The sequence below is a fragment of the Squalius cephalus genome (assembly GCF_949319135.1).
Source record: "Squalius cephalus genome assembly, chromosome: 8".
NCBI classification, from domain to species: domain Eukaryota; kingdom Metazoa; phylum Chordata; class Actinopteri; order Cypriniformes; family Leuciscidae; genus Squalius; species Squalius cephalus.
This window is the reverse complement of record NC_137129.1, coordinates 21,430,168-21,661,028: the sequence shown is the minus strand read 5'-3', so window position 1 is coordinate 21,661,028 and position 230,861 is coordinate 21,430,168. Positions and strand designations below refer to the sequence as shown.

At 39.0% G+C, this 230,861-nt stretch overlaps 5 protein-coding genes and 1 pseudogene across 10 annotated transcripts; 3 read left to right on the top strand and 3 right to left on the bottom strand.

Annotated features, from left to right (window-relative positions):
• Nucleotides 1-77,129: 77,129 nt before the first annotated feature.
• Nucleotides 77,130-85,574, bottom strand: nr1d2b (nuclear receptor subfamily 1, group D, member 2b). The gene is made up of 8 exons (XM_079878079.1): nt 84,991-85,574; nt 83,582-83,797; nt 82,459-82,547; nt 81,812-81,956; nt 79,436-80,100; nt 79,134-79,319; nt 78,791-79,001; nt 77,130-77,966 (listed from the first exon to the last, which is right to left on the bottom strand). Exons 1-8 carry the CDS (start codon nt 85,007-85,009, stop codon nt 77,770-77,772), a joined length of 1,728 nt encoding a protein of 575 aa, XP_079734205.1. The 5' UTR covers nt 85,010-85,574; the 3' UTR covers nt 77,130-77,769.
• A 1,002-nt stretch (nt 85,575-86,576) lies between these two features.
• On the top strand, nt 86,577-153,017 carry nkiras1 (NFKB inhibitor interacting Ras-like 1). Of its 4 annotated transcripts, none has more exons than XM_079878094.1 (4): nt 86,577-87,227; nt 146,149-146,253; nt 147,707-147,948; nt 150,959-153,017. In XM_079878094.1, exons 2-4 carry the CDS (start codon nt 146,160-146,162, stop codon nt 151,199-151,201), a joined length of 579 nt encoding a protein of 192 aa, XP_079734220.1. In that variant the 5' UTR covers nt 86,577-87,227; nt 146,149-146,159; the 3' UTR covers nt 151,202-153,017. The 4 variants fall into 4 exon arrangements, with proteins under 4 accessions (XP_079734220.1, XP_079734219.1, XP_079734218.1 ...); XM_079878093.1 differs by lacking the exon at nt 86,577-87,227 and adding an exon at nt 145,428-145,545 and having other exon boundaries at nt 146,150-146,253; XM_079878092.1 differs by lacking the exon at nt 86,577-87,227 and adding an exon at nt 145,429-145,549 and having other exon boundaries at nt 146,154-146,253.
• On the top strand, nt 108,798-128,935 carry LOC307162883 (putative nuclease HARBI1; annotated as a pseudogene). Its single transcript has 3 exons — nt 108,798-109,325; nt 120,421-120,894; nt 128,912-128,935. The product of its transcript is annotated as a putative nuclease HARBI1 (transcript).
• On the top strand, nt 114,984-117,104 carry LOC307163403 (uncharacterized protein). Its single transcript, XM_079879429.1, has 6 exons — nt 114,984-115,155; nt 115,257-115,533; nt 115,624-115,801; nt 115,938-116,014; nt 116,135-116,719; nt 116,909-117,104. Exons 1-5 carry the CDS (start codon nt 115,127-115,129, stop codon nt 116,339-116,341), a joined length of 768 nt encoding a protein of 255 aa, XP_079735555.1. The 5' UTR covers nt 114,984-115,126; the 3' UTR covers nt 116,342-116,719; nt 116,909-117,104.
• rpl15 (ribosomal protein L15) lies at nt 129,573-145,169 on the bottom strand. The gene is made up of 4 exons (XM_079878088.1): nt 145,102-145,169; nt 144,115-144,296; nt 142,079-142,215; nt 129,573-129,932 (listed from the first exon to the last, which is right to left on the bottom strand). The coding sequence occupies exons 2-4, from the start codon at nt 144,284-144,286 to the stop codon at nt 129,627-129,629; spliced, it is 615 nt and encodes a 204-aa protein (XP_079734214.1). The 5' UTR covers nt 144,287-144,296; nt 145,102-145,169; the 3' UTR covers nt 129,573-129,626.
• Nucleotides 152,812-200,994, bottom strand: ube2e1 (ubiquitin-conjugating enzyme E2E 1). 2 transcript variants are annotated; one of them, XM_079878090.1, is made up of 6 exons: nt 200,976-200,994; nt 194,337-194,391; nt 193,545-193,705; nt 159,674-159,806; nt 155,053-155,200; nt 152,812-153,268 (listed from the first exon to the last, which is right to left on the bottom strand). In XM_079878090.1, exons 3-6 carry the CDS (start codon nt 193,697-193,699, stop codon nt 153,171-153,173), a joined length of 534 nt encoding a protein of 177 aa, XP_079734216.1. In that variant the 5' UTR covers nt 193,700-193,705; nt 194,337-194,391; nt 200,976-200,994; the 3' UTR covers nt 152,812-153,170. The 2 variants fall into 2 exon arrangements, with proteins under 2 accessions (XP_079734216.1, XP_079734215.1); XM_079878089.1 differs by lacking the exon at nt 200,976-200,994 and adding an exon at nt 190,203-190,253.
• Nucleotides 200,995-230,861: the final 29,867 nt, after the last annotated feature.

The following is a 230,861-nucleotide window of genomic DNA, read 5'->3' as shown; positions in this document are numbered from 1 at the left end:
AAATGTAATTATATACCATTTATTTCTATATAAAAGTATACAAATATCACAACTAAACCCATTTTATTCTGTTTTTGCAATTCAAGAAGAATGAAAAAGTTAAAACAGGCTATTTAGTGCTATTTGGTTCAACAAAAAAGCAAACATAGGGCTATACTGCCCTCTTGTGTCCAAAAGGACATCAAAAAAGTATATAAAACTTTTTACCAGGTAGGCCAATATTGTATTTAAATATACATGTATTAGGTATGTGTCTGAGGATATTTTCCCACCGGTTAATCGACGTGTGACACGAGTGGGTGCTTTTAAATCGCTAATATAATAGTGTAAGAAAAATAATGATAATGTTGCACACACAAATCACACACATGTGGGAAAGAATGATGCTTTTAAACAACACTAAACCGCCATTAGGTGTCGCCAGGCATCCATCTTAATAAGCGAGTCATTGATTCATTCGTTCAAACGATTTGTTCGAATGAGTCGATCATGATTAAGACAGATGTTTATGGATTGATCATTCAATCTTTGAGTCAACCGATTCGTTAAAAATGCTGAATCGTTCAGTTATGAGAAAACACGTGATGCGTGATGGTTCTGCCGTGATCTTTGTTTAACTATTTTCGCTGCTGAAACAGAACAAAAACAGTCAACATTGCATCTAAAATGTAAGTGACTTAATTGTAACTGTTTATTAACCTGTTGTATGAAATCTAGGGGTGGGAGAAAAAAATTATTCTTAGATGCATCGCGATGCGGACGTGGACGATTCTGAATCGATTCACAAATGTCAAAAAATCGATTCTCTAAAAAAATTTTTTCTAATAACGTAATATTGACGGAAGGCAAAAGGCGGAACTCTAAGCGGACGTGCGTGCAGTCTGTGGCGCGCACATAACAGAGAAGTTTCTTCTGCTCACCAAGGCTGCATTTATTTGATTAAAAATACAAACAAAAACAGTAATATTGTAAAATAGTATTCCAATTTAAAACAGCTGCTTTCTATTTTAATATATTTTAAACTGTTATTTATTCCTGTGATCAAAGCTGAGTTTTCAGCATCATTACTCCAGTCGTCACTGTCACATGATCCTTCAGAAATTATTCTAATATGATGATTGATACTCAAGAAACATTCATTATTATTTTAAATGTCGAAAACAGTTGTGTACAGTCTTTGATGAATAGAAAGTTCAAAAGAACAGCATTTATCTGAAATCTAAAGCTTTTGTAACGTTAAACACTACCGTTCAGAAGTTTGGGGTCAGTAATAATTTTAATTTTAATTTTGGGGGAAAGAAATAAAATAAATCAATACTTTTATTCATCGAGAATGAGTTAAACTGATCAAAAGTTACAGTACAGACATTTATAATGTTAAAAAAAATAATATTTGAAATAAATGCTGTTCTTTTGAACTTTATATTCATCAACGCATTTTGAAAAAAAATCTGTACACAACTGTTTTCAACATTGAAAATAATAATTAATATTTATTGACCATCAATCATCATATTAGAATGATTTCTGAAGGATCATGTGACACTGAAGACGGGAGTAATGATGCTGAAAACTCAGCTTTGATCACATAAATTAATTACAGTGTAAAATATTTTAAAATAGAAAACAGCTGTTTTAAATTGGAATAATATTTCACAATATTACTGTTTTTGTTTGTATTTTTAATCAAATAAATGCAGCCTTGGTGAGCAGAAGAGACTTCTCCTAAAAACATTAAAAATCTTCCTGACCCCAAACTTTTGAACGGTATATACACATATATATATATATATATATATATATATATATATATATATATATATATATATATACATATATAAATACATATATATATATATATATATATATATGTTTGTATAATATATATATATATATATATATATATATATATATATATATATATATATATAAATATAGCTGCGAGCAGCGATGGAGGGCCAAAGCCGGCGGTACCGCCACCCCGGTGCCTACACTAAGGCACCAGGGTGGCGGTGCCACCGGCTTGGGCCCGCAATCGCTGCTCGCAGCTATATATATTTTTTTTTTCTATTATTTTTCTTTCGCCTTTTGCCACTTTTGGGGCCCTTAACATGCTCAAAAACTCTTGAATTTTTGCACACGAGTCAGAACCCGCGGCCATCAGGGCCGGACTGAAGCTGGTACCCGGGCGTGGCAGGGGGGCTCGACAGCGCCCCCTGGAATGGTGTCCGAAAACTTGGTCAATAAATCAAACACACTTGCATGTAATAATATGAAACTCAGTACACATATAGATCTCATCGGGCTGAACAACTTTCGTGCTCTAAGTTTTACAAAAGCCCAACAGGAAGTCAACTATTATGGGTTGTTTGAAAAACGCATCCTCTGGAATTTGAAATACTCCTCCTAGAAAATTCGTCCAATCGCCTCCAAACTCGGTCAGCATGAAGTCAAGACATTGAGGATGAAAAATTGCCAGGGGATTTTTGATATCTCGAACGGTTTGGCCGTGGCGAGGAAACGAATTTATGGCGAATAAGGGACACAGGAAGTGTGTTATAACTTCTGCATACATTAACTGATCTTGATTAAACTTCAGCAGTGTGTTCGTTGTAAGAGGCCGATCACATTGATGTGACTATTGTGAGTCAAAGTTATAGCGCCACCAACTGGCAGCAGGAAGTGTGTCACTTTCAAAATGCTTTGAAATCACTCTCTTATTTTTACCCGATTTGCTTCAAAATTTATGTGTATAATGTAGACACACGGCAGATGTAGACCTGTGAAAGGATTATTGATATCTTAGATACTGTTGCCATGGCAACACATCAAACTTTAATATTCTTTTTTGATGTTTTTGAGACTCTTAGCATGCTTGAAATTGGATGAAACTCGACAGACACATCACATTTATTAGCCAGGAGACATGTGCAAAGTTTCAGAAACGGGTGTGGTGGAATGGCTCAGTAGCGCCACCTTTAGTCAAAAATGGGGGCTTAGTTATTCCTAGAATCACAAAACTTGGTACGTATATTGTTCTCATCAAGCCGGATAACTTTCTAATTTATACTCCTTAGCTCCGACCAACAGAAAGTCAGATATTTTGGTTTGAAAGAGGATTTTCTCCCTCTCTCTCTGCCTCTAGCCTACGTCTCTGTGTGTGTGTGTGTAGGGGGGTGGGGGTGGGGGATTTGTCTATTCCATTTAATCTTAGTTTTTCAAGGTTTCAGGGGCTTTTGGGGTCCTTAACATGCTCAAAAACTCTTGAAACTTTGCACACAGTTCAGAACCCACGGCCATCAGTGCCGGGCTGAAGCTGGTAACCGGGTGTGGCAGGGGGGCTCAACAGCGCCCCCTTGAACACGGTCTGAAAACTTGGTCCATATATCAAACACACTTGCATGAATTAATATGAAACTCGGTACACATATAGATCTCATCGGGCCGAACAACTTCCGCACTCTAAGTTATTAGCTCCGTCCAACAGGAAGTCAGCTATTATGTGTTGTTTGGCGAACGTTTGCTATGGAATTTGAAACACTCCTCCTAGAAAATTCATTAAATCGCCACCAAACTCTGTGTGCATGAAGTCAAGACATTGAGGATTCTAAATTGCGGACGGATTTTTGATATCTCGAACGGTTTGGCCGTGGCGTGGAAACGCATTTATGGCGAGAAAAGAGAAACACGAAGTGGTATAACTTCTGCATACATTAACTGATCTTGATGAAACTTCAGCAGTGTGTTGGTGGTAAGAGGCCGATCAGATGGATGTAACTATTGTGAGTCAAAGTTATAGCGCCACCAACTGGTAGCAGGAAGTGTTTCACTTTCAAAATGTTTTTGACAAAAGTGGGGGGGTTAGGTTTACCCACAATTATAAAAATCAGTAAGTATATTGGTCTCATCGAGTCGGACAACTTTCTAATTTACAATCATTAGCTCTGACCAAGAGGAAGTCAGATATTTTGGTTTGAATGTGGATTTATTTGCAAATTCAGCCTCTGCATTTTTACCCACTCCTGCTAAGTGGTTTATTTTATTCACACCAAACTTTTTCAACATGATGAAAATACATTAAAGATGCTAAATTGTGAACGGATATTGAATATCTCAAACGGTTTTGCTATGGCGAGGGATTAAAATAATGTCAAAAAAGGAATCAGAAAACGTCTCAGATCTTCTAAAAATTTAATTATACACTATTTATTTTTATATAAAATTATACAAATATCAGATCTAAACCCAGTTTTGGGTTTATTCAGTTTTTTTTTAATTCAAGAATTATGTACAAGTTTAAAAACAGCCAGAATGAGCTATTTAGTAAAAAGAAAAAAGTCATACATAGGGCTATACTGCCCTCTTGTGTTCAAAATCAGGTAGGCCCATTGTATATTGTATTTATATATAAATATATTAGCGATGTGACTGAGAATTTTTTCCCACTGGTTAATCGATGTGTGACAGCGCGGTGGGGGCTTTTAAATCGCTACCTTAAAAGCGAAAGTGAAATATTGACGTCCAGTAGGAATGAACTAAAAAACATTCACTCTGTTCTGCTCGTTCCTCGCTGTAGACACATATTGCCCATGCAGCCGTGAGCATTTTAGTTTCATTTTAAAAATGGCGCCATTTCGGGGGTGGGATTGCTTGAATGTTTTTTTACAAAAGCACAATGTTGTGTTTTATTGTGAGTGTACATAAATATAAGTAAACACATTGCAATTTAAATGATGTCCTGTATGAATAAAATTACGGAGTAGCCTATATTTTTATGTTTCCACTGTTCGATCGTGCCCGCGCCACACACACACACACACACAAACACAACAACAACATATTGTGCATTCCAGCATTGCAATCTTGACATCGCAGCCTGTTCATTATAGCCTTAATAAAATATAATAATAAAATAGTCAACCTAACATATAAAAATTACACTGCTCTGTTTAAATAGACAGTAGTACAATTCATACTATTCACAGAAATCACTGCTCAACTGTGATGTTTCCAAGCACATTTTTGTGCATGTGAAGAGCATGTGAAGTTTTCCCTTCAATATTGGAACGTGAGTGAAGTACAAAGCCTATAATAAACAATAGTTTAGCATCCAAAAAAAAAAATATATATATATATATATAAAAAAAACATTAAGGGACAAGACAGAGAATATTACTTGTCTGATATATATATATATATATATATATATATATATATATATTTTTTTTTTGTTGTTACATATATATATATATATATATATATATATATATATATATATATATATATATATATATATATTGTTGCATTATTTATATATATATATATATATATATATATATATATATATATATATATATATAAATATAGCTGCGAGCAGCGATGGAGGGCCCAAGCCAGTGACACCGCCACCCCGGTGCCTTTAGTGTAACTAAAGGCACCAGGGTGGCGGTGCCACCGGCTTGGGCCCGCAATCGCTGCTCGCAGCTATATTTAGGGGTTCAAGCACGAAGTGCTGAAACCCTATTGTAATTGTGCTGATTTTTATTATTATTATTATTATTATTCCGCCGTAAAACGCATCGTGCAGCCCAAACCGTAAGAGCTGGAACTTTGAAACTTTGACAGATGGTAGTACAAAAATCGAGGAAAGGTTCAGAGATTATGACCCCGATTGGCCCATAGGTGGCGCTATAACAACCAAAAGCGCGAAACTGCTCATAACTCCTAGACCGTATGTCGTAGACTCAAGTGTCTTATATCATTGGAAAGCTGGACGCCTGACGAACAAAACGTATATCTCCGATTTCATTTCCGCCATGATAGATTTTCCGCCATTTTGAATTTTGTCAAAAATCTACTTTTGCGAACTAGTCCCTGGTTTTTTTCCCGATTGGAACCAAACCAATGCAGAAATGTTCTCTGGAGACTGAATATCAATAATTATCGAAAAAAAGTGGAAATTTCGATTCACGGTCGCTAAGGGGCGCCAAAACGTACGTTGTGGGAGGGGCCTATTTTACTAAAATGGCTATAACTCCCGATGTAAATGAGGTATCTTCACCAAACTTGGTACACATGTGTATGAGCTTACTCTGGGGTCACAGTAAAAAAATCGCGACGATTGGCCTCATGGTGGCGCTATAAAATGAAAAAAACATAAAACAGGCTATAACCACCTGACCGTTAGTCCGATTGACTTGAAAATTGGTATGCAGTGTCTTGGTCCAAGGTGCCATATATGTGTATGAGGACATTGGCGTATCTCAAAAAACATGGCCGCCATCGGCCAACGAAGTTTGAGCACCTATTAGACAAGGTTAACGGAGGCCGATCGGAACGAAACTCAATGGGCATGTTCGGCTCATGGTCCTAAAGGTCTGTAAGAATTTTGAAAGAAATCAGCCACTAGTTGGCGCTAACGAGTTTTACGGCTCTGTAATCACGTGGTGTTACAAATATCCACACAATATGCATATCATTTGATAGATCTCCTCATCCTGAACAACTTTGCCTCAAGAACCATTGCTGTCAATCAAACTGTTCATTAATTATTCATTAATATGTTAAAAACCTACTTTTGCGAACTAGTCCTAGGTTTTTTGCCCGATCGGAACCAGACCAGTCTAGGACAATTCTCTGGACTCTCTAGATCAATAATTATCAAAAAAAAGTTGAACTTTTGCATTTGGATGGCTGTAATAGGGTAATTTATAAAATGGGCGTGTCAAAATACATTAAAAAGCCTATAAATCCTAAATAAAAACTCAGAACTTCACAAAAATTGGTCAGCATATGTGACATAACATCATTAACAAGCATGAAAAATTCTATGGAGATCGGACGATAGGTGGCGCTATAACTGTTAAAAAGCTTTAAAATCATATATTTCCTATGGTAAACTGCCTGTATTGGCTGTAAATGGTCTTTTCCATCTCTGATCATATAATTTTCATATCATAATGTTCAAAACTAGTGCAATACAATTCTCTGGACTCACTAGATCAATAATTGTCAGAAAAAGTTGAACTTCTTCATTTGGATAGCTTTAATAGGTTCACTTCAAAATCTGGCCTTTACCAAGTGTCCCCGAAAGCCTATATCTCTTTATAATCAATGCTCAGACCTTCTTAAAAACAAGTCAGAACGTGTGAAATATCACCCTGAACAAGCATGAAAATTTTCAGACAGATCGGACAAAATTTGCCTCTATAACAGTTAAAAAGGTGAAAATGATATGAATTAATGGCATGTTAAGCCAATAAGTGGTATTTTACTGCCCCCTGCTGTTTAAAATAGTCATTTTCTCATATTGGTATTGGTATCAGCCATGGTAAATCATGATAAATGATGGTGTGTGTGTGTGTGTGTGTGTGTGTGTGTGTGTGTGTGTGTGTGTGTGTGTGTGTGTGTGTGTGTGTGTGTGTGTGGTACAAATATAACAAAGGTTTTATTTTCCAACATGAAAACAAACATAACAGAGTGCTAGTGCACAAACAATAACCGACAATGATAATGGATGAGAGGGGAACTTAAATACACAGATCAAGACAAGGACAACAGGTGACGGTTATGATGATGAGGAGCAGGTGATGATGAGGAGGGTGATGAGGAGCAGGTGCAGGTGATGACGACAGATGGTGAATGTGATGAAGACAGAAGGTGAATGTGATGAAGGTGAATGTGACACCAATTTCACTGAAACATTGTGTGTGTGTGTGTGTGTGTGTGTGTGTGTGTGTGTGTGTGTGTGTGTGTGTGTGTGTGTGTGTGTGTGTGTGTAGCATTATTGTGTGTAGCATATGTAGCAAGTATGCATTATTGAGTTAACATGGAAACACTGGTTTGCTTTAGTGCAGAAAACTGGTCAAAATCATGAGGTTTAAAGTGAAAGTGAGCCAATAAGTGGTCTTCTAGTGCCCTCTGCTGGCCATTCTACTTAATAATGAAATATTTTACATGTGCTTTTGCATTCATACTTGGACACACACTAAAAATCACGTTTATAACTAACTATTATAACACAATAATATTTTGTCAGTGTTCATCACCTCATTTGCACTGACACTTCACATAATTGCTAGTAATGTGGTTAATCATGCTAGAAACATTGTAAATCATAGTAAATAATACTGAAATGAGGTGTATCAAGGTAAATCATGCTAGAATCCTAATAAATCATTCTGGAACATGGTATATGATAGTAAATCATGCTAGAATCATATTAAATAATTCTAGAATGTGGCAAATCGTTGTGGGAGGAGCCTATTTTACTCAAATGGCTATAACTCAAGAAGTAAATGAGATATCTTCACCAAACTCAGTACACATGTGTATGGGTTCAATTTGAGGTCACAGTAAACAATTTTATGGAGATCGGACCATAGGTGGCGCTATAACTGTTAAAAAGCTTTAAAACCATATATATCCCATGGCAAATTGCCTGTATTGGCTGTAAATGGTCTTTTCCATCTATTATGTCAGTGGTTACATGCTTGCTAAATAAATCTTAATAACTTTTGATGCTTTTGTGCTTAAATGCCTTAAAGGCCTTAACTGCTTGAACCCCGATAAATGCTGCTTGCAGCTTTAATTATTATTATTATTATTATTCTCCGCATTTAATTGCATTTTTGAGGGCCTAAACATGCTCGAAAACTCACAAAACTTTGCACACGCGTCAGAACTGGCGAAAATTTACATCTGATATAGGTTTCAGAATTGGATGGGGCAAAATGGCTCGATAGCGCCACCTATAAAAGTTCAACGGAGTGCGCCTCCCGCAACGTTCCACGTACGTGCACGAAATTCGGTACATACATGTAATGACCTATTACCTACAAAAAAGTCTCTTGGAGCATAGCCCTAAACACAACAGGAAGTCAGCCATTTTGAACTTCCTCCCAGATTTTTGTGCAGTTTTTGCCATTTTCAGGCCTCGTACTTTAACGAACTCCTCCTACAGTTTTAATCTGATCATCTTCAAATTTGGTGAGTGTAATCTTAAGGCCTTTGCGACGTTAAATTGCGAAGATCTTGAGTTTTCATCGAAGGGCGGGTCCTCGGCGGCCTGACAAATTTTGATGTTTCGCCATGAAACAGGAAGTTGCTGTAACTCAGGCATGGAATGTCCAATCTGCCCCAAACTTCACACATTTGATAAGAGTTCTGTCCTGAACACATGACCATGCTCATATTCAGTTATAGTCATAGCGCCACCTGCTGGCAACAGGAAGTGACATGTTTAACACTGTTATGGACTCCTAATAACATATAAAAAAGTGCCAGCAAGTGCTAAACATGCTAACAACATAATAGAAGCATGCTAAAACATGCTAGCAAACTCTTAGCTAAGTGCTAAAGCATGCTATTATTGCAATTAAATAGGAATTTGCTGTAACTCAGGCATGGAATGTCCAATCTGCCCCAAACTTCACACTTTTGATAAGCGTTCTGTCCTGAACATATCTACATGAGAATATTCAGTTATAGTAATAGCGCCACCTACTGGTAACAGGAAGTGTCATGTTTAACACGTTGATGCCATTCTAGCAACATGTTAAACATGCCATTGACTTCTAAACATGCTAGAAACATGTTAAAACATGCTAGCAATACTTAGCTAAGTGCTAAAGCATGCTAATTCAATGAAACAGGATGTTGTTGTTACTCAAGAAGGCAATGTCCAATCTGCGCCAAACTTCACACTTTTAATAAACGTTCTGTCCTGAACACATGACCATGCTCATATTCAGTTACAGTCATAGTGCCACCTGCTGGCAACAGGAAGTGACATGTTAAACACTGTTGTGGACATATAAAAACATATAAAAAAAGTGCCAGCAAGTGCTAAACATGCTAACAACATACTAGAAACATGCTAAAACATGCTAGCAAACACTTAGCTAAGTGCTAAAGCATGCTATTGCTGCAATTAAATAGGAATTTGCTGTAACACAGGCATGGAATGTCCAATCTGCCCCAAACTTCACACGTTTGATAAGAGTCATGGCCTGAACACATCTACATGAGAATATTCAGTTATAGTAATAGCGCCACCTGCTGTCAACAGGAAGTGACATGTTTAACACTGTTGTGGTCTCCTAATAACATATATAAAAGAGCCAGCAAGTGCTAAACAGGTTAGCAACATACTAGAAACATGCTAGCAAACACTTAGCTAAGTGCTAAAGCATGCTATTACTGCAATTAAATAGGAATTTGCTGTAACTCAGGCATGGAATGTCCAATCTGCCCCAAACTTCACATGTTTGATAAGAATCATGGCCTGAACACGTCTATGCTCAAATTCAGTTATAGTAATAGCGCCACCTACTGGCAACAGGAAGTGACATGTTTAACACGTTGATGCCGTTCTAGCAACATGTTAAAAATGCCATTGAGTTCTAAACATGCTAGAAACATATTAAAACATGCTAGCAATACTTAGCTAAGTGCTAAAGCATGCTAATTCAATGAAACAGGACTTTGTTGTTACTCAAGAAGGCAATGTACAATCTACCCCAAACGTCACACGTTTGATAAGAGTTATCTCTTGAACACATGTCCATGCTCATATTTAGTTATAGTCATAGCGCCACCTGCTGGCAACAGGAAGTGACGTTTAACACTGTTCTTGACTCCTAATAACATATAAAAAAATGCCTACTGGCAACAGAAACTGACATGGTTAACACAGTAATGCAGTACTAACCACATAATTATTGTGTACTAAGCATGCTAGAAACAGACTAAACATGCTAGCAACACTTAGCTGAGTCATGAAGCATGCTATTATTACCATTATACAAAACATTTTGTAACTGACTTTGACATACTCTTACTATATATACCTCCTTAAATGTACATTTCCCAACCATGCTCTGTCTTCCTAAAGCCACCGAGTGTTGATGGCACGGGTGCGAGGGCCCTTTCATCGCTGCTTGCAGCTTTAATTAGGGCCCGAGCACCGATGGTGTGAGGACCCTCTTGGAATTGCTCTGTTTATTATTATTATTCTTCTTCTTCTTCTTCTTCTCCGCATTTAATTGCATTTTTGAGGGCCTAAACATGCTCGAAAACTCACGAAACTTTGCACACGCGTCAGAACTGGCGAAAATTTACATCTGATATAGGTTTCAGAATTGGACGGGGCAAAATGGCTCGATAGCGCCACCTATAAAAGTTCAACGGAGTGCGCCTCCCGCAACGTTCCACGTACGTGCACGAAATTCGGTACATACATGTAATGACCTAATACCTACAAAAAAGTCTCTTGGAGCATAGCCCTAAACACAACAGGAAGTCAGCCATTTTGAACTTCCTCTCAGATTTTTGTGCAGTTTTTGCCATTTTCAGGCCTCGTACTTTAACGAACTCCTCCTACAGTTTTAATCTGATCATCTTCAAATTTGGTGAGTGTAATCTTAAGGCCTTTGCGACGTTAAATTGCGAAGATCTTGAGTTTTCGTCAAAGGGCGGGTCCTCGGCGGCCTGACAAATTTCGATGTTTCGCCATGAAACAGGAAGTTGCTGTAACTCAGGCATGGAATGTCCAATCTGCCCCAAACTTCACACTTTTGATAAGCGTTCTGTCCTGAACACATGACCATGCTCATATTCAGTTACAGTCATAGCGCCACCTGCTGGCAACAGGAAGTGACATGTTTAACACTGATATGGACTCCTAATAACATATAAAAAAGTGCCAGCAAGTGCTAAACATGCTAACAACATAATAGAAGCATGCTAAAACATGCTAGCAAACTCTTAGCTAAGTGCTAAAGCATGCTATTATTGCAATTAAATAGGAATTTGCTGTAACTCAGGCATGGAATGTCCAATCTGCCCCAAACTTCACACTTTTGATAAGCGTTCTGTCCTGAACACATCTACATGAGAAAATTCAGTTATAGTAATAGCGCCACCTACTGGTAACAGGAAGTGACATGTTTAACACTCTTGTGGTCTCCTAATAACATATAAAAAAGAGCCAACAAGTGCTAAACAGGTTAGCAACATACTAGAAACATGCTAGCAAACACTTAGCTAAGTGCTAAAGCATGCTATTACTGCAATTAAATAGGAATTTGCTGTAACTCAGGCATGTAATGTCCAATCTGCCCCAAACTTCACACATTTGATAAGAATCATGGCCTGAACACATGTCTATGCTCAAATTCAGTTATAGTAATAGCACCACCTACTGGCAACAGGAAGTGACATGTTTAACACTTTGATGCCGTTCTAGCAACATGTTAAAAATGCCATTGACTTCTAAACATGCTAGAAACATGTTAAAACATGCTAGCAATACTTAGCTAAGTGCTAAAGCATGCTAATTCAATGAAACAGGACTTTGTTGTTACTCAAGAAGGCAATGTACAATCTACCCCAAACGTCACACGTTTGATAAGAGTTATCTCTTGAACACATGTCCATGCTCATATTTAGTTATAGTCATAGCGCCACCTGCTGGCAACAGGAAGTGACGTTTAACACTGTTCTTGACTCCTAATAACATATAAAAAAATGCCAGTAGGTGCTAAACATCCTACCAACATACTATAGACATGCTAAAACATACTAGCAAACACTTAGCTAAGTGCTAAAGAATGATATTACTGCAATTAAATATGAATTTGCTGTAACTCAGGCATGGAATGTCCAATCTGCCCCAAACTTCACACTTTTGATAAGCGTTCTGTCCTGAACACATGACCATGCTTATATTCAGTTACAGTCATAGCGCCACCTGCTGGCAACAGGAAGTGACATGTTTAACACTGTTATGGACTCCTAATAACATATAAAAAAGTGCCAGCAAGTGTTAAACATGCTAACAACATACTAGAAACATGCTAAAACATGCTAGCAAACTCTTAGCCAAGTGCTAAAGCATGCTATTATTGCAATTAAATAGGAATTTGCTGTAACTCAGGCATGGAATGTCCAATCTGCCCCAAACTTCACACTTTTGATAAGAGTCATGGCCTGAACACATCTACATGAGAATGTTCAATTATAGTAATAGCGCCACCAACTGGCAACAGGAAGTGACATGTTTAACACGTTGATGCCGTTCTAGCAACATGTTAAAAATGCCATTGAGTTCTAAACATGCTAGAAACATGTTAAAACATGCTAACAATGCTTAGCTAAGTGCTAAAGCATGCTAATTCAATGAAACATGACTTTGTTGTTACTCAAGAAGGCAATGTCCAATTTGCACCAAACTTCACACGCTTGATAAGAGTTCTGTCCTGAACACACATCCAAGCTCATATTCAGTTATAGTCATAACGCCACCTACTGGCAACAGAAACTGACATGGTTAACACAGTAATGCAGTACTAACCACATAATTATTGTGTACTAAGCATGCTAGAAACACACTAAACATGCTAGCAACACTTAGCTGAGTCATGAAGCATGCTATTATCACCATTATACAAAACATTTTGTAACTGACTTTGACATACTCTTACTATATATACCTCCTTAAATGTACATTTCCCAACCATGCTCTGTCTTCCTAAAGCCACCGAGTGTTGATGGCACGGGTGCGAGGGCCCTTTCATCGCTGCTTGCAGCTTTAATTATTCTTCTTCTTCTTCTTCTCCAAAGTGAATCGCTTTTTAGAGGGCCTAAACATGCTCGAAAACTCATGAAACTTTGCACACGCTTCAGAAGTGGTGAAAATTTACGTGTGATGTGGTTTTCAGAATTGGGGGGGGGGGCAAATTCGGTAAATTATTGCCCCCACATTTTGCCCCGGCTCCTGGTTTCACGTACAGGTATGAAATTTGGTACATACATGTAATGACCCAATACCTACAGAAAAGTCTCTTGGAGCATAGCCCTAAACACAACAGGAAGTGAGCTATTTTGAACTTCCTCCTAGATTTTGGGCATTTTTCGTAATTTCCTGATGTTGTACTTAAACGAACTCCTCCTACAGATTTGATCTGATCCTCTTCAAATTTGGTGAGTGTAATCTTAAGGCCTTTGTGACGTTAAATTGCGAAGATCTAGAGTTTTCGTCGAAGGGTGTGCCCTCGGCGGCCTGACAAACGTTCACCCAATTTCGGCCTTCTGGTGATATATGCATGATCAGATAAGTTCAATATTAATGTTGAATGCAGTTCCGATGTTGCTAGGCAACCACAGACAGCCTGCAGTAACTCAGCCATACAATTTCCAATCTGTCCCAAACTTCACATGTTTGATAAGAGTCCTGTCCTGAACACATGACCATGCTCATATTTGGTTATAGCAATAGCGCCACCTGCTGGTAGCAGGAAGTGTGGCAAATACAAAACATGCTCGAAAAATCATGAAACTTTGCACAAGCCTCAGAAGTGGTGAAAATTTACGTGTGATATGGTTTTCAGAATTGGGGGGGGGGGCAAATTCGGTAAATTATTGCCCCCACATTTTGCCCCGGCTCCTGGTTTCACGTACAGGTATGAAATTTGGTACATGCATGTATTGACCCAATACCTACAGAAAAGTCTCTTGGAGCATAGCCCTAAACACAACAGGAAGTGATCTATTTTGAACTTCCTCCTAGATTTTGGACATTTTTCGTAATTTCCTGATGTTGTACTTTAACGTACTCCTCCTACAGTTTTGATCTGATCCTCTTCAAATTTGGTGAGTGTAATCTTAAGGCATTTCCTAAAGGCGCCGGGTGGCGGTGGCAGGGGTGCGAGGGCCCTTTTCATCGCTGCTTGCAGCTTTAATTAGGGCCCGAGCACCGATGGTGTGAGGACCCTCTTGGAATTGCTCTGTTTATTAGGGCCCAAGCCCTGAAAGGGCGAAGGCCCTATTGTTTTCGGTAGGATTATTATTATTATTATTATTATTATTATTATTATTATTATTATTTTGTCAACCTTTCGGGCACTTTTGGGGCCCTTAACATGCTCGAAAACTCTTGAAACTTTGCACACAGGTCAGAACCCGCGGCCATCAGGGCCGGGCTGAGGCTGGTACCCGGGCGTGGCAGGGGGGCTCAACAGCGCCCCCTGGAACGGGATCCGAACACTTGTCCATAAATCAAACACGCTTGCATGTAATAATATGAAACTCGGTACACATATAGATCTCATCGGGCCGAACAACTTTCATGCTCTAAGTTTTACGCCAGCCCAACAGGAAGTCGGCTATTTAGGGTTGTTTGGAAACGCATGCTGTGGAATTTAATGTACTCCTCCTAGAGAATTCATCCAATCTCCTCCAAACTCGGTCAGCATGAAGTCAAGACATTGAGGATGCTAAATTGCGGACGGATTTTTGATATCTCGAACGGTTTGGCCGTGGCGAGGAAACGAATTTATGGCGAAAAAATGAAACAGGAAGTGTGTTATAACTTCTGCATACATTAACTGATCTTGATGAAACTTCAGCAGTGTGTTCGTTGTAAGAGGCCGATCGCACAGATGTGACTATTGTGAGTCAAAGTTATAGCGCCACCAACAGGCAGCAGGAAGTACATCACTATTAAAATGCTTTGAAATCACTGTCTTATTTTTACCAGATTTGCTTCAAACTTTATGTGTACAATGTAGACACACGGCAGATGTAAACCTGTGAAAGGATTATTGATATCTTAGATACTGTTGCCGTGGCAACGCATCAAACTTTAATATTCTTTTTTTATGCTTTTGAGACTCTTAACATACTTGAAATTGCATGAAACTCGACAGACACATCACATTTATTAGCCCGTAGACATGTGCAAAGTTTCAGAAACGGGCGTGGTGAGGGGCTCAGTAGCGCCACCTTTAGTCATAAGTGGGGGGGGGTAGTTTTATCAACAGCAACAAAACTTGGTATGTGTATTGTTCTCATCAAGACGGACAACTTTCTAATTTACATGATCTATCTCCGACCAACAGGAAGAGAGATATTTTGGTTTGAATGTGGATTTTCTGAAGAATTTTCTCTCCCTCTCTCTGTGTCTCTGTGTGTGTGAGGGGAGGGGGGATTTGACTATTGCTTTTATATTGTTAATCAAGGTTTCAGGGGCTTTTGGGGTCCTTAACATGCTCAAAAACTCTTGAAACTTTGCACACAAGTCAGAACCCCCTGCCATCAGGGACGGGCTGAAGCTGGTACCCGGGCGTGGCAGGGGGGCTCAACAGCGCCCCCTTGAAAGGGGTCCCAAAACTTGGTCCATAGATCAAACACGCTTGCATGAATTAATATGAAACTCGGTACACATATAGATCTCATCGGGCCGAACAACTTTCTCCCGGTCAAGTTTTACGCCAGCCCAACAGGAAGTCGGCTATTATGGGTTGTTTGGAAAACGCTTGCTGTGGAATGCGAAGTACTCCTCCTAGAGAATTCATCCAATCCCCACCAAACTCGGTGTGCATGAAGTCAAGACATTGAGGATTCTAAATTGCGGACGGATTTTTTATATCTCGAATGGTTTGGCCGTGGCGAGGAAATGAAATTATGGCGAGAAAAGAGAAACACGAAGTGGTATAACTTCTGCATACATTAACTGATCTTCATGAAACTTCACCAGTGTGTTCGTGGTAAGAGGCCGATCAGATGGATGTAACTATTGTGAGCCAAAGTTATAGCGCCACCAACTGGCAGCAGGAAGTGTGTCACTTTCAACATGCTTTTGACAAAAGTGGGGGGGTTAGTTTTACCAACAGTTCCAAAAATCAGTATATATATTGGTCTCATCGAGTCAGACAACTTTCTAATTTACAGTTATTAGCTCAGAGCAAAAGTAAGTCAGATATTTTGGTTTGAATGTGGATTTTTTGGATATTTCAGACTCTGAGTTTTTAGCTACTCTTCCTAACTGGTTTATTTTATTCACACCAAACTTTTTCAAAATGATGAAAATACATTAAAGATGCTAAATTGTGAACGGATATTAAACATCTCAAACGGTTTTGCTATAGTGAGGGACTAAAGTAATGTACAAAAAGGAAACTAAAAGCCTCATCTTCTAAAAATGTAATTAAAAAACATTTATTTCTATATAAAAGTATACAAATATCACAACTAAACCCATTTTATTCTTTTTTTTTTTTTTTCAATTTAATAATTATTTATAAGTTTAAAAATAGTAATTGTACTATTTAGTCCCATAAAAGTCAAGTCATACATAGGGCTATACTGTCCTCTTGTGTTCAAAATCAGGTAGGCCTATTGTATCTACATAAAAATATACTAGGTTTGTGACGTTGAGAATATTTTACCACTGGTTAATCTATGTGTGACACCGCTGGGGGCTTTTGAATCGCCAACTTAAAAACGAAAGTAAAATATGCTCGTCCGCACTGACATTGATAGTGGTTGAGCGAGCTTTTCAAATGAATTCCTATGGAAGTAGGAATTAACTGAAAAACGTTCACTCTGTTCTGCTCGTTCCTCGCCGTGGACGCACACCGTTATGAATGCCCGTGCAGCCATGAGCATTTTAGTTTAATTTTAAAATGAGCGCCTTTCGGGGGGTGGATTGCTTGAAATTATTTTACAAAAGCACAATGTTGTGTTTTATTGCGACTGTACACAAATATAAGTTAACACTTTGCAGTTTGAATGTCGTTCAACACACACACACACGGTTTACTATCTTTGTGGGGACTCTCCATAGACTTAATGGTTTTATACTGTACAAACTGTATATTCTATCTCCTCACACTAACCCTACCCCTAAACCTACCTATCCCAGAAAACTTTCTGCATTTTTACATTTCCAAAAAAACTCATTCTGTATGATTTATAAGCTTGTTTACCCATGGGGACCTCTATTTAGGTCCCCACTGTGACATGAGTCCCCATGAGTCTGTGTGCATTCAGGTTGAAGTCCCCACCGGGATAGAAAAACATGAACACACATATACACACACACACACACACACACACACACACACACAAACACACATTACAGCATTGCAATCTTGACATCGCAGCCTGTTCATTATAGCCTTAATAAAATATAATAATAAAATAGTTAACCTAACATATAAAAATTACACTGCTCTAAATAGTCAGTAGTACAATTCGTACATTCACAGTAAGCACCGCACCACTGTGATGTTTCAAGCACATTTTTGCGCGTGTGAAGAGGATGATTTTTTCCGTCGATATTGGAACACGAGTGAAGAACAAAGCCTATAATAAAGAATAGTTTAGCATCCAAATACATCGCAAATGTTGAAACATTTTGATTCTAATGAGAGGGTTACGTGAGCCCAACACTGCTTACTTTCATTTTTATTTTTACATTAAATTTAAAGGATTTGTTGTGGAATATTTTGAGTGTATCATAAAATCAGAATAAGGTAAGTAAAGTAATATTTTCTGTCTTTTATATATACTGTATATATATATATATATATATATATATATAAATATAGCTGCGAGCAGCAATGAAGGGCCAAAGCCGGCGGCACCGCCACCCCGGTGCCTTTAAGTAACTAAAGGCACTGGGGTTGCGGTGCCACCGGCTTGGGCCCGTAATCGCTGCTCGCAGCTATATTTATTATTATTATTATTCTTCTCCGCATTGAATTGCATTTTTGAGGGCCTAAACATGCGCGAAAACTCACGAAACTTTGCACACGCGTCAGAACTGGCGAAAATTTACATCTGATATAGGTTTCAGAATTGGACGGGGCAAAATGGCTCGATAGCGCCACCTATAAAAGTTCAACGGAGTGCGCCTCCCGCAACGTTCAACGTACGTGCACGAAATTCGGTACATACGTGTAATGACCTAATACCTACAAAAAAGTCTCTTGGAGCATAGCCCTAAACACAACAGGAAGTCAGCCATTTTGAACTTCCTCTCAGATTTTTGTGCAGTTTTTGCCATTTTCAGGCCTCGTACTTTAACGAACTCCTCCTACAGTTTTAATCTGATCATCTTCAAATTTGGTGAGTGTAATCTTAAGGCCTTTGCGACGTTAAATTGCGAAGATCTTGAGTTTTCGTCGAAGGGCGGGTCCTCGGCGGCCTGACAAATTTCGATGTTTCGCCATGAAACAGGAAGTTGCTGTAACTCAGGCATGGAATGTCTAATCTGCCCCAAACTTCACACGTTTGATAAGAGTTATGTCCTGAACACATGACCATGCTCATATTCAGTTATAGTCATAGCGCCACCTGCTGGCAACAGGAAGTGACATGTTTAACACTGTTATGGACTCCTAATAACATATAAAAAAGTGCCAGCAAGTGCTAAACATGCTAACAACATACTAGAAGCATGCTAAAACATGCTAGCAAACTCTTAGCTAAGTGCTAAAGCATGCTATTATTGCAATTAAATAGGAATTTGCTGTAACTCAGGCATGGAATGTCCAATCTGCCCAAAAATTCACACTTTTGATAAGCGTTCTGTCCTGAACACATCTACATGAGAATATTCAGTTATAGTAATAGCGCCACCTACTGGTAACAGGAAGTGTCATGTTTAACACGTTGATGCCATTCTAGCAACATGTTAAAAATGCCATTGACTTCTAAACATGCTAGAAACATGTTAAAACATGCTAGCAATACTTAGCTAAGTGCTAAAGCATGCTAATTCAATGAAACAGGATGTTGTTGTTACGCAAGAAGGCAATGTCCATTCTGCACCAAACTTCACACTTTTAATAAACGTTCTGTCCTGAACACATGACCATGCTCATATTCAGTTACAGTCATAGTGCCACCTGCTGGCAACAGGAAGTGACATGTTAAACACTGTTGTGGACATATAAAAACATATAAAAAAAGTGCCATCAAGTGCTAAACATGCTAACAACATACTAGAAACATGCTAAGACATGCTAGCAAACACTTAGCTAAGTGCTAAAGCATGCTATTGCTGCAATTAAATAGGAATTTGCTGTAACACAGGCATGGAATGTCCAATCTGCCCCAAACGTCACACGTTTGATAAGAGTCATGGCCTGAACACATCTACATGAGAATATTCAGTTATAGTAATAGCGCCACCTACTGGTAACAGGAAGTGTCATGTTTAACACGTTGATGCCGTTCTAGCAAGATGTTAAAAATGCCATTGACTTCTAAACATGCTAGAAACATGTTAAAACATGCTAGCAAAACTTAGCTGAGTGCTAAAGCATGCTAATTCAATGAAACAGGATGTTGTTGTTACTCAAGAAGGCAATGTCCAATCTGCCCCAAACTTCACACTTTTGATAAGCGTTCTGTCCTGAACACATGACCATGCTCATATTCAGTTACAGTCATAGCGCCACCTGCTGGCAACAGGAAGTGACATGTTAAACACTGTTGTGGACTCCTAATAACATATAAAAAAGTGCCAGCATGTGCTAAACATGCTAACAACATACTAGAAACATGCTAAAACATGCTATCAATCACTTAGATAAGTGCTAAATCATGATATTACTGCAATTAAATGGGAATTTGTTGTAACACAGGCATGGGATGTTCAATCTACCCCAAACTTAATATGTAACATGCAAGAAACATGCTAGCAACACTTAGCTAAGTTCTAAAGCATGCTATAAAAGCTCAAGGAAGTTGTTGTAACTTAAGCATAAAATGTCCAATCTACCCCAAACTTCACACATTTGATAAGAGTTATCTTTTGAACACATGTCCATGCTCATATTCAGTTATAGTCATAGCGCCGCCTGCTGGCAAAAGGAAGTGACGTTTAACACTGTTCTGGACTCCTAATAACATATAAAAAAATGCCAGTAGGTGCTAAATATCCTACCAACATACTAGAGACATGCTAAAACATACTAGCAAACACTTAGCTAAGTGCTAAAGCATGATATTACTGCAATTAAATATGAATTTGCTGTAACTCAGGAATGCAATGTCCAATCTACCCCAAAATTAATATGTAAAATGCTAGAAACATCATAAAACATGCTAGAAATGCTAAAGGAAGTTGTTGTAACTCAAGCATACAATGTCCAATCTGCCCCAAACTTCACATGTTTGATAAAAGTCCTGCACTGAACACATCTACATAGCAATATTCAGATATAGACATAGCCCCAACTACTGGCAACAGAAACTGACATGGTTAACACAGTTATGCAGTACTAACAACATAATTATTGTGTACTAAGCATGCTAGAAACACAATAAACATGCTAGCAACACTTAGCTGAGTCATGAAGCATGCTATTATCACCATTATACAAAACATTTTGTAACTGACTTTGACATACTCTTACTATATATACCTCCTTAAATGTACATTGCCCAACCATGCTCTGTCTTCCTAAAGCCACCGAGTGTTGATGGCACGGGTGCGAGGGCCCTTTCATCGCTGCTTGCAGCTTTAATTATTATTATTATTATTCTTCTCCGCATTGAATTGCATTTTTGAGGGCCTAAACATGCGCGAAAACTCACGAAACTTTGCACACGCGTCAGAACTGGCGAAAATTTACATCTGATATAGGTTTCAGAATTGGACGGGGGAAAATGGCTCGATAGCGCCACCTATAAAAGTTCAACGGAGTGCGCCTCCCGCAAGGTTCAACGTACGTGCACGAAATTCGGTACATACGTGTAATGACCTAATACCTACAAAAAAGTCTCTTGGAGCATAGCCCTAAACACAACAGGAAGTCAGCCATTTTGAACTTCCTCTCAGATTTTTGTGCAGTTTTTGCCATTTTCAGGCCTCGTACTTTAACGAACTCCTCCTACAGTTTTAATCTGATCATCTTCAAATTTGGTGAGTGTAATCTTAAGGCCTTTGCGACGTTAAATTGCGAAGATCTTGAGTTTTCGTCGAAGGGCGGGTCCTCGGCGGCCTTACAAATTTCGATGTTTCGCCATGAAACAGGAAGTTGCTGTAACTCAGGCATGGAATGTCCAATCTGCCCCAAACTTCACACGTTTGATAAGAGTTCTGTCCTGAACACATGGCCATGCTCATATTCAGTTATAGTCATAGCGCCACCTGCTGGCAACAGGAAGTGACATGTTTAACACTGTTATGGACTCCTAATAACATATAAAAAAGTGCCAGCAAGTGCTAAACATGCTAACAACATACTAGAAGCATGCTAAAACATGCTAGCAAACTCTTAGCTAAGTGCTAAAGCATGCTATTATTGCAATTAAATAGGAATTTGCTGTAACTCAGGCATGGAATGTCCAATCTGCCCCAAACTTCACACTTTTGATAAGCGTTCTGTCCTGAACACATCTACATGATAATATTCAGTTATAGTAATAGCGCCACCTACTGGCAACAGGAAGTGTCATGTTTAACACGTTGATGCCATTCTAGCAACATGTTAAAAATGCCATTGAGGTCTAAACATGCTAGAAACATGTTAAAACATGCTAGCTAATGTTAAAACATGCTAGCAATACTTAGCTAAGTGGTAAAGCATGCTAATTCAATGAAACAGGATGTTGTTGTTACTCAAGAAGGCAATGTCCAATATGCGCCAAACTTCACACTTTTAATAAACGTTCTGTCCTGAACACATGACCATGCTCATATTCAGTTACAGTCATAGTGCCACCTGCTGGCAACAGGAAGTGACATGTTAAACACTGTTGTGGACATATAAAAACATATAAAAAAAGTGCCAGCAAGTGCTAAACATGCTAACAACATACTAGAAACATGCTAAAACATGCTAGCAAACACTTAGCTAAGTGCTAAAGCATGCTATTGCTGCAATTAAATAGGAATTTGCTGTAACACAGGCATGGAATGTCCAATCTGCCCCAAACTTCACACGTTTGATAAGAGTCATGGCCTGAACACATCTACATGAGAATATTCAGTTATAGTAATAGCGCCACCTGCTGTCAACAGGAAGTGACATGTTTAACACTGTTGTGGTCTCCTAATAACATATATAAAAGAGCCAGCAAGTGCTAAACAGGTTAGCAACATACTAGAAACATGCTAGCAAACACTTAGCTAAGTGCTAAAGCATGCTATTACTGCAATTAAATAGGAATTTGCTGTAACTCAGGCATGGAATGTCCAATCTGCCCCAAACTTCACATGTTTGATAAGAATCATGGCCTGAACACGTCTATGCTCAAATTCAGTTTAGTAATAGCGCCACCTACTGGCAACAGGAAGTGACATGTTTAACACGTTGATGCCGTTCTAGCAACATGTTAAAAATGCCATTGAGTTCTAAACATGCTAGAAACATATTAAAACATGCTAGCAATACTTAGCTAAGTGCTAAAGCATGCTAATTCAATGAAACAGGACTTTGTTGTTACTCAAGAAGGCAATGTACAATCTACCCCAAACGTCACACGTTTGATAAGAGTTATCTCTTGAACACATGTCCATGCTCATATTTAGTTATAGTCATAGCGCCACCTGCTGGCAACAGGAAGTGACGTTTAACACTGTTCTTGACTCCTAATAACATATAAAAAAATGCCTACTGGCAACAGAAACTGACATGGTTAACACAGTAATGCAGTACTAACCACATAATTATTGTGTACTAAGCATGCTAGAAACAGACTAAACATGCTAGCAACACTTAGCTGAGTCATGAAGCATGCTATTATCACCATTATACAAAACATTTTGTAACTGACTTTGACATACTCTTACTATATATACCTCCTTAAATGTACATTTCCCAACCATGCTCTGTCTTCCTAAAGCCACCGAGTGTTGATGGCACGGGTGCGAGGGCCCTTTCATCGCTGCTTGCAGCTTTAATTAGGGCCCAAGCCCTGAAAGGGCGAAGGCCCTATTGTTTCCGTAAGGATTTTTTTTTTTTTTTTTTTCATTATTTTTTTTTTTGCCTTTTTGACACTTTTGGGGCCCTTAACATGCTCAAAAACTCTTGAAATTTTGCACACACGTCAGAACCCGCGGCCATCAGGGCCGGGCTGAAGCTGGTACCGTGGCGTGGCAGGGGGGCTCGACGGCGCCCCCTGGAATGGGGTCCGAAAACTTGGTCCATAAATCAAACACGCTTGCATGTAATAATATGAAACTCAGTACACATATAGATCTCATCGGGCCGAACAACTTTCGTGCTCTAAGTTTTACAAAAGCCCAACAGGAAGTCGGTTATTATACGTTGTTTGGAAAACGCATACAATGGAATGTGAAATACTCCTCCTAGGGATTTCATCCGATCGCCACCAAACTCGGTGAGAATAAAGTCAAGACATTGAGGATGAATTCTTGCGAACAGATTTTTGATATCTCGAACGGTTTGGCCGTGGCGAGGAAACTAATTTATGGCGAATAATGGGACACAGGAAGTGTGTTATAACTTCTGCATACATTGACTGATCTTGATGAAACTTCAGCAGTGTATTCGTTGTAAGAGGCCGATCACATGGATGTGACTATTGTGAGTCAAAGTTATAGCGCCACCAACTGGCAGCAGGAAGTGTGTCACTTTCAAAATGCTTTGAAGTCACCCTCTTACTTTTACCCGATTTGCTTCAAACTTTATGTGTATAATGTAAACACACGGCAGATGTAGACCTGTGAAAGGATTATTGATATCTTAGATACTGTTGCCGTGGCAACGCATCAAATTTTAATATTCTTTTCGGATGCGTTTGAAACTCTTAGCATGCTTGAAATTGGATGAAACTCGACAGACACATAACACTTATTAGCCAGTAGACATGTGAAAAGTTTCAGAAACGGGCGTGGCAGGGGGGCTCAACAGCGCCCTCTTGAACAGGGTCTGAAAACTTGGTCCATATATCAAACACGCTTGCATGAATTAATATGAAACTCGGTACACATATAGATTTCATCGGGCTGAACAACTTTCCCTCTGTCAAGTTTCACGCCAGCCCAACAGGAAGTCGGCTATTATGGGTTGTTTGGAAAACGCTTGCTGTGGAATGTGATGTACTCCTCCTAGAGAATTCATTCAATCACCTCCAAACTCAGTCAGCATGAAGTCAAGACATTGAGAATGCTAAATTGCGGACGGATTTTTGATATCTCGAACGGTTTGGCCGTGGCGAGGAAACAAATTTATGGCGAGAAAAGAGAGGAGACGAAGTGTTATAACTTCTGCATACATTAACTGATCTTGATGAAACTTTAGCAGTGTGTTCGTGGTAAGAGGCAGATCAGATGGATGTAACTATCGTGAGTCAAAGTTATAGCGCCACCAACTGGCAGCAGGAAGTGTGTCACTTTCAACATGCGTTTGACAAAAGTGGGTGGGTTAGTTTTACCAACAGTTACAAAAATCAGTACATATATTGGTCTCACCGAGCCGGACAACTTTCTAATTTACAGTTATTAGCTCAGAGCAAAAGGAAGTCAGATATTTTGGTTTGAATGTGGATTTTTTGGATATTTCAGACTCTGAGTTTTTAGCTACTCTTCCTAACTGGTTTATTTTATTCACACCAAACTTTTTCAAAATGATAAAGATACATTAAAGATGCTAAATTGTGAACGGATATTAAACATCTCAAACGGTTTTGCTATAGTGAGGGACTAAAGTAAAGTAACACTTAAAGCCTCATCTTCTAAAAATGTAATTAAACACCATTTATTTCTATATAAAAGTATAAAAATATCACAACTAAACCCGTTTTATTCTTTTTTTTTCAATTTAATAAATATTTATAAGTTTAAAAATAGTAATTGTACTATTTAGTCCCATAAAAGTCAAGTCATACATAGGGCTATACTGCCCTCTTGTGTTAAAAATCAGGTAGGCCTATTGTATCTACTTAAAAATATACTAGGTATGTGACGGTGAGAATATTTTACCACCGGTTAATCGACGTGTGACACCGCTGGGGGCTTTTGAATCGCCAACTTAAAAACGAAAGTAAAATATGTTCGTCCACACTGACATTGATAGTGGTTGAGCGAGCGTTTCAAATTAATTCCTATGGAAGTAGGAATTAACTGAAAAAGTTCACTCTGTTCTGCTCGTTCCTCGCCGTGGATGTGCACCGTTATGAATGCCCGTGCAGCCATGAGCATTTTAGTTTAATTTTAAAATTAGAGCCTTTCGGGGGTTGATTGCTTGAAATTATTTTACAAAAGCACAATGTTGTGTTTTATTGCGACTGTACACAAATATAAGTTAACACTTTGCAGTTTGAATGTCGTCCTGTATAATGACGGAGTATGTTTTTATGTGTCCACTGTTCAAACGCGCCCACGCCACACACACACACCCACCCACACACACACGGTTTACTATCTTTTTGGGGACTCTCCATAGATTTAATGATTTTTATACTGTACAAACTGTATATTTTATATCCTTACACTAACCCTACCCCTAAACCTACCCATCACTGAAAACTTTCTGCATTTTTACATTTCCAAAAAAACTCATTCTGTATGAAGCTTGTTTACCCATGGGGACCTCTATTTAGGTCCCCACTGTGATACGAGTCCCCATGAGTCTGTGTGCATTCAGGTTAAAGTCCCCACCGGGACAGAAAAACATGAACACACACACACACACACACACACACACACACACACACACACACACACACACACACACACACACACACTAGCATTGCAATCTTGACATTGCAGCCTGTTCATTATAGACTTAATAAAATATAATAATAAAATGGTCAACCTAACATATAAAGATTACACTGCTCTAAATAGTCAGTAGTACAATTCGTACAATCACAGTAAGCACCGCTCCACTGTGAATTTTCCAAGGACATTTTTGCGCATGTGAAGAGGATCATTTTTCCCTTCGATATTGGAACGTGAGTGAAGTACAAAGCATATAATAAACAATAGTTTAGCATCCAAAAAAAGGTCATTATATATATATATATATTTTTTTTTTTTTTTTTTTAAGTGACAAGACAAAGAATATTACTTGTCTGATATATATATATATATATATATATATATATATATATATATATATATATATATATATATATATATAAATATAGCTGCGAGCAGCGATGGAGGGCCCAAGCCGGTGACACCGCCACCCCGGTGCCTTTAGTGTAACTAAAGGCACCAGGTTGGCGGTGCCACCGGCTTGGGCCCGCAATCGCTGCTCGCAGCTATATTTAGGGCCCGAGCACCGATGGTGAGAGGACCCTATTGTTTTTGCTCCGTTTATTATTCTTCTTCTTCTTCTTCTTCTCCAAAGTGAATCGCTTTTTAGAGGGACTAAACATGCTCGAAAACTCATGAAACTTTGCACACGCTTCAGAAGTGTTGAAAATTTACGTGTGATATGGTTTTCAGAATTGGGGGGGGCAAATTCGGTAAATTATTGCCCCCACATTTTGCCCCGGCTCCTGGTTTCACGTACAGGTATGAAATTTGGTACATACATGTAATGACCCAATACCTACAGAAAAGTCTCTTGGAGCATAGCCCTAAACACAACAGGAAGTGAGCTATTTTGAACTTCCTCCTAGATTTTGGGCATTTTTCGTAATTTCCTGATGTTGTACTTTAACGAACTCCTCCTACAGATTTGATCTGATCCTCTTCAAATTTGGTGAGTGTAATCTTAAGGCCTTTGTGACGTTAAATTGCGAAGATCTTGAGTTTTCGTCGAAGGGTGTGCCCTCGGCGGCCTGACAAATGTTCACCCAATTTCGGCCTTTTGGTGATATATGCATGATCAGATAAGTTCAATATTAATGTTGCTTGCAGTTCCGATGTTGCTAGGCAACCACAGACAGCCTGCAGTAACTCAGGCATACAATTTCCAATCTGTCCCAAACTTCACATGTTTGATAAGAGTCCTGTCCTGAACACATGACCATGCTCATTATGGTTATAGCAATAGCGCCACCTGCTGGTAGCAGGAAGTGTGGCAAATACAAAACGTGCTCGAAAAATCATGAAACTTTGCACACGCTTCAGAAGTGGTGAAAATTTACGTGTGATGTGGTTTTCAAAATTGGGTGGGGCAAAATGGCTTACTTATTGCCCCTACATTTTGCCCCGGCTCGACGTTTCACATACAGGTATGAAATTTGGTACATACATGTAAAGACCCAATACCTACAAAAAAGTCTCTTGGAGCGTAGCCCTAAACACAACAGGAAGTGAGCTATTTTGAACTTCCTCTCAGATTTTAGGCAGTTTTTGCCATTTCCTGATGTTGTACTTTAACAAACTCCTCCTACAGATTTGATCTGATCCTTTTCAAATTTGGTGAGTGTAATCTTAAGGCATTTCCTAAAGGCGCCGGGTGGCGGTGGCAGGGGTGCCAGAAGTGGTGAAAATTTACGTGTGATATGGTTTTCAGAATTGGGGGGGGCAAATTCGGTAAATTATTGCCCCCACATTTTGCCCCGGCTCCTGGTTTCACGTACAGGTATGAAATTTGGTACATACATGTAATGACCCAATACCTACAGAAAAGTCTCTTGGAGCATAGCCCTAAACACAACAGGAAGTGAGCTATTTTGAACTTCCTCCTAGATTTTGGGCATTTTTCGTAATTTCCTGATGTTGTACTTTAACGAACTCCTCCTACAGATTTGATCTGATTCCCTTCAAATTTGGTGAGTGTAATCTTAAGGCCTTTGTGACGTTAAATTGCGAAGATCTAGAGTTTTCGTCGAAGGGTGTGCCCTCGGCGGCCTGACAAACGTTCACCCAATTTCCGCCTTCTGGTGATATATGCATGATCAGATAAGTTCAATATTAATGTTGAATGCAGTTCCGATGTTGCTAGGCAACCACAGACAGCCTGCAGTAACTCAGCCATACATTTTTCAATCTGCCCCAAACTTCACATGTTTGATAAGAGTCCTGTCCTGAACACATGACCATGCTCATATTTGGTTATAGCAATAGCGCCACCTGCTGGTAGCAGGAAGTGTGGCAAATACAAAACATGCTCGAAAAATCATGAAACTTTGCACACGCCTCAGAAGTGGTGAAAATTTACGTGTGATATGGTTTTCAGAATTGGGGGGGGCAAATTCGGTAAATTATTGCCCCCACATTTTGCCCCGGCTCCTGGTTTCACGTACAGGTATGAAATTTGGTACATGCATGTATTGACCCAATACCTACAGAAAAGTCTCTTGGAGCATAGCCCTAAACACAACAGGAAGTGATCTATTTTGAACTTCCTCCTAGATTTTGGACATTTTTCGTAATTTCCTGATGTTGTACTTTAACGTACTCCTCCTACAGTTTTGATCTGATCCTCTTCAAATTTGGTGAGTGTAATCTTAAGGCATTTCCTAAAGGCGCCGGGTGGCGGTGGCAGGGGTGCGAGGGCCCTTTTCATCGCTGCTTGCAGCTTTAATTAGGGCCCGAGCACCGATGGTGTGAGGACCCTCTTGGAATTGCTCTGTTTATTATTAGGGCCCGAGCACCGATGGTGTGAGGACCCTCTTGGAATTGCTCTGTTTATTATTATTATTATTATTCTTCTCCGCATTGAATTGCATTTTTGAGGGCCTAAACATGCGCGAAAACTCACGAAACTTTGCACACGCGTCAGAACTGGCGAAAATTTACATCTGATATAGGTTTCAGAATTGGACGGGGCAAAATGGCTCGATAGCGCCACCTATAAAAGTTCAACGGAGTGCGCCTCCTGCAACGTTCCACGTACGTGCACGAAATTCGGTACATACGTGTAATGACCTAATACCTACAAAAAAGTCTCTTGGAGCATAGCCCTAAACACAACAGGAAGTCAGCCATTTTGAACTTCCTCTCAGATTTTTGTGCAGTTTTTGCCATTTTCAGGCCTCGTACTTTAACGAACTCCTCCTACAGTTTTAATCTGATCATCTTCAAATTTGGTGAGTGTAATCTTAAGGCCTTTGCGACGTTAAATTGCGAAGATCTTGAGTTTTCGTCGAAGGGCGGGTCCTCGGCGGCCTTACAAATTTCGATGTTTCGCCATGAAACAGGAAGTTGCTGTAACTCAGGCATGGAATGTCCAATCTCCCCCAAACTTCACACGTTTGATAAGAGTTCTGTCCTGAACACATGGCCATGCTCATATTCAGTTATAGTCATAGCGCCACCTGCTGGCAACAGGAAGTGACATGTTTAACACTGTTATGGACTCCTAATAACATATAAAAAAGTGCCAGCAAGTGCGAAACATGCTAACAACATACTAGAAGCATGCTAAAACATGCTAGCAAACTCTTAGCTAAGTGCTAAAGCATGCTATTATTGCAATTAAATAGGAATTTGCTGTAACTCAGGCATGGAATGTCCAATCTGCCCCAAACTTCACACTTTTGATAAGCGTTCTGTCCTGAACACATCTACATGATAATATTCAGTTATAGTAATAGCGCCACCTACTGGCAACAGGAAGTGTCATGTTTAACACGTTGATGCCATTCTAGCAACATGTTAAAAATGCCATTGAGGTCTAAACATGCTAGAAACATGTTAAAACATGCTAGCAATACTTAGCTAAGTGCTAAAGCATGCTAATTCAATGAAACAGGATGTTGTTGTTACTCAAGAAGGCAATGTCCAATATGCGCCAAACTTCACACTTTTAATAAACGTTCTGTCCTGAACACATGACCATGCTCATATTCAGTTACAGTCATAGTGCCACCTGCTGGCAACAGGAAGTGACATGTTAAACACTGTTGTGGACATATAAAAACATATAAAAAAAGTGCCAGCAAGTGCTAAACATGCTAACAACATACTAGAAACATGCTAAAACATGCTAGCAAACACTTAGCTAAGTGCTAAAGCATGCTATTGCTGCAATTAAATAGGAATTTGCTGTAACACAGGCATGGAATGTCCAATCTGCCCCAAACTTCACACGTTTGATAAGAGTCATGGCCTGAACACATCTACATGAGAATATTCAGTTATAGTAATAGCGCCACCTGCTGTCAACAGGAAGTGACATGTTTAACACTGTTGTGGTCTCCTAATAACATATATAAAAGAGCCAGCAAGTGCTAAACAGGTTAGCAACATACTAGAAACATGCTAGCAAACACTTAGCTAAGTGATAAAGCATGCTATTACTGCAATTAAATAGGAATTTGCTGTAACTCAGGCATGGAACGTCCAATCTGCCCCAAACTTCACATGTTTGATAAGAATCATGGCCTGAACGCATGCCTATGCTCAAATTCAGTTATAGTAATAGCGCCACCTACTGGCAACAGGAAGTGACATGTTTAACACGTTGATGCCGTTCTAGCAACATGTTAAAAATGCCATTGAGTTCTAAACATGCTAGAAACATATTAAAACATGCTAGCAATACTTAGCTAAGTGCTAAAGCATGTTAATTCAATGAAACAGGACTTTGTTGTTACTCAAGAAGGCAATGTACAATCTACCCCAAACGTCACACGTTTGATAAGAGTTATCTCTTGAACACATGTCCATGCTCATATTTAGTTATAGTCATAGCGCCACCTGCTGGCAACAGGAAGTGACGTTTAACACTGTTCTTGACTCCTAATAACATATAAAAAAATGCCAGTAGGTGCTAAACATCCTACCAACATACTAGAGACATGCTAAAACATAATAGCAAACACTTAGCTAAGTGCTAAAGAATGATATTACTGCAATTAAATATGAATTTGCTGTAACTCAGGCATGGAATGTCCAATCTGCCCCAAACTTCACACTTTTGATAAGCGTTCTGTCCTGAACACATGACCATGCTTATATTCAGTTACAGTCATAGCGCCACCTGCTGGCAACAGGAAGTGACATGTTTAACACTGTTGTGGACTCCTAATAACATATAAAAAAGTGCCAGCAAGTGTTAAACATGCTAACAACATACTAGAAACATGCTAAAACATGCTAGCAAACTCTTAGCCAAGTGCTAAAGCATGCTATTATTGCAATTAAATAGGAATTTGCTGTAACTCAGGCATGGAATGTCCAATCTGCCCCAAACTTCACACTTTTGATAAGAGTCATGGCCTGAACACATCTACATGAGAATGTTCAGTTATAGTAATAGCGCCACCAACTGGCAACAGGAAGTGACATGTTTAACACGTTGATGCCGTTCTAGCAACATGTTAAAACATGCTAACAATGCTTAGCTAAGTTCTAAAGAATGCTAATTCAATGAAACATGACTTTGTTGTTACTCAAGAAGGCAATGTCCAATTTGCACCAAACTTCACATGTTTGATAAGAGTTCTGTCCTGAACACACATCCATGCTCATATTCAGTTATAGTCATAACGCCACCTACTGGCAACAGAAACTGACATGGTTAACACAGTAATGCAGTACTAACCACATAATTATTGTGTACTAAGCATGCTAGAAACAGACTGAACATGCTAGCAACACTTAGCTGAGTCATGAAGCATGCTATTATCACCATTATACAAAACATTTTGTAACTGACTTTGACATACTCTTACTATATATACCTCCTTAAATGTACATTTCCCAACCATGCTCTGCCTTCCTAAAGCCACCGAGTGTTGATGGCACGGGTGCGAGGGCCCTTTCATCGCTGCTTGCAGCTTTAATTATTAGGGCCCGAGCACCGATGGTGTGAGGACCCTCTTGGAATTGCTCTGTTTATTATTATTATTATTATTCTTCTCCGCATTGAATTGCATTTTTGAGGGCCTAAACATGCGCGAAAACTCACGAAACTTTGCACACGCGTCAGAACTGGCGAAAATTTACATCTGATATAGGTTTCAGAATTGGACGGGGCAAAATGGCTCGATAGCGCCACCTATAAAAGTTCAACGGAGTGCGCCTCCTGCAACGTTCCACGTACGTGCACGAAATTCGGTACATACGTGTAATGACCTAATACCTACAAAAAAGTCTCTTGGAGCATAGCCCTAAACACAACAGGAAGTCAGCCATTTTGAACTTCCTCTCAGATTTTTGTGCAGTTTTTGCCATTTTCAGGCCTCGTACTTTAACGAACTCCTCCTACAGTTTTAATCTGATCATCTTCAAATTTGGTGAGTGTAATCTTAAGGCCTTTGCGACGTTAAATTGCGAAGATCTTGAGTTTTCGTCGAAGGGCGGGTCCTCGGCGGCCTTACAAATTTCGATGTTTCGCCATGAAACAGGAAGTTGCTGTAACTCAGGCATGGAATGTCCAATCTCCCCCAAACTTCACACGTTTGATAAGAGTTCTGTCCTGAACACATGGCCATGCTCATATTCAGTTATAGTCATAGCGCCACCTGCTGGCAACAGGAAGTGACATGTTTAACACTGTTATGGACTCCTAATAACATATAAAAAAGTGCCAGCAAGTGCGAAACATGCTAACAACATACTAGAAGCATGCTAAAACATGCTAGCAAACTCTTAGCTAAGTGCTAAAGCATGCTATTATTGCAATTAAATAGGAATTTGCTGTAACTCAGGCATGGAATGTCCAATCTGCCCCAAACTTCACACTTTTGATAAGCGTTCTGTCCTGAACACATCTACATGATAATATTCAGTTATAGTAATAGCGCCACCTACTGGCAACAGGAAGTGTCATGTTTAACACGTTGATGCCATTCTAGCAACATGTTAAAAATGCCATTGAGGTCTAAACATGCTAGAAACATGTTAAAACATGCTAGCAATACTTAGCTAAGTGCTAAAGCATGCTAATTCAATGAAACAGGATGTTGTTGTTACTCAAGAAGGCAATGTCCAATATGCGCCAAACTTCACACTTTTAATAAACGTTCTGTCCTGAACACATGACCATGCTCATATTCAGTTACAGTCATAGTGCCACCTGCTGGCAACAGGAAGTGACATGTTAAACACTGTTGTGGACATATAAAAACATATAAAAAAAGTGCCAGCAAGTGCTAAACATGCTAACAACATACTAGAAACATGCTAAAACATGCTAGCAAACACTTAGCTAAGTGCTAAAGCATGCTATTGCTGCAATTAAATAGGAATTTGCTGTAACACAGGCATGGAATGTCCAATCTGCCCCAAACTTCACACGTTTGATAAGAGTCATGGCCTGAACACATCTACATGAGAATATTCAGTTATAGTAATAGCGCCACCTGCTGTCAACAGGAAGTGACATGTTTAACACTGTTGTGGTCTCCTAATAACATATATAAAAGAGCCAGCAAGTGCTAAACAGGTTAGCAACATACTAGAAACATGCTAGCAAACACTTAGCTAAGTGATAAAGCATGCTATTACTGCAATTAAATAGGAATTTGCTGTAACTCAGGCATGGAACGTCCAATCTGCCCCAAACTTCACATGTTTGATAAGAATCATGGCCTGAACGCATGCCTATGCTCAAATTCAGTTATAGTAATAGCGCCACCTACTGGCAACAGGAAGTGACATGTTTAACACGTTGATGCCGTTCTAGCAACATGTTAAAAATGCCATTGAGTTCTAAACATGCTAGAAACATATTAAAACATGCTAGCAATACTTAGCTAAGTGCTAAAGCATGCTAATTCAATGAAACAGGACTTTGTTGTTACTCAAGAAGGCAATGTACAATCTACCCCAAACGTCACACGTTTGATAAGAGTTATCTCTTGAACACATGTCCATGCTCATATTTAGTTATAGTCATAGCGCCACCTGCTGGCAACAGGAAGTGACGTTTAACACTGTTCTTGACTCCTAATAACATATAAAAAAATGCCAGTAGGTGCTAAACATCCTACCAACATACTAGAGACATGCTAAAACATAATAGCAAACACTTAGCTAAGTGCTAAAGAATGATATTACTGCAATTAAATATGAATTTGCTGTAACTCAGGCATGGAATGTCCAATCTGCCCCAAACTTCACACTTTTGATAAGCGTTCTGTCCTGAACACATGACCATGCTTATATTCAGTTACAGTCATAGCGCCACCTGCTGGCAACAGGAAGTGACATGTTTAACACTGTTGTGGACTCCTAATAACATATAAAAAAGTGCCAGCAAGTGTTAAACATGCTAACAACATACTAGAAACATGCTAAAACATGCTAGCAAACTCTTAGCCAAGTGCTAAAGCATGCTATTATTGCAATTAAATAGGAATTTGCTGTAACTCAGGCATGGAATGTCCAATCTGCCCCAAACTTCACACTTTTGATAAGAGTCATGGCCTGAACACATCTACATGAGAATGTTCAGTTATAGTAATAGCGCCACCAACTGGCAACAGGAAGTGACATGTTTAACACGTTGATGCCGTTCTAGCAACATGTTAAAACATGCTAACAATGCTTAGCTAAGTTCTAAAGAATGCTAATTCAATGAAACATGACTTTGTTGTTACTCAAGAAGGCAATGTCCAATTTGCACCAAACTTCACATGTTTGATAAGAGTTCTGTCCTGAACACACATCCATGCTCATATTCAGTTATAGTCATAACGCCACCTACTGGCAACAGAAACTGACATGGTTAACACAGTAATGCAGTACTAACCACATAATTATTGTGTACTAAGCATGCTAGAAACAGACTGAACATGCTAGCAACACTTAGCTGAGTCATGAAGCATGCTATTATCACCATTATACAAAACATTTTGTAACTGATTTTGACATACTCTTACTATATATACCTCCTTAAATGTACATTTCCCAACCATGCTCTGCCTTCCTAAAGCCACCGAGTGTTGATGGCACGGGTGCGAGGGCCCTTTCATCGCTGCTTGCAGCTTTAATTATTATTATTATTATTCTTCTCCGCATTTAATTGCATTTTTGAGGGCCTAAACATGCTCGAAAACTCACAAAACTTTGCACACGCATCAGAACTGGCGAAAATTTACATCTGATATAGGTTTCAGAATTGGACGGGGCAAAATGGCTCGATAGCGCCACCTATAAAATTTCAACGGAGTGCGCCTCCCGCAACGTTCCACGTACGTGCACGAAATTCGGTACATACATGTAATGACCTAATACCTACAAAAAAGTCTCTTGGAGCATAGCCCTAAACACAACAGGAAGTCAGCCATTTTGAACTTCCTCTCAGATTTTTGTGCAGTTTTTGCCATTTTCAGGCCTCGTACTTTAACGAACTCCTCCTACAGTTTTAATCTGATCATCTTCAAATTTGGTGAGTGTAATCTTAAGGCCTTTGCGACGTTAAATTGCGAAGATCTTGAGTTTTCGTCAAAGGGCGGGTCCTCGGCGGCCTGATAAATTTCGATGTTTCGCCATGAAACAGGAAGTTGTTGTAACTCAGGCATGGAATGTCCAATCTGCCCCAAACTTCACACGTTTGATAAGAGTTCTGTCCTGAACACATGACCATGCTCATATTCAGTTATAGTCATAGCGCCACCTGCTGGCAACAGGAAGTGACATGTTTAACACTGTTATGGACTCCTAATAACATATAAAAAAGTGCCAGCAAGTGCTAAACATGCTAACAACATACTAGAAGCATGCTAAAACATGCTAGCAAACTCTTAGCTAAGTGCTAAAGCATGCTATTATTGCAATTAAATAGGAATTTGCTGTAACTCAGGCATGGAATGTCCAATCTGCCCCAAACTTCACACTTTTGATAAGCGTTCTGTACTGAACACATCTACATGAGAATATTCAGTTATAGTAATAGCGCCACCTACTGGTAACAGGAAGTGTCATGTTTAACACGTTGATGCCATTCTAGCAACATGTTAAAAATGCCATTGACTTCTAAACATGCTAGAAACATGTTAAAACATGCTAGCAATACTTAGCTAAGTGCTAAAGCATGCTAATTCAATGAAACAGGATGTTGTTGTTACTCAAGAAGGCAATGTCCAATCTGCGCCAAACTTCACACTTTTAATAAACGTTCTATCCTGAACACATGACCATGCTCATATTCAGTTACAGTCATAGTGCCACCTGCTGGCAACAGGAAGTGACATGTTAAACACTGTTGTGGACATATAAAAACATATAAAAAAGTGCCAGCAAGTGCTAAACATGCTAACAACATACTAGAAACATGCTAAAACATGCTAGCAAACACTTAGCTAAGTGCTAAAGCATGCAAATGCTGCAATTAAATAGGAATTTGCTGTAACACAGGCATGGAATGTCCAATCTGCCCCAAATTTCACACGTTTGATAAGAGTCATGGCCTGAACACATCTACATGAGAATATTCAGTTATAGTAATAGCGCCACCTGCTGTCAACAGGAAGTGACATGTTTAACACTGTTGTGGTCTCCTAATAACATATAAAAAAGAGCCAGCAAGTGCTAAACAGGTTAGCAACATACTAGAAACATGCTAGCAAACACTTAGTTAAGTGCTAAAGCATGCTATTACTGCAATTAAATAGGAATTTGCTGTAACTCAGGCATGGAATGTCCAATCTGCCCTAAACTTCACACGTTTGATAAGAATCATGGCCTGAACACATGTCTATGCTCAAATTCAGTTATAGTAATAGCGCCACCTACTGGCAACAGGAAGTGACATGTTTAACACGTTGATGCCGTTCTAGCAACATGTTAAAAATGCCATTGAGTTCTAAACATGCTAGAAACATATTAAAACATGCTAGCAATACTTAGCTAAGTGCTAAAGCATGCTAATTCAATGAAACAGGACTTTGTTGTTACTCAAGAAGGCAATGTACAATCTACCCCAAACTTCACATGTTTGATAAGAGTTATCTCTTGAACACATGTCCATGCTCATATTTAGTTATAGTCATAGCGCCACCTGCTGGCAACAGGAAGTGACGTTTAACACTGTTCTTGACTCCTAATAACATATAAAAAAATGCCAGTAGATGCTAAACATCCTACCAACATACTAGAGACATAATAAAACTCCACTTAGCTAAGTGCTAAAGAATGATATTACTGCAATTAAATATGAATTTGCTGTAACTCAGGCATGGAATGTCCAATCTGCCCCAAACTTCACACTTTTGATAAGCGTTCTGTCCTGAACACATGACCATGCTTATATTCAGTTACAGTAATAGCGCCACCTGCTGGCAACAGGAAGTGACATGTTTAACACTGTTATGGACTCCTAATAACATATAAAAAAGTGCCAGCAAGTGTTAAACATGCTAACAACATACTAGAAACATGCTAAAACATGCTAGCAAACTCTTAGCTAAGTGCTAAAGCATGCTATTATTGCAATTAAATAGGAATTTGCTGTAACTCAGGCATGGAATGTCCAATCTGCCCCAAACTTCACACTTTTGATAAGAGTCATGGCCTGAACACATCTACATGAGAATGTTCAGTTATAGTAATAGCGCCACCTACTGGCAACAGGAAGTGACATGTTTAACACGTTGATGCCGTTCTAGCAACATGTTAAAAATGCCATTGAGTTCTAAACATGCTAGAAACATATTAAAACATGCTGCTTAGCTAAGTGCTAAAGAATGCTAATTCAATGAAACATGACTTTGTTGTTACTCAAGAAGGCAATGTCCAATTTGCACCAAACTTCACAAGTTTGATAAGAGTTCTGTCCTGAACACACATCCATGCTCATATTCAGTTATAGTCATAACGCCACCTACTGGCAACAGAAACTGACATGGTTAACACAGTAATGCAGTACTAACCACATAATTATTGTGTACTAAGCATGCTAGAAACAGACTAAACATGCTAGCAACACTTAGCTGAGTCATGAAGCATGCTATTATCACCATTATACAAAACATTTTGTAACTGACTTTGACATACTCTTACTATATATACCTCCTTAAATGTACATTTCCCAACCATGCTCTGCCTTCCTAAAGCCACCGAGTGTTGATGGCACGGGTGCGAGGGCCCTTTCATCGCTGCTTGCAGCTTTAATTAGGGCCCGAGCACCGATGGTGTGAGGACCCTCTTGGAATTGCTCTGTTTATTATTATTATTATTATTCTTCTCCGCATTTAATTGCATTTTTGAGGGCCTAAACATGCTCGAAAACTCACAAAACTTTGCACACGCGTCAGAACTGGCGAAAATTTACATCTGATATAGGTTTCAGAATTGGACGGGGCAAAATGGCTCGATAGCGCCACCTATAAAAGTTCAACGGAGTGCGCCTCCCGCAACGTTCCACGTACGTGCACGAAATTCGGTACATACATGTAATGACCTAATACCTACAAAAAAGTCTCTTGGAGCATAGCCCTAAACACAACAGGAAGTCAGCCATTTTGAACTTCCTCTCAGATTTTTGTGCAGTTTTTGCCATTTTCAGGCCTTGTACTTTAACGAACTCCTCCTACAGTTTTAATCTGATCATCTTCAAATTTGGTGAGTGTAATCTTAAGGCCTTTGCGACGTTAAATTGCGAAGATCTTGAGTTTTCGTCGAAGGGCGGGTCCTCGGCGGCCTGACAAATTTCGATGTTTCGCCATGAAACAGGAAGTTGCTGTAACTCAGGCATGGAATGTCCAATCTGCCCCAAACTTCACACGTTTGATAAGAGTTCTGTCCTGAACACATGACCATGCTCATATTCAGTTATAGTCATAGCGCCACCTGCTGGCAACAGGAAGTGACATGTTTAACACTGTTATGGACTCCTAATAACATATAAAAAAGTGCCAGCAAGTGCTAAACATGCTAACAACATACTAGAAGCATGCTAAAACATGCTAGCAAACTCTTAGCTAAGTGCTAAAGCATGCTATTATTGCAATTAAATAGGAATTTGCTGTAACTCAGGCATGGAATGTCCAATCTGCCCCAAACTTCACACTTTTGATAAGCGTTCTGTCCTGAACACATCTACATTAGAATATTCAGTTATAGTAATAGCGCCACCTACTGGTAACAGGAAGTGTCATGTTTAACACGTTGATGCCATTCTAGCAACATGTTAAAAATGCCATTGACTTCTAAACATGCTAGAAACATGTTAAAACATGCTAGCAATACTTAGCTAAGTGCTAAAGCATGCTAATTCAATGAAACAGGATGTTGTTGTTACGCAAGAAGGCAATGTCCATTCTGCACCAAACTTCACACTTTTAATAAACGTTCTGTCCGGAACACATGACCATGCTCATATTCAGTTACAGTCATAGTGCCACCTGCTGGCAACAGGAAGTGACATGTTAAGCACTGTTGTGGACATATAAAAACATATAAAAAAAAGTGCCATCAAATGCTAAACATGCTAACAACATACTAGAGACATGTTAAAACATACTAGCAAACACTTAGCTAAGTGCTAAAAAATGATATTACTGCAATTAAATATGAATTTGCTGTAACTCAGGCATGGAATGTCCAATCTGCGTCAAACTTCACACGTTTGATAAGCGTTCTGTCCTGAACACATGACCATGCTTATATTCAGTTACAGTCATAGCGCCACCTGCTGGCAACAGGAAGTGACATGTTTAACACTGTTATGGACTCCTAATAACATATAAAAAAGTGCCAGCAAGTGTTAAACATGTTAACAACATACTAGAAACATGCTAAAACATGTTAGCAAACTCTTAGCTAAGTGCTAAAGCATGCTTTTATTGCAATTAAAAAGGAATTTGCTGTAACTCAGGCATGGAATGTCCAATCTGCCCCAAACTTCACACTTTTGATAAGAGTCATGGCCTGAACACATCTACATGAGAATGTTCAGTTATAGTAATAGCGCCACCTACTGGCAACAGGAAGTGACATGTTTAACACGTTGATGCCGTTCTAGCAACATGTTAAAAATGCCATTGAGTTCTAAACATGCTAGAAACATGTTAAAACATGCTAACAATGCTTAGCTAAGTGCTAAAGAATGCTAATTCAATGAAACATGACTTTGTTGTTACTCAAGAAGGCAATGTCCAATTTGCACCAAACTTCACACGTTTGATAAGAGTTCTGTCCTGAACACACATCCATGCTCATATTCAGTTATAGTCATAACGCCACCTACTGGCAACAGAAACTGACATGGTTAACACAGTAATGCAGTACTAACCACATAATTATTGTGTACTGAGCATGCTAGAAACAGAGTCATGAAGCATGCTATTATCACCATTATACAAAACATTTTGTAACTGACTTTGACATACTATTACTATATATACCTCCTTAAATGTATATTTCCCAACCATGCTCTGTCTTCCTAAAACAACCGAGTGTTGATGGCACGGGTGCGAGGGCCCTTTCATCGCTGCTTGCAGCTTTAATTATTATTATTATTCTTCTCCGCATTGAATTGCATTTTTGAGGGCCTAAACATGCGCGAAAACTCACGAAACTTTGCACACGCGTCAGAACTGGCGAAAATTTACATCTGATATAGGTTTCAGAATTGGACGGGGCAAAATGGCTCGATAGCGCCACCTATAAAAGTTCAACGGAGTGCGCCTCCTGCAACGTTCCACGTACGTGCACGAAATTCGGTACATACGTGTAATGACCTAATACCTACAAAAAAGTCTCTTGGAGCATAGCCCTAAACACAACAGGAAGTCAGCCATTTTGAACTTCCTCTCAGATTTTTGTGCAGTTTTTGCCATTTTCAGGCCTCGTACTTTAACGAACTCCTCCTACAGTTTTAATCTGATCATCTTCAAATTTGGTGAGTGTAATCTTAAGGCCTTTGCGACGTTAAATTGCGAAGATCTTGAGTTTTCGTCGAAGGGCGGGTCCTCGGCGGCCTTACAAATTTCGATGTTTCGCCATGAAACAGGAAGTTGCTGTAACTCAGGCATGGAATGTCCAATCTCCCCCAAACTTCACACGTTTGATAAGAGTTCTGTCCTGAACACATGGCCATGCTCATATTCAGTTATAGTCATAGCGCCACCTGCTGGCAACAGGAAGTGACATGTTTAACACTGTTATGGACTCCTAATAACATATAAAAAAGTGCCAGCAAGTGCGAAACATGCTAACAACATACTAGAAGCATGCTAAAACATGCTAGCAAACTCTTAGCTAAGTGCTAAAGCATGCTATTATTGCAATTAAATAGGAATTTGCTGTAACTCAGGCATGGAATGTCCAATCTGCCCCAAACTTCACACTTTTGATAAGCGTTCTGTCCTGAACACATCTACATGATAATATTCAGTTATAGTAATAGCGCCACCTACTGGCAACAGGAAGTGTCATGTTTAACACGTTGATGCCATTCTAGCAACATGTTAAAAATGCCATTGAGGTCTAAACATGCTAGAAACATGTTAAAACATGCTAGCAATACTTAGCTAAGTGCTAAAGCATGCTAATTCAATGAAACAGGATGTTGTTGTTACTCAAGAAGGCAATGTCCAATATGCGCCAAACTTCACACTTTTAATAAACGTTCTGTCCTGAACACATGACCATGCTCATATTCAGTTACAGTCATAGTGCCACCTGCTGGCAACAGGAAGTGACATGTTAAACACTGTTGTGGACATATAAAAACATATAAAAAAAGTGCCAGCAAGTGCTAAACATGCTAACAACATACTAGAAACATGCTAAAACATGCTAGCAAACACTTAGCTAAGTGCTAAAGCATGCTATTGCTGCAATTAAATAGGAATTTGCTGTAACACAGGCATGGAATGTCCAATCTGCCCCAAACTTCACACGTTTGATAAGAGTCATGGCCTGAACACATCTACATGAGAATATTCAGTTATAGTAATAGCGCCACCTGCTGTCAACAGGAAGTGACATGTTTAACACTGTTGTGGTCTCCTAATAACATATATAAAAGAGCCAGCAAGTGCTAAACAGGTTAGCAACATACTAGAAACATGCTAGCAAACACTTAGCTAAGTGATAAAGCATGCTATTACTGCAATTAAATAGGAATTTGCTGTAACTCAGGCATGGAACGTCCAATCTGCCCCAAACTTCACATGTTTGATAAGAATCATGGCCTGAACGCATGCCTATGCTCAAATTCAGTTATAGTAATAGCGCCACCTACTGGCAACAGGAAGTGACATGTTTAACACGTTGATGCCGTTCTAGCAACATGTTAAAAATGCCATTGAGTTCTAAACATGCTAGAAACATATTAAAACATGCTAGCAATACTTAGCTAAGTGCTAAAGCATGCTAATTCAATGAAACAGGACTTTGTTGTTACTCAAGAAGGCAATGTACAATCTACCCCAAACGTCACACGTTTGATAAGAGTTATCTCTTGAACACATGTCCATGCTCATATTTAGTTATAGTCATAGCGCCACCTGCTGGCAACAGGAAGTGACGTTTAACACTGTTCTTGACTCCTAATAACATATAAAAAAATGCCAGTAGGTGCTAAACATCCTACCAACATACTAGAGACATGCTAAAACATAATAGCAAACACTTAGCTAAGTGCTAAAGAATGATATTACTGCAATTAAATATGAATTTGCTGTAACTCAGGCATGGAATGTCCAATCTGCCCCAAACTTCACACTTTTGATAAGCGTTCTGTCCTGAACACATGACCATGCTTATATTCAGTTACAGTCATAGCGCCACCTGCTGGCAACAGGAAGTGACATGTTTAACACTGTTGTGGACTCCTAATAACATATAAAAAAGTGCCAGCAAGTGTTAAACATGCTAACAACATACTAGAAACATGCTAAAACATGCTAGCAAACTCTTAGCCAAGTGCTAAAGCATGCTATTATTGCAATTAAATAGGAATTTGCTGTAACTCAGGCATGGAATGTCCAATCTGCCCCAAACTTCACACTTTTGATAAGAGTCATGGCCTGAACACATCTACATGAGAATGTTCAGTTATAGTAATAGCGCCACCAACTGGCAACATGAAGTGACATGTTTAACACGTTGATGCCGTTCTAGCAACATGTTAAAACATGCTAACAATGCTTAGCTAAGTTCTAAAGAATGCTAATTCAATGAAACATGACTTTGTTGTTACTCAAGAAGGCAATGTCCAATTTGCACCAAACTTCACATGTTTGATAAGAGTTCTGTCCTGAACACACATCCATGCTCATATTCAGTTATAGTCATAACGCCACCTACTGGCAACAGAAACTGACATGGTTAACACAGTAATGCAGTACTAACCACATAATTATTGTGTACTAAGCATGCTAGAAACAGACTGAACATGCTAGCAACACTTAGCTGAGTCATGAAGCATGCTATTATCACCATTATACAAAACATTTTGTAACTGACTTTGACATACTCTTACTATATATACCTCCTTAAATGTACATTTTCCAACCATGCTCTGCCTTCCTAAAGCCACCGAGTGTTGATGGCACGGGTGCGAGGGCCCTTTCATCGCTGCTTGCAGCTTTAATTATTATTATTATTATTATTATTCTCCGCATTGAATTGCATTTTTGAGGGCCTAAACATGCGCGAAAACTCACGAAACTTTGCACACGCGTCAGAACTGGCGAAAATTTACATCTGATATAGGTTTCAGAATTGGACGGGGCAAAATGGCTCGATAGCGCCACCTATAAAATTTCAACGGAGTGCGCCTCCCGCAACGTTCAACGTACGTTCACGAAATTCGGTACATACGTGTAATGACCTAATACCTACAAAAAAGTCTCTTGGAGCATAGCCCTAAACACAACAGGAAGTCAGCCATTTTGAACTTCCTCTCAGATTTTTGTGCAGTTTTTGCCATTTTCAGGCCTCGTACTTTAACGAACTCCTCCTACAGTTTTAATCTGATCATCTTCAAATTTGGTGAGTGTAATCTTAAGGCCTTTGCGACGTTAAATTGCGAAGATCTTGAGTTTTCGTCGAAGGGCGGGTCCTCGGCGGCCTTACAAATTTCGATGTTTCGCCATGAAACAGGAAGTTGCTGTAACTCAGGCATGGAATGTCCAATCTGCCCCAAACTTCACACTTTTGATAAGCGTTCTGTCCTGAACACATGACCATGCTTATATTCAGTTACAGTCATAGCGCCACCTGCTGGCAACAGGAAGTGACATGTTTAACACTGTTGTGGACTCCTAATAACATATAAAAAAGTGCCAGCAAGTGTTAAACATGCTAACAACATACTAGAAACATGCTAAAACATGCTAGCAAACTCTTAGCCAAGTGCTAAAGCATGCTATTATTGCAATTAAATAGGAATTTGCTGTAACTCAGGCATGGAATGTCCAATCTGCCCCAAACTTCACACTTTTGATAAGAGTCATGGCCTGAACACATCTACATGAGAATGTTCAGTTATAGTAATAGCGCCACCAACTGGCAACAGGAAGTGACATGTTTAACACGTTGATGCCGTTCTAGCAACATGTTAAAACATGCTAACAATGCTTAGCTAAGTTCTAAAGAATGCTAATTCAATGAAACATGACTTTGTTGTTACTCAAGAAGGCAATGTCCAATTTGCACCAAACTTCACATGTTTGATAAGAGTTCTGTCCTGAACACACATCCATGCTCATATTCAGTTATAGTCATAACGCCACCTACTGGCAACAGAAACTGACATGGTTAACACAGTAATGCAGTACTAACCACATAATTATTGTGTACTAAGCATGCTAGAAACAGACTGAACATGCTAGCAACACTTAGCTGAGTCATGAAGCATGCTATTATCACCATTATACAAAACATTTTGTAACTGACTTTGACATACTCTTACTATATATACCTCCTTAAATGTACATTTCCCAACCATGCTCTGCCTTCCTAAAGCCACCGAGTGTTGATGGCACGGGTGCGAGAGCCCTTTCATCGCTGCTTGCAGCTTTAATTAGGGCCCGAGCACCGATGGTGTGAGGACCCTCTTGGAATTGCTCTGTTTATTATTATTATTATTATTAGGGCCCGAGCACCGATGGTGTGAGGACCCTCTTGGAATTGCTCTGTTTATTATTATTATTATTATTCTTCTCCGCATTGAATTGCATTTTTGAGGGCCTAAACATGCGCGAAAACTCACGAAACTTTGCACACGCGTCAGAACTGGCGAAAATTTACATCTGATATAGGTTTCAGAATTGGACGGGGCAAAATGGCTCGATAGCGCCACCTATAAAAGTTCAACGGAGTGCGCCTCCTGCAACGTTCCACGTACGTGCACGAAATTCGGTACATACGTGTAATGACCTAATACCTACAAAAAAGTCTCTTGGAGCATAGCCCTAAACACAACAGGAAGTCAGCCATTTTGAACTTCCTCTCAGATTTTTGTGCAGTTTTTGCCATTTTCAGGCCTCGTACTTTAACGAACTCCTCCTACAGTTTTAATCTGATCATCTTCAAATTTGGTGAGTGTAATCTTAAGGCCTTTGCGACGTTAAATTGCGAAGATCTTGAGTTTTCGTCGAAGGGCGGGTCCTCGGCGGCCTTACAAATTTCGATGTTTCGCCATGAAACAGGAAGTTGCTGTAACTCAGGCATGGAATGTCCAATCTCCCCCAAACTTCACACGTTTGATAAGAGTTCTGTCCTGAACACATGGCCATGCTCATATTCAGTTATAGTCATAGCGCCACCTGCTGGCAACAGGAAGTGACATGTTTAACACTGTTATGGACTCCTAATAACATATAAAAAAGTGCCAGCAAGTGCGAAACATGCTAACAACATACTAGAAGCATGCTAAAACATGCTAGCAAACTCTTAGCTAAGTGCTAAAGCATGCTATTATTGCAATTAAATAGGAATTTGCTGTAACTCAGGCATGGAATGTCCAATCTGCCCCAAACTTCACACTTTTGATAAGCGTTCTGTCCTGAACACATCTACATGATAATATTCAGTTATAGTAATAGCGCCACCTACTGGCAACAGGAAGTGTCATGTTTAACACGTTGATGCCATTCTAGCAACATGTTAAAAATGCCATTGAGGTCTAAACATGCTAGAAACATGTTAAAACATGCTAGCAATACTTAGCTAAGTGCTAAAGCATGCTAATTCAATGAAACAGGATGTTGTTGTTACTCAAGAAGGCAATGTCCAATATGCGCCAAACTTCACACTTTTAATAAACGTTCTGTCCTGAACACATGACCATGCTCATATTCAGTTACAGTCATAGTGCCACCTGCTGGCAACAGGAAGTGACATGTTAAACACTGTTGTGGACATATAAAAACATATAAAAAAAGTGCCAGCAAGTGCTAAACATGCTAACAACATACTAGAAACATGCTAAAACATGCTAGCAAACACTTAGCTAAGTGCTAAAGCATGCTATTGCTGCAATTAAATAGGAATTTGCTGTAACACAGGCATGGAATGTCCAATCTGCCCCAAACTTCACACGTTTGATAAGAGTCATGGCCTGAACACATCTACATGATAATATTCAGTTATAGTAATAGCGCCACCTGCTGTCAACAGGAAGTGACATGTTTAACACTGTTGTGGTCTCCTAATAACATATATAAAAGAGCCAGCAAGTGCTAAACAGGTTAGCAACATACTAGAAACATGCTAGCAAACACTTAGCTAAGTGATAAAGCATGCTATTACTGCAATTAAATAGGAATTTGCTGTAACTCAGGCATGGAACGTCCAATCTGCCCCAAACTTCACATGTTTGATAAGAATCATGGCCTGAACGCATGCCTATGCTCAAATTCAGTTATAGTAATAGCGCCACCTACTGGCAACAGGAAGTGACATGTTTAACACGTTGATGCCGTTCTAGCAACATGTTAAAAATGCCATTGAGTTCTAAACATGCTAGAAACATATTAAAACATGCTAGCAATACTTAGCTAAGTGCTAAAGCATGCTAATTCAATGAAACAGGACTTTGTTGTTACTCAAGAAGGCAATGTACAATCTACCCCAAACGTCACACGTTTGATAAGAGTTATCTCTTGAACACATGTCCATGCTCATATTTAGTTATAGTCATAGCGCCACCTGCTGGCAACAGGAAGTGACGTTTAACACTGTTCTTGACTCCTAATAACATATAAAAAAATGCCAGTAGGTGCTAAACATCCTACCAACATACTAGAGACATGCTAAAACATAATAGCAAACACTTAGCTAAGTGCTAAAGAATGATATTACTGCAATTAAATATGAATTTGCTGTAACTCAGGCATGGAATGTCCAATCTGCCCCAAACTTCACACTTTTGATAAGCGTTCTGTCCTGAACACATGACCATGCTTATATTCAGTTACAGTCATAGCGCCACCTGCTGGCAACAGGAAGTGACATGTTTAACACTGTTGTGGACTCCTAATAACATATAAAAAAGTGCCAGCAAGTGTTAAACATGCTAACAACATACTAGAAACATGCTAAAACATGCTAGCAAACTCTTAGCCAAGTGCTAAAGCATGCTATTATTGCAATTAAATAGGAATTTGCTGTAACTCAGGCATGGAATGTCCAATCTGCCCCAAACTTCACACTTTTGATAAGAGTCATGGCCTGAACACATCTACATGAGAATGTTCAGTTATAGTAATAGCGCCACCAACTGGCAACATGAAGTGACATGTTTAACACGTTGATGCCGTTCTAGCAACATGTTAAAACATGCTAACAATGCTTAGCTAAGTTCTAAAGAATGCTAATTCAATGAAACATGACTTTGTTGTTACTCAAGAAGGCAATGTCCAATTTGCACCAAACTTCACATGTTTGATAAGAGTTCTGTCCTGAACACACATCCATGCTCATATTCAGTTATAGTCATAACGCCACCTACTGGCAACAGAAACTGACATGGTTAACACAGTAATGCAGTACTAACCACATAATTATTGTGTACTAAGCATGCTAGAAACAGACTGAACATGCTAGCAACACTTAGCTGAGTCATGAAGCATGCTATTATCACCATTATACAAAACATTTTGTAACTGACTTTGACATACTCTTACTATATATACCTCCTTAAATGTACATTTCCCAACCATGCTCTGCCTTCCTAAAGCCACCGAGTGTTGATGGCACGGGTGCGAGGGCCCTTTCATCGCTGCTTGCAGCTTTAATTATTATTATTATTATTATTCTTCTCCGCATTGAATTGCATTTTTGAGGGCCTAAACATGCGCGAAAACTCACGAAACTTTGCACACGCGTCAGAACTGGCGAAAATTTACATCTGATATAGGTTTCAGAATTGGACGGGGCAAAATGGCTCGATAGCGCCACCTATAAAAGTTCAACGGAGTGCGCCTCCCGCAACGTTCAACGTACGTGCACGAAATTCGGTACATACGTGTAATGACCTAATACCTACAAAAAAGTCTCTTGGAGCATAGCCCTAAACACAACAGGAAGTCAGCCATTTTGAACTTCCTCTCAGATTTTTGTGCAGTTTTTGCCATTTTCAGGCCTCGTACTTTAACGAACTCCTCCTACAGTTTTAATCTGATCATCTTCAAATTTGGTGAGTGTAATCTTAAGGCCTTTGCGACGTTAAATTGCGAAGATCTTGAGTTTTCGTCGAAGGGCGGGTCCTCGGCGGCCTTACAAATTTCGATGTTTCGCCATGAAACAGGAAGTTGCTGTAACTCAGGCATGGAATGTCCAATCTGCCCCAAACTTCACACGTTTGATAAGAGTTCTGTCCTGAACACATGGCCATGCTCATATTCAGTTATAGTCATAGCGCCACCTGCTGGCAACAGGAAGTGACATGTTTAACACTGTTATGGACTCCTAATAACATATAAAAAAGTGCCAGCAAGTGCTAAACATGCTAACAACATACTAGAAGCATGCTAAAACATGCTAGCAAACTCTTAGCTAAGTGCTAAAGCATGCTATTATTGCAATTAAATAGGAATTTGCTGTAACTCAGGCATGGAATGTCCAATCTGCCCCAAACTTCACACTTTTGATAAGCGTTCTGTCCTGAACACATCTACATGAGAATATTCAGTTATAGTAATAGCGCCACCTACTGGCAACAGGAAGTGTCATGTTTAACACGTTGGTGCCATTCTAGCAACATGTTAAAAATGCCATTGAGGTCTAAACATGCTAGAAACATGTTAAAACATGCTAGCTAATGTTAAAACATGCTAGCAATACTTAGCTAAGTGGTAAAGCATGCTAATTCAATGAAACAGGATGTTGTTGTTACTCAAGAAGGCAATGTCCAATATGCGCCAAACGTCACACTTTTAATAAAGGTTCTGTCCTGAACACATGACCATGCTCATATTCAGTTACAGTCATAGTGCCACCTGCTGGCAACAGGAAGTGACTTGTTAAACACTGTTGTGGACATATAAAATCATATAAAAAAAGTGCCAGCAAGTGCTAAACATGCTAACAACATACTAGAAACATGCTAAAACATGCTAGCAAACACTTAGCTAAGTGCTAAAGCATGCTATTGCTGCAATTAAATAGGAATTTGCTGTAACACAGGCATGGAATGTCCAATCTGCCCCAAACTTCACACGTTTGATAAGAGTCATGGCCTGAACACATCTACATGAGAATATTCAGTTATAGTAATAGCGCCACCTGCTGTCAACAGGAAGTGACATGTTTAACACTGTTGTGGTCTCATAATAACATATATAAAAGAGCCAGCAAGTGCTAAACAGGTTAGCAACATACTAGAAACATGCTAGCAAACACTTAGCTAAGTGATAAAGCATGCTATTACTGCAATTAAATAGGAATTTGCTGTAACTCAGGCATGGAACGTCCAATCTGCCCCAAACTTCACATGTTTGATAAGAATCATGGCCTGAACGCATGCCTATGCTCAAATTCAGTTATAGTAATAGCGCCACCTACTGGCAACAGGAAGTGACATGTTTAACACGTTGATGCCGTTCTAGCAACATGTTAAAAATGCCATTGAGTTCTAAACATGCTAGAAACATATTAAAACATGCTAGCAATACTTAGCTAAGTGCTAAAGCATGCTAATTCAATGAAACAGGACTTTGTTGTTACTCAAGAAGGCAATGTACAATCTACCCCAAACGTCACACGTTTGATAAGAGTTATCTCTTGAACACATGTCCATGCTCATATTTAGTTATAGTCATAGCGCCACCTGCTGGCAACAGGAAGTGACGTTTAACACTGTTCTTGACTCCTAATAACATATAAAAAAATGCCAGTAGGTGCTAAACATCCTACCAACATACTAGAGACATGCTAAAACATAATAGCAAACACTTAGCTAAGTGCTAAAGAATGATATTACTGCAATTAAATATGAATTTGCTGTAACTCAGGCATGGAATGTCCAATCTGCCCCAAACTTCACACTTTTGATAAGCGTTCTGTCCTGAACACATGACCATGCTTATATTCAGTTACAGTCATAGCGCCACCTGCTGGCAACAGGAAGTGACATGTTTAACACCGTTGTGGACTCCTAATAACATATAAAAAAGTGCCAGCAAGTGTTAAACATGCTAACAACATACTAGAAACATGCTAAAACATGCTAGCAAACTCTTAGCCAAGTGCTAAAGCATGCTATTATTGCAATTAAATAGGAATTTGCTGTAACTCAGGCATGGAATGTCCAATCTGCCCCAAACTTCACACTTTTGATAAGAGTCATGGCCTGAACACATCTACATGAGAATGTTCAATTATAGTAATAGCGCCACCAACTGGCAACAGGAAGTGACATGTTTAACACGTTGATGCCGTTCTAGCAACATGTTAAAAATGCCATTGAGTTCTAAACATGCTAGAAACATGTTAAAACATGCTTAAATGCTTAGCTAAGTTCTAAAGAATGCTAATTCAATGAAACATGACTTTGTTGTTACTCAAGAAGGCAATGTCCAATTTGCACCAAACTTCACACGTTTGATAAGAGTTCTGTCCTGAACACACATCCATGCTCATATTCAGTTATAGTCATAACGCCACCTACTGGCAACAGAAACTGACATGGTTAACACAGTAATGCAGTACTAACCACATAATTATTGTGTACTAAGCATGCTAGAAACAGACTAAACATGCTAGCAACACTTAGCTGAGTCATGAAGCATGCTATTATCACCATTATACAAAACATTTTGTAACTGACTTTGACATACTCTTACTATATATCCCTCCTTAAATGTACATTTCCCAACCATGCTCTGCCTTCCTAAAGCCACCGAGTGTTGATGGCACGGGTGCGAGGGCCCTTTCATCGCTGCTTGCAGCTTTAATTAGGGCCCGAGCACCGATGGTGTGAGGACCCTCTTGGAATTGCTCTGTTTATTATTATTAGGGCCCAAGCCCTGAAAGGGCGAAGGCCCTATTGTTTTCGGTAGGATTATTATTATTATTATTATTATTATTATTATTATTATTATTATTTTGTCAACCTTTCGGCCACTTTTGGGGCCCTTAACATGCTCGAAAACTCTTGAAATTTTGCACACAGGTCAGAACCCGCGGCCATCAGGGCCGGACTGAAGCTGGTACCCGGGCGTGGCAGGGGGGCTCGACAGCGCCCCCTGGAACGGGATCCGAACACTTGTCCATAAATCAGACACGCTTGCATGTAATAATATGAAACTCGGTACACATATAGAACTCATCGGGCCGAACAACTTTCGTGCTCTAAGTTTTACGCCAGCCCAACAGGAAGTCGGCTATTTAGGGTTGTTTGGAAACGCATGCTGTGGAATTTAATGTACTCCTCCTAGGGAATTCATCGATTCGCCTCCAAACTCGGTGTGCATGAAGTCAAGACATTGAGGATGCTAAATTGCGGACGGATTTTTGATATCTCGAACGGTTTGGCCGTGGCGAGGAAACGAATTTATGGCGAAAAAATGAAACAGGAAGTGTGTTATAACTTCTGCATACATTAACTGATCTTGATGAAACTTCAGCAGTGTGTTCGTTGTAAGAGGCCGATCGCACAGATGTGACTATTGTGAGTCAAAGTTATAGCGCCACCAACAGGCAGCAGGAAGTACATCACTATTAAAATGCTTTGAAATCACCCTCTTATTTTTACCAGATTTGCTTCAAACTTTATGTGTACAATGTAGACACACGGCAGATGTAAACCTGTGAAAGGATTATTGATATCTTAGATACTGTTGCCGTGGCAACGCATCAAACTTTAATATTCTTTTTTTATGCTTTTGAGACTCTTAACATACTTGAAATTGCATGAAACTCGACAGACACATCACATTTATTATCCAGTAGACATGTGCAAAGTTTCAGAAACGGGCGTGGTGAGGGGCTCAGTAGCGCCACCTTTAGTCATAAGTGGGGGTGTTAGTTTTATCAACAGCAACAAAACTTGGTATGTGTATTGTTCTCATCAAGACGGACAACTTTCTAATTTACATGAACCATCTCTGACCAACAGGAAGAGAGATATTTTGGTTTGAATGTGGATTTTCTGAAGAATTTTCTCTCCCTCTCTGTGTCTGTGTGTGTGTGAGGGGAGGGGGGGATTTGACTATTGCTTTTATATTGTTAATCAAGGTTTCAGGGGCTTTTGGGGTCCTTAACGTGCTCAAAAACTCTTGAAACTTTGCACACAGGTCAGAACCCACGGCCATCAGGGCCGGGCTGAAGCTGGGACCCGGGCGTGGCTGGGGGGCTCAACAGCGCCCCCTTGAACGGGGTTCTAAAACTTGATCCATATATCAAACACGCTCGCATGAATTAATATGAAACTCGGTACACATATAGATCTCATCGGGCCGAACAACTTTACCCCGGTCAAGTTTTACGCCAGCCCAACAGGAAGTCAGCTATTATGGGTTGTTTGGAAAACGCTTGCTGTGGAATGTGAAATACTCCTCCTAGAAAATTCACCGTGCCCCCTTCAAACTCGGTGTGGATGTAGTCAAGACATTGAGGATGCTAAATTGCGGACGGATTTTTGATATCTCGAACGGTTTGGCCGTGGCGAGGAATCGAATTTATGGTGAGAAAAGAGAAACACGGAAGTGGAATAACTTCTGCATACATTAACTGATCTTGATGAAACTTCAGCAGTGTGTTCGTGGTAAGAGTCCGATCAGATGGATGTAGCTATTGTGAGTCAAAGTTATAGCGCCACCAACTGGCAGCAGGAAGTGTGTCACTTTCAAAATGCCTTTGACAAAAGTGGGGGGGTTAGTTGTATATACAGTAACAAAAATCAGTACGTACATTGGTCTCATCGAGCCGGACAACTTTCTAATTTAAAGTAATTTGCTCCGACCAACAGGAAGTCAGATATTTAGGTCTGAATGTGGATTTTTGGGATATTTCAGACTCTGAGTTTTTAGCTACTCCTCCTAACTGGTTTATTTTTTTCACACCAAACTTTTTCAACACGATGAAAATACATTAAATATGCTAAATTGTGAACGGATATTAAATATTTCAAACAGTTTTGATATAGTGAGGGATTAAAGTAATGTACAAAAAGGAAACGCTAAAAGCCTCATCTTCTAAAAATGTAATTATACACCATTTATTTCTATATAAAAGTATACAAATATCACAACTAAACCCATTTTATTCTTTTTTTTTTTCAATTTAAGAATTACTTATACGTTTAAAAATAGCAATTGTACTCTTTAGTCACATAAAAGTCAAGTCATACATAGGGCTATACTGCCCTCTTGTGTTCAAAATCAGGTAGGCCTATTGTATCTATATAAAAATATACTAGGTATGTGACGGTGAGAATATTTTACCACCGGTTAATCAACGGGTTAATCAACGTTAATCAATGTTGTGGAATATTTTGAGTGTATAAAATCAGAATAAAGTAAGACAATATTTTCTGTCTTCTATATATATATATATATATATGTATGTATGTATGTATGTATGTATGTATGTATATATATATATATATACCATATTTTCCGGACTATAAGTCGCTCCGGAGTATAAGTCGCATCAGTCAAAAAATGCGTCATGAAGAGGAAAAAAACATATATAAGTCGCACTGGACTATAAGTCGCATTTATTTAGAAATTTATTTCACAAAATCCAAGACCAAGAACAGACATTTAATCTGGAAAGGCAAGTTATTCAACTACACAGAACAACAGGCTGAATAACGTTAGGTGTCCGGTATGTTAACGCAACACATTAACAGTTATTCAGCTACACGATAACATTAAGAACATATACCTGGGAGGCTGAATAGGCTAAATTAACATAAGCCAGCGAGCCCAACAAGCAAGTTACCAATAAACAAGTTCACCAAGCTCCCGCAATCTCATTCCACATCATTTTCTTCATCCTTGGTGTCGCTTTTGAACAACTCCGCCAACTAGAGCGCCCTCTCACGGCTGTAGACGGTAATGTTTTCTCTTGGTTCATCTCAGTCTGAATTAATTTTGATATATAAGTCGCACCTGAATATAAGTCGCAGGACCAGCCAAACTATGAAAAAAAGTGCGACTTATAGTCCGGAAAATACGGTATATATATATATATATATATATATATATATATATATATATAAATATAGCTGCGAGCAGCGATGAAGGGCCAAAGCCGGCGGCACCGCCACCCCGGTGCCTTTAGGGAACTAAAGGCACCGGGGTTGCGGTGCCACCGGCTTGGGCCCGTAATCGCTGCTCGCAGCTATATTTATTATTATTCTTCTTCTTCTTCTCCGCATTTAATTGCATTTTTGAGGGCCTAAACATGCTCGAAAACTCACGAAACTTTGCACACGCGTCAGAACTGGCGAAAATTTACATCTGATATAGGTTTCAGAATTGGACGGGGCAAAACGGCTCGATAGCGCCACCTATAAAAGTTCAACGGAGTGCGCCTCCCGCAACGTTCCACGTACGTGCACGAAATTCGGTACATACATGTAATGACCTAATACCTACAAAAAAGTCTCTTGGAGCATAGCCCTAAACACAACAGGAAGTCAGCCATTTTGAACTTCCTCTCAGATTTTTGTGCAGTTTTTGCCATTTTCAGGCCTCGTACTTTAACGAACTCCTCCTACAGTTTTAATCTGATCATCTTCAAATTTGGTGAGTGTAATCTTAAGGCCTTTGCGACGTTAAATTGCGAAGATCTTGAGTTTTCGTCAAAGGGCGGGTCCTCGGCGGCCTGACAAATTTCGATGTTTCGCCATGAAACAGGAAGTTGCTGTAACTCAGGCATGGAATGTCCAATCTCCCCCAAACTTCACACGTTTGATAAGAGTTCTGTCCTGAACACATGGCCATGCTCATATTCAGTTATAGTCATAGCGCCACCTGCTGGCAACAGGAAGTGACATGTTTAACACTGTTATGGACTCCTAATAACATATAAAAAAGTGCCAGCAAGTGCTAAACATGCTAACAACATAATAGAAGCATGCTAAAACATGCTAGCAAACTCTTAGCTAAGTGCTAAAGCATGCTATTATTGCAATTAAATAGGAATTTGCTGTAACTCAGGCATGGAATGTCCAATCTGCCCCAAACTTCACACTTTTGATAAGCGTTCTGTCCTGAACACATCTACATGAGAAAATTCAGTTATAGTAATAGCGCCACCTACTGGTAACAGGAAGTGACATGTTTAACACTCTTGTGGTCTCCTAATAACATATAAAAAAGAGCCAACAAGTGCTAAACAGGTTAGCAACATACTAGAAACATGCTAGCAAACACTTAGCTAAGTGCTAAAGCATGCTATTACTGCAATTAAATAGGAATTTGCTGTAACTCAGGCATGTAATGTCCAATCTGCCCCAAACTTCACACATTTGATAAGAATCATGGCCTGAACACATGTCTATGCTCAAATTCAGTTATAGTAATAGCACCACCTACTGGCAACAGGAAGTGACATGTTTAACACTTTGATGCCGTTCTAGCAACATGTTAAAAATGCCATTGAGTTCTATACATGCTAGAAACATGTTAAAACATGCTAGCAGTACTTAGCTAAGTGCTAAACCATGCTAATTCAATGAAACAGGACTTTGTTGTTACTCAAGAAGGCAATGTACAATCTACCCCAAACTTCACACGTTTGATAAGAGTTATCTCTTGAACACATGTCCATGCTCATATTTAGTTATAGTCATAGCGCCACCTGCTGGCAACAGGAAGTGACGTTTAACACTGTTCTTGACTCCTAATAACATATAAAAAAATGCAAGTAGGTGCTAAACATCCTACCAACATACTAGAGACTTGCTAAAACATACTAGCAAACACTTAGCTAAGTGCTAAAGAATGATATTACTGCAATTAAATATGAATTTGCTGTAACTCAGGCAAGGAATGTCCAATCTGCCCCAAACTTCACACTTTTGATAAGCGTTCTGTCCTGAACACATGATCATGCTTACAGTCATAGCGCCACCTGCTGGCAGCAGGAAGTGACATGTTTAACACTGTTATGGACTCCTAATAACATATAAAAAAGTGCCAGCAAGTGCTAAACATGCTAACAACATACTAGAAACATGCTAAAACATGCTAGCAAACTCTTAGCTAAGTGCTAAAGCATGCTATTATTGCAATTAAATAGGAATTTGCTGTAATTCAGGCATGGAATGTCCAATCTGCCCCAAACTTCACACATTTGATAAGAATCATGGCCTGAACACATGTCTATGCTCAAATTCAGTTATAGTAATAGCGCCACCTACTGGCAACAGGAAGTGACATGTTTAACACTTTTATGCCGTTCTAGCAACATGTTAAAAATGCCATTGAGTTCTAAACATGCTAGAAACATGTTAAAACATGCTAACAATGCTTAGCTAAGTGCTAAAGAATGTTAATTCAATGAAACATGACTTTGTTGTTACTCAAGAAGGCAATGTCCAATTTGCACCAAACTTCACACGTTTGATAAGAGTTCTGTCCTGAACACACATCCATGCTCATATTCAGTTATAGCCATAACGCCACCTACTGGCAACAGAAACTGACATGGTTAACACCGTAATGCAGTACTAACCACATAATTATTGTGTACTAAGCATGCTAGAAACAGACTAAACATGCTAGCAACACTTAGCTGAGTCATGAAGCATGCTATTATCACCATTATACAAAACATTTTGTAACTGACTTTGACATACTCTTACTATATATACCTCCTTAAATGTACATTTCCCAACCATGCTCTGTCTTCCTAAAGCCACCGAGTGTTGATGGCACGGGTGCGAGGGCCCTTTCATCGCTGCTTGCAGCTTTAATTATTATTATTATTATTTTGTCAACCTTTCGGGCACTTTTGGGGCCCTTAACATGCTCAAAAACTCTTGAAACTTTGCACACGGGTCAGAACCCGCGGCCATCAGGCCTGGGCTGAAGCTGGTACCCGGGCGTGGCAGGGGGGCTCAACAGCGCCCCCTGGAACGGGATCCGAACACTTGTCCATAAATCAGACACGCTTGCATGTAATAATATGAAACTCGGTACACATATAAATCTCATCGGGCCGAACAACTTTCGTGCTCTAAGTTTTACGCCAGCCCAACAGGAAGTCGGCTATTATAGGTTGTTTGGAAACGCATGCTGTGGAATTTGATGTACTCCTCCTAGGGAATTCATCCATTCGCCTCCAAACTCGGTCAGCATGAAGTCAAGATATTGAGGATGCTAAATTGCGGACAGATTTTTGATATCTCGAACGGTTTGGCCGTGGCGAGGAAACAAATTTATGGCGAATAAGGGACACAAGAAGTGTATTATAACTTCAGCATACATTAACTGATCTTGATGAAACTTCAGCAGTGTGTTCGTTGTAAGAGGCCGATCACATGGATGTGACTATTGTGAGTCAAAGTTATAGCGCCACCAACTGGCAGCAGGAAGTGTGTCACTTTCAAAATGCTTTGAAATCACCCTCTTATTTTTACCCAATTTGCTTCAAACTTTATGTGTATAATGTAGACACACGGCAGATGTAGACCTGTGAAAGGAATATTGATATCTTAGATACTGTTGTCGTGGCAATGCATCAAACTTTAATATTCTTTTTTGATGCTTTTGAGACTCTTAACATACTTGAAATTGCATGAAACTCGACAGACACATCACATTTATTATCCAGTAGACATGTGCAAAGTTTCAGAAACGGGCGTGGTGAGGGGCCCAGTAGCGCCACCTTTAGTCAAAAATGGGGGCTTAGTTTTTACGTAGAGTCACAAAACTTGGTATGTATATTGTTCTCATCGAGCCGGACAACTTTCTAATTTACAGTCATTAGCTACAAACAACAGGAAGTCAGATATTTTGGTTTGAATGTGATTTTTTGGAGAATTCTCTCTCTCTCTCTGTATCTGTGTCTCTGTGTGTGTGTGTGTGGGGTGTGGGGGATTTGTCTGTTAGGAGAGATTTGCTTTTATAATTGTTTTTCAAGGTTTCAGGGGCTTTTGGGGTCCTTAACACTAGAACTACCGGAATTCCATAACTACTAGAACGACCATAGCGGTCATTCTGACCGTTCATACTTTGACGTTCATGTGGCCGTACTGAACGTCATTTTCGTCATGTAATATCTATTGTACATGTTAACCTTCTCTTTTCCAATGAAGCTTTTAATTCCTGTCGTCATAGCCCTTAAAACAAGCACAAAAGAAAGATTGCCCCGACAGGTGCTGCCTCTATTTGAGGAACATTTTGCGTCAAAATAATTTTTTTTTTCACCGCACTCACCACGTGAATAGACATGCACAAAAGTTAGGAAACGTCAAAGCTTCATACAGTTAGTACAGCCCTGTTTGTAAATAAGTTCAATAATCAATACAAAATCTAAAAATAAATGGATCTACAATGATAGGTAATGATAAACAGGACACACAATTTTAATTCAAATGAATGTGAAAATGTACACACACAAACAGGCTAAGAAAAAAACATGAACATTAGCTAAACAAGAAAACGAACTGCTTCAGAACGATTCGTTTCAGTGAACAAAAAATATTAACGAACAAAATCAGGTTAACTGCCCATTTGAACGGCGCAAACATACCGCATCATTGACGCTTACGCACATTCCACACAGGTAAACACCGCCTTTCGCGTGCAGCTCCCACACACGTTGTGACATTTGATACATCTCCTTGGTTTTATTTTGTTTGCAGTTTCTCCAGTTGTATGGCTTTTGATTCCATGTGGTCGGAGTGAAGTTCGCTCGCCAGTCGTATGATGAAGTCCCTCTGCGAGACTTGCAATGTAGCGGACTAATGATATCTATAACGCGTGCGGTCAAAATGACCGTTATGGTAGTTCTAGGTAGAAATAGTCAGAACTGTTGTGTGTTTTATGATTTTAATAAAATAACAGTGTCAGAATAAAATATACACATATTTAGGAAAAGTCAGAGTCCTACAGCCACATTTATTTTATTTTAACAAAGTTATTACATTGTAAAATTTAAAAACGGTCAAAATGACCGCCTTGGGAGTTCTAGTGTTAACGTGCTCGAAAACTCTTAAAACTTTGCACACAGGTCAGAACCTGCGGCCATCAGGGCCGGGCTGAAGCTGGTACCCGGGGCGTGGCAGGGGGGCTCAACAGCGCCCCCTTGAATGGGGTTCGAAAACTTGGTCCATAGATCAAACTAGCTTGCATGAATTAATATGAAACTCGGTACATATATAGATCTCATCAGGCCGAACAACTTTCACACTCTTAAGTTATACGCCAGCCCAACAGGAAGTCAGCTATTATGGGTTGTTTGGAGAACGCTTGCTGTGGAATTTGAAACACTCCTTCTAGAAAATTAATTCAATCGCCACCAAACTCGGTGTGCATGAAGTCAAGACATTGAGGATGCTAAATTGCGGACGGATTTTTGATATCTTGAACGCTTTGGCTGTGGCGAGGACACGAATTTATGGCGAGAAAAGAGAAACACGAAGTGTTATAACTTCTGCACACATTAACTGATCTTGATGAAACTTCAGCAGTGTGTTCGTGGTAAGAGGCCGATCAGATGGATGTAACTATTGTGAGTCAAAGTTATAGCGCCACCAACTGGTAGCAGGAAGTGTGTCACTTTCAAAATGCTTTTGACAAAAGTGGGGGGGGTTAGTTTTACCCACAGTTACAAAAATCAGTACGTATATTGGTCTCATCGAGCCGGACAACTTTCTAATTTACAGTCATTAGCTCCGACCAACAGGAAGTCAGATATTTTGGTTTGAATGTGGATTTTTTGGATATTTCAGACTCTTGAGTTTTTAGCTACTTCTCCTAAGTGTTTAAAAATAGCCAGAATGTTTTTTTAGTCCAAAAAATAAATGAATCATGTCATTTATAGAGCTATACTGCCCTCTTGTGTTCAAAATCAGGTAGGCCTATAGTATTTATATATAAATATATTAGGGAGGTGACTGTGGGAATATTTTCCCACCGGTTAATCGACGTGTGACAGTGCTGAGGGCTTTTAAGTTAAAAGCGAAAGTAAAATACGGACATCCGCACAGACATTAATAATGGTGCGGAGTAGAGCGAGCATTTTCAATGTATTCCTATGGAGGTAGGAATGAACTAAAACAATTTATCTATGTTTTTATGTGTCCACTGTTCAATCGCGCCCGTGCGTCACGGTTCGGTGCATGGATTTACACGGAGAATACACGTATAAAAATAAATAAAACTCGCATGCACATTAATTAATGTAATGCATACGCGCATAGACATGCGGGTTCTTTAGGGACACCTAATCTGTAGCCCCGCCTTAGCTCTGAACGCGCGTCTATTTCGCTTCAAATGCTCGCTTTATACGCGCGTCTATTCGCTTTGGACGCGCGAATGGATTCATAATGTTCAAGCGTCGAACTAGACGCGAATTTGACGCTCTATTCGCGTTTGGTGTGAACGCAGCATAATGAACAGGCTGCGATGTCAAGATTGCAATGCTGGAATGTGTGTGTGTGTGTGTGTGTGTGTGTGTGTGTGTGTGTCAGAGAGAGAGAGGCACGGGCGCGATCGAACAGTGGAAACATAAAAACATACTCCGTCATTTTGTTCATACAGGACATCATAATTAAAACTGCAAAGTGTTTAGCCTACTTAATATATTTGTGTAAAACACAACATTGTGCTTTTGTCAAACTGTAAACTCTTGTCAAACTGTAACCTACAACTGTCACCCAACCAAAATCACACACACACGCTGTTTAAAAGCAAAAATTACTTCATCTTTCGGACATTCATCATATTGCATTGGTTTTCATTTCTTGTCCTAAAACAGAGCACTGATCTGTTTATTTTTAAGTTACACATTTGGTATTTAGCCTAGTATTATTTTATACAGAAATAAATAATTTATAATTAAGTTGAGAATAAAGTTAAAGTTAATACAAATTTTAAGGAAACAAATATATTGGTCTGAAATATGGAAAATTAATTTTAAATTCATTCAGGTACAATTACCAAACATATCTCTAGGTCTTTTGAATAAAGGGTGGCAGCCTTTCATTATAAACTGTTGTTGTGGACTATATACTGGAGAAGTATTTGTTCTCCATTTGAGTGAGATGTTTTTATGTGGCTAATTGAGCAAAGTGCTTCCATATATTTTATTATTATTAGTATTATTATTAGTATTAGTTCAAGAATAAAATAAAAATATCGGTTTGATATCGGTATCGGCAAATAGCCAAAGCTGTGGCATTGGTATCGGAAGTGAAAAACTGGTATCGGGACATCCCTAATTTTAAGATATGTCAGTGCAAGTTGTTTTCAGTTAAAACAACTCAATAATGAATTTTAGTCTGGGACTAGTCTTAAACCTTGTCTGTAAAACTGGGGGTAAATGTTTTGGGCTATGGCAGAAAAAAACGTGGCAATCATGTTATTCAGCATGATTTGAGAATGTTACAAGAGCATGTGCTTCAATGAAATTAATTTTTTGTGTGTGTGTGTGTGTTTGTTTTTACAAAATGAATACATTTATTCAGCAAAGACACATTCAATTTGTGACATTAGATACTTAATGGCTCCTGAAAATTCAGCTTTGCCATCACAGGAATTAAATTACATTTTATTATATTAAAAAGTTATTTTATACTGTTAAGTCGTACTTTTTTAAGTAAAAATAAAATAAAATACTGTGTTGCTTTTTGGTTGCTTTTTTTGGTTTTAAGTTGATAGATTGCTGTCAGTCTAAATTATTGTAAATATATTTACCACTCTTGGAAGCTGTCCCCTACAGCTTCCAAGAGTGGAAAATATATTTACAATAGTGAGTCCCATTTATTTTGTAAATACTATTATAGTATTATCTAATAATATTAGATAGGGAGATAAAGGGAATTATTTTTTATTTTATTTTATTTTGATAGGGAATTTAGTTGTTCCTGCTAATAGTTTGTTTGTTGTTTTGGCTTTTCCTCACCCATGAAGTTGTTCTTTCACTTGTGGTCCTGTAAATAAAAGTGTACAAAGGATCTTTGATTGCCAATTCCAGTTTATGTTGTAGCTTCACCCAAGGCGGGGTCGAAACATAATTTGTAATAATATTTTACAGTATTTCTGTATTTAGGATCTAATAAATGCAACTTTGGTGAGTGTTAGAGACTTCTTGCAAAAACATTTTTAAAAAATCTTTTAAACAGTATACTAGTGTATGTCTATCCATTAAGCTTAAATTGGTTTGACTTTACATTTGTGTCTACACATTTTTGTGTCTTTAGCTTTCGATACAGTGGATCATGGGATTCTCCTTGAATGTTTGAGTCAGCATTAGGGGTATTGTATTAAAGTGGTTTTCATCATATTTACAGGGGAGAACCTTTGTGGTGGAAATAGGGAGCTCTATTTCCTCCGCTCGTCCCATCGTTTCTGGGGTCCCTCAAGGTTTGTGTCTCTACCCTGTCTTGCTTTCCTTATGCTTCCTCTGGCTCTGGGATTAATATTTCAAAAGTATGGTGTAGCATACCATTGTTATGCAGATGATACCCAGTTGTATTTTCCTTTGAAATCTAAAGACATCTCAAAATGGTCAGTTTTGCTTGACTGTCTGGACGAAATGAAGCTGTGGATGGCATCAAGTTTCCTTCAGCTGAACGAGTCTAAATACGGAGTGGTGATTTTTGGTCCATCAAAGCTAGCCTATCAGCTTTCACTTCATTTGGGCCCTTTAGCCTCTAACGTCAAGACTCAGGTGAGGAGCATTGGTGTGATTTTCAATTCCGAATTGAAATTTGGGTATCGTTCGTTCATTTGTTTTTGCTTTCACATATGAAAACGAAATAACGAGAAAACAGCTCCTTTTTCCGTTTTTTTAGAAAAACGAAAAAACGAAATTATGGCTTGATTTTTGGTTTTCCCGTTCTTGCACGGAAATCAGAAAAAAACACTTGATATTCTGATTTTCCCCTGTGGGTGGTGCTAAATCTGATTGGCAGGAAATGCATTCATTATTTTTCAAATTAAGAGTTTACCCATACTGTATTTGTAAGCCTCTAAAATTAATAGTCTATATGCATGCTATTTGTTACCCAATTATTTGGCTTAACTGACTGAAAAAATCTATTGAAATAGCCTAAATGCAAACATGTTCACGCATTGACATGTGGTCAGGGTGGTTATCAGACAAATATCAGCCTTCCCTTACCAATAGATTTTGCTATCCCTTTATATCTTCCCGATATACTCTTGCTCAGGCCATCCTTAAAAATATTTTGGTTTGCCGTAACAGCAAAAAAAAAAAAAGTACAAATTTGGTCAAGGTGATTACGTAGGTATGAATTTAAACAAATTTGCATATCGGGACTTCACTGACAGTTTTCCAGAACTTCGTGCCAAGTCAAAGAGGTGTCCAGAGAAAAAAAAGAGATTTTGATAAAAAATATATATATATATATATATATATATATATATATATATATATATATATATATATATATTAAATAACATTTAGAAAACCTGTATAAACTGAACACCAAACAATAATAACTAGCCTATTGAGCGATGGTGATGTGTTCATAACATGTAGCCTAAGGGTGGCGCCAATAACGCACCTAAGCTGTCTCAAAGAACTGGGAAAAGTAATGATTATAGCAAATTTAATTTGTTTATTAATAAACAAGTGGTTTTTTGTGTCACAGTTGGCTGCAAAGATGAAGTTGACGACTCGCGATCTTCGCAGTAGTGAACTCGCCAGAGAGAAATGCACATTTCATATGTATTATATAGGCAGAGAGCAGTTTGTTTTCTTTCGTTTTGAATTGTTTTGTTTAAAAGTAGCCTACTCATTCCAAGCTCTTTATAGATATATTTCTCTGGTCTGTGAGGCAAGTAGCTTATACTGAGTTTCGGTTTATTTAAGAGAGCTCCAGTTCACGCCAGCGCCTCCATGTCCTGATTATATTGCCTGCTATATTTACCTCTTATTTATTAATTGGTTGATGAAACATTGATTTAAATTAAGATACTATTAATACAAAACGAAATTCACTTTAATGAAAGTCTTTCTACAAAAACAAACTTAATGAAGTGGTCAAAATCATGTCTGCCCACTCCATTTGTCTCCCGATATTTTCGGGATCATCTTATCTTATTCATGCTTTTCACTTTTCATATAATCAACATAGATGAAATTTAAAAAATATATGTTATTTTATTAAAACATGAATATGAAACTAAATCGTTTTTAATGAATAGTTGTAGCCTATTCATTAAAAACGATTTAGTTTCATATTCACGTTTTAATAAAATATATATTTTATATTATTGTTATTTAAACATGCCTATTAGCCTACAGAGAAATTTAATGTCGGAGCGTCTTTCTGGTGAGCATGTGGGGGGAGAGATACGATTTTCGATCAATAATCGAATATTATTTTGCTTGATATGCCAATCCTTAATATTTGGTGTTGTAAATGCCTGTTTGAGGTCTCTGTGAAAGTTTTAAATCAGTATTTTAGTGCCGCTTTCAGAGCTCATGTACGTAACATTGTTTCTTCCTCATAAATGCCAACACGAAAAAATAAAATAAAATGAATAGGCTATATTATGTTTTGTGGAGAGTCGACCCTTCTTCATCCGGTGGGTATATTACTTTTGGTTTGCACAAAATTCATAGAATTACTAAAACATATTTTACCACCTAAAAGTTTACGTTTTTTTGTGTCACGTCCGGACCGTAACGCAAGTGTATTTCCCTCATATTAAATATAAAACGCATGTGTAGACTGGTATTTTTCTAACGTCTGGACTCCTTTATTAAGGGAGTATGGAGATGTTTCAATATATTAGTATTAAACGCATTTTCTGGTCATTTATATTTCAAGTTTTGACTGCAACTGGAAGAAAACAAAACTAGAGGTATTTCGCATTTCATGGAAGGAGAGCTCTATTGCTTACAGAGAGGCTTTAAAAGCTGCTAGATCTGCTTATTTTTCAACCCTATTAGAAGAAAATAAACATAATCCTAGGTATTTATTTGAAACGGTGGCTAAACTAACGAAAAATAAAGCTTCAAGCCCAGAAGTTTCCAAGCAACACAGCAGTAATGATTTTATGAACTTCTTCACTCATAAGATTGATAATATCAGGGACAAAATTATAACTATGCAACCGTCTACTACAGTATCACATCAGGCAGTGCATTGTAGCCTCCCTGAGGAAAAATTTGATTCATTCGTTGCTATAGGAGAGGAAGAATTTACTAAACTCATTAAATCATCTAAATCGACAACATGTATGTTAGACCCTATACCAACTAAGCTACTGAAAGAGATGCTTCCAGAGGTCCTAGATCCTCTTCTTAATATCATTAATTCATCTTTGTCTTTGTAAGCTGGCTATGATTAAACCGCTTGTTAAAAAACGCAACTTGATCCTACAGAATTAGTCAATTACAGGCCGATCTCGAATCTACCTTTTCTGTCAAAGATATTAGAAAAGGCAGTATCCTCACAACTGTGTTCCTTTCTTGAAAGAAATGATATCTGCGAGGATTTCCAGTCAGGATTTAGACCGTACCATAGTACTGAGACTGCTCTCGTTAGAGTCACAAATGATTTGCTCTTATCATCCGATCGTGGTTGTATCTCGCTATTAGTGTTACTCGATCTTAGTGCTGCATTTGACACCATTGACCACAACGTTCTTTTAAATAGATTAGAACATTATGTTGGCATTACGGGAAATGCACTAGCATGGTTTAAATCATACTTATCTGACCGTTATCAGTTTGCTGTTCACTCTGTACATGCTACCATTAGGAGATATCATTAGGAAACATGGAATTAGCTTTCACTGTTATGCTGATGATACTCAGCTGTATATTTCTTCAAAACCTAACGAAACTTATCAATTCACAAAATTAACGGAATGCATAGCTGATATAAAAAATTGGATGACTCGTAATTTCCTACTTCTAAATTCTGAAAAAACAGAGTTTCTAATTATTGGACAAAAAACTTCCTCACGTAATAACCTAGAATACTGTCTAACACTTGATGGCTGCTCTGTTAAGTCTTCGTCGTCGGTTAGGAACCTGGGTGTGCTCTTTGATACCAATCTTTCATTTGAAAGTCACGTGTCTAGTATCTGTAAAACTGCATTTTTCCATCTTAAAATTACGCCATATGCTCTCATTGACAAATGCGGAACAATTAGTTCATGCGTTCATGACCTCAAGGCTAGATTATTGTAATGCTCTACTGGGTGGTTGCCCTGCACGCTTAATAAACAAACTACAGCTGGTTCAAAACGCAGCAGCTCGAGTTCTTACCAGAACCAGGAAGTATGACCATATTAGCCCAGTTCTGTCAAAACTGCATTGGCTCCCTATTAAACATCGCATAAATTTAAAAATATTGCTGATTACTTACAAAGCACTAAATGGTTTAGCTCCGCAGTACTTGAGCGAGCTCTTAACGCATTATAGTCCGTCACGTCTATTGCGATCTCAAAATTCCGGCCAGTTGATAATACCTAGAATATCAAAATCGACTGCTGGCGGTAGATCCTTTTCCTATTTAGCACTAAAACTCTGGAACAGTCTTCCTACCATTGTCCGGGAAGCAGACACACTCTGTCAGTTCAAAGCCAGATTAAAGACACATCTCTTTGACCTAGCATTCACATAATACATTATAGACTTCTATAATTTAATGTTAGGCTGCATAGATTAGGTCAGCCGGAACCGGGAACACTTCCCATAAATCCTGATGGCATCTACGCTAATTTTAGTGTCTGTGTTTATCCCGAGGTTTTCCTGCAGCCTGCCGGATCCGGGCCGTATCCAGATCTGACGAAGGACCTTCGCCTGGACCCGATGACAACGCAGTGCTGAAGTGCCAACTAGTCTCTCCCTATGGAGGATCCCTCTACCACTCTACAGATAAGGCGTTGTCGGGAAAATTCGTTTCGCGTTCCTACCCCAAAGCAACAAAATAAAATAAAATTCTTTATCAAAATTTATAAGGAAAGACAAGTACTTTGTTTAGGCTTGGCTTGTAGGGAATTCCAAACCTGCGTATTTTCAAATGCACATAACTATAGAACCCATTCTAAATGCGCATGTGAACGCCATCAGCGTTTCTCACAGGTTCGCGTTTAAAGTCTGTGTAGAGGGAATGGTGTCGTCTTAGCGGCCCCTAATTTAATAACAAATGATCGTTGCGACGGAAGCAAATCAATCAAAACTAACTTTAGATGGAAAATAACTTAACTCTGCTATAAAGCCAAAACAATCTCTGTTACCTTAAATTATACGCTTATCTCTGTGAAGCTGCTTTGAAACAATCTACGTTGTTAAAAGCGCTATATAAATGAAGATGACTTGACTTGCAAATGTCACGTCCATAACGCTGGAACTGCCACGTAACGTGAGGATGACAGGATTTCTATGAGGATGACATTGCGGTGCACAGCAAATCCTTTAAATGGTAGCCTATTCAATGCAAAACAAAAATTAACAATATAAGTAGCCAATAAAATAAAAAAATTATTGTGGCATTAATTACAATATTTATTTTAAAGTCTAAACAAATTTATTTAAAGAAAAACACCAGCGTTGGGCGTTTATCTGTTTAGGCTAAGTGTTTCAGCCGCCCTTTTCAAACTGGCGCAAGAAAATGCAACAGAATTTGTTAAACATGAAAAGGACTTATCCGTCTGGCATGACCGCTCGCTCTAACGTAAACCTAGATAAATGTTCGCTATTATTAAGCGCATATCCGAGTGTTTGTGCGGAATCCGAGTGTTTGTGCGGAGTGTGGAGCGCGCACTGCATGACATGATGGAGGCGCCGGTGCCATCACTCACATTTTCCTATCAACAGTGGAAACAACTTAAAATACTCCATCATTTCTGGTAAAACAGAAAAGAATAATACATCAGTCGCAACTACTTTTATTTGTGTGAACTCACAACAACAAGAAAACGTTGTGCTTTTGTAAAATAAAAGAAAACAAACAGGGCGCGCTTTCATGATCTCTGTGAATTGGAGTGCGTCTCAAACATTAACTGAAAAAGCCTCACAGACATGAGAAATATAGCTATCTATATAAAGCTTATAAAAAATGTTCACCAACGAAAAAAATCCAATCGAAAGCAAATACGTACACCATCTGATTATGTAATCCTGTCCGTATGAAAGGCGCATCTAGGCTACATTACAGCGGAGATGTATGGAGATATGTTTGCACTTTGCAGGCAGTCCTGATTTAGAAAAGACTAGTTTATTAATAAACAATTAAAATGCTTCGTTATTTTTTTTTCAGACACATTTATTATCATTAGCCTACTTTTGCCGGTGCTTCTGGGTGCTTTGCGGCAAGTTTTATGCATGCGCTTGAGCGCGGAATATAAGCGTATATGCACCCAGGGTTGAATATAAACGTGCGATTAGTCCTAATTGCTTAAATAAATGACTACTAGTCTAGAAAAATCTTTAGTCTATGGCAACTCTAATCAATAGCCCACATTTAATATTTGGCATTATTTAATTAGTAGCCTAATTTTATCCAGCTCTTTACATTAAATTAGTTGAGTTAGCATAATTAGTTAATGAACTAATAAAATAATAAACAGGGTTTCTGCACATTTTTTAAAGTCAAATTTAAGACTTTTTAAGACCTTTTTAAGACCCGAAGAAATCAAAATTAATACCATGCATTAGGGGTGTGCAATATTGACAAAATATGTCTCGATCGATATTTTCAAAGTTTTGAGGGTAATAATTAGATAATAGTAACAAAAATTAAAATTTTTTATTAAGGGGTAATATTTGCCATCTTAAATTGATTTCCAGTGGCATTTTCATCTCTATATTGACATTTGTAGATGTATGCATCACCTTTTATGTCAAATTCTAACATTTAAATTAAATTATATTAGAATAATTACACAATACCACTGTTACCAGTCAAATTAAATCATTAAATCAAAATCCACCTTTGCAGTGCAGAGGTGACACAGTGGCGGCATCAGATCTGGCATTAATATATTTACACTGCATTTACAATTGCATAAATAAAGCTATGAGATTGTTAAATATGAACTGTGATTTCTAATTTTAACATTCTAATTAAAAAGTACTCTAAATGTGAAACTAAAGCTGCCAGTAGGTGGCGGCAAGTCACTGTTTTAATAAGTGAGTTGAGGGAGTCATTCATTCAACCAATTCGTTCAAACGGCTGATTCATTCGGGAAGCAAGTGACTGTTCATTGAATCATTAAATTGATTCGTTCAAAACGCGGATTCCAGTCAAAAACTCATCGCTGTCTGTTGCATTGAGGCTCTGCTATGGCTTCAATTTGAAATTCTCGTCAGCGAAATAAAGGGGAAACAAACAATATTGACAATAGGCTACTGTTTATAAAATTTAAATCACAATGTTAATTTATTGTTAATTACTGTTATATAAATAAATAATCACATTTGCAATTGTGCACGGGAAAACGGAAGTCTTGCTGATGTGATATTGTAGGTCTATGATAACAACATAATATGATATGAGACAAAAACTCATGGGAACATAGCCTACCTAACGTTATAACTGCACTCATCACGCAGTGAGTACGAGACCAAAGCGATGTCAGCTCGCAGTACATCGTTAAAACAATGATTACAATATCATAATAATAGACAATACACATCGCACACCACTACGAACATAAAGACTGAACTTAGAACTGAACTGACGTTTACCAACTCACTTCTCATTCTCTCCTCCTGTTTCGCGCGTGCAGGTCTGCAGGAGATGGACGTAACGCTGCCGCGAATGACGCGAAATGTCACGTGAACCACAAAGAAAGAATAATAAATAAAAAAAGTACGCTAATTAGATGGTTCTAATTTAGAAAACATTTAGATATGTTTAAGTCAAATTGCCATCTAAAATTTAAGACCTTTCATAAGTAAAAATAAGACTTTTTAAGACTTTTAAAGGCCTTAAATTTTAAAAATCTAATTTAAGACTTTTTAAGACTTTTTAAGGATCCGCGGACACCCTGATAAAATAAAGTTTAAAGGGGTCATGAACTGGATTGTTTTATTATTTTATAATGTTGCCTGGGGTGCCCTTATAATGTTAGTATGATTTTTACATAAAAAATTGTCATAATTTATAAATAAAAGCCATTTTTCCAAGCCTGATTTCTGCCTCAGATTTGAACGCTCCGTTTTAAGGGGCGTGTCTGCTGTGAGACTGCAGTGCAAACGCCCACTGCTGTGATTGGCTGACATGCTTGCATATGAAATAGCTATTATTACATGAACTCTCTCGAAAACTTTTACTACGTTTTTACTATTACAGCTATCGAGATTAACAAATCGTGAAAAGTATCGTTTAAAGCATTATATTTAAATCTATTCCATCACATGAAAGGTTGCAGCATGATGAGCACTGAGCAGATGACAGACAGTCTGTTGATCGCGTGAATAAAGATCTTATCATTGCAACGCAATTTTTGCACTCTCACAAATGCTTACACCAAATCACAATGCAAACACGATGTGAGTACACAGTAAGAGCTTCGTTGTGTAGTGTAACAGTGTCATTATTTCATCACGAGTTTGGTGAGTGTCCAGATAAGCTCTCGCGGCTCGCGCTGTGCTGTTTGATTGACAACTTGGGCGAAAGGGATCGTTCTTTGATCGCTTTCTGTAGGCTATATAATTTAATAACTTTTTAAAAAAAAGATTATTTTCATAATACTACGAGAAATTATGTGAAGTTGATCGTTTAGTCACTGATGCATAAACAGTATTGAACGATTTTAAGAGAAATATCTGAACTTGAATAATTACACAGAAATCACTGATCGCAGATCAGGCATTAGAATACACATGGTTACTTACATGTTGCTGGCAGATCCGTGTCGGGGAATTGTGATTGATTTAATAAAGTTTAACCATGCTGGAATCCGAAGGAAGCTTAATGCAGACTTTCTTCTTCCACAAACAGGCGCTGCACAATATTTAGTAAACAGCATGTTTATTGCTTGTAGCTCGATCCGGTTTAGCAATTATCATGTCGTCCTATGTTATTTAGCATGTTTGGGCGAATCGGTGGGCGGGGCTAAACAGGCCGTGTTGAAGTAGGCGTTGATCTTCTTTTGTGGAGGCGGTGTTTTATCCTCTTTGACGTCATTGTTCCCCACTTTGAAAAACGAGTCGTTTGCTGAGCCTGATGTCTATAAAAGCTTTTATTGGACTAACAAGGTAGTTTTCAGTTCTGAAACTTACAGGATATTATTATAGTATGATGATCTCTTATATGTCAAAAGCTCAAGGAAACTTTGATTTCTCAGTTCATCACCCCTTTAAATTAAGAAACTAACCATATTTCTATATAGCATTGCTTATTCCACCACACAAAGGACTGTTTATAAGGTGACAATCCGTTATACATGTGAAGATTGTAGGGTGTTGAAGATTTTTGTATTGTATTGTAGGCTATCTTCTGTTATAAAGACAAGATTGACATTTCGTTAATTAAACAAAATAAGAGCACAATGTTGTAAAAAATAATCAACTTAGGCTATGTTCTGTTAGATGTGTTTTGACTACTTTTTGTTTAATTATATCTCTAGGTAATGAAGATATAGCCTATTAACAAAAAATAATCTTATATATAATATATTATATTAAAAAAAAAACGTATAGGCCTATAAAATATAAAAATATAAATATATATTTTTAAAGGCATATTTTGTACATGACGACACATGTCCTATAAGGCCAACAAAAATGTCGTTATTACGAGAAAATATGTCATTTTAACGACAAACGATCTCGTTATTACGAAAAAAAATTGAGGGGAAAAAATAATATGTAACGTTAGTCCTATGTGGCAGCAATGCGTCACCGTATAGACCCCTTTTGCGCCCACGTCACAGTTACGTCACGGCGCTAGCTGGAGGCAAAACAAAGGGAAAACTGGAGGCGGCCAATACAAACCAGCACAGATTCGGCTACATAATAAGGAGCTTAAATTATTATTTTTATTATTAAATGTCATCTTGTTGTGTTGTTGGGTGTAAGAATCAATGAAAAATGAGTATGCTGTATCTGGAATTTTTATTTCTAGAAAATATCCGCATCTTTAAAATTGCACCGTAGTGTCACTCTTTACATTGTCGTCTTCTTAGCGCTAGTCTCAGCCTCAGACGTCACGCCCACGGAACGTTGGCTAAACGTCTGATGCATATGGCACACTCAGAGCCCGTCTACGGAGAGCCTGCCCACTCCCTATTAAGCCCTATTGTACCGAATTTTGGTTGTAGTACCACCAGAGTTCCACTGGGGGCGATCGCCATGAGTGCAAAATGAATGGGAGTCAATGGGGCTAGACGGCTAAATTTGTCTCTTTCACCCGATTGCCGTTGAGAAATCTCAGATCTGATTGTAGATTTTGCAAGTTCAACATGGGTTTTAGGTCGAAAGTTGAATGAACGAGTACTTATGTCGTTTTGATTTTTTACAGGTTGAGTTGTTGTTGCCCATAACACGCTAGCATTCTGCTAATGACGTCAGCATTCTGACGTCATTGACATTTTGAAAGACTTTTTAAAGCAAATAAGTGACTCTAAAAAATCTAACACCTAGCAATGTGTAATTTCTTTGCATCTCCTTTCGAATACAACATTCAAATTACTAGACAAAAAATTATATCCTGAGAAAAGTGGATTTTGAGGGGTATACCGCCATTGACCTCCATTCATTCTGCACTCGTCCTGTGAGCGCCCTCATATGGAATCAGAGTGGAACTGCAACCAGTTCAGAAGCCGGAAGTGTAGTGAGAGTGAAACTTCTCGCCATATTAGACATTCTCTGGCACACTTTTCTGGAAACACTTCAGGAGTTTCGAAGTTGCGACCTGATTGGTTGAATTCTACAGGATGTCCGTGAGACGTGTGTGTCGCGTTCTTTAACAGTCCGTCTGGAAACAAATGCCGTGACGCCAAAACCCCTCGTGGAAGAAGAAAGCCGTTGTGTTTACAACTGAGACAAATGAGCGCTTACCAGGATCAACTAAACGCTGGATTTTCAAAAGTATGTTAAGTTTGCGGCTCCATTGTTGCAGTAAACTTGCACAACATTCTTGAATGAATAATTTATTAAATGCACGCCGGTCTGTTATTGTAGGGACATCGACATTATATTGGCACGCCCCTAAACATGACGCGGAACAAAACGAACTGTGATTGGTTGCGTTATATGTCAGTCAAACGTCCTCTTGGCCAAGAAAAGCTGCGATAGAGTCCAGACCTTCTGCCGTCAGTCTGAAGGTCTGGCTACGCGAGACTATCTTGGCGCTGGCTAGGCAGAACTGCGGATCGTACCACACACAAAGTCTTTACATGACCATTCAGCACATAGTTATAGGCATCTAAATATGTATATGCCCTCAGTTTCTCTTTACCCTCGGTTTCTCTATCGGGTAGGTGTAGAAGTCAGGCCACTCAACCGGAGGTAGCGTTAACGTTAATCCTCGTGTATCGATCGTGTACAGGTCAGACAATCTGGTTCCGTCCGTTAAAATGAACTTTTGCAAATAAAAATCACGGTCCTGGACAGTAAGTGACCTTGCACATTAAGATAAAATTGGATTTTCTCCAGTCATTGTTAAAAAAACAAGCTAACAAACTGGCAAACTAACGTTAGTGAAGCGGCCAGAGGGATCTTTCTGCCTCCAGCTAAGCCCCGCCCACACAAATACGTCACCATGTTTACCAACTGTAAAAGGGTCAGCTTAAGTAAAGGTAAACTCTTAATTTGAAAAATAATGAATGCATTTCCTGCCAATCAGATTTAGCACCACCCACAGGGGAAAATCAGAATATCAAGTGTTTTTTTCTGATTTCCGTGCAAGAACGGGAAAACCAAAAATCAAGTCATAATTTCGTTTTTTCGTTTTTCTAAAAAAAACGAAAAAACGGAAAAAGGAGCTGTTTTCTCATTTTTCCGTTTTCATATGTGAAAGCAAAAACAAATGAACGAACGATACCCGGACCGGTAAAGGGTAGCTTTTTTCAATTTAGGGGTATTGCCAAATTGAAAGGCTTCCTATGATTCCTAAAGATATGGAAATTGTAATCCATGCATTCATTTCATCCAGATTGGATTACTGTAATTATCTTTATTGGGGTTGTATAAGAAGTTGCTTTCACGGCTGCAGCTGGGGCAGAATTTTGCGGACAGATTGTTGACGGGCACCAGGAAATGTTCCAGTATCTCTCCGGTGCTGGTTTCTCTGCACTTGAGTATCAATACAAGGTCCTTTTAATGGTTTACATGGGATTGCCCCTATATATCTCGTGCATTACAGCATCGTTTTGCTGCTAGACCCCTAAGATCCTCTCAGTTTTCTTTTAAACGTACCAAAATCTTGATTAAAAACTAAGGGAGATCATGCCTTTGCAGTAGCAGCACTGCATCTGTTTAAATCCTGTGATTCCATTGAGTGTTTTAAATCTAGGTTGAAGACCCATCTTATCTCTGCTGCTTTTTACTGTTCTTAGTTACATGTGGTTTATTTAGTGCTTTGTTGTGATTTATGGTGTGTTTGTGTATATGTTTTGTAAGGTTGGGTCTTTAAAGCATTTTGGTCAACTCATGTTTATTTTAAACGTGCTTTAGAAATAAAATGATTGATTGATGGGTGCAAAAATAACTAAATGGGGAGAAAGAGATCAGCATTTATCTGTTTATTTTCTTAATTTATATATATATATATATATATATAGAGAGAGAGAGAGAGAGAGAGAGAGAGAGAGAGAGAGAGAGAGAGCTTACATTGCTTTCACAGAGGAAAACAGACAGACTGGATTATGGCAACACAATGCTGACATTGATTGAGCCACAGGCTGAACAATGAGATGGGAACACCAACACCAAACATAACTGAAGATACTTCTTTAATTAACTATTCATCTCCAGCAGCTTTGATATCAGATCCGACCCGAGAAGAGTTGATGCCTAGAGTTGACAGGGTAAGAGGCATTGCAGGTGTTCCTTTGTGGAGTTTTGAGCCATTTCCTGTTTCCCTTTCCTGTCTGGTCTAAACATTATGTAGAGTATCTACTTACTGCAGCTGATCACACACAATAATAATTCTACAAGAACTTTCACTGAAAAGACTTACCTAAAAGAAAAAGAAAAAAAACATTCATATAAGAGAAATTAACAGAATTACAAATATATGAAGTGGACCTCCCAAATCATCATTCAAAAACATTCATCATAAACATTCAGCCTGAACTTATCACCCATAAAAATGCATCAAATCGGCAGGTGTCAGTTAGGATGTGGCCTCAGCTATAATCTGACATTATGACATCACTGTGGATGGCTTTGTGTCCCATCAGTACCGAGAAGAGCTTGCATTCTTATAGTGATAATACACATATGTTCTACTCCTTTTGTCATTCAGCATCATTAAACATTGTGTCATTACTAAAAGCCCTACGAATCAAAACATTTACACATTATGCAGATCTAAATTCAGAAACATACTCTATGCAAGAACGCAAATGGTTGGCCAAGCCTGCGGCCTGGGTGAATATTGGAGATCACAAGGAGTCACCTTCAAATGTCTGTGCCAATAAACCAAATGTGTTATTATTCAGGTAGCTATCTATAAACTTGTCAACAGTTGAACTAACTTTAACTTGCTCAGCAAGATTCTCTCCAAACTGTTGCTCAGCCATGGCTGACCTGAAAGCGAAAACTGACAGTAAAAGATAGTTTGTTATTGTCCGCTACAGTGTTGGCAAGCCACACATGGTTGGAACGTACGGTCTTTTACCATCCATAAAATTGAGCTTGCATAGCAATACTTGCTTCACATACTTGAGTAATTCAGGTCTAATGATATAGAGTGGCTTCCTTTGCACTTAACTACAATTTTTAAGACAGAAACAAACTACAAAAATAGATCATTCCATTAAACATTCTAGTGTCTTTCTGCCAGAAAGCTCTTATTAGCATCTTGTTCCACATTCTTCCATTTCATAGTTGGTGCTTTTTGTCTTTTCTTGACTTCAAATTATTGAAAGGGCATCAAACTGTACTGTGTAGTAGTTTCTCGTTTGTTTTAAACTTATGTGTTGGACTATCCCTTCATTACCCTTCCCCTTATTAACACACAGCTTTCATACGGCCACGAGATACCTTACTTCCTCTTTTCTGAAAGTATTAATAGACCAACAAGGAACAATCCAAAAACATTGAACGTGTCACTTATTGCACAGGCAGTGTAAATCTAAAAACAAATTCAAGATGCCTCTGCGTCCACACAACCCCGTAATCATACAAACTCTTGTAAGCATCTACAACGAAACCCATCCAGTTTGTGTCTGTGGGTCGTGTGCATTAGCACAAACAGAGGCGTTTTACAGTATAATGACTTCTTAAGTATCTGCTCCCCACTCCCTCCATATTTAACCAGCAGTCCTCATGGGAAGCATGAAATGTCAGCTAAGTGGCTCTGAGTGAGAACAGACCCCCCAATTGGCTTAGTGGGCCACAGAAATGGGCCTGGAGTCTCTAAAAGTGGATGGGAGGGGGCGTGGTCCACAGTTATGGGGATTGGTGGGTGGTCAGGTTTGGACCTTGAAGGCCAAGAGCTGCTCAGAGTGCATGTTGTTGAGGGAGCGCAGATCCGGAAGTTTGAGAAGCAGTTTAGTAAAGATGGCAATCTCGTTGGGGTGGTTCTTGGTGATCAAGGTGCGCAGAGCTCGTATCAGAGTTTCCTGAAGTGCCTCAACTGAGTTGACGTTCTCGAGGCCGGAACGATCTATGGGGAACACAGCAGGAGAATTCATTTTACAAGTTTTTGTTGGAACGTTTATTCTTGTACTGTATAATCACCATGACCTTCCTGACGTCACTTCTTGTTACTAAAGCCCCCTTCACACAGCGCTTTGGAAATTGCCGGCAAATTGCCAGAACGCCTTCTGTGTGAATGCAGACACGACCCGGGATTGATGCCGGGATCGATGCCGGGTTGGGTACCTAGTAACATTGCCGTGTGCAGTCCCGGAACACGTGCTGTGTGAACAAAAGCCATAAAAATGGCGTGTCGTAATGATGACGCTGAAGCCGGGATTGTTCGCCAGCTAGTGAAACGGTATACGTAATGCTCCAGTCTAGTTTATGATCGAATCAGAGAAAAAAAAGCACATGCGTGGTTTCGCGAGAGAGAAATCGCAGCTCATAAGCAAACTTAAGCTGCTGAGACATTACAAGTCACGTCGATGTCACGTGTCTTCACGTGTCGGGATTTTTACGGCTTGTGTGTGAACGCACTCTCTGATTCCGGAAAATCACTGGCAGTGTGACTGAACCAAAATTAAACAAATTTAATTCCGCGTATTTTCCAGAATATCTGTGTGAAAGGGGCTTAAGTGGTCTAAGTTTTGAGCTCAGTCAAGTTTCTTAATTTACAATTAAATGTAAGTGTGATCTAATTGTAACTTTATCTTGAAATCGTGATCCTTAATTGCAAATATTTAATTTAAACCTTAAACTCCCATTTCAATTTGTCATTTCAACATCTTAGATACAAAACTATAAAGTATATGGTCTGAAAATGGTGACACAACAAGAAGTGATAAATACCTGCAGACACCAGCACTACGGCCGTGAAGAGGCTCATTTCCTCCTCGCTGAGGTTAAGAGCTTGCAGCTTCTCTGTGAAGTCAAACATTGAGTTGAGGTGATCTCCAGCCCCCAAAGACCGCAGAGCATCCACGCTATACTTCCTGCCACTCAGAAATGTAACCGTCCGCTCCTTCACATCGAACAGGGATGTAAAGCGTACCACCAGCACCTACAGACCAAACAGGAAACCTCAGGTCTTTTTACAGTTCAAATGAAACTTGCTATAGGACTCTGTTATGTCACAATGATTTTTTTTATCAGATAGATTCAGCGCAGAGATTGTGTTGTGTTTTGTTCATACCTCAAAGGTGCCAGCCTTGAGCAGGCTGACCTGGTCATGTTGGGATAGATCTTTGAACCCTGGGATACGCTTTGCAAATTCCACCACCTCTCTGACAGCCGGGGTGAAGCTCATGGAGAACTCCTCCCAAATACTGTGACCCGACTTCTGAGGATCCACATAGGGTGATGTATTCATGGGGCAAACCTGTGAAATAGAATCATGAAATATATTTCATGAAAGAGTGTATATGAAAGAGTATTTGTATGGACTACAGAAATTTCGGTATTGTTATTTTGGTATTGGTACCCTGTGTAACTCACCAGGTGCATCCTGTTAACCCTTCCGAATGTTTGGACACCATAGCTGCCATTGGCATGAGTTTCATTGTCATTATGAGCTCGCGGAGAGAGGTTCTGCAGAGATGTTCCATCGGGGATGCTGTTAGGAAGTCTGACAGGACAGCTGCTCAGAGTACTGTAATGTTGGCTGGAGTCTTCAGTCCCCTGTGGAGCACAGCTCGACTGTGGCTTCTGTTCGCTCAATGAGGATGTATCGTTCTGGCGGTTCCAGACATCCTGGGTCTTCCCTGTGAAATAGCTGTAATTGTTAGGGGCTTCAGAATGCACACTGCCCTGCTCCTGATTGTACATGAAGGTCTCCTGCTGTGCCCTAGTAACTGTGCCGATGGCCTCCTCCTCCCCACTGTCAGTAGCACTGAAGGAGTCTGAGCTTTGGCTCGTATCCATGGTGATCAGCAGCTTGGGGTCAGGGCTGGTTTTGGATCGGTTGCTCCTGGGGGAGGTGGAGGAGGAACGAGAGGAATGGCCAGTGCTGTCCTCGGAATCTCCATCGGTGGCTGAAATCTGGTTGCTAAGAGGCAGGGGCTGATTGCCGTGGCTGTTGCTCATCATGTTGTTCATTGCGTTCTGCATCTCGAGCAGCATGCGCTGCTTCTCTCGTTTGGGAATCCGGCCAAAACGCACAGCTGAAGAGCAGACAGTGTCAGTTCACAGACTTTACCAGACTGACACTTATACTTAGAGATAGACAGAGAGATAGATTATTGTTATTGATTATTATTGTTTCTATCATGTTATGTTTAGCAACAGTTCCTCTGACCCCTAACTGATGAAGTGTGTAGCTTTCAATTTCTTAAACAACATGTAGAAAGACATAGCATGGCCATATTCCAGGATGACAAAGTCAAGATTAACATGAAGAATCATTTTCACACATGAATTGGTACCTCTGAGTACAGACTAGAGCCCTGCGCGGGACTGTTTTCATCATCCCGCTCCCGCCCGCGCCCGCCGAATTTCTGACCATTACCGCCCGCTCCCGCAACGTATGTGTTTCACTCCCGCCCGCTCCCGCAATATGTATGTCCACTCCCGCCCGCACCCGCAAAACTCTGAGAATTTATTCCCGCACAATAATAGAGATGCATTGATTTTGTGTCTTCTCCCGTCCCGCAGGAAAAAACACATATTTGTATTGCTATTATTAAAGAGATTCATGGGGTTGTTTGTTTCGTTTCCCTGGCCGGCATAGCCTACTGGACACATACACACAGGATAATGGAGGAAATCGAGTGTGCTGTTTTTGGATGGTTTTGTTTTCGTTTTTGCTGTTTTTTATTCAGGATACTCTGTCTTGCGCGTGCAATGATGACGCAGTGAATAGTGATGCTTCTCTCTGATCAATCAGCAGTCTGCCGTGTTTTCACGTCACATTTTAGTATCGCCTAAGCTCGCTCAGAACCTCGCCGGAGGTGGTACGAAAAAAAGTACCGGGAAGCAGATACAGTTACAACTTTTACACAGTGGAAAACCAAACAAAGGCGAGGCGAGTCGAGTCGAGCCGAGCCAGGCTGGTACTGTGTAGTGGAAAAGCGCCATTATTGACATCTCCATCATGTTGCAAGGCTACCTCCCGATCCCGCAGTGTTTTTTTTAGCCGCCCATTCCCGCCCGCAGCAAAGTTCAAACCGCCCGCTCCCGCGAGATTTGCGTTGGGTCCCGCGGGACCCGGCGGGACTCAATCCCAATGCAGCCCTCTAGTACAGACCTTAAAATCATTGAAAGTGTTTGGGATGTGCTGGAGTAGACTTTACATTGTCAATAGTTAAGATTTTTTTGGTTAAGATCTTGTATTGACATTGCAGGAGTCCAGCACTCTGTAAAGACTCCTCCAGGACATCCCAAAGACTTTCAATGAATTTAAGGTCTGGACTAAGAGGTGACAATTCATGAGTGAAAATGATTCTTCATGCTCCCTTCCTAACTATTCTTTCACAATTTGAGCCTGATGAATCTTGGCTTTGTCATCCTGAAATATGGCCATGATACATAATTCTACATGGTTTAAAAAATTTAAAGCTACACACTCCATCAGTCAGGGGTCAGAAGACCTGTTGCCAAACATATAACATGCTATAAACATAATAATCACTGCAATAATGATACAATCATAGACTCTTAAGCATTTGCCTATTTAAATCCAAACAGCAATTCTTTTTTTTTTTTTTTTTTTTGGCAGGGCAGTGTATCATCTATCTATGTGCAAATAACATTTACTTTATATATTTAATTTATTTATTCATTTGTCCTTTAAGGTTTAAACCCTGAGGTCACATATGTCGGCCTGTAACAGATTTTGTTGATTGGATCTAGGACACAATGTCAGCTGGAGCTCACCATCTCTGGACATGCCCACGAGCAAACATTTCTTAAAACGGCACTGCTGGCACCGGTTCCTGTTGATGCGCATAATGGGACAGCTTTCGTTCTTAAGGCACTTCTTATACTGAATGTTCTGCTGAATGCTCCTCCTGAAGAAACCCTACAGGTGGTAAAATGAAAGAGATAGAGAGAAATGTAAGGGTCACCGTGCCCACAGAGAGTAACAGGTGTCGAGCCTTGGAGTTGGTATGGAAAGCAGGTGTCCCTCTCAGGACTGATGACAGTTCTGTCACAGAGCTTTGCTCTGATAGTTAAACAGGCTGCTGAGTAGCAGGCTTTCTGGTTATAAATAAAGCAGTGATATCTCCTTCAGGGAGATGCACAGGTAGATGTGACCCAGATAAGGCATGACAGCCATGCCACATCAACCCTATTTAAATCAACCACAGCGACACCAGGGACAATTTAACATGAAAACAGACACTATAAAACCGCCTTCACTGAGAAGTATGCAAAACCGAACACACAGATTTACAGATTTTCACACCCCTTCTAAGCTTTTGACTTAAAAATACTGTACTTCAGAAATAACAAATGAAACCTCTAATGCTTATACGTTTACACTGAAATGTGGCTGTAGACTCACACTAACATTTTCTCACCTTACATCCCTCACAAGCGTGAACGCCGTAGTGAAATCCTGACGCCACATCTCCACACACTTTACATAGCAGCACCAGACCGTTAATCTCTGCAGGAGCAGAAATACAGAGAGTCAGATGAAAAAGGCTCTGTGCTCAGTTTGGCTTTCTCCTTAGAACAGCTGCTTTCAGTTTCCTCAAACAGCTAGAAGACCATTACTTCACGATGAAGCAAACAAGGGCAAATATAATGAATCGTGCAATGTTAAGTGACAAATATCAGATCATTACTGTCAATTATATAATTTTTCTAGGTTTCACTTTATTTTGATGGTCCCTTTAACACATTCTGTTGACTATAAGTAACGTAGCCCCTTCATGTCTACTAACTCTCACTAGAGAGTTAGAAGAGAATTAATAGAATGGTAAGGTTAGGGTTAAAATGTAGTTGCAAAGTTACTTATGGTCAGTAGAATGTCGGTTGTGAAGCATCACAATAAAGAGTCAGCATATATTAAGCAGTCAGTCTACTAATACTCTGAGAGTTTTGACTTGTTAAAAAAGTTACTTATAGTCAAAAGAACTATAAAGAACTTCAAAAGGGACCATCAAAATAAAGTGTTACCTTATTCTATTCTAACAATAACAATACTTTTTTTCTTTTTCAATTCCATTTTGATAACAGATAACAACTCTGAGAAAGCAAAGCATGTTAGTTAATTAATTAATGAATTAATTAATTAATAGTTACTTAACTTTAAGACGACATATGTTGGATTCAATTTGTAGAAGATCACATGGTAACACTTAAGTTTAGGGTCCAATTCTTATTGGCATGTATATTACTAGAATATTGGCTGCTGATTAGTACTTATAAAGCACATATTAATGCCTTATATTGCATGACGATATTCTACATTCCTTAATCCAACCCAATCCCTAAATTTAACAACTACCTTACTAACTATTAATAAGCAGTAATTAGGAGTTTATTGAGGTAAAAGTCATAGTTAATAGTGAGAATTTGACCCTAATCTAAAGTGTGACTGATCATATTTAAATTAGTCTGTAAGAACATGTGATTGCAGCATAAAAACATTTCTGGTTCTCTTTAACTTCATTTTTATTTAGATCAGTCTCTCACTTGTAATACCACTTTTGGTGGTGGAGCGTGATCGTGCCTTCCCTCCACCGTGCCTCGGTGGGCGGGACTGAGAGGCCACAGGAAGGGCCTCGCCCTGTTGACCCTGCCCTGCGTGAGGCGGAGAGCAGGACTGATAGCTGCTGTTGGAGGAGTCACTGAGGCATGACTCTGGACTGGAGGCAGAGCTCGAGGAGCTAATGTAAGCTATTACCCCACCTGGTGGATGACACACAGAAGAGCAACAAAAGACAACTTCAGTTAGGAAAACTCAAATTATTTTTCTAGCTTCATTTTAAAAAAGAAAATGTGGATCCTAATATGTGCATATATATTACGAAGCATACGAGTATGAGACATGGCCTAATGGTTGATTCTAGCTTTTACATCTATCTGTTGACAACTGTCTCTAAAAATATAAACATAGAGAGAGTATATGCAATCCATATAGGTGGATATTTACTAATGAAGATACAAATATTTTCTTTGTCCTTGTGTTTGATTTTGAGCTGCAAGCGTTCCTTTTGTCAGAAAGCGGACCAGGCTTTGTGTGCTCTTTCTGTATGGGTTGACCTGATTTCTGCTGTCCCACTCTCAATGGTTAGGTAACACCATTACATAATACCTTTTAGGGTGTAGGCTTTACCTACAAACAATTCAACTAAAAATGTAATACTTAGAACAAACAAACATAGTCTGTTTTCAAATTCTAATATGGTATTATATGTCAATACTTACATGTACATACTAATTGCATGCTGGTGAGTCAAATTGTTTACATTATATTCAATATAAATAATTACATGCTAATAACCTCATATTCTAGTACATATATAAGCTAATACATATATATATATATATATATATATATATAAAGAACAAAATGAACGGACGTCATCAGTATTGCAGTCTGAGCTTTTGGTCGACATGTTCTTAGCACCGCCCCCACGTGTACTCGGCATGTCTTGTTGGGAATGTAAAAGCCAAAAAAGTGGGTCAGACCGCAGCCGTCTCACGTGTATCTGCAGCTGCAGACGCATCCATCCTGCCATGCAAATTATGTAACACTGTACGTCATGACTTCTCTCGACCAATCAGAGCAGACGCAAAGGACGCGTAAACACAGATGCACATGGCTAGGCAGAGCGGTCCATGTGAGTTGGGAGACAGCAGTTCAATAGTAACCCACAATCTATGTCATAACAACACAAGCCTGACACTTTTAACCTACTTAGAATTTTCATGCTGCAAATAAAGTAATAAAAGCCCAATCAACACCTTAATGCACAATGCACATTCACAGCATCACGTGCAACTACATGCTTAGGTGTAATTTATTAAAATAAGAATGCACTGAAGGTATCACAGATTATTAAAGTCATATTCAAAAAGTAAAAACATACTGATCTTACCAGCCTTTGTGGATTCCATTTCCTCCGACAGCTTTGAGCCCGAGTCACCTGTGTTGTAGTGCCGTTTTTACACGGTTTATAGCAACTATCTAGTCGCTGGGAGATTCTGTAAACAGAGTTTCTCTCAAACGTTACCTATAGCATACACTACCTGAGAAACATTTCTAAATAAATAAGCAAGATAATCTGGATATATCAGCTCCGTGTTGCTTTGGGGGCGAAAAAAGCAGGTACCTCCTAGAAAACGATAACTAAATAACGTTAGGCTACATATTAGTTATAATAACTGGACTCTTCTAGACCGGACAGCCAAGAGACCAAATCCACACGATTTACGTCTAATAAAGAGAGACTATAATAGCTCGCTATGTCGACTCGAGTAGCTGTAGTTCAGAGTTGTGAATAAATCAAGGTTTAACCAGAGCCCGTCTTGTTTAACGCAGAAAAAGGACGCATGTAGAATGATCGAGCGAAACTGAGTGTCTCTGTGCTGCTGCCGCGTCTGCTGTCTTCACATCATGTGACCCACTTCATCGGATCCTCCTCCTGCTGCATGAGTGTCATTATAACCCACTGACACACTTTCACTGCTCCTGCAGGGGCCTCCTGTGCACTCTCACCCCACACCCAAAGTGCCCTGATGACCTCAGCAAACACAAAACATCAAACTGACATTTTGACAGTAGCCTTGTGCTGAGCACCCCAAAGCTGAGATCTACGCCCCTGAGGAAGCCGAAAACGTAATGAGGATTATATGCAGTCAGGGCATAAAGTATGATAAGGCATTTGGTAGCCTATAATCCACACACACACTTGCCTGTGCACAATGAGAATAGTAAGTCAAAGTGGCAAACAACTTTAACAGTTATTTTTAGATGCTTTTACATTAAATTTTCTCTCCAATTCTCATTACTACACAATGGCATTTAAAGGTGGGTAGGCAATGTCAGAGAGGCAAGCTAGCTTTAATAGCATAAGATCCTACTCTCCCTTCACAGCGCTTCCCAAAGCCACTCCTCCTCCAAACAACATGAACGCTACACAGCAGATCTGCCGAGAGAACTACCGGAATTCTATAATTACTATAATGGCCATAGTCATTCTGACAGCTCATACATTATTTGCATATAATTTCAATAAGCTATATCAAATCTAAGAATAAATGGATCTGTAATGTTAGGATAGGTAATAATAAACATCAGAACACTACATTTTAATTCTAATGTAGGCCCTATGTGAAAATGTATAGTTAATCGACAACCACAGAACAGCTATTGTAATTACAGATACAAAGTAAATCAATTTTCTATTATTTTCTTTGTAAAAGGAAAATAAATGTATTCATCCTTGGATATTAGAATACAATAACTTACAAAAACATCGCCAATATGCATTTCAATGCATAGGTAAAACCTTTATAGGCACATATGAAACGCATATGCCCCAAACTGGCCAATACAGTCATTCTGACGTCACAGGAAAAGAATATGAAAATATAATAAACTGCGAGAAAATGAACCGATTCAGCAAAAATGAAGAATCGTACAGCATTGGTCACAAAATGAGGATGTTATGACTTGGGTCTTGGGTGAGAGTACGCTGTGCGCGAACTGGCTGCCGCTTCTCATCGCAAATCGTTGTTTTGTTTTGTTTTGTTTTGTAAATCTTTGTTTGTTACGTTTCCTATATTAACACCGTGTTGCTTGCCTCTGGGCGATTCTGTTGGAACGGAATCTGGACTTTTTCTGTTTGTTACGCTTCATGCTCAACATCATGTTGTTTACTTCTGGGCGACACTGCTGAACGGAGAATCTGGATGCTTTTCTCGGGATACGAAATCTGGATATATAATCGGGATAAACCTGCTGCTGGCTTCTGGATGTGCTTTCTCGGGACATAAAAACTTAATGGAACAGTGTTGGATGTTTGAGTTAAGCATCAGTTGCATGGATGTTACATTTTCGGAAGTCTCTGACACTCCCTGGACAATTTGGACAATCTCTGCTAACTTCTGTTCAGCGTCTCACTTTGTGAAATCCCTGCGAGCCCTCTGTCCACTGTTTCGGCTTTACCATTCTTCTGCACTCTCGGTGGGTAAGTTTCCCCTTATTCATTGCGTAGTGTTTTATTGTGGTTCTGCCCTCTTTGGTCTGGCTAACGTGGTGGCCTCGCATTACTTTCCCCGCGAGCCCTCTACCGCTGCATATCTGTGAGTCCCATAACATCTGATGCAGCAGGTAGGCAAGTTTTAACTTGTTTAGCGAGCTGTTTAGTTTAGTTTTGTGGATCACCAGCTGGGTTTGGCTAACGTGGTGTTGTAGTAACGTGGGTGGCCATTCGGCTTTCTGTGAGTGCTGTCTTAAACTGCAAAGAGATGTACTTTGCCATTAATAACTCTCCGGCATTGAGACTGCTGGCCCTGGGCTTTGCTGGCCTTGCTCTGCTTCTCATTCACGGCATGGATTTAAATTATACTTCATTGCAACTGCATAACCTAAATCGTCTATTCCGTCTCGAATCCTCCACGTTTGATTTGTGTACTACTCTCGGAATTGCACGTCGTACACGTTATATCCATCGGTCTGCTAAACGTAGGTGGTTTTATAACTACGAGCTGTCTCTCAATACCTGTGATCCTGTCGCCGAGATCGGAGCGTTACCATAGTAACGATGTGACTCTCCACCGCGCCAGGACTCTCATACCCCTAACTAAAGATGTGACCTACTCGTCGCATGTTCCTCATCGACACAACTGCGCACTTTTGAACACTCGTTCCCTGACTGGCAAGGGTACACTACTGAATGATGTTACAACTGAGAGAGACCTGGATTTACTCTTTCTGACTGAAACCTGGCAAACACCTGACGATTTTGTTGAGCTGAATCTTTTAACCCCTGCTGGATATAGTTATCTGACAAAACCTCGACTTAGTGGTAGAGGTGGTGGTCTGGCAGTGATCTTTAAGAACAATTACAAAGTGACTAAATATGACATTCTTGATGTTCCAAGTTTTGAATGTATTTCACTTCAACTTGCTGGCCCCGCTCCGCTTCTGATTCTACTGATTTATAGACCCCCTAGAAACAACCCAAACTTCTGCTCTGATCTGACTGAACTTCTCACTCTCGCTTTTGCCCGGCATGACAGAATAATGATGCTTGGTGACTTTAATATACATGTTGATTCTGATTGTACTGCTGCAAAAGACTTTTTGTCTGTTCTGGATTATTTTGAAGTATCTCAGCATATTGACTTCCCAACACATTCTCACTCTCATACTCTCGATCTGCTCTGTACTGTTGGTATTGACAATGTGCATACTCATGGTCATGATCTGGGCATCTCTGATCATAAACTAATTCTCTTTGATTTCTCACTCCCCATTGTAAAACCTATAACCAACACTATCATATCCTACCGAAATCTGAAAACTATAACTGTTGAAAATTTCTCCGCTGCCATTGCTGTTTCTGCTCTTCCTTCCTCACTCAATCTGCTGTGTCCTGATGAGATAGTTTCTACCTATGATAAATCGATTGGTGATGTATTGGATGAGCTTGCTCCTTTAATAACTAGAACTGTTCCGTCTACTCATTCCTCTCCTTGGTTTACCCCTGAGCTCAGAGTTCTGAAAACTCAATGTAGGCGTCTTGAAAGACTCCACAACAAATCCTCCCTTCTTGTCCACGCCATAGCCTATTCTGATTCAGTAGTGAAATACAAAGAAGCACTTAACATTGCACGCTCTAACTATCTTTCTACTGTTATTAACAAAGCTAAATGCAAACCTAAAGCTCTTTTCACAGAAATAAATAAACTGGTCAAACCGTCCACCGTAGCTCTTACTGGTTCTGCTGATCTTTGTGAAAGTTTTCAGTCTTTTTTCCTTCAAAAAATTGACAACATTTATCAGTCGTTTTCTTCTACTGCAGCTACCCCTTCAACTCCATATTTGATTGGTTGTCCGCTAGACACTTTTTCACTCACTAATACATCTGTGGTTGAAAAATTGATTAACAAATCAAACTCTACCTCCTGTACACTTGATCCTATTCCAACATACCTTCTAAAAACTCATTTGTCTTTACTCATTCAACCTATTACCCACCTTATTAACAGGTCTCTTGCCACTGCCACTGTTCCGCTTAATCTGAAAGTAGCGGCCATTACTCCAATCCTCAAGAAGCCCGGCCTCGACAACGCCATTCATAGCAATTATAGACCAATATCAAACCTCGCTTTCGTTGGCAAGCTACTTGAGAAGGTAGTTGTGGCACAACTGCAATCACACTTAGAGAGACATAATCTCTTTGAACCTCTTCAATCTGGTTTCCGTACATACCACAGCACAGAAACAGCTCTTCTAAAAGTACTAAATGATCTCCTTCTGGCTTCTGATTCTGGTGCACATAGTATCCTGGTTCTCCTTGACCTCAGTGCAGCATTTGACACTGTGTGCCACTCTACACTTATCTCACGATTGTCTGCAATAGGCATCACGGGTGCGGCACTTCAGTGGTTGACCTCGTATCTATGTGATAGACAACAATTTGTTAAGATAGGTAAGAATCGTTCACGCTCTGTGTCTGTTTCTCACGGTGTGCCCCAAGGCTCTGTACTTGGCCCGCTTCTATTTCTAATCTACTTGCTACCGTTAGGTCAGATCATCAGACAGCATGGCCTCAATTTTCATAGCTATGCTGATGACATTCAAATTTACTTCACAATCAATCCCAACTCATCATTTCCACCCTCTTCAGTTATCTCCTGCCTCCACGAACTTAAAACATGGATGTCCTCTAACTTTCTACAGCTTAATGCTGGTAAAACCGAAATCCTGTTGATTAACCCTAGATCACAGGGCTCACCAAGACATGACATTTTTATCGATATAGATGGTATTGAGATTAGGCCTTCAAAAACTGTACGGAATTTGGGAGTTTTGTTCGACCCCACGCTCTGCTTTCACTCACACATTAGTCAGACTGTCAAATCATGCTTCTTTCACCTGCGGAATATTGTGCGTATTCGCCCATCTCTTACCTTTATAGATGCAGAAACTGTCATTCACGCTTTCATCACTTCCAGATTGGACTTCTGTAATTCATTATACAGCGGACTACCCACCAAAGCAATACACCGCCTTCAAATGGTACAAAACTCTGCTGCACGAGCCCTCACATATAATAAAAAATCTGCCCATATCACTCCTATCCTTCAACAACTGCACTGGCTTCCTGTCATAAACCGCATCCAATTCAAACTGTTGGTCCTAGTGTATAAAGCCTTCCATGGCCCGGCACCCAAATACCTTGTTGATTTGGTACAGCCATATCTTCCAACTCGGGTCCTTAGGTCCAGCACTGAAAACCTACTCGTAGTACCCCGGGTCAGACTCTCTACGGTGGGCGGTAGGGCTTTTAGTGTTGTTGGCCCAAAGCTTTGGAATAAGCTGCCCCCGAATCTTCGTGCGGCCGACAACATCTGGTCTTTCAAAAAACAACTTAAAACTCATATCTTCAAGCTTGCCCAATAAATAAGTATCCTCGACACTGTTTTCCCTGTTCCCCACTTTCTCAGCCCTATTTGCTACTTACTTTGTCGTAATTGTATGCTTTGATAGTACAATATGTTTTTCTTTGATTCATGTCAATTGTTTGTCTGTTATAAGCAGATGGTCTTTGTATCTGTTTGCTTGCTGTTTGTTTGTTATTTGTATTGCATTGTGAAGCGACCTTGGGTTCTTGAAAGGCGCTATAGAAAATAAACATATTATTATTATTATTATTATAAATATTATGCTGAAAAATTACAATGAAAATTGTATGCATACGGTTATACGGTCGTATACAAATGCATACGGTCAGTATGACTGTTATGGCCATTCAAGAAATACTCAAAACACTTTTGTGTCTTGTAATTTTAATAAAATAACAATGATAAAATAAAATATAGACACATTTAGGAAAAGTCAGGGTCCTATGTCAGGGACATGGGTTATATTTCAACAAAGTTATTACACTGCAAAATGTTAAAACAGTCAAAATGACTGCCTTGGTAGTTCTAGTGTTAAATTACCTCATGTCTTAAAGCACATAACATTACAATAATAATGAACGTAAACAACTTACAGAGCTATGACTTATACCACCTGACTGCTGCAGATTAATTTCGGCATTGTTAGTGTTGACATAGAAATGTATCCGAGTCGGCGGACATGAACATCTCAGGGTTGTCACAGTGTCTGGTTTGTGTCCGGGTAACCACTAGATATCCTCCTTCCCCACGGTGTCTGTCACTTTCTGAACTACATTCCCCACGATCCTTGTTTCTTCATTGCACTCAGCTGTCCCTTGTCATTAATCATTGCACGCAGCCAATTCCCCATTAGCATTGTCATTTCCCTGTGTATATAACCCTGTCTGTTTTAGTATGTGTCACGGAGTCCTTGTAATTATCACGCGGCCCATGGGCGTAGATTACGCGGGGGACGTGGGGGACGTGTCCCCCCCCCCCACTTTTTATAAAATGTAAATTCGTCCCCCGCACTTTTTCATAGGGCAAGTGTGTCCACGACAAGCTGAGGTTTTCGCGGGTGTAGCCTACATCGAGATTTAAAATCCAAAGAGTCAAGGATAGTCTATCTACATACGTGACTTTCACGTTTCCATGGTAATCAGTCACTCGTGCATCACGACACGCCCATGCTTGCACCCGTCCCGCGCCCAATCTATTTTTTTCATAGAGGTCGTCGCAGTGAGTTCAAAACGGCAAAAAAACTCTTCTCCTTTTTCACGAAAAAGTCAAGCACTGTAAGTAAGTTGTCATGTGGTATCCGAATTATGTTGCACAATGATGAATAACTCTGCCTATTTCTCTTGTTGAATAATTAACAAGTTTTGTTGTAAATTGAAAATATTAAATACCCGCACAAACGTGCACTTATTTTCAATCTTTTTTTATTCGTAATGTATTTTATTTTCACAGATGTTATCAAAGCCCTTCAAATTAGAATAAACATGGTGATTGTTAATGCTGAATTTGTATTTTCATGCATTAACCGCCTGCTTGAATCAGGCAGTGTTGTAACATGTGTAGGCTACATGATGACAAACTTTAAGTTCTCTTGAAAAAGCCTAACCAGAAAGTTTGAAGTAGTTTTAAAAGCTTGAAGTTTGAAGGTTTTCAATTGGAAAGTTTTAGTTTAGTAAGACAGATAGATAGATAGATAGATAGATAGATAGATAGATAGATAGATAGATAGATACATATTATTATATTAATAATGTTAATAATAAATAGGGAATCACAGATAATGCAAGGATGATTCTGATTTAATTTCATTTAATGTTAAGTGATAGCCTATAGTTGATAATAATACACTGACGGTAACAAAGTTTTGCTGTTTCAATTTGAAATGAAAGATGGAGCATAGGCTACATTTAATAAAATTAAGGAAAAATGCCCTTTATAAAGGTAAAAAACGTATTAAGAGTGTTTTCCAACAGTGATGTAATGAAACATTGACAATTTAAGTTTGAAGGGAGCCTCTGTTTAGTCTATAGGAAATGTAATTTTGCCAAAAGAAGAACTTTTATTTTAAATAAATGTTATTTTTAAAGCAGCCTACTTCAGTGTGACATTTTACCATATTATCATGCTTAACACTGAAAATTTGAATAATTGTAATGTGATGATCAAATATCATAGGTTTGGGCGGTTGGCGGTTGGATTATTTATTTTTAACAGCAGATTCGGGTGACTCAAAGTGCACCAGATTAATGAATTTATCTTTAAAGTGTAAAAATTTTCTTCCAGGGGGGAATGCCCCCGGACCCCCCTAGAGGTACCGAGCTCCATCCACAAACACAGTAGGCTATATGATGGTCTATGAAAAATACAAATTTAATTATCTTATTATTAAAATACATGATCAGGATTTTACCACCTCCGCCTAGTTTTGAGCCAGGAAAAACCCTGCACAATATAAAGTACTGAACATCTTTCTTTCTTTCTTTCTGTTTTATTGCTTTAAAAATAAATAGCATATTAAGCCAATTAAGCAAAAACCTGTCAACAAAAGTCTGAAAAAAAACTGGTATTACACTTGACATTCTGTCCCCCTCACTTTTGATATGATGGCTACGCCCCTGATCATGCCACTTCTGAGTTCTGTTATTGCCCGTTGTTTTGTTCCTGTTTATGTTTGATTGCTACCTTGGTTTTGACCCCTGCTTGGACTGGATTACGATTACGGAATACCCCATTAAAATACTTACTGCTGTTGGATCTTCTCCCTGTTTCTTGTGTGTGGATCGTGACAGAAGGACTCCGTCACACACAAAGATCCAGCGGTATGTTCACCAACTTCTCTGCCCCAGCCACCGAGCGGGAGAGGAGAGAGTGTATTGAGGGAACCCGTCTGGTCATTTTTCGTGGGACCCGGGGAGGTCGCAGAGGAGTGGTTGGTCGAGAGGAAGTCCAACCCCACTCTCCACCATGGCCCTCCTTCGACTCTGGGCTGGTGAGGGAAGAATCGGAGCCACCATCTCGGCGTCACAGATGGAGAGGGGGTAGGAGACGCACGTCTGCCAGTCCAGAGATTGATCTCACCCCAGAGGCCGTCCCCGTGCAGCACGCTGTCATCGCAGAGGTCGTGCCCCGAGCAGCCCGCTGTTGCCATAGCGGCTGAAAGCCTGTTGGATTATTTTGCTACGCTATTTAAGATCCTAGAAAATCCCAGGATTGTTCACGGCACGTCTGCCGAGCCTGTGTCTTCGGACAGGATGGCCGCCGCCGAGCCTGTTCATGTCACGTCTGCCGAGCCTGTGTCTTCGGACAAGATGGCCGCCGAGACGGTTCACGTCACGTCTGCCGAGCCTGTGTCTTCGGACAAGATGGCCGGCGAGACGGTTCACGTCACGTCTGCCGAGCCTGTGTCTTCAGACAAGATGGCCGCCGCCGAGCCTGTTCACGTCACGTCTGCCGAGCCTGTGTCTTTGGACAAGATGGCCACTACAGAGACTGTTCACGTCACGTCTGCCGAGCCTGTGTCTTCGGACAAGATGGCCGCCGCCGAGCCTGTTCACCTCACGCCTGCCGAGCCTGTGTCTTCGGACAAGATGGCCACTGCCGAACCTGTTCACGTCACGTCTGCCGAGCCTGTGTCTTTGGACAAGATGGCCGCCGCCGAACCTGTGTCTTCGGACAAGATGGCCGCCGCCGAACCTGTGTCTTCGGACAAGATGGTCACCGCCGAGCCGGTGGTGTCTGTTCCTGAGCCGGTGGTGTCTGTTCCTGAGCCGGTGGTGTCAGTTCCTGAGCCGGTGGTGTCAGTTCCTGAGCCGGTGGTGTCAGTTCCTGAGCCGGTGGTGTCTGTTCCTGAGCCGGTGGTGTCTGTTCCAGTTCCTGAGCCGGTGGTGTCTGTTCCAGTTCCTGAGCCGGTGGTGTCTGTTCCAGTTCCTGAGCCGGTGTCTGTTCCAGTTCCTGAGCCAGTGGTGTCTGTTCCAGTTCCTGAGCCGGTGTCTGTTCCTGTGCCATGGCCGGCCGAGGGGTCATCTCCGCCCTGGCCGCCCGAGGGAAGGTCTCCGCCCTGGCCGCCCGAGGGGTCGTCTCCGCCCTGGCCGCCCGATGGACTGTCGTCTCCGCCCTGGCCGCCCGATGGACTGTCGTCTCCACCCTGGCCGCCAGATGAACTGTCACTCCCTGTCCCCGTTTCCCTCCATGGACCTGGCCCCCCATCCCTCCCCCTGATCCTCCACCAGTCCACCTCCCGCCTGGACTCTTGTTTTGTCTGTCACGTCTTGGAGCGTCTGGTAGCCACTCCGTAGAGGGGGGGTTATGTCACAGTGTCTGGTTTGTGTTCCCTGGGTAACCACTAGATGTCCTCCTTCCCCACGGTGTCTTGTTTCTTCATTGCACTCAGCTGTCCCTTGTCATTAATCATTGCACTCAGCCAATTCCCCATTAGCATTGTCATTTCCCTGTGTATATAACCCTGTCTGTTTTAGTATGTGTCACAGAGTCCTTGTAATTATCACGCCACTTCTGAGTTCTGTTATTGCCCGTTGTTTTGTTCCTGTTTATGTTTGATTGCTACCTTGGTTTTGACCCCTGCTTGGACTGGATTACGATTACGGAATACCCCATTAAAATACTTACTGCTATTGGATCTTCTCCCTGTTTCTTGTGTGTGGATCGTGACAAGGGTAGAACGGGTTGCCATCTTGTAATCACAGTTACAACATGGCATGAACATAAGCTTGTTGCTTTGGTTCAAGAGGAACTGTAAAAGGTGGGTGCTGTTTGTTTCTTGGCACTTGACTGTCTGTCTACAACTCTGCACAGCCTTAAAGGAATAGTTCACTTTAAAATTAAATTTCTGTCATCATATACTCACCCTCATGTTGTTTCAAACCTGTATGAATTTCTTTCTTCTGCTGAACAGAAAGGAAGATATTTAGAAGAATGTCAGTAACCAGACCGTTTCTGGGTCCCATTGACTTCCATAGTATATATTTTTTTCCTACTATGGAAGTCAATGGGACCCAGAAACTGCCTGGTTACTGACATTCTTCTAAATATCTTCCTTTCTGTTCAGCAGAAGAAAGAAATTCATACAGGTTTGAAACAACTTGAGGGTGAGTATATGATGACAGAATTTTAATTTTAAAGTGAACTATTCCTTTAAGGAACGTGCTGATGACGTGTGATGACTGCGCGAGCAAGGTGCACTGAGGTATGGAAATACAATTGACAGGCACGGCATCGTATCAGACCGAATGCAATGACTGGACAAAGAAGATATACAGGATGTACATGTTTTCATATTTAGACCACTTCTATTATTTATTGCTATGAGAATGTGAAGAGAGTTTCAACCAGTATAACAGTGTTTATAATTGCCTACTCTGCCTTTAAATTGTGGAACTTTTTATACTTTGTGGTAGTATTTGCTGTAATGTTTTTAATACATGTAAAGGGTGCAGTGCAGTAGATGCATGAAGCAGAATGATCAATGAATCCAGAGACTTTAATAAATGGAGAAAGCAATCGAACATAACACATAGCCTACACCAAAACCTCTAACGACAAACCCTGAACTAAGGAAAGTGAGGGCTTAAATACACTGAGAATGATAATCAAAGAAGCAGGGAACAGGTGTGCACTAATCAGAATCCATAACAAATAAGAACTCTGGCAAAGACTGGTTATGTTCACACTGTCAGTCCAAATCCGAGTATTTGTGTATCTGTCATGTAGAGTATTGTCGAGAGGCTTGAGAGAAGCTTAGGAAGGCTCAGTATAAAGGAGTGGTTTTCAAAATGCCAGTTGTGGTTTATTTTAGAAGCAGCATTTCTTAATGTGCAGTCCACAAAGTACAAAAAAAAAAAAAAAAAGAAAAAAAAAACTTAATGCAACAGATACTGGTGCTAAAAAAACAAAAGAAAAATGCTGTGAGCAGCAAAACTGGCACTGACCAATGCCTAGTGGCACATCCACAAAATATCAATATGTCTCACCTCAGACAGGTTCAAACGTTTTCACAGTATATACAAGAGGCAACCTCTCAAGCATGCTCAGACAATGGTTTAAATATACATGTTTCCCACCAAACACTAGTGGGACGAACCATTGTCACGGGGTGGAACCTTTCCCCGTGACACTCAACACTCAATTACACAGCAAAACATTTGCACCTAAATAATCAAGAACTCATTTCTGACATGCAATAATCATAATACAAACATACATAACATACAAACACACATTCAAACATTTAACGCCTCATTATTCTTATGTCTCTTTCCCTCTTAACAAAATGGTACTTTCTGGCTAGCACTAGGCTGGCACTCTAGTGATGATGTCATTAACCTAGTTCATCATCACAGTATCCAATTGGAATCTGATCTAAATGATTGACTGTCCACACTCTTTCGCAACTGGTTGGATCTGATTTGTGTGTCCCGTGGTGTTTCAGAATGTCTGCATTGGTTTCTATTGCTTTAGTAGGCATATGCCAAAAACAACAACAGCAACATGGAGAGGTTTACAATGCAGATGTTTTCTTATTTACAACATGAAAATAGCTGCCGCGACTACTAGGCTAATGCAGCAGCAGAAAGGTAGGAGGCTGGTATGTATGCACATTTTTATTCTGTACTGTCGTCTCCGCCGGTCTCAAAATTTAAGGTCTCCATTATTATATTGTAATGTTCTGCTTGACCCGCAACAACACAACCTTGTTTCTGCAGTGACTTTCAGAATGTTTCCTATAGAAACATCTGATGTTTACATTTTAAGTGGCGTGAGAAAGTGAAATCCAAATACTGTGGTCAGACTGAAATGGATTTCCAGAACATTGTAAAAATTTCACTTTGTGTGATTTTTTGCCATTCACACTTACTAAAATATGAGCAGATTCCAATTGGATATGCACAAAATTCGGATTTGAACTGACAGTCTGAACAAGGTGACATGAAATTAAAACTAAACCGGACTGCCTGGTTTGTTTTAGTTTTCATGGACCTTTAGTTTTACTTGTTTTCCTTTGTTCTATTTTCCTGCTCTTCATTTGTTACCATGTTTTTTGATCAATTAGTTGTCACTTGTTCGTCATTGAGTTCATTCACCCTGTGTTTTTAATTTCCTCATTTCATTTAGCTCTTTGTCTGGTATTTGTCTCATGTGTTGTTGTTATCTTTGTTTCATTTATGTTTCTTACTATTGGATTACCTGAGATTACTTTGTTTAATAAAAGGACTTATAGTTGATCTTCTTCACCTCTCATCATCATCTGGACTAAAACATGACAAATACAGCTTTTTTTAACAAATTCAAAAATAATAAATATTGATAATAGTGAATTACAAGAATGAGGGTGGGATATGTGCTTATCTTTCATGGAAATAAACAATTGTTATTAGAATTCTTATGCTTCTTTAAGCAAAATATAATTTCCTTTTGATTTTCTTTTATATTTTGGAGTGTACTGAACAATTTGATGTATGAACTGTAACACTTGGCATTTATAAGCTTTATATAATCATAAAAAAGAAAACTAAAATAAAAGAAAGACAAAAATGGTAAACTTTCTAAACTGTTATAAATGTGAGACTAGATTTTAAAAAGGAGATTTATTATTATTACATTATTTATTAGGCCTATTATTACATTTGCATTTATAGCTAAATCTGTCCCTTTATCAAAGACACAACAGGCTCTAGAAACCTTTAAGAAACTGATGAGCATGTGAGATAGTTCTCATACCAAACACTGCTAAGCTTTTCCATTCCATTTTAGGCTCTGACTACAGAGGTTAGGGGTCAAAGGATTATGACCTCCTGCTAAATATGTTCACACAATTTTTTTTTATTTAAAGCCAAGAGATGCCACAAGGAAGCATTTTAAAAGTCACAGGCTGTTCCTGAATCAGACAACACCCCTTATGTGATAATCTAGTGTTGGGTATAACACAAGTGTAATCGCATGACACTCATTACTGAAGCTGCTCATGCAGAGCTATCATTTCAATCTGACAGAATGAAAATAAGTCTGTGAGGTAATAGGGGTACAGCGTGTTCAATAGATTGTATTATTGTTACTGATTGTTCAGTCGACAAAATATCTTTCCAAAAGATTTTCAGGAGACAAAAATTCCATAAAACAGTTTTGAAAGTTGTGAACATTTTAAAAGATGTGATCTTGTACAGTGTAAAGACTGTAAGTCTCACTACCTCATTTTCATCCACGCGAAATTAAATATGGCATCTGTCCTTATGCCACACCAAAAATCTCTGATGTTTGTAAAGTAGCTAAAAAATTATTTAAAAAAAAAAAATCAAAGCTTTTTAAAAAATGATAGCACATTTTTTTCATCCAAAACATTTTCCAAGAAGTTAAATAGCTGACAATTAGTGCAGCAAATAAAGACAAAAAGTATCCATACTTGTCAAATGTTAGTGGAACATGTTCTCTGTTAATATGTACTCCGGACACATGTTAGGGATTTTCCTCTGATAAATTAGATGTGCAATTTAAATTCTATGTGCAATCATCAGGATTACCATGTTCACCATTCCACTTTGTATAATGTATAGGTAAGATGGAATATCATTTGTATCAACATACCTTTTGTTATATTCCACTGGCATTAAATAAAATAAAATAAATAAATAACAGTGCTGTTAACATTGCTGTGAGGGTGTTTCTAAAACAGTGGCTGAGGGGTGACTGTAAATTTGATATTGTCACGGAACGCTCACTTAACGCCACCCTCTGGTTTCATTCGCTCCCTCTCCCCTGAATATTAGAACTGCATTTCCCAGCACTCCCTCCGTCATTATCACCTTCCAGCCCTGCCTGGTTTCTCTGATCACCATTATCACCGTCACCTGTTCATCATCATCTTCCACTTTATCTAGACTGTGGCCGTTTCTCAATATGCGTTCTTGTCTGTACTTGTGTTCTTGTGGACTTGTGAAACGTCATCAGTCGCTGCCCAAGTACTGTTCCAATTCAAAGTTCACATCTAGCCAAGTCCAGTTCAAATCCCCGGATGTGTTCTTGATCCGCCCCTTTTACCGAGGATGCATCGAGAGGTGACTTGTAAAGGTGACTTGATTTATAAAGACAGCGCCTATTTAAAAATTTGATCTGACGTTTTCGGAGTTGTGAGAACCAAGCAATCGGACGCTCGGCGCTCATGTACCCCGCCGAGAACAGCCTTTCCTCGGCTAGTCCTTCTGACGTTTGCCGCTGGCTCAGATGTCTCTAGTCTAGTGGGTTAACATGAGATATAAATCGTCTTGTGTATATCTAACTGGCTATTTATTTATTTATTTTATTTGTCTCATTAAAGGAGACATATCATGCTTTTAAATCGTTCCTTTTTACATATAAATCATACATTTGTAGTCTATATAAAGCGGAACTGCAATGCTTGGGTCTGAATTCCTCATTATTATAGCTCCACAGGCCCCTTTTCTACCCCTTTTCTGATGTGCGTCTGAGAGCAACTCGTTTTGGTGCGGTCTCTTTAAAGTGATACTTCAGGATTTAGCATTAAGCTTTGTATTAGTAGAAAACCTGTAGTATTTTCGAATTACCTTTACACCCTCATATCCCCCTGAGAGGAGAGATTTATGTATTTTTTGTCTGGAAAAAATCCTCCGATGACGCAAAAATCGTCATTTTGCGTCATCGGAGGATTTTCTGTCCAGAGGCTAAAGACTACAGCCAGTAGAAGGCGTTGTTCCGCATGTTTTCAGCCCGCCCATAAAGGGTGGGATCTCACTCACAGAATGTACACACAGTCAGCCGTCTTTCTTTGGAAGCTAAGCTAGCAGGCTCTTGTTCTGTGGAGAAAGCTGAATAGTAGGAGAAAGCTGAGTATTAGGAGAAAGCTGAGAAAGTAGGGGTTACCATCCTCCTTTTCCCTGACTTGTCCGGCGGGCGAGATGGTTCAAAATGTCCGGGATTCGGCTTTTGCTTTCTGCGGTCGCCATTCATACATGCACACCTCTTGTTTCAATCTAACTGAATTCATTCCGATCGGTGAATCTGAATGTAGTGTTTACATGAACGCTAAACAAGTGATCGGTTGATGTGCGTTTTAACATTGCTAAGAAAATTCCCGCACCTCCGTTGCGAGACCGGCGCGTCTCAGTAATGACGCCTACGATTATCTAGCGGCACAGAAACTTTTTATTCACACGTTATTAACAAAATGTCAACAACGGAAGACTTGTCCAGCCAGCCTTACGTGTTCGAGCCAGAGTCGGAGCCGGAGCCGGAGCGAGATGAAAATGAAGACGACGAACCTGCAGAACAACGTCTTGGATGTATCGCAATGGTGTGTTACTGTATTTACACATGAAACTTTGGTCTTCCGACCTTTTACCACCGTGTCGATTTATTTTGATTAATATGTGCGAGGGAGAGAGAGCAAGACAGCGTTAGTTTGGAGACGGTGTCTTGTTTACATTTTCGCCTGGCTCCGAAGAGAGAGAGAGTGCGTGCGCGCGACCGGGTCTCTCTCTCTCTGCTCGTTCTTTCAGTTAAACATGCGCACTGTCACAAGCGCGGCAGTTCATCTACACTAGACGGTGTAATGAAGCGTGTGGGTTACTACATCTAACAACCGAACATTTTAACTTACCCTCTCGTAACTTCTGCATCTTTTAGCTTGGACTACAAAATTCCAGCGAGAAATAAAAATGGCGGATTGCTCGAAGTGTTGGGCTGGAAGTCAATGTCCTTATTTGGCAGTTCCGCTGCTAATACTGTGACGTAATAGTTCACAAAACGTCATAGATAACAGAAAAATCGGAACAGGTTGAAAAATAAGGCCAAAACAGAATATAAAGATAACCACGAAGCACCTGAAGAGAATAATTTAAACTTTTCTGTACTTCTAAACACTCCAAATATACAACAAAATGCATTTAAGGGCTAAAAAAGTGGATTTAGCATGATATGTCCCCTTTAATCTATAATTTGTTCCCAGGCAAAACGTTTTAGCTGAGGGCAAAGTGAAGTTTCATAGCTTTATTTAGTCTATTTAACTTTAACGTTGTAGCCTAGAGAGCGGACTTATGTTTGACTGAATCGTTTGCTTTATTATTGTATAGCTTCTAATACCTTTTAGGCTACTTATACTTTTATAATGGCTATTATTGATCATTAAAACTGACATTTAACAAAAAGGTTATGTCATTTTATTTTATATATTTAAAACATATAAAATATTTTATTATACATGTTGCCTACATTCTCTTCACTGTATGTACATATATAATAAAATAAAATGACACAACCCTGTCTCTTTTTGCTAAATGATAGTTTTAATGATCAATATTATAATGTTTTTTTATGTATCAAATTTTTAAAAATGAAAACAAAAAGAGTCAGGGTTGTGTTTTATATTTCGTGTTGTTATAAATATATGCAGTGAAGATAATCAATTGCGTTGCCTGAACCACATTTATGTGGCCATTATGTTTAAGATTTTTTTTAAATGAAAATGAAAAGAGGCAGAGTGGTGGTTTATAACATATTTTGTTTTATTTGTAGCCTAGATATACATAAAGAGATAACCGGTGTAGCCAGAGCGAGCTGAGTGACGCTATCAAGAACGCCGCTGTTCCATTTGCAGAATTATCGGACTTGCGTCCTCCCGTCCTCGGGAGTTCGTTCTTCTGAGTCGAACTTGTCAAGTCCGAACTACCAAGGACTCAAGTCCGAACTTTGCGTACTTGGTATTGAGAAACGGCTTGTGTCTTCCATTGTGCTGTGCGAAGTCTTGTTTTGCTCTGCAGACATTACCAAGCATACTCTCCTACTTGCCGTGTATTTCTGAACCTTGATCTTTGCCTGTACTCTGGACTCTGTGAACCTTTGCTGCCCGCCCCGACCACTGCCTGTGTCTGACCTTGAGTATTGGATTGTCCCTTTGATTAGGCTACTGCTGTTCTCAGTGTATGTCTGCCTACCTGTGTTTCCAACCCGTGTTAATAAAGTCTTGCAAATGGATCCCTCTGCCTCAGCCTCAGCATTACAGAAGACTTCGCCTTCCCAAGATCCAGCAGACTTTCATCACTTGGCCAACGAAGTCTCAGCGCAAGCTTCTGAGCTGGTCTCTCATCGTCAACAGCTGGTTAAATTGACTTCACTCACCGAAGAGCTCGTGAGGTCTGTGCAGACATTAACCCCGCAGGTGGCAGCTGCGAATCAGGCGCATGCAGCCGCTGCATCCGATCCTTCTCCGCCAGCTGTGAGTTCCCCTCCTGGTAATCCCAGAATGTCACTGCCTGAGAAGTTCGACGGATCACCAGCCACCTGTAAAGGCACTTTTTATTGCAATGTGAGATCTATTTCAGTCAATCCCGAGAGCACCATACAGACCAGAGCCGAATCTTTTTCGTATGCTCGCTTCTGACTGGAAGGGCGCTAGAATGGGCAACGGCGATGTGGACTGGAGGTCAGCTTTCCTCTTTCACCTATGATGTGTTTAAAACTCATTTCAGAGAGGTGTTTGAACATCCCGCGGGAGGAAAGGACCCAGGGGAACTGCTTCTGTCATTACGCCAGGCTAACTCGTCGGCGGCGGATTACACGCTCACCTTCAGAACGCTCGCTGCACAAACGGGTTGGGGTGACGGACCGCTTAAACTCTTATACCGTAAAGGACTCAATGCGGATCTCCAGGGAGAGCTGGCTTGCCGAGATGATGGAAAAAGTCTCAATCAGCTAATGGAGCTCGCCATTCGATTGGACCATCTCATCCGGGCTCGTCGTTCATCTCACAGAACTAATCAATTCATGTTTCCCTCTACCAGCACAGAATCTGAACCTATGCAGATCGGTCAAGTCAAGTCAAGTCAAGTCATCTTCATTTATATAGCGCTTTTAACAATGTAGATTGTTTCAAAGCAGCTTTACAGAGATAAACGTATAATTGTTAACTTTGTTTGATAGGCGAATGTATAAACATGATGTTCTATTTCCATTCACTTTGCTTTATTTAAACAAAATGAATATAATAAAATTCCAACATGTAATGATCTAAAACTGCATCAGTGGGTTCACATAATTGAGTCTCATCTGCAAATACTGCTGCTTTGATAGTATGAAAATGAAAGAAATACTGGCAAAATTGCCATGGTTTTTCTATTCATATTTAACTTAAAATTTTGTAATTTAGGAACGAGTTGTTTGGGTGAATGTCACCTCTCAAAATGTAATAAAGCAGTTGAATGTATATAGACAGTCTTACAATCTTGTCTTCATAGCCCAAAGATGACAAGCATTCCGGCATCAAGAAAAACTACACCTTGAGATATCATACTTTATTCTTGATGTGCCCTTTAGACACCATCCTGTGGCCCATTGTGTGATGTCCATTCCAGCTGGCAAGTATAAGTCAATAACTGCAATTACCATATCTCTTAACTAATCTCCAGGGCCCGGTTTTTCAAAAGGTTTAATCCGGATAAAATTGATCCGGATTTAGTAATCCTTTTTTTTGCGATCCGTGATCACGTAATCCAGCTTACTTTTGAGCCAGTTTTTCAAAGCAACATCGGATTGGATCAATCTGATCCGGATAGGAACTTTTCAGGATCACCAAATCTGGATAACCAGTGCTCAAACAGGATAGGAAATCACAATGTAGAACTATAGATATGTAAAGAGCAACAAGTAGAATAGCCAGTGTGGGGTCAATATAAGTTTATTTTTATTTGAAATGAAAACACACACATTTAAAAAAAACTAAAAACAAGAAAAACCCCACCCCATCCTCTTCCAGCAGTCCGCTCATCTGAGACCTACAACACAAACACTGTACATTGAGGATATTTATAACAAGTTTCAAATATAGATGTATTGAATTAAAAAAAAGACTTAATGTCAAATACTCCACAATAATTTCAGACTTCCTCATCTGATGTGGAGAGACCAGCTTGTCTGAGCGTAGCCTTTAGGAGGCGGATCTCAAGTCTGGCCTTGGTTTGCTGCAGTTTGGTCAGAGTCAGTTGTTCCTCTGCCAGACGAAGCTGTGCTTCTGCCCTTTCAGTCTCTTTTTGCAGAAGTGCCTTGTAATCATCATCTTTGTTTGATGAAGGGCGCTTCAAGCCTTTCCTGTGAGATCCTGTGGCAACTACCACTGGCTCAACCAATGAGGATCCAGCTCCTTCCTCAGGAACAGAGCTGAGATTCAATATAAATACGCTCTCTGGATCAGCCTCAGGAGGAACGGGCAGAATCTCCTCCTCCTCCTCAATCCAAGGCTCGCCATCCCCTACAACACCTTGAATACCATGGAGAGCTTGCGACTTCTCACCTCCAATGATGTCGAGGACCACATCTGTGTAATCTCCCCTCTTAAATGGCTTGTTGCCTGTTTGTGGGTTTTTGGCTTCAGCATGGTCCTTTGTTGCCCTGGCCTTAAGATTCTTCCACCGCAATTTGATTTGGTCTGTGGTCCTCCTCTGGCCAGACCCTATGGCATTCACATTTTCTGTGATTAAAATCCAAACATCATTTTTCTTTTTGTTGGTATCCTTAGCACAATTAAAACTTCCCACTATTGTTCCATAATGGCACCAAACACCCTCTAGTAGTGCATTGGTTTCAGCAGCAGTGAAGTTACAGCTTCTTGAGTCCATGGTTCCGTTGCTTTACTATAGTGAACATTGTTCATCACAGCATCAATGTCCAACTTGTGTGTGATGCTGACCTCATCATCACCAACTGCGTTGTCAAGTGGCCTGGGTCTGTCCATGATGCACGCATCCTGAGGGAGAGCGCTCTATATAGAGACCTCCAAACCAACCGACCGGATGGCATAATATTAGGAGACAGTGCCTACCCACTCCTACCATGGCTGATGATGCAGAGCAAGATGTGCAATTGAGCGTTTAAATGGAGTTCTTAAGAGGCGCTTTGCATGCCTTAACTACCTGAGAGCGGAACCACAGAAAGCATGCAACATAACCCTTGCCTGTATTGTCCTCCACAACATCGCTACTAAGCGCAATGTCCCTCTCTGTGCTGACAATGATGCACCTGAGCCCCTTGGAGACCCTAACCAATATCCTGCATTCTGCCAGAACGAGCAAACAGGACGTGCAACAAGGGACGCAATAGTTAGACACTATTTCTGATTTGGATTTGTTTTGGATTTCAAAAATCAGTGATTGCCATTCTTTGCATTTTTTTTGGTTATTCTGTAATCATTGCATGCATCACTAATAAATTTTCTAAAAACAAAAATATTTTCGATTGTGATGAATATATATATCAATTAGTGACAGAATAAAATGTATTGTTTTTGGTCAATTTTGACAGCTGTTTGGGGGATTATTTTATGAGGCCAAACTCTTTCTACTTTGCTGTAGGCCTATACTGAAAGGCTGAATACGTTAAAGCCTACCTAATCACTGTAGCCAGACGGATGAACAAATAAAATTAAAACCTTATGAATAAATAGGATATCTTGTAAGATACTGCATGATCCAAATATAGTATTATTTGATACATTTTTAAAGTTTTCATTACATTTTGGGCATGAAATACACGCTGAATCCACCCTTCTGATGGGATCAGATTTTTTGGTCAAAGTGATCCAAATCCTACAAAAAAGTTCTGAAAAACCCAAACTAAAGGTTTGATCCGGATCAAAACCAAGATTGGATTACGTGATCTAATCCGATTATGTAATCCGTTTTTTCTTTTGAAAAACCCATTTTCAAGATTTGATCCAATCCGTTATCCAAAATCCTAGTGGATTACTTTTGAAAAACCGGGCCCAGGGCCTAGTTGTTCAAAAAATGTAATCTGGATCAGAATTATCTAGATTTGGAAATCCCATGGTTTGCTATCCAGGATCAGGTAAACCATCTTACTTTTTTGCCGATTTTTCAAATCAAAATTGGATTGGATCAGATATACCCTGGGCCCAGTTAAAAAAAAAAAAAAAAAAAAAAAAATTAATCTGGATCAAATTGAGCCGGATTTGGAAATCCCCTGTTTTGATATTCAGGATCACTTGATCCATCTTACTTTTATGCCAGTTTTTTTTAAAGGAACATTGGATTGGATCACTGTGATCCAAATACCAAATTTCACGATTACCAAATCCTGTTTACCAGAGCCTTAAATAGAACCAACAGTGTAGCCTTCTGGCTTAGCAAAGAACAACAGGTAGGCAAAATACCGGTGGCCACAAATAGCCATTGTTTGTTTTAATTTTAAGAAACAGAAACACTGTAATAAACAGAAACATTTTACATTCCTTATTTTGTTATAATGTTAAATAACAAACGAAAACAATAGTATCCAATAGTCAAAAATCATTTACAGGACAGATACCAGCTCTTTCCATCTCTGCCTTTAGGAGATGTATCTCTATCTGCACTTTTTTTCTGCTGCAGTTGGGTAAACAAGATTTGTTCTTTACCCAGCTCAATTTGTAGGGGGCACAAAGTAACACTTTTTGACTTTCTCTGTTTGTGTAAATCTATACTTATGGTTCAGAGTATTTATTTTTTCCCATTTCCCACATGTCTAGTACAATTATGTGGTTTTGTTTTATTAATACAGTATATACTTTTTTCTTGATATACCCTGAAAGAATTTAAGTGAAATGTGACAACATGCCCCATAGGTGGGGTACATTGTAACATGTGAGGGGCACATTGTAACATGACCATATGACAGCTTAAAATGTTATCTGATCTAATAAAAAGAAATATACAAGACAAACTAAAATATTTTCTAAATAAAATACAATTATTAACTTTTTCATATAAAATAATGGCATTTTTTAATAATTAAATATAAACTCATTTTTGAGTTTTGACTATGAACACTGGAAAACACAGCTATACAACATAGTTCAAAACAAATAAACAATTAGTAATTTCTGAACATTGACTCTCAGTCTTTATTCACCTTTTTCTCATGTTTTCTCAATAGAATTAATAAAAGTATAGAATATAATAGCATATTTCTAATAGGGGCACATTGTAACGCAGTGTGACAACATTCTCCACCTGCATAACTGGGATTTTAAGTGTCTTCTGCTAGTTAGCGAAGCATTAAAGGACTATCTCAACTGGTAAATAACATATTGGAGATATATCAGATAATAATGTGGTGGTGGTGATGGCGCAGTGGATGGCGTGGTGATGGCGCAGTGGATAAGACACATGCCTTTGGTGTGAGAGACCCGGGTTCGAATCCACTGTGAGACACCAATGTGTCCCTGAGCAAGACACTTAACCCCTAGTTGCTCCAGAGGCGTGCGACCTCTGACATATATAGCAATTGTAAGTCGCTTTGGATAAAAGCGTCAGCTAAATGAATAAATGTAAATGTAAATATCAGATTTGTTAGCAGATTAACTTAAGTAAGAAATTTACTTTTGCTATGGTTTAATAAATGACTGGATATCTTCCAAAAAAAAAGAATTTTGGCGCAATTCTTTCTCTATATAGTGTTGACATGGCAACTAGTAAATACACCAAGTTTTGTCATGCTAGCATGTGTGGAAGTATTTCAAACAAATGTGTTACAACTACCCCCGTGTTACGTTGTGCCCCGCGCTCTCCTACTTCTGCTCTTTCGGTTTCCTGTTTCAGAAGCAACTTATAGCTGTCACCATCCTGGTTCGTAGCTGAGGAACATTTGCGTTTTCTTGTAGGAATTTTCTCCTCAATAACTGTAGTCAAGTCCAGGACAAACATTTCCTCTGCAGGAGAATTTTGCTTGCAATCTTCTGAAGTCCTAGTTTCTGTAATTGTGGCCTCTCCATCTGCTTCTATGCCTTCAATGCCATGCAAAGCCTCTGATTTTTCTCCTCCAATGATATCAAGGACCATATCAGTGAAATCACCCCTCTTATATGGCTTGTTACCTGTTAGGGGGTTCTTGGCTTCCGTAAGGTATTTCGTTGCCTTGGCCCTAAGGTTCATCCATTGCAACATAACTTGTTTTTGGTCTTCTTTTGGCCAGACCCCATGGCATTGACATGATTGGTTATGTTCTCCCAAATGTTGTGTTTTCCTTTTTTGGTCACTTCTCCACCCTTTGCAGAGCTGAAACCTCCTACTATCGAGGCCAAATTGACCCGAACACCCGGCCTCCAGCAGTGCACAGGTTTCTGCCACAGTGAAATTAGGAACTTTTGAATCCATAGTTCAATTGCTCAATTAGGCTTACATCAATTGCTGGTTAATGGGTGACACCATTCAAACACATCATGTCTTTGCACCCATTTCTCTTAGCCTACAGAAGCATCCACATGGCAGGTATTGTTCATCGTTACCGTAGGAGAAGGTACCGTCAAAGGGTGCATGCTGAGCATGCCAAACTACTCGAGCAATACACATCAGAAGAACTGTGTGCAGGTTTTCGCTTTGGGAGAGATGCCATTAAGTACATTGCAGATCTTTATAGGCCAACACTCCAACACCAAACCAAAAAGGAGTCATGCTTTATCTGTGGAGGAACAGTGCTTAATCGCTCTGCGCTTTTACGCATGTGGGACTTTCTACCAAGTAATTGGTGACAATATGGGAGTGAGAAAAGCAACCGTAATGCGGTGAAGGCTACGTCAGTAGCACTGGGCAGTCTGATCAATCAATTTGTTTCCTTTCCCAAGGATGACCAGACAGCTCAGACTGAGCACAAGTTTTTTCAAATTGGGAACATGCCTAGCACTATTGGTGCTATTGATTGTACTCATGTAGATATCCAAGCACCTTGTGAAAGGGAGTGGGAGTATGTTAATCGAAAGGGGAGGCACAGCATCAACATCAACATCCAACTTGTGGGCAACGCCCTATGGAGTTAGAATCATGCCAAAACCTCACACACACACAAAACGTGTTTTACTCACACCCAACGATTCACAAACAAACTCAGTGTGGTTTGCAAATACAAAGCATCACTCACAAACTAATGCATTTTGTTCTGCAAATAAAAAACGTACCTATCAAACAAATACAGTATGTTTTACATATACAAAGAAATTTCTTCAATGACAAAAATATCCTCCAAGTACAAACTCAAATCTTTCAAGTACAAAAAAAAATCCTTCAAGTACAAAACAAAATTCTACAAGTACAAAACAAAATTCTACAAGTACAAAACAAAATCCTTCAAGTACAAAACAAAATTCTACAAGTACAAAACAAAATTCTACAAGTACAAAACAAAATCCTTCAAGTACAAAACAAAATTCTACAAGTACGACAAACTGTCACGTGACTTTTGGCACTAATTTTCCGCCTTGCTGACAGTGTTGTGTGTAACGCGTTACAAAGTAACGCGTTACAGTAACGTAACTACTTTTTCGGGTAAAAAGTAGTGTAACGCGTTACTACTAAAAATTTGGTAACGAAACGTAGTTCCTTTTTCAATTCGGCGCAACGTTACTTTTCTCATGGATATATTTGACAGCGACACTGCCTCAGCTGCGCGCTTGAGAGAAGAGAACTGTTGAGAACTGAAGAAAACGATTTAGTTTCATATTTATGTTTAAATTAAATAAAATAACAATTTTGTGTGGAGACATGATTTTGACCACTTTATTAAGTTTGTTTTTGCAGAAAACCTGTATTTAAAGTGAATTTCGTTTTGTATTAATTGTATCTTAATTTTAATCAATGTTTTATCAATCAATTGCCTGAATTTAATAAGAAGTAAATTAAAGAAAACTATTTAGTTTCATATTTATGTTTAAATAAAATAAATAAATAAATAAATAATTTAATCTATGTTGATTATATGAAAAGTGAAAAGCATGAGTAAGATCATAATTTTGTGCAATATATCGGGAGATAAATGGAGTGGGCAGACATGATTTAGACCACTTTATTAAGTTTGTTTTTGTAGAAAGACTTTCTTTAAAACGAATTTCGTTATGTATTAATTGTATTTTAATTTTAATCAATGTTTTACCAACCAATTAATTGCCTGAATTTAATAAATAAGTAAATATGGCATGCAAAATAATCATGACGGCACCAGCGCGTGAACTGGAGCTCGTCTCCATATTGTAAATGAACCGAAACTCAGATAAGCTATACTTGTCTCACAGACCTGAGAAATATATAGAAAGCTTGAATATGTGTACTTTTAAACAAAATATATATTTTTTTCTCTCAAAATCTCTTTTTTTTTCTCCTACTCCCGAGTGAGTCGTATGTCTGAAAACTAAGCTTATGTCTTCTATATCATTTTGTCCTATGCTATCAAGACGCGATTCGCACCGGTGTTAGAGAGCAGGAGCGCTTTATTGGCTGTTGCCGAAATTTAAAGTTCGGTGGATAGGGGGAGCGGATCGGAGAGAAGTGACGCGGGCGAGCTGCTCATCGCGGAGTGTCGCACTCTACCCCATGATGCAGAGCCGGCTGAGAATAAAAGTTGCCGCACACAGCAGCGCCAATGAGAAGGACTTTTTTTCTTTCGAAATTGATACTATTTTTTATAATAAAGAGCACAAAATAATTACCTGTTATGTCTTGCATTGTATAACTTTATGTCTACATATTTAGGAACAGATATTGGGTTCTGCCCAAAGTCAAACAACATAAAAGTAACATAATAGTAACGAGTAACGTAAAAAGTTACTTTCCAAATGGGGTAACTAAGTAAAGTAACGGATTACTTTTTTAAAAAAGTAACGAGTAACGAGCAAACACTACTTTTTAAAAGTAACTTCCCCAACACTGCTTGCTGATCCACACACAAATGCCTTCAGATCCACACACATGCAAGTAAACTGTCATGTAATTCGCACTCCTCAACAGCAGGTGGCGCTGTTACCGACTTGCTTAGCGCCGCCACGGACATGGAAAGAGGAGAGAAGAAGAAACGCTAGCGTGGGGGACGTATTTTGAACAAGATGAGCGGCCAACAGGTGAGTTTGCAGTCGTTGCTGGTGAAAAATCAAATGTTAGAAATGTTAGTATATTTAGTTAGTAAATATCAAACTCCAGAAATGTCTGTCGTGGGTAGGGTGAATGGCCGTAGCCAGCTGAGGTCACCGAGGTCCGGACCTCGGTAAAAAAAATTATATTCAAAAATAAAATTTCAAGCTCTCTGAATGATTAATTAGCCTTTTAAACCACTTCATATGAGTGTTTGCAATTCATGTCGCTGCGAGAAGGTAACGTTAGAACAGTGAACGGGGCTTGAGAGCGTGCTGTGAGTGAGGGCGCGGGTGCAGCCTCCGTGTTGCCAGATCCACCTATTATACGTCTTTTTGGACTCGTCTTTCCCATTTATTGTGACACTTTAGGAAGTTTTTTTTTTTTATTACCTTTCCAAGTTAATGTGAAGTGGCGAAGTTATGAGATGATGATAACAATAGAAAGACTAAAAATATGTCTGGCCATTTTATTTGTTTATGATGCATATAGTTCAATTACCAGTTAATCTACAGTTTACAGTAGTTGGTTGTAGTTAAACTGCAGTGCATTCAAAATCTCTGTAGCTTTTTCAGTAGTTAAGTACTTTGGATCATGTAGTTTAGCTAGTTAATTACAAACTGCAAATTCATAGTATTCAAATAACATTTTTTTTCACCCTATAAAGCCCACAACAATAGGAAAAGCAGTTGATAAGGGAATGGGGTTTCACTTTTGTGTTTTTGTAGCGCTGTCATGAAAGCTATGTGGTTTTAACCAAATTTGAGTATATAGAAATATGATTTCTTAAGTATTTTGTATGCATGTCTTGATGTCATATTTTGCAGTGTTAACAATCCACTTAAGATTGCACCCATGTATTAAGCTTTTTTAGAGCAATTCAGGAGAAAAAAAAAATACAATGTAAGAAAGTTAATACACACGTCTTTGCTGAAATGTATTGTGCTGTTTTTGTTAACAAGCCATGGTTCATTTGCTCTGCTCTTAGGATTGCAAGTGTCCTGGGAGTGGGACAGAGGGTGTGAGTGGGAAACCCACTGCTGAAACTTGGCCCTGGTTTGTCCTCATGGATGAGGTGTTGGGACAGAGGCATTGCACCAACCCCCCTGTCGTCATTGCCTCAATCCCTGAGGACACACCAGGGCCGAATTCAGCAGTGGGTGCCCACGGTGAGGAGGAGCCAGGGGCAGCACCAGCACGAAGGCGGCGAGACAGAGAGGTCAACTACAAAGGGAGGCGAGGAGAGCACAGGAGAGTAGGGAGAGGATGGACAGGCTGTTTTCTCTTCTTGAGAGAATGATTGAAAAATATATATTTTTTATTTTTGTTTAACTTTTTTCACTTTTATTTTTTAAAAGGAAAGAAAAAATCTGTACATTGTTTTTGTGCAACTTTAAATGTGTAAATAAAAGAGAATGAATTGTTCTGGTCATTGCTTATTTTTGTAATGACAGTAATAATTTCTACATGAAACAAATTCTTCTATACTTTTTTTTTCAAATACAATTGGTAAATGAAAATCATTTGTTCCACAGGCTACATTAAAGTACTTTTTCCAACTATGAACAACATACATTAAACATATCAAAATCAACATAAACATTTACATTTACAATACATAAAATAAGAACAAAATAATGTAGACTTCTATTGAGCTGAGCAGGGAGACCCTGGAGCTGCTGGACCGGGATGGGCTGTCCCTGGTAAGGCCTCTGCTGGTGGGACATCATCTGGGATGGTCTCCAGAGTAGTGCATATTTCCACTATCCACTACTAAGTTGTCTACCAACAGGTTTGCAGGGCTGACTTAATCGACGGCTCCCATGTCACTGAGGTTTTTTTTCTTTTCTTTTTTCAAAGAGTATATTTCTGAAAAAAGTACTTTTAATAACTACTAATACTGCATTGGGGGGAAACTACTAAAACCTTAGCTAAGCAAAATTATCTTGCATACTCTAATGCAGGGGTTCCCAAACTTTTCCATTCCAGGACCCACCTAGACAAGAATAATCTATCTCAAGAGTCAAGACCCACCAAAATATAAAATAATTTTAAAGCATGAATGTGGGGTGGGAGGCGTTAGTTCTCTTTGGAGCAGTTTTTTTCTTGTTATAGTATGAATGACAAGTTTAATTGCAATACAAACTTTTGGCACATTATCAAAAATTGAGAGCCTAACAGCCTAATGGCTGTTGAAATAATGTGAAGAATACTGAGTAGTTTTTGTCTGCTGCCTCAACTGATTTACCAGACACGGCAGAACAAATTTAAAGAAATGAAAAAAGATTAAGTAAGCTTAATCATAACCAAAGGTTTGATATGACAAAAATCAGAATATAAAAAATATAATAGACTAATAATTTTATTTGACAGTAGACCCATGACCTAGAATTTCAATAGTAATATTTATGCTGCGAGTGTTGTTAAAGGGTCATGAAACCCTAAACCAATTTTTCTGAGATTTTAACAGAGGTAGGTGTGTTTAACACCATAGAAGACAATGTTATAATCTGTAAAATTTAAAAATAGGATATAAATGGTTAAATTTGAGTTTGTATCGGCTATTTTCGTCTTCCGGGTTTGAAATCTTCATCAAGTCCACGTCACAGGATGTGACGTTTTTCTGTACGGATCGTACAGTGATGACTCATCGTTCTCTCATAATTATTAATGAGGCTGAGCCTTCATATCCAATGAGAAGACATTTCACTGAATTAATCATGATACCACGTGGATCTTTTCAATGATAGACCTGTCAAACAAACTGTGATATTGCGTAGTCGATGAGAGAGGCGATCATGGGACGCAAGTGTTTGTATGCGTGGTGCCAAAGTTCAAGCGCATTGCATAGCTTTCCCCGCGATGCTGCCAGGGCTAGAGTCTGGCTCCGTGCGGCTGGTTGGCCATCCACAACGGACACATCTAATTTATATATATGCAGCAAACATTTTTCTCGAGAGAGCTTCGCGAACTGGAGAATGTTGGACTTCGGCCTTGTTGACGACAAATCCACCTTGCGTCTTTCAAGCAATGCGGTACCAAGTCCCGATGACTTTTCTAACCCTTCAGAGGTATGTGTGTGTCTAAATTGTTACTAATTGCTTTACATGACTTTGTTAAATAAGCATATCTTAAAAGTTTTGATATTTCGATAATACATCAATGGCATGCTTAATTATTGTAATTATACACATTGTAATTATATATATATATATATATATATATATATATATATATATAAAACACATATTTGTTTGTGAAATATGTCTTTTGGAAATTAATATGTCTGTATTGTCAGCCTAAACTGTGTTGCGAGATGGCTTGTCAGACTGAACAGCCCGCCAAAAAAGATGCATCATGTCAAACACATCCAGACATGAAGCACATATCAACGCAACATCGTTGGAAACCTGAACGAAGGAGCAAGAGTATGTTGCACATTTTACAGTATTGAACATAAAAAATCTTTACCAGTTGTATTTTCTTTTAATTGTAGTGTATTATGGCACAATTGTATTTAATTAATTTCGAAATATCTATTGTTATAGGCACTCAGGTGAAGCTACATAAAAGGCATGTTGGTTGCAACACTTCCACGCCATGTATTCCACTAGAGAACGATCCTCTTGCTACCTCTACCCCCTTGAAAAGGCCCAGAAAAGAGGCTGAGGATTCGGACTTTAGTTTCCAACCAGGAATGAGTGAAAGCAGCATCTATAATGAGAGGTACTCCTAGACCGTTCATGCTTTTTTACTTTAGTTTCTATTTAAACATACATTAATAATTGATTATTGTTAATAATGTTTTTAAATGTTGTTTGTTGTAGCACTGTAATTGCAACACCTCCACATATAATGAAAAAATTCATTGTTTATGAGGAAAAGCTTATGGAGCTATTCAAGAATTGTCCTGTCTGCTCAAGACACTGTGAAATAAAGAGCAGAACAGTGGGCACGGTTTTACATGTGGACCAGACCTGTGCTCATTGTGAATTTCACAAAGTTTGGACCAGCCAGCCGTATGTCAATAACATACCAGCTGGAAATCTACAGCTTGCTGCTGCTGTTCTCTTTACTGGCTCATCCTTCTTGCAGGTCACCAAGGTAAGATTTATGTATTCTCTAATAACATGTGTGATTTGCTTACTAATCAATTTTAAAATAATTTTTTTTTTTTTTTTTTTTTGGGGTCAGTTTATGCAGGCATTCAACATTCAGGGGATTTGCCACACTACGTACCTGAAACACCAAAGGACTTTCCTATTACCAACTATCAATTGGCAGTGGAAACAGCATCAAAATTCAGTGATTGCAGAAGCACTCAAAGGAAGGAATCTAGTTCTGGGTGGGGACATGCGTGCTGACTCCCCTGGTATGTGCAGTTATGTTGATAATATAACGTTTCCAATGTTGACTGTATATAAATGTGCTGTTTTAAATGACTACAGACAGACTCAGATTACAGAGACAAGCAGTAAAAATATACATGCTAATATGCCATTCTTTAGGACACAGTGCAAAGTATGGAACATACTCGATGATGGACCTTAGAGCAAACAAGATTATGGACATTCAGCTCATTCAGGTATGGTTGCATTACATTTTTTTTTTATTACGGTTGAATGAGTGGAAAGTAGATCATAAAAAGTTTCCTTGAACACAATTATACTTCTAGTTTTTTAACAAGTTTGATATGATTATATAGAGCAATGAAGTCGGCAACAGTCAGCGGATGGAGAAGGAGGGCTTTGAGAGAAGTCTGAGACAACTAGAGCAGAGAGGAGTGACTGTGCACATGATTGTAACTGATAGACATCCTGGTGTGATGAAGTTCATCAGAGAAAATAGGCCCAATATTTTGCACAGATATGATGCATGGCACATGGCAAAAGGTAAATCATTTAAGATTTAATAATAGCTAAAGCTATCTGAGAGTTTAAAAACAATGTTTCATAATTATATGTTATGTATGTGTTGGAATGTCACTGCGTCACTGCGGAGTCGTGAACCCGGATTGACAACAGACCCAGAAGAGAATACAATGCTGAATAAAGTTGTAGTTTTTGTTATTTTTGGACCAAAATGTATTTTCGATGCTTCAAAACATTCTAACTAACCCACTGATGTCACATGGACTACTTTGATGTCTTTATTAGCTTTCTGGACATGGACAGTACACCGTACATACATTTTCAATGGAGGGACAGAAAGCTCTCGGACTAAATCTAAAATATCTTAAACTGTGTTCTGAAGATGAACGGAGGTCTTACGGGCTTGGAACGACATGAGGGTGAGTCATTAATGACATCATTTTCATTTTTGGGTGAACTAATAACAAAAGTTGTTAATATTAAATAAATACATCAAAATAATTTTTGTTTATGAGCAAGTAGCAATACTTTTGTTTTTTACACAGTATTTGTCATTATTTAACAGATATGAAAACTTAAAACTTTTTTTCCTCTCTCTCGTTTTTCAGAACTTTTTGTGGAATCAACTCCCAGACGGGCTGCAAAGCAGAGAAGAGATACGGGCTCAACGCACCTGTTTACACCCTCCTAAGAAAACAGTTTTTAATAAAAGATTAAAAAGATATCATTGTTGTGTTTTTAATTGCCTAATACGGATAATTACAGGCAGCATTGTATTGTAATATTTACAAATAACAGGATACAGTATATTGAATTACAATATTAAATTGTAATTCTGTCCTGTGAAATTACAGGAAATTCCTGGCAACTGAGTTGCAGTAAATATACAGTAAATTTAAATAAATTACAGCATTTTACTGTAATAATGCTACTATAATCACAGTACAACTGCTGTATAAATACAGTACTTTATTGTAAAAGTAAACAGTAATAATCCTGTATATTACTTGCTGTAAATTTACTGCAATTAGTTGCCAGGAATTTCCTGTAAAATTACAATAAATTTTTAACAGTGTGCGCATTATTAACAAGAAGAAACTCGTTTACTCCAATCACTGCTCTGCATTCTGCATGAGATCGCATTACACCGGATAATTCAAATGTCACGAAAGGCTGACTCAGGTCTCCGCTGCGTTTCCCAAAAGCATCGGGAGCTAAGCTGATCGTAGAGATAAGTGGCAACGGTTTTACAATCTACTAAAGGCATACGACGCTTTTGGGAAACGCAGCGCCTTTCGTGACATTTGAATTCTCCTGTGTAATGCGATCTCACAGCGATTTCTATTTAACGTTGGTATCGTGCAAAATGTTTGTGTGTGTGTGTCATTCATGAAACTTAAATTTAGCTGCAGCCAATAGTGACTGCGCGACCCACCTCTTCCCAATCTGCGACCCACAGTCAGTGTTGGGGAAGTTACTTTTAAAAAGTAGTGTTTGCTCGTTACTCGTTACTTTTTTAAAAAAGTAATCCGTTACTTTACTTAGTTACCCCATTTGGAAAGTAACTTTTTACGTTACTCGTTACTATTATGTTACTTTTATGTTGTTTGACTTTGGGCAGAACCCAATATCTGTTCCTAAATATGTAGACATAAAGTTATACAATGCAAGACATAACAGGTAATTATTTTGTGCTCTTTATTATAAAAAATAGTATCAATTTCGAAAGAAAAAAAGTCCTTCTCATTGGCGCTGCTGTGTGCGGCAACTTTTATTCTCAGCCGGCTCTGCATCATGGGGTAGAGTGCGACACTCCGCGATGAGCAGCTCGCCCGCGTCACTTCTCTCCGATCCGCTCCCCCTATCCACCGAACTTTAAATTTCGGCAACAGCCAATAAAGCGCTCCTGCTCTCTAACACCGGTGCGAATCGCGTCTTGATAGCATAGGACAAAATGATATAGAAGACATAAGCTTAGTTTTCAGACATACGACTCACTCGGGAGTAGGAGAAAAAAAAAGAGATTTTGAGAGAAAAAAATATATATTTTGTTTAAAAGTACACATATTCAAGCTTTCTATATATTTCTCAGGTCTGTGAGACAAGTATAGCTTATCTGAGTTTCGGTTCATTTACAATATGGAGACGAGCTCCAGTTCACGCGCTGGTGCCGTCATGATTATTTTGCATGCCATATTTACTTATTTATTAAATTCAGGCAATTAATTGGTTGGTAAAACATTGATTAAAATTAAAATACAATTAATACATAACGAAATTCGTTTTAAAGAAAGTCTTTCTACAAAAACAAACTTAATAAAGTGGTCTAAATCATGTCTGCCCACTCCATTTATCTCCCGATATATTGCACAAAATTATGATCTTACTCATGCTTTTCACTTTTCATATAATCAACATAGATTAAATTATTTATTTATTTATTTATTTTATTTAAACATAAATATGAAACTAAATAGTTTTCTTTAATTTACTTCTTATTAAATTCAGGCAATTGATTGATAAAACATTGATTAAAATTAAGATACAATTAATACAAAACGAAATTCACTTTAAATACAGGTTTTCTGCAAAAACAAACTTAATAAAGTGGTCAAAATCATGTCTCCACACAAAATTGTTATTTTATTTAATTTAAACATAAATATGAAACTAAATCGTTTTCTTCAGTTCTCAACAGTTCTCTTCTCTCAAGCGCGCAGCTGAGGCAGTGTCGCTGTCAAATATATCCATGAGAAAAGTAACGTTGCGCCGAATTGAAAAAGGAACTACGTTTCGTTACCAAATTTTTAGTAGTAACGCGTTACACTACTTTTTACCCGAAAAAGTAGTTACGTTACTGTAACGCGTTACTTTGTAACGCGTTACACACAACACTGGATCTATTTGATCCAAAAAAACAGGATTATCCTGATCCCATCAGAAGGGTGGATTCAGTTGTGATTTTTCGAACCAAATAAAACCAGAGAGGTTTTTTTTTTTAAGTGAATGATCACAAAATCAATGTTTACTGATGATATATACATTTCTTCATATTTGAAGCATATATGAAGCATGTCACATCTAATGAGATATGGTAAAACAACAAAATCTACAATTTAACATTATAACAAAATAAGGAAAGTAAAATGTTTCTGTTTATTACAGTGTTTCTGTTTCTTAAAATTAAAATAAACAATGGTTATTTGTGGCCACCGGTATTTTGCCAACTGTTGTTCTTTGGTAAGCCAGTAGGCTACACTGTTGGTTCCATTTAAGGCTCTAGTAAACAGGATTTGGTGATCCTGAAAAGTTCCTATCCGGATCAGATTGATCCAATCCGATGTTGCTTTGAAAAACTGGCTCAAAAGTAAGTTGGATTACGTGATCACGGATCGCAAAAAAAAGGATTACTAAATCCGGATCAATTTTATCCGGATTAAACCTTTTGAAAAACCGGGCCCTGGTTGCGCAATTAGGAAATCCTACGAAGGCTACATGGTGCGTCCTTCGAAGGACGAATATAGGCTGCATCCTTGAAGTCTTCAGTCCTTCGAAGGATGCAGCCTTCACGTTGGGCTATCATGTTCAAAACATCCCCCACGCTAGCGTTTCTTCTTCTCTCCTCTTTCCATGTCCGTGGCGGCGCTAAGCAAGTCGGTAACAGCGCCACCTGCTGTTGTGGAGTGCGAATTACATGACAGTTTACTAGCATGTGTGTGGATCAGCAAGGCGGAAAATTAGTGCCAAAAGTCACGTGACAGTTTTTCGTACTTGTAGAATTTTGTTTCGTACTTGAAGGATTTTGTTTTGTACTTGTAGAATTTTGTTTTGTACTTGAAAGTTTTTTTTTTTTTGCTTGAAGGATTTTTTTTGTACTTGAAAGATTTGAGTTTGTACTTGGAGGATATTTTTGTCATTGAAGAAATATGTTTCTTTGTATATATAAAACATACTGTATTTGTTTGATAGGTACGTTTTTTATTTGCAGAACAAAATGCATTAGTTTGTGAGTGATGTTTTGTATTTGCAAACCACACTGAGTTTGTTTGTGAATCGTTGGGTGTGAGTAAAACACGTTTTGTGTGTGTGTGTGAGGTTTTGGCATGATTCTAACTCCATAAACGCCAACCTCATAATAACCAACTGTGTTGTGAAATGGCCAGGGTCTGTTCATGATGCACATATTCTAAGAGAGAGTGCACTATACAGAGAGCTTCAATCCCACAGACCAAATGGCATAGTATAGGGAGACAGCATGTATCCACTCATACCATGGCTAATGTCCCCTTTTCCAGTTGCAAACACACCAGAGCAGGTACGCTTCAACTCTTCACATTGCAAAACAAGATGTGCCATTGAACACTTAAATAGAGTCCTGAAGAAACGGTTTGCGTGTCTTAACTACTTGCGAGTACAACCCAAGGTGGCATGCAACATAATCCTTACCTGTATTGTTTTGCATAACATCGCCACCAGGCGTCATGTCCCTCTTGATGACAATTTTGATGGACCTGAGCCTGATGTAGAACCAGAACAGCCGCCAATGTTCTTACCTAATGAAGGACACACTGGGCATGCTATTAGAGATGCAATTGTGAGAAATTGTGAGTATATTTGTTGTTTTCATTGCCATTAAAATACTGTGGAATTATAGAGCTGTGAGCAACAGTGACATTTTGGCTTGTAGGGAATTCCAAACCTGCGTATTTTCAAACGCACATAACTATAGAACCCACTCTAAATGCGCATGTGAACGCCATCAGCGTTTCTCACAGGTTCGCGTTTAAAGTCTGTGTAGAGGGAATGGTGTCGTCTTAGCGGCCCCTAATTTAATAACAAATGATCGTTGCGACGGAAGCAAATCAATCAAAACTAACTTTAGATGGAAAATAACTTAACTCTGCTATAAAGCCAAAACAATCTCTGTTACCTTAAATTATACGCTTATCTCTGTGAAGCTGCTTTGAAACAATCTACGTTGTTAAAAGGGTCATTCCAGAATTGGAGGACATTTAGGCATCCATAATTTTGAAAAATTGGCCCTTTATTTTACTATTTTTTATTATGTATTTCATAAAAACAGGCAATATACCATTAAATAATTTGATTCGTCCAGCTCAGGTATCAAAGGCACACTTTTTATAGTACTTTTTTTTTTTTTTTTTTGGTGCTGGATGCAACCCTGTTACCAATACTCAGGAACCCGAAAAAAGTATATTTATTGATTTTTTTAAATATAATTTCCTGCCATTAGGTATAGAAAGTCACAATCACTCTATATAAATATTTAATTTTAGATATCACTTGATTTAAATTGATTTAAATTCATTTCAGTAACTTTTGAGTTCCATCTTTGCCAAATTTTTTACTTTTGACATGTTTTATTTGACTGATTTCAGCATATATTTTCAAGTATTTGCTAAAATGCATAATGCATATAATCCTTCAAACTACGGTAATGACAATAGCTCAAGCCCCTGTGAGCTAAAAAAGGTAATTTATTATTATTTTAATAAAAATTATACGGTAACAGGGTTGAAATTTAAGTAACAGGGTTGCGAAAAGTTACAGGGTAATACATTAATAACATGAAATGTATGCTAAATTATAATCAAAATTATATTAATTATTTAGCTTAATGTAATGGGTGTTATATTTGTTAATATTTGTTAATATTTCACTCAAATTCTCTCCTTTTGTTATTATCATTTGTTATATTTCTTTCATTATTTTGTATTCTGGAATTATTCTTTTAAAATTTCTAGTGCTGGGAAAAAATTAATCGCGATTAATCGCATCCAAAATAAAAGTTTGTGTTTGCATAATATATATGTGTGTACTGTGTATAATTATTTTATATATGTATATATAAATACACACATATGCATGTATATATTTAAGATTTGTATTTATTTATATAAAAATTATTTATATGTATATATAATATAAATTATGTATAAATGTATATACAGTATATACATGCAAATATTTCTTAAATAAATACATGCATATGTGTGTATTTATATATACAAAATAATTATACACAGTACACACATATATATTATGCAAACACAAACTTTTATTTTGGATGCGATTAATCGCGATTAATTTTTTCCCAGCACTAAATATTTCATTAATTTATTCTTCTAATATTGATTTTTATTAATTAAGATGCTAAATATTTAGTTTGTAAATTAAATGAAGACCGGTCACATGAACTATTGATAATAGATTGTCCCTTATGAGTGGACTGAAGGAGATTCAACCCTGTTACTCTAATTATGGTAACAGGGTTGCAAATTAATGCTAATGTTAGCTTTTTCTCATGAATAGAAACTTGCTGTTTAGCTAGCTCTAACTGTTGTCTTTAGGACAAACTTACTTATGTAAAAAAGAAGAAGAAAACCTTCAAATTAATTTGTCTTATTCTGATAATAAGTGTAACAGGGTTGCATTTGTTAGAGTGACACATTCAATCAAGGCTAAAAATTGTATAATAACATGAAAAATCAAAGAGAGAATATACCTTTGTTCTACCCATTCTGGTGGCAAACTGCTTAGTGATGTTATTTCCTGTGTATCATGTCACTCACTGTTTTTTTTCTTCTTCTTCTGCCAGTCTAAATATTTCGGTAACAGGGTTGCACGATGTTGGGGACATAACTTTATTGCAACATTTCTATTATTTAAAATATTTATATCAATTAAAAAAATGCTTTAACAATTAAAAGAGGCATATATAAACAAAATCATGCAAAAAAAGGGATATTTAAAATGTATTTTAACAGTTATATTTAACATTCAATTTGGTCATCTAGAAGGTGGGACAAGAGAAAAATGGCATTTAAGTGGGAACTATAGACTTTTTTTTATTTTCATTAATATTTAGGAAAAAAAAAATCTTCAAGTCTATGTATATTTAGTTTCAGGACAAGTGTTTTTTACACAGTGACTCATTTTTTTGTATATTATACATAGATTATTTGAAATTTCATAGGTGGGACATGAAATGTCCTCCAATTCTGGAATGACCCAAAAGCGCTATATAAATGAAGATGACTTGACTTGACTTGACATTTATTTGACAGCTGATAGCTTTGAGATTTTTTTTTTTTTTTTTTTTTTACCATATCTCATTAGATGTGACATGCTTCATATATGCTTCAAATATGAAGAAATGTATATATCATCAGTAAACACTGATTTTGTGATCATTCACTTAAAAAAACCTCTCTAATTTTATTTGGTTCGAAAAATCACAACTGAATGCACCCTTCTGATGGGATCAGGATAATCCTGGTTTTTTTGGGGGGGATCAAATAGATCCCAAACCGAGTTCAAAGTTTTGAAAAACCCAAAGGGCAGGTTTGATCCAGATCAAATGTAAGATCGGATTAAATGCTGTGATCTTAGTTCGGAATCCCTCTTTTGCTTTTGAAAAACCCATTTCCAAGATTTGATCCAATCCGTAATCCGAAATCCCACTGGATTGAAAACTGTGAAATTTTTTGAAAACTGGGCCCTGGATATATACCCTGATTCAAATATACAAGTACACTTTTTTTAGATTTCCAAATCCAGATTACTAGAGCTCTAAATGGGACCACATATCTCCAATGTAGGCTACTAGCTTGTGTAAAAAATTTTTTTCAGGATTCTTTGATGAATAGAAAGTTCAAAAGAACAGCATTTATTTGAAATAGAAACTTTGTGTTCACTCGCAAAGAACTTTTGACTTTGTTCATATCTTATGATTGTGCCAATGTAGTTTACAGTGATTTTATATATATATATATATACAGTGAGGAAAATAAGTATTTGAACACCCTGCTATTTTGCAAGTTCTCCCACTTGGAAATCATGGAGGGGTCTGAAATTGTCATCGTAGGTGCATGTCCACTGTGAGAGACATAATCTAAAAAAAAAAATCCAGAAATCACAATATATGATTTTTTAACTATTTATTTGTATGATACAGCTGCAAATAAGTATTTGAACACCTGTCTATCAGCTAGAATTCTGACCCTCAAAGACCTGTTAGTCTGCCTTTAAAATGTCCACCTCCACTCCATTTATTATCCTAAATTAGATGCACCTGTTTGAGGTCGTTAGCTGCATAAAGACACCTGTCCACCCCATACAATCAGTAAGAATCCAATTACTAACATGGCCAAGACCAAAGAGCTGTCCAAAGACACTAGAGACAAAATTGTACACCTCCACAAGGCTGGAAAGGGCTACGGGGAAATTGCCAAGCAGCTTGGTGAAAAAAGGTCCACTGTTGGAGCAATCATTAGAAAATGGAAGAAGCTAAACATGACTGTCAATCTCCCTCGGACTGGGGCTCCATGCAAGATCTCACCTCGTGGGGTCTCAATGATCCTAAGAAAGGTGAGAAATCAGCCCAGAACTACACGGGAGGAGCTGGTCAATGACCTGAAAAGAGCTGGGACCACCGTTTCCAAGGTTACTGTTGGTAATACACTAAGACGTCATGGTTTGAAATCATGCATGGCACGGAAGGTTCCCCTGCTTAAACCAGCACATGTCAAGGCCCGTCTTAAGTTTGCCAATGACCATTTGGATGATCCAGAGGAGTCATGGGAGAAAGTCATGTGGTCAGATGAGACCAAAATAGAACTTTTTGGTCATAATTCCACTAAACATGTTTGGAGGAAGAAGAATGATGAGTACCATCCCAAGAACACCATCCCTACTGTGAAGCATGGGGGTGGTAGCATCATGCTTTGGGGGTGTTTTTCTGCACATGGGACAGGGCGACTGCACTGTATTAAGGAGAGGATGACCGGGGCCATGTATTGCGAGATTTTGGGGAACAACCTCCTTCCCTCAGTTAGAGCATTGAAGATGGGTCGAGGCTGGGTCTTCCAACATGACAATGACCCGAAGCACACAGCCAGGATAACCAAGGAGTGGCTCTGTAAGAAGCATATCAAGGTTCTGGCGTGGCCAAGCCAGTCTCCAGACCTAAACCCAATAGAGAATCTTTGGAGGGAGCTCAAACTCCGTGTTTCTCAGCGACAGCCCAGAAACCTGACTGATCTAGAGAAGATCTGTGTGGAGGAGTGGGCCAAAATCCCTCCTGCAGTGTGTGCAAACCTGGTGAAAAACTACAGGAAACGTTTGACCTCTGCAATTGCAAACAAAGGCTACTGTACCAAATATTAACATTGATTTTCTCAGGTGTTCAAATACTTATTTGCAGCTGTATCATACAAATAAATAGTTAAAAAATCATACATTGTGATTTCTGGATTTTTTTTTTTAGATTATGTCTCTCACAGTGGACATGCACCTACGATGACAATTTCAGACCCCTCCATGATTTCTAATTGGGAGAACTTGCAAAATAGCAGGGTGTTCAAATACTTATTTTCCTCACTGTATATACACTCACCTAAAGGATTATTAGGAACACCTGTTCAATTTCTCATTAATGCAATTATCTAATCAACCAATCACATGGCAGTTGCTTCAATGCATTTAGGGGTGTGGTCCTGGTCAAGACAATCTCCTGAACTCCAAACTGAATGTCAGAATGGGAAAGAAAGGTGATTTAAGCAATTTTGAGCGTGGCATGGTTGTTGGTGCCAGACGGGCCGGTCTGAGTATTTCACAATCTGCTCAGTTACTGGGGTTTTCACGCACAACCATTTCTAGGGTTTACAAAGAATGGTGTGAAAAGGGAAAAACATCCAGTATGCGGCAGTCCTGTGGGCGAAAATGCCTTGTTGATGCTAGAGGTCAGAGGAGAATGGGCCGACTGATTCAAGCTGATAGAAGAGCAACTTTGACTGAAATAACCACTCGTTACAACCGAGGTATGCAGCAAAGCATTTGTGAAGCCACAACACGCACAACCTTGAGGCGGATGGGCTACAACAGCAGAAGACCCCACCGGGTACCACTCATCTCCACTACAAATAGGAAAAAGAGGCTACAATTTGCACGAGCTCACCAAAATTGGACAGTTGAAGACTGGAAAAATGTTGCCTGGTCTGATGAGTCTCGATTTCTGTTGAGACATTCAGATGGTAGAGTCAGAATTTGGCGTAAACAGAATGAGAACATGGATCCATCATGCCTTGTTACCACTGTGCAGGCTGGTGGTGGTGGTGTAATGGTGTGGGGGATGTTTTCTTGGCACACTTTAGGCCCCTTAGTGCCAATTGGGCATCGTTTAAATGCCACGGCCTACCTGAGCATTGTTTCTGACCATGTCCATCCCTTTATGACCACCATGTACCCATCCTCTAATGGCTACTTCCAGCAGGATAATGCACCATGTCACAAAGCTTGAATCATTTCAAATTGGTTTCTTGAACATGACAATGAGTTCACTGTACTAAAATGGCCCCCACAGTCACCAGATCTCAACCCAATAGAGCATCTTTGGGATGTGGTGGAACGGGAGCTTCGTGCCCTGGATGTGCATCCCACAAATCTCCATAAACTGCAAGATGCTATCCTATCAATATGGGCCAACATTTCTAAAGAATGCTTTCAGCACCTTGTTGAATCAATGCCACGTAGAATTAAGGCAGTTCTGAAGGCGAAAGGGGGTCAAACACAGTATAATTTAGTATGGTGTTCCTAATAATCCTTTAGGTGAGTGTACATATATATATATAATGTAAATTAAATATATTTTTGTTGGATATTTACAGCTGTTTGGGGATTATTTTATGGTGCCAAAATCTTTTTTACTTTATTGTAGGCTGCTGAAAGGCTTAATAGGTAGCCTAATGTCTCCTAATTTATTACTACAGCAGTTAAACTAATCAAGAGCAATATATATATATATAAAAAATATAGCCTACATGTATCATTACATGACCAGTTTTAAAGTTTTATTACTTTTTTTCCCCTGAAATCCACCCTTTTGCTGGGATCAGTATAATCCAATTATTATTATTTTTGGATCAAATATCCAAATCTTAATAAAAAGTTTTGAACACAACCTAATGATTTGATCCACATCCAAACCAATATTGGACTTTGTGATCTAATCTGATTTCAGGATCCCTTTTTTTATTTGAACAACCCATGTTTAAGATTTCCGATATCCGATAATCCGATAGCCGAAATCTGTCAGAATACTTTTGAACAGCTGGGCCCATGTCCCTTTATTGCCTCCAAGGGTGCACAAAGCACAAATAAAGCTGCATTACCTGATCCTGGATAGAAAAATGGGGGATTTACAAATCTGGATAATTCTGATCAAGACTACATGCAAACAAAAGGGCTATTACGTTCGACACTCATCTTTGGAATTTACACTCGTGCAACTCTTTAGGCAAGGCAAGGCAAGTTTATTTATATAGCACATTTCATACACAATGGCAAAAATAGTTTAGAAAAATAAAATAAAACACAGTACAAACAGTCGGACTAACAGTGGCACAGTGCTCATTCAGTAAATGCATAGCTAAACGGATGTGTTTTGAGTCTGGATTTGAAAGTGACTACTGTAGGAGCACATCTGATCTCTTCTGGAAGCTGGTTCCAGCTGTGGCTGGCATAATAGCTAAAAGCGGACTCTCCATGCTTAGAGTGAACTTCTAGCTGATATGATCCTAATGATCTGAGTGATCTGTTGGGTTTATATTCAGTGAGCATATCTACAGTGTATTGAGGTCCTAGGCCATTGACTGATTTATATACCAGTAATAATACTTTAAAATCAATCCTAAATCTAACTGGGAGCCAGTGTAAAGACCTGAGGACTGGTGTGACATGATCATATTTTCTGGTTCTGCTCAGAATCCTGGCGGCAGCGTTCTGTATAAGCTGAGTAGCTGACACTGTCTTATGGTCTTTTTGCGAAGGCCAGTGAGGAGTCCATTACAATAATCCACCCTGCTGGTGATGAAAGCATGAACAAGTTTCTCTAAGTCTTGTCTGGAAACAAAGCATCTAATTCTTGCAATATTTTTCAGATGATAGTATGCTGATTTAGTTATTGCTTTGATATGACTACTGAAACTAAGGTCTGACTCTAGCGTCACACCAAGATTCCTGACTTGATTTTTAGTTGTTTGACCCCTAGAGTGAAGGTATGTGTTCACCTTGAGAATTTCATCTTTGTTTCCAAACACTATGACTTCAGTTTTGTCTTTGTTTAACTGAAGAAAGTTTTGACACATCCAACTGTTGACTTCAATGCATTGGCACAGGGAGTCAATGGGGCTGTAATCGTTAGGCGATAGGGCTAAGTATCTGTGTCGTCTGCATAGCTGTGGTAAGCAATTTGGTTCTTTCTCATTATTTGGCTCATTGGGAGCATATACAGGTTGAACAGGAGTGGCGCAAGAATTGAGCCTTGAGGGACTCCACATGTCATGGATGTCCACTCAGACTTATGGTCTCCAATACTCACATAATAACCTCTCCCATCTAAGTATGACCTGAACCATTTTAGGGCTATCCCAGAAAGCCCCACCCAGTTTTCCAGCCTGTCAAGAAGTATGTTATTATCGACAGTGTCAAATGCAGCACTGAGGTCGAGTAGTACCAGCACTGATCATTTGTCTGTATCAGTATTTAAGCGAATATCGTTTATTATCTTTATGAGTGCTGTCTCTGTGCAGTGGTACGGTCGGAAACCAGATTGAAAATTGTCAAAGTATCTATTCGAGCATAATAATTTGTTCAGCTGATTGAAGACAACTTTTTCAATGATCTTGCCTATGAAAGGGAGATTTGAAATTATCCAGATTGCTCTTTTTCAGTTTGGAAAACTCTCAGTGAGAAGTGAGGCATTTACCACTTCTAGAAGATCTGCTTCTAAACTGTTTAACACACTTTTGAAAAAAGATGTGTGTCAAGAGCACAGGTTGATGTGCTTTTGCCATCAATTTCTTTGAAATCAGACATAGTAACTATTTTCTCAGGAGGTCTGATCTGTCTGACCCCAGCGCAACTCAAGGATGTGCTGATCACCTTTCTGATATTGATTTTCTTAGAGAAGAAAGAAGCAAACTCACTGCACTTGTTGTCTGAGAGCATTTCACTGGGAATATGGCTTGGGGGGTTTGTCAGTCTCTCTACAGTAGCAAAAAGAGTGCATGTGTTTAAATTGCTGTTTATAATATTTGAGAAGAAAGTCTGTATGGCTTTGCCTCTAGGTCTTTAGAAAGACCTGCAATGCAAACTAATAGTGCAAATAACCAAAAACACATTCCATCTTCTTGATAAGTTGCGTATTACAGATTATGTTGGTATAAAACCACAAAATAAAGACACATCACATGACCATAGAAAGGTACTTTATTTGGATAAATGTACAGTTGTAGCACACGTGGTTTAGCGGTAACGGTGCAGCTGCAGGGTGTTGCGTCTCTTCCAGGCTGCACGACGAGAGCCGCCAATGGTGAGGTGGAACTTGTGGCCCTTGCCCAGACCACGGCTCTTCTTGCCAGCCGACGTGAGCCCACGCATTTCCCTGTGCTTGTGCACAGCCTTGGTGATCCATTGCGTGTCAGGGTTGCGCCTGATGGCTTTGTGGAAGGTGTCAATGAGGATCACTTCAAAGAACTTGTATGTGGAATCTTCACCAACCCAGTAAGAATTTAGCACCCGCAGACCTCCGCAATGACGACCAGCGCGCTCCTGAAAACACAAAACCAACAGTTAGAACAACAGCACAATACCACCAGGACACAGATGAGAAACTGACATCAACTTGTGTAAATTAAAGCCATTAAAAAAAAAGAAAAAAAAGCATATATAAAAACATAAGACATTTCAAATCAAAACAGATGTGTATTGAAGACAGCAGAGGAAACAGAGTGAGCTGCAGCAGGTAAAGTGCATAATCCAATTTGTCTAAAATATGAGACATGCTTTATATTAAGGGCTTCAAAATAACTTGAGATAATTAATGCTATATGCATCAGATGCTCTGACAGATACTTGTGCGGTTTAATGCGTTTAACTTGTATTTCACAGGTAATTTCCCCATCTGTTTGTTAGAAAGTCATGCAAATATTTCCGTTTTGCTGTCAGAAGTGGACAAGCCTTATACAAGCGAGTCTCTGCTAAACTTCAGACTTCAGTGAACGAGCAACGAAGTGCAACAGAATAGAAGTGTAATAATGCTGAACAAAATATAGCACACTGAATGTCCAACAAATATTTTAGATAAAAGTATATGTAGAATTTTAAACCTGAATTTACCTTGTGCTTAAATTATTTTCATTTTTAGATGGTCACCTTCATTTATATAGATGGTAATGTTGTTGCTAATACAGCATAGCCTACATGGTTACATTTAGTGGTCGGCATATATCGGCCGATATTTGAATTTTTTTTAGATATCGGCATCGGCTGATAAATCTTTCCGTTTGGCCGATATATTTCAAAACAGTTTGTGACTGTGCATTAGCGCTTTTTTCCACTGACGCGAACAGAGCGAGCATGAATGAACTGAATACACTCGCTCTGCTCCGCCCAGCACCGCAAGACAAGCCACTCAGAAGTGAAGCAGACATCTGACAGACACAGTAAATGACCATTCGCATTCGCTTTCTAACCTGACGCTACATTGTGTTTAGGGCTGAAACGATTAGTCGATAAAAACTAATCTAGTAGATAAAAAATTGTCGACAAATATCTTTGTTGTCGAGTAGTCGTTTGATCTCACGTGACTTAATGTAAGGGCCTGCAATATCGCGATTTGACCGCTATGACGCTGTAGTGCTAGAGTGTAATGCAGCCGTTACAAATGCTATTGCGGTAGATGAAAACACAGCGCGAATTAGTGCAAACGAATCCGAACTAGCAAGGTGTGTGAAAGTTTCACAAAACTTCAAACCAAGAATGCTGTCATGTGCAATACATGCAAGGCGGAACTTGCTTTTCACGGGAGCACAACATGCATGTTAAAGCACTTAAAGAGGAAACACCCCGGCACAAGACGAGCCAGTGAGAGGTGAATGTTCTCCAGCTGGAGCTAAATAACTAGCAGTAAATCTCTTTATTAGAGAATGCAATACTACTAATAATAGCAATAATATTAACAATAATAATACAATTACAGTAATGTGATGATTTATTTTTGCATAGAATAAAGCTTGATCGAGCTTAGTAGTCAGGGCTGTTTTTATTATTAGGTATTACAGTCTTATCACTTGCCTGTATTTTGTTCCATATTAATTAGGGCTGAACGATTAATTGCATTTGCGATAATATCGCGATATGATGAAATGCGATTTTTTAAACCGCAAAGCTGCGATTATAGTCTGGTCACGTGACACGCGAGAGTAAACCAGTCTGTATTGCAGATGAAGCATCAACTTGGCACGCGACACATATAGACCTGGCTACAGGAAATAACAGTTTATGTTTCATTTATGTTATATTGTGTTATAGATTCTCTCCAACGATTCTGTATTGTATATGTCTGAGCTTAGTTTTAAACACAGACGTGTACGACGCGCGTGCTTTATAAACAACCGTATTCTGCTTGCTTCTAATTCCTCTGTCTCTCTCACACACACACACACACACACACACACACACACACACACACACACACACACCACTCGAACCTTACGAGAAATAATCTTTAATAAAGTTCGGAAAAGTTGAAGCGAGTTACAGGGACATTCGCGGGCTTCATTGCGCAAGATATGAGATACGCGCAGTCTGCGTGATGTTACTTCAGTAGTGCGCGGTCTCGCCCGCCGGTATTTTACTTACAAATGTTCTACGAAGGCATCATATGTCATGGAATGCAGTTGGCTTATATATTAAAAATATGAAAATCACCGACAGAAGCTGCTTTCAATTTCAAATACTCACGTGCGTTTTGCGAAGAGCATTTGAGCATGCGGCTGTTATTAACGTAATTATTAAAATTATTATTAACGTAATTGCATTAATTTAGTTTTTTAATGTGTAATTATTATAAGTAGGCCTACTTATAATTATGTAATTCAATATTTTAAGTTTTATTAATAAGATCAATTAAAGAAAAAAAAATGTATCGGCTCATGAGGTGCCTAAAGATTCCCTTCCCTATTTTACAATGATTTATTGCTTGTTTTTGTTGAAAAATAGAAAAGATAAAGAGCTTAAAAAATAATCGCATATTAAATCGCAATCGCAATATTGGTAAAAAAAAAATCGCAATTAGATTATTTTCCAAAATCGTCCAGCCCTAATATTAATGAAGACTTACAAAAGGAGATGTTATGAAGAATATCATGTCAGTTAATTTGTTATACTGTAAATTAAAAGGTGAATGAGAATGTCTCTGTCAGCTCAATTGTCATGTCAATTTTTTTTTTTTTTAATTCTTATAATAATTGTTTGCAGTTTAAGTTTGTCTGTTATGCAGCTGATTATTTTTTTGTTTATTTTTTTCTATTGAAAGAGAACAGAATACTTAACCAATGCTTAGAGCATTTGTGTGTGATTTGAGTTGGACAGAAATCTGAAAACTTAAAGAGAATGACCTGTTTAGTTGACTCAAAGATCATTAAAAAAAACATTTCAAAAGCTGAAGTGATTTTCTTTTTTTATATTATAGTTAGAATATTTATAACTCAGTGTTTTAACTAATTGAAAAAGCTGAATAATCGTTCCAATCTTACTGATTAGTAGGCGAAATAATCGATGATTAGTCGATTAATCGTTCTAATAATCGTTAGATTAATCGATTATCAAAATAATCGTTTGTTCCAGCCCTAATTGTGTTACACACAATAACATTCCGGCGTGCAGCGAAGTCTATTCAAACAGTACCGTGATATGTCAGATCCGCAGCCACACATCTTTGAATGATATTATGTATGAGGCATAAATACCTTTCGGTAAGTTGTACTGTATCTTTAAATAAAAAGTACATGATCGGTTTACTTGAACTGAGGCGCTTCAGGGATCTGTCACGTCACATTTACAAGCGCCAAAACGGTATTTATTGTCTGAATTTCGTAATAAAATGGACAGAGCCTGAGAGCTGAGAATTTTTTTCACATCAAAAGTAACCTGCTCTGTCTAGTCTGTCGGTGTCAGTGTCCTTTTGCTCCGTGATTTTTCTCTGCGCGAAAAAATGGATGTGTGGCGAGAGAGCGTGTGAAAAGTGTAAATTGCGTGAGTCTTACACGGTGAATGCGTAGAGTTGACAGCCTTGTTTTTAGAAGGGGGATAAATCGACGGCAGCGTTCCTCCTTCCGCCATGCTTCTTCTCCATGTGAGGATTCATTACATTAGACTAGAGTGCGCACTGCGCCGCATGCACAGTGCTTATACATGTGGGGATTGTTTACATCAGAGTGCGCACGTGTTTCGCGCAGCATATTCGCAGTGATTAAGCCATTGATCGATTGCTCCTGTCTGAATCGCTGATCGATTGCTCCTGTCTGCCTCGCTGCCTGCTGTGAGTGTGTTTGTTTGCTTCGGTGCTGTAAGCTCCGTCTTAGCCTTATATTTCTTTGTTTTGAACCATCATTTTACTACCATTTCTAGTTGTTTATACTACTACATTTTACCCAACATCTCAGATTAACCTGACATCGCTAGCTTTTGTTATTAGTACTACTAGCACAAAACGCTAGTAATTCGCTAGCCTGTTAACGCGCCACCCGTGCGCTCAGCTATTTTTATTTATTTATTTTTCTCTCGCGCGTCCGCGCCTTTGAGTTCATAAAAAGCTCAGGTGAGTAAGAATCAGTCAACAAACACGGTGAGTAATGTCTTGTCCTGTTATTGTCACCTGCACTTCATGTCACATGTTTAGTATAGCCTTCTCTGTCGGCAATATAGGATTTATATGTGATAAATGTAAGGAGACAGTTAGGTTGACAGAGAAGATTTCAGAATTAGAAACACGCATCCAAACTTTAATTGAGGATAGTAAGAGTGCTAGTGCTTTAGATGTTTTGGATGCGCATAGCATAGTGAACACTTTACATGAGTCGGTTCCGGCTGAAGTAGAGCCTGTGCAGCCGGGCAAATGGGTGACAGTGAGGGATCGCTCTAGTCGCGGATCTAAAAACCACTCTTCCGTTCCGATTACCATAACAAATCGATTTGCCCCGCTCAGTGAAACACCCACTGAGAATGATTGTGCCCTAGTTATTGGCGATTCTATTACACGGAACGTGAAAATAGAGACACCAACCACCATAGTCACATGTTTGCCGGGAGCCAGAGCGCCTGACATCAAAGCAAATTTAAAAGTGCTGGCTAATGCTAATCGTAAATTCTCTAAGATCATTATTCATGTCGGCACTAATGATGTTCGACTCCGCCAGTCGGAGATCACCAAAATTAATATTAAAGAGGTGTGTGAACTTGCAAGTACGATGTCAAGGACTGTAATTTGCTCTGGCCCCCTTCCTGTTCGCAGGACTGATGAGATAGTTAGTAGATTGTGTTCGCTTAACGGTTGGCTGTCTAGGTGGTGTCCGCTTAATAATATAGAATTCATAGACAATTGGAAAAGTTTTTGGGGCAAACCTGACCTGTTGAAAAGAGATGGTATTCATCCCTCCTGGGATGGTGCTGTTCTTCTCTCTAGTAATATGGCTCATAGTCTTAGAGCTCAAACATGACAATCTGGGGCTCAGGTCAGGAAGCAGACAGACTGGCTAAACCGACCGTCTGCTAGCGGCCTCGCGTCACCAAGGTCAGATAAATCCTATCACATAGAGCCTCTTTCACCTAGCTATCATCATATAGAGACTGTGTCTGTTCCCCGAATTTGGAAATCCAAAAAACGTTTAAACCCATCTAAGGTTAAAAATTTAATTGATGTTCAACAAATAAAAAACAGCTATATTACAGATGAGCAAATGCTAAAGCTTGGGTTGCTGAATATTCGATCGCTTACTTCTAAAGCACTCGTTGTTAACGATATGATTTCAGATAATAACCTAGATGTGCTGTGTTTGACAGAAACCTGGCTAAAACCAAACGATTACATTACTTTAAATGAATCAACGCCGCAAGATTACTGTTATAAACATGAGCCTCGTATGAAACGCAAAGGGGGTGGTGTTGCTGTAATTTACAGTAATAGTTTCAAAACCACTAAGAAATCAAGTTTTAAATATAATTCTTTTGAAGCATTGGTGCTTAATGTAAAAATATATAGTGTAAACGATAAATCACGTTTGAGATTTATGCTGGCTACTGTATACAGGCCACCAGGGCACCATACAGACTTCATCAAAGAATTTGCGGAATCTTTCTATCAGAATTAATATTGACTGCAGATAAAGTATTAATTGTTGGTGATTTTAATATACACATCGATAATGAAAAAGATGCATTGGGATTGGCATTTAAAGACATTGTAAATTCAATTGGAGTTAGACAACACGTGTCAGGACCTACTCATCGTCGTAATCATACTCTAGATCTAATATTATCACACGGAATAAATGTTGATGTCGTTGAAATTCTGCAGCAGAGCGATGACATCTCAGATTATTACCTAGTCTCGTGTAATTTGCATTTAGCCAAGGCTGCAAAGCCGACTCCGTGTTTCAAATATGTGAGACCTATCACTTCTGCCACTAAAGATTGCTTTATTAATAATCTTCCTGATCAGTTTCATCATCTCAGCATCCCGGATAGCTTAGAAGAACTAGATATTGCAACAGAAACTTTTAACTCTCTTTTCCAGCACTTTAGACACAGTTGCTCCGTTGCGCTTAAAGAAGATTAAAGAAAATAGTCCAACGCCGTGGTACAACGAGCACACTCGGGCCCTTAAGAGAGCAGCCAGAAAAATGGAGCGCAACTGGAAGAAAACAAAACTAGAGGTATTTCGCATTTCATGGAAGGAGAGCTCAATTACTTACAGAGAGGCTTTAAAAGCTGCTAGATCTGCTTATTTTTCAACCCTATTAGAAGAAAATAAACATAATCCTAGGTATTTATTTGAAACGGTGGCTAAACTAACGAAAAATAAAGCTTCAAGCACCGAAGTTTCCAAGCAACACAGCAGTAATGATTTTATGAATTTCTTCACTTATAAAATTGATAATATCAGGGACAAAATTATAACTATGCAACCGTCTACTACAGTATCGCATCAGGCAGTGCATTGTAGTCTCCCTGAGGAAAAATTTGATTCATTCGTTGCTATAGGAGAGGAAGAATTTACTAAACTCGTTAAATCATCTAAATCTACAACATGTATGTTAGACCCTATACCAACTAAGCTACTGAAAGAGATGCTTCCAGAGGTCCTAGATCCTCTTCTTAATATCATTAATTCATCTTTGTCTCTAGGATACGTACCAAAAACCTTTAAGCTGGCTATGATTAAACCGCTTGTTAAAAAAACGCAACTTGATCCTACAGAATTAGTCAATTACAGGCCGATCTCGAATCTACCTTTTCTGTCAAAGATACTAGAAAAGGCAGTATCCTCACAACTGTGTTCCTTTCTTGAAAGAAATGATATCTGCGAGGATTTCCAGTCCGGATTTAGACCGTACCATAGTACTGAGACAGCTCTCGTTAGAGTCACAAATGATTTGCTCTTATCATCCGATCGTGGTTGTGTCTCGCTATTAGTGTTACTCGATCTTAGTGCTGCATTTGACACCATTGACCACAACGTTCTTTTAAATAGATTAGAACATTATGTTGGCATTACGGGAAATGCACTAGCATGGTTTAAATCATACTTATCTGACCGTTATCAGTTTGTAGCAGTAAATGAGGAGATGTCTCATCGATCACAAGTTCAGTATGGCGTACCACAAGGCTCAGTACTTGGACCGCTGCTGTTCACTCTGTACATGCTACCATTAGGAGATATCATTAGGAAACATGGCATTAGCTTTCACTGTTATGCCGATGATACTCAGCTCTATATTTCTTCAAAACCTAACGAAACTTATCAATTCACAAAATTAACGGAATGCATAGCGGATATAAAAAATTGGATGACTCGTAATTTCCTACTTCTAAATTCTGAAAAAAAAGAGTTTCTAATTATTGGACAAAAAACTTCCTCACGTAATAACCTAGAATACTGTCTAACACTTGATGGCTGCTCTGTTAAGTCTTCGTCGTCGGTTAGGAACCTGGGTGTGCTCTTTGATACCAATCTTTCATTTGAAAGTCACGTGTCTAGTATCTGTAAAACTGCATTTTTCCATCTTAAAAATATATCTAAATTACGCCATATGCTCTCATTGACAAATGCGGAACAATTAGTTCATGCGTTCATGACCTCAAGGCTAGATTATTGTAATGCCCTACTGGGTGGTTGCCCTGCACGCTTAATAAACAAACTACAGCTGGTCCAAAACGCAGCAGCTCGAGTTCTTACCAGAACCAGGAAGTATGACCATATTAGCCCAGTTCTGTCAAAACTGCATTGGCTCCCTATTAAACATCGCATAAATTTTAAAATATTGCTGATCACTTACAAAGCACTAAATGGTTTAGCTCCGCAGTACTTGAGCGAGCTGTTAACGCATTATAGTCCGTCACGTCTATTGCGATCTCAAAATTCCGGCCAGTTACTAATACCGAGAATATCAAAATCGACTGCTGGCGGTAGATCCTTTTCCTATTTAGCACCAAAACTCTGGAACAGTCTTCCTACCATTGTCCGGGAAGCAGACACACTGTCAGTTCAAAGCCAGATTAAAGACACATCTCTTTGACCTAGCTTTCACATAATACATTAGGGGTGTAACGATACACAAAACTGACGGTTCGGTACGTCCCACGGTTTTGACGTCTCGGTTCGGTTCGGTTCATTTAGGTGGGGTGGGGGAAGAAAGCTAAAATTGTTTTTGTTTTTTTAAAAAAAACAGTGCTTTAATTAACAAATTGTGTCCTTGTCTTTAAATTAATTAAATTACAAGTAAACGTTTCACAAGGATAAAAAAAATGATCTGCTAATGCTGTAAACTATATAGGAGACCTTACTTTCACATTACTATAACATTAAAGCTTAACAACAGAGCCTAGACTTTTAGCCTAAATTCAGTTGCTATTTATTTTTAGATATAATAATAATAATCAACACTCAAGTAACAAATTGTATGAAAACATGTAAACTGTACATAAGGCAGTTTTTACATTAACATATGTTTTTACTCTAATTTATTATTGAAATATAATCATTTACACAGTTGCTGTCATTTTCATGACAGATATTTTAAACATACATTAAATAATCAAGATGTCATTAACAGGTTAAGTAAAATATAATATATAGGCTAATATAGTGCATTTATTTAGTGAAAGGGTTCATTTCCTTAGCAAACCAACAAGCTGTGGACACTGAATGACTTGCCTGAGGTAAATAAAGCTATGTGAAAAACTAAGTGTTTTATTGACGTATTTCCGCTGTTGAAACACTGACTTAGCGATTACACGAGTTATGATGCCTTTCAGTAAGTATACTGTATCTTTCAACATACCTTCAGGTGTCCATTCATGTTTATTATGTAACTGAGGAAGAGATGCTCGCGTTTACTCGCGCTCCGCGCTGCCGCTTTAAATGAGGAGCCTAGGATGGTGATCTGTCACGCCACATCAAAGAGCGCCAAAACGACATTTAATGTTTGAATTTCGTGATCAAATAGACAGAATCTGAAAGATTACACCTTGCTTATTATCGAAAGTAACAAAACACTGAGCTTATTGCGATTAAATGTGGTTAATGGTGGTTAGGCAACAACGCTGTATTCGGTGTGTACACATGATGAGACATGAGGTCCAATGGGGGCGGGGCGGGTGTGTTCGGTACGCCATGAGAGTATCGCGATTCGTATCGTTGGTGGTGTATCGCGGTTTTTCGGTTCGGTTCGAATATCGTTACACCCCTATAATACATTATAGACTTCTATAATTTAATGTTAGGCTGCATATATTAGGTCAGCCGGAACCGGGAACACTTCCCAAAAATCCTGATGTACTCGTTACATCATGAGAAGAATGGCATCTACGCTAATTTTAGGGTGTATTCACACCTGCCTCGTTTGGTTCGATTGAATCGAACTCTAGTTCGTTTCCCCCCTTGGTGCGGACCTTTTGGGCAGGTGTGAATACAGCAATCGAACTCGGGTGCGGACCAAACAATCGAACCGAGACCCAGCTGAAGAGGTGGTCTCGGTACGGTTCCAAACGAACTCTGGTACGGTTCGTTTACGGTGTGAACATGAACCGACCCAACAGCAGAAAACTGCGTCTTTTTATTTGACTGCTCTTATGAGGATACTTAACAAAACGGACATTTTGGCATAATGGTGTCTAAAGCGAGCGAGCAAGAGCGCGCGCACGACAGAGAGAGGGAGCGAGAGACCTTGCGTGTGTGTGCCGTGCCTCACGAAGCGCATGTAAAGACCCAAGTCAGTGCGGGCGGGCTTTTATCTATACCATATAGTTTCTTCATATTGCGTTTTTAGAGAATAACACCAAATCAGTAAAATAACAAATATTACATTACGAAATATCTCCATGCTGAGCCTGTTTGTGCACTTCCTGCTTTTCCCTGCTTGAGAATTCCTGTCCAATGAATGGACGACCTTAGCACACGTGTGGTTTTGTTTACACATTTTGGTTCACTTGCAAAAAGAGCAGTGTGAAAGCGAACCGTACCAAACAAAAAAAATCAACATTCTATTTGGTCCAGACCAAAGCAAGTGAACTATCGGACTTTCCTGGTGTGAATACACCCTTAGTGTCTGTGTTTATCCCGAGGTTTTCCTGCAGCCTGCCGGATCCAGGCCGTATCCAGATCTGACGAAGGACCTTCGCCTGGACCGATGACAACGCAGTGCTGAAGTGCCAACTAGTCTCTCCCTATGGAGGATCCCACTACCACTATACAGATAAGGCGTTGTCGGGAAAATTCGTTTTGCGTTCCTACCCCAAAGCAACAAAATAAAATAAAAATTCTTTATCAAAATTTATAAGGAAAGACAAGTACTTTGTTTAGGCTTGGCTTGTAGGGAATTCCAAACCTGCGTATATTCAAACACACATAACTATAGAACCCATTCTAAATGCGCATGTGACCGCCATCAGCGTTTCTCACAGGTTCGCGTTTAAAGTCTGTGTAGAGGGAATGGTGTCGCCTTAGCGGCCCCTAATTTAATAACAAATGATCGTTGCGACGGAAGCAAATCAATCAAAACTAACTTTAGATGGAAATAACTTAACTCTGCTATAAAGCCAAAACAATCTCTGTTACCTTAAATTATACGCTTATTTCTGTAAAGCTGCTTTGAAGCAATCTACATTGTTAAAAGCGCTATATAAATGAAGATGACTTGACTTGATTAAGCGGTTGATGGAAAATAAGCTAATGCGCGTTCTATAAATATAAATTCTGATCTATTATTTTTCACAGTATTTTGAAGTGCCCGCGATAACAATATCGTGCATATTCATTACCGCGATTTATCGCATTACCGAATACCGGCACATGTCTAGTGAAGAACATCTTAAGAACATTTACATTGGAACTGTAAATGTTCTTAAAAGACAAGTTCGGTATTTTACACTTAAAGTCCTGTTTACAGATCGTTTCTGATGAAATAGAACGGTTAAGATTAAATTTTGGACAAATGCTGCTGTCCCGACAATTTTAGGTTTCTTTCGCTTTCCCCCCCACCAGTAGACTGGTTGTATAGGTGCACTGGAACAACCAGTCTACATTTGTCCAAATTTTTATCCTAACCGTTCTATTTCATCAGAAACGGTCTGTAAACAGGGCTTTAAGTGTAAAATATCGAACTTGTCCTTTAAGATGTTCTTCACAGAGCACGTGCACAGAAAACTGCTGCGCGTTAGTGTGTGGTTACTTAGGCTACGTTCACACTGCAGGCTGAAACGACCCAATTCCGATTTTTTTGCCCCTATGCGACCTGTATCTGATCTTTTCATGACAGTCTGAACGACACAGATCCGATCTTTTCAAATGCGACCCAGGCCACTTGGGTATGTGGTCCCAAATCCGATACATATCCGATCTTTTGAAATGCGACTTCAGTCTGAACGGCCAGGTCGCATGTATCCGACCCGCACGTCATTGATACGCGAAAAACGTCATAATTCTGTAGTCGTCGGTTTGAAAACGGACTGCATATTCGTCGAGCTGAGGTAAATCTGCCGAACGGGTCGACCTCGACGAGCCCATTAATTAAAAAAAAAAAAAAAAAGCCCACGGCCATTATATATACACGTTATGTTAACTTATTTGTCCTGAATCTGATATTAGATAGGTCAGCGGCTGCTGTCTGGCTCTTGTGTAACGGTCGCTGCGCGCGCTCGTGTGTGTGTGTGTGTGTGTGTGAATCACAGTTAGTTCAAGTTTAGCTACTTCCGCAAACAACAAGTGACGTCGTTGACCGTTGAGTACTCTTCTGCGCATGCGGGTCACTTCTGGGTCATTTCACATTCACACAGGAGATCACAAAAGGTCGCATTTAATTGGAAATGTGAACGGCCTTGCAAAAAAATCGAATTTTTTCAAAAAATCGGAATTGAGCATTAAGCCCTGCAGTGTGAACGTAGCCTTAGACAGTTAGTAGCTAGCATGCAGTATTGACATGAATTACAGGTCATAAAATTCATAGCATCTAACCATTAAACCTTTAACACCCATTATTCTACACTTGTGCCTGATTGTGTAGATGAGCACTTTTAAGACAGTTGTGAAGTGTGTACGGCGTGTAGATTTTAGCATATACAATCTGTCTGAACAAAACGTGTCAAGGTTTTATGTCCAACTGTGGATCACCTCATAGGCTGAGATGCTGCTCACATACCTCAGCTACTGACTGCAGGCTGCGTGCGAACTTGATCTGGTTGACGCCATGGTGCACGGGTTTGCCGTAGGTAGCACCTTTAGGCACGGGACGCTTGCGACCTCCACGGCGCACACGTATACGGTAGATGACGTAGCCTGTTTGGTCAAGAGTACGAGTTCAGATACACAAAAAACATGAGGCAGAAATTACAGTTACAGGACATTCAATTGAGTAGTTAAATAACTGATCGACAAAAATCAATGATAAATCAGATGAATATGATTATAAGACATCACTAAGTCATGTTTGACACACCTCTAGCACATAGTCAACAGTTGCTGACAAGAGTACAGTGGATAATAAAAAATATGATCTGAGTGCAATTATGCAATTTTACTCCAATTCGTTGTTGAAATAATCATTTTCACGACAGATTTTAAACATACATTAAATAATCAAGACATCATCACCAACAGGTCAAGTGAAATATAATGAACATATAGGCTAATATAGTGCATATATTTAGTGAAATAGTTATTTCTCTAGCTGACTAACCAGCTGTGGACACTGAATAACTTGCCTGAGGTAAATGTGATGCTACATGGGTTATTGTTTACAAGCGGTTTACCTAATGTCTTTCCGCTGTTGAAACACTGATTGAGCGATTACATGAGATATAATACATTTCAGTAAGTTGTACTTTCTTTCAACATACCTTCTGCTGCTTAAACTGAGGCGCCTATAAAGTGATCTGTCACGCCACATTAAAGAGCGTTAAAATGGCATTTATTGTTTGAATTTCGTGATAAAATGGACACAAAAATAACACTTATCGAAAGTAACAAAACACGGAGCTTATTGTGATTATTGGTGGTTAGGCTACAACACTGTATTAGTCTTGTACACAAGACCCGAAAATTCACAGGACGAATACGTGTACCATTACACTCCTAATTACTATATAATCAAATGTCAAGGAAGTACTTTTATTTTTTACATAAAGTTAAGTGAGGTCAACCTCTCTTTACCTCAACAATGGGATTGTTTGTTGTGTATCACGGTTTTTCGGTTCAGTTTTAAAATCATTACACTCCTACTGAAAAATGCTGTGAGATATATAGCTCAGAAAAACCATACGCAACCAGTAACGTAGACTAACCATGTTCCGTACACTTTTCACCTTTCACCGCACGTCAACGGCCACTCCTCTGTTGCTGAGAGACATACAAGCTTGTGTGAGTGCTCATTCTCTGGGGAAATTCCTATTGGAGGATATATTCTTTGATTGATGTCTTTTGGACCAATAGTATTTGAGAAAAGTGGGGTAAAGTCCCTCCTCCGCCTAGGTTCGGATGCTCACAGACGTTAACGGTGTTCCGTACAGGCTGCCAACGGTGTTCCGTACAGAGCGCATACCTTGATTTTAACTGCAAAATTGACTTTAAAATCATAATTTGTGAGCTGTTTATTTATTTTAATTGTCTATTAAAGAATTACTATTTTTAAATGTTAAGATATTATGAATATAATCATCACTGCACGCAGTCTGTGTTGACTGTGTTGACAGACCTGTCTCAGTGCGAGAGTGGTGCCAAGCGGCCATTGTCCGGAATTTACGTTTAAAAATTCCCATTTCAAAGCAGTTATTCAACAAAAGGTAATATATTTAATGATTTGTGATAACATAATAATCATTTCATGAAGACTATAGCACTGTGAGAAGCATTAATCCAATTGAAATGTACATTATCACCGCTGTAATTGTCTCCCCACCTAAAGCTAATATCTGGGCTGCAGCTTGCCTACCCTCCATTAGTAGGCGCAGTGGGCGCACCTAGCAAACTTACTGAAATCTCTCTGGAACAAACGGCGGGGGATTCTCTTTCTTGGTCAGGGATAAAAGAGGGATAAATTATGATAACACATATATAGTTTATGTATAACCTATACGTATTTATTCAGCGATCGGCGGTTAAAGGTCATCTGTACGGAACATCGTTGTGTACGGAACATGGTTAGTCTACGTTAAACACCGGACTGGTCACATCACTCACCCTGTTTGGCCTTGTATCCCAGTCTGCGGGCTTTATCAGGTCTGGTGGGTCTCGGAGCCCGGTGAAGGGAGGACAGCTGACGGTACTGCCAGCACCGCACACGGAGCAGAAACCTCATCACATCCGACTGCTTCTTCCTCCATAGCTCCTGCATGTACTTGTACGCTCCCATGATGCCTCACCTGTGACACCAAAAATTAGACTAATGTCAAGAAAACTCTTAATTAATGAAAAATACAATCTACCAATTTACATATGCAGATAGCTTGGATATGTTTTTTCATAAGTTGACAATGCTCCTAAAACTTTTACAAACACCATTTTACTCACATGTGTGCACATTGTTTATGAGCTCATTGAGACTACATGAGCACTTACATTTTTAATACTACATCACAAGCAGCCTTACACAGCCAGACACACTTTAACTTGAATGTTGCGTCTATATAGTTTGGCATTTTCAACCATAATATGACGGGTCAGATATCTATTGACTTATCAGGAGTAACACTTAAATTATCGTATATTTAATATATAAAGCAGTTGCTTTAAGGGAGAATTATGTAATAACCCATTGTAAAATATACACATTAGCAGTGTCTGTTGTGGACAGCTTTGGCATGGCGACTGATAGGCTACATGCAGTCATGTGAAAACAATTCAACCTTCAAGTCACAGACAATGATTTCGGTAATCCTTTAAAATGCAACGCAAGAAAATTACATTTGACATAATATAATATGTTTAATTCAGTTCTGACTGAAAATTAAAGAAACGTGCAAACTCCAGCATGACATTAGCTACCCTACTCTTCACAATATAGCGTTAAAATTATGTACATCATCATTATGGGAGAAAAATAATGGTTACATAGCACAGCTAAGATATTCCGCATTAAATACATTAATTGTGCGATTTGGATGTCATTAAATACATTGAGATATTTGATGGATTCTGAGTGCAGAAAAATGAAAAAATCTCGCTTACTTGATGGCGTTCTAACCGGAAAGAGAGAGAAAACTTACCCATAATGCTTTATTAGACTTTATCTTGCGCATTTCCGGTTCCGTTGCTAAATAGTTCTGGGAAATGTAGTCTGTTTTTAAGAATTATATTTTATAAATCACAACCAAATGTATTTAACCGATTAGACACACTACGCTGAAACATTGTTATAACACATTTATTCTTAATCTCAAGTAATATATATATTTTTTTGCCACCGTTCTCTTATCAGCAATGGTGAAGGTTCAGACCCAGAGCAAAAAACATTTTTTGTTAAAAAAAAAGTTCAGCCCCAGAGCAAAAAGAGGCAAACGACTCCCGGAAGTAACGTAGCGATGCTATTAAAAGTCTTATATTCACATTCATCTGATTTAACACTGATCGTTTTCTTCGATCATATGTTTATTGTTAAGCAATCCGCGTAAGGTGAGTTATTGTTTATCAGTCTAGTAACTGGCATGAATGAGTGCATATCTGGTCTCAAGTTAAGACAACTGGTTAATGCCTTTCCTTTGACAATCATTATATAACAAACACTAAACTGATCAGTACGTTTATTTTATTTAAGCTACGGAATATTTAATTTAAGTTTAAATACATATTATTGTCATATAATTTTTGCATTGAAATCTAAAAAAAATCATTTGTGACATTTAAACTAAAGAAACGATTGCATCGAGGTCACTAATCAGGTGTAAAAGTAGCCTACATGTGTTCCTTAAAACCCAATGCGAATTTCTTGTTTCCATTGCTCAAACATTCTAGGGAACATGAGCATCAGGAATTGTTATTTGTATTTTTCATTCCTAATATATATATATATATATATATATATATATATATATATATATATATATATATATATGAAGAATATGCAAATAATTAATATGTTTTTCCAGTTTAAATAGTCAAATAGTTATTTATATACTAAATATACTATTTTTGCCTATTTTCACATTCACCTGTCATGCTTTTTACACTGCTGCCCTGCTGGTGGTTCTGGATGTGTTGTTTGTTTGTGTGTTTCAGGCCAGGTAACTATGGGTAAGGGGTGTAAGGTTGTGGTTTGTGGTATGGCATCAGTGGGGAAAACAGCCATCCTGGAGCAGTTACTGTATGGCTCTCACACTGCAGGTATGTGTGATCCGTCCATTCAAAAGTCATATCAAAAACGCCTCCTTTCATAGTTCCCATGACTCCAAAATTCACAGTGGTCATGGCAGCTGCTGCTCATCAGCTTGATGGGAAAACAGACACTCTAGCAAAGGGTATCGGTAACGTACATGAATGTGACTTGAATCAGATAAAAATTGGATTCCAAATAGATATTTACAGTAAAGACGTCATAATTAACAGTAACTTCGATATATAAAAATCAGCATGCTCTTTGTGAAGTCTGAACGCAGAGCAGAAGCTATTTTAAATTGATCTCTGTGGCATAATCTTACTAATTTATAGACCGAACCAAGCTAACTGAGTATTATAGACAGTTACAAAAAAAATATGGGTAATAAAATATTGTCAGCCTTTGGCTTGCTCAGTTGGGACTTAATAAAAGAGAACAAACATTCCCAAATATTATCGATTTGACTCCAACGATACTTGGTAGAGAACGATCTTGGTAGAGAACTGAATTGAGCTGATTAATGACACTATTGTCTTTACAGCTGAAATTGAAGTCATTTCATTATTGATGAATTTTGCAACATTAACACTGTAATTTAGTGAATAATTCATTTATTTGTTTGTTTGTTTGTTTGTTTTTGGTTAGTAATAAATTCTTTAATTTACACTTCATAAATAGAGCAACTGCATATATTAAACTAATAGCCTACATTGTATTTTTAACATATGCATGGGACATGGGTTGCAGTGGAATTTATTTATTTTAAATAGTTTATCATTGTTGTTTAATAATACGAACATAATTTATATAAAACATTTGTTTTTCTGCAGGACTCTAGTGCGTAAGGGTTGAGGGGTTACTATAACAGTTTGAAGTAAACCAAGAGATTCATTCCTCTATGCTATAATTTTAATTAAAGGGATAGTTCACCCAAAATTAAAATACTGTCATCATTTACTCACCCTCAAGTTGTTCCAAACCTGTATAATTATTTTTTTCTGTTGAACACAAAAGAAGGTATTTTGAAGAATGTCGGTAACTAAACAGTTGATGGGTGACATTGACTTCCATAGTTTGGGCAAAAAAAACTAAAATAATAAAAAAATATTATGGAAGTCAGTGGACTACCAATCAACTGTTTGGTTACCCATATTCTTCAAATTATGTTCTTTTGTGTTCAGCAGAAGAAATAAATTCATATAGGTTTGGAACAACTTGAGGGTGAGTAAATGATGACATTATTTTCATTTTGGGGTGAACTATCGCTTTAACATTATAAGTGAACCTCAAGGAACATATTAAAATTATAAAAAAAATCATGTCATGACCTCTTTGAATTGTCTGAAATGTATGAATCATGCATCAATGATCCTGGGTTGTGAGTCATTCATGAAAGAATCAATAGTGTATGAAGATACATATAAGTAGACAATTAAATGAAACATGACTGTCCTGTTTCAGGTGCAGAAACAAACAACACTCAGGAGGATATATATGTGGCGTCTGTCGAGACGGACCGTGGTGTGAGAGAGCAGTTACGTCTCTATGACACAAGAGGGCTCCGTGAGGGTCTGGATTTACCCAAACACTTCTTCTCAGTGGCCGACGGCTTTGTGCTGGTCTACAGTGTGGACAGTCTGGAGTCCTTCAAAAAAGTCGAGCTCTTGAAGAAGGAGATAGACAAGTCCAGAGACAAAAAAGAGGCATGAAAAGATTTAAAAATGTCTTATTTTATATTATATAAATATAGAATATATATGTGTGTGTATGTAACCTATTGGCCTACAACAACATCTAAGTTTGTGATTGGTTTATTTGATAAAAAAATACAGTAAAAACAATAATATTGTGAACTATTATTACAATGGGGTCCTTCGTTTAACAGTCACACTTGGGACCTTCGGGTCCAAATGGACCCGGAGGGCGGGATTAATATATATATAAAAAAATCTTAATATTTTTTTTTTTACTTGTTTTTTATAATATTTTTTCTTTTCTTTTTTGGTGTTTTGAGATAATTTTATGATTTATAATTAATATTTATGCAATAATTATGACCCATTTTTTCCCATTGAATATAATAGAAATTTTTTATATATATATAATTTTTATTTTATTTTTATTAAAGCTGTATTTCATTTTAGAGTCAAGCCTAGGCCTCATGAAAGCAATTTTTGAAATGAGATGGGCGCCAACTGGTGGACACACTGAGCATTTTTATCACGCAATAGCACATTTTTACCACTAGTGGATTTACAGCTCTCTGTAGAAAGGCTTGCGAATTCTAGTGATTTTTGCCTGAACAGATTTAGTCTGTTTTGCACTCTTGATGTTTTAGAGATTCACCCCTTCACTGTTGAGTCCTTTTTTGAGTCCTTGGCTGATTTGTAGATTGTATGCACAAAAAAACTCTGTTTTCATATTTTTGACAATTTCCCATTCATTTCCTATGGGAGTCATTTTTGACCAAAGAGCAGAAGTGTGATGACCACTTAGCATGCTTGGATCATGACCTCAATATTTTTTGTGTGTTCACATACCTAATACCATAAAAGTCACCTAGTTTCGTAACATTCCGATGAAGCTGTGATTTTTAAAAATTCAAAACAGATTTTTGTAATCTGAATTTATTAGTGTGTATGTGTATAAAAGTGTGTTTGTGTGTGTGTGTGTGTGTGTGTGGATGTGTCTGTTTTGCACTCTTGATGTTTTATAGATTCACCCCTTCACTGTTGTGTGCTTTTTTTCTGGATCGTGGCTGATTTGTAGATTGTACGCACAAAAAAACTCAGTATTGTCACATTTTTGCCAATTTCCCATTCATTTCCTATGGCGGGTCCATTTGGACCCGAAGGTCCTGAGTGTGACTATTTTTTTTACAACCACTTAGACTATTCAAATCCTGTCCCCAATTTTTTTGGGTGTTCATATACCAAGTACCAACAAAGTCACCAAATTTCGGATCATTCCGATGAAGCTATGATTTTTTACATTTTTTTATTTAAAGGCTTCGGGTCCATTTGGACCCGAAGGACCCCAGAGGGTTAAATGAACTGTTTTATATTTGAATATATTATCAAATGTCATGTATTCCATTGATGGCAATGTTGAACTTTCAGTCTTCAGTGTCATGATCTTTTAGAAATCATTATAATTATGCTGATTTAGTGTTCAATTATTAAAGGGATAGTTCACCCAAAAATGTTGTCATCATTTACTTACCCTCAAGTTGTTCCAAACTTGTATGAGTTTCTTTCTTCTTTCTCTCTTTCAACTTGACAGTTGACGGTAGCCATTGACTTCCATGGTATTTCTTTCCTACTATGGAAAAGTCAATGGCTACTGTCACCTGTTTGATTACTGACATTCTTTAAATTATCTTCTTTTGTGTTCAACAGAAGAAAGAAACTCATACAGGTTTGGAACAACTTGTAAATGATGACAAAATTATAATTTTGGGTGAACTAACCTTTTTACATTATAAATGGCTTTACTGTCACTTTTGATCAATCACTGAATAAAAATATTAAATTATATATTTATATATATATATATATATATATATATATATATATACAGACAGTACTGTGCAAAAGTCTTAGGCACATTAGTATTTTGGTTTACTTTAGTATTTGGCTTAAATGGTTTTAAGCCAGTTATTTATATATTTTGCTGTAGTGTGTCAGTAGGAAATGTCAAATATCAGTTTACATTTCCAAACATTCCTTTAGCCATAATTGTAATAATCCAGTGAGATTTTTGTATGTACAAGGAGTCTTCCAACAGCCAGTATGCTCAACATGGAGATCTGATCTCACCATCATCGAGTCTGTCTGGGAAAAAATAAAAATTGTATTACTAATTACTAATATTTTATTAGACTATCCAGAAGAACTGTGGCAACGTCTCCAAGATGCTTGAAGAAACCTACCTGAAAAACTATGTGCAAGTGTACCTGGACAAAAGCTGTTTTAAAGCAAAGGGTGGTCACACCAAATATTGATTTGATTTAGTTAATAGAAGTTAATTGATAAATAAAATCTATTTTTGACATTATTTTCGAAATCATCCTCACTTTACAGCATTTTTACACAAGTGCCTTAAACCTTTCACAGCTTTTCAGGTAGGTTTCTTCAAGCATCTTGTTGCTGCTGTTCTTCTGGATTTCTTCTGTTTCTTCATGTAATCACAGACGGACTCGATGATGGTGAGATCAGATCATACCAGCTGTTGTTAGACTCCTTGGGCATACAAAAATATCACTGGATTATTACAATTAATGGCTAAAGGAAAGTTTGGAAATGTAAAGTGAAATTTCCTACTGACACACTACAGCAAAAAATATAAATAACTGGCTTAACCCTTTTTGGGGGTGAAAATACTAAATACGTGCCTTAGACTTTTACATATCTAATTTGTTTACACATCATTATTTTATTTACCTCAAGCTGATTTAAATTGGATTACAGTAATAAAAATCTAAGAAAACATTTGAAAAACTTGAGAATTACAAAAATACTCCAGTAATAAGAAAGATATATTTCTTTTAGTATGGTAATGATTTCCATGAAAATGATGTCCCAAAACAATTCTTTTGATTTTGGACTAAAATAGGACAATTTCATTTCATCCCATCCTACACCCATGATAATGTGCTCTGATCTGGTGTAAGCTGTGAAGATGTTCTCACATTGACTGTATTTGCTTGTGCAGGTGATGGTGATCGTGTTGGGGAACAAATCTGACCTGCGTGAGTTTCGACAGGTGGATCAGGATGCTGCCCAGCAGTGGGCACGTGGGGAGAAGGTCAAACTTTGGGAGGTGACCGTGACAGAGAGAAGCTCATTAATCGAACCCTTCACCAGCCTCACCAGCCGCCTCACACAGCCACAGAGCAAGTCTGCCTTCCCTCTGCCCGGACGCAAGAGCAAGGGAACCCCCTCCAACGACATCTGAACACTGCACAGTTTCAACACTATATTTGGTTGTCTATTCTTCGTTCAGGGTACTTAAGATGTTTAAGGGCTTCTATAGAAAGAGCTTAGCTTGGACTAGATCTATTTACACATAAATAAATGCACAATTTTTTTAGGTTATGTTTGTGCTCAGTGATGGGAAAATGGTAGAACATAGATGCAGTGCACTCCATAGCGAACTGCTGCGTTAGTGTGCTTGGCTTACTATAATCAGTCAATCACGAAAGCTGGGTTTTTTTTTTGTTCTGGAAGAAATTTTGTTAAGTTTTTTTGGACCATTAAGATTTTGTTTGGTTACACTTTACAATAAGGTTTGTTAAAATGAGTTAACTACATCAGTTATGAAATAATCATGAAAAGAATTTCTAAAGCATTTATTAATCTTAATGTTAATCTCAATATTTATGATTAAAATCAAAAGTTGCATCTGTTAACATTAAAGAACCTGAGCTAACATGAACTAACAATAAACATGGTAACAAAGATTAATAAGTACTGTAACAAATGTATTGCTTATTGTTAGTTAATGCATTAACTAACCTTAACTAGTGGAACCTTATTGTGAAGTGTTAATGATTTTTTTAAAAAGATTGTTAGGAACTAAAACTGTAAAGCTAAAGATTTCATTCTCGTTAACGCAACTTCAAATTTTTGACATTGAGGTTTTGTAATTATTCTCATTAACACAAATAAAACACTGTAATGCTTTTTGTTGTTGTTGTTGAATCTGGCAGTACAGCAAATCCTACTATGATGATTATTTTTCAGAAATGATGGGGCGGAATCTAACATGGACATGAGAATCACCAGTTGCATTTATGCAAAATGGTATAATGGCATGGTATAAAGAAAATGGACCGTTTCACTGCTCCTTCCATGTCCTTCAGATGTGAACTTGAATTTCATTCAGCCATCAAGTGCTTTAAAATTAGTTAAAAATATGTAACATTAGGTTGTATATTTGTATGATATCTTCCAGTATTATTTCCAAATCTAACTATAATCTTAGCTTTAAAATCCCAAAGCAATGTATCTTATGATCATGTAGCTAGTGGGATGAAGTTGCGTAGGCTGTTTGTGTAGTCTATCGATTTAAAAAGCAAAAATAATGTGTTATGAAGTTCCCTGCTATAGCAGGTAGTGGACATTTCCAGTGTTTATAACTCAAAAATTGTGAAATCCTTGTTTTAGCACATGTTCTAATTTATATAACAGATATTTTAAAAATACTTCAATTATGCACTATGTAATGTTGTGATTCAACAAAATAAATATTTATTGACTGGCTTTTTTTTCTGCCTGCCGTTGCATTTCAGTTAATTTTAAAATGTGCACATCAATAAAGTTGCTTTAACAGCAATCTGTAAGCTCTTGTAATACAATGAGAATGAGACTTCACAATGCAGAAAAGTCTTAATCATATATATTATATATATATATATACACACACCTTTGATTTTGGAGTGAAACATGCTCTAGAGATGCTCTTGGCAGGCTTTGTGACATTACCCCTGTACTAGAAATATAAAATCAGTGTTTCCACCTGAATTATTGCATTGTTGTTGGCATGAAATATACTGCACGACAGTGTACACCAACTTCAACTTTAATATTGGTGGGGAAAATACATACATGGAACAATCTTGCTAAAGGCTCATGCCATGACTTCATTTGACAAGAATGCCGAAGCTCCAAAAAAGATCAATTTACAACAAGGCGGCAAAGAAAACACACATTAAGATCCATTTTTGTCAAATCATGATGCTACTTGAGCCGAGGGAAACACACAACAACAACAACAAAAAAAAGCTGGGAAAGACAAAATAATTGAAATGGGAATTTAAATTCCATCATAAAATCCACCCTGTAATCTCTACCCTATGGATCCCCATCCCTCCCCCATCCCCCCCAGAGATGTCTGACAGGCATTGCTCTGCAGTCAGAGGAGATTATGTGGCGTAGCGTTTGGTCCACTGTTTGGCTATCCTGTCGTGCTCTGATCTGTTGGTTGTGTACTGCGTGGCGATGCTTCCTACCAGAGGATCAGCTGTAGAAGAACAGTCACATGTTTCTTCAGGTTAAAAACAATCATTGGCTTAGTTTCAAAACCTAGTGAGCTATATCTACAATCTATATAGGCAGATTTCTAAGGTAGTATCTAAATCAAAAAGGAACCTTAAGCAACTGAACTGAAGTCCTTTGAACACCTCATTAGTGGTCAAAAGTGATGTCAGGTGGGGATTTTGTTTTTAATGACCCTACATGTTTGATTAAACCATCAAAATATGAGGAAAATATTTGTATTTTTTAAATATTTTAAATATGAGGAAAGAACAAAACACTAAACTTGGTTAAGATATTTATCAGACAATTATTTGGCAAAAAAAGGGCAAAAAACTGATACAAGTTTTATTTACTATGCAAAAAAAAAAAAGCATAGAAAAACAAAAAGCTTACAGGAAAAAACATGCATTGAATACAACAATTATACATTAAAATATAGTTGATTCTCTCGTTTTTGCATGTGTTCATTTCTTTGTATGACAGCCTGGCCAAAAATTATGTCTGCACAATTTGTTATCACAAATAAAATAATTGACTCCAAGCACAACTGCACAATATGCTTTTGAAATCTTAAACAAATTTTTAATAATATTTGAGTAAAGGGTAAAAATCCTAGGCCGGACATCACTTTTGATGTTGTTTAGGCAAATTTATTTGTTCTTTAATTGCTCTATTACCGGCTAAACTGCCCTTAAACAAAAAATATCAGTATCCATTTGAAATGAGGCAACCACTGAAATTGATCATGATCCAAATATGGATGCTACACACATGTAGTATGAGCAGTTGTTTTTGCAAAAACAGAATGGTCTGACTTTAGATTTGTGAAATTTTGCTACATACATTTCCCTTAAAGTGAACAAACAAAAACCAGACTGAATGAAAATGCAAATTCACTCTCCTCCAGTAGGTGGAAAAGCAAATAAAGTTACGGAAGAGCAGAAATTGTGGAAGGAAGCATTGTGCTTATTAACAGGCATTATACAGGAGTAAGAGTTCCCTTTAGAGATACATTTATATAAACCCCCACCCCCAATACATTATTTATATTTTTCTTCCAATATTTCAGTCATTGGGAATAGGGATGCACCGAAATTTTGGCTGCCAAAAATTATTGCTAAATGGCATTTTCGGTTTCTGGCTGAAAGAGAAAAACGGCCAAAAATGTATGCCGCCCTGCCCTGCCCCACAGTGTTCAGCGCTCAGGTTTCACTCTTGCTTAAGCAATTATCATGGCATGGTGTGAAGATCCGTTTAATATTCCCCTCTATGCACGTGCAGAGCTCAGTTGCTCATTCATTATTTGAATAATTGGTCAAAAATCTGATTCTGTTGCACAGAACTGAATAAAGAATAATATATTGATATTGGTTTTTAATATTAATATATTTCAGTCAATTTTTAGTGTTACTTTAAATAAAAGTGTGGTTATTTTTTTGGCTTGTATTTTTTTAATTCAGTATTATTACAATTATTGAATTTTAAAAAGTCTAAAATTATTATAAAAAAAAAAAAAAAAGCTAATTTAAGATAATAAATACATTTTAAAAAACATTTTTGTTTTTGTACGCAGTTTTATACATGAGCATTAAGCAACTGCATATATGCCCACACCTGTAACTGCTTTTTCTGTAGTCTAGGTCAAACGGGTGGAGCTCCAACATACTGACAAACACTGGAGCTTCAGCCCATGACCAGCAAATCAGCTCTTTCCAACCACTTCTTGTTAGACAAGTTAGAAGTGTTTCACATGGTTGTGTATCTTACCAGGGTTACAGTCTGTGAGTAGAGAGCAGATGGACAGCAGCACTTTGGAGATGGTGAGTGCTGGACTCCAGTTGTCCTTCAGGATGTCCAGACAGATCACACCCTGACTGTTGATGTTGCAGTGGTAGATTCTCGTGCGAAACGTCACCTGAGAGATCAGAACAGGACAAGATTTGTTAAGAAATCCCCTTAATAAGTGACTCATCAAATAACTTAAATTGCTTGATTCATTTAGATTTATTTTATGATCTCTTTATGAACTTTCTATAGTGTCAAAGTTTATTAAAGTTAAATCTGCTAGATCTGCTTATTGTTCAACCCTGTTAGAAGAAAATAAACAAAACCCTAGGTATTCATTTGAAACAGTAGCTAAACTAACGAAAAAGAAAGCTTCAAGCCCAGAAGTTTCCAAGCAGCACAGCAGTAATGACTTTATGAACTTCTTCACTTACAAGATTGATAATATCAGGGAGAAAATTATAACTATGCAACCGTTTACTACAGTATCGCATCAGGCAGTGCATTGTAGTGTCCCTAAGGAAAAATTTGATTCATTCATTGCTATAGAAGAGGAAGAATCCGTTAAACTCGTTAAATCATCTAAATCGACAACATGTATGTTAGACCCTATACCGACTAAGCTACTGAAAGAGATGCTTCCAGAGGTCATAGATCCTCTTCTTAATATCATTAATTCATCTTTGTCATTAGGATACGTGCCAAAAACTTTTAAGCTGGCTATGATTAAACCGCTTGTTAAAAAACCGCAACTTGATCGTACAGAATTAGTCAATTACAGGCCGATCTCGAATCTACCTTTTCTGTCAAAGATACTAGAAAAGGCGGTATTCTCACAACTATGTTCCTTTTTAGAAATAAATGATATCTGTTAGGATTTTCAGTCAGGATTTAGACCGTACCATAGTACTGAGACTGCTCTCATTAGAGTTACAAATGATTTGCTCTTATCATCCAATCGTGGTTGTATCTCTCTATTAGTGTTACTCGATCTTAGTGCTGCATTTGATACTATTGACCACAACATTCTTTTAAATAGACTCAAAAATGATGTTGGCATCAGTGGAATTGCATTAGCATGGTTTAAATCATACTTATTTGACCGTTATCAGTTTGTAGCAGTAAATGAAGAGATGTCTCATCGATCACAAGTTCAGTATGGCGTACCACAAGGCTCAGTACTAGGACCGTTGCTTTTCACTCTGTACATGCTACCCTTGGGAGATATCATTAGGAAGCATGGAATTAGTTTTCACTGTTATGCCGATGATACTCAGCTCTATATTTCTTCACGCCCTGACAAAACTTCACAAATTCACAAAATTAACGGTATGTATAGGTGATATAAAAAAATTGGATGACTAGTAATTTCCTACAACTTAATTCTGAAAAAAAAAACAGATTCTAATTATTGGACAAAAACGTCCTCACGTAATAATCTAGAATACTGTCTAACACTTGATGGCTGCTCTGTCAAGTCTTCGTCGTCGGTTAGGAACCTGGGTGTGCTCTTTGATACCAATCTTTCATTTGAAAGTCACGTGTCTAGTATCTGTATTCTTAAAAATATATCTAAATTACGTCATATGCTCTCATTGGCAAATGCAGAACAATTAGTTCATGCGTTCATGACATCAAGGCTAGATTATTGTATTTATTTATTAGAATAGATTAGAATAGTTTATTCTATTATGGGTGGTTGCCCTGCACGCTTAATAAACAAATTACAGCTGGTCCAAAACGCAGCACTATTAAACGTACACATTTTAAAATATTGCTGATTACTTACAAAGCACTAAATGGTTTAGCTCCCCATTACTTGAGCGAGCTCTTAACGCATTATAGTCCTTCACGTCTATTGCGATCTCAAAATTCCGGCCAGTTGATAATACCTAGAATATCATAATCAACTGCTGGTGGTAGATCCTTTTCCTATTTAGCACCAAAACTTTGGAACAGTCTTCCTAACATTGTCCGGGAAGCAGAGACACACTGTCAGTTCAAAGCTAAACTAAAAACACATCTCTTTGACCTAGCATACACATAACACATTATAGACTTTTATAATTCAATGTTAGGCTGCATAGATTAGGTCAGCCGGAACCGGGAACACTTCCCATAAATCCTGATGTACTCGTTACATCATAAGAAGAATGGCATCTACATTAATATTAGTCTCTCTGTTTATCCCAAGGTTTACCGCAGTCCGCCGGATCCAGGCTGTATCCAGATCTGTTGAAGGACCTGCACCTGGACGCAACGACAGCGCAGTCCTGAAATGTCAACTATGCTCTTCCCTGTGAAGGCCTCCCTCCCCTCCCTTTACCGGTCTACAGATAAAGCGTTGTCAGGATAATTCCGGTTCACGTGGCAGCGATAAAAATTCTGTATTATTAATTTTAAGGCCAGACAAGTAGAAAGTTGAGGGTTGATTTGTAGGGAAGGGCAACACGCCTGCGCACATATATTCAAATGCACATACATAGACTGAACTCGTAAGACGCATATGCACGCCATCGGTGTTCTCACTGGTTCGCGTTTTTGAAGTTTGCGCAGAAAGAACTTAAGAGTTTTCTGTTAAAACAGTGTCGTGTTAGCGGCCCCTAAGTTAATAACTAATGATCGTTGCGACGGAAGTGAATCAATCAAACTAACTTTAGCTGGACAATAACTTTATTCTAGAGCTGCTACTGTATAAAGCCAAAACACTTTACTTTAATTTCCTCGCTATATAAATGAAGATGACTTGACTTGACTATTGTCTGGCCATATTTCCAATGCTTGCGGACAGCTATTTCAGGCATCAAACACCAAGTCCTCTATTTGAATGGGGGAATCCTGAAATCTCAAAAACGTTAAAAGCTTAATTTTCAGGCTAGACCAGCCAATGCACATGTGCAGTCCTAAGCTCGAGTGTCAGGTTTCTATGGGAACCGGAGCTTCTAATGGCAACTCCAGTGACGCAATGACATTACCTATCAGCGATTGGCTCTTTTACTTAGAAGGCAGGACTATTCCGTTTATTCCGCCATATTGCGCGTTGCAGTTTCTCCCATTCATAGTAATAGGAGTGAACGGTCTTTCTAAATCTATAGTCATTGGTTATGGTGTAAAGAACCCCAAAGAGGCTTAATAGTGAAGCACGGTAATGGTTTGGGCTGCAATATCATGGCATTCTCTACTGTGCTTGATGCACTGCCAAATTACTACCAAACCATTCTGGAGGACCAAGTGCACTTAATGGTTCTAACATTGTAGCCTGAAGGGGGTGCCAAGTATCAGCATTATAATGCACAAATACACACAGAAAGACTTGTGGCAGCAGTTTTGATGAACATGAAAGTGAAGTTGAACATCTCCCATGGCCTGCACAGTCATCAGATCTAAATATTTTTGAGACACTTTGGAGTATTTTGGAGGAGCAAGTCAGAAAAAAGTTTTCATTTAATCCAAGTTAGTCACTATTAACTTTGTTTACTGACAAACTGATAGCTCATTAAATCCTAAATCAGAGGCTTTTCTTAAATAATAATAAAAAAGTTTGTACACCCCCTCACTTCCTTCCTCTTTATGGCCCCAGTTCCTGTCTGATATGTAAAGTACCTCTATTATCTATTTCACAATATCACAAACAATGAAATCAGGTGAACACTAAAAAGCAAAGCAACTACATGTTTTTTTTTTTTTTTCAACATTCCTGCCAGCTCTTTTTAGTTGAATATGGCTGTCGACCCGGTTTGAATTTCTAAATATGGTTCTGTTCATGCACAATTTGATAATGAAATGTTATGTTGAATGCATTAACTGTCAGTTTGTGTTGTCTGTCACATCATTAAAATATGGCATGAGGCATGTGCCTCATATTAGTTTGACAGCAAAGAATAACATAAGTGTTTTTCACCTCTCTCAGGTTATGAATAATGTCAGAAAACAGCAGTATGATGCAGTCACAAAGTTAGACAATCCTCCTATAGTGTTAAGACGGAAAAAAAAGAAGAATCCGGAATGGAAAATGGAACCAGTGTTTTTTTGTTTTTTTTGGACAAAATATCATAATGCTACTGCCCTGGAATGTCAAACAGTTTCTGAGACTCGTTCAATCGGAATTTACAGTCAAAACTATCCGTCTACTAGTAACAATTAAATTTTTAAAAGACATGGGGGCAGGGGTGAGGGGCCTGATGATCAAACTCTACCACTCAAAAGTTTGGGTCAGTAAGATTTTTTAAAACATAAAAAAAAAAAAAAAAGTAATTTATTTGATTAAAAATACAGGAAACCCTATTGCGAAATATAATGTAAAATAACAGTTTTCTATTTGAATACATTTTAAAATGCAATTTATTCCTGTGATGGAAAAGCTGAATTTTCATTTTGAAGAATCGAAAGTTCAAAAGAACACATTTACTTGAAATTGATATTTTGAAGAGTGTAAATACATATAATACATTGTTGCTAAATAAATGTATTAATTGATTTTTGAAAATGTTACTGATCCCAAACACTAACTGTGTGAACAAAGTCATTATGTTGTCAGATGTATGTGTGCATTACTAATATTGATTTAATTGATGGTAACAAGGAGCTGGAGGAAGGCTCTGACCTTGGGTGGTTTGAAGGGGTAGTCTGGTGTGAAAGCGATGTCCAGGAAGAACACTCCTCCCTCATACACTGAACCTGGAGGACCCAGGATAGTGGACCTCCACTCATAAATGTTGTCTCCTTTAGGGCCGGCACTGAGAACAGAAGCAGAAAGGTTCATTTTCTCAAACAATAGCACAAAAGTGTGTTATATCTGTAGAATTTTAAGCAGCTTTGTCTAGAAATACATCAAAATAGTGTATGTAATAATTTATTTTTAACCACATGCAAGCTGTTTTCTGTGAATGTGCGAGAAGAACAGTGCAACAAATGGAAAAAACTATTTGTGCTACAAACCAGTGTGTTTATAATTAAGACAATACATTGAACTACTATGGTAAGAAATACCAGTTTGCAATATCAAGCAGTATAACAAACGGTTTAGCACAGCTAAAAATATCTGGAAGCGGATGACACCGAAAGCCAGACACCGAATTTACAAATATCTGCGCCCGCCATTACGTTAAAAATAAGATGGATTCTTTGATCTTCGGTAGCTTGGCTAAAAGGTCAAATACAAACAAAAACAAGTCAAAATGCCAGACTTCACAAAAACACACTGTTGGTAAGTCTTAAAGAAATAGTTCATCCTTAAATGTTGTGTTTTTCTTAGTCTTGATTTCTCATAACTTGTGTGCTTTTCTCTGGGCATGTCGGAGTGAACTGCGGCGCTAATGGCGTTGAGTAGCCATGCTTAGAAGACTGATTTTCGATAAAAACATTACATTTTAGTTGCTTAATTACCAAACCCTATTGTATACCCCCAAAATATACGACATGATGAATCCGACCATTCTGTGATACTTCTGCGTCTTTTTTTTTTAAAAGCTTGATTCTGGTCGCTATTCACTGTCATAGCGCCATAAACAATTGCGAGTGGGACTTTTTTTTGTTAGCCTTTTCTGGTCCAAAAAAGGAAGAACGGCATACTGCATTATAAGGCTACACAATTAAGAAATTAAACCGCTCACAATTTGGCTAAGGCTGCAATTATTTTATGCACAGCTTGACAGTGCAGCATGGCTCTGTCTGTGATCAGTAGGAAATGCTGCTCCATCTGAAAGTCAGAGGGCACTCACACAGAAACTCCAAATATGCCCTGCAGAAGTAAGATAATGCACGTCATTCCAGGAAACCCCTATGGGTATCATACTATCTGTAGCTGAATAAATGGACGATTGAAACGATTTGATCGATTAAACATGACTAATAAACAAACGACTGCCTTATTCCATGTAATCATCTGACAGAAGGATGCTCAACTGGAGTAAGAACATGCTGTCTATTAAATGCTGTCTTTTTGTTGGACAAGAGGTTCATAAATGATGAAAGATGTTTGACACGTTGCTTTTCAAATGCACGTTATAAGCGACTCAAACTCACAGTGGTTTCAGATGGAGCAGCATTTACAACACATCACAGAGCCGTTCTCCATTAACAAACTGCGATTGCAGTCAATTTCATAATCGCACTAAGGCAAATCGGTTTAAGCATGATTTCATGTTATTTGCAAATAATCGTGCAACCCTACTGCATTAGAATAACACCAGGTTGAGAAAATTATGACTTAATTTTCATTTTAGGGTGAACTAAACCGTGAAAAAAGTGTGTGTGTGTGGGGGGGTAAAAATTATACAAAAAACATTACAGTGGGGGCAAATTTGCATGTGTATCAGTAGGGCTGGCCGATAAACCAGTATCAGTAGGTTATTTATCGATAGTACACCATTGCCGGTAAGAATGTAAAAAAAATTCAATATAGCGCTCGATATTTTCATTAAAATGCGCATCGCTGGAGCGACCACCACAACGTTGTCCTACATCAAATGGAAAACATAATTTAAAACATAATCGCTACTCAGTTTGTGCTTCACGGACCGTTTATCAGTTTGGACCAATGTCAGTGCAGCGCGAACCGATCTTGATCAAGCGACATGGTTACTACACAATAACCATATTACAATTATACAATTATAATTGATCCAGTAAAGAAAGCATTTGAGCATTAGTTCGCCACTGAAGTAATAACATCACTACGAGATCTAGTGAGAAGCATTAAAATTTCTCCGTTATAAACGGATCAAACAGCACTGACGTGGAAACCAGGAGAAACATTGTGCCATGAATCTGTGGAAGTTATAGGCTTCCACAGATCAGCAACATTCACCATGGATTTAATGTAGTAACACTAACTATAAACTTGGAAGTTCGGCAGGAATAGTAAAATGCTTTTAAGTACGTCACACATCTTTTTCCAGCACTTCAAAACTCAAATATTATAATTTAAATGTTATTTTTAATGTGATGACCAAAACATTATTTGTTCATCCTTCAAATATTACCCCCTTTTATAAAACTAAAAGTTTCAAGAATCAAGATGTAGGAAAACTCACACTTATTTAAAAAATATTTTTTCTTTTAATAAATAATTGTATTTTTTTTTTTAAATCAATGAAATTTCTCTGGCATTTCTTTCTTTTTGCTGTATCGAAAACGTACCTAACCGTGACACCACTGTGTCGTATCGAACCGAACCATGAATTTAGTGAACCGTATCACCCCTACTTATTACAGATGTTGATCTACCTCAAAGTTTGCTTTGATTGTTACACTTTTACATTGCACACATTTTGTAACATTTTATTAAGTTCAAGAGTTTCTTTAACACTTACTTTATTATCTTAATATAAGACATAAATAAGATATTTGTGACTGCTAAAACTAATATAATTTGTTGTTTGCCTTAATAATGTGGATAAAAAACAAAAAACAGTGGTTTAAATTCAAACTTTTCTACATGTCTTTAAAAAAGAAAAAAAGAAAAAAAAAAAGGGTTATAAAAAATGTCAATAATTATAGATACCTAACGATATGAAACGCATTGTGATACATTTTTTAGCTATATCGCACAGCCCTATGTATCAGTATATTGCACCCATACATTAGGTATTAAGTTAAAGCAGCCTAATATACCTGGTGCTGTCTGCCTGTGCCATTGATAATCAATAGTAATCTTATTTCATCATAGTAACCTTATTTCCAGCCAAATATACTTCATATATACTGTGAAGATAATTGCTCATAAGATTTTGGCCACACCTATTCATGTTAAATAATCATGATTACAAAATGACCTATTTTGGGAAATTTTGGTCAACATAATGTGTGACCATAATGTGATTACAATTTTTTCCATAACCCAGCAGCCCTACTTTAATATGGTGTTCATCTGCATTGGATGAGGAATGCAGATGGTTTTTCGGTTCCCATACAAAGGCCATATTTGATGTAAACGTGCAAAGGCAATATATTTGTTTACAGGAATGAAGGAATTCCTTTATTAGCCATGCCAAGTGGTGTGGTTTCAGATCAAAGCTGTTACATAATATAGTCAAGTCAAGTCAAGTCAAGTCATCTTCATTTATATAGCGCTTTTAACAATGTAGATTGTTTCAAAGCAGCTTTACAGAGATAAACGTATAATTTAAGGTAACAGAGATTGTTTTGGCTTTATAGCGGTTCTTTAATAAAGTTATTTTTCGGCTAAAGTTAGTTTTGATTGATTCGCTTCCGTCGCAACAATCATTTGTTATTAAATTAGGGGCCGCTAAGACGACACCATTCTCTCTACACAGACTTTAAACGCGAACCTGTGAGAAACGGTGATGGCGGTCACATGCACATTAAGAATTGGTTCTATAGTTATGTGTGTTTGAATATATATGCGCAGGTTTGGAATTGAAACACATCAAACCAAGCCTAAACAAAGTACTGGTGTTTACTTATAATTTTTGATACAGAATTATATTTTATTTTATCAATTCGGGGTAGATACGCGAATTGAGTTTCCCGAAAACGCTTTATCTGGAGTGGTAAAGGGATCCTCCATAGGGAGAGACTAGTTGGCACTTCAGGGGCAGGTTTCACAAAGCTATTTTAGACCGGTCTATAGTGTTAGACAAGTCTAAAATTTGCTCAGACTAGTCTAATGCAAGTTAGACGTTTCACAAAAATAAAGACTGACTTAATTTAGACCAAATAAAATTAGACACCTCACCCCCAGGCTAACTTAGGTCTAAGACTCTGTTACCTTGGCAACCAGCAGTAACAATCAGTTACATTACAAACAGCCAAAAGAAAAGGGAAAATGGCTCATAATTTAAACATTTCTTCTTGTTACTACATTCTCCGCTAAATTTCCCAAGTAAAATGTCCTTGTAACTGTTATACTCCTCCAACAAACACATATTTTCCGCTGGGGTAAACTGCACTGAGTGGTTGAATGCGCTTACTCGATCCGCCATGTTTTTTGTTTTGAAAAGTGTCTTATTTTACCCAGAATGCACTGCAGTGTAGTCCTACTTAAGATAGTCAGAGTCTTCAGTGCTTTGTGCAACGGTCTGATTTAGATGTCTATCTGAAGTCTGACTATCTACTATATCTAAGCCATAGTCAAAGTCTATCTTTGTGAAACCGGCCTCAGCACTGCGTTGTCATCGGGTCCAGGCGCAGGTCCTTCATCAGATCTGGATATGGCCTGGATCCGGCAGGCTGCGGGAAAACCTCGGGATAAACAAAAGACACTAAAATTAGCGTAGATGCCATTCTTCTTATGATGTAACGAGTACATCAGGATTTATGGGAAGTGTTCCCGGTTCCAGCTGACCTAATCTATGCAGCCTAACATTGAATTATAGAAGTCTATAATGTGTTATGTGAATGCTAGGTCAAAGAGATGTGTCTTTAGTCTAGCTTTGAACTGACAGAGTGTGTCTGCTTCCTGGACAATGTTAGGAAGACTGTTCCAAAGTTTTGATGCTAAATAGGAGAAGGATCTACCGCCAGCAGTCGATTTTGATATTCTAGGTATTATCAACTGGCCGGAATTTAGAGATCGCAATAGACGTGAAGGACTATAATGCGTTAAGAGCTCGCTCAAGTACTGCGGAGCTAAACCATTTAGTGCTTTGTAAGTCATCAGCAATATTTTAAAATTGATGCGATGTTTAATAGGGAGCCAGTGCAGTGTTGACAGAACTGGGCTAATATGGTCATACTTCCTGGTTCTGGTAAGAACTCGAGCTGCTGCGTTTTGGACTAGCTGTAGTTTGTTTATTAAGCGTGCAGGGCAACCACCCAGTAAAGCATTACAATAATCTAGCATTGAGGTCATGAACGCATGAACTAACTGTTCCGCATTTGTCACTGAGAGCATATGGCGTAATTTAGATATATTTTTAAGATGGAAAAATGCAGTTTTACAGATATTAGACACGTGACTTTCAAATGAAAGATTGGTATCAAAGAGCACACCCAGGTTCCTAACCGACGACGAAGACTTAACAGAGCAGCCATCAAGTGTTAGACAGAAAAGTTTTTTGTCCAATAATTAGAATCTCTGTTTTTTCAGAATTTAGAAGTAGGAAATTACGAGGCATCCAATTTTTTATATCAGCTAAGCATTCCGTTAATTTTGTGAATTGGTAGCCTAAGTTTCGTTAGGTTTTGAAGAAATATACAGCTGAGTATCATCAGCATAACAGTGAAAGCTAATTTATGGAATAAACGTGCTTAGGCTAGGCTATATCTTAACCTGTTAAGCCTCACCAGTGCGTCGGCGCACTGAAGCGTTTTTTTTTATATATAGCTCAAAGTTACTATCAGATTTAATGTTATACTTCGACAAACTATACATCATTAAAAAGATATAAGACTCAAGTTTCAGTATTTGACCACTATTGTATTCTGAGAAACTTATAGCGACAGTTATTTCTTAATTTGTGTCAGGAGTTATGAAATGAAAAAATGAGTCGATACCTTTGATATGAATTATGCGCGTCAGCTGCTTTCATTCATAAAAAACTCCCGTGCTGTTGTCATGACAGCGATACACAAAACAACGTCCCTCAGGGCTTTAGCTCAAAAATGTGCAGATTTGGAGAAATATTGATATATTCTCATAGATTCACATCATATTTCTATAGACAGGAATAATATTTATTGAATTTATACCCAAATGCGTCGATGTAATCATTATGAGCGATTGGATACTCTGATACTGTGTTTTCAATCCATACCAACAGCCTGAGGGCGCTATATGCACAATAATTGTCCATATATGGAACATGAAGAAGAGCCATGATCATGTGACATTCCAGGACGTCACTGATACACACAAAGCTACAGAGTTCGCGCTGTAAAATGCAGATACAGATGTTTTGAAGATAATAAACATGATTGCAATGATATTTGAGTTACCTGTGTTTTTCAAGACATGCCAGGTATTTTCATAATAATAGATTATATTTATAATGTAATGCTAATCTATATAGACTATCATTGTGCAGAACAGTATACAATAGTATATTTTCTGTCAGATTTTTTTATCTGAAGCCAAATTAGATCACAGAAGATTATTTAAAATACTCCACTTGCGTTATAAAAGTAAGTTTGGAGCACAAACATGGTTTTAATCTCATAAATGGTCGTGTATTGATGGTGAGCTAAGCTAACATGCTAGCTAGCCCTAGGTGCACCTGCAACCTAGAAGTTATACTTTTATGTTTTTTTGAATGCTTACTGAAAGTTTCTTTATTCAAGAATGTTCTTTATTCTTTATTTAAAATGTGAGGTGAACTTTGAGAAAATAAATTAGGGACTGAAACCCTGTGAATAGCCAGTCGTTAGTAACTAGGGCTGAACGATTAATTGCATTTGCGATAATATCGCGATATGATGAAATGCGATTTTTTAAACCGCAAAGCTGCGATTATAGTCTGGTCACGTGACACGCGAGAGTAAACCAGTCTGTATTGCAGATGAAGCATCAACTTGGCACGCGAGTCGCGACACATATAGACCTGGCTACAGGAAATAACAGTTTATGTTTAATTTATGTGATATTGTGTTATAGATTCTCTCCAACGATTCTGTATTGTATATGTCTGAGCTTAGTTTTAAACACAGACGTGTACGACGCGCGTGCTTTATAAACAACCGTATTCTGCTTGCTTCTAATTCCTCTGTCTCTCACACACACACACACACACACACACACACACACACACACACGACACCACTCGAACCTTACGAGAAATAATCTTTAAATAAAGTTCGGAAAAGTTGAAGCGAGTTACAAGGACATTAGCGGGCTTCATTGCGCAAGATATGAGATACGCGCGGTCTGCGTGATGTTACTTAAGTAGTGCGCGGTCTCGGCCGCCGGTATTTTACTTACAAATGTTCTACGAAGGCATCATATGTCTTGGAATGCAGTTGGCTTATATATTAAAAATATGAAAATCACTGACAGAAGCTGCTTTCAATTTCAAATACTCACGTGCGTTTTGCGAAGAGCATTTGAGCATGCGGCTGTGAGCGAGTCTACGTGGTTAAATGTACGTTTGCATCTCAAAATGCTTTTATGACGCGAAATTACCGGTAATGTGACACAGTCAGTTATTAAACAAACAGGACAAACCACATCTTATCATTTCAAAAGAGATGAACACGTTCAGACAGCCTACTCTTAAATACTGAAAGCACTCTTTGTTTATTGCTTGTAATATTTTTTTCCCTCTTTGTTATTTGATTTGAAGCTATATTTGTTAAAATTATTAACATGTAATTGTATTAATTTAGTTTTTTAATGTGTAATTATTATAAGTAGGCCTACTTATAATTATGTAATTAAATATTTTAAGTTTTATTAATAAGATCAATTAAAGAAAAAATATGTATCGGCTCATGAGGTGCCTAAAGATTCCCTTCCCTATTTTACAATGATTTATTGCTTGTTTTTGTTGAATAATAGAAAAGATAAAGAGCTTAAAAAATAATCGCATATTAAATCGCAATCGCAATATTGGTAAAAAAAAATCGCAATTAGATTATTTTCCAAAATCGTCCAGCCCTATTAGTAACTATAATGCAGACAAAAGAAATGCATATTTCGAGCCATAACCAGGCTGGAGAGGTGTGAATGTGTGCAGGGGGAGACTGAGACTGAATGGGGCTCGTTTGCACCACAAAACAATAGAGACAATATACTGGATAGATGGTTAGAAGATGACAATAAACATCAGAAGCATCTTAGCGTCAAATCAAAATAAAGTCACATGACATGGTCTTGAAAAACATTTAACTAAATACAGAGTTTTGGACTTATTATCTTCAGATTTTAAACATAAAATGTTTAGACATGCAGGGTTTTTCCTGGGTCAAAATTGGTCTTCGGTGGTGGCTGACCGACATGGTCATCCACACACAGCAAAGAGTACCCTAGTACCCACATGATCCGCAAGCCCAATATTGACAATAAATGTTAAATTTAAAATAAATACAAAGAAACATTTTTTTGATTTTTTTCTTATCCTATTTATTCATGAAAAAATGATCACTGTCAGGCTAATAAAAGAAAGCGATTACAACTTATTTTATATCTATACCTTGATGTTTGTTTCTTTTGTTCCTCGTTGTTAATATTTGGTTGTTCATTCTTTTTATTTTATTTTTTGGGGGGGCCATCATAGGGGTGGGCGATATGCCAAAAATATCATATCACAATTATTTTTTCAGGAAAATCACGATTCACGATTTTAGCACGATTCTTTTTATATTTTGTTTTTACTATTTTGTGACTGAGCATTACAGCCAAACTAATGTCCATGTTTTAAAAAACAAAGCCTTAGGTAACAACAAAAAAACAAAATGGCAGACAGGGGCAAAGATAAAAATATTTGTCATTATTTTCTTTGTTATTAAATATTAAGATCAAAGATACACATTACACATACACAACTTAATATACAAATTAAATAAACAGTGCTTTATGTTTTCAGCTACAGTAGGTGTATTTAACAGTAGCATTGAAGAAAGTAATTAAATGAACAAATATGAAAATAAAACAAAACAGACTTCACTGTATAAATTATGCATTGATACTTATTAAAGCTACTTAAAGTTATCAGTCAATAGCAGTGAGTGATTTCCTCTTTGCATTTTGTTGTTTTATTAACATTAAAGGAATAGTTCTCCTAAAAATTCAAATTGTCATAATTTACACTCTCTCAAGTTGTTTTAAACTCGAATAAGTTTGTTTCTTCTGTTAAAAATAGAAGTTATTTGGAAGAATGTGGGTAACCAAACAGTTGATGTACCCCAGTGACTACCATAGTATATTTTTCTCCTTTGGAAGTCAATGGGGACCAGCTACTGTTTAGCCACATTCTTCAAAATATTAATATTAGAAAAATATTAGAAGGAAATTAATACAGGTTTGGAACAAGACAACATTAGAGTGCGTAAATGATGAGATAAGTTTTATTTTTGGGTGAACTATCCCTTTAAGGACAAGCGGCAGCGTGTTTACTGATGCTACTGTCTCTTTAAGAGCTGCGCGTCTAACGCATTTGACAAGCAGATTTACTCAATTTTCTTAAGTTTGCTTTCACTTTAGACATAACTGACTTTATGTAAACCTTGTGTGTATTTAACAGTATAAGCACAATAAGACTCGAAAGATAACTTAGTCCAGTATCCAGGCGCTGGTAGACAGAAACGCACGCGTTGAGAACAGCGCATCAGCACGCGAATTAAATGTTTAACCGACAGGGCATTAAAGCACATGCAAATTATGAACCTTTGTGAACTGCAGTGTCCTGTCCCTCGGCTCAAAGGAGTCATTAGGTCGCGAATCGGACTTTAGCGGACGTGTTGTGTGGGAAATTGGGAATCCTGGCTGTTAGGACATCACGAAAGATTTGTCAACACACACAAAAACACTTCAAACTTTTTTTTTTTTTTGCGTTTATTTAAAGTTATGTCAGCTGCATACATGCTTCACTGCAATCCATGTTTCACAAGCATTCCTCACGGAATGCTTGTCACAAGTTGTAAGAGAAGATAAGGCAAAACATTTTTTGACTGCAATTCACACCCAGCGCTAATTCAGCAAAAATATTCTCCGAATGCACCGCGTGAAACATGGATTCGGTCTTCCGACCTTTAGGATCAGTTGATTTTGATGCGAGGGACAGAGCAAAGACCAAACTGAAGACGGAGAGTGCCCGCGCGCCGCGCGGGGGTGGGGCGCTGTGATCGTTCTCTCCGTCACTCCGTCAGTAGCCTGCTTCACAAAACCCAATTACAGATCAAATAAGGCTTTGGCGGGACAAAAAATCGTTTTGGCGGCCGCCAAAAAATTTTCAATGTAGGAAAAACCCTGAGACATGTGGCTTTAGCTGTAGTGCATTTCTAGATTGCTCCAGTGCCAACTTCAATTTTATTTTCATGAGGATGTTTCATAAAAATTAATTTCTAATAACTTTACAAAACTTTGAAGCTATTTATAACAATTTTTGTCATTATGATAATAATTAATTCTACATTTACAATAAACTGCCAGGTGTCAGCTTTCAAATGAGACCATACTTGTGCTTTTAGTACAAAGGGTTCATGAACTGTATCTGTTTCAGTTTGGGTATGTCATTTCTGGGGATTTTTCAAAAGTGGGGTTGCAGCTTAACAGGTTAAAGACAATCAAGCACAGAACCAGAGGAAGCTCCACTGACCATTTTACTTACAGCAACAGAAGGTGAATATTAACACAGGTGCAAGACAAGCTGAAAGAATATTTTAAGGTTAAATTACAGATCTGAAACTTCATAGCAGGAACTTCATTTACAGCTTGTATAAAAGTGGCTAAACACACCTGCCCCTCTGTGTTTTCAGAGCAGTACAAATAATCTGACCAAAATATATATCCTAAAAATAATCTGCAAGGCAAATTTAGGCTCAAGTTTACCCAGCAACAAAACTTGACTCAAAACTAAAAAAAAAAGAAAAAAGAATGAATTAATACATTTAGCAAGAATGTATTAAACTGATCAAAACTGAATGTAAAACCATTTGTTACAAAAGATTCCAATATGAAATTTTAAACTTTCTATTCATTAAAGAATCCTTTCGGTTTCCAACATTGAGACCACAAAGAACATTTCCAACACAAAGAACGGTTTTCAACATTGATAATAATAAGAAATGTTTGAACATCAAATCAGCATATTAGAATGATTTCTAAAGGATTGTGTGATATTTCACAATATTACTGATTGTACAGCCTTGGTGAGCATAACCGGCTTCAAAACAAATCTCTCTCTATATATAAAACGTTTGAATGGTTGTGTATATTTTAGTGTTATACTGACCATCAACCACCTTCATCTGTAGATATAGGTACAAAACACATTGTTTGATCACTTGCTTATTGCGATTTTAATTACAAATTTATTTATTTAATATTGGTGTCATATATTAAATTGCCTCATCATGTATTACAAGCAAAAATACTCAGAATTTCACTTTACTTCATTTTAAATCGTCTGTTGTAAAAAACATAAGTTTGTTTTAGACTGCATGCGGTGCAAATTGCCCCAGGTGACCATATTAGCAGGTTACAGCATTCACAGTGTGAGCAGTGCGGTTCTGTGTAGCAGGAGTGTAGGTGCAAACAGAGTTTTGCACTGAACCTATTTTTGCTGGTAATAAATAACACCGAACAATAGTGCACTATAAACATATATAATCAATATGGTTTGTAAAAAAAAAAAGAAAAAGGTGTGGATAAAGACATCTACTGCTTATGTGTGATTCGAAACAGACTGACCGCACAGTCTCATGTCCTACTGCTGTATCAAACACCAAAGCAGTCACATGAGCAATAATAACAGCAGCATTGACTATAATTATGGATACAGGCTATTTCATTATCTTTTTTATTTCCAATCATTTCACATTCAATTGCAAACCCATGCAAAGTAAAAGTGTTCACCTCTTCACCAAAAGTCCCACTACATGACAACCAAACAAAGAGCAGCTTAACTTCACTTCACAAGTCTGTCAGATACTACAGTAGTGAGACCAGAAAACAACTGCAAGGCCTTATATCTGTTCACAAGTAACACTGAGCTATTAGAATTCCTCAATGTCTTCAGATGTAAAGCGACTGTTCTCTTTAATGTAGTTGAAAGTTCACGTGGCATAACAGGCACAAGCCCCTGAGAACAGCAGCTCTAAAACAGGTTCTGTTTGTCCTACAACAATCTCTGAGCTGACATCTAACACACACACTTGTGTGACAACATCAAAGGTCACAGGATCCTCTGGAGAATTTACAATGCCAACTTCTGCTTTGAGACACAACACACACACACGCGTGAGAAAGCCAGAGGTCTTATGTCTTAGACAAAAAAAAAAAAAAAAGACCAATAGTAAAACACATAAACAGAGGAAGAATAGCCTATAGGTTAGCGCTTCCTGCAAAGGCAAACACTATTACTAGGTTATTGCTCATTCAAGAGTTAGGGTGTATTCACACCAGGAAAGTCCGATAGTTCACTTGCTTTGGTCTGGACCAAATAGGATGTTGATTTTTTTTGTTTGGTACGGTTCGCTTTCACACTGCTCTTTTTACAAGTGAACCAAAATGTGTAAACAAAACCACACGTGTGCTAAGGTCGTCCATTCATTGGACAGGAATTCTCAAGCAGGGAAAAGCAGGAAGTGCACAAACAGGCTCAGCATGGAGATATTTCGTAATGTAATATTTGTTATTTTACTGATTTGGTGTTATTCTCTACAAACGCAATATGAAGAAACTATATGGTATAGATAAAAGCCCGCCCGCACCGACAATTGATTGCTTGATTCCTTACATGCGCTTCGTGAGGCACACTAGCTGGCACACGCACGCAAGGTCTCTCGCTCCCTCTCTCTCTGCCGTGCGCGCGCTCTTGCTCGCTCGCTTTAGACACCATTATGCCAAAATGTCCGTATCCTCATAAGAGCAGTCAAATAAAAGGCGCAGTTTTCTGCAATTGGGTCGGTTCATGTTCACACCGTAAACGAACCGTACCAGAGATCGTTTGGAACCGTACCGAGACCACCTCTTCAGCTGGGTCTCGGTTCGATTGTTTGGTCCGCACCCGAGTTCGATTGCTGTATTCACACCTGCCCAAAAGGTCCGCACCAAGGGGGGAAACGAACTAGAGTTCGATCCAATCGAACCAAACGAGGCAGGTGTGAATACACCCTTAGTGATCTGATGAACTACAGACATGAATGAAACCTAAAATCACCTCTGTAAAGTTGGCACCCCATAAAACAAAATAGGCCTAATCCCCAAATCTATGCTATTCGTTTGTGCTACGTTTATGCTGATTTGTGCTGCAAATATGAACGTGTGGGCTGGCGTAGTGTTTGAGATATTAAACACTATTGTTTTGGTTGTGTACCATCACTCATTGTTCAAATCACTTCAAATAGTTGTGCTGGTTTGCGCCGTTAAAACAAACACTGTACTGTTTTCCTTTCACAGATATAACATATAATTCGGGAGTTGTAACGTCACTCTCGACCCCATTTCATTTAAATCACACAAAACTGGTATCATACGTTTGTGCGATTAGTGCCTGTTCGTGCTGTTAAAATAAACATTGTATTTATTTGAAATAACAAATACAATTCGGGGCAGAGACGTCACTCTCCACCCCATGCAGTCCAAATTGCTCCAAAACAGTGCTGTTGGTTTGAGCTCAATTTGTGACATTAAAAGAAACCCTGTAAGCGATGGCATTTTCTTAAATAATAAAAAATAAAATAAAAACTCTCCACCCCATGTCATCCAAATCGTTCCAAACCGGTGCCATTTATTTGTACTTTTTTTTCTTCATATGACACCATAAACTGAAAAAACTTTCGCAAAGGCAAAAGTCTAAACCTACAGGTTTTCCTAAATGCTGAATAAAAATAAATAAAATCCGACCCTTTGGATTCCTGAGTGATTTTATTTTGTTGTTTGTCATCTCGCATTAGGCTTGCTGCAACAGTCGATGCATCACTTGCCAACATTGCCGTTTTGATTTTTATGGTAAAACAAATAATTTTGTCAGACACTGCTCAATTCAGCATGAACTGAACAAGAGTCAAAGCACAGATCAGCAGAAGGAGTTAGATTTCACCTCACTTCGCCTCACTCTTGAGTGACAAGACGATGGTGGAAGATTTCGTTTCAAAGCGAAATGTAAAAGTGACTATTTAAGTGAGTTTGTCATTGTACTGGTTTGTGTTTTTCCATTAAGAATAATAATGAACCCACCATTTCAAGCAATTGCCACCCCTGAATTGCAAAAAGCAAAAGTATAATGCACAAGGCCGCATGGACATTCATAATGTACTGGCACCAAGCGAGGAATGAACTGAAAATGCTCACTCTGCTCTGCTCCAGTGGACACGCAATGTAAGCAATTTAAAAGCAAGGTGGAAAAAGAGGGAACAACTCCAACGGGAAACCTGGGGTCAGTCTGTTATAGCAACAACATTTACCTGCCCCAAAAATCACGGTAAAAGGAAACAAAACTGTGATTTGTTACTGTATATGTCAGTGACATGGCCTCCTGACTAACTGGGTGGTTCTTGGCCAATTGCAGAAGCTATGGAGCCTAGACCTTGTGTCGTCAGGCAAAGGCCAGGCTTTGTGAGACACCCAAGCAAAAATCTAGCAACCGCCAACAAGCCAAGCAAACAGTCTATTGGATTTTATGCCCATTTATTAAAAATCTATTTGAAATCTGTTGCATCTCACAAGTGCACTAACTAGACAAGTGTCATCATTGGCTAGAGCTGTCACTTGGCTATGATCTGATCCCTTTGTTGCAGACTCAAAACATGAGAGCAGCAAGCTTCAATAATCTAGCGTGTGTTTGGCTTTAGCAAACACTGATAATAAATCTAGGGGGGGGGGGGGGGGGGGGGAATGTGACTCTTATGCCTAAATATAAAAGAGCGAGCAAGTAAAATCAGCTAATAAGTATGGACACATGAAATAACAAAAGAGATGAAGAGTCGTTTAAAGACGAGGTGTGTCAGCTGTGCAGTTCTGAGAAACCTTCAGATACAGTCACAAAAGAAGGTTTACACAATTCATATTGGAACATTTCTGTGGAGTTACAGACATGAGCATAAAAAAAGCAGTATTTGCCCACATCTATAACCATATTTTTCACTCATCAAATCACATCACTATGCGACAAAGTATGACACTTTCTCAGAATGACACTGATCAATAACCGTATGTAAGATCAGCAAGGTTTACCACAATCTTCAACTACAGAATACCCCACAAAAGGAAACATTTCAAACAACAGACAAACAAACCCACCCAAAAAATGATTTGGTCTCATCTATGACTTAAAAGGTTTTCCATAGAGCATCTTTCTAACCATGGAAACAATTACATTAAGTTGTTTATTGTTGTCTATGCTTCTGCAGCTGAAATGGAAATGGATTATCTGATGATGGGGAAGACATTATGGGAGAAATTGTAAAATCTTAGAATTTTTTTTTTATGGTGGTCAAGTAAAAATCTGAACTATTTGCTTATCTGGACCAGCAAAAAATAAAAAATCCTTAGTGCTGAGCCTTCAACACTACAACAGTGGTGTCATTAGACAGTTTTTACTGGGGCATCCCCCATGAAAAAACTGTGTGTCCCAGTACCGCATTAAAGCCGTGACACACCAAGCTGATGTCAAACAACCAGCAGCGATTAAACACAACAAAAGGAGTGCAACTGACTGCTAACTAGCATGCGAGTTGTACACCTGCGTGTAAGGAGACTAGTATCTTTATCAGCAGTTATCAATAATCTATACGTGTCATTCAGAAAGGGAAAACCAAAACTAGGACTGTAGATATACAAACTGTAAACAAAGTGGCGCTTGCTTACCATTTTCAATATATATCAATCATATTGATCACTTTCTTCATTCCAGGCAGATCATGTTGTTATGGAAATATCTACATATTGGAATGATCATGTAAGATGACAAAATTAGAACAGCCTTCTGTTTGTGCTGTCTTGGCTTCTTTGCTCACTTTCGCTTTTATTCCTGTGCTCTGAATTGCTCGCTAAACTGAAAAGCCAATCAGAGCGATATCTCTCTCGCCGATGGCCCTGACGCCGATTCAACATGCTGAATCGGCCGAACTCCCGCCAACGTGTGGAACACACCGCAAAAACTAGCCTGACAAACACTCACCGACAGCCAACCATCGGCTTAGTGCGTCACGGCCCTTAGTGATAAATCCTTGTCTGACGATGGAGAACCACAAAACTGACCTGAGAATCACTGTCCTTAATAATATTTCCACAATCATGTCATGTGTTTTCTATCAGCTGTTTAGAATCATAACAATCTATGACAGATTCATGAATAAATCACTCTTCTGATCTAATCAGTTAAATGGGTTTACCAAAAGATTGGAAACTGTTAGCGGTTCAGTTTGATTCATTCGGACAGTTCACTCACGCACTGAATCGTTTGCAGCAGTTCCGCACGGCGAAATTGTAACAGGATAATTTATAGCAGTTTTTCTCAGTTCCAGTCCTGGGGGACCACCTACCAGAATGCTTTAGATGCAAATTTAAGAATTGCGATTCAACAAGTATTAGGTGTTTTTTTGTTTGTTTTTTACACTAGACCGTGGGGAAAAGCTAAATCATACACTTATACAGACTGTACATGATGTACAAGAGTCATATTAACAAAAACAATTCATCACATCTTTCTGAGTTTTATTTCAGAAGCATCACACAGTACTACATTCTCTTGAATAAATGATTCAATAACAAATAAATTAAACTGTCACTTTGTTTCGCCACCTAGTGGTGAAACAATGTAATCAATAAATGCGTTATTTTAAGCGCCGCGTTTCTATCAAAAGATGATTTACTCTATTTTGATCGCTACCGTAGACATCAGTGTTTATATTTTTAACTTTTAACTTTTGTATCACAGAAATAAAGATACTATGAGGTTAAAAAGACTTTGTTAGGCTGTTTCATGACAACTCTCTGGATCTGCAGCAGCGCCAACACAGATTTGAATGTTGCGATATGATTTTGTCAAAGGTTTAATAGACAGACGAATTGGAAGATCGCGTGGGTGTCTGAATCAAGATCACAGTCTTTTAAAGATAATTCGTGCAGCTCTATTGTCTTATCTCTCTCTCATAGGGGTGTAACGATACACAAAACTGACGGTTCGGTACGCCCCACGGTTTTGACATCTCGGTTCGGTTCGATTCGGTTCGGTGGGGTGGGGGTTTTAGAAAGCTAAAATTGCTTTTTTTTTTCTTTACAGTGGTTTAATGAACAAATTCTGTCTTTGTCTTTAAATTAATTCAATTACAATTAGACATGTGCCGGTATTCGGTAATGCGATAAATCGCGGTAATGAATATGCACGATATTGTTATCGCGGGCACTTCAAAATACCGTGAAAAATAATAGATCAGAATTTATATTTATAAATAAGCGCATTAGCTTATTTTCCATCAACCGCTTAATCACTGCGAATATGCTGCGCGAAACACGTGCGCACTCTGATGTAAACAATCCCCACATGTATAAGCACTGTGCATGCGGCGCAGTGCGCACTCTAGTCTAATGTAATGAATCCTCACATGGAGAAGAAGCATGGCGGAAGGAGGAACGCTGCCGTCGATTTATCCCCCTTCTAAAAACAAGGCTGTCAACTCTACGCATTCACCGTGTAAGACTCACGCAATTTACACTTTTCACACGCTCTCGCGCCACACATCCATTTTCTCGCGCAGAGAAAAATCACGGAGCAAAAGGACACTGACACCGACAGACTAGACAGAGCAGGTTACTTTTGATGTGAAAAAAATTCTCAGCTCTCAGGTTCTGTCCATTTTATTACGAAATTCAGACAATAAATACCGTTTTGGCGCTTGTAAATGTGACGTGACAGATCCCTGAAACGCCTCAGTTCAAGTAAACCGATCATGTACTTTTTATTTAAAGATACAGTACAACTTACCGAAAGGTATTTATGCCTCATACATAATATCGATCAATCAGTGTTTTTCAGCCACGGAAAGAGGTCAATAAATCTGCAGGTGAACAATTGTCACAGAACATTAACTTAAAGGGGGGGTACAATGGTGTTTCATGTATTCAGAGTTGTTTACAGTGTTAAAGAGATGGATTCTCATGCTTAACATGGCCAAAGTTTTTAAAAAATATTTTGGACGAATAACGGAGAATTTCTGTGCCGAAAATCTTACTTCCGGGTTGGTACAAGTTTCGGCTGGTTTTTTTTCGACCGTGGATCTAATGACGTAGACCAGAGTGGAACTCCTTATATGAGCATTTCTCCCGGAAAAGCTCGCCCGCGCACACGTCGACCAGAGGAGAGCGAGACCGCGCACATCAACGCGCTTCAACAGGAAATCATCGGCAGCGCTGCATAGTGTGAGGGAAAGCTTACCATGTTCATGAAAGCTTATGAAAGCTTATGAAAGCTTACCCCCCCCCCCCCCCATTTCTATAATTAAAATATTGTGATAATACCGTATACCGTGATAAAAGCTCAATCAATTAATCGCAGCATGAAAATTTGATACCGGCACATGCCTAATTACAATTAAACTTTTCGCAAGGATAAAAAAAAAGATCTGCTAATGCTGTAAACTATATAGGGAGCCCACACATTACTATAATAACCTTAAAGGTTAACAACAGAGCCTAGACTTTTAGCCTAATTTCAGATACCTTTTATTTTTAGATATAATAATCAACACTCAACACATTGTATGAAAACATGCAAACTGCACATAAGGCAGTTTTCTCATTAACTTATGTTTTCTACTCTAATTTGTTGTTGAAATATAAATATTTACACAGTTTTTATGACAGATATTTAAAACATAGGCTACAAATTATTATTATTAATAATATACTATTATTATTAAATAATCAAGATATCAATCATTAACATGTTAAGTAAAATATATTATATCGAATATAGTGCATTTATTTAGTGCAAGAGTTCATTTAGGAACCAACAAGCTGTGGGCACTGAATGACTTGCCGGAGGTAAATATAAGGCTATGTGACAAACTAAGACGTTTTATTGGCGTCTTTCCGCTGCTGAAACACTGATCGATTGATTACACAAGTTATGATGCCTTTCAGTAAGTATACTGTATCTTTTAACATACCTTCAGGTGTCCATTCATGTTTATTCTGTAACTGAGGAAGAGAATCGCGTTTACTCGCGCTCCGCGCTGCCGCTTTAAATGAGGAGCTAGTACAGTGATCTGTCACGCCACATCAAAGAGCGCCAAAACGGCATTTATTGTTTGAATTTCGTGATCAAATAGACAGAATTTGAAAGATTACACCTTGCTTATTATCGAAAGTAACAAAATACGGAGCTTGCTATTATAGGGTGTTAATTGTGGTTAGGCTATAACGCTGTATTCGTTGTGTACACATAAGACATGAGGTCCATTGAGCCGGGGCTGGGCCGGGGCAGCAGGGGGCGGGGCGTCCTCGGTACGCCATGAGAAATCGCGGTACGTATCGTGGTTTTTCGGTTCGGTTTGAATATCGTTACACCCCTACTCTCTCAGCATATGAGTAGCGCGAGGGCTTTTCAGTGCATTCAGTCTCACGTCGCTTTCACGCGTCCACTTGGGACATTACGTCACTCAACACTCATAGATAACATTTTATCCTCTGTTGGAACAAAAGTGGCTAACTTCTGTCAACCTCATCTATAAGCAAGGACAAAAATAAAGCAATTTAATTTGAATTATTATCGATTCTGGAATTAAAAAATCTATTTTAAATCGTAAGAAAAAAAATATTTGCAATAGTTAGGTGAAACGATTTTTTCTCCCAGCCCTACTTCTTAGTGTACTGAATAGGGAGACTAAGGCCTTGTCCACATGGACACGGGTATTTTTATAACCGTGACTTTTTTTACGCGGTTCGGCCGTTCGTCCACACGGAAACGCAGTATCAGTATCATCATCAGTATGATTTTATGAACTTCTTCACTTATAAGATTGATAATATCAGGGACAAAATTATAACCATGCAACCGTCTACTACAGTATCGCATCAGGCAGTGCATTGTAGTCTCCCTGAGGAAAAATTAGATTCATTCATTGCTATAGGAGAGGAAGAATTTACTAAACTCGTTAAATCATCTAAATCGACAACATGTATGTTAGACCCTATACCGACTAAGCTACTGAAAGAGATGCTTCCAGAGGTCATAGATCCTCTTCTTAATATCATTAATTCGTCTTTGTCTCTAGGATACGTACCAAAAAACTTTAAGCTGGCTATGATTAAACCGCTTGTTAAAAAAACGCAACTTGATCCTACAGAATTAGTCAATTACAGGCCGATCTCGAATCTACCTTTTCTGTCAAAGATACTAGAAAAGGCAGTATCTTCACAACTATGTTCCTTTTTAGAAAGAAATGATATCTGCGAGGATTTTCAGTCAGGATTTAGACCGTACCATAGTACTGAGACTGCTCTCGTTAGAGTCACAAATGATTTGCTCTTATCATCCGATCGTGGTTGTATCTCTCTATTAGTGTTACTCGATCTTAGTGCTGCGTTTGACACCATTGACCACAACATTCTTTTAAATAGACTAGAAAACTATGTTGGCATTAGTGGAATTGCACTAGCATGGTTTAAATCATACTTATCTGACCGTTATCAATTTGTAGCAGTAAATGAAGAGATGTCTCATCGATCACAAGTTCAGTATGGTGTACCACAAGGCTCAGTACTAGGACCGCTGCTGTTCACTCTGTACATGCTACCATTAGGAGATATCATTAGGAAACATGGAATTAGCTTCCACTGTTATGCCGACGATACTCAGCTCTATATTTCTTCAAAACCTAACGAAACTTACCAATTCACTAAATTAACAGAATGCATAGCTGATATAAAAAATTGGATGACTCGTAATTTCCTACTTCTAAATTCTGAAAAAACAGAGATTCTAATTATTGGACAAAAAACTTCCTCACGTAATAACCTAGAATACTGTCTAACACTTGATGGCTGCTCTGTTAAGTCTTCGTCGTCGGTTAAGTTAACCTGGGTGTGCTCTTTGATACCAATCTTTCATTTGAAAGTCACGTGTCTAGTAGGGGTGTGCGATATGACGATTTTTGATCGTGGACGATTAAAATGTCTCCACGATCTGCTTTTGAAGAAATATCGTAGTATCGTGCATTCTATCAGTTGCTGTTCTGGTGCCTCTGTCCCACTGAACAACGCAACGTATATTCACATAAAATGTTAACGCAGCAGAACGGGACACTGCAGTTCACAAAAGTTCATAATTTGCATGTGCAATAATGACTTGTCGGTTAAACATTTAATTCGCGTGCTGATGCGCGTTTCTCAGTGCGTACGTTAAGTTACATGTGAAGCTCACATGCACTAAAAGCCTGTCTACCAGCGCCTGGATACAGGACTAAGTTATCTTTCGAGTCTTATTGTGCTAATACTGTCAAATACACAAGGTTTACATAAACAAAGTCGGTTATGTCTAAAGTGAAAGCAAACTTGAGAAAATCTGCTTGTCAAATGCGTGTATATTAGACGCGTCGCGCGCAGCTCTTAAAGAGACAGTAGCCGAATAGAAAACACGCTGCCGCTTGTCTTTAAAGGGATAGTTCACCCAAAAATAAAAATTCTCATTATTTACGCACTCTAATGTTGTTCCAAACCTGTATTAATTTCCTTCTAATATTTTTCTAATATTAATATTTTGAAGTATGTGGCTCAGTAACTTTTATTTTCAACAGAAGAAAGAAACTTATTCGAGTTTAAAACAACTTGAGAGAGTAAATTATGACAATTTAAATTTTTAGGAGAACTATCCCTGTAATGTTAATAAAACAACAAAATGCAAAGAGAGCTTTAAGTATCAATGTATAATTTATACAGTGAAGTCTATGTTTTGTTTTATTTTCATATTTGTTCATTTAATTACTTTCTTCAATGCTACTGCTAAATACACCTACTGTAGCTGAAAACATAAAGGACTGTTTATTTAATTTGTATATTAAGTTGTGTATGTGTAATGTGTATCTTTGATCTTAATATTTAATAACAAAGAAAATAATGACAAATATTTTTATCTTCGCCAATGTCTGCCATTCTTTTTTCTTTTATATTTAGTTACCTAAGGCTTTGTTTTTAAAATATGGACATTAGTTTGGCTGTCACAAAATAGTAAAACCAACAACCAAGAATCGTGATAAAATCGTGAATCGTGATTTTTCTGAAAAAAATCGTGATATGATATTTTTGCCATATCGCCCACCCCTAGTGTCTAGTATCTGTAAAACCGCATTTTTCCATCTTAAAAATATATCTAAATTACGTCATATGCTCTCATTGACAAATGCGGAACAATTAGTTCATGCTTTCATGACATCAAGGCTAGATTATTGTAATGCTCTACTGGGTGGTTGCCCTGCACGCTTAATAAACAAACTACAGCTAGTTCAAAACGCAGCAGCTCGAGTTCTTACCAGAACCAGGAAGTATGACCATATTAGCCCAGTTCTGTCAAAACTGCACTGGCTCCCTATTAAACATCACATCAATTTTAAAATATTGCTGATCACTTACAAAGCACTAAATGGTTTAGCTCCGCAGTACTTGAGCGAGCTCTTAACGCATTATAGTCCTTCACGTCTATTGCGATCTCAAAATTCCGGCCAGTTGATAATACCTAGAATATCAAAATCGACTGCTGGTGGTAGATCCTTTTCCTATTTAGCACCAAAACTTTGGAACAATCTTCCTAACATTGTCCAGGAAGCAGACACACTCTGTCAGTTCAAAGCTAGATTAAAGACACATCTCTTTGACATAGCATTCACATAATACATTATAGACTTCTATAATTCAATGTTACGCTGCATAGATTAGGTCAGCTGGAACCGGGAACACTTCCCATAAATCCTGATGTACTTGTCACATCATAAGAAGAATGGCATCTACGCTAATTTTAGTGTCTTTGTTTATCCCGAGGTCTTCCCGCAGCCTGCCAGATCCAGGCCGTATCCAGATCTGACGAAGGACCTTTGCCTGGACCCGTGTCAACGCAGTGCTGAAGTGCCAACTAGTCTCTCCCTATGGAGGATCCATTTACCACTCTACAGATAAAGCGTCGTCGGGAAAACTCAATTTGCGTATCTACCCCGAATTGATAAAATAAAATAAAATAAAATTTTGAATCAAAACTAAAAGGAAACACCAGTAATTTGTTTAGGCTTAGTTTGTAGGGAATTTCCAAACCTGCACACATATATTCAAATGCACATAACTATAGAACCAATTCTTAATGCGCATGTGAACGCCATCAGCGTTTCTCACAGGATCGCGTTTAAAGTTTGTGTAGAGAGAATGGTGTCGTCTTGGCGGCCCCTAATTTAATAACAAATGATCATTGCGATGGAAGCGAATCAATCAAAACTAACTTTAGCTGGAAAATAACTTTATTAAAGAACCGCTATAAAGCCAAAACAATCGTACCTTAAACTATACGTTTATCTCTGTAAAGCTGCTTTGAGACAATCTACATTGTTAAAAGCGCTATATAAATGAAGATGACTTGACTTAATCTGAATCAGGCAGGTAATAAACGTTTGACCTATCACGCAAAGAACATATTAAAGCACTAAGACATGGGAACAGTATAGCTAACATTCACATTTGAATATTTATCGCAAGTCATATCGTCATCGCAATATTAAACAATGTTATCGCACATCGCAGCTTTTCCTCATATCGTGCAGCCCTATTATTAACATTAATATTGTTATGATTGTAATAACATAATAAAACATAAATATGTTTTACAGTATATAGAACCGACATTGAACGCTCCGAGCGAGCTGTGCTGTGGTAAACATGGAACTTTTCCTTGACATGAAACGGTAAATAATCAAACTAGTGGAAGCCTGCAGACAGTGCATAAAAATTCTGTATCTAACCATGCAATGATCATGCAATATCTATTCAGTCAGTACAGTAGCCTACACTTTAGTAATGTTTCTGTTTAACGTTAAATAAAATGACCTGTCCCTGATCCCTCAGGCAGCGCGCCCACTCACAAAGCAGACAGCCTCTGCTACCGCGGGCGTTTTTCCACATTCGAATATTAATTTTCACCTTCGATATTCTGTTTTTTAAAACTATTCGAATATATATTCGAATTTATAATATTCGTTGACAGCCCTACTGTCATATGGCTTTCTTGTGCCACAGTGCCTACACACCGTCACGGTTTTATCCACTAACCTCTTTCCTTCATCATTATATTTGACAGGGAAGCCAAAATGCTCCCATACAGGGGATTTAAATGACGCGGGGCGTTCAAGCTCCTCCGTTCCTCCGCTCGCCATGACCACGCTGTGTGTGGACTGAACATGCGCACAACTTTCTTTCTTTTTTTCATAAATCAATCCGCGGATCACGTCTGTGCCGAACCGAAGATATTGATCCGAACGGATCACGGATCAATGATGATCCGTTGCACCACTATTATCTACAGTCCATTGTAGGAAACAAAACTCGCAAAGATTTTAAAACCATTTGACACCAGTGAAGCAGCTCTTTACCGTACATGCAGATTGGGAACGACTTCACATAAATTGCAATTAGTTGCAGTATGAAGTTCACAGCGTAATTTTGGGAGGAGTGAACATCTAATCTTTCAATTAATTGCTGGAGCATATAAGCAGCCACTCATCTTGCTCTGGCATCAGCTGTTTTGGCATCCCTCCACCTCCCCAACTCCACCAACATAATTTAGGCATCTTGCTACTATACTCATCATCCAAGCATTATTAGTTCCACTGGGGGTATATCTAAGCTCGAGCTGAAGTTGCTTCCTTGAGCCCCTCCATTGCGGACAGCAAGCCAAATACGCTTAACCTTATTAGCTTAAAAGATTATATGGTCAAACAAACTCGTGAAATAGTATCAAAAAAAGTATTGAAATATAGCTGCAAGCAGCCATTACCAGGGCCAAGCAGAATAAGACGACAAGACATGCCAACATTGCTGAAAGTGTCAGATCAACTGCAACAATCAGCAAATAAAGACATTTAAAGAGGATTTTAGGCCAAATGGCTGAAAAATCATATAAACAGTAATTAAAAATATGATTTAATGGATTATCACTTTTGACCAATAGGTGGCGCATTCACAAAACTGATGTGATGTGGTCAGAGTGAAGTGACAATGAGACATACAAAGTTTGGTGTCAATATGTCAAGGCATTGCAGAGATAAAGCCTGAATAGTGCTTTTGGCATCATGCCTCAACTTTGCTGCTGCGGTATACGAAAACGGTTTTGTCAATCGACACGAAATCCATAACTTTTAGTCGGCACGGTCTGGAGATGATACGATTCAATTTTGGTGAAAATTGGACAAACGGTCTAGGAGGAGTTCAAAAAAGTAGGTTTTGAATGAAAATCAAGATGGCGGACAGGAAGCTCGGCCAAATAAGGTAAACTTGGTATCTATGTTCTCAGCTTGACCCAAGGAATCTATTAAGACCAGTTGCATTACAATAGGCCAATTTATTCAAAAGTTATTAGCAGTTTTGTAAATTTTGTTTTTACTTTTGAACACTAGGTGGCACTGTCTCGAAATATTTTGGTACCTTCAAGGGATGGTGCTGATGGCACATTCTGAGTTTTGTAATATTACACCAATGCATTTGTTTAGTATAGCATTTTATTTCCCAAAACTGTATTGAAGTCAATGGGAATTTCATGTTTTGTTCTATTATAGCGCCACCAAGAGGCTGAGTCCCACCATTTTTTTTATGTGTCCTCAGAGTGAGCCCATACATATGTGTGTCGATTTTGGTGAAAATATCTCAATTCGCTTCGGAGTTATAGACATTTATATGAAAAAACACGTAAAAAATGACTGACACATGACTTTGATTGGAATTTACTACCCCTAAACATCAATATTTTCGCATTTGGGCATTGGCGAATAGCTATCGACCTATGTTTCCAAACTTCTGATGGTGGTTTCGTCTCGATCGGACTAGCGGTTTCGAAGATATAGCCAAATGTTTTTTAAGCGCCAAATCACAACGCTACACAAACCGTAAGGCATGTTTGGTATCGTAGGACTCGGCAAGGATTCAGGAGTCTAATTAGATGAGTCTCGTGAAAATAAGTCGACCACACCCAAAGTTATAAGCATTTGAAAAAAAAAATCCCAACTAGGTGGCGCTGTTTCGAAACTTCTCAGGTTCTTTCAGGACATCGTGCTGATGACCCATTCCAAGTTTCGTAACAATCCGTTCATGCGTTCATAAAATACAGCATTTTAGCACATAATTCAAAATGGCCGACAGTCAAAATGGCCGATATGGTAAAATTGTATATCAGTCGACTCGGCATGTTGCCCTGAATCTAACGAGACCAATTTTATGATTTTTGGACAAACTGTTCAGAAGTTATAAGCAAAAATAGCCATTTTTCATATCTCCGGACCAGTAGGTGGCGCTGCGCCGAAACACAGCATGTAGCCTCAGGTCATGCTTGTGACAATATGTACCAAGTTTGGTCTGAATCCGATAAACCGTTGCGGAGATACAGCCTTACATCTGTTTTCGCAAGCGCTACGTAAAATTTGTTCGTGGGTTTATCGAAAACGGTTTGACGAATCAACTTGAATTCCATAACTTTTTGTCGACATGGTCTGGAGATGATCTGGTTAAATTTTCGTGAAAATCGGAGCAACGGCCTAGGAGGAGTTCGAAAAAGTAGGTTTTTCTGAAAATTCAAAATGGCGGAAACATTTCCATGACGGAAAATGACGTCATAGGGTGCAATCAAATCGTCTTGAGCTGGGGAATAAGTGGACAAAATAATTTTGTTGATAGGCCTTAGGGTTCAAAAGTTATTAGCATAAACATGAGTGAAACTTTGGACAGTTGGTGGCGCTAGAGGGATTGGTTTTAAGACACCAAATTTGCTATGGTGACTTTTCAGACAGTCCTCTATCAGTGTGTCAAATTTCATAACTTTCCCGCAAGCGGTTCTATGGGCTGCCATAGACTCCCAGAGCGGAAGAAGAAGAAGAAGAAGAAGAAGAAGAACGGGAACAGATACAATAGGTGCCTCCGCACCTTCGGTGCTTGGCCCCTAAATATGGGGACACTTTTTTTTAAAGGACAGCCTGTGACCCAGTACTAATGAAAGGCTAAAATCCCCCTGTATTACCCAACATCGAAATTATAATAGCACATGCATTTCCTCTTAACAATATTGCCAACACCATATCAATATCACCATACAACAGAGATTTACATTAGCATTTAGCAGATGCTGTTCCAAAGCGACTTACAAAATTAGAACAAAAGCAACTTGTCAAGAGCCAACAAGATAATCAAAGATAATATAATGATACCACACTCTCTGTTATACTGTGTTTTCTGGAAAAGTCACATAAATGTGTCACATAAATGTGTCACATTTTTTACATTTATTACCAACTTGACCCCACAAAGACACACAAACACATCAGATCCTGCTGTTCTGGTGAGCATATCATGCTCAGGGGGTTAGACTGGAGCTCTCTGGGTCAAATATATAACACACTTTCCTGATATTCTACTCTAATAATGGTGCGTTCACACCGGACGCGAATAGCGCGTCAGGCGCGAGTGATTTCAATGTTAAGTCAATGCAAAGATGCATTACGTGCGTAAAAAATTCCTGCGGCACGAATGAGGCGTAGAGCGGTAGACACGAATACGCCTCGTTCGCGCGAATGGCGCGAATTGACGCCGGTTTCACACGGCACGCGTTAGCAGAGCGTAAGCAGCGCAGGAGCAGTGCGTATGGTGAGCAGGAGCAGGACACGCGCGTTTTGCTTTCACACTGGCAGCGTTTGTCACGCGCGGCTGAACCACCCACGGGTTGTGTAGCCTACAGACAGAGTACTCTATAATGGATAAGTTGCCATTGCTTTATTTCGTTTTCAAATACATTTAAGAGAAAAGACTTGTCAACAAGCTTATTTTATTAATAATTTCATTTATATAACTTTTGGTTCATCTCTGTTTTTATTGTTCTGGCAACAAGATTGTTTTTGGACATTTGTTTTCTTTTTAAATTGCTGTTCATTTGATCGACTGTTTAAAACACAATAGATCTCATCTATGCACTTTTTGGATAAAACTGTGGTGTATTTTGGCCATGATCAATGCATTGTCACTTTAATTCAGCGTAAGCGGCGCAGCAAAAATAGACTCGGCGCCGAAACAATCGCGGTACTGCTGCGTCTGCTCTGCTCCTGCTCTGCTCCTGCTACGCGCTGCCGCGCCGCCTCTGCGTGCGGTGTGAATGCTCTAATATGTTAACATGGGCGCCGGAAAAAATACGCGCTGCACGCTCTGCTAATGCGTGCAGTGTGACGCCGGTTTCACACTGCACGCGATAGCAGAGCGTGAGCAGAGCAGGAGCAGTGCGTATGGTGAGCAGGAGCAGGACGCGCGTTTTGCTTTCACATTGGCAGCATTTGTCACGCGCGCCTGAACTGCGGGTTTTGTACAGACAGAGTACTCTATAATGGATAATTTGGCATTGCTTTATTTCGTTTTCAAATACATTTAAGAGAAAATACTTGTCAAGAAGCTTATTTTATTAATAATTTCATTTATAACTTTTGCTTCATCTCTGTTTTTTCATTGTTCGGGCAACAAGTTTGTTTTTGGACATTTGTTTTCTTTTTAAATTGTTTTTGGTCATTTGATTGACTGTTTAAAACACAATAGATATCATCAATGCGCTTTTTGGATAAAACTGCGGTGTATTTTGGCCATGATCAATGCATTGTCACTTTAATTCAGCGTAAGCGGCGCAGCAAAAATAGACTCGGCGCCGAAACGATCGCTGCACTGCTGCTCCTGCTCTGCCGCGCCGCCTCTGCGTGCGGTGTGAATGCACTCATTGTATAACATGGAGACCGAAAAAAATACGCGCTTTAAGATGGCGCGTTAAGCGCGTTATGCGCGAATGATTTTATGAAGTACTTTTTGTGCATTCACGCGTTTGACGCGAATTCGCGTCTGCCGCGCGAGTTGAAAAATCTGAACTTCTGCGTCAATTCGCGCCGCGTTAACCAATCAGGAGCCTGCTTGCTGCTGTCACGTGGTGAAGTGACAGTTTATAATGTTATGTTTGGCCTCAATAAATTATTTTGTAATATGACTAAAATGCACAACAAAGCAAATCTTTCACATAAAAACTCGATTTCAATATATGAGAGATACTCATTTTGTATTGAATGCTATTTATTCCATCTATTCTAGATTATATGAAACATTATTAAGCTAATGTAAAGACAACAAACACAATTTAGTGTATAAAAACTTTTTAAAAAAAATCACAGGACAGGTTTCACTTTTGGAGGCTGGCTCCATTTATTATCAAAACAAAAATAAATGACAGATTAGGTGGGTGCGGGCGAGGGTGAACCTCGCGCCGGGCTGTACAGCGCGGGCTCGCCAGGCAGCAACCACTCGAGGCCTAGGCCTTATACGGCCTACGCTGTCCTCGTCAGCGTCCTCACCGTTAGGTCCACCAAACCTAGCTCCTGGAGCAAATTGTGAAACTCCTGAAACCCTCCGGAGGGTCTGGTGGATCCGAGTACAGCGACGATGTCCCCTACGCAGCTGTTTCTGCTCTCCAGAGCATATACGAGCTGTGACTCTCTCGAATAATGCTAATGCTCGATAAACATCTAAAAAAGATGGCCGCCAACAGGTTTCGAAACTTTCGCCTCTAACGCGCGTAAATTTCGCTTCAAACTTTTGTTTTTACGCGCGTCAATTTCGCTCTTGACCGCGCGAATTAACACAAAGTGGTCACGCGTATAACTAGACGCGGCAGGCGCGAATTTGACGCGCTATTCGCGTCCGGTGTGAACGCACAGTTAGTACAAACAAAATAAAAGTTAAGTATCATGCTTATCCATCACTCCTGAGACAACAACTGCTGGGAAAGGTTCACGGGTTATCTAGAACATGACACTGCAACAGCATCAACCACACTTTGACCTCTATGAATCAGTTGCATGAATGTATTTAGACAGGCAACTGATGTCAACCACATACAATTAAAGAGCTAGAGGATACACTGCAACAACTACAACCAAGACCAGAGTTAAAGAGTGGTCACATTACCACTGCTTGCCGAAATTTCAATAGGAATCTGTGCAATTAGTAGTCTAATGGACAAAGTACCCTGAGCAGATTTTGAGAAGTTGGTCACACAAATTCGCCATCTTCACCAACAAAAATATTTTTTGTTTGAAAGTGACTTCTGTGCAAGCTGTGCTTCATACATAGCTACTCTATTGACAATAGACAATGGACCTCTTTTGGCCAACAATATCTTGCTTATGTAGCCGCACCTCTATTTGCTATAAGAAGTCTGTTTGTTGCATCTGGTTCTTTAATCAAGCATGAACCAAACATTGATACCCACTAATGCAAGTGGAGAATTTCAAATAAAGCCAAAGCATTTCCTCACCTGCAGTTTGGTGGGGGGTCCAACATGATGTCAGCTAGCTCTTTCTGAATCCTGAAAGAAGACATGAAAGCTGTGAAACCGGTTGTCCGAGGAAAAAAAAAAACCTGCCTAAGACGACGTGACGGCGCCTTCAAATCCTTCATCTGGTCAGCTTTTGAAGGCAGCATAATTGTATCATTGGCTGCCTCTGCTATCCCCACAATCCTGTGTGTGCGGTTCCATGGTTGATGAAAGGATAAAAATGGTGACAGGCCTGTAACAACCTTTGACAATAAGATATGGCCAAATGATCCCCCCTCAGTATTTAATATTTTTCATGCTGCTCTGCTGAAAAGTACTAAACTTTTTTTTGTCTAAATTTGCCATTTTAAATGAAAAATATTGGCTACATTTTAAGTTAGCGGTGTCCAAACTCGGTCCTGGAGGGCCACTGTCCTGTAGAGCTCCAACTTGCCTCAGCACACCTTGCCTGGATATTTCTGGAATGGCTAGTAAGACCTTGACTAGCTGGTTCAGGTGTGTTTAATTGGGGTTGAAGTTGAACTTCACAGAACAGTGGCCCTCTAGGAGCAGTATTGGACACCCCTGTTTTAAGCGATTTATTTAGTTCATAACAAAGTGACAGTTTATAATGACACGACGTTTACACGACAACGATATGCTTAAAACAAAGATGTTTTTCCTTTGCGTTTTTGCGTACATGCAACACCATTTTCAAAACGATTCCCATTCACATAGATCCGTGAAAACGACTAAAAACCCTGTGACCAGCATCGGCCAATAATGAGCCTACGTTCTGACGTACAACCCAGAAGCCAGGGAACTATACTGCGACCAAAATGGTCGCATATGCAACCTTTTGAAATGCCATTGCGACCCTAATTTTTAATGGGCAGTCTCGTGTATGACTGATTGACTGTAAAATGTATGACTGATTATTTTTGTACCTACCTTATGTTTTAGGCAATATGCTATGATTTACTATGAACATTTATTAAAACAGAAATGTGTATTTTAAGAATACGTTTTATAACGTGCTCTGAGCATTCAACACATCAAGTTGGGTTCGGTTTTCGGTACGCATTTTCAAACCGAACGGTTCGTTGGACCATTTTTCCTGCCGACCAAAATTTCGTTATTTCAAATGTAAGCGCGCTCATAATGTAAGAGACGTCGGCGCGACCACAACATTGCCCAACATCAAATGGCAAACGTAATGCAAGCAGAACGAAACTGCTCGTTATAGTGTGGTTGAAGGACCGTTTATCAGTTTGGACCAGTGCAGCGCGAGCCGATCGTGATCATGCGACACTGTTACTACACAGCGCTAATAAGAGATCCAGTAAAGAAAGCATTTGAATTCGCCACAGAAGTAATAACATCGCTGCGAGATCTAGTGAGAAACATTCGCATTTCTCTGTTATTAACGGATCAAACAGCGTTGACGTGGAAACCAGGAAGAAACATTGTGCCATGAATGAACTATCCAGTGTCCACAGATCTGCAACATTCACAATGGATTTACTGTAGTTACACTAACTGCAACCATGGAAGTTTGGCAGGAATAGTAGGCTATAATGCCTTCAAGTAACATTACGTCGGTTTTATTTTGACATTATGAATACAATTGCTGCCCTCAAATGTTAATCTGAACTAAAATAAACCTTTGTTTATAACTACTACAATATTACATTTCATGTCAAGGAGCTGTTTTGTTTTATATGCTCCTAAGAAAAGTCAATTATTGCTCCAGAATTGCTCAAAGTAAAAAAAATAAATAAATAATTATATATATATATATATATATATATATATATATATATACTTTATGATGTTAGTTTTAATTTAAAAAAAAAAAGAATTAAAAAAATTAAATCAAGGAAATTTCTCTGGCATTTCTTTCTTTTTGCTGTATCAAAAACGTACCGAACCGTGACACAAGTGTATCGTATCGAACTGAACCATGAATTTTGTGAACCGTTACACCTCTATACGGACATATGAATTTCGACACCAGTGGCTCGAACAATACCAGTGGTTAAGGTACCAAGATGGAGCAATGCACTGTGTGTACTGTAAATTCTGTGGGCCTTCAATTGCAGGACTGTCCAAATTTGTCACTGCGTCAAAACAATTCAAACACGAATCATTGAAGCTTCACAATGACAGTATGAAGCACGCGAAGTGTAGAGACAGCTGTGTACTGTATTTTCTATTGCAGTAAATCTTATCCCAACCAATGTTAACGAAAACAAGATGGCAAGTAAAATAAAAAGCACATCTTACTATAAATAATTTGTGCGACCAAATCATGTTTTGCGGCAGTAACTGAAAAAGTTCGTAGCGCAAGTGCCACCAGTGGAAAAGGTTAGTGTAGTTCCCTGCCAGAAGCGCTGCACTGTTACACTACGTGAACTCACTCAGAGGCCCACACAAAAGAAAATGAATAGATGAATAAAGTCGTTATTTTTGTTTGTTTTTCGCACAAAAAGTATTCTCGTCGCTTGATAAACTTATGGTTGAGCCACTGTAGTCACTTGACTGTTCAGACGGAGATCACATTGCAAAATATCTAGCCTGTATCGGATTTAGTACCACACATGGAAGTGGCACAAATCGGAATTGAAAAGATCAGATACCATGTGGTTTGAGCTGTTTACACTGTCATGAGAAAAACAGATTTGAGTTAGACTGGGTAAACCCAGCCTGATCTGCCTGCGATTTGATTTCGTCCTGCAGCTCAGGCTGGAAACCTGTACATTTATCTCTGCTGCTTCCTTTACAAATTTGCGGGAACCAATCAAAAACGGGCTTATCTACCTGGCGGGTTTAATCCAATCCGTTATGGCTCAGTCCAATTCCTTTTAACCTCTCGACAATGCTCAATGGCTTCTTTTTAGCAAACAAATCGCTTGATTGGGTGTAAATACCACTAACTTTCATCTTTTTTTGGGGGCATAACCTGCAAAAATCACTCGATTCCCTTGCTACTACTGCAAATCGCTAATCAACACGTTTGGTTACACATTTCCTGCCTGGAGTTTTCACGTCGCTCTGTAAAGTACTTCACCCGGATCGTTGGTGTGATTGGTTGAAGGACTATCCAGTTGCGTACAGAGTCATTTGAACTATGCCCGTTGATCATGCCTCTTGTGCAGTAGAGAATACATAGCAGACTCCCCAGACCCATGTTCAATATTAAAAGATTGAGCTTGGTCTGGTGATAGCCAGACTAGATTTGAGTCACATGTGAACAAAAAAGAAATAAAAAAACAGCTTTGGGCCACATTTGCCCACAGTCTGAATGTAGTCTAGGAGTGGGGACTCATGTGGTCTGCTCACCTCTTGGCGCTGGTGGAGAGGAGTTTAGAGGTCTTGCTCATGTTGGCTTTGTTGTCTCTCTTTTTCCCAGGTGTGTCTTTCTCCTGCTGCTGATGGGTGGAGGAGGATGAAGAGGAGGATGAACTAGAGCTGGCTCGCGAGTCCTCATCCGACATCCCGATCTATGAGAGAGAAACAAACATACACTTCATTGAGAAAAATTATGTAAAAAAACTGTGAGAATAGAACAGCGTATCAACGCAAAGATGTAACAATGTGTAACGAAGCAATGGGGGTGTAACAATGTATGAATGTAACCATGTATCAAGTGTTTCGACGCGGGTTTGACCTTTAACTCCAGATCAACAACACGGCGCGATCCTGCGCGATTAGCCTACTCCTTGTATCTCAGAATAACAGTAAAGCCACCTCTAAACGGTCAGACGTTAATCCGTCGTTTGTGTTTGTCCCAACGCTGAGTCTGATCGAACCGAGTCCGTAGGCTACACACGCGATCAATGACACGAGATTAAACCGAAGGAAGTCAAGCACAAACACGCATCAATGTCGAGTTCACCAAACTCCAACTTTACCCCGTCCCACAAATCCGGTGAATAGATACGGTAAAAACACAGTAATTGTGTCGTCATAACTATAGGATCGTAGTTGCCTGAGCTCAATCTTCATTTATCATCGATGGGTAATTGTTTCTGACCCTTACAATGCAGACGAGAATAAAAGCATCCTAACGCACCACCGACGTAAACATGATAGAAATTTGAAGTATATTGTAAGGTTTGAAGGGTTGTGTACCTCTCTTTGTGTCGGTGTGTGTCCGTGGACGCGCGTGTCTCTCAGAGCGGAAGTGCTGCTGCAGAGAGAGAGAGAGAGAGAGAGAGAGAGAGAGAGAGAGAGAGAGAGAGAGAGAGAGAGAGAGAGAGAGAGAGAGAGAGAGAGAGAGAGAGAGAGAGAGAGAGAGAGAGAGAGAGAGAGAGAGAGAGAGAGAGAGAGAGAGAGAGAGAGAGAGAGAGAGAGAGAGAGAGAGAGAGAGAGAGAGAGAGAGAGACGTAATATCAGCACAAAATGGTCCTTGAAGAGTTGGAGTGTCAACGGACAGTTAAATGGCAATTAACATAATATTTTCATATGAATCCACTCCAACCTTTATTTTATTTTATTTATATTTTATTATTAATGTTTATTTTATTTTTTATTTTTTGTACACGTTTACATTTATGTGTGTATTCTCTGTAAAGCACAGAGAACACACACATAAATATCTTTGATTATTAATTAGCTTAATTATCGTGTGGTACTTATTATTAGGCCTGTTGATCACATTGGTTGATTTATTTATTGGGTAATAGGTTATTATTCGTTTATTTGCTCTTTTGTTAGCTACTTTATAAAACTTAATTTACACAATATACTTCTACTGTACACTCAGGTGCAATAAATACTACCACACAATAATTAAGCTAATAAATAATAAAGATATAATGATAAAAATAATTTAACGTGGAAATACATGAAAAGAGTTAGACTACTGACACAAAGGCAAAGCCTATCTCTATGGTCTGCACACAGACTCAAAACAATTTATGTATGCCACAATCTTATTACAAACTCTTGCATTATCAATTCCCAGTCTAAGTTGATAAAAGACTATTAAAAACTAAACCAAAAATATTAAAGTTACAGATGCCGTATAAAGGACATTGTAAAGTAATTTAGTTGAACATCAATCCAGTTTGGAGAGATTAAACTAATGTTTATTTGAGTCTGTAAGTCATTTACAGAACATATTAATCATTTCACAAGTATGTGAAATGCCTGTCACAATCACAATCACATGAACACATACAGTATAAGTTGCACACAAGCATGGGATTTTAGAGACACGGGAAGTTTTTATTTGTGAAACTTTCCTTTTCCATAAAGTAAATAAAGTTATCTGTTTTCCAGTTTACTTTATTAGAAATAATAGGATATCTGTAGTGGATTGCATTTTCGAACATTTCCCCAAAACAGGTCACATCAGAGGTTCTCAACTGTTTCTGCTTTAGGATCCAAATTGTATATTACATCAAGTGACTGTTCAACATGTACAGTACCGCACTTGTTTATCATTCAACATAAACAAAAAAATGTTATTAAAATCACAGTGTGGGCTATTCAAATTACCAATAATGGCATAGGTCCAATGATTTGTTCATTTTATTTACAAAAGATATAGGAAGTGAATTACTTCCCTTTTAAAAGATGATGAGCCTATTTATGTTATATGGTTATGTTGTTTTATTTGCTTTTGCCGCTGTTGACGACCATCAGAACAGACTTGCAATCCACTTTTGGTCTTTTAAGAATAGCTTATTTAGGGCCTTGTAACTGTGTAAGATCTGAGGATCACACTTGTGATGTAATACTGGTAGAGTAAAATGTGCGGTCAAGTTCCTTCCTTCTTCAGGCAATGATCGCTGTGGCATGATCTCACCCACATCATGTGCCATTGTTTTATAGGAAACCCCCCATTATTCCATCTTAGATATTTGAAGAAACAAACACCCTCCACACATTTGGAAAGGGGAAGGTGAGCCGATCTACTTCCTGTCTGTCTGCTTTACAGACTCTCGATGTGGTGTTGCACACTGGATGCAGTGCAGGCTGAGTGCAGCGAAAAATCTTTCTTGATGTCTTTTATTGATGTGGGCAGATAGTCTGACTGCTGCAGACAATCATTAGGAGTTACACTCAACAACCGATGCCACATACACACTTGAAGTCAATAAGAGATTCTATACTTGCCATTTAAAATAGTTGTTTTGACTCTAGAAAGAGGGAATGACTTCATACATTGCTTATAGATGTTCTAAAATCACTGGTTATGTTCACAATGGAATATTAGGTCTTACTGCAAACAGTGCAGTATACTATAGACTTAATATTTCATGTTTACATTGTTGTCATGTTTAATGTAATGTGTATTCATAATGGCTTTTTTAAAATGATGTATTAAAGTATACACTGCACTATTTTCTAATTTGTTCTCAAATAAAGTCGCCATAGTTCCTGCCAATGTCAGGGAAACGTACAGTATATACTGTACAGATTTGGGAATGGCTGTGTAAAGAGAATAAATCTGAATTTCTCAGTTCTGAGAGTTATGTTTTTTCTGCTTTCTTTTTTCCATTATTTACTTTCAGATGCAGTTTGGCAGAAATGACAGTGAGTGGAAAAAGATGGGCCTTGGTGTCAGGATGTCAATGTTACTGTCAGTAATTATATTTTCTCTCTTCAAAACCACAGTACCAGGAGCCTTCAATCCTGCCACCGAAATTATATTTATAATTTGAACAGATCAAAATTCATACCACACCAAATTTTTAAGAGTCAATATTTTTGTACCTTGTGCCAAATAAAAGAAAACTATTTTTTTCTCCAGTAACATATGAAATATTCATCTTGACAAGGCAAGAGTAAACATAATAAATATAAAACTACACTAAATGAGGTGAGACTTTTTATTCCAACAAAAGCAAAATTATGTAGAATGTGATATTTTTGTTCTATAACCTACTGAAATGGTGATAAAGGAGAGATGCAAATTGTCTGTATATGATATCTGCAAATATTGTGCACATTAAGAGTTGTGATTTTCCAGCAATGGTGAGATTATGGACTATATTGTTTGACTACCATTGTTGTTTTGCAACAACTGCATTTGTGGTAATGCGTATGATAGTTGTGTCATGAACATTCATAAAGCTACTCATAACAATAGGTTTGTGGTTTTGATGCCTGTCATATTGAAAGGTGGATGGAAAATATTAACAAGCCACAGAGCACTACTGACAAGACTATTAGTCTGGTTAAACATGTGGTAAGCCATTCATTTATTGAAAGAAATCTTAACCGTTGTAATAAACAAATGTGAACAGGCTGACCAATACTTACAACAGTCAAACAGTACAAACTCTTTTAGTAATTCGTTTTCTTATTAGAATATGAACAATGTAGTCTCACAATGTGTTTCTTTTTAATATTTTAAAAGAAAAAAAACAGTAACAATTATATCAAATGAAAAACAAAATGAGCTTGTTTCATGAAATGAAGGTTGCAAAAAAACAGCCATCTCACATTTCACTACAAATTCAAGTAAATAAGCTACATTTTACAGAAAAAGCGATTTTTAGGACTTTTTGCATAGGCACATAATTTTAAATCACAATTTAGCACAACTCAAATACAAATACACTAATTCTCATTACACTAATGTATTTAGAACTGTGGTCAGAGTCTGTGGCATAGTGTTTGGTCTACCGTTTGGCTATCCTGTCAGGTTCCAGTCTGTTGGTGTGTGGCGATGCTTCCTACCAGAGGACCAGCTGTAAGGAAAAGGAATAGTGAGAGAAGTTCGTAGCAGTTTGGCCCCCCTTCACACTATTGTCTGATCTGGTCTATCATGTTTTCCTACTTTAGAAATACTCCCAAAGTGAAGAAAACATTAACACTGATATTCTGAACATGCCGAAAACATTAACACTGATATTCTGAACTCTGCCGCTGCATTTATAAAGACGTGCATACAATAAGTCTCAATGTGAAAGTACAACAGTTTCCAAAATGTACCTATGAATAATTCATAAAAAGTATCTCTTTAAGTTTTAGTAATGGCACTCAATGGATAATGAAATCCAAATGTGCTCTTGGAAAATGTAGCCTACGTGCATTAGACATGGCCCAGATTCTGTATGAGGTGTGTGAAGAGTCTTATTTTCAGAAAATAATTCATATAAATTAATTTCAGTGAAGTCATTAAAGCAGTTAAAATGTTGCTCATTTGTGCATAAAATTGGGAATTTTAAATTACATTTTCATAATGTTGTGAAATAATTTAATTACTTGTATTCGAGTGCCAAAAAGTTGTACGCTCATAAGAACACTTTCATGTCAGTTTCTGCCTTTATAAATCCTGATTTGTTCCTCACTTTTGACATGGGATAAAAACCATAGAATTAAGGTTCAAATACGACCATGCATGTGTTTTATAAGAGGCCCCCCACCCAGATCCTAAAAATTGCACAAAACAAAACAAAAAAAAGATTGAGAAAGCTCTTGTCATTTGTCTTTGGCCATCCTTTATGTGAATGAAACTACACCCTTATGATTCCAGCATATTGGATTATTTAATGCGGTAAAGGAAAGTGTGTCAGGACTTAAGAGGGGTTAAAAGGTTGTTACCCTAGAGGCACATGGAGGAGCTTGTAATTGGGATGAAAGCACATAAGAGGTTAAAGAACTGTCATTGGCTCTTGCCCCACAATAATGAGCTGAATCTCATATAGATGTCACAGAGACTGGAGGGGAAGGGCACACGACATGGGGGAGGGTTGGATATCCTGATTCTGTCCCAAAGCCTGAGCTCAACAGCAGGGAAACTGGGGGATGGGTGTGTGAGAAACACTGAAAGGGGTAAAAGCCCTGATAGTTTGTTTATTTATTATTTTATAGCTTGGCTATATATAAATAATATAAAAAAATATATATAGCCAAGCAATTGTTGCTGCATGCCATTCTCCCAATAACAAACATACAAATGACAGCAGTGAGAAAAGAGCAGTTAATAGCAATAATGGGAATGCAGATGTTCAAACCAGCTCTTCAAATTAAACTCTAGTGTCTTCACATTTTTACTTTACCACAGTGTGAGAAGCAGGATGCCACATTTCCCCAAAATATATTGAATACTATTGTCCCCGACAGAGAGCGGGCAGACAAAAAGACAACCCTTTCTTAAAAGATTCTCAGGCTGTATTTTGTACCTAGCTGTGGAAAGTATCTGAAACGCATATGAAAATAAGATGTCAAATTTACCAGCAGTGAGTGCAGCAATGATGGTGAATCTGTTATGCAATTAGACCAGAATATGCTAAATAATGCATGATTGCTTGTTTCCCCTGCATCTCAATGACCTTTCTCATTTTAATGGAGTGAATATGAGCACTGAGCTTATGTACAGAGATGTCTGATATAACATGTAATGTCACTATGAGATGCTTAACTGCTTCACTATCAGCACATTGGACATGCTCTGAAAAATCATAACATCTACTGAATATTGAGTTGTGAGGCTTGAACTAATAATCAACAGCATTGTAAACTAATGCTCACATGAACTATATTGAGTATGGGACAATAGCCTTGATGAGCATATAGAACATTCTATTCGTTTTAAATTCATGAAACTGACAATTCAATGGAACCTGCGACCATTGCTGGCGAATGATGCTTTTGGGAAACGCACCCAAGAATAGTTGAGTTTGAACTTTAAATTTACATGGACATAAATGGTTTAAGTTCACAAAGCACAATGACTGTGACAGTAGGCAGGTCACAATATTACAAAAATTCTCTAAAGGGACAGATGAAACACCACCACTGCAATAAAGCAAATTAAAAATGATCCATTTCAGTCACGATCTTGAGGGTAAGGTATTTACTGTCATGCACCATGTGCAATACAATCAAATGTAACTGCACTTAACTTGAAATATTGAGAAAGCTGGCATGCTTTAGTAGCACACAAAAATAAATCTAAAAAGTTGTATTGTTGAAAAGTGAACTGATTACATTAAACTTAAGTTCTGCTAAGAAAGTTTACATTTAGGCTGTAACAATCAGACATATTAGGCGAGTAACATAAGCTATATTGACATGAATTCACTTAAGATTATCAACTGGTTTGACCACTGCATGCATTCATTTCTACTCTTAAAAAAGAAAAATGAAAAAGTATGTCTGATAGATACAAGCTAATTAAATCACATATTAAATGGAGGTGCAATGAATTTCACAGATCAGTGGTCAATTTTGCACTTGACCTGAGTCATGAGTGAGAGACCACCAGAAAGAATTGTAATGGATGGTTCACAGACAAGGCTTAAGCAAGTCCCAGATTAAATGCATGTTTGAGTTGTCTGAACTGAAATCAGCATGTACTGACACCTCTTAAAACATATCAGTGCCATTGTTTTGTCTCAAGATATACACACCCGTAATGTTCTTCAAAAGGCACGTTTATAAAAGCTACTTAAATGCCCTAAGGCCTAATCATGTCATAATCTTAGCCTTGTCTGTTAAACCAGGCCTTAATGTCTCAGATTTAAACCTCAACAAAAATGTCTCGTTGAATAAGTTTAAAACGCTGATTCAATCCTTTGTTCATCACTTAATGTAAACTAAACTCCTAAAACTTGCCAACTGTGGTTGTTTTGTTAGGAAAACTGACTGAATAAAATTATTCCAAAAATATTTATTGAATATTCAAATGGTGAAAAATTAAATAAGTCAAGCGTACATTTTGCAACAAGACCACATATGCTGCCTTAATGCAATTTAAGCCGGGCACTTAACGACTATAAGGCCGATTATCAATGTAACTTGATTACTTACGACTGATCATGCCCAAACGAGCTGAGTCAGAGAAAGTCGGTGTTTAACATCTGCTCCAGTCGTTGGAAACAGTCTGTAAGTGTGTTCAGTTCAGTCTTAGAATTTACAGTATTCGCTAAATCTACAGAAGAGCAGCATTTATTCAGAACATCACGGCAGCTCAAATATGAGAGCAAAAAACAAAACAATTGTACACAGTTTTATACATGAGCATTAAGCAACTGCATATATGCCCACACCTGTAACTGCCTTTTCTGTAGTCTAGGTCAAACAGGTGGAGCTCCAACATACTGACAAACACTGGAGCTTCAGCCCATGACCAGCAAATCAGCTCTTTCCAACCCCTTCTTGTTAGACAAGTTAGAAAGTGTTTCACATGGTTGTGTATCTTACCAGGGTTACAGTCTGTGAGTAGAGAGCAGATGGACATCAGCACTTTGGAGATGGTGAGTGCTGGACTCCAGTTGTCCTTCAGGATGTCCAGACAGATCACACCCTGACTGTTGATGTTGCAGTGGTAGATTCTCGTGCGAAACGTCACCTGAGAGATCAGAACAGGACAACAGTTGATGTGAACAAAAATAAGACACCGTGTCCAAGAATTAATGGTGAGAAACCATTCAAGACCTTATGAAAAAATAATAATTTTGAGAGAAGTGAAATATAGGCTACTGTGATGGTGAGGCATGGTTTTGAGGAAAGAAGCTCACCATAACAAAGTAACTTAGTGAAGCAGTGTTTTTGTATTTTTTTTTATGTCTGCATTGAGTCCACACACAGTAAAAGTTTCAATTAACATAATAGCCACAAAAAAAAAAAAAAAAAAAAAAAAAAAAAAAAAAAAAAAAAAAAAAATCCAGGGCACAGACCTGAACATACCAACAAAACACACCATAAAAGAACAAAACCTGACAAATAAATACACATACACTAACAATGGTAATGAGACAGAGGTGAAAACAATCAAGGAGCAATAAGGTAATCACAGGAAACAGGAACTGAACTAGACTACAAACTAAAAGTGCAACAAGGAACACAATGTCAAGTCAAGTCAAGTCACCTTTATTTATATAGCACTTTTTACAATACAGATTGTATCAAAGCAGCTTCACAGTGATAACATGAAAATAATAAAACAAAGTTTGATTGTAGAAGAAAATTGTGTCATCGTCTACCTTAAGTAAGGCAGATCAGTAATACTGTTGAATATTAAATGTCCCCAACTAAGCAAGCCAAAAGCCAAGGCAACAGTGGCAAGGAATCAAAACTCCATCAGGTGACAGGATGAACAGTGTATGATTATGATTCAGGCAGCATTACAGGTCAGAAGTCAGTTTGGATCAAAACATTCAGAATATTTATCCAGTTCCATCTGGTTGGAAGTCGGAGTCATCATGCCGGTATGGAGACGAGTTTGTTGAGGATCAGTGCCGATGGCTGTCGTGTCGATGAGGCCTTCACAGGGCTGATGAGGCTGGCTCTTCAGGGATCCGGCTGACTTCAGTAAACCTCGGAATAAACAGAAAGACTAACATTAGCGTAGATGCCATTCTTCTTATGATGTAACGAGTACATCAGGTGTTATAGGAAATGTCCCCAGTTCTGGCTGACCTAATCTATGCAGCCTAATAATCATTTAACTGATTTGAATAATAGAAATGTATAATGTTCTATATGAATGCCAGGTAAAAGATGCGTTTTTAGTCTAGATTTAAACTGACAGAGTGTGTCTGCTTCCCGGACAATGTTAGGAAGACTGTTCCAAAGTTTAGGTGCTAAATAGGAGAAGGATCTACCACCTGCAGTTGATTTTTATTATCAACTGGCCAGAATTTTAAGGTCACAGTAGACGTGAAGGACTATAATGCGTTAAGAGCTCACTCAAGCACTGGGGAGCTAAACCATTTAGTGCTTTGTAAGTGGTCAGCAATATTTTAAAATGTATATGTTTAATAGGGAGCCAATGCAGTGTTGACAGAACCGGGCTAATATGGTCATACTTTCTGGTTATAGTGAGAACTCTAGCTGCTGCGTTTTGGGCCAACTGGACTTTGTTTATTAAGCATGCAGGGCAACCACCCAGTAGAGCATTACAATAATCTAGCCTTGAGGTCATGAACGCATTAACTAATGGTTCCGCATTTTTCATTGAAAGCATATGTCGTAATTTAGATATATATTTAAGGTGGAAGAATGCGGTTTTACAGATGCTAGAAACGTGGCTTTCAAATGAAAGATTTGTATCAAAGAGCACACCTAGGTTTCTAACTGACGACAAATACTTGACAGAGCAGACATCAATTGTTAGACAGTATTCTGGGTTAATACGTGAAGAGGATTTTTGCCCAATAATTAGAAACTCAGTTTTTTCCAAATTAAGTAGTAGGAAATTACTAGTCATCTAAATTTTTATATCAGCTATGCATTCCGTTAATTTTGTGAACTGGTGCGTTTCGTTGGGGCGCGAAGAAATATAGAGCTAAGTATCATCAGCATAACAGTGAAAGCTAATTCCATGCTTCCTAATGATATCTCCCAAGGGTAGCATGTACAGGGTGAACAGCAACGGTCACAGTACTGAGCCTTGTGGTACTCCATACTGAACTGAACTTGACATCTCTTCATTTACTGCTACAAATTTTATAGTCTTCATTTACTTTATAGTCTTAGAGCTCAAACATGACAATCTGGGGCTCAGGTCAGGAAGCAGACAGACTGGCTAAACCGACCGTCTGCTAGCGGCCTCGCGTCACCCAGGTCAGATAAATCCCATCACATAGAGCCTCTTTCACCTAGCTATCATCATATAGAGACTGTGTCTGTTCCCCGATTTTGGAAAACGTTTAAACCCATCTAAGGTTAAACATTTTATTGATGTTCAACAAATAAAAAACAGCTATAATTCAGATGAGCAAATGCTAAAGCTTGGGTTGCTGAATATTCGATCGCTTACTTCAAAAGCACTCATTGTTAATGATATGATTTCAGATAATAACCTAGATGTGCTGTGTTTGACAGAAACCTGGCTAAAACCAAACGATTACATTACTTTAAATGAGTCCACCCCGCAAGATTACTGTTATAAACATGAACCTCGTCTGAAACGCAAAGGGGGTGGTGTTGCTGTAATTTATAGTAATATTTTCAAAACCACTGAGAAATCAAGTTTTAAATATAATTCTTTTGAAGTGTTAGTGCTTAATGTAAAAATATATAGTATAAATGATAAATCACGTTTGAGATTTGTGCTGGCTACTGTATACAGGCCACCAGGGCACCATACAGACTTTATCAAAGAATTTGCGGACTTTCTATCAGAATTAATATTGACTGCAGATAAAGTACTAATTGTTGGTGATTTACTATGATTTAATATACACATCGATTTAATATACACATCGATAATGAAAAATATGCATTGGGTTTGGCATTTAAAGACATTGTAAACTCTATTGGAGTTAGACAACACATGTCAGGACCTACTCATCGTCGTAATCATACTCTAGTCTAGATCTAATATTATCACATGGAATAGATGTTGATGCCGTTGAAATTCTGCAGCAGAGTGATGACATCTCAGATCATTATCTAGTCTCGTGTAAATTACATTTAGCCAAGGCTGCAAAGCCGACTCCGTGTTTCAAATATGTTAGACCTATCACTTCTGCCACTAAAGATTGCTTTATTAATAATCTTCCTGATCAGTTTCATCATCTTAGCATCCCGGATAGCTTAGAAGAACTTGATATTGCAACAGAAACTTTTAACTCTCTCTTTACCAGCACTTTAGACACAGTTGCTCCTTTGCGCTTAAAGAAGATTAAAGAAAATAATCCAACACCGTGGTACAACGAGCACACTCAGGCCCTTAATAGAGCAGCCAGAAAAATGGAACGCAACTGGAAGAAAACAAAACTAGAGGTATTTCGCATTTCATGGAAAGAGAGCTCGATTGCGTACAGAGAGGCTTTAAAAGCTGCTAGATCTGCTTATTTTTCAACCCCATTAGAAGAAAATAAACATAATCCTAGGTATTTATTTGAAACAGTGGCTAAACTAACGAAAAAGAAAGCTTCAAACACAGAAGTTTCCAAGCAGCACAGCAGTAATGACTTTATGAACTTCTTCACTTATAAGATTGATAATATCAGGGACAAAATTATAATGCAACCGTCTACTACAGTATCGCATCAGGCAGTGCATTGTAGTCTCCCTGAGGAAAAATTCGATTCATTCGTTGCTATAGGAGAGGAAGAATTTACTAAACTCGTTAAATCATCTAAATCTACATGTATGTTAGATCCTATACCGACTAAGCTACTGAAAGAGATGCTTCCAGAGGTCATAGATCCTCTTCTTACTATCATTAATTCGTCTTTGTCTGTAGGATACATACCAAAAAACTTTAAGCTGGCTATGATTAAACCGCTTGTTAAAAAAACGCAACTTGATCCTACAGAATTAGTCAATTACAGGCCGATCTCGAATCTACCTTTTCTGTCAAAGATACTAGAAAAGGCAGTATCTTCACAACTGTGTTCCTTTCTTGAAAGAAACTAGATGTACCGCATCGCGGTACAAAATATGACCGCCGCTCAGGCCTGCACTGGCTTTCCACAAAAATAAATGACGTGGAGTAATTTGGCTGTATTGCGTGTTTATGTATATACCTAAAAAAAGTAGTAGTATGTGCATCTGTCTGTGTGTGTGTGTATGTGTGTGTCTGTGTGTGTGTGTGTGTGTGTGTGTCTGTGCGTGTATGTATGTGTGCGTACATGTGTGCGCGTGTGTGTTTGTGTGTGTGTGTCTGTGCATGTGGATTTGTATGTGTGTGTATGGGTGTGTGTCTGTGCGTGTGGATGTCAGTGTGTGTGCATGCTTGCGTTTGTTTGTATTCCTGCATGTGTGTGTGTGACAGTATCATCCTAAACCAGCAACCCTTCGCTCAACAGCACCATCTACAGGCCGATGAGTGTACAGTCACTAAATGTGCACATAAATGAATTTATTTTATACCCCCCCATGGATGAAATTCTACGAAACTTAGCAGAGGATACCCCCAGAGGATGTCAAGTTAATCATACACATGAAATATGGTGCAGTTCTGAACATCTCCACTGAAGATAGGGGCGATTAAAACAGAATAATATTGCATTTTCATTTTTTATGGGAGGGGCGCAAATCACAAATGAGTGATTATGGGCTAGGTTGATGTGGACCCTTAAGAGCAACATACCATAAAAATTTCTTCATCCTCGGTGCCACGGTTCAGGTAGTTATTTAGGAAAAACTGCATTTTTTTGGGTTTGGGGGGGCCCAGCGCGGGGGGGAGTGGCCCCCGGGGACCAAACAAAATTTTTCCGTAGAAGTCTAGTGGGGCTACATGCCCACCAAATTTCATGTTCCCCGGTGTTTCGGTGTCCCTGGTATCGTTGACGGAAAATTTACGGGGGCCCCAGCGCAGGGGGGAAGTGGCCCCCGGGGACCAAACGAAATTTTTCCGTAAAAGTCTAGTAGACCAACATACCATAAAAATTTCTTCATCCTCGGTGCCACGGTTCAGGTAGTTATTTAGGAAAAACTGCATTTTTTTGGGTTTGGGGGGGCCCAGCGCGGGGGGGGAGTGGCCCCCGGGGACCAAACGAAATTTTTCCTTAGAAGTCTAGTGGGGCTACATGCCCACCAAATTTCATGTTCCCCGGTGCTTCGGTGTCCCTGGTATCGTTGACGAAAAATTTACGGGGGCCCCAGAGCGGCTGGGGGAGTGGCCACCGGGGACCAAACGAAATTTTTCCGTAAAAGTCTAGTAGACCAACATACCATAAAAATTTCTTCATCCTCGGTGCCACGGTTCAGGTAGTTATTTAGGAAAAACTGCATTTTTTTGGGTTTGGGGGGGCCCAGCGCGGGGGGGGAGTGGCCCCCAGGGACCAAACGAAATTTTTCCTTAGAAGTCTAGTGGGGCTACATGCCCACCAAATTTCATGTTCCCCGGTGCTTCGGTGTCCCTGGTATCGTTGACGAAAAATTTACGGGGGCCCCAGCGGGGGGGGGAGAGTGGCCCCCGGGGACCAAACGAAATTTTTCCGTAAAAGTCTAGTAGACCAACTTACCATAAAAATTTCTTCATCCTCGGTGCCACGGTTCAGGTAGTTATTTAGGAAAAACTGCATTTTTTGGGGTTTGGGGGGGCCCAGCGCGGGGGGGGAGTGGCCCCCGGGGACCAAACGAAATTTTTTTTCGTAGAAGTCTAGTGGGGCTACATGCCCACCAAATTTCATGTTCCCCGGTGTTTCGGTGTCCCTGGTATCGTTGACGAAAAATTTACGGGGGCCCCAGCGCGGGGGGGGGAAGTGGCCCCCGGGGACCAAAAGAAATTTTTCCGTAAAAGTCTAGTAGACCAACATACCATAAAAATTTCTTCATCCTCGGTGCCACGGTTCAGGTAGTTATTTAGGAAAAACTGCATTTTTTGGGGTTTGGGGGGGCCCAGCGCGGGGGGGGAGTGGCCCCCGGGGACCAAACGAAAATTTTCCTTAGAAGTCTAGTGGGGCTACATGCCCACCAAATTTCATGTTCCCCGGTGCTTCGGTGTCCCTGGTATCGTTGACGAAAAATTCAGTAAGGTGACGGGAAAAAAAAAAAAAAAAAACTTTGACAATCCCTATATGACCGCTTTCGCTAGCTACGCTAGCGGCGGTCATAATGATATCTGCGAGGATTTCCAGTCCAGATTTAGACCGTACCATAGTACCGAGACTGCTCTCGTTAGAGTCACAAATGATTTGCTCTTATCATCCGATCGTGGTTGTATCTCTCTATTAGTGTTACTCGATCTTAGTGCTGCATTTGATACCATTGACCACAACATTCTTTTAAATAGACTAGAAAACTATGTTGGCATTAATGGAATTGCACTAGCATGGTTTAAATCATACTTATCTGACCGTTATCAGTTTGTAGCAGTAAATGAAGAGATGTCTTATCGATCACAAGTTCAGTATGGCGTACCACAAGGCTCAGTACTAGGACCGCTGCTGTTCACTCTGTACATGCTACCCTTAGGAGATATTAGGAGATATCATTAGGAAACATGGAATTAGCTTCCACTGTTATGCCGACGATACTCAGCTCTATATTTCTTCAAAACCTACCGAAACTTACCAATTCACTAAATTAACAGAATGCATAGCTGATATAAAAAACTGGTGACTCGTAATTTCCTACTTCTAAATTCTGAAAAAACAGAGATTCTAACTAGATGTACCGCATCGCGGTACAAAATATGACCGCCGCTCAGGCCTGCACTGGCTTTCCACAAAAATAAATGACGTGGAGTAATTTGGCTGTATTGCGTGTTTATGTATATACCTAAAAAAAGTAATAGTATGTGCATGTCTGTCTGTGTGTGTGTGTGTGTGTGTGTGTGTATGTGTGTGTGTTTGTGTATGTGTGTGTCTGTGTGTGTGTGTGTGTGTGTGTGTCTGTGCGTGTATGTATGTGTGCGTACATGTGTGCGCGTGTGTGTTTGTGTGTGTGTGTCTGTGCATGTGGATTTGTATGTGTGTGTATGGGTGTGTGTCTGTGCGTGTGGATGTCAGTGTGTGTGCATGCTTGCGTTTGTTTGTATTCCTGCATGTGTGTGTGTGACAGTATCATCCTAAACCAGCAACCCTTCGCTCAACAGCACCATCTACAGGCCGATGAGTGTACAGTCACTAAATGTGCACATAAATGAATTTATTTTATACCCCCCCATGGATGAAATTCTACGAAACTTAGCAGAGGATACCCCCAGAGGATGTCAAGTTAATCATACACATGAAATATGGTGCAGTTCTGAACATCTCCACTGAAGATAGGGGCGATTAAAGCAGAATAATATTGCATTTTCATTTTTTATGGGAGGGGCGCAAATCACAAATGAGTGATTATGGGCTAGGTTGATGTGGGCCCTTAAGAGCAACATACCATAAAAATTTCTTCATCCTCGGTGCCACGGTTCAGGTAGTTATTTAGGAAAAACTGCATTTTTTGGGGTTTGGGGGGGCCCAGCGCGGGGGGGGAGTGGCCCCCGGGGACCAAACGAAATTTTTCCGTAGAAGTGTAGTGGGGCTACATGCCCACCAAATTTCATGTTCCCCGGTGCTTCGGTGTCCCTGGTATCGTTGACGAAAAATTTACGGGGGCCCCAGCGCGGGGGGGGGGGAAGTGGCCCCCGGGGACCAAACGAAATTTTTCCGTAAAAGTCTAGTAGACCAACATACCATAAAAATTTCTTCATCCTCGGTGCCACGGTTCAGGTAGTTATTTAGGAAAAACTGCATTTTTTTGGTTTTTGGGGGGCCCAGCGCGGGGGGGGGAGTGGCCCCCGGGGACCAAACGAAATTTTTCCTTAGAAGTCTAGTGGGGCTACATGCCCACCAAATTTCATGTTCCCCGGTGCTTCGGTGTCCCTGGTATCGTTGACGAAAAATTTACGGGGGCCCCAGCGCGGGGGGGGGGAGGGGGGAGTGGCCCCCGGGGACCAAACGAAATTTTTCCGTAAAAGTCTAGTAGACCAACATACCATAAAAATTTCTTCATCCTCGGTGCCACGGTTCAGGTAGTTATTTAGGAAAAACTGCATTTTTTTGGGTTTGGGGGGGCCCAGCGCGGGGGGGGAGTGGCCCCCGGGGACCAAACGAAATTTTTCCTTAGAAGTCTAGTGGGGCTACATGCCCACCAAATTTCATGTTCCCCGGTGCTTCGGTTTCCCTGGTATCGTTGACGAAAAATTTACGGGGGCCCCAGCGCGCGGGGGGAAGTGGCCCCCGGGGACCAAACGAAATTTTTCCGTAAAAGTCTAGTAGACCAACATACCATAAAAATTTCTTCATCCTCGGTGCCACGGTTCAGGTAGTTATTTAGGAAAAACTGCATTTTTTGGGCTATGCTAGCGGCGGTCATAATTATTGGACAAAAAACTTCCTCACGTAATAACCTAGAATACTGTCTAACACTTGATGGCTGCTCTGTCAAGTCTTCGTCGTCGGTTAGGAACCTGGGTGTGCTCTTTGATACCAATCTTTCATTTGAAAGTCACGTGTCTAGTATCTGTAAAACCACATTTTTCCATCTTAAAAATATATCTAAATTACGCCATATGCTCTCATTGACAAATGCGGAACAATTAGTTAATGCTTTCATGACATCAAGGCTAGATTATTGTAATGCTCTACTGGGTGGTTGCCCTGCACGCTTAATAAACAAACTACAGCTAGTTCAAAACGCAGCAGCTCGAGTTCTTACCAGAACCAGGAAGTATGACCATATTAGCCCAGTTCTGTCAAAACTGCATTGGCTCCCTATTAAACATTGCATCAATTTTAAAATATTGCTGATTACTTACAAAGCACTAAATAGTTTAGCTCCGCAGTACTTGAGAGAGCTCTTAACGCATTATAGTCCTTCGCGTCTATTGCGATCTCAAAATTCCAGCCAGTTGATAATACCTAGAATATCAAAATCGACTGCTGGCGGTAGATCCTTTTCCTATTTAGCACCAAAACTCTGGAACAATCTTCCTAACATTGTCCGGGAAGCAGACACACTTTGTCAGTTCAAAGCAAGATTAAAGACACATCTCTTTGACCTAGCATTCACATAATACATTAGAGACTTCTATAATTCAATGTTAGGCTGCATAGATTAGGTCAGCTGGAAACGGGAACACTTCCCATAAATCCTGATGTACTCGTTACATCATAAGAAGAATGGCATCTATGCTAATTTTAGTGTCTTTGTTTATCCCGAGGTCTTCCCGCAGCCTGCCGGACCCGATGTCAACGCAGTGCTGAAGTGCCAACTAGTCTCTCCCTATGGAGGATCCCTTTGCCACTCTACAGATAAAACGTCATCTGGAAAACTCAATTTGCGTAGCTACCCCGAATTGATAAAATAAAATAAAATTCTGTATCAAAACTATAAGGAAACACCAGTACTTTGTTTAGGCTTGGTTTGTAGGGAATTACAAACCTGCGCACATATATTCAAACACACTTAAAGGTAGGGTAGGTAGGAATTTTATAAAAAACTTTTTTCCAAATTTGTTTAAACTTTCTATATATATCAATACATAATTAAAATGTAAGTACTCTGAAAAAAAAGAGTATAAAAATCGAGTGACTCTAGACCGTTTAATCTGCATTAAACACAGCTCATTATTTCCATTCGGGACGAAACAAAGGATTGGCTTAGGCGACTGTCACTCTCTCTCGCAATGGCAACCACCCTTTTGCCACGGGATCTGCCCACTTGCGCGCGCACGTTTGATTTGAGGAATTCAAGAGGCACGGAACCTAGGAATAGCAAAACAATGGCAGAGAAAGAGCAATCAAAATTCACATTACCGGCATATGCAGTTAGCGAAGGCAAACAAGGCAAAAAAGGAAGACAGTACTAGAAAAGGTAATGAACAAAAAGTCTTTGAATAAACAAGGAAATAAAACGCGTGTCAATATCGGCGTGGCTTTCCAGCGACCACCCCGTCCTCGGCCTCTACTTCCTCGGACCCTAGTTGCACGCCACGGCCTCTTGCACGACCTCCTCTGCTTATAGCCCTCAACCACGGACCTGTCCTCGAGCTGACGATGCGGTACTTGTCTCTGGAGTGTAGTCCTCATCAGAGTCAACAATGTTTTCATCATGTAAACTCTTACATGCAGATAGAGGTGGGAGATATAGCCTATCGTTTAGACGATAATATCCAAATTGTTGGACGATATGCAAAATTGGGATATCGAATATTTCATAATTTGTACAATCTGACCCCCCAAACATGAAAAGAGCTGAAAGAAGTTAAAGAGAAAACAAATAACGCACACTATAACATTCTAAACAATTATATGTAGGGATTTTTAAAGGGGCATTCCACCCATTTGAACATTGTTTTTTATTTAAAGTGGGTCATATATGTAGTCGAAATGTAAAATAAATTTTGAATTTGGTACCTTCGTGACCGAGGAAAGACAAAAAATAACTTCAGGACGCATTTGTATGAAAGACAACAACTCCCACTATGCACCACATTGCACAGCTCCGCAAGCCACTCCCACTAATCCAGAAAGCGCATATCTGCCTATAAGAGAAATCACTCTTCCGTCTACAAGGCTAGCTACCACCAGAGCTTGAAATTCATTTCACATTCACACAAAATGTCTAGTTAGTTGGCGAACTCATTAGTGCATTACTCCTCGTTTGTATTTCTTTCGAAAAGGTGAATTATTGCATGGTACCTGGATGTTCAGTCAGAACATATGCGGTGCGAAACTAGGATAGTTCTCAACACAAACGTCCGTGTCCTCGTCTGATTCAGAGATTTCGTCCAGGAGAAATTGTCATCGTTGAAATTCTTTGCCGCAGACGGACTCTATCTCTGTGTTCGTAGTTGCATCTTACAGTCTATGAGTTGCATAGTGAGATCACCGGCACCACCAGTCCGCCCTAACTCGAGCCAGTCCGGGCTCCTCGTCCGCGGCAGGTAGGTCTTCTGCCTCGGCTGCTCTTCGCTATAATGCGGCTTGTAAAGGTAGCCACAAACACCTGATTCAAGCATCAGACTTCCGAAATCCTCTTCTTCTATATCATATTGAGCACTCTCCTCCGCTTTTGTCATTACTTTACATCTGTCTCCACAGCGCCTGTTAGCTTAGCTTCAAACAAGATGGAGGATATTGCTTTCAGTTTCAGAGAGTAAAGTCCCACCCACTGATCTGTAATAGGTCTGTAGCGTGAGCGGGTCCCGCCCCCTGGGAAAGATGAGGAACTAGTGCTTGTAGTCTCAACAGAAATCCCCCCCCTCTTACACTTCCTCCTACAATGACGCAAAATGACGATTTTTGCGTCATTGTAGGAGGAAGTGTAAAAGGTAAATAACGGATTTCTCCCGTCTCAGGGGAAAATGAGAGAGTGTTGCACGACCATTCAATAGTATGACTGGGTTTCTAACAATGCAAAGCTTAATGCAAATGGGTGGAGTGTCCCTTTAATACTGTATAGGGCAGTACTATCCCCGGAAGCAACCTCCGATGGTCCCGTGTCGTCAAAAACGCACATTCATACGTAAATTCGAAATAGTGCGCGCAGAAGCACATGCGCAAAACCGTTTTTAAAATGATATATGAATTATTTTTATTTTATCATATGTCATTTTACAAAAGGACATTTTACAAACCTACGTTTTGCGCATGTGCTCCTGCACGCACTTTTCCAGTCACAACACAGCAATCAGAGGAGGACGCGCTGAAAACTCTAATGCTGTTCTCTTCCTTCATAACTCGTACTGAGAAGGTTTGAGTTGCAAAGGAATTTGTGATTCACCTGTTCAACCACATCAAAGTTTCGTAATTAGTAAGTCCGTGCTTTTTCTCTTTTTGTTCTTATGTGCTGAAGGGCCGCTGTGCATTGGTGAAACGGTGTTTGTAGCCTACGTGAAGAGCTCTTTTCCAAAACGCCATAAACCTAAAAAGCTGCCTCAAAGAACCAGCAAAAGTAATGATTATGAATGTGTAAAATATTGCAATAAGACATTTTAATTGTTTATTAATTTCTGTGTCGGCTGCAAAGATGAAGTTGACGATAGGCTATTGACTCGCGATCTTCGCAGTAGGCTAGTGAACGCAACGGAGAAATGCACATTTATTACATAGTTTTATTTTATTTTTGGATGCTTTTGTTTAGAACCAGATTTCTGTAAATATATTTCACATTTTTTAGGCCTGTGAGGCGAGGCTACGGTTCGGTTCATGATGATATAATCTCCAGTTCAAGCACCTTATGTTGTGATTGATAGCCTATATTTACTTTTATGTATTAAATCCAGGAAATTGGTTAATGAAAAAAATATTAAAATTAAGATACAATTAATACAAAACGAAATTCGTTTTAAAGAAATGCTTTGTGCTTTCTGTTTTGAGGTCTCTGTGAAAGTTTGAAAGTCTTAGTGCTGCTTTCAGAGCGCGTCCATAATGGAGAACTGTCATGTAATATTGTTTTTTCCTCATAAATGCAAACATGAAAAATAAAAGACAAAAGACTTTTTTAAAAAGACAAACCATACATTTTTGAAAAAAAAAAAAAAAAAAAAGATGGATTTATAGCGTTTTGGGGAAAAAATGGATGGATTTATAGCGTTTTGAAAATTTTTTTTTTTTACTTTGAATTGATCATCAACAATATTGTTGTTTGATTTAATAATCACTGTTGCAAGAAGTGCCTAGTTAAGTTTTTTTTTTTTTTTTGTAAGTGGAAAAAGTAGGGGCTACCACAGATTCTGTTTAGTTAGCTCCTTTATTGTTTTTTCTATAGCCTACAATAATAGGTCAAATGCAGCAAGTCAAAAGACCAACTGGACCTTCTTTGCCAGTTTGCACACATTTCTTTGAAGGATGGCAAAAATATCGCCTGAATATCGATATCGAGATATTGGAAAAAAATATCGAGATATTCATTTTTGTCAATATCTCCCACCCCTACATGCAGAACACCATATATGTTATAAATCTTACACGAAATTCATCTTCATCACAATGTAACTGATGGTAATGGAAAAACGTGTATCAGTGCAACCTGTTTTTAGCTTTGCCTTATAGATATAACTAGCTCGTTAGCGAATCAAAAAATATATATTTTAAACTTTACCAATATCATGCTATAGTGAGTACTAAAATACATCTTATTTGTTTATATTCATAATGATAAAGTTAGATTTTTTTATTACATGTGATTCTGACATGATGCCACTACATGCACTGTGCTCCTTCCTCTCGGCTCGTCTCAGGTGAATAATGCGTCTTCAGCTCAGCGGTCGGAGTCGCGCGTTCATGTGTTTTGGGGGCGTGGCTTTGGAAGGAGCCCAGAAGGGAGGGGGTGGAGTGAATGGAAATAATGAGCTGTCTTTAAAACAGTCGTGAGAGGTCTACAGACACTCGATTTTTATACTTTGATACTTTGATATATAAATAAAGTTTAAACAAATTTGGAAAATAAGTTTTTTAGACAATTCCTACCTACCCTACCTTTAACTATAGAACCAATTCTTAATTCGCATGTGAACGCCATCAGCGTTTCTCACAGGTTCGCGTTTAAAGTTTGTGTAGAGAGAATGGTGTCGTCTTAGCGGCCCCTAATTTAATAACAAATGATCGTTGCGACGGAAGCAAATCAATCAAAACTAACTTTAGCTGGAAAATAACTTTATTAAAGAACCGCTATAAAGCCAATACAATCTTACCTTAAATTATACGTTTATCTCTGTAAAGCTGCTTTGAAACAATCTACATTGTTAAAAGCGCTATATAAATGAAGATGACTTGACTTGACTTTACAAACTGATAACGGTCAGATAAGTATGGTTTTACCCATGCTAGTGCAATTCAACTAATGCCAACATAATTTCGAGTCCATTCAAAAGAATGTTGTGGTCAATGGTATCAAATGCAGCACTAAGATCCAGTAACACTGTGCAAAAGGCTGTGAAGATTAAGAGCGATGTAGCGCTAGACATTATTTGGGGACTTTTATTATGAAAGCGTTACGTGCGCATGAGCGCGGAAGCAAACAAATCCTCACAGAGCAACGCATATCGCCTCAGACGGCAGTTTATCTCATCCACGGGCGCTGGAGAAGACTAATAATATTGGTTATCAGCCTCGGATTGAGTGTGCATTGTGCTTCTGTGCGTCTTATAAGAGTGAGTACGGTTTGCATTGCTGATCTAGGCTCGTTGTGTTATGATGCAGTTATCGGCTGTGTGCTGTTATGGCACGATGCCAATTCATCCGTGCTTTACCTCATAACTTATATGTCGATCTACAGTGTTCATAGATAATGTTTATGATGTTAAAATAATTCATGTAGATAAATAATAACAGTAAACGATGGAAGATATAATTGTGAGTTTAAAAGTAACATAATGCTTGTCAATATGACGTTATATTTTGTGTTCATGCATTATTATGTTCATGTATGAGGGGAGGAGTCAATAGATTGTATATTAGTGCTATGATAATGTGGCATATGTAAGAGTGCTAACATAGTAATGTGTAATAGTGTTGCTGTTGTTAGAGTGCTGCTCTTTGTCTGTTACAGGGAAACCACATCAAAATACCAGCACAATTAATATGTTACACTCTCATCCGATCAAGACTGTGCCCCTTGTGCCCACATCTCTATGATCGCTTGACACTCGCTTTCACCTAAACGCTCCTAAAGCCCATTACGGTATACACGCCTCCTTCTCTGTCCCTCAGAGTTATTGATTAATGTGTGTTAACGGTTGGCTCCCCCCTCTGATGTTCATCTTCTCATACCTGTCATAATAAACCATTCAAGTTGATCACTCATCTCTGTCGTGTTCTGACCGACACACCTAGTACACTGCTAAACACACCTGAAACCAGCCCTTATCATCTATAAGAGTAGCCTTCGCTACATTTGTGGTCCTTCGAGCCGGATAAGCAGCTGTGCTGGGAATATGCAGCAGAGTGATGAAGCATCATGGCCCACGCGGCCCAAACGTCAGTTAAGACAACCATACTATTTGATGGATTATGATGTCAGTACAGTGCGGCCGAAGATACGTGGCCCACCACATGTCAGCCCAGTGCCATACACGCCTGAAGTGGATGAGTGGAGCCCCCAGCCTCGTGTTAAGTGGAGTAGGGCCCCCAATGTACAGGACGATTTCCCCCCCAGCTCAGAGGAGAGCTTTAACGACACCAGCCTAGGATGGCAACATACCCATCCGCCCTACACTGAAGAGGGAGCAGGGCAGAGTGGGCTACATCGAGAGCGCGGGCAGTACAGTTTTGCGTCCTCTCACGAAGCTAGAGGGGATTCGCGTGAGTTAACAGCCTCAGCCAGAGTGCTGGCAGCAGCACAGCACGATCAGTTTTTCGAGCAATGGCCAATGCCACCCCTTCCTTTACCAGCCGACTCGTTAGCGATAGGGGAGGATGAGTATGATGAGGGACTGCCACCTCCACCATGGCCTTCGTCTGATTACCCTCCACCTTCTGCGGTTGCCGAGGAGCAGCGTATGGTCACCGTGATAGACTGAATGAGGAGTGAGTTACAGCTAATGAGGGACAGTGTGACTTCCAGCGTCACAGTCCATACTCGGCCACATTCTACCCCTCGTAGCTTAAACCCCCCGAAGCCTAGACAAGGTCCTGATCAGCACGACATCCGGTCCTACACCCCGGGGCCAGAACCCTCCATGCCCATCTCACGTCCGCAGCCCAGTATGTATCACACAGATGCGGGATCCTCAACTCAGTACCCAGCCAGGCCTGATACAAGCCAACCACACCCCACTCGAGGCAGGCAGTTCTCGCCAGTATCGGCAACTCTGGGAGGAGGAGAGTACAGGGGGCCAGCACCAAGAATTCCTTTCTTCGTCCATAAGGACCCGATGGAGTTCTCTCGTCTTAAACTAGCCCTAACAAACCTGCTACCCACCGACGCTACAGAGCTTTTTAAGTATCAGATTCTGGTGGATCACATAAAACTTGAAGAGGCCTGTCTCATTGCCGATTCCTTTATTAACTCGCCTAGGCCATACACTGACACCATGGCAGCCTTGACAGAGAAGTTCGGTCAGCCGCACCATGTAGCCTTGCAGAGGATCGCTGCAGTGATGGATTCTTCTGAGATCAGAAGAGGAGATGTAGCTGCCTTTGAGAAGTTCTCTCTGCATGTGCAGTCACTCGTGGGCATGTTACAGACACTGGGCCCAGATGGAGAAGTCGAGCTGAGATGTGGCTCACATGTGGCCCGACTCCTCACCAAGCTTCCAATGGAGATGAGAGCGAACTTCAGGCGTCAGATGTTCCATCGTCCCGGACACACTCATACACTGCTCGACCTGGCGGAATGGCTTCGATACGAGTCGTGGTGCCAAGGTTATGATAACCCTTCAGACATCCGTACCCAGGGGCCGTCAGGCTACCGAGTCGAGAAGCGACGCAGCAAGCCAGCAGCTACAGTGCTACATGGAGCAGAGAGCTATCCGTCGAACCGGGGATTGAGACAGGAGGGTCAGAGCTCATCTGCGCCAAAATGGAAGAGCAAATCAAAACCCTACTGTCCATACTGTGAGGGCACAGAGCACTTCTTGAATAGGTGTCCAGTGATTCAGAGACTCACCAAAGAGGAAGTCATAGAGTGGATCAAGATTAATAAGAGATGTTGGAGATGCGGGAGAGCACATCAGGCAGCGCAATGTGACCTCAAGAAACTCTGTGAGGTGTGTCAAGGGAAGCATCTGCGAGTCTTGCATGACACCAACGCACGCCCCAAGGCTGAGCCGCCGAAGGCTGAAAGCTGTCTGGTGAGCACTAGTACTGAGGTTCTCTACCTGGACAGACCATCGGCCCACTCTTGTGTTCTGCTGAAAGTTGTTAGAGTTCTCCTGCGCAACAGGGACAGGACACTAGACACTTACGCAGTTCTAGACGATGGTTCAGAGCGCACAATGCTCCTCCCCGAGGCAGTGGATAAATTAGGCCTGCAGAAGAAACCTGAGGACCTTGCTCTCCGTACGATTAGACAGGAGGTACAAACCCTGAAGGGAGCCGCTGTCTCGTTCAAGATCTCGGCCTCTACCAATCCAAAGAGAACATTTCGGATAGTGGAGGCCTTCACCTCTCAACGTTTGGGTTTAGCTGACCACTCCTACCCAATCGCCTGCTTGAAGAGGAAGTATAAGCACCTGGCAGATCTTCCCCTCGAGACATTTGATCACGTTAAGCCGCTCGTGTTAATTGGTGCTGACTACCCCCATCTACTTACCCCTATTGAGCCGGTGAGAATGGGCCCTCCTGGAGTTCCGGCGGCCATTTGTACGAGACTGGGATGGATGCTTCAAGGACCCGCACACCTTACACAGTGGGCATCAAGTAGCCAGCAGTGTCTCTTCACTTGTGTCTCACCCCAGACGACAGAGCTGATGCAGAATGTGGAGAAGCTGTGGAAGATGGACACCTTGCCATACCAGAGTGGTAAACTGGCAATTAGGTCTAAGCAGGATAAGGAAGCAGTGGAGCTCCTAGAGGCCAAGACGAGGCGAGTACAGGTCGCAGGTGTCCACAGATATGCCACACCTCTGCTACGGAAGCGAGACATTCCCCCTGTCCAAGCTCCTAAGGAAGCCGTTCTACCCAGCCTCAGGAGTCTGGAGAGACGCTTGGCCCGGGACCCCCTACGAGCCGATGAGTACTGTGCTGCGATCCACAAGTTGGTGGAGACGGGAGCAGTTAAGAAGATTGACCTAAGGGAAGTCTCAACCACAGATGAGTCGTGGTATATACCCCACCATTTAGTGACCCATAACGGAAAGAGTCGTTTGGTCTTTAATTGCTCCTTCCAATTCCGAGGTCGAAGCCTCAGTGATACCCTCCTTCCTGGACCAACATTGGGAGCCTCTCTTCTGGGCGTTTTACTGCGCTTCAGGGAACATGCAGTAGCAGTCAGTGGTGACATCAGAGGCATGTTCCACCAGGTTCAGCTCTTACCAGAAGATCGGTCGCTCCTCAGGTTTATCTGGAGGGACATGAAGTGTGAAAACCCCCCTGATGTCTTGGAGTGGCAGGTCTTACCATTTGGCACTGCGTGTTCACCGTGTTGCGCCACTTTCGCTCTCCAGATGCATGCGAGAGAACATGGGGGTCCAGTAGAAGGAGTAAAGCATTCAGTGGAGAACTGTTTCTACGTGGACAATTGTCTTCAGAGTGTGCACACAGCAGAGGAAGCTAAGGAGCTGGTTGACCGACTCAGGGAAGTGCTAGCATCTGGAGGGTTTGAGATCAGGCAGTGGGCCTGCAACATACCTGATGTCCTTAGGCACCTACCTGCAGAGGCGAGGTCCGACAGCATGGAGCGATGGCTTTCGCACGAGGAACCTGGACATTCAGAACCGGCCCTCGGACTCAGCTGGCACTGGGAGACAGACACCTTAGGCTACAAGAGCCGGCCTCTGGAGTATGGAGCACTCACAATGAGAAACGTTTACAAGGTGTTGGCCCGACAATATGACCCTCTGGGATTCATCGCACCTTACACGACCAGCGCCAAGATAATCGTCCAGGGTATGTGGGACAAGCCGTGTGACTGGGATGACCCACTTATCCCTCAAGATCTGCAGAAGGCATGGAAGGAGTGGGAATCAGAGTTACACCTGCTGCCACGCATCTCATTATTCCGACACTATACTCCAGCTCTAACCGATCAGATGGTTGCTTCCAGACAGATCCACGTGTTCAGTGGCGCCTCGGAAAGGGCCTACGGATCAGTCTCTTATCTGAGAACAAAAGATACCCAGGGACGGGTATACCTGGCATTCTTGGTGGCTAGATCCAGGGGTAGCACCCCGGCGACAACATTCCATTCCCCGCCTCGAGCTCTGTGGTGCCTTGACAGCTGCTCAATTGGCAAAGACGTTAGAGAGAGAACTGACGTTGAAGACGGATCGGACAATCCTCTGGAGCGATTCGACAACAGTGTTAACCTGGTTACAGTCGGAGTCATGCCGCTTCAAGGTTTTCGTGGGTACACGTGTCTCTGAGATCCAGGAGCTGACAGGAGAGAGTACCTGGCGCTATGTTGACTTTGCGCAAAACCCGGCAGATGATGTGACTCGTGTAAAGACCTTGGCAGAATTGGCTGTGCCTAACCGCTGGAGCCAAGGGCCGTCCTTCCTCCTCAAGGGACCTGCTGAATGGCCATCCTCACCAGGAGAGGTACCAGAAGAGGATGTCACAGAATATAAGAAGTTTGCTTCGTGTGGAGTGATATCTAGAGCAGATAGACAGGAGACCCACCTGGGCCAGCCATACGAGTCCTGGAAGGAAATGGTTGAGGCTGTAGCGCAGGAGGTACATGGGGTGGCAGACCAAGATGAGTCCTTGATAGCAGCAGACTACCAGCAGGCAGAGCTGACCATCTTCCGGAGAGTTCAGGCTGAGTGCTTTCCAGAGGAGTTGCGTCACCTGAAGGCAGGGAAAGCGGTACTTCGAAGTAGTCGTCTCCTTACCCTGTCCCCGGAGCTGGACCCCGACGAGGGAATTATACGAGTTGGAGGAAGACTCCGACGTGCCGAATGGTTGGACCCTGCATCCAGCAACAAAACTCCTTATCCAGGACTACGATGAACGTCTCTGTCATCCGGGTCCTGAGCGGGTTTTTGCAGAGATGCGCCGGGTCTTCTGGATTCTCCGTGGCAGGGAGGCAGTTCGGAGGGTGCAACACCAGTGCAAGGAGTGCCGAAGGTGGAAATCTAAGCCGCTGGTCCCGAAGATGGCCGACCTACCTGTGGCCCGTCTACACTTATACAAACCGCCGTTTTACTCTACGGGTGTCGACTGCTTCGGGCCTTTTCAAGTCAAAATCGGACGACGCTCCGAAAAGAGATGGGGTATCATCTATAAGTGTCTTACCACCCGGGCGGTGCATCTAGACATCCTGCACAGTATGGACGCAGACTCCTTCCTGATGAGCCTCAGGCGGTTCATCGCTCGCCGAGGGACTCCAGCTGAACTCTATTCCGACCAGGGTACGAACTTCAAGGCAGGAGAGAAGGAGCTCCGTGAGTCTTTTAACAGCATGTCTCCAGACCTCCAACGACTCCTAGCCAAGCAGAAGATTGATTTCCACTTCAACCCCCCCGCAGCTCCTCACTTCGGGGGAACATGGGAGAGGGAGATCAAGTCTGTCAAGACTGCGCTGTATACTGTCATAGGAGTTCAACCTATCTCTGAGGAGGTACTACATACTATCTTACTGGAGGTAGAGGCAATACTGAATACCAAACCTTTGGGCTATACCTCATCCAGTGTTGCTGACTTGGATGCCGTGACTCCTAATGTCCTCCTGATGGGGCGGCTTGATGGAGCACTGCCACCAGTTGTCTACCCTAAGAGCGAGGGACTAAGCCGGCGGAGATGGCGACACTGCCAAGTTATGGCAGATCACTTCTGGGCAAGGTTCATTAGGTGCTACCTGCCAACCCTCCAATCCAGGCAGAAGTGGCATGGTGCCCCAGCTGATCTGACAGTGGATTCAGTAGTTCTGTTGGTGGACCCCCAGTTTCCCAGGGCACTTTGGCCAGTTGGCAGGGTGGTTAAAGTACATCTGAGTGCGGATGGTCATGTGCGATCCGCGGACGTGCAAGTCAAAGATAAAGTGTATACCCGGCCAGTTGCCCGGCTTATTACTCTTCCAGTCATCCCAGATGCTGAGGATGAGGAATGCCCTCCAACGGTTTCAAATTTAGGATAAGCCTTTTACGTGAGCAAATTGCACGCAATTTGGGGGCGGCTGTCCAAAAGGCTGTGAAGATTAAGAGCGATGTAGCGCTAGACATTATTTGGGGACTTTTATTATGAAAGCGTTACGTGCGCACGAGCGCGGAAGCAAACAAATCCTCACAGAGCAACGCATATCGCCTCAGACGGCAGTTTATCTCATCCACGGGCGCTGGAGAAGACTAATAATATTGGTTATCAGCCTCGGATTGAGTGTGTATTGTGCTTCTGTGCGTCTTATAAGAGTGAGTACTGTTTGCTGATCTAGGTTCGTTGTGTTATGATGCAATTATCGGCTGTGTGCTGTTATGGCACGATGCCAATTCATCAGTGCTTTACCTCATAACTTATATGTCGATCTACAGTGTTCATAGATAATGTTTATGATGTTAAAATAATTCATGTAGATAAATAATAACAGTAAACGATGGAAGATATAATTGTGAGTTTAAAAGTAACATAATGCTTGTCAATATGACGTTATATTTTGTGTTCATGCATTATTATGTTCATGTATGAGGGGAGGAGTCAATAGATTGTATATTAGTGCTATGATAATGTGGCATATGTAAGAGTGCTAACATAGTAATGTGTAATAGTGTTGCTGTTGTTAGAGTGCTGCTCTTTGTCTGTTACAGGGAAACCACATCAAAATACCAGCACAATTCATACGTTACACTCTCATCCGATCAAGACTGTGCTCCTTGTGCCCACATCTCTATGATCGCTTGACACTCGCTTTCACCTAAACGCTCCTAAAGCCCATTAGAGTTATTGATTAATGTGTGTTAACGGTCGGCTCCCCCCTCTGATGTTCATCTTCTCATACCTGTCATAATAAACCATTCAAGTTGATCACTCATCTCTGTCGTGTTCTGACCGACACACCTAGTACACTGCTAAACACACCTGAAACCAGCCCTTATCATCTATAAGAGTAGCCTTCGCTACAAACACTAATAGTGAGATACAACCACCATCGGATGATAAAAGCAAATCATTTGTAACTCTAATGAGAGCAGTCTCAGTACTATGATATGGTCTAAATCCTGACTGGAAATCCTCGCAGATACCATTTCAAACAAACACAGAATATGACATCCTTGTTTTGTTCACTCATTGGGCTACATCTTTGGTTCAATGTCATTTGAATTCGTTTAAACTTTTTAAATGCTTTTCTGATTAAATAAATTGTGTTGGTCCTGCATTAGACAACCCATCAGAGAATAAACATGAAACGTATAATAAAAAAAAAACACACACACTAGATAACAAAATATTAATAATATTAATTAATATTATTTAAGAAAAAAAAATCTACAGTATTTCGAGGCAAAGATACCAAAATAAACAGGATTTAAGTGCAGCAGTCTGGTGTTTAATAAGAATTCTCTGACTACAGACAAAGGAACGGAACAACCAAACTTCATAAGATTAAATCAGACAAAGAATTGAACAAAACACAGGGCTTAAATAACAGAGTGAACTAATCAATCAAAACCACATCAGGTGCATGCTAATCAATCAGTAACCAAGGAGACAAATGACAGGGAAAAACCAACTCATAGTAACACAAACAGAAAACACATCAGAACCCTGACAGTTGGGGAGTAACTAGTTACATAACTGAGTTACGTAATTTAATTACAAAATAAATGTAACTGTAATCAGTTACTGACAAAAAATACATCAAAAATACAAGGGGGATACATCTTAATACTTTCTGTAAAAAGCTAGGATATGTTGAATAATATTAATTTGTTACTTTGCCTGTTTTTGATGTGTACGATGTCCCATGTCTTTTAAAGGCCGTTTAGTAAAGCGATGCTATTCTGATGCTTTTGATTGGTTCTTTAGGCTACAATCTGTTGCCACCATGGCGAGTGATAAAAATGTGCAGTGCTGGAAATTAGAAAATTAATTAAAAAGTAATCAAATGTAATCACTTATATTACTTTAATAACATAATTTAAATAGTTGCACTACGTATTACATTTTAAATAGGGTAACTTGTAATCTGTAACCTATTACATTTCCAAAGTAACCTTCCCAACACTGCTTATACGCACAACAAAAAAACGATGAGAAAAGTGCAGAACTCTTTCAAAACTCTGAAACAAACTCCAAAGGAACTTTGTTTTGGCCAGTTTCGTTCGAAATTATGTCACACCCATTTGTTTTTTCATTTTATCTATCAGGGTCTTAAAGGTGACATATTATGCCCCTTTTCACAAGATGTAATATGAATCTATGATGTACCCAGAATATGTCTATGAAATTTCCACTCAAAATACCCCCCAGATCATTTATTATACAGTAGCTTGTCAAATTTGCCCCTTTTGGGTGTGAGCAAAAACGCTCAGTTTTTATGTCCCTTTAAATGCAAATGAGCTGCTGCTCCCCGCCCCCGTTCAGAAGAAGCTTCGGATACTCCGTCAATAACAAAACATGCGAATAATCTCACTCATCCAAAATCTTAGAAATAACCAGTAGCGGAGTGCAGCCATTCGGAGAGACTCAGAAGGAGGTTGCAACTTTTAGACTACACCTGGACGTTTCTGAATGGTTAGTGGATGTTTAGTCATCTGTTTCTGGGTAATTTCCATTGAAAATGAATCCACTGCTCTCTTGTTTCATCTGAGGTTGGGACTCTAAACAGTGTTCTGTGTTCGTCTGTGCAGCCAACAACAGAAAAGTTTGCATGCTTTGCTCAAACTTTTGCCATTGCGTTAGAACTGGTTACACTGTTGTCGCTTGCGAAAACCAAATGGTGGCGCCGTGGGTGAAAACATGCAGATTAAGGGGTGGTAATATTATAATAAGATCCCCTTCCTATGTCAGAAGGGGAGCGAAATCTGATCGGCTTATTTTTTTACATGCTTGCAGAGAAAGGCTTACCAAAACAAAGTTACTGGGTTGTCACTTTTCACGTTTTCTGGGTTGGTAGATGCACTGGGGACCCGATTATAGCACTTAAATCAAGCATCACGTTACTTCAGGCAGGCCACGTCAGCCAAGCTTGCATCAGCTGATAGCCAGGTTTTGATAAAGCCCAGAGAAATAGATTTATTTCATTTTTTGATTCTCAAGCAAAATGTATCTTGTTCTTTGGATGATTAGATATTTTACTGGAAAAAATACTGTTAGGTTTTTTTTTTTTTTTTTTTCAGAGATAACTTACAATATCACAGGGTTCTTCAGGTTAAAAACTAGGGCTCATTAGGGCTCAGCTTACAAAAATGTATGAGAACTTACACTGTAAAAAGTCGTTCAGTGCTATCGTCCATATGACTTCATTTTAAAAACTATATTTATTCCAATAAATTAATTTATTTTTCTTTCTTTGTTTTTTTGAGTTATCAATAAGTAAAAAGTGTGAATATTTTCGTAACTTAATATTTTCTATAATAAAATTAATTTCATTGGACTTCACCATAAATTGATTTTACAAAACTCATTTTAAAAGTTTATACCAGACGTAAAAAGACACGACCCGCCCACCCGCAGCAACGGAAGAACAAGCCCGGGCAAATTGTTCACTCTCGTCTGTTCCAGGAGTTTATTCGACCAGGATTTTCCACGGAGCCGGATAATTTATACTTCATGTACCCCATGTAAGTAACTCTTTGTATTGTTAAAAGTTTGATTTTACCCTAATTAACGTGTTTGTGTTGTGCAATCTGCAAAAGCATAACGTTACGTCAGCTCTGTTTCCTACAAACTTTTGCGACCCGCCAAATTTGAATGTGCTCTATCCATAGACTGTAAAAAATAGGCTCTATCTCAAACAGCTCGTTAACTTGAGCCACATACTGTATAAATCTACATGTGTGTGCAATGTATAAGTTATGTTGTCTTTGTGTGATAGTTTAATGTTTCAGAGGTGTTTCTAACTTCAAAAACATTGTCGTTGCTTTGACATAGTTTAGGAGTGGACGTAAGTTACAGACACACACGAAGCCACAGCTAACTTAACGTTAGCTGAGTGATTATCAATTAGTCCAAAGCTGTTTAATTATGGTAAAGCATAGTTAAGGCAAATATACGGCAGGGCAGTTCATCTTTCACAAATGTGTACGCTCACAATGTACTCTATGCTTAGGCCTAACTCATAACCCAAATTTCATATTTCTATTGCTCTGTAATTATTGGGTGCAGATGTCTAACTCCTGCCTCTTGATATATTTATATTTTGTTAATGCATTTTAAAAACATTTGTTTAAGTGAAAATATTTTTTTTACTAATTTATTTGTATTAACATCCCTCCTCCCAATATTGTAATTAGTTATGCCTGTATAGGTGCTGTATGATGATATCATTACAAAAATTCAGTGGGGTTTTTACACGAGGTTTCAGATTATTTTCTAAGATAAGTTCTGCAATGAACTAAAGTTAATCATTCTTGTTTTGTTCAGCAGGATAATCTTCACTTGTATTTTAAGTGTATTCTTTCATCACACTTGTATTCAAAAGGCTAACTAACTTTTTTTCTCTCCCCAGATGGGATGGCCCTGTAAATTGTGCAGCACTGTGGTACAAGGAAAGAGTGACATTTTAAAGCATTGTATACTGCATAGACCTTTGGACACGGCCATGCCTTGCCTTGTATTCATATAGATTGCCCATGTTCTTTTAAATCCTGGAGTACCTTCCACTCTCGCCTCTCAAGATACCACCCAGAAGCTACATCCCTTAATTCACCACAAGTAAGTCTTTCATTTACCTGCATTTTGTGTCAAAACCCTAAATTTTACAATGAAGAGGATTTTTTTGAACACATATTTGTTTTCCATTAACAAATGAGATTGTTTGTCTTAAATACTTCATTTTTATCTGAAAGGGGGCTGCAGAGACCACTGTTCATGAGGACCTGAAAAAGAAGGATATGAGCATCTATGTCTGCCGTGAGCCAGATGCAGTAGGAATCATCATTGAGGGAATACCAGTCCTTACCAATCTTGGAAATCTGGCCAAAGCATGCTGCTTGGGTTGACATATGCACTTAATCTCGAGTATCCATCCAAGGTTTCAAAAACATTAGAGGTGTTTCAAAGACTTTTCATGGGACTTGACACACTGTGCCCAAAACCAAGCCCCAAGTTCATGACTCTGAAAAACAAGCTCCTTGCCTAGGCACTCAGACATGACAGACTGTCACTCTGCACTTGTGAACATCTGTTTTCTTTGTCTGTTCAACATCATTATACATTGGACATAACATTGAATTTTTTAGGATGTTATAATGGTTTGTCCTTGTCATGTTTTATACTATGCTGCAGGTCATACTTTCTGGTGTGAAAAAAGTTGATATTTTATACACACAAAATAGCCCTGCTGTGAAGCTGCACTTTAAAAACTGGTCAGTTAGTGGGATCAGTGAGATGTTTAACTAAAGATGTTTAAAAATATTTACACACGCTTTAAAGGTATTATGCTAAGCTGTACTTTTTAAGTTGAGGAGATGATCATGCTTGTGAACTGTAATGTAAGTGTTAAAATGTTTCAATATTATGTACACACTGTACTGTAAATGTGTTTTACTAACCAGCAGTTTATAAGCTGCAATGATTTAATAAATGTTGGAAATTGACATAGTAGCACCTAATTATTTGAAGCCGTTCCAAAACAAAAAAAGGGCAAATTGGTAAAAATTAATAAATCAGAAGACATTAACTAGTATTTTTTCATTTAAATGTTACCTATTTTAATTAAGTCTGTGTATAATATGCTGATATGTTTTACATCGATTGTACTCAATTTATTGGCTTTTTCTGAAAATGCTACTTAATATTTTTGCATACATTGAAATGCACATTATTAAGTTGTCCTTACTCAAAATATCAGTTAGTTCACTAAACTTGCAAAAAGTAGTTGGAAAATGTTGCCTTAATTTTTTTGAGTTGAATCTAAGTAACAGTTTTTACAGTGTATGATGTCACATAATGAATTGCAAAATGTATTGCTTGAATGCATTCTAATTTGCTTTGGATACAAGTGTCAATAGCACTGTAAATGTACATTGCACATGTTGGATTGGCAACAAGGTGAGTGATAAATTCATATACATTTTCTGCCCATTTACTGAGAAAGTATTTAGATTCTGAATATTTTAGTATTTTTGGTGAAGCAAATCATTTTGAAATGTTTTTGAATCAGCCCTGAGGGTCACTTACAACACATTCTGTATCATGTCATTGTCTCTTCATTATCTGATCATTATCTCTCATTAAATCACAAATCTTCCCCCACCCTCTTCTCATATCCTCACTTCAATGTGTTCTATACGGCCACACAAGATGTTAACAGCTAACTAGCAGTGAGTAGAGTGAAAGTGAAAGCTGTGCTGATGTGGGTGATGGCCCATCTTTCTACAGAAGGTGGGAAAATTAAGTCTGGGAAGTAAAAAAAAAAAAAAACCATTTTAGCCTACAAACACATCTATTTCTGTCTTCAGTTAGAGATTTCAGAAATCGTTCAGAAGGACTGCTATCACATCAGTAGATAAAATACAGCAGTGAGAGCAGGTGAAACCTCAGGACACCAGAGATTCCTTCTCATCATCAAAAGACGAGAGAGAGAGAGAGAGAGAGAGAATACTACTTTAATACTCGTTTCATCCCCAGAAATTGAGAAAAAAACAAATGCATCAAGTTGAACTTAATCAATTTAGTTCACCTTAATGCATTTGTTTAAATGTAGATAAAATCAATTGAATGCAACCACTTACGATAATTTTTTTTTAATTAATTTCAACGAATCATTTTTTTTTTCAGTGTGGCACCTTTAGTCCTTTTCTTGTGATCTCTGTATGCTTTCATTTGAAAGCGATTTAAAAGAATTCCAAAGAAAAATACAAATTAAATGGACTCAAACTGACATGAACGAGTGAACGATGACAGAATTTACTGTATGGGAGAAGGCTCTGACCTTGGGTGGTTTGAAGGGGTAGTCTGGTGTGAAAACGATATCCAGGAAGAACACTCCTCCCTCATACACTGAGGACCCAGGATAGTGGACCTCCACTCATAAATGTTGTCTCCTTTTGGGCCGGCCCCTAAAATAAAGCACAACCAGTTCAATGCAGAAAAGTGGAGCTGCACTTAAACATTAGACTGATTCAAAAATATGCAGATTATGCAATCCTCTTTAGTGTGACATAGTCTTTGAATATGAACTAAAAAATGTGTGTTTGTGGTGCAAACTGCCAGGCACTGTGTGGTAATGAGCAATTATGGGATAGCATTACTGTGCCAGAATATTTGGCTACTAAGAGATTGCTGGAACTGAGGACAGCTATTTAGGCTTATATCTGAATTTGGTTCTTGTCAAAAAGCCTGAAGGAAAGCTAATAGAATTTCTATCATAATTTGATAATTGGAATCAATCCCAATGGGAATTTTCAGGAATTTTAACTGCAGTGCACAGATATATACGAGTCTGTGCATATGTGAGCAAGACAAATCTGGGTTTACACATTGTTTCTTGTTAATGTAGTTGGTATGAAGATACAACGTGGAACAACTTTGAGGTCTCATTAAAGCAAAAATGTACACATAAAACTCAAAGTGTAAATGCATTTACGAACAGATTTATTTAGTGCTAGCGTGTGCCTCAGCAACCACCATGCTCACAAAACAAGGTATTTCCTAGATCTGTATAAATGCCAATAACACAACACGCAACAAACAAGAGATCGACTGGGAGTCTGTTCACAAGAAATCTCGTCTCCAGAGATATTTCCAGAGATATTCTCCAGACTCCACAGACACAGATGGAGAGAAAAAATAATAAAAATATATAGAAAAAAACAGGAATCATTAGCAGCAGCCACTGTGTTCAGAGACTGTCTTTGGCTTCCTCTGCTTCAGTGTGCAGACAGGAAGTGTGAGAGAGGATTTCCTTGTCATCATGAGTTGCCCTATTTCAGTGCTTGAATACTTTTTCTCAAAAAATGTATTTGTCCTCCTCCAAATGTTAGTTTTAGTTTTACATTTACATAATTTTCACAATTTTTATTGAAGAAAACCAATAAATAGGAATAATTCAAAATAAATAAAAACAGACTCACTGACAACCTTGCTATGGAATTCTCACAGTATTTGACTTTGCAGCTCAAGATACACTTCAAAGAAATTACCAGATTTGTACAACAAGGCAGCATAAGTCTGGAAATTACCCCCAACCCCTGGCAGAAAAAAAAAATCTTTTCAATTATTTGTGGCTTTGCCAATAGACTCTATTGTTCTTTCTCTTCTATGTGCAAAAGTTTTACGAGTGAGCAGAAATGAGGCTAGGAGCTCCATGACCCTGGTGTACATCACACATCCTCTGACCTTTCCATAAGCTCAAACTAATTGTAACAAGTCCCCATTGGTTCAGGCAATGTTGCCTATAGCAACCTCTCCCAAGGGGATGAAAAATATCTGTTTTACTGCAGGGGAGGATTTCCATGGTTACAACACCAATCCCGTTATGACAGGATGGGAATTCTGGTGCGGTTTGGAATGACAGAGGGTGAATGGACCAGCAGTACTCGGCACAACT

What these genes read in the sequence shown, in the direction of transcription:
- LOC307163403 (XM_079879429.1), top strand. Translation starts at nt 115,127, where the DNA reads ATGAGTGAAAGCAGCATCTATAATGAGAG. An exon ending in CCTTCTTGCAGGTCACCAAG is followed by an intron (nt 115,534 to 115,623) that starts GTAAGATTTATG and finishes TTTTGGGGTCAG; the next exon opens with TTTATGCAGGCATTCAACAT. An exon ending in TGGACATTCAGCTCATTCAG is followed by an intron (nt 116,015 to 116,134) that starts GTATGGTTGCAT and finishes ATGATTATATAG; the next exon opens with AGCAATGAAGTCGGCAACAG.
- nkiras1 (XM_079878094.1), top strand. Translation starts at nt 146,160, where the DNA reads ATGGGTAAGGGGTGTAAGGTTGTGGTTTGTGGTATGGCATCAGTGGGG. An exon ending in GTATGGCTCTCACACTGCAG is followed by an intron (nt 146,254 to 147,706) that starts GTATGTGTGATC and finishes GTCCTGTTTCAG; the next exon opens with GTGCAGAAACAAACAACACT. An exon ending in AGTCCAGAGACAAAAAAGAG is followed by an intron (nt 147,949 to 150,958) that starts GCATGAAAAGAT and finishes TTGCTTGTGCAG; the next exon opens with GTGATGGTGATCGTGTTGGG.
- ube2e1 (XM_079878089.1), bottom strand. Translation starts at nt 193,699, where the DNA reads ATGTCGGATGAGGACTCGCGAGCCAGCTCTAGTTCATCCTCCTCTTCA. An exon ending in GACCCCCCACCAAACTGCAG is followed by an intron (nt 159,807 to 190,202) that starts GTGAGGAAATGC and finishes TTCTGTTCTCAG; the next exon opens with TGCCGGCCCTAAAGGAGACA. An exon ending in ACTCACAGACTGTAACCCTG is followed by an intron (nt 153,269 to 155,052) that starts GTAAGATACACA and finishes GTTCTTCTACAG; the next exon opens with CTGATCCTCTGGTAGGAAGC.
- rpl15 (XM_079878088.1), bottom strand. Translation starts at nt 144,286, where the DNA reads ATGGGAGCGTACAAGTACATGCAGGAGCTATGGAGGAAGAAGCAGTCG. An exon ending in GGGATACAAGGCCAAACAGG is followed by an intron (nt 142,216 to 144,114) that starts GTGAGTGATGTG and finishes TTGACCAAACAG; the next exon opens with GCTACGTCATCTACCGTATA. An exon ending in GCCTGCAGTCAGTAGCTGAG is followed by an intron (nt 129,933 to 142,078) that starts GTATGTGAGCAG and finishes TTGTGTTTTCAG; the next exon opens with GAGCGCGCTGGTCGTCATTG.
- nr1d2b (XM_079878079.1), bottom strand. An exon ending in CACCAAAAGTGGTATTACAA is followed by an intron (nt 82,548 to 83,581) that starts GTGAGAGACTGA and finishes CTGCTCCTGCAG; the next exon opens with AGATTAACGGTCTGGTGCTG. An exon ending in TCAAGGCTGGCACCTTTGAG is followed by an intron (nt 79,002 to 79,133) that starts GTATGAACAAAA and finishes TTTGGTCTGTAG; the next exon opens with GTGCTGGTGGTACGCTTTAC.